The sequence below is a fragment of the Schistocerca piceifrons genome, chromosome 4, assembly GCF_021461385.2.
Source record: "Schistocerca piceifrons isolate TAMUIC-IGC-003096 chromosome 4, iqSchPice1.1, whole genome shotgun sequence".
Taxonomy (NCBI): Eukaryota; Metazoa; Arthropoda; class Insecta; order Orthoptera; family Acrididae; genus Schistocerca; species Schistocerca piceifrons.
Genome location: NC_060141.1, coordinates 212,229,333 through 212,517,690, shown reverse-complemented (window position 1 = coordinate 212,517,690; position 288,358 = coordinate 212,229,333).

Genomic DNA, 288,358 nt, shown 5'->3' with positions numbered 1-288,358 from the left:
CACGTAAATCAAACTGTGCTCGTTATAAAATTTCTGATATACACACTGAAAATATAAAGTGCACAAACTCAGGTGTCTATAGAGGCTGGCTAACAGTCAGCGTTTCCAAATTGAGGTTTCGAAATTCCTTAGGAGCAGACAGAAGAATACCCCAAAATCATACCATTTCGGCAAACTTTCCCCAACTTTCTTAAACCTACGTATTACTTTAAACTACACACATCAAAAAAGATTCGCAGCACCTCGGTTCCGAGAGTTACGGAACCTGTACAAAAAACTAGAATAGAGATCAACATAAACATCATTTCCGCCCTTTTTACTGCTCATGAAAGCCACACATTGCATGTCGTACCACCACACAGCGAGACCTTCAGAGGTGGTGGTCCAGACTGCTGTACACACCGATACCTCTAATACCCAGTAGCACGACATCTTGCATTGATGCTTGCCTGCATTCGTCTTGGCATACTATCCACAAGTTCAAAGTACTGTTGGTCCAGATTGTCCCACTCCTCAACGCCGACTCGGCATAGATCCTTCAGAGCGGCTGGCGGGCCACGTCGTTCATATACAGCCCTTTACAATCTATCCCAGGCATGTTTGATAGGGTTCACGTCTGGAGAACATGCTGGCCGTTCTAGTCGAGCGATGTCGTTATCCTGAAGGAAGTCATTCACAAGATGTGCACGATGTGGGCGCGAATTGTAATCAATGAAGACAAATGTCTCGCCACCCTATGCTGCGATATGGTTGCACTATCGGTCGCTGGATGGCATTCACGTATCGCACAGCCGTTACGGCGCCTTACATGTGCACCAGCGGCGTACGTGGGCCCCATATAATTCCACACCAAAACAGCAGGGAACATCTACCTTGCTGCACTCGCTGGACATTGTGTCTAAGGCGTTCAGCCTGACCGGGTTGCCTCCAAACACGTCTCCGACGATTGTCCGGTTGAAGGTGTATGCGACACTCATCGGTGAAAAGAACGCGATGCCAATCCTTGAGCGCTCCATTCGGCATGTTGTTGGGCCCATCTGTACCGCGCTGCATGGTGTCTTGTTTGCAAAGATGGACCTCGCCATGGACGTCGGGAGTGGAGTTGGGTATCGCTAAGCCCATTGCGCACAGTTTGAGTCGTAACACAATGTCGTGTGGCTGCAAGAAAGGCATTATTCGACATGGTGGCGTTACTGTCAGGGTTCCTCCAAGCCATAATCCGTAGGCAGCGGCCATCCACTGCAGTTGTAGCCCTTGGGCGGCCTGTGCGACGCATGTCATCAATAATTTCCGTCTCTCTGTATCTCCTCCATGTCCGGACAACATCTCTTTGGTTCACTCCGAGACGCCTGGACTCTTCCCTTGTTGAGAGCCAAGCCCTTCCTGGCATAAAGCAACTATTCGGAGGCGACTGAACCGCGGTATTGACCATCTAGGCATGGTTGAACTACAGCAACACGAGCCGTGTACATCCTTTTTGGTGGAATGACAGGAAGTGATGGTCTGTCGGACCGCCTCCGCTTAATATGTGCTGTGTAAGCATGGTTGTTTACATCTTTGGGCAGGTTTAGTGACATATACAAAGATTCAAAGGATCTGTGTTTGTGATACAATATTAACTGTCAACGTCTGTCTTCAGGAGTTCTGGCAACTGGGGTGATGCAAAACTTTTTTTGATGCGTGTATAACGTAGAGTCAATATCATCAAGCAGAGCTTGTGTGATTGTACGATAGGTAACGAAGATCAAGTGTAACTATAATGCTGCTTACAAAATAGACTAGCTAGAAACAAGATGGACTGGGGAATGGTAAAATGAATGAACATCATGGCAATATAGGAAATCTAAATGAAGGCTGAAGTGGTAAACCAGATGGAATGTAAAAATATTTTTAAAAAATGATGTGCACGTAATAAAGCCTACATTAAGCTGGTAAGGTGTAATAAATTTCGTAAAGCAGAGACTGTTTGATTCTAAGATAGGTAACGAAGGTACATCTACATCTACATTTATACTCCGCAAGCCACACAACGGTGTGTGGCGGAGGGTACTTTACGTGCCACTGTCATTACCTCCCTTTCCTGTTCCAGTCGTGTATGGTTCGCGGGAAGAACGACTGCCGGAAAGCCTCCGTGAGCGCTCTAATCTCTCTAATTCTACATTCGTGATCATTCGTGATCGTAAAGCCTAGATGAAACGCTACTTACAAAATAGACCATCACCTGGGTAAACGAAGGATCGTAGAACTTTTCCATCTTCGCTACCGTGAACTCATCTGCTCTACTGAACATCTGCTAAGCACTTTTAAGGTACGCATTTTAGAGCATGTGTTTACTAAACAGTTTTTCCTGTTATGCCCTTAGCATCTCCTACCAAAATATGGAAAGCAAAGAGATTGCAGTAGGAGAGTATCGAAGATGAAGAAGTGCTCATAGTTCTTAAGGTATTCGTTTTACAGCCTATGTTTACAAGACCTTTTGCTGATATATCCCGAATATTGATCATTCCTTTCGCGATACCATAAATGGATTAGCGTCGGCGGTACAACGGCATTTCACATCATCATATGAACCGATCATAGAAACCTGCCATTGTCTAAGAACTCTGGCTCGTACTGGATTACCATACCTGAAGGCTTTGCTATTACGTAGGACCACTTGGGCGTGGATGCTTAGGCAGTTTGGCTAAATTATCTTGTTCAGTTTATTGCTCTAGTGGACTCTGACTCGGCATGGACTAGTTTCGAAGTAGTTCGCTTATATTAAGGCTTTATTTCAGTGTGTTGAATATATTAGAATATTCGTCAAGTTTATGTGTCGAATACTTCACTATTTTCTTTCATGCGCCCATTGAGCGATGGAAAATGATGTCCGGATGACTATAATCTCTATTGTTTTATTCACATGGCCTCTAAGCGACATATTTAATGGTGGCAGTAGAATACTTACACAAACATTAACGAATACAGGTTACCTAAATTTATCAGAGTTCATGACAGTGACAAAGACTTTCTGCCAAGAATTCCCATTTAAGTTCTCAGAGACTTTCACATGGACTGTGCCATCTAGTTATAAAACTGGCACCGCATCTCTGAATTTGTCCGATGTCTGTTCTCATGCTGTGAGAGGACTCCAAACACTGGAACAATGCTCTTAAAGGGGACTTTTAGCATCTTTTACGTAATTTCCGTGTCTTCAGTTCGCGTCGTCGCTTACTTGTTTTACGTGATCGTCCGATTTCAGTGTCAAACACAGATATTGTTTTATATATATACAGTAAGCGCTGATGTGAATTACGACATTCTTCAGTAAATAAATGAGACACAGCTCGCTTCCTATCTTTTGTCTCCACTTCTCCTTCGTTGCCATTCTCGTCTGCAGCAGCTTAGCATGCAAGCACTCTTGTACTAGCATTTGAGGAACTGAATAATAACTGTAATGTATACCTCTGTCTATGAAAGCATTATGGTAACGCATTTCAATAATGATAATATTTTCCTTTATTGTAATTGAAATTGGAAGGAGATCAATATGGTGACGTGTCGATCTGCACGCCAACCACGCGACATTGCGAGCTCATCTGCACTCCTCAGAAAAGTCGAACCTTTGTAATGTAAATTTATTTCACGAAGTCCGATTTATGCTATTGCACGTAATGCAAAATCATTTGTTGCATCACGTTTAATACGAACACGATTCAGAGCCACTAAAATCATCTGCTCCCCAACAACGGTTCGCCACCTGATTACCAGCACATCCGGCAAGCGAATCGACAAAAAGAGACCACTTGCTATAGATATTATGATGTATCAGCATTATATGATTTAACTTTCATTCATGTATTTGATACCTGTGGTGGTCCCTGTGACTCATCCTGGCTTCTGAATAATGATTAGGAAGAATAATAAGTCAGCAAAATTTTCTTGTATTTAACTCTTCTCTTTATTGGGGGATGAGTTACAACTTGTACGATATGATGTGTTGCTCATGTTCGTTATTACTGTTGCAATCAGATACTATTCGACTCTTTCTCTTTGATATCTTTATTATGTTCCATTTATATACATTTGGAGATACCTACTATTCTTTCCCGACGGGAGGGAATTCAGCCACGCAATGTAGTCACAGCATGTGCAGATCTATCACTTATCCAAATGAGTATATGTCTTATAGGGGATCATATACCTTCGTCAACAATGTTGGCCCGACATGGGCGAATTACGATTGGTTGTCGTTTGTTTGTTTATTTACGACGTTCTCCATTACAGTATTCTTGGTAATGTTATAGGCATGTACTGCGTGTGTGTGGGTGTGCGTGTGTAGTGTGGTATGATTGCGTTGATTGATGATGATAGAAGAAGGGAGAGGATGAGACCCGGCGCCAGCACATAGCCTACACCCCGCAGATAGCACCATGGGGACCGTCTAGCTCAACATCCCCATCTGACAGACTGATCACCATCAACAGTGTCACATGCCCTCATTCAATGAACCACTGCGGAGACGTTTGGTAGTTACACCAGTACACTGGTGCCAAGATTGATGATCAAGAACTTTACGCCACCGCTTCTCCTCCCTTGCGGACTAAATACTGGTAGCGAAAACTTTTTTTCATTACCAGGATTCGAATTGGCTTACACCTCGGGCGCCAAAGCACACACATGCCTTAGCGACCTCGGCCACGGAAGCGGGTAATTGCAACGGGTGAGCGCCGATCGCTCGGTACAATCTGTTGTTGGCTAGACTGAAGACATTTATCTCCTGTATCGTCTTTCAGTGTCCGAAATCCAGAACCCCACCCCACGACGAAAAACGCTCGAAACAAGGTTGCTATTGATGGCCCAGAGAGTGATACTCTGTTTTCGGGAGAGTCTAACACTACCGTCTAATGTCTAAGACCCCAACACTAATTATAGCGTTCGTGTTCTGACTACATACTTCCAGTTTGTGCTGTTGACTATCAATCGACTTAGCGTACGATGCACCCTAGACTACTACGATTAGTCACGTAACCTTAGACATAGCAAGCTTTTTTTTTTTTTACGAGGTCAGTGCTATTAGCTCTAGTATCAATAAATTTATTGATGAAAGTGCGATTCACGTACGTTTTTTTAATGGAGTGTTGTCCGTTTCCTTTTTATACACATATAATTCTAAGACTGTTTGAAAGAAATACAAAGCGATCCGACGCCTGCTAATGATTATAACCGTCCAGTTTCATTCGCCTTTTCATTTTCCCTTTAGATAACAATTTAAAAGTGAAAACTAAAAAGATGTAATGAAAACGTTAGCTGAGTATTGAGATAAGGAGTGGTATAAGTGACGGAAAGTCTTTTTATGAATTTTTTTTCTGAAAATCAGTTTAAGACGTCTGAGTTACCTTACAGATGCAGACTCCAGAGAGGGCGGTACCTCGACGGATGTTGTGTGAATGGTGGAGGCGAGAAAGAACGAGTCAGACAGCACAAAGTCTGCGGATGCTGTTGCAATGCCCGAAAAATATTGGATTTAAATTACGTGCACACCAATCTTCGTTATGTATTCGTTCCTGACTGATGTGCCATTTGATTTGCGCAGGCAAGAATTATTGCTATTGCAATTGAATGATTTCATTTAAAAGTCAGTTAATGGTGAGATGTTAATAGTCGCAGTAGTTGCGACTTTTTTTTTTCAAAATATGTGGAGAATGTTTCCGTGCAGCAGTTGACCGCTTTCTTTTTATATACTGAGAGTAAATGTGTGACTACATGACATTTGTTTTCAGTTGAGTGCAGTGTAGTTTTCCCTTTTCTTATTTAGTAATTTCTGGGTGCAGCGAGGAGAATTGTTTACTCTTACAATTGACGAGGAGTACTCATTCTCCTTCTTAAAGGCCTGGAACAACGAAACTTGAATGTCGCAACAAGTTGTACCATTAAAATGCAGTCATAAACCATATTTTAGGGCCCTAGTACGAATTTTCTAGTGGTTCACTGCTAGTATGAGAAGATTTTTCTATTAGGCTCTACCAGGCTGCTTCATCGAAAAAAAAGAAAAGAAAAAAAGGAAGAATAAGTTTTAAATCGTTTTGACAGACTTTGCAACTAATGGTTCGGTATCTTGTAACTAGTTCAAATGATTCAAATGGCTCTAACCTCTATGGGACTTAACACATGGGGTCACCAGTCCCATAGACTTAAACTACTTGAACCTAACTAACCTAGAGACATCACACACATCCATGCCCGAGGCAGGATTCGAAACTGCGACTGTAGAACCAACGCGGTTCCACACTGAAGTGCCTAGAACCTCTCGGCCCCAACGGCCGGCCTTGTAATTACACTCAGTCATTCTGTATGATAGCAGAACCACCACACGCAGCAACAACATGTGAGAAACGTGCTAACATTTAATCATAAGACGGCCACTGATGTGCGAAAACGTCTTGTATGTTTCCATCAAGAAGGTAGGCCGATAATCAAGAGATAGACCAAGTCACAATGGAATAAATCATAAGCCGTGGACAAGCATCACTGAGTTATTGTGTCATCTCCACCATTACAATTATCAATACACACTGAAGAGCCAAAGAAACTGGTCCACTTGCCAAATACCGCGTAGGGCCCCCGCGAGCACGCAGTAGTGCCGCACCGCAACACGACGTGGCATGGACTCGACTAACCATAAATCCTGCAAGGCTGTCCAATAATCCGTAAGAGTATGAGGGGTCGGAAATTTCTTCTGAACAGCACATTCCAAGTCATCCAAGATATGCGCAATAATGTTCATGTCTGGGGAGTTTAGTGGCGAGCGGAAGTGTCTAAACGCAGAGAAGTGTTCCTGGAGCAACTCTGTAGCAATTCGGGATGTGTGGGGTGTCGCATTGTCCTGCTGGAAATACCCAAGTCCTTCGGAATGCACAATGGACATGAATTGATACAGGTGATCGGGCAGAATGCTTACGTACGTGTCACCGTCGAAGTCGTGTCTAGATATATCAGAGGTCCCATATCACTACAAATGCTCAAGCTCCACACCATTACAGAGCTTCCATGAGCCTGAATGTCCCCTGCTGACATGCAAAGTCGTTGGGGTAATGACGTTGTCTCCATACCCGTACACGTCCATCTGCTCGATACAATTTGAAACGAGACTCGTCCGACCAGGCAACAGGTTTCCAGTTATGAAACGTCCCCATTGAACAATTATACACGACTGTGCTTAAACTGACACACAATATTTTTTTTTAGCGCAACGCAATCTGACCTTCAAAAATCCGTACAAAAGAATGGCCCTGACTAACATTAACCTATACGTTTCACCAATCACTTACCTCACAAAAATCTTGGTTGCTCGAACTACTGCAATACAGCGAGCGCCACTACTGCCAGCTAAATAAAAGATTCAAACTACGGAAGGCACTAACTACTGATAGGCATAGTTAGCAAATGAAAGATTTCAATAGAGAACAATGTATTTACCTTAATATCATCAAAAGTCATAATATATATAGCAGTTCATGACATGCAGTCTTACAAATTTCAAAACTCCGCCATTTCTTTCCCCACATCCACCACTGCTGGCGGCTCACCTCCAACTGCGCAACGCTACGCGCTGTTAACATCCAGCTGCCCAACGCTACAATGGCGAGTGTTACAACAATGCAAAGCAGCCACAGACTGCACACAGCACAGCCAGTGATTTTCATACAGAGCGCTACGTGGCGTTACCAATAAGAAAACCTAAACAGCCTACTTACACAGTCATCAACAGTCCAATATCGGTGTTGATGGGCCCAGGTGAGGCTTATAGCTTTGTGTCGTGCAGTCATCAAGAGTATACAGGTGGACCTTCGGCTCTGAAAGCCCGTATCAATGATGTTTCATTGAACTATTCGTACTCTGAGACTTGTTGGTGGCTCAGCATTTAAATCTGCAGCAACTGCAGAACAGTTGTACTTCTGTCACCTTGAATGATTCTCTTCAATCGTCATTGATACTGTTCTTGCAGGATTTTTTACCGGCCACAGCGATGTTGGGGATTTTATATTTTACCAGATTCCTGATATTCACAGTACACTCGTGAAATGGTCGTATGGGAAAATCCCCATTTCATCGCTAACTCGGAGATGCTGGGTCGCATCGCTCGTGCGCCGACTATAATACCACGTTCAAATTCATTTGTATCTTGATAACCTGACATTGTAACAGTGGTAACCAATCTAACAACTGCGCCAGACATTTGTTGTCTTATATAGGTGTTGCCGAACGCAGCGTCATATTCTGCTTGTTTACATGTCCCTGTATTTGAATACGCATGCTTACACCAGTTTCTTTGGCGCTTCATTGTGTCAACGTAACCACAGATCAATGTGCAGACCGATTACTTTCGAGTGCTAAAATTAATAACGCTTTACGCTTTCGTCTTAAACATGAAACATGTACTTCTCCTTCCAGGCCAGTAAGCCAATTGCTGCCACTCGGAACTGTCATTTGTAAAGTGTCAAACATATTTCTCACCATACCCTGAATTCCTGAAACAATTCCGGTTAACCCGATATGTCACGTGACACACTTGAAACTGAACGAATTTTATTAAAATGCTGATGTAATAAATAAGCCAGAATTTCTAGAATATAAACCACTAACATTCACACTGGTAACTGCACCCAAGGAATTTCCCCGACCTGAGCTACGACATGCAGTATTGAGGGAAAGAGAGTTTTCGATAGCAGTGCCCATCCCATCTAAGCCGACACCTTTCGCCATGGGGCATCTAGCGGAGACAATGAGATGCCGAGCCACTTTGTAGGCCATTGGCAAATATCTACCCTTGCCCATGCTTTTAATGGCGACTCTTCAGAAAGCCTTTCTACAGAAACACGGCGGAACATGCCAGATAAAACGTCCGGAGAGAAAACGTCTGGAGAAACCCAACTCAAAACACAGGTGACTCATTGTAGCCACCTGTGTCAAAAACTTACGGGAAAGGAAAAGCTGTTTGTATCAGTATTGGGTAGCAAACGTTACACTCTGTTCTACGAAAGAAACGACACGTGTGATAGGCTACAAAAACTCTGGTGGGTGGAATTATAACAAACTACGAACGCTCTGATTGGCCAGAAGGAAGGCACCAGCTTTGATATTGGCAAACTGTGGACAGAGTAACTGGCTCTTCTCTTGCAGAAGTCGTCGAGTGTTTGAGAAAGACGACTCGCACCACACTGAGACGATTGCGAGAGTCATTATGTGAACACTAGTTCACAGGCTCGTCTTAGCTCGTAAGGAGCTAAACGGCAAAGAGATCTAATACGCAGAATCACACTGAGCACTGACAGTTAACGCTTGTGAGTTATTTGAGGGCTACGATGTAAGCGCTATTCCAGCCGAATAGTGTGTATCATGCCAATTACTTTAGCTAGGGAATAACTAGTAGTCTCGGTTTCACCGAGAATGTAGGAAATGTATCCGACTGATGTTTTACAGTCGAGAGAGATTTAGAATAGATTCTCAGGTTCACAGCTCGCGCCGACTGCAGCCACTGCCGCCGCCGACGCATGTGCGCCCGCGCCTCCCCAGCAAGTGATATTCAATTGACACTCAGACCTGCGGTCGTCTCCGTCTCTCCTACTTTTTTTGTGCATTCAACCATGACCTGTAGTTAAACATATTCACGATTGTCGGGCCTAACTGAAGCAGAAACGCGAGATGTTCATTCTGATGAAAAGGATTGATCAGCCAGTGTAGAGTTAGGAATTGTTTCAATTGTGTACTTCTCTTTGATTTGCTCTTTACCAACCCCCATTCAATTTTGAGTATTTTCATTGTGTATTTTTGTGTAATTAATGTCTCTGGCCCCTACTGTGTTTAATTTGTTTGTATTTTTATTGACCCCCAGACATGGTCATCTTACCATTAAAGAACCTTATAATAGTTAGGAATTTCGCTTCACATTTGTAAACACACAGTATCAATATTGTACCATCCCGTACGTAACTTTACTAACATTACTATAGTTAGAGTACAAATAAGTCTTAATAACGATAATCTAAGATTTTCATTTTTTGCTAACATATAGTTATGCCTGAACCCGTACACTAATATCTGCTAGTCACAACGTTTCCTTTACAGGGAGTGTAGTGGAACTGACTTGAGATCATTGTCTGATTACATCACTGTCCATACTGCTGCACTCTTCGGAAGTCGGCATGTTTGAGATGGTGTCTTTCTACTTTGCAGATCGTAGGTTCACCAAATACCTAAAAATTTCACAGAGCGTCCTTGCGCAGCTGTGGTAGGGAGATAGATCAGAACCAGTCTCACACATGTTACACATTCTATGCCTCCCAAGAAATCCGATACGAGCTGACCAAATCAGAAAACTCCACTTCAGTTATTACTCTGTTTTTCCATAAATGCTTTGTAATTTTTACGATTATCGTGATCAGTTCAAGATATCTGCGGTAACTTCCGAGTTCTAAAAGGCAGAATGCACTGCGGTTTTTATTCTGTCTTCTTTTAGCCACATAATTAATAAGCTTAATGGGTCAGTTATATTGAGGAATGGCAGTAGCAGATTAAGACGACACGTGTCACATAAGCACACAGCTGTTGAAATTATTACCGTGATACGTCTATCTCGAAAGTACGTTTACTCTTAATACTGTGTATTATTAGTCCAATGACGAATGAATACGACAGTGCTAGGTAACAGTTTATATAATGCACAAACGACTGGGCTACTTAGAACTCCCTGCGTGTAAGTATGCAAATCCTTTCTTTCCTTCGACACGACGAAATCTCCAATATTCTTTTATGTTGTAATAGTGCTGGAAGAGTTTGTTAAAATTTTGTATATCAGAAGCGGACTAGGGTTATTTGACAGTTTGTTCACGAACTGTCCCATTAACGTTGTTACGCTGACGAAAAATATCGCAAGAGCAGAAAATAATTAATATAAAGAAATTAAGTTTCTGCAGTACACTTGCCTAGGTAATGTAAGCCAGAGATAAGCCACTGCATATGTGAAATGCTGGTACGTTAATAACCGGCGTAAACGCCAGAATGTTGAACGTAAGCATGCAGCTGTGCGTGCATTGTGTTGTGCAAGTGGCGGGTGTCAGTTTGTGGGATGGAACGCCACGCCTGCTGCACTTGGTCGTTCAATGCAGGGATGGTTAATGCTGTCTGTGGGTGACGCTGGATTTGTCGTCCGATGATGTCCTACATGCGCTCGATTTGAGACAGATGTGGCGATCGAGCAGGCCAAGGCAGAATTCCGACACTCTGAAGAGCATGTTGGGTTACAAGAATGGTATGTGGGCCAGCGTTTTCCTGCTGGAAAACACCCCCGGGATTGCTGTTCATGAATGGCAGCACAACAGGTCAAATGACCAGGCTGACGTACAAATTTGCAGTCATGGTGCGTGGGATAACCACGAGACTGCTCTTGCTGTCATACGAAATCGCCCACGATCCGGGTGAACGTCCAGTGTGTCTAGCACGAGGACAGACTGTTTGCAGGCCCTCAACTAGACCCCTTCTAACCAACACATGACTATCACTGGCATAGAGGCAGAACCAACTTTCATCAGGAAACACAACAGACCTCCACGCTGTACTTCAATGAGCTCCCGCTTAACTTGAGTGCAGTGTAATGCACACTACAGGGCGTCTGGCTCCAAACTGTCATCAAAGTAATCGATTTGTAACATTTCGTTGTATCACTGTAGTGCCAACTGCTGCTTAGGTTGCTATTGCAGATACAGTGAGGTGCGCCAGAGCCATATGCCGAAGACGATAGCCTCCCCTCTCACCAGACACACATCGCCGCACACACGGTAAAATGACCACTTTGGGCGGCCAAAAATCGATTTTCACACTTATAAATTAGATCTAAACGTTCTTGTATTCTTCACCTCAGGTAACTGGTCCATTACACTGCCGTAAAATATCCTTAGTTATGTTGATAATAAAGGCGTGTGAGGGTCTAACAGTCAAGTTGCATTCGAAACTCGAAAGTATTATAATGTGATTTTTTTATCATCTCATGCGAAAATCTCAATATTTATCATGGAGATGGAAGCCACAGGTGTGTTAATTAAATTAATTAAATAGACAACGTTACAATTCATTTTTTACCCTTGTTAATAGTAAATTACGATTTTATAAAAAATATTTTTCCTTAGACTTTCAAAAAAAGTTCCGCTTAGTACCGCTTTCTGTCCAACATATTTACACTTGTGCATTTGTTGACTATTAGTATTGTAAATTCTAGGAACTCAAACCAACGCATTGTGGCACCAGACTCTTTTCATTACAGGTAGTCGGAGTGGACCAAGTCACTCGACATTAAATATGAGGAAAATGGATCTAGTTTTAGTGTTAAAAAAGGAGAACTTTTATGAACAATCACAGTCTAAGTGTATAGAACGATTAACGACTCACATACTGGATAAATTTAGTGAATATAAATAGTCAAATGACAGTGTATGTAAATTTAAGTTAATTTTAAAAGTGTTTGTCTCAAACTTGCTACAAAAGTGGAAAAAATCAAATTGGAATATGGAAAGATTTACGAAATCCAATTCAGAATGGTTAAAAAACGACTTGGTCTTGCCAGCTCTAAGCACTACAACCACAAACCAAGATTTACACATGAAAAAACCCAGAGGAAGACCTGCAAAATCTTTTGAAGAGAGCTCTCAACGATCAAAACGAAGAATACTGCAACCAATTATTGCTGAGTCAACCTCAGAGCTTTTGTGTACTGCTGCTCAAAGCAGCCTTAATAAGAGTGGAAAAAGAACAGCTGCACAAGTAGTAAACTCAGCCCTAACCGCAAGCCCTTGCAGATACAAAAGCATGAAACACATTCACGAAAAGTCATGATCTTCGCTTATGAAGCCTTACTCACCGGAAGAAGCCTTAGAGCTCATTATTGACTCTGACATGGGAAAATAAGTTTATATTCATTGGCAAAAAGGGGCGAAACTCGAGGCGCGAACATCTATCCACCTTATAATGTCATAGCACAAACAAAGAAGCAATGTTACCCGAGTAACATAACAATCACGGAGACAGAAGTGCAAATTGCAGTTCAAGATATTTTGGACCACACAATCAAACGACTTGCTCATGTACAGCAGGATGTACTTCTGTAACACCATGATCACACTGCAAACTCAGCGATTGAAGTCATCTACAAGTGGGGCCTTGACGGTAGTGGTGGACATTCCATTTACAAACAATGTGTTGCCAACAACTCACTGTATGGAGATAGCAACATAATTCTGTGTACTATAGTGCCACTGCGAATGTCAGAGGTCACGACGAATGGTAAACAGATTTTCTGGCAAAACCCGAGTCCTTCTTCGTCGAGATATAATCGCATCATTCGCCTGCAGATTGAAAAAGAGACAAAGGAATCAGTAAACCTCCATTACGAAGCAATTGAGGAACAAATATCAAGTTTGCAGCCTACTGACGTGACCCTTGGGGATAAATCTTACACATTTATACATCGTGATGTGACTAACATCAGTTCATCACGTCCAGTCTCAAATGTAACTAATGCTCACTATCGTAATAGCACATATTTGAAGCAAACTTGATTTACATCATTATAGTGGCATTATTTGCACCACCCTTATGCGATTGGTGGGGAATTTGAATACACATCTTCTTTCGGATATACAAACATACCTACCAACTTCCGTATATGTCACATAACTTCTGTGTGTATAACTTAACATGCAGACACAATAGTCAGTAAACTGAAATCACTAATGCTGCATGAAAACTGCAACCGATATTCACTACTGCAATGACTTCATTTCTAATCATTTCCATATCTTCTTTCTTCTGGGTACTGTGAGCGAGTCTTGTGATTTCAGCTATCTTGGGCTTGTAGCTGGGTCGCAAAACGAAGTTTCATTTAGGGGAACAGAAAAGTTGTAATGACGTTTTCTGCTGAAAGCCATTCTCTGGGCAAGTAGAGAGCAGACGAGGACTATCTGTTACCCCCTGTCAGCAGGACCATCGGGTGAGGCCACATATACCAAAACCTGCGTTGTGTGAGAAGGAAAAGGAATCCTTTTTCGCTAAGATAAGAATCTGAAAGACGTGAGAGCCACAAACCTACAAACTGTGAGAGCATCCGTTAACCACATGAGTGGCCTACAGGAATGCTTGTTCAAATTCAAGAAAGGGTGTACCTGCTTGGCTTGTAATAATTATTTCGGTAGCGGGGGCGAGTTCCAGTTCATGAATACTCTTGAGCCTTTTGGTTGGCGATGACTGAAAATGTGCCATGTAGTGGGAGAAATCTTCTGCCTTCCTCCATACGTTCCAGCTTAATTGGATCTTTCTTAGCAATTTTCTTTTAAAAAGCCTTTATCAGTTGTGTGATTTTTCCTTTAAAATCACATGATCTTACAGGAAACTTTCTATCCCGGCAGGTAACTGTTGATAGGATATGTAGCATCTCAACTGGCATCTCACCCTAGGATAACTACCAGAGACAAATGTAAGCTGTAATGTTTAATGTATGCTATATACTAGGGTGCAATGTGGTACGATATTTTGTATATCATAAAGAAAGCATTACCTTTCTATCAGACCTTTACCACATGATTTAAAGCAGCACAGCTTTCACTCCTTTGAAGAACTATGTGCACCACTATGCGCCTTACATCTACCTCTACCTTGAAAACAGATATTGAGCATGTCTGGTCACCAGACTGCATCCATGGCCCATAGACTCATGTACAAATCACTCGGAATTATACTTTGCAGGGAGACGCCTATAACTACACTCCTGGAAATGGAAAAAAGAACACATTGACACCGGTGTGTCAGACCCACCATACTTGCTCCGGACACTGCGAGAGGGCTGTACAAGCAATGATCACACGCACGGCACAGCGGACACACCAGGAACCGCGGTGTTGGCCGTCGAATGGCGCTAGCTGCGCAGCATTTGTGCACCGCCGCCGTCAGTGTCAGCCAGTTTGCCGTGGCATACGGAGCTCCATCGCAGTCTTTAACACTGGTAGCATGTCTCGGCAGCGTGGACGTGAACCGTATGTGCAGTTGACGGACTTTGAGCGAGGGCGTATAGTGGGCATGCGGGAGGCCGGGTGGACGTACCGCCGAATTGCTCAACACATGGGGCGTGAGGTCTCCACAGTACATCGATGTTGTCGCCAGTGGTCGGCGGAAGGTGCACGTGCCCGTCGACCTGGGACCGGACCGCAGCGACGCACGGATGCACGCCAAGACCGTAGGATCCTACGCAGTGCCGTAGGGGACCCCACCGCCACTTCCCAGCAAATTAGGGACACTGTTGCTCCTGGGGTATCGGCGAGGACCATTCGCAACCGTCTCCATGAAGCTGGGCTACGGTCCCGCACACCGTTAGGCCGTCTTCCGCTCACGCTCCAACATCGTGCAGCCCGCCTCCAGTGGTGTCGCGACAGGCGTGAATGGAGGGACGAATGGAGACGTGTCGTCTTCAGCGATGAGAGTCGCTTCTGCCTTGGTGCCAATGATGGTCGTATGCGTGTTTGGCGCCGTGCAGGTGAGCGCCACAATCAGTACTGCATATGACCGTGGCACACAGGGCCAACACCCGGCATCATGGTGTGGGGAGCGATCTCCTACACTGGCCGTAAACCACTGGTGATCGTCGAGGGGACACTGAATAGTGCACGGTACATCCAAACCGTCATCGAACTCATTGTTCTACCATTCCTAGACCGGCAAGGGAACTTGCTGTTCCAACAGGACAATGCACGTCCGCATGTATCCCGTGCCACCCAACGTGCTCTAGAAGGTGTAAGTCAACTACCCTGGCCAGCAAGATCTCCGGATCTGTCCCCCATTGAGCATGTTTGGGACTGGATGAAGCGTCGTCTCATGCGGTCTGCACGTCCAGCACGAACGCTGGTCCAACTGAGGCGCCAGGTGGAAATGGCATGGCAAGCCGTTCCACAGGACTACATCCAGCATCTCTACGATCGTCTCCATGGGAGAATAGCAGCCTGCATTGCTGCGAAAGGTGGATATACTGTACTAGTGCCGACATTGTGCATGCTCTGTTGCCTGTGTCTATGTGCCTGTGGTTCTGTCATTGTGATCATGTGATGTATCTGACCCAAGGAACGTGTCAATAAAGTTTCCCCTTCCTGGGACAATGAATTCACGGTGTTCTTATTTCAATTTCCAGGAGTGTACATACCATGGCGTTCTAGTGCTGCAGCACCGGGGATTTCACATTCATTTACATTCACAAACTCAAAGACTGTGTCAATTCTGCCCCCTTTTTCTCTTGAGTCATCAGTCTTTAGACTGGTTTGTTGCATCCTGTCACTAATTCCTCTCCTGTGCACACCTTTCCACCTCAGAGTAGCATTTGCAACCTACGCCGTCAATTATTTGTTAGATGTGTTCCAATCTCTGTCTTTCTCTACAGTTTCTTCTCTCTATAGCCCCCTCAGGTACCTTCGAAGTTATTCTTTGATGTGTTAACATATGTCCTACCATCCCGTCCCATCACCTTTTCAGTTTTTTTTCCAAATATTCCTTTCCTCTCCGATTCTGAGGAGAACCACCTCATTTCTTACTTTATCAGTACACCTAAATTTCAACATTCGTCTGCAGCACGGATCTCAGATGCTTCTATTCTATTCTGTTCCACATGTTCCCACAGTTCATGTCTCACAGTCACAACATGTTGTGCTCCAAATGTACATTCTCAGAAGTTTCTTCCTCAAAAGCAACGTTTTGTACTAGCAGACTGCTCTTGGCCAGGAATGCCATTTTTCCAGTGCAAATCTGCTTTTCAATTTCCTCCTTGCTCCGTCCATTATGGATAATTTTTCTGCCTAGGGAGCAGAATTCCTGACCATCATCTACCTCGCGATCGGTATTAAGTCCGTCGCTGTTCTCATTCTGCTACTTCTCATTACTTTTGTCTTCCTTCATGTTACTCTTACTTTCCATTCAGCTGCTCGTGGAATTCTTCTTCGCTTTCACTGAGAATAGCAACGTCTTCAGCAAATCTTGGCATTGTTATCATTCCACCTTGATTTATAACCCCACTCTCGAACCTTTCTTTTATTTCCGTCATTGTATCTTCGACGTATAGATCCAACAACAGGGGCGAGAGACTACATCTATGTCTTACACCCTTTTTAATCCGCACACTTTGTTCTCGGTCTTCCACTCCTATGGTTCTCTCTCAGATCTTGTACGTATTGTACATTAACCGTCTTTCCATATAGCTCATCCGTATCTTTTTCATGATTTCGAACGTATTACGCCACTTTAAACTGTCGAATTCTTTTCCAATCTCGACCAGTACTATGATCGTATTTAGATTTTCCTTCAGCCATGCTTACATCATCAGCCGCAACGTCAGAACGGCCTCCCTGGCGTCTTTATCTTTCCTAAATCCAAACTTATCATCATCTAGCAGATCCTCAATTGTCTTTTTCGTGCTTCTGCGTATTAGTCCTGTGAGCAACTTGGATGCAAGAGCTTCCAAGTTGATTGTGCGTTAATTCTCGTACTTGTCGCCTCTTGCAGTCGTCGTAATTGTGTGGATGACGACGTTGTTCAGAATGTTGGACGGTATATTGCCTGTCCGATGGAATTTTATCCATCCCTCTTCTGAATTCTGATTCTAGTACTAAATCCCCTTTCTCTTCCCTATCGAGCCCTCTTTCTTCACCTGTCGCGTCATTAGATGAGTCCTCCCCCTCACAGAGGCCTTCAATGTACTCTTTCTACCCATCTGACGTGTCCTCTGAATTTGGCAGTGGATTTCCCATTGTAGTCTTAATGTTACCGCCTTTGCTTTTAGTTTTCCCGAAGGTTGGTTTGAGTTTTCTGTATGCTGAGTCAATGCTTCCAACAATCATTTCGTTTTCGATTTCTTCACATTTTTAGTCAGCGATCTCGCCTTAGCTTCCCTGCACTTCCTATTTGTTTCATTCCTGGGAACTCGTATTTCTGTATTCCTGAATTATCCTGAGAATTTTTGTACTTTCTTGCCGACTGTCGGCAAGACTCAGCGCAACCAGGAGCACCTCCGAAGATGTCCAACGTAGCCTTGGACGAAACGTCAGTGATTGAAGAGTTCCATGGACCACGGCCATATAACCAGGAAAAATTCTCAGCAGCTGAAACATCCGGTCGTGAAAGCCTTCATTTTGCGATTTCTTCTGTTATCCATTCTGCTTCGCAATTACCCTTCCTGTACGTACGTTTTTGTTTTCAATTTCTGAGACTGTCATTTTTAAAGATGTTCACTCCTCTTCAACTGAACTGTCAACTGAGCCGCTCATTATCGCAGTGGGTATAGCCTCAGAGAACTTCAAGCCTATTTCTTCATTTCTTTGTACTTCCGTACGACACTTCTTTCTGCATTGATTCAACCTGACCAGTCTCTTGAATTTCAGCCTACTCTTCATCATTACGGAATTGTCATATGAGTCCACACTACTGTCGGTACTATGTCAAACACTCAGATACAAATGTTCTGCAACACGCCGTGATAAGAGAACGTGTACAACAGCGGAACCATAATAAGTGATACGAATGAGAGAGAGGTGGCGTACACATATGCCAAACAGCGTCCTCTTCCGTGAGATCGAACTGGACAACGTTACGCAACACTCAGTCAGCGCAGAGCCCTCATTCGAAGTGGAAACGTGTAACCAAGTGCCACTATGCCTCGATGACATCACAGGGAGGAACATTGACATGTGAGTGCTCTTGAACGGGGCAGAATTTTCGGTCTCCGGGAGGCGGACCTATCGACACGTGACACTGCGGCTCGTACGGGGCATGCTGCTTCAACAGTGACGCATATGTGGAACCAGTGGAGCGAAGAGGGCTTTACACAGCTGCGACAACGGTTGTGACCACAGTGCGAGATGACAGCCATCTTGTCCACTTGGCCATAAAGGAAAGAACAGTTATGTCCACATTGTTGGCGCAACGTTGGAGCAGTTCAACGGGTGTGGACGCCACTGCGTTACATCTACATCTACATCCATACTCCGCAAGTCACCTGACGGTGTGTGGCGGAGGTTACTTTGAGTACCTCTACCGGTTCTCCCTTCTATTCCAGTCTCGTATTGTTCGTGGAAAGAAAGATTGTCGGAATGCCTCTGTGTCGGCTCTAATCTCTCTGATTTTATCCTCATGGTCTCTTCGCGAGATATACGTAGGAGGGAGCAATATACTGCTTGACTCCTCGGTGAAGGTATGTTCTCGAAACTTCAACAAAAGCCAGTACCGAGCTACTGAACGTCTCTCCTGCAAAGTCTTCCACTGGAGTTTATCTATCATCTCCGTAACGCTTTCGCGATTACTAAATGGTCCAGTAACGAAGCGCGCTGCTCTCTGTTGGATCTTCTCTACCTCTTCTATCAACCCTATCTGGTACGGATCTCACACTGGTGAGCAATATTCAAGCAGTGGGTGAACAAGTGTACTGTAACCTACTTCCTTTGTTTTCGGATTGCATTTCCTTAGGATTCTTCCAATGAATCTCAGTCTGGCATCTGCTTTACCGATGATCAACTTTATATGACCATTCCATTTTAAATCACTACTCCCAGACAATTTATGGAATTAACTGCTTGACTTGCTGACTTGCTATATTGTAGCTAAACGATAAAAGATCTTTCTGTCTATGTATTCGCAGCACATTACACTTGTCTACATTGAGATCCAATTGCCATTCCCTGCATCATCTGTCAATTCGTTGCAGATCCTCCTGCATTTAAGTACAATTTTCCATTGTTACAACCTCTCGATATACCACAGCATCATCCGCAAAAAGCATCAGTGAACTTCTGATGTTATCCACAAGGTCATTTATGTATATTGTGAATAGCAACGGTCCTGCGACACTCCCCTGCGGCACACCTGAAACCATTCTTGCTCTGGAAGACTTCTCTCCATTGAGAATGACATGCTGCGTTCTGTTATCTAGGAACTCTTCAATCCAATCACACAATTGGTCTGATAGTCCATATGCTCTTACATTGTTCATTAAACGACTGTGGGGAGCCGGCCGCGGTGGCCGTGCGGTTCTGGCGCTGCAGTCCGGAACCGCGGGACTGCTACGGTCGCAGGTTCGAATCCTGCCTCGGGCATGGGTGTGTGTGATGTCCTTAGGTTAGTTATGTTTAAGTAGTTCTAAGTTCTAGGGGACTTATGACCTAAGATGTTGAGTCCCATAGTGCTCAGAGCCATTTGAACTGTGGGGAACTGTATCGAACGCCTTGCGGAAGTCAAGAAACACGGCATCTACCTGGGAACCCGTGTATACGGCCCTCTGCGTCTTGTGGACGAATAGCGCGAGCTGGGTTTCACACGATCTTTTTCGAAACCCATCCTGATTCCTACAGAGTAGATTTCTAGTCTCCAGAAAAGTCATTATAATCGAAGATAATACGTGTTCCAAAATTCTACAACTGATCGACGTTAGAGATATAGGTCTATAGTTCTGCACATCTGTTCGACGTCCCTTCTTAAAAACGGGAATGACCTGTGCCCTTTTCCAATCCCCTGGAACGCTACGCTCTTCTAGAGACCTACGGTACACCGCTGCAAGAAGGGGGGCAAGTTCCTTCGCGTACTCTGTGTGTATCTTCCATTGAGCAGAATCCATCAACACATCAGACTGCAGTGGGAAAGTGAACGTCAAAACTGGCCTGCTGAGAGGCAAAATGTAGTGCTTACGGACAAGTCCCGCTTTAACTTGTCCTACACAGATGGCCGCATACGCGTTTGACGCCCCCGTGGTGAATACAGTAGGTCAGACTGTATTGTTGAGAGCCATTGCGTACAAACTACAAGTGAGATGGTTTGGGGTACCATTGTCTGTAACAAGCGATCTCGCCTCCTACGTCTTGAGGGCAATCTGAACGGCGACCGCTACATCAAAGACATCTTGCAGCCCGAGGCGCTGTCCCTCCATCAGGCTGTTCCACATGCCATATTTCAGCAGGACAACGCCCGGTTGCATGTGACGAGGAATGTGCAAGCCATTGTCGAAGAACGACGGATACCAATGCTTCCCTGGTCTGTCACTGCGCCTGACATGTCGCCCATCGAACATGTTTGGGATGTGGTCAGTAGGCAACTTGTTCGTTCAGATCCTCCTGCGTCCACAGTTGACGCTTCGTAGACTCTCCTACGAATCACATAGCAGAGTATTCCCAAGCTGTATATTCAGGCGCTCTTTGATTCCATACCGCGACGTCCAGAAGCTCTGACTGCAGAACGTGGTGGCGCTTATCCGTACTGAATTTCCACAGTCAAAGTGCACGTTCCGGTCTGTAATATTAACCATTAGCGTAGTGTCACGTCACTAATAAGTGAATAAATTTCATTGTGATCACATTTCTTGGTCTTGATGTTCCACTTTTTCCAGATAGTAGTGTATATCTGCCCCTGGGTACACCTTGCAATCCAATATCTGATTTCAGAATCTTCGTCTCGCCATGATTTAAACTAACCGATATCTTCCTGCAACTCTCAGTTCTCTTCGAGTGTACCTCTTCCTCTTATGAGTCTTGAACAGAGTATTTGCTGTTACCGTCTGAAATTTATTTCAGAACTCATTTAGTCTTTCTGCCCTCTCATTACTACCACCAATCCCATATTCCCCAGTAACTCTTCCCCTACAGACGCATTCCTGTCTCCCTTGACTATTTATTGTATTTTCGTCTCCCTTTTCGTACTGGATTACCTGTTCATTATCCGTAATATAAATTTCAGACATGTATCGTCATCTTAGAAACGAAGATTACTGTACTTATAGTTTCCCGAAATGACTTCTTATCACCCTTTTCTTGAACACAGTATCACTATCGATTTTAAATTGTTTGCAACTTTAATTTCTCTTGTGCACCACCTAGACACACAAAATGTTTAAATTTCAGTGTGATATATCACTCAAATATTTTCAGTCCTAAGACTTCTGGCGAGATTCTACTCTCTACATAGTAATATTATTTGCATATGCGGAGAGCTATTACAAACTTTGTAAGTACATACTTGAATAATTCGTCTGATTAGTGAATCTGCAAATGTATGATAGCGTAGGTAATGCTCTAATGAAAGTATAGAAAACATAACGATAATTTGACAGAAACTTAAATACGTGCTTCAAGAAGGTAGTCTGACGCATTCCCAAGGCAAGAATTGGTTTATCACATGCCAGAAACTATAACACTAGCGGTAAAAGACAGTAAGGTGAATCGTCCAAATAAAAGAGATACAGATGTAAATCTACAGATATCAATGAATGAGAAATGCATAACGCATGGAGACATAGTCAAATATCTACGAGAAACGCTGAACTGAACGCTACCAACATCCCACGTAGAAAATGTAACACAAAAATTTTAGAGATGTAATTTTTGTCTGTGGCGCGTGCACTTCAATGGTATCGATTTTGACAATGGTGTGTAGCGTGACAGAAAATTTTGCACCTGTTTGACGCTACAGAACCTTGTAGCTAAAGTGAATGTGCAAATATGAAAGGTTAGGAGAATAATATCAGGAGCACATAGGACCACACATTAACAATGTGTTTCATTATTGGCGCAAATCAAACCTTATGGTGTTAGAAATGCGTCACTCACAGCTAATGAGTACAAGGTGCTCAAAACTACTCCTATCTTCCCATAAATAACATTCCCATTCGCACCATCACCACAAATCCAGATCCCCACTACGGCAACCTCAGTGGTGGAATGGAAGAAGATCTGGGATGAAACCAAATCTAGGAACCATAGTCTTGTGATTAACTACACTACTGACCATTAAAAATGCTACACCACGAATATGACGTGCTACAGACGCGAAATTTAACCGACACGAAGAAGATGCTGTGATATGCAAATGATTAGCTTTTCAGAGCATTCACACAAGGTTGGCGTCGGAGGCGACACCTACAACGTGCTGACATGAGGAAAGTTTCCAACCGATTTCTCATACACAAACAGCAGTTGACCGGCGTCACCTGGCGAAACGTTGTTGTGATGCCTCGTGTAAGGAGGAGAAATGCGTACCATCACGTTTCCAACTTTGATAAAGGTCGGATTGTAGCCTATCGCGATTGCGGTTTATCGTATCATGACACTGCTGCTCGCGTTGGTCGAGATCCAATGACTGTTAGCAGAATATGGAATCGGTGTGTTCAGGAGGGTAATACGGAACGCCGTGCTGGATCCCAGCGGCCTCGTATCACTAGCAGTCGAGATGACAGGCATCTTATCCCCATGGCTGTAACGGATCGTGCAGCCACGTCTCGATCCCTGAGTCAACACATGGGGATGTTTGAAAGACAACAGCCATCTGCACGAACAGTTCGACGACGTTTGCAGCAGCAGGAACTATCAGCTCGGAGTCCATGGCTGCGGTTACCCTTGACGCTGCATCACAGCAGAAGTGCTTGCAATGGTGTACTCAACGACGAACCTGGGTGCACGAATGGCAAAACGTCATTTTTTCGAATGAATCCAGGCTCTGTTCACAGCATCATGATGGTCGCATCCGTGTTTGGTGACATCGCAGTAAACGCACATTGGAAGCGAGTATTCGTCATCGCGATACTGGCGTATCACGCGGCGTGATGGTATGGGGTGCCATTGGTTACACGTCTCCGTCACCTCTTGTTCGCATTAACGACGCTTTGAACAGTGGACGTTACATTTCAGATGTATTACGACCCGTGGCTCTACCCTTCATTCGATCCCTGCGAAACCCTACATTTAAGCAGGATAATGCAGGATCGCATGTTGCAGGTCCTGTACGGACCTTTCTGGATACAGAAAATGTTCGACTGCTGCCCTGGCTAGCACATTCTCCAGATCTCCCACCACTTGAAAACGTCTGGTCAATGGTGGCCGAGCAACTGGCTGGTCACAATACGCCAGTCACTACTCTTGATGAACTGTAGCATCGTGTTGAAACTGCATGGGCAGCTGTACCTCTAGACGCCATCCAAGCTCTGTTTGACTCAATGCCCAGGCGTATTAAGGCCGTTATTATGGCCACAGGTGGTTGTTCTGGATACTGATTTCTCAGGATCTATGCACCGAAATTGCGTGAAGGTGTAATCAAATGTCAGTTCTAGTATAATATATTTGTCCTGTGAATACCCGTTTATCATCTGCATTTCTTCTTGGAGTAGCAATTTTAGTGTCCAGTAGGGTAACTTGTAAGATAGTTTAAAATTAGCAAAAAAACTGTGTGTGTCATTGACTCTAGTGAACATGGGAACACTCATATGTACGGCAATGATAATAGTTTAGATTCTACAAGATGACTACGGACACGTGCAACCACTGAACACTTACTGTAGTCTTAACACTGGAATTATATGGGCTGCTATCTGCAGACCAACCAGAGGTCCACAACTGCCAAATGAAGTGATTTAATTGCTAGTTACAATTTGCTCAGTAGAATTATAAAATATTCTTTTTTACTTTAGTGTTTAATTTTTGTATTATACACTTTAAGTGTTACATGTTGGCTTTCGCGCCATGGAAAGAGTAAAAATGTAATAAGTGGTATAAAACATTGAGGAGCAGCCAAACCATTTCTCCTGCTTTTGTTTAAAAAGTTTTAAACAGGCACATCGCTTTGTATTCGAGACGTGCATCGTGAGTGTTTGTAGTCGAGAGGGTGTAGGCTACTCTTAGAAGGCCGCTTTAGTGTATATACGAAAAAAGCAAAATGATTTGTTAAAATAATAATTTTTTATAATATGTGCATGTTTATAAAAAAAAGAGAACGTTTATTGAAAGCTGGTTCATGTTTAGGGCACTCGTGCTTGTAATACATAAAAGGGGTAGGGAAGTCCCTCTGCAACAGAAATGGAATGGTGCGATGTACAAGGTGGTTCTGGCGGTCGAACTGGGCGGTTCCTTGGTGTGTGGCTAGCCGTAGCACGGTACACTTCGACAGTGCCAAGAGAGGCAATTGGAAGCTGCTTTGCAAAGTAATTTTGCCTCGGATGTAGATCTAGCTATTATTTGGTATGCTCGGCAAAGAGGACTGGCTCTAATATGCTGAAAATCCGACGACAAGAAGGGATTTGATAGAGCATTTGAACATGAAGAACTGTGAGTACAGTTAGCCACCATGTCGCTTGCCACCAAAACTTCGCCACTGTTTTACTAACTTCACACATCTGGCTATTTATATGGGCATGGACCAGTTAATTTGTGTGTGGTTTTAATAATAATCCTAATGCTATAAATCTGCTTCCAGAACCGTATCTTCTATCCTGATCACGAACATATGCAAGGTCCTCTCCTATGTGCTATTAAAACCGAGTATCCTGTTTTAAATGAACAATACGTGGATTCAAGTGTTTCAAAGTGTTTTTTTTTTGTTTGTCAAAATAGTGTGGCAGGATTTCTATCATGAATCATTCCTTTTTCGTAGATAATTAAGCACATTGTTGATTTTTTTGTCTTACAGAGTGAATTAGGAACTACTCCAAGTGAATTGAACGATTAGCATTGTTTGAATTAGTCTTTTCTAGCGAAATAATCATAGAGCTTGACTAGTGACACTATTCTACTTTATGGATCCCCATCGCATTCTCCACATATTAGAAAGATAATTAGACAGTTGCTGTTGCTAAGGAAAATTGATATATGTAGAGGAGTATAAACAGCATATGTATGATATTATTTATCTTTATTTGAGTGTTTTTCATGTCAGTTAAGATAGCAGCTCGTCTTGTCCAAGGTTATTTCTGCACATCATGCACTAACATTTCAGTATTGGTTTAAGTAATGCTCTTGAGAGTAGCTGTTATTAGTATAAGGTTGGTGAAAATTTGCTTTCCATTCTAACATTCTGTGTGGTGTCTGTTCGTTCTAAGTCGTGTCTCCATACCACTTTCGCGCAACGATGCTCTGAGCGTGTTTTTTATGGAATTGACTAGTTTGAACCTGGGACCTGTTGCTGGTGAGGAGACGCCAAACCACACATGACATGAAACGTTCAGAAAAGTTCAGTGAGACTAGCGATGATAAAACCAAATACTTAATGATTTCAGCATCAGCTCCACTGCACTCCCTGTAAAAGAATCTTAATACTAACTAAATTTAGTGGAAGGGGTTCAAGGCTTTCCTATTTTTGGTTAGCTGGTAAAATAATGTCGAATGTTTTCTTCAGTTTCGTGCATCAGCATGCTGTTTAATAGCAGTACTGTGACTTTTACACATATTTTTTGCCAGTGGTGGCTTGCCCAAGCCGTCTTCTCATCAGGCCGTTTTTTGCTCGCTCTGCTGAGTTGGGGCATTCCAAGACCCTCTTGGCCTTCCGTGTTCTGTCCCAGCAGAGTTCCGCCACTCTGTGGTTCCGTGTTCTGTCCCAGCAGGGTTCTGCCACTCTGTGGTTCCACTTGGCAGCAGATTTACTGTCCACTTCGGCTACAAGGGCCCTCTGTTGGTCTCACTGTCCTTTCCCTTCTCTCGACACTTCTGCCTTGTAGGAATCATGTCTTGCTAATTACGTCCTTTTCTTTGTTGATACTTCTCACGTTGCAACTTGTGGGTCGTTGCATCTGGTTGTTGCTGGAGTTTTTACGTTGATTCTTACAAAAAGTTTTACTTATATTCATCTAACATATGTCTAGTATCTACATTGTTTTATGTCTTTTTAAAAAGCTATACAAATTTCGGCGCCCTTTCCATGTTACAATTCTAAGATATTTTGAGTCTTAACTTCTACAAGAATCCTCAAATTCGTTTTTTATTTTTTGTGTAGTGTCGTGGTGTATAGCATTTTAGTATTTAATGCTGTTAGACTATCTACGCTTTATCCTTTCACCTTAATCTATGCAACTATTGGTGTTATTTTTGTTTTTTATTTTATTGAAACTACTTTCTTTTTCACACCTTCCTCTTTCTTCATTCTTCTTTCTCCTGACGATCTTATCTGCAACATAAACTTGAAATATTGTGCTAATTATTTACCAGTAATAAAATTAATATTCAAACTTTTTTATATGGCTCACATGGTGAAGTCCTAAGGTTTTGCCTGTTTTTGGGTTCATTAGTTCCACAGCATTATCATGAGCAATTCGGATAATTATGACATGTCCTTTGTATGCAGCGTAAAACTTATGTATTTTGTGTTTCTGTTTGCTGGAGAGATGGTGTGTTTTTACAAATACTTTCTGGCCTACTGAGAATGTTCTTTTAATTGCTGTTCTATCTCCTCTTTCTTTTCTTTTAATGGCTGCCTTTCTGATGTTGGAGAGTGCTGTTGCTATGACTTGTTTGTGCTGTCTACGTGGTACAATAGGAAATCTAACATTTTCTCTGGTTATACAGTAACTGGAGGTAGTAGTGTAGTGCTATGTGGCATTTCATTTATTACTTCTTGAAAATCTTTAAGGTATATATCCCAAGTGTTGTGTCTTTCGCCTGCATATAATCGGCATAAAGTGCCTATGTCCTTCATAGATCGTTCTGCTGGATTTACACTAGGTTTGTACTTAGATATGTAGATGGGTTTTATTTTGTGTTGTTTTAACATGTTCTGCCATTGCACTGATTTGTATCATGGGCCATTATCCGAAATTATTCGTTCCACTAGACCTACTTGTCTGAGAAAATCTTGTCTAAATGCTTTACTTATAGTAAGACCTGTTGCCCATTTTAATGGTGTCAAGGTAACATATTTAGAACTAAGTTCCAAAACGACAAATATGAAAATATGTCCATTTTTTGTGTGTGGGAGGGGCCCCATCAATCTGTTGCAGTTATTTGTTTTAATTTTTTATGGATTATTGGAAACATAGGTGGTTTGGTTTGGAAAGTGACGTGTTTACCCCTCATACATTTTTTGCATTTGACTAATACTTTTCTAATTCGTCTTTCCATTTAAGGAAAATGGCTTGTTTGTTTTATTTTTAAAAAGCATTTCTTTGGTCCAAAGTGGCCGTTACTTAAATGTGTATACCATATGTATTTATTAATTAGTACATCTGGGATATAAATTAAACATTCATTCGTTGCAACATTTCGTCTAAAAGATAAAACATTGTTTTTTACGAGATAGTGCTGTCGAATGTCTGGAAAATCCTTACTTTTCCACTTGTGTTTGATTCCTAGTATTTCGGGATCCTTGTCCTGTTCTTTGCCTATGTTTTTCAATGCTGTCGTAATGTAGTTTTCGAAAGGTACTTGTTTCATATACTACATTGTAAACTGGTCTTCTGCTGCTTCCAAACCTATGTTATTGGATGCACCCTGTGGACATCGTGATAAAGCATCTGCTAATACATTCGCTGGTCCTGGTATGTGTCTAATAGTGAAGTCAAATTCTTTTAGTATTAACATCCATCTGGCTAACCTCCCATGAGTTAGTTGGGCGGATAACAGAAATTCTAATGCTTTGTGGTCAGTGTATACTTTTGTTTTTCTTCCGAATAGGAAGTATCGAAAACATTGGAAGCCCCATACAATGGCCAATGCTTCCAGCTCCGTGACTGAATAGTTTCTCTCGCTTTTTGTGGGTACACTACTGGCAAATGCAATTGTTCTATATGATCTTAGCCCTGCCTGTTCGTATTCTTGGAATAAAACAACTCCTAAACCTGTTTTCGCGCTATCAGTGGCCATACAAAAATTTTGTGTTAGATCGGGATGTGCTAAAATCGGTGCTGTTGTTAGTGAGTTTTTTACTTTTAAAAATTCTTCATTGGCTTGTTGATCCCATATCCACAGCGTGTGTTTTCCAGTCAATGCACATAGGTGAGGTATTGCGAGAGAGTCGATCCAAATAAATTTTTTATAGAATCCAGTGAGACCTAGAAATCCTCTGAGAGTTTTCTTATTATATGGAGTACAGAATTCTTTCATTGCCTTTAGTTTTTCTGGGTCGGGCATTACACCTTTCTCTGAAATCATGTGTCCTAGAAATTTGACCTCTCGCCTTCCAAATTTGGATTTTTGTTATATTTACTGTGACCCCATGCTCTTTCATGATCCGTAAAAACTGATTTAATGTGTCGTTGTGATGTTCCCAAGAGAGTTCTGCTATAATCACATCATCAACAAAACAAGTAATTTTTTGTAAAATGATGATATGTTTAAACCAAATGGCAATCGTTTAAACTGGTAACATCTACCGAATACGATAAATGTTGTAAATTTTCTACATTCTGGGGCCAATTATATTTGCCAGAAACTACTCCGTAAATCAGTTGATGAAAATATCTTAGCACCGTGGAAGTTTTGTATCAATTCCTCTAATTTTTCTGGGCGATCTGTTTCAGCAATTATGATTGTGTTGATCTGACTGGAATCAAGCACTAACCTGATGTTCCCATCTCGTTTTTGTACAATATGGATAGGGCTGTTATATGTGGAGGTAGCTGGTTCTATAATATCTTCATCTAACATTTTAGATATCTCCTGGAATACTTTATTCCTGTAGCTTAATGGGATTGTATAGGGTGGCACTCTAAATGGTTTCTGCTGTTTTACTTCAAACTTGTACTGAAAGTGTTTAATACTCCCAGTCTTAGGTAAAAATACCTCTGCTTTATCTCGTAAAATACCCTCTAATTCTCTTTTACTATGTTCCGAAATACCTTGAATTTCTTGCAATTTTTCGTCGATTTCTTTATGGACTTCTAACATGAGTTGAGGCGATTCCCCCTTTTGTGCATACCATTCTAATTCTTCATCCTCTTTATCTCGCGTCATTCTTAATTGTTTGTTTATAACTGGTATTTCTTCTAATTTTAGCTTTTGCTCAAAGAGAAGTGTGACATTCCCGAATGTTACGCTACCTTTCCCCATATCTATTATCGCTCGTCTCTCATTTAAAAAATCTGTACCTATAATCGAATCTACAGTTAGTTTAGGTATAATCACGAAGTTGGCTTCGATCTTTTGACCTTGACACGAAAGAGTTAACCTAGTTTGTCTCGTAACTTCCGCAGCATTGTTTCTAATAGGACCTCTTACTTTATTCTTACTTGTTTTCAGAACTGGCAATTCCTCATTGGCATTACACTGCATGAATAAATTTTCTGAGATCGCAGTCAGTTCACTTCCGCTATCAATTACAATATTGACTGGGATATCCATTACCATGGCCTTCACAATTGGTTAAATTTGAAAGGGTTGGTTCTGTTCTTCTTCTTCTTGCATCAACGAATCCTCCACTGAATCATACATGAGTCTTTTCAGGAATTTCCCTTGTGAATTCGAACTTTCTGTAGGATAAGCTTCGACTGCTACTTCTCTCTCTTTTATTTCCTCTTCTCTATTTCTTCCTTCATTTACGCTTTCTTCAACATCCTCTACTTTTTCCTCATCCTCGTCTATCTTCTCCTTCTTCGTCGCTACTTCCACGTAATCGCATCTAAATGCTCTAATTATCGCTTCATAACTTCCTTCATTATATACGTTGGGTTGTGTGCCCACTAGTAACTTATTTTCAACTTCTGTCGACTGCGCATTATCCTCATTGAATTCGCTTTCCCTGGTTTCCATCTCAAATAGCTCTGCAATACTCATTACTTAGTCCTTTCCTCCTACATTCATTGTGCATGCCTTTGGTAATTCATCTTCCTCGTCAGTAATCTCCCAATTAATTTCGTCACAACACGATATTGTTATTTTCCTGTCATCGTTTTCATCTGGTCCCTGCCGATTTGTTTCCTCCTTCTTCTCTTCTCGTGATGTATTTGCTTCTCTGCTCAAGGTGCTGCAATTGTCCTGGGTCGGTGCGTCATTCCCTTCGGTATGGGCGCTTAGCTGTCCATTCGAACGTTTTTGGGGTTTGGTGGTCTTACCTCCACCTCTTCTATCTGTATTCTCTTTTCTTGCTCCGCTTGTTGGTATTGGTTTCTTTGTTGATAATTTGTCAGTCTATTGGCGCTCCAATACCCGTTCCGGTTGTCGTTATTCCCTCTGTAATAGCTGTTGCCGTTCCTGGGTGAATTATAGTTATTGCTATATTCTCTTCTAAATTCATAACTGGTACTTTGTTGAAAGACATTGTCGTTTCATGGTGCGAAGTTATCACGTGGTTCGTAATTATTGTTTCTTTGTACTGTGTCTTGTGGACTCCACTGCTTTTTGCTTTCGTTTTCACGTGCGCTTTGTCTTTTTCTTGCGTCATCTTCCGAAAATATGAACTCTAGTTCCCTTAGAATACCTTTCAATGCTTCGACGTCATTGCCTCCGCGACCTACTAATGATTGCTGGTATTCTAACGGTAACTTCATCGCGCATAATTTAATCAACTCTCCGTCACTGTATGGTACATATAAGCATTGATTTTTCTTTGCCATTAATTCGAAAAATTTCACGGGACTCTTCTCTCTTGAATTTTCAAAATATGGGTTCTGTAATAATTCGTACATCACTCTGTTCTGTGCTTCGCTGGACCAATATCGTGAGAGAAACTTCTCTCTGAAATCTTCGTACGATCGGCATGTCGCTGCAACATTCTGCATGGTTTCTGTGACTGTTCCTGACATGTGTGCACATATAAAGTCTAATTTGTGTGCTAGCGTCCAGTGTTCTGGTAATCCTATTCGGAATTGATCAATAAAAGTTCGTGGGTGAGTTTCCTTCTCGAAAGTGTTGAAATTTTCTGACTGTGAGGAAATAATCTTTGTCGTACTTCGTCATAGTTCCACATGAAATTCGCGATTCTTCGCCACTTTTGTTTCTGATCATTTCTCCCGTCGTTCTTTCCGGTTGTGGTAGATCCATTGGATATTGTCCACTGTAACTTTCGCCTACCCTTGCGTAGTATCGCTGGAGTGGTACGCAATAATTTTCTTCCATCGGTTGTGAACGCGTAGCTGAATGCATTGCACTGTACTCTTCGCGACCTGGCTTTCCATTGTCACGTATTGGTTCGGTATCTTGTCTGGCTAACTTTGCCGCTTCATTGCACGATCCAAACTGTTTGAAACATACATTTGTTGTTCTGCATGTGTTTGTGGTGCCGTTTGTTCATCAAGAATTTCGATACGTGTTTGTTGCGGTGCAGGCTGTCTGATTTCACGTATGTTATTTTTCGCCTGTGATTGGAATCGAAAATGCATGATATCTTCCTTAATTGCTTGTTTTTCCGGTGCTGTTACAGATACGGATGTGGTTGCAGACTCAGTGCTTGTTCGATTTTGCTCACTACGCAATTCAATGGTTTGCAACAACTCTGTTCGCAATTTCTGAAATTGTTGCTCCGTTTGCGCTTCTATTTTGACTATGCGGTTATCATATATTTTTAGCGCTGCTTTTGTGATACGTTTGTGTAGCACACTGTTTTCAACAATTTCACGCGCTCTACCTGCTGCTTGCCTAGTAATTACGTTTATCTGTTTCTCTAGTTTCTTGACTTCTCCCTGGGTGTTGTTACGTAATGTTTTGATCTCGTCCTGAGTGTCATTACACAATGTTTGTACGTCCGCTTGTACCTTGTCAATGTCTGTTCTCAATTGATTGTGACCTGTTACTAAGTTTCGTATCACTTCTCGAGATTCTTTTGCCTCGTCTTCAATATGACTTAGGCGTAACTGAATTCTTTTGTTTTGTTCTATAATCTCACGTATTTGTCTCGTGGTTTCTGCAATTTGGTTCGTCGTTTCTGCATTCTGAATTTTAATTTGGTTCGCAATTTCTTTATTTTGTCTTGTCATGGTTTCCGTCATTAATTGTAATAATTCTGCGAGATTGGTGGGTCCTATTGCGTTTTCTTCCGACGTCCTACGCTCTGTGTTTTCGCCCAAGTGTTGGTTTGCAACCGATTGCATTGAACCGTGCGGTGACACGTTTTTGCTCAAATTCCTTGTACTCTGTGGTGAGGGAGCTCTGACTACTTGTACTATGGGTTCTACGTATTCAAGACGCAAGTTAGAATCCTCATCGGCTGTCTCTCTACTTTCCTGCTCCTCTGTCGTATAGGCTCTGAGTACTATGCGACTTAACTTCTGAGGTCATCAGTCGCCTAGAACTTAGAACTAATTAAACCTAACTAACCTAAGGACATCACACACATCCATGCCCGAGGCAGGATTCGGACCTGCGACCGTTGCGGTCGCTCGGTTCCAGACTGTAGCGCCTAGAACCGCACTGCCACACCGGCCGGCTCCTCTGTCGTATACTGACCTAGGTTATCTGTGCCTTGGCGTACGTTATCCTCGTTGTGGTGCGTTATCTGTCCTATTTCTCGCGATACTGCATCGTCTGTTGTACTGTCCTCTATTCTCTGTCCGTCTTCATGCTGGGTCTCTACATCAGTTAGGTCAATGTCACGATCTGCCATTGCTAATCTTTCCGAATCCCTTATTTTCTGTTTTAAAAGCAATTCACGCGCCCTACTTCTTGTCAACATGCGCTCATACAATCTCACGTGTTTCATAAACTTTTTGCACACACGACTTGACAATCCATTCACTTACTTGTTCGGTCAGAACCAACTTGTAAACGATGTATCCGCCACCTGTGCGCTTTCATTGGAGAGAAAACTTAATTCTAACAATATTAAAATTCATAACTTAATTATGCTATTGTCTCTGCTAGAATGTCTCACGTTCTATTGAATACTGTCTTACTCTCTATAGCTGCAGCTACTGTTTTCGACTATTTATAACTTTAGGAAAAACATTTTTGTTACAAAAATTTTTCAACAAGATATTTTTCTGACCTAGTTAGGCATGTGGTCGACCTTCAATCATGGTATTTTACCATCCTGGCAGGTTCGCCATTCTCTAACATTCTGTGTGGTGTCTGTTTGTTCTAAGTCGTGTCTCCCTACCACTTTCGCGCAAAGATGCTCTGAGTGTGTTTTTTAGGGAATTGACTAGTTTGAACCTGGGACCTGTAGCTGGTAAGGAGACGCCAGACCACACATGACATGTAGAGTCCAGAAGAGTTCAGTGAGACTAGCGATGATATAACCAAATACTTATTGATTTCAGCGTCTGCTCCACTGCACTCCCTGTAAAAGAATCTTAATACTAATTAAATTTAGTGGAGGGGGTTCAAGGCTTTCCTATTTTTAGTTAGCTGGTAAAATAGCGTCGAAAAAGCAGTTAAGTTTACCATTGGGAATTTTATTCTACTTACAAAACATTGTTTATAAATTGCACTATTGGTAAAAGGAAATATTTTAATACAGGATGATAAAAACCAACTGCATTCAACAAAAATGTGAAAGAATATTCCCTGAGTGGTTTTCCAAGTTCGACAATGGATCGAAGGATGACCTATGCCATATCACATCTATAATCTAGGTTTAAATTAAGTTTCACAAAACAGGAAACTATCAAAATGGTCTACAGTGATCCTCAATTATCTTTAATTACTTATCTAACTTATCGTAAATTACAGTGGCTGATGTGGCTTCTCAATAATTATATAACAGAAAAATCATCGCGTTTCAGATTTTAACTTACGTAGCAAATGTGAATACCATGAGCTTCAATTGACGATCGACACTAGTATTACGTAAAAAGGGGATGTAACAGATGAGACTTCTGCAGTTCTGCGTGAAGCCCTATGCACTCAAAAATGCAGGATCGCATGCGTTCATTACCTTGTCGGTGTTCGTCAGGGAGCGGCAGGCGGCACAGCTCCTTGCTAAAATTTACGAAGTTGGTTTAAAAAAAACTATCTGGCCGTGTTTTCATCTGACCAATCAGGGTCTCAATGTTAACCTTAAGCTCCGCCTAGAAAAATTCTGTCTATCCAATGAGAAACGTTATACTTTTCGTGGTGGGGCAATGTTTTTAACGTTTGCAACGTAACAGAGACGCGAAAATGTCTCACGCTAAAACTTGCAGCTGGTGTGGCCCTTTTTGTGTTATCGTAAGATCTATACTGTTCTTTTGGAGGGCTCTATGTTTTAACATGGGCTGGGGGGGGTGGTCCTGACGGTTACTTTTCGTGTTAGGGCAATGTGTTTAACGTTTGCAACGTAACAGAGACGGAAAAAGTCTGACGCTAAAACTTGCAGCTGGTGTGGCCCTTTTAGTGTTATCGTACTTCTGGAGGGCTCTATCTTTTAACATGGGCTGGGGGGGGTGGTCCTGGCTGGCGACGTGGGTGTCCGTCCCTTATCGTAGGGCCTTCTAGCTTAACAAGGTTGTGCTCTCGGCTTCTGTTCTCGTTTCTTCCGTCGGAACTGCGTCTGTTTCACGGTGGGAAGGTATGACATGCATTTAGGCGTTCTTGTGTTAGTCTGTGGTATTCCATTTGCTCACTCGTTGATCGTATTACTTTGGTTAATTTAATGTCAGGATTTATTCGGAGCTATGTGACATACTGCCGGTTTGGCTTATTATGTCAGGGTTTTCATGGAAGGTGTTGGATCTGCCTGACACCTTACACCATAATTACTGGTGTGTGCGTTACTGATAGCTGCTGCTACACACAGCTCATAGTGCCCTGTGTCAGTTTGTATCCCGCGTGCTATTCAAAGGTTAACATCAACGAAAGTAACTTTAATAACCAATGTTCAAATTTCGTAAACATATATTTCCAGCTTAAGGTGCCTAACTGAGATGGCGTCCGTGCATTTTTTCCATTTACATATGATTTTCACTACTTTCATTAACTCCCGAGGTTAGTGTCCATTTAGTTTTTCTGTTAATTTCATCATACTGAAAATTATTGTCCGATGCCTTTATCCATTAGATACACGCGCGGTCAAAATTCGAAATCCTCTCAGAGGGTAACGTTAGCTTGTTTCACGGTGCGGTTTTGCATCTTATTTGGCAAGTTAGCGTTATAATGTTACAGCAAATTTTGAAGAAAAATGTTTATTTACTCTGCCTGTGGAAAAAACAGAATCACTTACATATTTGCACTGAAAATAATATGTGAAAATTCTGAAAGTATATCGAAGTATATGACGCATATTTTATCGTGAACATAAAAGGATTCCGAGATAAGAAAATACCGCAAGGTGTATGAAACTGTTCCGCCTGTGCAACGGAGAAAGTCTTCGCTGATGAATTTATGTTCTGTTGGACTTTTATTAAACTTCCAGCGAAAAAGTTGTTAAGAAAACTAGGAAATTAATTTTGGTAACATCTGAGACATCCTTATTATATCGTGTCATGTATGAACGCATTTTATTTACGAGAGAGTCGGTGCTACGCAGCGAGCCGTTACTTGCATGCCACCGCCAAGATTTTAGTTCCGACGGCTCGCCTTAATACGACCGAGAATATTCCCTGCCTCCCGAAAATCTTTAATTTGCAACTCTTACTGACCCTTCATCACCGTCCCATCACCCATATGCCAATACATGCTATACAAAAGGAACTATACCTACTGACTGAAACCACACTTGAACACGCGATATAGTACGGAAGCTGGCGATGACCTACTGCACTGTTACAGTGTACGTGCAGCAACAGAGCTATGAGGCTGGCGAGTTATAGCGCTTAGAGCTAGCGGCCTGCAGGGTGCAGGTGTGACCTTGAACGTTGAACGTTGGTATCTCTCTCTGGAAAGTTGACTATTGATTCCGCTATTGCGTGCATACACACACTGTGAGTCTGAGATACGGGTAGCAAACGAACGGTTGTTGGGAGTAGCTGGACGCAGCCCGGCGTGGAGAGAAGCCGCACGTCAGGAGAGAGGTTGTACGCAGCCCTCCTCGTGTTAGTGCGCCAGAGGAGATTTTTGTGTTAATCGAGGGTTTTTGATAATTTGCCTTTTTTCTTCGAGTAGTTGTTGCTTACTTGCGCACTGGAGGGATTTTGTCTGATTTTTGTGTGAATAAATTGAAAGTAATATTCGTATCTCTGTTGTGACCAGATACGTAATTATTAAAGACATTACGGAATAATTAAAATTTTTGCTAATCAAACTGTCAAGGAACAGAAAAATCTGAGTAAAATTTGTCAGTGTGTGGATCGTCAATTAAATTAAAGGTTTTAATTTATTCCTTTCATTTTTTACACTGCTTGAGGCTTGTTGACTAAACCTCTCCTGATCATTCAGTTTCAACAAAAAAAAAAAAAAAAAAAAAAAAAAATGTGTGTAGTTGCGTCAGTAATTGTGACCTTGCATTGCATTCTGCGTGGATCGCGGTATTTCTTTTGAATTACTTTAGCGTGTTGTTGGATGCAGACTAGGAAGAGTAATTAATGTCTGGTTTTTGTTCCCTATCAGAATACTGACATGTCGGATAGTGAGAAGCTCCAGAAAATGTTTGACTACTAACATATCGGAATAAGGGTTTTCAGAATGCGAGTTTTACGCCTACATATCAGATTTTACGATATCGGTAATCAAGTATCACCAGATAGACTGCAATCTTTAGAGAAAAAGTACAGATAACGATAATATCGTCAGAGAAAGAGCTTCACACCTTTCCCTACGTCTGTGAGAATAATAGTAATTGTTGATAAGCCGGCCGGGGTGGCCGAGCGGTTCTAGGCGCTACAGTCTGGAACTGCGCGACCGCTACGGTCGCAGGTTCGAATCCTTCCTCGGGCATGGATGAGTGTGATGTACTTAGGTTAGTTAGGTTTAAGTAAGAGGTGCATTCAAGTTCTAAGGCCTCCGATTTTTTTTCTCCGGACTGGAAAGAGATAGAAACATGCGCATTGTTTTAAAATGAGGCCGCGTTCATTGTCAATACGTCCCAGAGATGGCAGGACCGTACGGCAGATGGAATTTTACCGCCAGCGGCGAGAATGCGAACTGTTTTAAATACTTAAAATGGCGACGTTTTCCTTACTTGAACAGCGTGCAATCATTCGTTTTCTGAATTTGCGTGGTGTGAAACCAATTGAAATTCATCGACAGTGGAAGGAGACATGTGGTGATGGAGTTATGGATGTGTCGAAAGTGCGTTCGTGGATGCGACAGTTTAATGAAGGCAGAACATCATGTGACAACAAACCGAAGCAACCTCGGGCTCGCACAAGCCGGTCTGACGACATGATCGAGAAAGTGGAGAGAATTGTTTTGGGGGATCGCCGAATGACTGTTGAACAGATCGCCTCCAGAGTTGGCATTTCTGTGGGTTCTGTGCACACAATCCTGCATGACGACCTGAAAATGCGAAAAGTATCATCCAGGTGGGTGCCACGAATGCTGACGGACGACCACATGGCTGCCCGTGTGGCATGTTGCCAAGCAATGTTGACGCGCAACGACAGCATGAATGGGACTTTCTTTTCGCCGGTTGTGACAATGGATGAGACGTGGATGCCATTTTTCAATCCAGAAACAAAGCGCCAGTCAGCTCAGTGGAAGCACACAGATTCACCGCCACCAAAAAAATTTCGGGTAACCGCCAGTGCTGAAAAAATGATGGTGTCCATGTTCTGGGACAGCGAGGGCGTAATCCTTACCCATTGCGTTCCAAAGGGCACTACGGTAACAGGTGCATCCTACGAAAATGTTTTGAAGAACAAATTCCTTCCTGCACTGCAACAACGTCCGGGAAGGGCTGCGCGTGTGCTGTTTCACCAAGACAACGCACCCGCACATCGAGCTAACGTTACGCAACAGTTTCTTCGTGATAACAACTTTGAAGTGATTCCTCATGCTCCCTACTCACCTGACCTGGCTCCTAGTGACTTTTGGCTTTTTCCAACAATGAAAGACATTCTCCGTGGCCGCACATTCACCAGCCGTGCTGCTATTGCCTCAGCGATTTTCCAGTGGTCAAAACAGACTCCTAAAGAAGCCTTCGCCGCTGCCATGGAATCATGGCGTCAGGGTTGTGAAAAATGTGTACGTCTGCAGGGCGATTACGTCGAGAAGTAACGCCAGTTTCATCGATTTCAGGTGAGTAGTTAATTAGAAAAAAAAAAAAAATCGGAGGCCTTAGAACTTGAATACACCTCGTAGTTCTAGGGGACTGATGACCTCAGAAGTTAAGTCCCATAGTGCTCAGAACCAATTGTTTATAGTTTAACTTTCACCAGGCTGGTCATAATAATAATTTTCGATAATAAAACCTTCAGAATTGAGCTGCCTAATTTCGAGACGGTCGTTATAGGACCCCGTAACGTATCACAGGAAGCAGAACTCTGGGAACTCGTCTGATCCAGGAGCCTCTCTTTTGCGATACATTTAGGAGCCACCTTCTTCATGCTGACGTTACTACTGAAGGAGCTCGCCTCATCTCAAAACAAAGCTGTCGAACGTGCTCACTGGATGTTTAGAACAATATAAACAATCCCATTTCCGCGATAATGTGTAGCACTATTCCATCTTTAGACCTTTTTCATATGGTGGACATTACATCTGCATGGTCTCTATTATTTACAGCGCATTCAACAGCTTCGAGAAGGAGGTGAATATTATGAAATGGAATCTAGTCGTTGGCTAACTGCAGATCTCTGAGCAATCCCATTATAGAGCCACTTACCTCTTCTACTCGTGATGGTATCAATAACACTTGTAACATACACCTGCTAACAAAAGAAGTGGCACTGAGCACTATGGGACTTAACATCTGTGGTCATCAGTCCCCTAGAACTACTTAAACCTAACTAACCTGAGGACATCACACACATCCATGCCCGAGGCAGGATTCGAACCTGCGACCGTAGCGGTCACGCGGTTCCAGACTGAAGCGCCTTTAACCGCACGGCCACACCGGCCGGCACAAAAGAAGTAAAGTGCTCAGAAGCGGAGGAGGTTTCGCAGGTTGAGAGAGTATATAAGATTATTTAAGTGATTACGAAATCGAGCAACATTTACAAAGAACTTAGCTGCATGAGCCCGCTTATAATATGACGTTGCACCCCTTCTGGCGTATATGCACGCTCCATTTCGGTTGGAAACGGTGTCTCAAGGTAACTGTATGCTGGCGCACAACTGCTGTAACTGGTCCTTGATTTCCAGGACACTGGCTCTCGGATAGAGTTTATGGTTCAAAATGGTTCAAATGGCTCTGAGCACTATGGGACTCAACTGCTGAGGTCATTAGTCCTCTAGAACTTAGAACTAGTTAAACCTAACTAACCTAAGGACATCACAAACATCCATGCCCGAGGCAGGATTCGAACCTGCGACAGTAGCGGTCTTGCGGTTCCAGACTGCAGCGCCTTTAACCGCATGGCCACTTCGGCCGGCAGAGTTTATGTCCGAGCTGGTCCCGCACATGTTCTGTCTGAGATAAATATGGACGCTGTTGCTCATGGGAGTCCCTCATCACTAGACAGTTCATAGAGACACCTGCCATTTGTGGACGTGTATTGTTTTGTTGTAAAAGGGCATCATACATGGGAGATAACACATGACGTGGAAAAGTGTATGTGAGATAGCGGTGTGTTGCCAAAGTCGCCTCAGTCATTACCTGCTGTGACCAGATCAAGCCCGATGACTCCCTGCAACATGATGCTAGTAGTAACACCGCTGTGCCACTATAAAACGTTGGAAGGGGAACCTCTCCCCAGGTCGTCGCCATACCCTATGACGATTGTCATCCGGAATAATGAGGGAACGAGATTCATTGCTGAAGAGAATTCACACAATCCATCCACATTCCATACTTCTTAGCCGGCCGTTGTGGTCGAGCGGTTCTAGGTGATTCAGACCGAAACCGCGCTGCTGCTACTGTTTTCTATTTTCGTTCAGTGAAAAAAATATAATCTCACCGACGGTTAGACGCGATTTGCGTTTGGACTGGGAACTCATTAAAAACAGAACTCGACTGTATTCAAACATTATGAATCACCTCGAAGGGAACGATCTATTGATACGTAATCAGCATGGTTTCAGAAAACATCGTTCTTGTGCAACGCAGCTAGCTCTTTATTCGCACGAAGTAATGGCCGCTATCAACAGGGGATCTGAAGTTGATTCCGTATTTCTAGATTTCCGGAAAGCTTTTGACACCGTTCCCCACAAGCGACTTCTAATCAAGCTGCGGGCCTATGGGGTATCGTCTCAGTTATGCGACTGGATTCGTGATTTCCTGTCAGGAAGGTCGCAGTTCGTAGTAATAGACGGCAAATCATCGAGTAAAACTGAAGTGATATCAGGTGTTCCCCAGGGAAGCGTCCTGGGACCTCTGCTGATCCTGGTCTATATAAATGACATGGGTGACAATCTGAGCAGTTCTCTTAGGTTGTTCGCAGATGATGCTGTAATTTACCGTCTAGTAAGGTCATCCGAAGACCAGTATCAGTTGCAAAGCGATTTAGAAAAGATTGCTGTATGGTGTGGCAGGTGGCAGTTGACGCTAAATAACGAAAAGTGTGAGGTGATCCACATGAGTTCCAAAAGAAATCCGTTGGAATTCGATTACTCGATAAATAGTACAATTCTCACGGCTGTCAATTCAACTAAGTACCTGGCTCTTCAAATTACGAACAACTTCAGTTGGAAAGACCACATAGATAATATTGTGGGGAAGGCGAGCCAAAGGTTGCGTTTCCTTGGCAGGACACTTAGAAGATGCAACAAGTCCACTAAAGAGACAGCTTACACTACACTCGTTCGTCCTCTGTTAGAATATTGCTGCGCGGTGTGGGATCCTTACCAGGTGGGATTGACGGAGGACATCGAAAGGGTGCAAAAAAGGACAGCTCGTTTTGTATTATCACGTAATAGGGGAGAGAGTGTGGCAGATATGATACGCGAGTTGGGATGGAAGTCATTAAAGCAAAGACGTTTTTCGTCGCAGCGAGATCTATTTACGAAAATTCAGTCACCAACTTTCTCTTCCGAATGCGAAAATATTTTGTTGAGCCCAACCTCTATAGGTAGGAATGATCATCAAAATAAAATAAGAGATATCAGAGCTCGAACAGAAAGGTTTAGGTGTTCGTTTTTCCCGCGCGCTGTTCGGGAGTGGAATGGTAGAGAGATAGTATGATTGTGGTTCGATGAACCCTCTGCCATGCCCTTAAATGTGAATTGCAGAGTAGTCATGTAGATGTAGGCAAGTCCATCTTAAAGAAAGAAAATTTCATGAGTACGCCTAAGGACGTATGATTGGGCTGCTTGTGTTTGCAATATGGACATGGAGTCTTACCTAAGAGTAACCAGGTGCATATCCTCTGGTATTTCTGAAGGTATTTGCAGTTTCGTTTCTGCAACGTGTAATTGGAGTCGGCTCAGACAAATACTGTTCGTCGTGTTTTTCATGCGACACCGAGTCTCGACGGAAGGCGTCGCTTTGTTTCCCATTACAAACAAAACAGTTTTCAAAGCGGAATTTTACGTGCCCATTCGATGGAGATATTCGCGTTACCGATTTGTATTAAGAGGGACAGTAAGTCATGAAGAATAACCAGTGCTCCAACAGCGACAGCAATTCCCTGGCCCGCGATGACTGCTACCATCGCCGGCCGTTGTGGCCGAGCGGTTCTAGGCGCTTCAGTCTGGAACCGCGCGACCGCTACGGTCGCAGGTTCGAATCCTGCCTCGGGCATGGATGTGTGTGATGTCCTTAGGTTAGTTAGGTTTAAGTAGTTCTAAGTTCTAGGGTACTGATGACCTCATATATTAAGTCCCATAGTGCTCAGAGCTATTTAAACCATTTTCCATAATTCCGGGTCACAGCATCACTCCAAATGCAGCGTCGTGTTAAAGGCAGCCTACACATATGTTCTTAAACCCAGTCAGACTGCTGTTAGCTTCAGACCGATGCTGTAGGACGACACAGAATGTTAGATGGAGTCGTTTTCTTGTTCTCGGACGACAGGTACAAGTGTGAGGGAGTCACAATGTGGTTGGTGCACAAAACGGCGATCCTGTCTTGTGATGGTCAGACTTTGCAAACGACTATGCCCGTCCTCACATTCCCACGCAGGCTATCATTGAGGCAACGGAACACCTGGATGCCCCACAAATCTGGATATTGGTGGTTTGTCTGGCCGGCCAAAGGGAGACCCACAATGAGGACTCTTGCAAAACTCTGTCAGGTGCTGCTACCGCTCACCCAAATATGCTGCATTACTGTATCATTCAGAGTGATCACTCAATATCTGACGCTGTTCACGCCCCTTATATACACTACTATGTTTGGCAACAACACTAAACACGAACAACATCAGTATTCTCTCCATCTTCACCAACTATAGTATTATGTAATGAAATAATAAGCTACTAGTCGCATGTAAGAAATTTATTTTCTTGACCGGTTTCGGGCACTTAGTGCCCTTCTTCAGAAGGTTATGCCAATGCATTATTTGCGAGTGTCACTTCATTATTCACACTTGCAAATAATGCGATAGGCATAACCTTCTGAAGAAGGGCACTAAGTCGTCGAAACAGACCAAGAAATTAAGTTTCTTATGTGCCACTGGTTGATTACTATTTCATTATACAAACAACCACGAGTCGCAGAGGATTACATCTCTAATCACTTTCATACTTGTCGATATTATTTACGTGTAAAAAGTTATAGTGACGTGAAATTTAAAATTTTCCCGGCGAATTAAACACTCGAAGAGATTTATGGATTGCAGCCAGTCATCGTAAACTTCACTCCATGATATTTCAACTGGACACCTGCCAATAATCTTTGGGTGGGCCATCGAAGATTGGATATTGCGTCACTCCTCAAGCCGGTGGAAGGGAGACCTATAATGAGGACCCTTTAAACTCTTCCAGGTGCTGCTAGTGCTGTCTCACACAAGTGTGTGGCGTCTGTGTATCATTCAGACTGATCACTCAATATCTGACGCTGTCTACGGTGGCTCAACTGAAGGTGACTGGCAGGTGTCCAGCTGAAATATCGTGGTGTGAAGTTTACGACGACCGGCTGCAATTCCGAAATCTCTTGGAACAGTTGTAGTGACATCCGACCATGCCTTCCAAGTGTTCGCGTTTTTTGTCAGGCAGTGTTGGATTGGTACAACTAAAACCATCGTACTTTTATGGAGGAATATTTTCATGATCGCTTCTCCGCAAATGTTTGATGTATCATGACAGACAATAGGTTGCTTGGTCTTGTTGTGTTACTGCATCGTCTTACCGACCCCGGTACCTAGACTTTTTTGCAAACGAGCTTCCAGCATTATTGGAAGAGGTTTCTTTGTCTACAAGGAGAGATATGTTATTTCCGCATGACGAGGCTCCTACTGATAGGTGGCTCATCATCGAAACCTAATATTCTCCGGAAGATGGATCAACAGAAATGGTCACGGTTTTTTGCCACCAAAGTCCCCAGACCTACCTCATTTATACTTTCTAGCCTGTGAGTACAGTTTAAGGACTATAAAGTAAAGTAGATAGAAGACACAATTTGGGTAGCGTTGTCAAGAAAATTACGAAGTTAATCGCAATCGGAGATGGAATATATGAAAATCTACGTTGAACTTCATCATTTACCATGGCATTTAACAGCTGTATCTCTGTAACCAGTAGCACCATGCCCTAAAACAATTACCACTACTCCAGAAACACCCTGTATGGACTCCCCAACCCACCGTACGATGTGGGGCGGAGGATACATTATTAAACGACAGTGTTAGGCGAGTCTCGGGACTGTAATAACACTCCAGGAGCCCTCCAATAGACCCTTTTAATACTAATTATCGATTGATCACATGTCTCCCCTGCAAAACACGCATAAGTGATGGTTCACATCCGTTGAAGCAAGCTACCTTCTTAATGTTGTAGGAACGTTGCAGCCACAGTAACGAGTTAGAAGGAGCTAGTGAATAATAGCAAGGATTAACCCTAAGGCTGTAGAAGGGGATTGCAGTTGTAAGTTGACTTGAGCGGCTTTGAGGAACCTCCAGCGGTGCACGGCGATGGAGTTTAAGCGGCTTAGCTGGCCGGCTGTGCAGGTGGCGGGAACTGGCGACTAATGGTCCGTGCGGATGGAGGCGTGCCCGCACGGTAAGCTGGCGTGCGTAATGGAGCGGTCCGCAGGTCGCAAATAGCGGGGACGACGGCCCGCCAGCCAGGACGGAACACATCGCCTGACAGGCAGTGACAGTAGGGGCCGTCTACCAGGAGACCTCACTCTAAATAAACCTCTCAAACAAGCCGACAAACTAGGAAGATATTCTGCACAGCTGAATGCTGAAATTACATCACTAGGAATGACAGCAAATACAGGGTGCTCCATTGATCGTGACCGGGCCAAATATCTCACGAAATAAGTGTCAAACGAAAAAACTACAAAGAAAGAAACTTGTCTAGCTTGAAGGGGGAAACCAGATGGCCCTCTGGTTGGCCCGCTAGATGGCGCTTCCATAGGTTAAACGGATATCAACTGCGTTTTTTTAAATAGGAACCCCCATTTTTATTACATATTCGTGTAGTACGTAAAGAAATATGAATGTTTTAGTTGGAACACTTTTTTCGCTTTGTGACAGATGAGGCTGTAACAGTCACAAAGATATGGCTCTCAGTTTCAGACGAACAGTTGGTAACAGGTAGGTTTTTTAAATTAAAATACAGAACGTAGGTACGTTTGAACACTTTATTTCGGTTGTTCCAATGTGATACATGTACCTTTGCGAACTTGTCGTTAGTGAGAACGCATGCTGTTACAGAGTGATTACCTGTAAATACAACATTAATGCAATAAATTCTCAAAATGATGTCCGCCAACCTCAATGAATTTGGCAATACGTGTGACGACATTCCTCTCAACAGCGAGTAGTTCGCCTTCCGTAATGTTCGCACATGCATTAACAATGGTTCAAAATGGTTCAAATGGCTCTGAGCACTATGTGACTTAACATCTAAGGTCATCAGTCCCCTAGAACTTAGAACTACTTAAACCTAAATAACCTAAGGACATCACACACAACCATGCCCGAGGCAGGATTCGAACCTGCGACCGTAGCAGTCACGCGGTTCCGGACTGAAGCGCCTAGAACCGCTTGGCAACCACGGCTGGCCATTGACAATGGGCTCACGTATGTTGTCAGGCGTTGTCGATGGATCACGATAGCAAACATCCTTCAACTTTCCCCACAGAAAGAAATCCGGGGACGTCAGATACGGTGAACGTGCGGGCCATTGTATGGTGCTTCGACGACCAGTCCACCTGTCATGAAATATGCTATTCAATCCCTCTTCAAGCGCACGCCAGCTATGTGCCGAACATGGATCTTGCTGGAAGTACATCGCCATTCTGTCATGCAGCGAAACATCTTGTAGTTACATCGGTGGAACATTACGTAGGAAATTGGCATACATTGTACCATTTAGATTGCCATCGATAAAATGGGGGCCAATTATTCTTCCACCATTAATGCCGCCCCCGCCAGGGTCGCTGATGATCCACTTGTCACAGCCATCGTGGATTTTCCGTTGCCCAATAGTGCATATTATGCCGGTTTACATTACCGTTGTTGGTAAATGACGCTTAGTCGCTCAATAGAACGGGTACAAAAAATCTGTCATCTTCCCGTAATTTCTCGTGCCCAGTGTCAGAACTGTACACGACGTTCAAAGTCGTCGCCATGCAATTCCTGCTGCATAGGAATATGGTACGGGTGCAATCGATGTTGATGTAGCATTCTCAACACCGACGTTTTTGAGATTCCCGATTCTTGCGCAATTTGTCTGCTACTGATGTGCGGATTAGCCGCGACTGTAGCTAAAACTTCTACTTGGGAATCATCATTTGTTGCAGGTCGTGGTTGACGTTTCACATGTGTTTGAACACTTCCTGTTTCCTTATATAACGTAACTATCCGGCGAACGGTCCGGACACTTGGATGATGTCGTCCAGGATACCGAGCAGCATACGTAGCACACGCCCGTTGGGCATTTTGATCACAATAGCCATACATCAACCTTTTCCGCAATTGGTAAACGGTCCATTTTAACACGGGTAATGTATCACGAAGCATATACCGTCCGCAATGGCGGAATGTTGCGTGATACCACGTAGTTATACGTTTGTGACTATTACAGCGCCATCTATCACAAAGCGAAAAAAGAGATCCAACTAAAACATTCATTTTTCTTTACGTACTACACGAATATGTAATAAAAATGGGGGTTCCTATTTTTAAAAACGCCGTTGATATCCGTTTGACCTATGGCAGCGCCATCTAGCGGGTCAACCATAGCGCATTCTCGTTTCGCCCTTCGAGCTAGACGAGTTTCGTTCTGCATAGTTTTTTCGTTTGATGCTTATTTCGTAAGATATTTGGCCCGGTCACTATCAATGGACCATCCTGTACAGGGGTTGGAATAAATATAGGAACACCAAGAGAAACACATCATTGAACATAAATGCAGATGCTAGTGAAGCCTGCAGGTTGCTCTGTTGATATGAAAGCGGACGTCTTATGCACAACGTTCCCAGTACCTTGCAGGTCACAGTCGTAGTCATAACGCGTTCTGTGTGGGTGTGAATTTATTATGACCGAGCTAAGTGAATTTGAACGTGCTCAAATTGTTGGCGCTCGCACGGTGGTTGCTTCCGTAATCCAGGGAGCCGAAATGTTAGGTGTTTCAAGAGGAGCCTATAGAAGATTTATACCGCACACGGGGAAAGGGAAAAAATATCATCCGCTATCTCGCAACAGGGACGAAAGTGTGTGTTGAATGATGGTGACAGACTGTAATTGAAGACGACTGGGACGAAAAATAAAAGGGCGACGGCTGCAAAAGTCACTGCAGAACTGAATGTCGCATTCACTAACCCTTTCAACAGCTGAAATGGTTCAAATGGCTCCACGCACTATGGGACGTAACATCTGAGGTCACCAGCGTCCTAGACTTAGATTTACTTAAACCTAACTAACCTAAGGACATCACACACACCCATGCCCGAGGTAGGATTCGAACCTTCGACCGTAGCAGCAGCGTGGTTCCGAACTGAAGCGCCTAGAAGCGCTCGGCCACAGCCTTTCAACAGCAAAACAACATGATTTTTATGTAGGATGGGGCTCCTCCACGCCAACACCGTCGTAGTGACCAAACCAAAAGTTCTACTGTCACTTGCGTTTAACATGTTAGTTTTAGAATCAGGAGTCAGATGCAGGTTGTGATGTTGTCCATGAGTCTGGGCGGGATTACTCATTGAGATGGTGCAACAGGAGACAGAAAGTGGACTAAAGCGATCGAAAGGTAGCGGGTTGTAAGGGCAGAGGGGAAAAAGTGCCAAGGTAAGCGCCAAGGGAAAAAATAACCTCTGCGACAGTAGGATGGGTAGTAAGGGCAGCAGCGGTCTGCTAGCTGCGACAGTGCATGCAAGGTGAGGTTATGTTAGTGCGAGGTATCGTGCATCGTTACCTTTGTAGCTGCGGGTGCTCGTTGTAGATGGGTCAGTCCGGGCGCGGCAACTGTGCTCCTGTGAATTCTGCTCGGTCTGCTGCAGCGGCCTCGTCCCTACAACAGTCCGAGGTCGTTATACATTAGTGGGCGATCGGCCGTAGATTAGCTCACAGTGTAGAGGGTGTGTGTGGCCGGTTTGCGTGTTGTGTACAGTACGGTTTCCCTGCGATTGCCTGTTTTTCGGCGTGTCGGGCATCTGGGGTTGCCAGTTGTAGCTGTGTTGCAGGGGCTCGCCAGTACTGTTGTGTTAGCGTGCTCTGGACCATAGTTGTTTAGTTCCTTGTTAATAGTCATGAAAGAAGCTGCGAACTACAGGGCGAGTTGGAATTATAAAACTACTGATCAATGATACAAATGCCTGTAACAGAAAAAGTGGTGCCGAAACCATAAAACCTGAACTGTGGTACAATGGAACAATGTCATTTATTCGCATGAGTCTTGTTGCACACTGTTTCCAACTTCCGGTCAAGTTTGCGTCCCAAGAGTGAAACAAGGTGAGGATTCTTTGATGATTTGGGAATTCATTACTGCCAAGGATAATGTGTCCGTCTTTGGCTGTTCAGGTCCATCCCATAGTACAATGTATGTTCCGCGATGGGAATACTGTGTCCCAAGGCGACATGGCCTTTCTTCGCACTTCTCGCATCGTCAGAACTAGTTTCACGAGCTTGAGGACTAATTGTTCTGGCCACCACAGTCACCAGAGTTCAACATTATTGAGCCTCTGTGCTTTACTTTGGGAAGAAGGATGAGTGATCGCTATTCACCTCCATCGTCGTTACCTGCCGTTGATTCTGCACTACTGGTCATTAAAATTGCTACACCAAGAAGAAACGCAGATGATAAACGGGTATTCATTGGACAAATATATTATACTTGAACTGACATGGGATTACACTTTCACGCAAATTGGGTGCATAGATCCTGAGAAATCAGTACCCAGAACAACCAAATCTGGCAGTAATAACGGCCTTGGTACGCCTGGGCATTGAGTCAAACAGAGCTTGGATGGCGTGTACAGGTACAGCTGCCCATGCAGCTTCAACACGATACCACAGTTCATCGAGAGTAGTGACTCGCGTATTGTGACGAGCCAGTTGCTCGGCCACCATTGACCAGACGTTTTCAGTTGGTGAGAAATCTCGGGAATGTGCTGGCCAGGGCAGCAGTCGAACATTTTCTGTATCCAGAAAGTCCTGTACAGGGCCTGCAACAGGCGCTCGTGCATTATCCTACTGAAATGTAGGGTTTCACAGGGATCGAATGAAGGGTAGAGTCACGGGTCGTAACACATCTGAAATGTAACGTCCACTGTTCAAAGTGCCGTCAATGCGAACAAGAGGTGACCGAGACGTGTAACCAATGGCACCCCATATCATCATGCCGGGTGATACGCCAGTATAGCGATGACGAATACACGCTTCCAATGTGCGTACACCGTGATGTCGCCAAACACGGATATGACCATCATGATGCTGTAAACAGATCCTGGATTCATCCGAAAAAATGACGCTTTGCCATTCCTGCACCCAGGTTCGTCGTTGAGTACACCATCGCAGGCGCTCCTGTGTGTGATGCAGCGTCAAGGGTAGCCGCAGCCATGGTCTCTGAGTTGATAGTCCATGGTGTTGCAAACGTCGTCGAACGGTTCGTGCAGATGGATGTTGTCTTGCCGACCACTGTAATATGAAATGTGAGTGTACAATGCCTGTTTACATTTTTAGGTGACTTGGAATAAACAGGATGAGAAATTTATTACACCGAGTTGGGATCTCTGACAGCAATAAGGGCTCTAAACTGACAGGACAGGAGTCGGAATGGGCTTGGATGAGATACGGGTACGTCATTCGCTGCTGCCTCAAGTCTGTGCCAGAGTTCACCAGTTTAGGTCCAGCGAGTGGTGATATGCCGGTGTCTCGATAATCCATGACCAGATGTTTACAGTGGGCTCCGGTTAACATGCTGGCCAACGTTAAAATCGAATACCTTTGGAATGAGTGGTGCAAACTGCACACGGATGATTCCAAATAGTATGTCCCCGAAGAGCCACATTTTTTGATGAACTAACAGGTTATGGACAAATGTCTTTCCTGTCGCCAACAGAAGCATCGATACTAACCGCAGAATTGTATCGCATTCATTAAGCTGTTATTTACAGCGTGGATTTATAAGTCGACAAAGTATTAGTACGTACCTATTGTTAGGTTCCGTTCAGTCTCTTAGGAGGGCAATCGAAACCAAAACTGAAAATTCTTTGGCACACAATATGCTGAGAAACCTCAGTGGAGCAAAGGAGCTAAGTTAACTGGTTCATCCACATTGGACGAATTAGGGGCAATAATGCACGTACAAACCAGCTGCGGAAAATGCTGCAGAATCTACTTGCCACCAACATACCCGTATCACATAGTGAGTTTCACAGTAGGCAAGCAAAAACGAAAATGGCTCTGAGCACTATGGGACTTAACTGCTGAGGTCATCAGTCCCCTAGAACTTAGAACTACTTAAACCTAACTAACCTAAGGACATCACACATCCATGCCCGAGGCAGGATTCGAACCTGCGACCGTAGCGGTCTCGCAGTTCAAGACTGTAGCGCCTAGAACCGCTCGGCCACTCCACTCCAGCCCGCGCAAGCAAAAACGGAATGGAGAGAGTTAGTAGAAATGTACCATAACATCAAAGGCACACAATACTGGGCGATTCAGCAAACGGATTCCACACCATCTTCGGTTTATTAGCTTCGCACTCATGAGAAGAGAAATATAATGAACGTAAACATGGTCCGTAGTAAGCTAAAATGTAATTTTTATTTAATCGTGCGATTAGCTAATTTCGACTACCTGTCATTGTGAAGCATCTGTAAAAGCAACATGGAAAGGCATTACATTGTCTGCATACGTCGCCATGAATAAATTACACTTTACACACCTCACATTTACATCAAACATGTTTTTATGACTCTGTACGTATCCTCATTTCCTCTATGACCGCTACCCCAGATACAAGTTCTTTATTGGCCAAGGAAGCCTTACTGCTGCATTTTTATTATACCAGGACCCCATGAAGTGAATCTGAAACAATTCATCGATGTCAAATGATTGTCTATAAATATGTCCCTGTACGTGTGTTAATCTCCTTTATCGCATTCCGATGATCACTACGCTAGATATGCGACTGCACAGTGGTATCAGAATCTACGCCGACAGTATAGTGTTTCATGAGAAATACGTCACCACTTTTTGCGTTGGGATATACCTCCACAATATAATTCTAACAGTATGGCAGAGCTTTCGACAAGCACACTATCCACTGAATCCTTTGCATTTGTGGAACAGTCTTGCACCTCCATACACAATTCAGAGCTACTGCAAGAATAGGGAAAGATTCAGGGTTTAATCATAGCAATGTTCATTTTTCCCCCAAGCACTCATCGGGAGTGGAAGAGCCATGGTACCGTACTCAGTTAGAACCAACAAGTACAAGCCAGACCAAATCAGTATTGGTGTTCCCTTCAGCAACAGCAGTCATCTTAGTGCCTATTACACCTCGATCCAAGTTGAAGTGTCACAGCCTCCAGGGGAAATGCCGACAGGAATTGTAGCCACTCGCCTCCTAAGCTGCCACTTCTTACAGCTCCTTGAATATCAATCCAAATGAATTTGAGCCTGACAAGTTCTTCTGATTTAGCTCATAGATCTGTCAACCCTCAGTGTCTGGGTTGCTTCCATTAAAATTGCGGCAAATAAATATGAGCCCGACACGCTTTCTGCCGCACTTCGTTCCAGATGCTTGCTGTAAGGTACGTAAAGCGCTGAACGCTTTCAATGACAGTGTAACGAATTTCTGGTCCCATTAATGCGCAATATATTTAGTTACGTTCAAGTCACTTAGCAGCGCCACAATGGGTCTTCCCGCCTGTCTGCAGTCAACAAAACAAGTACGGCGCACACCGCTGCGCAGCGCATGGCGGTGTACGCATCGCACTATTACCATTGATAACCCTTCCATCCCAATCTGGGGCGCTGATCGAGAAAAAAATGTCTTGGTACTTCATACTTACCTTAATTCACCGTTGTGTTTCGGGGAGACATAGGTCTCACAGGGATTTTTTTTCGTTACATATTCGAATGGAGTACGCCAACGTTTACGATCCTTGCAGCATTCACGTGGTGCTTTTGCTTCGCGGATCAGCCACGTAACACATGATTGGTAGACAGTAGCTATGCAGTAGTGAGCTGTCGAATCGATGTTACTGTTCAGCACTACGTATCATTTAAACACAAACCGGTCTATGGGTGTTAATGTCAGGCTAGCAGCTGACATACACCTCCGAGTTATAGTAGATGTGAAGAATGTATAGTGATGTACGGTGACGAGACCCGATCAAATAGAGTTGGAGAAGCTGTGAGGCAAACTGACGTATATATCGAGGGCAGGTATCGGTTAAGTATGACAAATTCTGTCTCAACATTTCCCTCTCCGACAGCTGCAGTGTTAGTGCAACATTAGTCGTTCCGCTTGATGTGCGTACGTTAAAATTCAGAGCTCGAGAGTCATTACAGGGCGTATCCTAAAACATCAAAGTGTCATGCACGTACGTGGTCTGGAGGAAGCCGTGTGTGCTGCAGTGAAGCGAGAGTAGATCTGTGGTATTGTCTGGCTTATGTTAGCAAGAGCATTGAGATGAAAATGAGGTGTTTATGATTTCGGTCACTCAATCATTGTAAGATAAACGAAAGTTACGTGCAAGGTGTTATACCTCCTCCAATAGGTTTTGGAATCAATAAATGTTGAATTCAAAGCATACAAAAACAATTGTTAACGAAATACTGTCACACTGACTCCAAACGCAAGTGAATGCTATTTAAGTACAGTGACAATGTACGTGTGGTACTCTCTCCCACCATTAACAAACGTTCCAGTGAAACTACGTTCTTACACGGCGTATACATCCATATAGAACCCCTCCTGATTTCGAAATGTAATTTGCTTAGGAAGAGAAAAGAAGTCCCCAGTAATCCATGCGTGCAATGGAATGAGATGCATCTAACTGAACCTCCAACCGTCTGTCAGAGCCATTTAAGTACCACAGCGATTCTGTGTGTAGTAGTCTCTCCCACCATAGTAAACGTTCCATGAAATCAGGACTTAAAAACCAGTTTCGTTTCACACGTTTCTCCCCCACGTTATGTAGTCGCACATATTCATTTTAATTTTACGCATCCATAAGCTAGTAGTCGTCTACAGAGGGACATTGCAATGGTACAGGTTGACGGTCCATTTAAACGTCAATCGGGTCTGGTTTAAATGGTTTCTGTTTTGTTTTTTGTTTTATGTTTGTATTCTTGCTGCATCCATAGCAATTAGTTGTAGTATACGCCACACTTCTGACCACAGAATATGGTACAATGTCTCTAGAGTGCAGAGACTTCCCCCTATTTAAGTACTGATATACGACATTATCGTTCCATGCAACATATATTGCACAAATTAAGATACCAAGTACCTCGAACTGCCACTTCCGATTACATCTGTTGTATAACGCTATATACTAAGCAATATGGGGCATCGCCTTATCACTTTAGGCAGCACATAGATTTTCTTTTTTTCCTTTGCAATACAGCCCAATACAGAATGTAGTCGCTACTAGCTTAGTGGGGTGTCCATGTAGCAAAGCCTTTGTTACAATATCATATCAAAATCTGTAGGACACATTTTAACAATAATACTGTGCTTAAAGAAGACTGTCTATGTTGACAGATCGGTGGTATTTTGTCAGTTCCACTCTTTGATATTAAAAATATACGAATTTTCAGCACAGGTAAGGAAGTCTCAAGATCACAATTTAAGCACAGCTATGATATTAAGAGGAGACCTAAGCGTGACTGCTGTAGGAACAAACAATAAAAGGACGCATTTTAACAATAATGCTTTATTCATCAAAAAGGGTATTACCAAACTATGAAAAGTACATCATAAGATAATAATATCTCTTACAACGTCGTTGTCTTCGTCAGAAATACTCTTATTCTGCCTAAAACAGGTCTCTGACACACAGCACACATTTAACGTATTGTGCGTTGTGCATTGTGAATCGTCTGAAGCTCTCACAGTCACATGGTGCTCTTTTGCTGCATTCTGAAGATTTAAGGGAGGTGTAATATTAGCTCAACCTCTGCATGAATTTTTGCGTTTCTCTTCTGACTGATTTTCTGCACGAAATCTCCACCCCTCGCAAGAAGCACAAAACCTGGAAAACTACAGAGCATGTTCATCCCTTGTGTTATTAGAGATTTTGTGAATAATATCTCTCAGAAGAGAGATGCAAAAATTACTGTAAAGGTTGCAGCTAATATTACACTACCCTCAAATCTTGTGAGAGCAGCAACAGAACACTATGTGACCGTGAGAGTTTATGACAATGCTCATTAGCGAAAGTTTGCTTTCTGGAAGCAGTGGGAGTACTATTCTTTCCCTCGGGGCATATTGCTGCTTGCGTTAAACGAGGACCTACCCTTTCCTCACGTGTCGTGAGTCAGAGACCGGTGTTTGATACAATAAGAGCATTTTTGGCGAAGACAGAGATATTGGCTGGCCGCTGTAGCCGAGCGGTTCTAGGCACTTCAGTCCGGAACCGTGCGACTGCTACGGTCGCAGGTTCGAATCCTGCCTCTGGCATGGATTTGTGTGTGATGTCCTTAGGTTAGTTAGGTTTAAGTAGTTCTAAGTTCTAGGGGACTGATGACCTCAGATGTTACGTCCCATAGTGCTCAGAGCCATTTTTTTGAACAATGTTGTGAGACATATTATTATTTTATGATGAACTCTTCATACTTTGTTAATAGACATTGTGAAAAATAATGCGTTATCGTTAATATGCTTTCTTTCCTTTTTTTCTACATCATCCACACATAGGTTTGCTCTTAACTTAATAGCTATGATTACACTATGGTCTTGACACCTCCTGACCTGAATTAAAGAATAGTGAATTTTTAGTGTCGATGTGTGGAACTGACAAACATACCGCCGTTCTGTCAACGCATACAGTCATCTATGGCGTTAAAAAGGAAACCATCCCCTCGACCCCAGCAGAGTACTGTTATTAAGATCTGTGCTATAGATCCTGCAACAAGTGCTTTGAGACATGTACACCCCACTACACTACTAGCGACTAGATTCTGTATTGTGGTGTATTGCAAGGAAAAAAGTAAGTCTGAGTGCTGCCTATGGCTATGCATAATATTACTTTAGTATAAAGCAGTTGCAATCAAAACTGGCAGTTCAATGTGCTTGGTTCCTTGATGTGTGCACTATATACTGCATGCAAGTATTATGTTATATATCAGTACTTTAATTGGGGAAGTCCATGCACTGTAGAAACATTGTACCATATTCCATGGTCTTCTTCTTTCTTTATTGTAAATTCACTCCTTATACAAGGCGGGCCAGCAGCTGCCTACATTCGCCGCTCTTCGGCCAATAGGTACAACATTAAATACAATAGAAGACAAAGGCGAAGAAACACTGGCGCACAGAACCACTGTGGTGATGATCATCGGCGGAACTGAAACCAACACACTGATGAAGGGGGGGGGGGGGGAGGCTGCAGCTGGGTGTAGGGGAAAGGCAGAGATGGAAGGAGGGGTGGGAGCCAGTGGGAGAAAAAAGGGAGGGGAGGGGAGAAGGTAGGGGTTGGAAGCTCAAGGAGGTGGATGGGAGGAAGAGGGAGACAAGGGTGAGAGGAGGGGAGAGAGAAAAGAATTGGGGAAAGAGAGGGAGCCCAGAAGGAAAAGGGGGAGAGGGAAGGAGGGGTTAGATCTTGTAGGAGGGGTAGACGGAGGGAACAAGGACATCATCAAGGAGGGGAAGTTGGCAGAAGCCAACTTGGGCAAGTGTATGGAGAGTGTGAAGATGGAGAGCAGGCGAGATGCAAGAATACAGGCACGGCAGCAGGCCGGAATGGGCGAGGATGGGAGAGACAAGCGGGTGTGCAGGATCGATCTTGCGGGAGGTGTAAAGGATTCGTATCCATTCGGAGATAAGTAGAAAGTGCGGGAAGGGAATCAAGTCGTAAAAGATCCGCGTGGCGGATGGGAGGTGGATGCGATAGGCGAGGCGGAGCGCTTGGCGTTCAAAGATTTGGAAGGACTTATAGTAGGTGGGAGGGGCGGAAATCCACGCGTAATGGGCATAGAAGAGGATAGGGCGGATGAGGGATTGATAAGTGCGGAGGATAGTGGAGGGGTTACATGGTTTTTTTTTTTTACTTTATTGTTATTTTAAAACCTGTACAACAGGCAGGCTGTCAGCAGCACACTACGCTGCTCTTCAGCCATAGAAGACACAAGCAGCAAAAACAGTGAGAAGACACATAAGTCACAGAGCGGTGGGCAATAAAACAGGAGACACATAGAGACAATCACGGAGCCGTTCACACTCGTCGATAATCCACACTGCTAGCTGATGAGACGACGCACAACCACTGAAGATGATGATGGCACTGGTGAACGATGAAGGGGACGGTGAACACTAAACATTAAACACTAAACACACAAAACACTGATGGCGGCGACCTCCGGCGCGCGAATGTCCACGTAACGTGTGCGAGTCCAGGGACCTGCCAAGAGGGGTAGAAGGGGGAGGTGGGGGAGAGGGGAGAAAAAGGATGCCAATGGCTGAGGAGTCGGGGGCAGGAGGAGAGGAACAGGGGAGGGGAGGCCCGGGGGAGGAGGGGGGAGAAAAGGAGGAGGGAGGGAAAAGGGAGAGGAGGGAGGGAGGGTGCACGGAGGAGTAAGTACAGGAGGAGGGCGGGAGGATCAAAGTTGGTAGGAGGGGTAGATGGAAGGGAGGAGGGCATCATCAGGGAGGGGGAGCTGGCGGAAGCCACCTTGGGAGAGGGTAAGGAGGGTGGAGAGGTGGAGGCCGGGTGGGACGTGCGAATACAGGCGCGGCAGCGGGTGGGGGTGGGAGAGGATCGGGGAGACGAGTGGGTGAGGAGGATCGAGTTTGCGGGAGGTGTACAGGATCCGTATCCTTTCAAGGAAAAGGAGGAGGTGGGGGAAGGGGATGAGATCGTAGAGGATCCGCGTGGCGGAGGGGAGACGGATGCGATAGGCGAGGTGGAGAGCATGGCGTTCAAGGATTTGGAGGGATTTATAAAAGGTAGGGGGAGCGGAGATCCATGCTGGATGGGCATAACAAAGGATAGGGCGGATGAGGGATTTATAGGTGTGGAGGATGGTGGAGGGGTCCAGACCCCACGTACGGCCGGAAAGGAGCTTGAGGAGACGGAGGCGGGAACGTGCCTTGGCTTGGATTGTCTGGAGATGGGGAGTCCAGGAGAGGCGACGATCGAGGGTGACGCCAAGGTACTTAAGGGTGGGAGTGAGGGCGATGGGACGGCCATAGACGGTGAGATAGAAATCAAGGAGGCGGAAGGAAGGGGTGGTTTTGCCTACAATGATCGCCTGGGTTTTGGAAGGATTGACCTTGAGCAACCACTGGTTGCACCAAGCGGTGAACCGGTCAAGATGGGATTGGAGAAGGCGTTGGAAGCGCTGTAGGGTGGGGGCAAGGGCAAGGAAGGCGGTGTCATCGGCAAACTGGAGAAGGTGGACGGGGGGTGACGGCGGCGGCATGTCCGTCGTGTACAACAGGTACAGAAGGGGGGAGAGGACGGAGCCTTGGGGCACACCGGCGGAGGGGAAAAAGGTGTAGGAATCGGTGTTATGGATGGTGACATAGGAAGGACGGCGGGAGAGAAAGGAGCCGATCAGACGGACGTAGTTAATGGGAAGGGCGAAGGTTTGGAGCTTGAAGAGGAGACCGGAATGCCATACGCGGTCATATGCACGTTCGAGGTCCAGGGAGAGGAAATATTGCGGAGCGGCGGGAATTAAGCTGTTCGGAAAGGAGATGAGTGAGGTGAAGGAGAAGGTCGTCGGAAGAGAAGGACGGCCGAAAGCCACACTGGGTGACGGGAAGGAGGCGGTGCTGGCGGAGATGCTGGTGGATGCGACGGGTGAGGACCTTGCTGAAGACCGAGGTAAGGCTGATGGGACGGTAGGAGGAGACGGCGGACGGCGGTTTGCCAGGTTTAAGGAACATGAGGATACGGGAGGTTTTCCACAGGTCGGGGTAGTAACCGGTGGACAGGACTACATTGTAGAGCCTGGCCAGGGTGGAGAGGAAAGAGACAGGAGCTTCACGAAGGTGACGGTAGGTGACACGATCGTGACCAGGAGGGGTTACATGGCCAAGAGCATTGTATATATTTGGAAAAATTGCTTTGGATGCAGCGCGAACACGCAAAAAGTCCGTCTGAGGCGGAACTGTTTGACATTGAAAAAAATGGACAATCATCTTGTACTATCGCAATGGTATTCTTTAGATAACTATTAACTAATGGATTCGGATAAACAAATAGCTATGTGCTACTACTTAACTGTGCAGTCCTAGAGCGTCGACTGCACACCATCCAGCAGAGCTCCGCGAAATGCCCTCAAGATGGCGCTGGTCGACGCGCCAATGGGAGGAGCTGGCAGCGTCACACCTCCAGAAAGACAGTGTTCAGCGGCCCCTGTCAACGCTGATTTAAACAGCCACCCATCGCTGCCCGGCCAGTCCGACCGCAGACTTCGAGAGTATCGGTTTCTGAGTCCTGCGAAGGCGTTACTTAGCCTGCGTTCTGCGAGTAGTAGTAGCGAGTAATGGAAAGAAGTGCAGGAGGCACAGGGAGCACATGAATCAAATTAAGCTACGTTACTTCCAATAATACAAATGAAGTTTTCTGTTAATTAGAAAGTGTTTTATACAGATTATACAGATTTATACAGACTGGCCATCGCAACTTCCTTCCTTCCTTGTTTGTGCTGGCACTGACTCCCAGAATAGAAACGCAACATTAACGATTAGGAAAAAAGTTTACATTTTCTAACACTAAAATGAACCAGGTTTTTAAGCTCTGATATAATACAACACACAACATCATTGTACTTTAATAACTCTGAAAGGTATTTGGAGATTAAGCTACACACATCTCATTCCATTGCTCCGCTTGATTAGTGGGTATTTTTTACTTCCCACACAAATTACATTTCGAGCGCAGGAAGGGTTCTATATGGATTTATGTGCCATGGAAGACTGTAGTTTTAATGGGAAATTTGTCAATGATGGGAGGGAGTACCACACATGCAGCATCTCTGTACTTAAATAGCATTGATTTATGTATGGAGACAATGCAAAATTATTTCGAAAATAACTGTTTTTTTTTTGGCTGAATTCTATTTTTATTGCTTCTAAAACCTGTCGGTGTAGGTACTGTAACCTGTTGTGACCGCGACCGCGAGAAAGCGCTGCGGTACCAAACGGAGAGCAGCCCGAGAACAAACAAACGAACGGAAAGGGCGGACACGAAACAAAGACGGATGATGGAGAAAGACCTCACGACGACAACACCCAAGAAGCAACGGAGTGACAGAGACAACCAAACGAATCCAAGACGTCCACTAGTAATGAAAACAAAGAACCGTAAACACGCTGTCTATTGTCGAGGCGATGTGTCGAGACTCACGCAGTGAGTAGACTCGCTGGCTGAGCTTTTTTTTCTTTATTGTTATTTTAACACCTTATACAAAGGTGAGCCGGCAGCGGCAATATTACGCCGCTCTTCGGCCACAGATAGTACAAATAGAAACAAGGAAGACACAGAAAAACAAAACATAATGGTTGACAAAAAACAGTAGACGCACGAGTAAAAACACGGAGCCCTTCACAGGTGTAGTAAAATAGAAAACGTTCAGCACTTGTACACGAACACTGATGACTGAAATGACACACGTGAACGATGGAGCGAGGGCGGTGACACACTGAAGCACTAACACGACGGCACACACACAGAACCGATGGCGATGATCTCCGGCGCGCGAATGTTCACTTGACGAGTACGAGTCCGTAGGCTGAGCGAGAGGCAAGCTCTTAAATGCTCTATCTGGGGGCGCCGTTATTGGCCGTAGGAAGCACGTGTTCCACTGTGGTGCCCTCACACTAAATGTGGGCCAGAACGCGCGCGCCGCCACAGCTTACGACGCGATGGTGCAGAGACCTCTCCCCTAGAGGTCCATGACGTCTGGCGGGGATTCAAATTCCGCGGCGCGCGGTACCAGATGAGGTATAACATCTTGCATGCAACTTTCGTAGATATTAGAATGATTGAGTGACCAAAATCACAAACACCTCATCTTCATCTCAATGCTCTCGATAACTTAAGCAAGACAATACCATAGACCTACTCTAGCTCCACTGCAGCACATACAGCTTACCACCGACCGTGTATGTGCATGACACTTTGATGCTTTAGTATACGCCCTGTGATGAGTCTCAGGCTGTTAATATTAATGCAGCAACACCAAGCACAACGAGTAATGATGCACTGACACAGCAGCTGTCGGAGAGGGGAATGCCAAGACAGAATGTGTCGTACTTAACAGATAACTGCCCTCGATATATAGGCCAGTTTGCTGCAGAGCTTCTACCAGTCTGTTTGATCGAGCGTCATCATCATTCGTCACTACACATTCTTAATTTCTATTATAACTTGGAGTCAACGTCAGCTGCTATCCTGACATTAACACAAATAGATCAATTTGTGGATAAATGGTACAGAAACATATGTTCGACAGCTCGGCACTACATAGTCACTGTCTACCAATCATGTGAGCTGACATCAGTTGATGTAATGTGGCTGATCCGTGAAGCAGAAAATTATGTAGATGCTGTTAGGGTCGTGTAGGTTGACATGCTTCATTCAAACATCTGACGAACAAAAAAAATCTGTGAGGAAGACGACCTATTTCTCCCAGAAACATCAGGATGGATTCGGGTAGATGTGGAGGTAAACAGACAATAATTTTTTTAATCGATCAGAGTGTGAGATTGCGACGGATGGGTTGTTGGTAAGACTGACGCCATGTATCATCCACAACGCACTATACAGCGGCTTCCAACGTATTCGTTTGTAGGTAGGTTGTTCGCAGATGATGGAGTTGTCTGCTGGCAGACGGGAGGATCTGCGGTGGGGCTGGTAGTGAACCTGGACGTAACTAAATCCATTGCACATTAATAGGACTCGTAATTCCGAATATAGTCATCAAAAGCGTTAAGCGCAGTAAAATGCCTAGTAGCAAGCATGTCGTACGAGCTAAAGATTCACTTGCTGGAATCTTAAGGGAAGCAACCCAAACATGGAGGAAGGACTGGTCAGTGAGCTAAAGCACAAAATTCCAGGCTTAAATTCGTTTCTATTTGTTTTTAAGTGGATGTAATCCATCTGGTAAGAAGTGACTGTGTAGGAACTGGACTCCGTCTTCAGGCCACAAGTGGCCCATCGGGACCATCCGACCGCCGTGTCACCCTCAGTTGAGGATGCGGGTAGGAGGGGCGTGTGGTCAGCACACCACTCTTCCGGTCGTTATGATGGTTTTCTTTGACCAGAGCTGCTACTATTCGGTCGAGTAGCTCCTCAATTGGCATCACGAGGCTGAGTGCACCCCGAAAAATGGCAACAGCGCATGGCGGCCCGGATGGTCACCCATCCAAGTGTCGGCCACCCCCGACAGCGCTTAACTTCGGTGATCTGACGGGAACCGGTGTATCCACTGAGGCAAGTCAGTTGCCGTGTAGGAACTGAGTGGCTGCAATTCTTCTCGGCATTTCACCTGGAAACTGAGGCACTAAAATCGGTTTCGAGGTGTAAGACGTACTAAGATGACTACTGTTGATGAAGGAAACATCGAATTTGATTTGGTCGGATACTTGCTGGCTAATTGCCTTTCGATGTACGATAGCCAAATAAGCGTGTAGGTACTGGGTTTGCTTCTAAATATATAACTACTCTACGCTTATGCGTACTACGATGTGGATATTGTATCATGATCCGTCCAGTCCCGAAGAGCGCATGGGGGGAAAATGAACAGCGCTATAATTAAACTCCGAGCCTTCCCCTACTTTTGTAGTAGCTCTGAATTGTGCCTGAAGGTGCGAGACTGTTGCACCAATGTAAATGATTCAATGGATAGTGTGTGTATTGGAAGCCTTGTGATACTTTTACAGTTGTACTATGGAAGTATATCCCAACTGACATATTTCTCTTGAAACCACATGCTGCAGCGAAGACTCTTATACCATTGTGCCATCGAATGATAGTGTAGTGATTACTGGAATACGATAAACGAGTTTGAAACATGTACAGTTACATATCTATAGACAATCATTCGATATCGATGAGTTGTAGATGTATCAGATTCACTTTGTGTAGTCCTCGTCTAGTAAAGTTGCAGCAGTAAGGAATCCTCGGCCATTAAAAAAAGTGATCATAGAGGAGATTTAGGGTGTATAAAGAGTCATAAAGGCATTGCCTTTTGCTCGGTCATTAAGCACGTGACTGGGAAAGAAACCAAGACATCGATAACTTTGCTATGATACAGTTCACAACGTGCAGTGGTTTGCGGAATCGAATACGTGTTTAGGTACAGGCTATTGTCTATAGCAACGTTGCGATATTGGTAAGCCATAGCGATTTGCTGTAGATTGAAGGCTGATGGGCGTAGAAAATAAATGTAAATAAATGTAAGTGTTTAATACAAAATATCCGAAGAGACCTGTTAGTGTTCTGTTACAACATTGACTACAAATCATTAGTAACAGTACGAATTGTAAAAAATATCTGGATCGATCAGGAGCATGGTGCCGAATTTCTACCTGAGCGTTAGTGTGTTATTTTTTTCTCTTTGTGACAGTTTTCTACATAGTTAGTGGCGGTAGAGGACCAGAGAGGGTCATATTGATGAAACAGTGCGTCGTAACATGACGGAATTTCGAGAGAATTAGCAGGGGTCTGTGACCTGGCGGGGGTACATATTGCTACATATTAACAGCCCGAGTGTCATCACAGGGAGTATCCTAAAGCATCAAAGTGTCATGCAGATACACGGTCTGCGGTAAACTATATGTGCTGCGTTGGAACTAGAGTAGATCTGTGGTACTGTCTTGCTTAAGTTAGCGAGAGCATTGAGATGAAGATGAGTGGTTTGTGATTTCAGTCACTCAAGCATTCTAAGACCAACGAAAGTTACATGCAAGGTGTTATACCTACTCCGACAGGTTTCAGAAGCAATAAAAATAGAATTCAGCGCATAAAAAACAGTTATTTGCGAAACAACTTTGCATAGTGTCCATACATAAATCGATGCTATTTAAGTACAGATATGCCGTATGTGTGGCACTCTTTCCCACCATTACCAAATGTCCCTTTAAAACTACAGCCTTCCATGACAAATAAATCCAGATAGATCCCCTCCTGGTTTCGAAATGTAATTTGTGTGGGAAGTAAAAAATACCCACTAATATATCGGCGCAATGGAATGCGATGTGTGTAGCTTAATCTCCAAACGTCTTTCAGAGTTATTAAAGTACAATGATGTTGTGTGTTGTACTCCCGATTACCATTAACATATGTTTATTATATCAGAGTTTAAAAACCTGGTTCTTTTTAGTGTTGGAAAATGTGAACTTTTCTCCGAAGCGAAGAATGGGAGATTCTTGTGAATATGAGCGGTAAGCGATTCTCTGCAAAAGGGAGGCTGAGAGCGATCTCCTTACGGCTCCTTCTGTATCTTCGTGAGCAAGCATATTATTCGTTCCCACATACATCTCGTGATGTGACTGCAGTGAGAAAATTAGCGACGAATGTGCAGTCGTTTCAGGAATGGATACTAGACACAGGCTATTGTGTATAGGAGAGTTGCGACACCGGTAAGCTATAGCCGTTTGCAGAGGGTTGAGGTTTAGTGCAATCGGCAGCAGGAGTGCAATCTTTTGTTTCCTCGATAGATAAGAGACAACATATATCCGTGAAACTTATGTGCCTATAAGTCGATGGACCGACATCCTCATAGAATAAATTTACGTCTACATCTATACGCATACCTCGTAAGCCATGGTGCGGTGTCTGGCTGAGGGTACCCTGTACCACTACTAGTTATTTCCTTTCCTATTCTGCTTGCAAATAGGGTGAGGGAAGAAAGACCATCTATGTACCTCTGTATGAGCGCTAATTTCTCGTATAGTCGTGGTCCTGGCGTGAAATGTATGTTAGTGGTAGTTGAGTGCGTCTGGACTCAGCTTTAAATGATGGTTCTCTAAATGGTCTCTATAGTGTTCATCGAAAAGAACATCGCCTTATATTCAGGGGTTTCCATTTGAGTTACCTGGCGAGTGTAATCCGTCTGCAGTAAAAAACTTACAAGTCTCATGATCAAAATAATTAATTATTCAATCAATTTGTTGTCAATGACGTGCCACTGTTCGGTTGGTAGCGTTGGCGAGAGTGCCACGGATATGATTCTCTAGTTGAAGCGCTACTCAGATGTTTTCCTGTTGTAACGAGATCATGTAAACAAATTTCAATCTCCCACCTCTGCAACGAGAGATTGCCCCGTAATAAAATCAGCTATATTTCTGAATTCATATGTCATACTTAGTATTTACGTGGTTTTTACGATTCCTCTGTGCTGTTCTTTGTCTACCTTAAGAGACTTGGTACTTTACGATCATTTGCCTAGCTGAAGAGAGTTGGAAAGTGGGATCCTTTTCTTGACAGAGGTACAGCATGCTCTTAGCAGTCCGTCATGAGCCAGAAATGAGTTTAATATTCTAGTGCAGTGACGCAGGATGTAACAGATATTAAGTTTATAAGAACATATTTCTTTTACTGGATGAGTACTTAGAGGAAATAGAGCTTGTGCCATGTTATTGCACAGGCTTTTGACACTAAGAATCAACAGTTAACGATAATTTAGCGATGCGAAAACGCGTGTATGCTTCGATTTCTTCTGTGTTCGAAAATAACAAGCATAAAAGGAAGGAATCTACATTTCACTTGCGAAATTCGCGTTTTATGGACAACAATATCCCCTTCTCGAATTGCGTATAGGATTCTTTATACGGGGAGTCGACGCCAGGTCTACAATTTCAGTTAGAACTCTACATCTAAGCTGCACCTGTATGTCTAACAGTGTGCTACGAGTTAGCGAAGCTGGTTCACACCCAGAGGCATTCGCGGTCTCAAGATGTCAGCCGACAAGAAGGCGTGGCTTAGCCTGTCGTAACCGGATGGTACAAAGAAAGGCTCCGTCTGGTCGACACTTCAGGTACACCATAGACTCCGTAGATGGCTCTGGACTAGACTGGAGAAGATTGGCCAAATGTGTTTCCCATGTTTCTACTGCCTAGGAACTGACTTGCCACTCTTAAATAGTCATAAGTGTCCAGAATGAGATTTTCACTCTGCAGCGGAGTGTGCGCTGATATGAAACTTCCTGGCAGATTAAAACTATGTGCCCGACCGAGACTCGAACTCGGGACCTTTGCCTTTCGCGGGCAAGTGCTCCCCTTCTCTCCTTCGAAGGAGAGCTTCTGTTAAGTTTGGAAGGTAGGAGACGAGATACTGGCAGAAGTAAAGCTGTGAGTACCGGGCGTGAGTCGTGCTTCGGTAGCTCAGATGGTAGAGCACTTGCCCGCGAAAGGCAAAGGTCCCGAGTTCGAGTCTCGGTCGGGCACACAGTTTTAATCTGCCAGGAAGTTTCAGTCGTAAGTGTGTTTCATTCATTCCACAGTGCTGTTCCTACATGACTTCTGTATATAGGGGACGTGAATTTATGGCTGCACTGGGCATCGGCACCAACCGACTGGAAGTTTGTGACTCTAGTTTCGTTTGTTGTTACTCTCGTTGTACCTAGACTTATAGCGGTCACTCCCCTACGCTTAGCGTATGGGTGTGTTCATCTACATTGTTCGCGTGTGTCGTCGAGACTGTCTTCTAAGTGTGTGTGTGTGTGTGTGTGTGTGTGTGTGTGTGTGTGTGTGTGTGTGTGTGTGTATGTGTGTGCGTGTAGATCATCTCCTTGCGTGCCTCATATTCTTGTATCCGTCGTTGGCGTGTTCAGCTGCCATCCTATCGTCGCAGCCCTTGCCGCCGCCGCCGCCGTACTTCAGCTCCCTTTATAGCCGTCGCCGTCGTTGTCACTGTCATTGCCGCCACCGCCGCACTCTACTCGCCGCCGCTGCCGTCTCCGTCTTCACCGCCGCCGCCATACTCATCTGTTGTCATACGAGTAACATCACTGCTGTCATTCCCCGCGATCCTGGAGATGCTGCGCAGCCGGTAATTCTGTTTCCCTGCGTTCTTTGACTAACACTGAACACCCCATTCAGCCCCGTCATTTACACCACCCTCTCCTCCGCTCCCACTGTCACTACATGGAGCACTTCCTCTGGCCCACAACCCTATCTCCACCCTGCCCTTACAACAGTATCCTCTCCACCCGCAGTCGTTTCCTTAGATTACCCTGCCCTTCCCACGACCTGTTACACATCTTCTACCACAACCTTTTCTGTCCTCAGCTTCTGTATTTACTAATCAACCATCTCCCCGCCAAAATAACAATTCGCCGAGCTACCGTCGCAATACCTGCAACCACAGTATCATGTAGAAAATGGCTCTGAGCACTATGGGACTCAACTGCTGAGGTCATTAGTCCCCTAGAACTTAGAAGTAGTTAAATCTAACTAACCGAAGGACATCACACACATCCATGCCCGAGGCAGGATTTGAACCTGCGACCGTAGCGGTCTCGCGGTTCCAGACTGCAGCGCCGAGAACCGCACGGCCACTTTGACCGGACACTATCATCTAGACGTGACCGAACCTACTCGAGCCTACTTCAAGTTCCTGCTCCACACCACAACCCACTTCCTCCCAATTCTCAACCCCCACCCAATTTCATGATCATAAAACACACAGTCCCCTCTACTTGAACAATAACCAAAAAACCGCAAACAACTCCCAATACTGCCGGAAAAATGGGCACCACTCTCCCCCGTCGCCGTCTACACCTACTTCCCTGGCTGTTTTTATTTTCCTTCTCTTCAATCCTGTCACCAAATTCCTTAGTGCCAAACCCCTCAGTCTAGATATGTAAAAATACATCCGTCATACTCCCTGTTCTCATCAAATCCATTAATACCGACTTCCACTCTAATCTCCTACTCAGAATCCCATGCATTACTTTTGGCTCTCATGCCGCCCTCACTCTCTTCAGCACCATTTCCACATCCAAAGAACCCCAGTATCCTCGCCACCTCGCCACCTCCCGATCTGCCTTCACGGCAGAGGCGGTGATCTTCGAACTCAATTCCAATACTGCTTTAGATATCCATACAGCCCACTGCATCGACAATAATTCGGGTCCCACCTGCCTCATGGGAGTCTTCGTGGGATCTCCTCATCCACCATTAACTTGCTCACAGAGAGAGTCCTGTTTTACAACTTCTGGCATAAAGAAGAACCCCACCCCTCCAAATTCTCCGCCCTTTCTGTCCCATCGTTGCCAAAAATGCCTTGTTTGTAATGACCACCTCACTCCAGACTGTAAGAAACTCCGCCCCCCTCCCCCCCCCCCCTACCTGCCCTCACTGTAAAGTCTGCCACTTCCTCAAACACTCTCCCAAGCTCGCCTCCCTTCTCACCTGCAACACCTGTAATGACACCCACCCTATCTGCTCCGCCAAGTCTAAACCACCACCTGAAAAAACCAGATTAATGGTACCCCCTTCGTCCTAATGATCATCCTATAAACTTCTCCATTATCTCACCCACACAACCTAATCCATAAACTCTCATCCTTGTGTGACAGAAATACAGCATCCTATACCACAACATATACTCCCTACCAATGAACAAGCCCCTTTTCATGTACACTCTCTCCCATCGTAATGTCAATGACCTGTTTCTTAATGAAACATTCTTCCAACCATATCACACCATCCGAATTTCTCCTTGTGTCCTCCATGATACAGATAATTCCCTCTGCAAGGACAGAGAAGAAGTTGCAATTGGCCACCACAAAAACATCCCTGCTTGGCTACAACCCTTACTCATTAATCCCACCGAAAAGCTTATCCTTAGTCTCTTCTTCAAAACCCTAACTATTAGCTGTGCTGCTATCTACATTCAACCTAATACACCCATCGCCTATGATTTCCTCATCCACACTGCTCATATCTTTTCCACCTGTATTATTGTCACTGAACTGTTCCATAGTATACCAAGTGCAGAACACCAATAGTGGTACCAGTTTACAAACCTCTTCCAAGATGACATTGTCCACATCCCACAGCACACCCTTCTTGAAAGCAACACTACCCCAGATGTCGTCCAAGCTTCTCCAACTTCCTTGGATGCCTCACTGCAGAAGTCCTTGACCCAATTGGAAGTGACCATCCTACTGCCCTCCTCACCATATCCTACACACTGTCTCATCCTAATGCACCCCATCCCCATCTCTGTCTGAAAATTGTCCATGACCTCTCCCATACCAACTGGAATGCCTACTGGGAATCCATAGATACCCAGATAGAAAGCCACCCCATGACCTTCCAGCAACCTAGTGATATCCCCCATACTACAGCTTTTCTGCAGCAGATGTCAGATGCCATATAAGCCTGTATCCCTATTAAAGCCATATCTCCTAACTGCCCCATCTCCCACCCCAATCTGTACTACTTCTCCATAAATCCCATAGCTTATATCGCTCCTTCCTCTAGACCTATGACCAGAATACACTTACATGCCACTGGCAGCTGCATCGACACATTAGAAATTTACTCAAGGCCAAAAAACGCCACTACTGGCGCCAGACATTCACCAGCCCCAATGCCACACTCCCAGTTAATTCTTCCAAGTACTGGAAGGCAACCCATCAATTTACTGGAGTCCATCCCATCCCTCACTACCTTATCCTTCACAACAATCTTCCCTTGCCTGACGAACTGAGAAAAACCAATCACTTTGCATCCTGTCTCTCAGACACCTTCTCCAACCCTGGCGACCCTCACTTTTACTCCCAATTCCCTCTTCTTTGAGAACGCACAGGTATCACAGTTCCACCCCTGGCTCCCAGCCTCCGGTGCCTAAACAACAGGATTAAACACCCCAATCAAAGTACAGGACATAAAACAAGTACCTCACAGAAAATGCATCACATCCCCTGGTCATGACCGTATTAGAAATTGCCATCTCAAAGAATGCATTATCTCCTTTCTCATAACCCTTGAAACCCTGTATAACACTTCACTGTCCACAGGCTACTATCCCAAACTGTGAAAAACCTCCAAAATCCTGCTTTTTCCCAAAGCAAACAAACACCTCCACCCCAACCAATACCTTCTCCTACTGCCCCACCTGCCTCAACTCAGTGTTTAGCCAAGTTTTTGAATCCATCCTCTCCCATCGCATTCACCACCATCTGCACAAATATCATCTGTTTCCTATTACCCAGTACGGCTTCTCTCAAATGTTCTACTGTTACAGGATTTAGCTGCTAAGGTCATCAGTCCCTAAGTTTACACACTACTTAAACTAAATTATCCTAAGGACAAACACACACACCCATCCTGAGGGAGGACTTGAACCTCCGCCGGGACCAGTCGCACAGTCCATGACTGCAGCGCCTCAGACCGCTGGGCTAATCCCGCGCGGCGGGCTTCTCTCCCTTCTCTGCTGATGTCAGCTCATGAACCTCACCGATCTCCTATCCCAACAGCTCAACAACCGTAAATCTGTCAGTTTGTCTCCCTTGACGTGGAGAAGGCATACGACCACGTGTGGCATTCTGGTCTCCTTTTAAGACTCTAGACTTATACACTTCCCATCAAATATTGCATCCTTCCTCTTCAATCACCTATCGTATATCCTTGTTAACAACGTGAATTCTTATACTTTCCACGCACTGCAGAAGAGCTCCAAGGTTCCATTCTCTCCCACCTCTTGTACCTCTTATGCATTGCTGATAAACCCAAACCACATCCACCTCTCCATCTCCTTCAGTATAATGTGACACCACTTTCCTCGCCCTCTATCCTGTGCTCCACAAATCCCAATGATTCCTCCAAATCCACCCCCATCACTTTAACTCCTGGTGTAGCCAATGGCTCCTGAAGATTAAACCCTCCAAAATCCATGCAATATTTACAGGACACACCAACCACACCTTACGTCTCCATGACTTGTACCTCACCATTTATAACTGTCCCATCCTGATAACTAACACACTAAAACACCTCGGCTTAACTTTCAATCTGAAACTAATGTGGAACCCCACCTACTAACCATCTAACAGAAGGCACACAATAGACTGAAATTACAAACCAGCCGGACAAGGGGACTACACCCTTCCACTGTGCTTCACTGTGCAGATCCCTGATCTGCCCAATCCTTTGCTATACAGATGCTGCATGGATACCCGCCCCTCTGAAGTTCTATAAGTCCCCTCAGATGCTCAAATGCCATGCATCCTGCCTCGCTTTTCGCATCCATTTACCTTCCCCTGAAAGGATCGTTTACCAACTCATCACGTTCCCACCTCTCCTCACTCACACTAAACACTTCGAACAATATTCACCGTCTGCAAACTCGACTCCAACAACTACATCTTTTTTTTTCTACTTTTCAATACTTCCTTGCCCTTAGCAACACATTTTACCAACCCTACACTTAAATACTCACCACGTTCTCTCCCAAAGAAACTTCAGCCATCTCCCCCTCCCAGATCATGAACTCTATTCTGACATCCATTTGTCTTTCTTTCCACACCACCCTTTCCTCAACAACTATTAGTTTACCAATTCCTGCTTCTACTCCACCCGCACACAGTACACTGCGACGTTGGATGCCACCTGATGACGTTGCGGACACGTTACGCGCTATGAGAACTGAAGTCATGCTGATGTCTCAACGACCTAATTCGCCGACGTAAATCTTATGGAACCCATTTGTGTCGCTATCGAGCGTCAACACCGCATACGCAAATCAGTGGCCCGCTATTTACGCAAATTACATGACCTGTGCGTAGACGTCTAATGCCACATACCTGCACAAACCTACCAGCAAACTGTTGGATTCGCTGAGTCATTTTATTTTCGCTACTGTAGCGGCTCATTATGGTACAGTGGTGCGGGGATTTCAGTCTGTACGTTGACTGCCGACGTGCATTTGCGAACAAACAAAACAGTAATAATTATGTAACCTTATTTTGACGGCAACATTTGAAAGCTTAAAGCTACCCCTCTTCTTGTGGAAACATTCGACATCCTATTACACTGCCCTTGAGCAAGCTGGGCCTTATTTTCAGATATATTGATCATTCGCCAAGTAGTTGGAGAAAGTAGGTAAACCTGGGTATGCGGTTCAGACCAGGCACCTTCAGTTTTCCTGGACTAGCGTTGCCGTATGTCCGATAACATGCAGGGCTACTAGCAGTCGTCATTCTCGGATTAGTAAATAACCGTCACTAGCGGCAGGCCTTTGCTTTTCCTTCTAGACATTTTTAAAGCTTTTGCTGAAATTTTCTTAGATGCTGGCGCCCCTTGGAGCAATGTGTCTTGAAGAGGAACATTACCTGACAAGGAGTGGTTAAGTAAGTACTGCGATTAAGCATGTTAATCAATGTATTTCAATGTGTGTATGATGCACGTAATATGAATTCTAACCTACCAATAGCCTGTTTTGTTAAATCTTGCACTGTGGAGCGAAGTCGCATATCTTGTGCGGGGTAAAATAGGGTTGCAAAAATGTTCTAATGTCTCTTCAGAAGGTGGACTTGGTCGAAAAATGTATAGAAATCACTAGTAGGAGAAATGGCAAAGTTGTAATACTGACCTCATCACCATAGAAAAATGTTTTTTTAAATTGAAGCAAAGGTCAGGAAAGGTAAAGACAGAATGAAAAACACAAAACGAAAACATTTAATGGTAAAGAAAGAAAAGATCAAGCCACAACGTAGGTGAAATAGCAGAAAAAACCATTCGGAAAACACAAACCAGCTGAAAAATTTGAGAAAACAGGATTCTTCGACTTCATCAGGCGAAGCAGACATAGGCGAAGCACACATATTTTGTAATGGGATATATTCAGGCTCATTATCAAAGGAGGGAGGAGGGATGGATCCAGTTTCTCTCATGAACAATGTTCTATTGCTGAGGAAGAAGAGAACTACTTTGCCTGTAATTTCCATTCTTTAAAAAGTCTCTTTTAGGATTTTTATGAGAATTAGTTACTGACAACTTGGTGGAATATTTTGATTTGATGAAGGTCTTTGATAAAAACAAGTTTTGATACTAGAAAAATATCTATCATATCCCTTGGCAGCATATTTAAGGATTTCTATAACTTTTCATGCTACTTGCAACAGAATAAACGTTTTTTCTTGTTTCCAAGTTTTTCCATTCGTTTAACTGGGCACCTCACTTTTCCCACCGCGTGAGACAGTACCGGGTTTTTGTACCTAACAAGATTTATTACCTTTTAATGAAGATATGGTTTATTTTAAGCTGAAAGCAGTATAGTAGCAAGTTTTTGAATGTCTAAGACATCTGAATAATCTTAATTTGCAAAGTTATTATCACTGAAAGTAATCTACAGGGTATATATAAATATTTATAATACCTTTAACTGTGGAAAGGGTAAATAACTTACATGAATGTTCGATGCTGCACTGACAACGGTGCATCTTCAAGTTTATTCCCGCGTAACACTGTTAGTTTTGATGTTCCCGCTAGATGGCATGTGAAATGAGCCATTCTGACAGTCGTCATGGAATCGTATAACGGTGCAGAACGTGCGCAGTGTTGTTTGTGATTTCATGAATCCAAATCCACTATTACAGTCCAGGAGTAGATATCACAAAGCTTCACCTCAAAGACAAACTGTTATTAACTGGTACAACTGTTTCATCGAAACTGGCGTTTGTCACATAGGACAATAGGTCAGAGTCAGCCGGCAGTCTCTGATACAGCAGTTGAATACGTTCAGCAGTCTTAGGTAAGTAGTCTGTATAAATGGAACGTTTACAAATAAAACTTGGAGGTATTTTGTATTCACTCCTGTATCGAACATTTCTGTAAGTTGAAACTTCCTGACAGACTAAAACCGTGTGCCGGGCCGAGACTCGAACTCGGGCCTTTATCTTTTGCAGGCAAGTGCTCTACTATCTCAGCTATCCAAACAGAACTAGCAACCTGTCCTCACAGCTGTAGTTCCGCCAGTATTTCGTCTCCTACCTTGCAAACTTCACAGAAGCTCTCCTGCAGACCATGTGCAGTGTTGTTTATGATTTTATGGGTCCAAATCCGCTATTACAGTTCTGAGACAGTTCAGGAGAGCTTCTGTGAAGTTTGGAAGGTAGGAGATGAGGTATTGACGGAAGTAAAGCTGTGAGGAAGGGCCGTGAGTTCTGCTTCGGTAGCTCAGATGGTAGAGCACTTGCCCGCAAAGGCAAAAGCCCGAGTTCGAGTCTCGGTCCAGCACTCAGTTTTAATCTGCCAGTAAGTTCAATATGACCGCACACTCCGCTCCAAAGTGATAATCTCATTCGGAATTGTGTAAGTTATTTACTTTATTCACAACTGCAGGTTAATTTTGTATATTTTAATTTTTAAAAGTTAAGGTACTGCTTTTACCCTACATTGCTCTATTGAGTATATCGATCAATGATTCGACAGAGAATGCAGAAGGCATACACAGCTCTTTGATGGTTGGAGGGCTTTTCCTAACCAGAGATTTCTGAATAGCAGAGCTAGAGCTCCTATTCACGCTCCTCTTCTGTTCACACTTGTCACATTCTCCCAATAGAAGCAAAAGAGGAAAAGTAGAGCGAGTGACGTCTCGCCTCGGCGACCAGAGAAGCGGAAGAGAGTGCCAACGCTTGTGAAGGAGTACACACATTCGACACCCGTCATCCTCCTCTGCAGTTCCTCCGATCCCTCCGCCTCCACACGAGAGGCGGCAGACGTCCTCCACGGTTTCTGTCTAGAGGCGTTCGACGACGCCCCGACAGGCGCTGGCAGCGCTGTGCAGAGTGCGTGGCGGCGTTAGAGTGTGGCTGAGCTTCCGTTCCTTGGGAGCAGGCGACGTCCTTGCTCAGGTGGCGGGGCGGGCAGCCACAGGTGGGGGGATGAGTGCCGAGGCCCGGCAGCTGTGCAGAGTCCGCTAATGGCGCAGACGGGGTCCTGTCTGCAGGGATTACCTCGCGCCTACGGGCGTCCCACTGCGCCGTTTTCCCCTTCTGTTTTATTCTATTTATTTAGCTCTTCCGTTTTCTCCATAGAAGTGGACGACCCACCTTCAACAAAGTTCCCTTCAGATGGTCAGAAACACGCTACTTTGTCAGAAGGTAATAAATCAGTCTGCCAAAAATTACGCATCACAGATGGAGTGTGCACGGTACTGAAACTTCTAAAAAAATAATACTTCATTGTGTCTGACCTAGTCTCTAGATTTCACAAGTCTGACTCAGATGTCAGGTCTGCCACATATCCTTCCCGTATCAGGTTCAAATGGTTCAAATGGCTCTGAGCACTATGGGAATTAACATCTGAGGTCATCAGTCCCCTAGACTTAGAACTACTTAAACGTAACTAACCTACAGACATCACACACATCCATTCCTGAGGCAGGATTCGAACCTGTGGCTGTAACAGCAGTGCGGTTCCGGACTGAAGCGCCTAGAACCGCTCGGCCACAACGGCCGGCCCTGTATCAGAAATTTGTCTTATGGTACACACTACTCTGTAGAGTCATTTGTATTTTATGTGCAGCAGTTGACTGGATGAATGATCTGGAAGAAAACAGTGAACATTCAATAGCCTGAAATTAGTATTTTCCATACTATTTTGTTTGTCAATAAACAAGTCATGTTTACTCATATGCTCAAGATCCAAAAAAATAGCTTAAAAATAGGGAGTAAGAGTTCGTAATAAAATAAAAAGACATAAACGGCAAGAGTCACAAACAAACATTTTTTTTTCATTCGCTCACTTTCAGGCCATAATGAAGAAGTGTGATCGTTGGTGAGAGTAAGACCATTATGTTCATTGTTCTGTAATGTGGTAAAGAGCTAGCCCACTGGCAGCACACTGACTTTGTGAGCTGGCTGTGGCGGCCGAGCGGTTCTAGGCGCTACAGTCTGGAACCCCGCGACCGCTACGGTCGCAGGTTCGAGTCCTGCCTCGGGCATGGATGTGTGTGACGTCCTTAGGTTAATTAGGTTTAAGTAGTTCTAAGTTCTAGGGGACTGATGACCTCAGAAGTTAAGTCCCATAGTGCTCAGAGCCATATTTTTGACTTTGTGATGAACTCAGCATTTATAGGACATGTCGCCACGTCTGTCGTAGTTAATTCTCACTCTTTTCAGGCTAATCCACGTTTTCCAATATAAATCTAAGCCCGGGGGATTTTGTGCGATAACGGAGATAATTGGAGGAACATAATGGCGAAAACTTTCCTCAATGTTTATTGTCAAGTTTCACTGATATTAAAACTGCCACCAAATAGTACCACACTGATGAAATGTGTCAGCAGTATCGCTCAGAAGTGCGACTAATGACAACTTGTGATATACAGGATTCAAACGCATGTGTTCTGTAGTTCCTCTAAAACAGTCCAATCTTACCCTCGCCATTAGGCCTTTTCAGCACATCTATGAGGATCACTGTTTTTTTTTCTGTGGCTTATGCTTACAAAATAAAATATCTTCTTTAAAATAAACAATTTGTCTTTAAATGCGGAAATCTGTTGTTTTAATCTGATAAAAGGTAAAGAAAATAAACTTCTAGAATTTAGTGGTTCTGTTTTCCTTGTACTTTATGTTGACAGCATGATTTGATCTATCATCACATGAAGTTTAACTCACTGCCAAACGTACTATCAATATAAAACAAATGTTAACAAAATTTCTTAAACTGTTTAATATACGATAGGCCTAACCCTGTATATATTTTGAGTATGAGTCTTGCAAATTCCTAAGTTTTAACTTCTGTATGTGGGCCCTTTTGTCATATATGTCCGTCTGAGCTCCTTGTGTTGGAAATGATTCCGGTATCATAGTATCTTCAAAGTTAACTCCAATTGAATGTAGAAAAGGTTTTCTCAATTTTCCTGGAGCTGCTGTGCTATGCTATATTCATGTTGAATCTAATATTCGTAGAATTCCTCCTTTGTTTGGGAGATCGTTTTCGTAATGTAAGCACTGCATTGGCCCATTAGCCAGACAGTGGTGAATGTGCTTGCGTTCTGCATTGAGGAAGAAAATTTCCTTCTATTCGCAAGCTATCCGGGATGTCTATTTTCGCGAGGCACCATTATGGTGATTACTGATAATTTCTGGAGCGTTCAATTGCATATTTTTATGGGTTCTACACAAAGGAAATTATTCTCCATGTTGTCATTAACGCTGCAGGCTGTTCAGAGTGAATTCGGTAATAAATGTAATTAACGATGTTTTTCAGGTGTGTGGAAGTTTCCAATACTAATTCGCAACATGTGGTCTGAAATTACTCGTTAAGATGTTCTACAAATGGTTTCTGTCCAGGGTCAATAATTAGAGTGAACTGTCTTACTAGTAACTTCACTGCATCTTTCCTTTACTTTTCTGTTTATTTACTCCTTCCATACGCAAAAATTTAGTATAAAAATATAAGAAAATTTATATTGTGCACCAAACACCCCGAGGATACTAATAAAAAACCGATTTCATTACCTGAAAGAAGGGTTTTTAGTTACACAGTGTCAAACCTTACTCAGTTCTAGGCAATAAATGAAAGACATAAGTAATATGAACAGAAAAGGAACTCAGTAAAGATATGTTATGGAGACAGAGGGATACAGATCTCAACAGCAAATTCCATTCAACGTATAACTGGTTGGTACAGAGGCAACCAGGTGACAAAGTATACAGCACAAATTAAGATAGGACAGAGTAAAAGCTAAACACTGAAATTCTGATCATTGAGGTGCTACTGAAAGTGAAAAAGCGACAACGCACACTGAAATTCTGATCATTGAGGTGCTACTGAAAGCGAAAAAAGCGACAACGCGGGGCAAAAATAAGGTGGGGGTACAACTGAAATGGAAGGAAAACAATACTTCACACCATTGTATGCTACGGTCGCAGGTTCGAATCCTGCCTCGGGCATGGGTGTGTGTGACGTCCTCAGGTTAGTTAGGTTTAAGTAGTTCTAAGTTCTAGGGGACTTATGACCTAAGATGTTGAGTCCCATAGTGCTCAGAGCCATTTGAACCATTTGAACACCATTGTAAATACACAAAATGAGTCAGTGGAATCTACAAATACCAAACGTCAGTACCGACCTGAGTAGTACATATGTAGTCTCCGGGCAACAGTCAACACTAGTCGGCGCTGCCGTCGTGGAGTTGTAGTCACTGGCGGTGGACGGAAACTGAAATGCCAACACCGCAGCAGCCATGCCTTCCTTCCCCTTGTATATCAATTGTCAATCCACAGCCTCCTTATCTGTAATGTCATCATCATCAACATCGCCATCATTGTCATCATAATCATCATCATCATCATCTGGGAAGCTGTACCTTCCCCTTCCCCTCCCCTTTTGTCCACTCCTTCTCACTCTTTGATTTATTTTCTGGGGTGAAATTGATAGAACTGCAGAATAAACTGTTACAGTTGCAGGGCAAGCTGATTCATTTTCCTCTCGCAAGTTGTTATAAATTTTATGCTTACATACAACACACGGTATAACGTCCCATCTCCGTCGATAATTTACTGCCTCATCATTAAAGTTCGTCTCACATATATGTGTATACAATATTTCGACACCATTATGAAAATGCAAGTACTTAGAGTGCTACATTATGTCAAACACCTTTTTCCTTTCCAGTAGCTGATTATAGGAAATACAGTGTGTAAACATTTTAGAGACTCTCAACATCTTAGTTCCGATTGGTAAATATTGCAGCATTCCTCGAAAGTTTATTTTGTACTTAACCGTGAGTACGTTTTATTCAAATGCAAATAAAAGTCAATTTCTATTGTAGAACATGATGTATTATGTTTTAACCCCTATTTTGGTGCTTGCTAAGGTGAAGCATTAATGAAAAAGTTGTAAAAATGCTAGGTGATATCAGTTTGTTCTATAAACCACCATTATCACTAACTGAGACTGAACTGAGAAAACCCTTTATGTATAGACATGAAGATACCACTGAAACACTTGACTTGCATCACAGTACAATTTGGATGTGGAAATTTTTAATCTGAAGGTCCATTAGCCTATGGCTTACACCAAGCGTAGGCACATGTGATGGAATTAATTACATTCTTCCAGTAACTGGCAGTAATTCAGACTGCCTATTTGGTTGTGTTTTTACCTTCGAAGCATAATATTTTACCCAACATGCGTTTTCTGTTGTAATAAACATGTTAAAGTGTATCTTCCTGTTTAGCATATTATTTTCTAACCTCATGAAGATAGTATTGAGGCACTTATTTTAAGAGTTCACAACCTTGTTTCACACAAATTTTGGCTGATATTTATATATATTTGTCTGTGTGTATTTTGCAGATGTACTGTAATTTGTATGCACAGTCACTGCAAGATATACGTTTTACGTATTTTTTTGAATAAATACCTTTGAACATGGCAGGAAATATTCGGAGCACTCAAAGACTTTTAAGCATAGTCAACATGGTCGCTTATTAAGTCGTTGTAATGCGCACTGAAATGCTACACTGTGGTTGTTTTGTTTTAATACTGGACCATTATTCACTGGAGACTGAAGGGCAAGGGGAAGAGAAGTGGAAGGGATGGATGAGGGAAGGGGAAAGATGTGACATGATGATGATGATGACATCACAGATGAGAAATATGCGGCTTGTCATGTGATAGATGAGGGAAGCGCGTGGTTCCATATCAACTAGGAATTTGGTATTCCCCCTCCCCCCTCCCGAACCAGTGACTGCAGTATCACGACTGCGGCGCAGTCACTGTAGTGCCTCAAAATCAGTGTAAATTAGTAGTGGAAAACTGAATTGTTGCCTGGAATCGCTATAGATATACTATTCAACTCTGACGTTATGAAGATGTGGCGTGTGACGCATCCTTCCTGTAGGGACAGTTAAGATAAGGTCAGACGAGTTTCAGCATGAAAGAGACATTTACGTGGGCAGTCTTTCCATGCTCCATACGTGATTAGAAGGGAAACAAATCCTTAACAACGTTCTTTGATAACTGTCGTGTTACCGTCTTGAGATACTGTTATAATTATTTGTTTACACAACCAGTTTCGGTCGCCTGACCGTCATCAGATTCTCACATAGAAGTAGTCACAGATCATTTTGGCAGTATATAAAATCCTTAATGTCGGACGATAGAAACCTTGACTCGGACAGTTACCACCTAGCAACAAAAATTACATCGTTCAAATGGTTCAAGTGGCTCTGAGCACTATGAGATTAACATCTGAGGTCATCAGTCCCCTAGACTTAGAAATACTTAAACCTAACGGCATCACACGCAGCCATGCCCGAGGCAGGATTCGAAGCTGCGACCGTGGCAGCAGCGCGGTTCCGGCCTGAATCACCTAAAACCGCTCGGTCACAACGGACGGCAATTCCATTGTCAGTCTATAAAAATGTGCTAGGTAGATTGACGATTTAATTTATGTTACGTTATGACAACAGTTTCAAATCCGGGGCAGCCGAGCGGTCTCAGGCGCCTTGTCACGGTCCGTGCGGCTGTCCCCGTCGGAGGCTCGAGTCCTCACTCGGGCATGGGTGTGTGTGTTGTCCATAGCGTAAGTTAGATTAAGTAGTGTGTAGGCTTAGGCACCGATGACCTCAGCAGTTTGGTCCCATAAGACTTTACCACAAATTTCCAATTTTCTAATTCATGAATTTATCAGCTGACGTTAATGGTTTTATGTTTCGTGTAACATGGTGCCGTGAATCCGTTTATGTGAGAACCTGATAATGGTCAGTCGACCGAAACTGCTTGTTTAAACAAGGAATTTCAGCAACAGCTCAAGGCAGTAACAAAATAGTTTTCAAATATTTACTAGCTGTGGCGCACCACCTCCAGAAAATATACCTACAACATTCTTTCCTATCCTTAGGCTCTACTCAAATCCTCAGCTCTAGAAAACTTTTGGGTGAGATAACTTTTTAACGAAAAATATTATCGTTTGGGAGCTCCTTTCAATGGTAATACCTGTTTTAAATTTTGTACTCTAGTTTGATTTCTAGATTTTGTAAAATCTCCAAGCAATGTAAGTGAACAACCCCATTTGTCCCTATCGATTTACCTAGAATGCATGTTGACTATAAAAGAAAAAGGAACGCATTGTTTCCGAGAAAAAGTGCTCGAATGGTAGGTTTGAAGTACCTCTGTATATTCAGGTAGAAAATGATGTGACCGACCGCAGCGGTTAGCATACTCATCCCACATTCTGGAGTACGACCGTTCAAGTCCGGTCTGACCGTCACGGTCAAGCGTTTCCGTGATTTCTCTATCTAGATCGCTTCCGGAAAATACCGGGATAGTTCCTTTGGATAGGTCCGGTTGACTTCCTTCCTCACCCTGGAAACAGTTCGACCTTGTGCTCTATGTCTAATGACCTCAACGTCAACGGGACGATAAACCCTAAAGATTCTTTCTTTCTTCGAAAGTGATGTGGTATGCAGAATGCTGTAAAATTGCTACTATCCAAAATCGGGAAGTTGTTACAGAGCTGATCCAGTCGCGGCGGTCTTACGCTCTGTCTATAGTATTTGCCGAAGTTACGTTCATGCAGGATCGTCGTCAGATACCCACAGCGACTGTCAGAAACTAAGAAAATAGGTACTGCATCAGATCAGGCGACCAAATGGAATTCAAAATAACCTTCCTCATGAGTGTACGGTACAAGACACTGCAAGGAAACGAAAGCAAGCAATTAGAGCAAGAAGTTTTCGGCCGCAAGTAATAATCACTACCAGCAAGAAGGGATCCACGGAAATAGAATTCTTAATCAGCAATGAAGAAAAATTTAATGAGTACGATCTCTGCCACTGGCTCTAGGTTCCAACGGGAAGCGTTGCCTACTAGTTCTCCGACGGCGGTAGAGGCATAAAATCAGCCTCAGTATCTAGAAAGCAAAGACAAATTGATAGAACTGACTAAGAAAATGGAAATCGAACCACATGTAAAACATAAAAGATGTTGAAATACGAGTACTTGGGTGACTTATGCCAACTTTGACAGCTCGAAGGTTGTACGGTATTTTGCTTAATATATTTAAGAGTCTCGTGAGAACATCATGAGTTTTGAAAGACTGGGGAAAATGCAGTTACTGACTGTGGCAGAACGCCAATTACTAAGGAACTCACTGACCAAAACATGTCAGAATATCTTCTCGGTTCTCACAGTGCGCAGAGCATTCCATAGAATGTCAGCGGTTGTGAAAATGGACGTTGCAGTGAAATTTACTAGTGTATAAAGCGCCACCATGCCCGAGATCGTACACAGATCCCTGTGCAGTAGCGGATGTAATAAAATTTGTGAGTGGTACGTCTCACCGTTTAGTGAAGAAAGCTGTACACTTTCTAACTCATATAGCGATCCAATAAAGCTTAACATATACATATAAGTATAGTTCATAATTATATGTCTAATTCATAACTAAAACGGCTCCTCGTAGTTGATGGCATGCTGAAAGGTAACGCCTCCGAATGTTTTGTGTGAAAATTATTAAAGCTCTTTAAAGAAAATGAATATTATTAACATTCTACATCTTTATGCTTTAAGTCTACATATTTACACACTACTGTCTCTAGAGGGCTCCTGGTTCTAGCGCCTAACATGGCGCTGTGAAATGTATCTACGTCGGTGGGTGAGAAACAGCGCGCTCTGTTCCAGTTTAGAAATCAAGGAGTTTGTCCACGCATGGAGCACCTTGCCCTTTGGCGTAGCAGTGCGAGACAACACACGAGATCTGCGACATCTGCAACAAGCCGAGACGCCTTGGGATCCGATTTTCATCTGTTTCCGAAACTAAATGAAAAATATGTATTTAGATTGCATCTGAGTTTAAATGACGTTACTTTAGTTATATTTCGAAATTTGTAATTTCTTGTATAATTAATTTATTTGGAAATTTGCGATGTAAAGTTAGTTTTGCAGCTATAATAATAATAATAATGATTAGTGCTGTTATTACTACTGATTACTAAAACATTTTCATAACAACCAAAAGACGCATAATATAATTTGAAAATTTGTGGTAAGATCCTATGGAACACACCCACCCACGCCCGAGGGAGGACTCGAACCTCCGACGGGGAGAGCCCGGCGCACCATGATAAGGTGCCCTAGACCGCGTGGCTACCTCATATGGCTGCATAATATAAGTAAAGTGCTTTGTTAATTTTATGATTTCATCTGTCTTAAAAATATTACAGCTTTGGAGCCATTGTCGGCAGGAAGAAGACTGCTGGGTGTCGGACATGTTTGGGATGCAGTAGTAATAGTGTTGTATTGAGAGCAAGTTGTGTGTCAAGTAGTAAGTTTGACCTCATGATTACCGGATATACTGAGATAAGAACTGTGTATAAAGTGTTAATAAAATACGGGATTTTGAAGTCAAAGCCTGCAGCGTTTCATTTAAAAGGCGTAGATTCAGAAGGAGGAATTTTATACACCTTACACTACATATGTGCCACCAAATACAGAAGGATGCAATGGGTGACGAAGCGGACATTAGTAAAATATATGATATTTAGTAACGACAATTAACATTTTGTGGACCGCTAACCAGTTATTCTTCTTTAAGTTTAAGAAGATACAATGAAACAGAAACACAGGCGATACACGTACGGTTTCGCAGCAAAAATTGATTGTTCTCAGCCTAAATATTTAACTAGGTTAAAGAAGAGAAAGAATAGACGCTACACTTCGAATTCTGCTGGCGGAAGAAACTCACTACCAGTATTTCGCCGGAAAATGTAGGAGACTTCTTAATCACTAGACTTGGTGCCTCTGAACTAGGTTAAATTACAATCCGCTATGCACTCTCTGACGAAGAGTTTGATGCTAGCGGCTTAGGTGACTGCTTGCTAAATGCAGAAAATCGAAGTCCGAGTCCCAATGTGGCACATTTTTGGTCACAACGTAATTCTCTAAATAGTGAAACTCCTTCCTCCTATGGGTTCTAGTAGAGAAAGATCTTCTGGAGAGCTGCTATAAAGTTTAGAGGGGAGGGAGAGAGCCACTAAAGGCATGAAACGTTGAGGAAGAGTGTGGAAATCTCTCAAAGTGTCACCACTCAGAGAACTTATCTGCAAAAGATAACATCTAACTTCGAAGCCAGCTCTCAGACACAGCATTAATGTGAGAATAATCATGTCTGATTTTTACCCATACTGCTCAGAACAATTCTTATTTTAGCTTGTGGTAAACCTTTGGGGATGTGAGATCGTGGTCCAAGAAACTCTTCTATACCTGACGTTTAGTCCAGGACTGGGCTGGACATCCTCAGAGGCACTCCTCCACTAAGTCTTGCCGACTGACCGGTCGGATGTCCGAGAGCGACATAAATGCTGTAGGAAACGGGGTGTGGTCAAGGTAACACGTGATGAGCAGATATAATCCTTGTCAGTGATAGAACTTCACTGTCGATTGTCGTCTTGTCAAAGATAAAACGGTCCAGCGATTCTTCAGAGCTACTGTCCATACGTTGCTAAATTTCATTGCCCCCTCTTTCCTGTTTAAATTATCTTGATGCTTATAAACTTCAATGGCTTCTCTACATAATCTTGGATAATAATTTGACGTTGTAGGTAAAATTTCTGTTTCAGAAATCATCACTTCGTGATTTCCTGACTAAAGAGCATGCTCTGCTACAACTGATTTCTCTATTTTTCCTAGTCGGCAAAGACTTTTGTGGTCTTTTAGCCGTGTATTTACGCTCTTCTTGGTAGTTCCAATATAAACTTTACCATACCACGTACACGGAGTTTTGTATACACCTCATGTCGACATAGGAGGGCGTTTATCCTTGACAGATTTCATTGTTTGTCTAAAGACCTGTCTGATGTCATGTTTCTGTAAAATCTTATCGACCTGATTCGTTACTTTTTTAATGAAAGGGAGAGAAAGTGTATTTTCCCGTCGTTGTGGTTCATCCTTGTCCTCCGGTCTTCTGTTCCTTGGTCGCAAAATTCTCTTTACCTCTTTCCCTGAGTAACCATTTTTCTCGAAAGCGTACTTGAGATGCTTTATTACAGCGTCTACGTGTTCCGATGTGCATATCCGTTCGGCTCTGTTACAGACAAGACTTTTGTTGTGGATGGTGATTGGAGTTTTCATGCAAATATCTGTCAGTATGTGTTACTTTCCGAGAAAAACTTTATGTTCCAAAGCTCCATCGGACTGTCTCATAACTAAAACATACAAGAAAGATATTCTGTTATCATTTTCAATTTCCATGGTTCAAAAATGGTACAAATGGCTCTGAGCACTATGGGACTCAACATCTTAGGTCATAAGTCCCCTAGAACTTAGAACTACTTAAACCTAACTAACCAAAGGACATCACACACACACCCATGCCCGAGGCAGGATTCGAACCTGCGACCGTAGCAGTCCCGCGGTTCCGGACTGCAGCGCCAGAACCGCACGGCCACCACGGATGGCTCAATTTCCATGGTGAACTAGATTTTTGGATTAATTTTATTTAGGTAATCAAATAATTCGTTCAAACCCTTTCTGCCAAGGGACCAAACCACAGATGTGTCATCTACAAACCGGTGCCAGCGAGATGGTTTCTTATTTGCTTTGTCCAGAGCCGATTGTTCGGCTTTTTTTGTCAATGTAGCACTGCTTCCAAATTCCATCATTGATTAATGATGGACAATTTTACTTTCCAAAGCCCGCAATTTTCGGAGACGTCGTTGCATCACGAATGCCGCTGCCACATCACGTTTCACTCCCTTGAATTGTTTTAGCATTCAGAATATTAATATCGCCTTCTATGACACAGCTACGTCCGCACACCTGGCTACCATGTCTGCGTCTGTCAGCTTTACCTGCCTTCCTCGCACCTATGTGCCAAGGTTATCCACAACAGTGGTTGAAAAACCAGGGAGCATTCCCGTCTTTCTTACTGGCATGCTCAAAAGTTTAATACACTTCCAAATAACTTCTCAATAGTACAGTCGTTATAGCTACCATATACGTTCAGTAGTTTAGCACCGGCTGCTTCACTCGCGTAGACTGTACTGCCTACAGAGACATTTTTGTTTTTATTTAAACAAATTTTTATATTGTTCACAAACTGCAAGAGACCTTCTAAGCCTTTCACGTTAATTAAGTCCACATAAGCGTGGCCTTTTCCCGAATGCACTTGAGACCAGAAAGCGATTCTGGTAGCTGGAGTCCAAAGTTCTTGTTAATCATGCCTTTTGCAGTCTTGTGGAGATCTTTCCATAGCATCTTTCATCCTCTAACAAATATTTCTTTAAATATAACCGAGAAGAAAAATACCAATATTCTTAATTTTACCTTCAATATTTTTTGATGGAACGAAATATTTTTTTTGAAACTTTTCATCCCCTATAGCACTCCCTTGGGGGTTGAATTTACAGAAACTCTGATTTGCGTATTTTTCTATTTCGAACCGAGAAGTCAAATACCAACTGTGATAGATGTAGAGTTAAAATGCTTTAGTAGTTCTTTAGTAATCATTTTCAAGAAAACATTCAACCCCATTTTATTTCCTGAGTGGCTAAATTTCCAACAATGCTGAAACACGTATATATTATTTTCTGATTGAGAAACCAAATACCAGTTTTCGTAGTTCTAGCTCCATAATTTCCGTAATAGGACATACTTTCAGAAACCCTTTCAGGTGGTCTAGTGGCTAGCATTGTTCGCTCTGGATCACGGGGTCCCGGATTCGATTCCCGGCCGGGCTGGGGATATTCTCTGCCGAGGACTGGGCGTTTGTGTTGTCCTCATCATTTCATCATCATCATTCGTGGTAGCGCCAAGACTGGAATATATGAAAAAATTAGACTGTAAAAACCCGGACGTTTTAAGGGCGCTGATGACCGCGCTGTTGAGCACCCCACAAACCAAACATCATCACATCAAAGCCTTTCATACCCTATTTCACCCACTTACGAGTGGAATTTCCGACAATCGCGTTGAAATGATGGTAATATATTGATTATTCCTTGCTACTGTAGTGTTATCTTGAAGCTGTGAGTAAGGAGGACAGGCGCTCCAAGGCGCGGAAGCAGAGACGATGCTGAGGACAGACGAATCTAGGAGAGATATTGTTACATGAAGTAAACCTTAAGGGGAAAGCCTTGCGAAAATGCAGACGTCCCTGGACGCGGTCCCAGGGCGCTATTTACTCTTCAAGGAATTAACGTGTAACTTCATATGTCGTCAAGACGCTGTGGTAGGTTGCCACCGTAGAATTTTGTAACCAACAGGCACGTACTAGCGTATAAAGCCAGTTTGATACCAGCCCTGAGAACAGCAACGTCAGTCGGCTTACAAGGGTTAGAAAGAGAGCAAACACGCCAAAACTGTTTACCTAGCAGTCCCTATATCGGGAGCACGAGGGGCGGGGCTAAATGACGTATAACAATAATGTTGCAAGCCTTATTTGGCAAAGCAGTTACGTTTAGCTTTCAGCTGAACAATGTTGATACCAAATTCGGACTTAGTTAGTGCAACTGCATTAACAACCCCGCCTTAGGAGCAGTAGAGGGGGCCTAACTAAACCGTGATCGGCAGACGCCTGCAAGAGACCTTCGGGATTGGCTGGGTAGCTTTAAGTGGGAAGAACATTGCCCCCACGCGACTATTTAAAACCCCTAAATTCCGCATTTCGGCGGAGTTCTCAGTCAGACGATCTGAGCGCCGAATCCGCCTCCGTCGACTCAAGCCTCGGTCCAGCTCCGCGTAATTCTGCTCTCTCACTTGGAGTGCCTCAGTGAACAGTGTCACATTCAGTATGTTTTGCTTTGCAACTAAGTTGTCGCCGTAAGTTGCTGCTAGTGTTTGCTACTGTGGTTAACATCCACTCCTGGGACTTCTGCACTGGTTTCTGTTGTAACAGTGTTATTCATGCTTTTCTAACCATAGAACTAGCCTCCAGCGTATTAGTTAGTCCTGTCTAGAATAAAAAACTATTTCAAAATTCTGTTTGTCCAAGAGTCTCCACAACGAGTTCCCTACCAAACCCCACCACCTGCATTTCTAGTAAATGCCTGTACCAGTGTTGGCTCAGATAGAAGAAAACAATAAAATGCCTTCTCTGTGAATTGTCCTTCTGCCTTCTGCTCTGTACCACTCGGGAGCGCAGACAGACCAGTAACCCCTGTTCTCTCTCTCCCACCTATGTCAGGACACGGCAATGATGAGTCAGTTAATCGGTCCGACCCTGTTTCAACCCCTTAGTGGTTGAATTTCCAAAAACAGTGAAACACGTATTTTCTCATCTCTAACCGAAATGCTAAATACCAATTTTAAGATTTAGCTTTAAAATGCTTTAGCAATGAAATATTTTCATAAAACGTTTCACCCTATATTTCACCCAGTTAGCGGTTGAATTTCCTAAAAAAATCATGCGTATAATTTATTTGTAAGAGAGAAGCCAAATACAAATGTTTATAGAAGTAGCTTCAAAAGTGCTTGCACAATGAAGTATATCCGTAAAAAATTCCACCGCCCGTTTCACCCCCATAGGGGTAGAATTTCCAAAACCAATGAAACACATATTTCTGACCGAGAAACCAAATGCCATTTTTCGCAGATCTATCTTCAAAATTCCCCTAATTTAAAAAAAAAAAAAACCTTCACGCCCTATTTCACCATCTTAGGGTTGGGAGTTCGAAAATCCGTTTTTAAACGACGTCTACAGTATAAGATCCACGTTTCAAGTTTCTATACTTAGCGCTTTGGGCTGGGCGGTGATCAGTCAGGCAGGCAGCCAGTCAGCCAGACAGGACATTGCCTCTTATACAGGTATATAGAAATTGTTATACTCCTTAACAGATACTTACTACGTAATTTTCTTGTAAGATATGGTGAAAGACATTAAACATATTTTGTAAAAACGGTATCTCAAGAATGCAATGTGGTAGGCCCTCTGGCCTCTTCATACTCTTATTCAAGGCCATCAAATCAGCTTAGCGTGCATTCCTAAAATCTAAATTCGCGGACATCCATATTAATGTAATTTTACAACTGTAGTACACTGTCATGCAAAGCAGGTAATCGGACACTTTGTACCTGCATGTGCATTACTGGGAGTAGAATGCATGCATATCGTAATTTTGTTCATTTCACGTAGGAGATGATCGGGAACTTTTGGGATGTGAGGAGGTCAACCGCTCACAATAGCAGGATGTGGGGCGAGATTTGGTCACTGGGAATTTCGGAAGAAGGTTCGATCCCAGGTGATGGCTTTCTCTTGGGATGTCGGGTCTCAGGGACCACGACGATGGACGCTCGCTGTTTTTACAATGGCAGGACGCAACTTTCTCACGAGACCCTCATATCGAAACCCTCTTATTATATGCAGGAACTTAGAAAATCCCTTTTTGGACGACGTCTACAGTACAATATCCACACTCTCCAATTTCAAGTTTCTATCCTTAGCGGTTTGTGCTGGGCCAGCGGTTTTGTCGCATTAGCAACACCGATTACCGTCAGATCACCGAGGTCAAGCGCTGTCGGGCAGGGATGGGTGACCATCCGATCTGCCGAGCCTGTTGGCAAGTGGGGTGCACTCAGCCCCTGTGAGGCAAACTGAGGAGCTAGCTGATTGAGAAGTAGCGGCTCCGCTCTTGTGAACTGACATACGGCAGGGAGAGCGGTGTGCTGACCACATACCCCTCCATATACGCATCCTGTGATGCCGGTGAGCTGAGAATCACACGGCGGCCGGTCGGTATCGTTGGGCCTTCATGGCATATACGGGCGGAGTTTAGTTTAGTTTTTAATGATAGTGTGGGAAATTTTGGGGTAATGTTCGCCGAGCTCCACGGGATAACCGACAGAATGGCGCCACAAGTCGCACCCCAGTATCATATTCCTTTGGCGTCCATCACCAAAAAGCTTCCTGCGCAAAGTTTTGGCAGGCTGCTCGACTGTTACGTCAGCACACGTTTGCTGTCGCCGTCGGGATTTGGCGAAAAGTAACGGCATTGGCTTCTATGTCGGCGGAGTATGGTAGTGGCAGTCCAGACGAATTTCTTGTAAGGCCATAATTAGCGAAATTTTTGTTTATTGGCGAAGACTGACCGAGTTCTGCGGTCGCTCTCTGGGCGCGAGCGGAATAGAAGAGGAGAATTGTTTCCGCCCTCTCGGAGGGCCCAAACCAGCTTTTTTTTTTATTTAGCTCGCGCTTCGATCACTCTCCAAGGCAGAGCCCCATCTCCGTAGGATCTGCGTTGATTTTTCAGCAGCCCAAAATTCGAACTGAGATTTCTCAGTTATTGCATCGGTAGAACCACGTTACCTTCTTAGGTGATTTCACCGTGCTGCATCCGATTGCCCACTTGTTTATCGATATTGTACATTTGACCTGTTCTCTTTGCTCTCCCTTCTCCCACTAGAGAAGAAATCTGCATTTAGTTAAGTGTCGTTGTACTATGTTCACGCCCGTACCTCTGTCAAGTGAGGAATAATTACATGTTTGGTTTACGTTAACATAGATGATTGTTCCTTGTGCAAATTCGTGATCAATTTTGTGATCCATTTGAAGAAAATAAATGTCTTTAAGTCTGGTGAACAGTCACACTCACCAGAGACCATTCCCATCATACTTTTTGGAGGAGAACTTTGGCCAATTAATTTAATGAATAAATTATATGAGAGACTAGCCTGCCCACGTACGATTTATATCAAAGCCATTAGAAGTTTATGTTACACACCTTGTGGGGACTAAATACAAACCCATTTGGGTGTGATTTGTATAACATGCATATCAGTCAAGAGTCCCACCACTAAGAAACCTCAATTTGAATTTCGGATGGCTGAAAAATCAGCTGAAGCCCTACCGGCCGGAGCTGCATATATTGCCGACAGTACTGTGCAAGGCCGCGTGCTGACGAGAGCTGCTACTCGTCGAGTGCGCTGCATGGAGTTTGGTCTCTGCCTTGGAGACAGACCGAACTGTGAGGGCGAATAGAACAACGTGTTTGTCCGGGTGGCCGGACAAGTGAAACAGCGAATGAAATTCCCCTGCAGCAAAGTATTCGACCGTCTCCTGCGACAAGCCGGAAACAACTCTTCTCTTCTCTTCAGCTGGGCCCACAGAGCGACCGCTCTGCTGTGTCAGAACTCGGCCAGTCATCGCCAATAAACAAAGCTTTCGCCAATTATGGCCTTACAGCAGATTCGTCAGGACTGCCACTACCATACTCTGCCAACCTAGGTGACAATTCCGTTACTTTCCTTCCATTCCCGACGGCGACAGCAAACGTATGCTGATGTAACAGTCGAGCAGCCTATCATAGCCTCTGCCAGGACTTTGCCCAGGAAGCTTTTTGGTGATGGACGTTAACGGAACATGATAACTGGGGTGCGACTTGTGGTGCCGTTCGGTCGGTTATCCCGTGGAACTCAGCGAACATTATCCCAAAATGTCCCAGGCTTAGCACAGCCATGGCTCCAGCCTGCCGCACTTCTGACTTCTGGGCAAAACATGAAGCTTTCACGAGAAAACTGTCCAAGCCAGTGTAAAACTAGCGATCTTTCGTCTCTTTGACCCCTGAGACGCGAAATCAAAAGAGAAAGCCGCCAGCCAGGGGCTTTCCGCAATTCTCAGTGACCAGATTTCGCACCACCTCCTGCTGTTGTGAGCGGTTGGGCTCCTCACAGCCCAAAAGTTCCCATTCGTCTCCAACATGACGTGAAAAAAATTAAGAAATGCATACATTCCACTCTCAGTCATGACATGCCGGTACATAATTTACGATTACCTACTTCGCGTGCTACTGTAGTACAGTTGCGAAATGACATTAATTTGCATGTATAAAAATTCAGATTTTAGAAATGCAAGACAGGCTGGTTTGATAGCCCTGAATAAGTGTATGAAGAGGCCAGAGGTCTGCCATCTTGCATGTGGTATAAATCATGCCAAACATTTCAGAATTGGTGAAAAATCCAAAAGAAATCCAGTTGATCTGAAACTTCACACTTTGGACGTGTTTATTTGCGTTGTTACTCATATCTTGCTCCTACTGTACTTCATGCCTAGTTTTGCTTCCAATTTGTTTGCCCTGTCTTGCCTTATGTCATTCAGTGTGGTCTGGAGAACTGAACAAAATGGTGCCAAGTCTCAGCTCTTTTGCACCGTGGGCTTTCAGAATCTGCAGCATCACTTGCCTTCTGGAGTGAATATGTGTCCCAACCGTCTATAAAGTAACCGATTTTCGATGTAGTAACTATCAATAGCACTGAAAAAAATACTCCACCATCAGTTTTTTATACTAATTTGTGCCCGATACTGAGGCACAAATTCGCCTTTCGGTCAGCTCCTCCCATGTAAATAATGTACTGTGCAATCACACTCAGAATTGTCCAGAATTGATGAAGTGAACAGAACATTTATTCTATTCCTTTCTGCTCTACAGTACTTCGTGCCATTTTCTTTAGTTCATTTCTCAAATATAAAGTTCTGTGGCAACAGCATTGTCGTAGAAACAGGTAGCCACAAGCTGACAGTCAAACACCTCCTCCTCTGTATTTCTGTTACTGCTGTTTCTTTGACTGTTCCATAGCTTACTGACTTTGTTCTCCACCTACTTTTCATCTGCATAATTCATCCAGCCATATAACAGATGTTAGTAAATTATCAAATTATTGTTCCGAACCAGTAAGAACATTTTAATATTGAATGAAACCAATCATTACATTTCCCCATTGAGCAAGCACAGTACTGTGCAGCCTTGTATGTGTTCCACAGTAAAGCTCTGCGCGAATTCTGTAACATTGTGGAGTGGCCAACATCAGCAGCTTGAACCTAAACATCATATGTTTACCTCTAGTGAGTGTGATGCCTATTGTCCGTTATTATTCTTTCACCCACCGTCATTTCCTTGCCCTTTGCCATCAGTTTCAAAAATTCGTCGATAAACTCGAAGAGAGATTGTACTTTACCAAACCTGTCTTCGTTAATGTGTTATTCCAATGAGAAAATTTCAGAGTTCCTTCAGACTTCTGTCTGCAAAGGACATTACTCCCTATTCCTAAGGCATTCACTTAGTTGATGATATCCTCATATAACCGTGACAGCTACCAGAGTGAGAACTTTCACAACAGTTAACATGAAAATTGTGATTCCATCTTTTGCCTTCACCATAAGTTACTCTTATTTGTAACTGACTCAGTCAGATATTATGTAAAAAGAAAGTTTAACTGCTTGCAACATTGAGGTGACCCTGTTTTAGATTGTTATGGGAGACTCACAATGAAATTTTCATTCTGCAGCGTAGTGTGTGCTGATATGAAACTTGCTCGCAGACTAAAGCTTTGGATCGAGGCTCTGAGTGACTCTAACTCGGTAACTTTGCCTTATGCGGGAAAGTGCTCTATCGACTACGCTACCCAAGAACGATTTACGATCCGTTCTCACAGATATAGCTCCGCCAGAACCACTTCTGGTACCTTCCAAATTTCACAGAAGCTCTCCTACGAAACTTGCAGGACTAGCACTTCTGGAAGAAGGGATAATGCGAGAACATGCCTTAGCCATAGACTGAGGGAAGTTTACAGAATGAAATTTTCACACTGCAGTGTGCAATGATACGAAACCTCCTGACAGATTAAAACTGTGTGCCAGCTCGAGGCTCTAAATCAGGAGCTTTACCCTTCAGGGGCAAGTGATCTACCGGAAGAATTTTTCGCTATATCGTTGCTCCATAAGAGTGCACATTTCAAAAATCGCCTATAACGCTTAAACACATTACGCTCAGACAACATCCCGAAAGCTAAACGAGGTATGAACACTCCACAAACACGCGGCTTCAAAGGCGGTAACGGGATAAGCATTTCTGACAAATGCGTATTGCTAAATGTCCTCGTGGGTGCGTAATTCAAAATGTGTGGTTCCTTCTCGAGAGTCCATGTATACACATTTTAAAAACATGTGACATTTATTTATGCTTAATTTAGACTGCGTTCTTACATAATCCTATTTTGTACTCAAAAAATTCATTGGTTTCATTAAAATTTACGTTCTAGAACATTGGACTGTAATAGCTTGGTCAAAATGACATCTTTATTCATCATGGTCCTCCAGCACCACGCTACTCAATTAACCATCTTAACTGTTCTCAGAAATCTTATTAAGTAACTTCAGGATAATGGTTTAATAGGACAGTTATTGATGCTGGCGATAATCATTAGTGTTCATATGGCTTCAGCACTATTGTATAAACATTCCCTTCATTGTTCACCACAATTTGTGTGCTTGTACAACAACACTGTAGGAATTTTCGTTGTATAGATGGCTCAGGATATATCAGACTGTGTTCGTACACATACTAATCGTGATGGTAACTTTTGTTATTAGTTTGATAAATAATTTTGTATGCATAAATGTTGACAATTTTGTTAATGCTGAGCTCATACATATGGCAATGTAGAGGATGATAAAAAAAGTCTTTGTTCGTATGCCGTACAATTCAGAATCAGTATGCCAACCAGGCAAAATCGTCGTGAACATTGAGACAATCATACCAACGACGAACCAGGAAGAAGACAGCCGTTTGGTAAAACATTGTGTCCTGCTGCTTGAAAAATTCCGTAACTGCCTGCTATACCTCCTCGGCCGACGGGAATCCCAATTCTTCAAGGTCTTTTTAAGGTACCGCTGGCGTGAGAGAGAGCAGAACTTTATAAGAGCTTGCATAACTTCTGAATTACGACATTTGCAATATGGTGACTCGAGCTATCATAAAGCAGCAGCACCCCTTGTCACAGCTGGCCTTCGACAGACGTGCTGTCTCATACAAGTTCTTCATTGTGAGATGGATGCCTTCCGGGATTTGTCCTGCGGCATCCAGTAAAGGATTAACAGCATGCATCTGGTGATAAAGTCCCCATAAGTCATGTTTCTGCAGTTGCCGCATGCACATGGATGCCACAACAATCCCAAGCTTACATGTGGGTTCTTACTCACAAACATAGGAGTTCGGTCTACGTTCCACACACGATGCAGCGACGCCCTCAAACGGAAATTTTTGACCGTCCATTGAGCTCGTCCCACTATAAATGTCTTTATATTAATAATATCATGTCTGGAAGTGGTTAAAGTGTTTTCCATGATTAGTATTAGTTTCAAGTTTTAACATATTTCCTCACCATACTGCTACGCTTCTACCGAGGAACTTTCTCTTCTCCTACGACAGGGTTTTCCAAGACACGAGTCCACTACAGCCTGGCTAGGGTTCTTCAACTCCTTTCACACCTCGTCCTAACAGCACGGGCCACACTGCTGAACATTCGCTTACCTGTCTGGTCGGGCCTTTACTGTGCAAACTGCCATCCTCATATCGCTCTAACAAAACTGCTCTTTTTATAATACTTTGCACAGGAGGCTCACAACTTGAAATGTGACAGATGTTCCAGCATTACTCGTCAGTCTGTGACCCATGTCCGGGTAGGATTAATGTAGGAAATAGCGAAGAGTGACGTGTTTCTTTAACGATACATTTAGAAAGCGTTAGAATGTTAACATAGACTCTCATCAAACTTCAGCGAAAAACCCTACGGGAGAGAGGGAGAGAGAGAGAGAGAGAGAGAGAGAGAGAGAGAGAGAGAGAGAGAGATTGGGAATCACGGATAGGATTACTGTTCAAATCCTGAGAGCGTATGTTCCAAGAATAGTCGGGCAGATACTCAGAAACAACACGCGCAATGGCCATTCCGGGAAAATCAGAAAAATTTGAGCTACTGTAGAGACTTACCCTACAGAGAGTAAGGTGTCTTGTGCGATATATATCTAGATAAAAACATGGGTTCTCCTTATTTTCTTATCCGTGTAGCTTCTGCGCTATAGAGAAAAGAAGAAATAGCAACTGATTTATGCTTTTCGTTAAAGGCTACACGTGGCCAGGTTGCGAATTTAATAAGACAAGCAGAACGGAAAGCAAGAAGATCTCGAGTACATCCCGCAAGCTGCTCACGTCCCACCGAGAAAATTCTGACGGAGGCAGTGCCAGCGAAAAGCCGAGCGCAAACACCAGAGCCCGCCTGTATTATCCGCCGTCCCGGGGATTAGAATCAGTTAACTTTGTTATTCCACCTGTTTCCCTCGCAAAAGGAGGGAGCCTGCTCGCACCGCCTGCTCTGTTTTCATGAGATTAGGACGCCGAGGTTGGGCATCCGGAGAAAAAATTTCCATGGCGGCCGGCGCTCCCGTGTGTGCTTTCACACGGAACGCAAACACCTGCGAAACGGCAGGCGGACTGGGAATGAGTAGAAGTGCTCCTACAGACGCATGGGCGGCACTCGTATTCATCACAGGTGGCGCCTGTGTATGCGGCAGCCAACGTTACGTACTAGCCGTGCGGGCGGCGACACGAAAGGCGCACGTTTCAGCGGAGCGTAATGTGCGTTTCGCGGTGATAAGAGAAACGTTTGTTACATCAACAGTCGCGTCCGCTAGTCTTTGACCTAAATCAGTGGATTATTAAGTTTTGTAGAATCTGTGAATCCGGAGACTGTTCAGACTTCGGAAAAGTGTCATCCACAATCTCGAAAATGAGCGAATGAGCGAGAACTATCACGCACTCAGCTTAACGGCTCAAGCTCCCAAGTCGCGACAAGAATAACGTATTTTTTTTTTTTTGGTCATCAATCTTCTGGCTGATTTCAACATTCGTCTGTAGCACCGCACCTCAAATGCTTCGATTCTCTTCTGTTCCGGTTTTCCCACAGTCCATGTTTCACTACCATACAATGCTGTACTCCAGACGTACATTCTCAGATATGTCTTTCTCAAATTAAGGCCGAAATTTGATATTAGTAGACTTCTCTTGGCCAGGCATTCCCTTTTTGCCATTGTTAGTCTGCTTTTCATGTCCTCCTTGCTCCGTCCGTCGTTGATTATATTACTGCCTAGGTAGCAGAATTCCTTAACGTCATCTACCTCGTGACCATCAATCCTGATATTAAGTTTCTCGCTGTTCTCATTTCTACTACTTCCCATTACCTTCGTCTTTCTTCGATTTACTCTCAGTCCATACTCTGTACTCATTAGACTGCTCATTCCGTTCAGCAGATCGTGTAATTGTTCTCACTTTCACTCAGGATAACAATGTCATCAGCAAATCGTATCATTGATATTCTTTCACCTTGAATTTTAATTCCTCTCCTGAACCTTTCTTTTATTTCCATCATTGCCTCCTCGAGGTACAGATTGAACAGGAGGGGCGAAAGGCTACATCCTTGTCTTACGCTCTTTTTAATACAGGGCTTCGTTCTTGGTCATCCACTCTTATTATTCCCTCTTGGCTGTTGTACATATTGTATATGACCCGTCTCTCCCTATAGCCTACCCCAACTTTTTTCAGAATTTCGAAAATGTTGCCCCATTTTACGTTGTCGAAGGCTTTTCCCAGGTCGACAAATCCCATGAACGTGTCTCGATTTTTCTTTAGTCTTGCTTCCATTATTAACCACAACGTCAGAATTTCCGCTCGTGTGCCTATACCTTTCCTAAAGCCAAACTGATCGTCATCTAGCGCATCCTAAATTTTCTTTTCCATTCTTCTAAATATTATTCTTGTAAGCAACTTGGATGCATGAGCTGTTAAGCTGATTGTTCTATAACTGTCGCAGTTGTCAGCTCTTGCTGTCTTCGGAATTGTGTGAATAATGCTTTTCCGAAAGCCACATGGTATGTCGCCAGACTCATACATTCTACACACCAACGTGAATAGTTGTTTTGTTGCCACTTCCCCCAGTGATTTTAGAAGTTCTGATGGAATGTTATCCATCGCTTCTGCCTTATCTGATATTAAGTTCTTCAAAGTTCTTTTAAATTCCGATTCTAACACTGGATCGCCTCTCTCTTCTAAATCGACTCCTGTTTCTTCTCCTATCACATCAGACAAATCTTCACCCTCATAGAGGCTTTCAATGTATTCATTCCACCTATCCGCTCTCTCCTCTGCATTTAACAGTGGAATTCCCGTTGCACTGTTAATGTTGCTTTTAATACCACCGGAGGTTGTTTTGACTTTCCTGTACGCTGAGTCTGTCCTTCGGACAACTATTTCTTTTTCGATGTCTTCACATTTTTCCTGCAGCCATTTCGTCTTAGCTTCCCTGCACTTCCTATTTATTTCATTCCTCAGCGACTTGTATTTCTGTATTCCTGAGTTTCCCAGAACATATTTGTACTTCTTCCTTTCATCGATCAATTGAAGTATTTCTTCTGCTCCCATTGTTTCTTCGCATTTACCTTATTTGTACCTAGGTTTTCCTAAATAATGGAAAAGAAAACTGAAGATCAGCCATATGGCGATCAGTTTCACTTTAGGAGAGGTAAGGAATCAGAGAGGCTGTTGAGACGTTGGCCTTAGCAGTGGAGCAAAGACGTAAGGAAACGTCAAGGCATGTTCACGGGATTTGTCAACAATGTAAAAGGGTGCAATATATTCGAAATTCTGAGAGAAATGTTAGTAAGCTATAGAGAACGACAGTTAATAAACAATAACTACAAGGTCCAAGCGGGAGCAATAAGAGTGGAATACCAAGAACGAGGTGCAAGAAAGGGATTAAGCCTTTCACCCCTACCGTTCAATCTGTACAATGAAGAAGCAATGACGGAAAGAATAAAGGATCAAGATGAGAATTAAAATTCAAGAAGAAGAATTATCAGTGATAAGTTTCTCTGTCCTGAGTGAAAGTGAAGAAGAATATCAGGAGTTGATGAACGCAGTGAACAGTCTAATGAGTACGAAATATCGATTAGAAGCAAACAGAAAAAAGATGAAAGTAATAAAGAGTAGCAGAAGAGTAGCAGAAAGAATATTACTGATAAACGTAGGATCAAAAATCATAACATAGTAGATGAAGTTAAGGAATCCTGCTGCCTTGCAAGCGAAATAACACTCGATAGATTAAGAAGGGACGACTTACACGGACAAAGAGGACCCTCCTGGCCAGAAGAGGTCTACTAGTACTAAACATTGTATGCAATTTGAGGAATAAACTTTTGGAATGCACATTTGGAACACATCAGTGTGTGGAAGCGAACGATGGGTTGCGAGAAAACCGGGAAAGAATATAATCGAAGCGTTTCAAATGTAGTACTATGAAAGGAGGTTGAAAAAATAAGACAAAATAAGAAATGAGGGTGTTCCCCACAGACTCAACGACGAGAGGAACATGTGAAAAACGTCAAGAAAAAGGAACATGACACCAAACGTGCAGCTTTAGACACACTTCCGCGCTGTCGCTTAATGAACAAAACATGTGTGAACAGAATGTCAGACCAGTTGCATGATGTGGTTGACGAGTTCCTACCAAACAAAACACGCGTATCATTCTCAACGGAAATATATCTCCTGACATAAAAGTAACTTCATGCGTATCCCAAGGTAGTGTTGTAGTTCTATTACTTTTCACAGTATATTTAAATAAACTAGTGAATAACATCCGAAGTTCCAAGAGGTTTGTTTTAGATAATGCTACTACCTACAGAAATGTCACAATGCATGAAAACTGTAGCGAAATTCAGAAAGACCGGCAGAGTATCGACGATATGAACGAAGTTTGGCAGTTGATTTTCAGCATAAACATGTGTAATCTGTTGTGCATAAAGAGGAAGAAAGACTCATAACTTTATGATTAAAAAATGACATAACAGTCACTAGAAGCAGTCACTAAATACGAAGGAATATGCAAGTAAAGCAGATACCAGACTGAAATTCAATGGAAGAATCCTCAACAAGTGTTCTCCACCCGTAAAAGAGGTAGCACGCACAACCCTCGTTCGACGAATACGTGAATATTTCTCATTACTCTGTGATCGCCAACAGATCGGACTGATAAGGAAATCTCTGCAGGTCCATCATGGTCAGGGAACATTGGCTGGTTAAGTAATTGTCACTGTCAAAGAAATTCACCAACAGCCGAGTAAGTTAAGATGTTATTTTATTTTAATTGAAGGCTACCGGTTTCAGCATTTCATTATGCCATCTTCAGGCCCTTATGCATCTCTCCAAACAAACCAAAATGCCACATACAACCATAAATCTCTGTATGTTGTGAATTCAATCGTTAAGCTGGTGCTATTATGTTATAACACTCCTGTCTACTACTGCTATACCATAACCTTAAAGTTGGAGGCAGGTCGTGAAATAAAACTATGTTGTTGAAGCAATTATGGTACAACGCAACAGAGCAGTGTTACCCTCTGAGAGGAATTTTATTATGTTGACCGTGTTGTACCTAATGGAGGTCTCTTATCGGAAAATGAAAGTCAGAATTACGTAAATATTTGAACAGTAACAAACAAAATTTTTGCCTATCTGCACTGTTTAACGGATAAAGAAAACGGTCGCCAGCCTAATTAGGCAAGAGAAAGATTAACGTTCTCGTTTAAGAAAGTAGGTATAAGTAACTATAACGGACAAACACAACCTAGACTTGGCCACACGCGAATGCAATGAACTCTGACACATACATATGTTTTAAGATTGAAGCTAATAGCTGGAGCAGCACGAACTGTTTGCAAAAATATAACAGATACCGAAACACACTATTACTTTCAGGGCTTGTTCAGACTGAATGGTCTTTATAACATTACTATTAACATTCACCGAAACACACTATTACTTTCAGGGCTTGTTCAAACTGAATGGCCTTTATAACATTACTATTAACATTCACTGCAGAATCATTAATTGGACATAGGTTCAGTGTTATTGTTCAAACATTTTCCTAGCTGGCATGAAATTATAAATGTAGTTCACTGCAAAATTATGAACTGGTCACAGGTTAAGTATCTCTCAACTAAATACTATTCTGTTTAGAATGAAAGTTAAATAGAATTCACTAACAGGTTATTTCTTACTGTCCTTTGAATAAAGAAATTATTGTTTTCATAAATAATGATAAAGGATAACCTGTGGATTTTATTACACTATTAGTATGCACTTTCAATACCCAAAAGAAACAAGTGCTTAGCAAGCCAATATAACTTTCCACAAATGCAATTCACGACTTTTGCTGCAATGAGACACTATGTTGACAAATTTACAAGAAACTGAATCACCTTTTAACATTTACTACAGGCAGCACTATGATTATTAACTAAGCAAAACTTTATAAGCCTCAGTTTTAAGAACTTTAATTTTTAAAAGAAACAGCAAATTGTTTCTATTACCACAGTCTTCTACTTTCAAGTAAATGATTAAATAGGTGACTTTGAAACTTCACAAAACTACATTTAATGCTTCCCACAATTTCACTAAATCCACAGTAAATCTGAATATGCCCTTCTCATCAAAGATCAAACAACATTATGTAATTAACTGTCTAACTTTGAGGCTTTCATTTTTTCCACAAAATAGGACACTCGGTAATCATAGTTCAGATGGAGAGGAGGAACCTGAGAGGTGTTATGATAGGGAAAAAATCAAGGTAGGTACATAAATTCAGTTATAAGTTAACTTATATTTGTGCACACTAAATCGCCCAATAAGCTGATCCTTCACTGTACATTATTATAGTACTCCTTTACAGTGATTGCGCAATGTGGTGGCAACTGCATGTTGGTAGGCAGATTTGTAGACAGAATTGCTGGACTCTGGCCCTTCTTCGTGGCGATGATGAATACCAATTCCGGAATCGTTCCAGCTATTTATCCATCCATCCGAGGCATTGGAAAGTAGCAGAAAAGACCTCTCTCGGAACCAGCACAATATGCAACATTTATATGGCAGTGCACAGTTTGGTAGCTCGTCCCCGACTGACTCTTGGTTCTACCTAGGCCAACCACAATTTGCGCGCGCTACACAGTTCCGTTCCCGAGGGGAACAACTACACCATTTACATACAAACTAACTAAGAACCATAAGTGAGGATCAGCAGTTTACACAACAGCAAACAAACATTTTAAATAAAACAGAACATTTGCACATATTGACATTTCTACAAAAAATTATTCACACAGAAATTACAATTATATACAGTAAGTTTTGTTCCCTCCAAATGGGACAAAGAATTTAAATGACAGATATATTACATTGTATAGAATCAAGTCACGACATCAAAGTTTTTTACACAGGAAAGAATAAACAATCTCATGATATCGATTCAAACACATTTACAAATACTCAATGTTATAACATTAAATGAAACAAAAGCAAAATAAATCAGTAGAGCACTAGAGTTAAGGTGTTACAAAGTCTTCGAATGAAGCACTAGTGTGGCGATTGAATTCACGACATCCAGAGATTTATGGCTCTATATGACATTTTCATTTGTTTGGAGAGTTGCATATGTCGCCTGAAGATGGCATAATGAAATGCTGTAACCGGTAGCCTTCAATACAAAGTAAAATAACATCTTAAGTTACGCGGCTGTTGGTGAATTTCGTTGACAATGACAAAAGATAGAAAAATAGCGAAGATCCAAAGAAGATTAGTGCGTTTCGTTATTTCTTCATTTAGTAAGCCCGAAAGTGTTGCGGAAGAGCTCAGCCAGCTCCCGCGAAACATCTCTGACTGGAAGAGTAACGCGCGAAAGTGACAGTAGTATAGGAAGCGGCCTTCACTTACGAAGTACAGAAGTAGATGAAGGAGCCATGCACCACACACAAATGAACGTCAAAATAATAGTGTAATATCCTGTTCCAAGATGTCCTTTTCTATCCTGGATTAAAATTAATAAACTGAAAATATTTCCTGAAGAATGTAATTTTTAATTATTTTCCCCTGTTACAGTGCTACACGGCAGACGCAATATACTACTCGCGGCCATCGTACCAGTGTGCCGACAGCTTAATTCCACACAACTCCGTCCCTTTAAAAGAACCGCAGAATTTGCACAGCAGCGGTTCGGTAGCGACGATGTAGTGTTAGGATGACAAGGGACGATCTTGCATTAATGCTCTCCATTTCGGAATACTCCTGGTGACTGTGTTATTTGTTTTAACACTGGTTCTCGTAACCTCGCCACATGTCCTTACGAAAAAAGAATGCTTCATTCTATAGAATATCTTTCAAAATCTTAAAATGCTCTTGCTACATATGCATTTGCGTAATAAGTAAAATACAGTCTAAGACCAAATAAATAAGTAAATTTATTTAAATTAAAGTGAAAAGACGGCGCACCACGAAGGAATTATGGTTCAAATGGCTCTGAGCACTATGGGACCCAACATCTGAGGTCATCAGTCCCCTAGAACTTAGAACTACTTAAACCTAACTAACCTAAGGACATCACATACATCCATGTCCGAGGCAGGATTCGAACCTGCGACCGTAGCGGTCGCGCGGTTCCAGACTGAAGCGCCTAGAACCGCTCGGCCACTCCGGCCGGCACGAAGGAATTATCCGAATGGGACGGAAGTCGGTAGATGTGACGTTCATGTACAGACAAACAAATGATTAATTTCAGAAAAGTTACGACGATTTATTCAAGAGAAAGAAAATCACCTACTGAGCATGTGAGTAACTCATTGGTCCACCTCTATCTCTTACACATGCAGTTATTCGGCCTGGCATTGATTGAGAGAGTTTTTGAGTGTCCCCTAAGGGACATAGTGCTAAATTCTGTCCAATTGGCCCTTTAGACGGTCAAAATTCCGAGATGGTTGGAGGGCACTGCCCATAATGCTCCAGCGTTTTCAATTTGGGAAAGATCCGGCGACCTTGCTGACCAAGGTATGGTTTGGCAAGCACGAAGACAAGTAGTAGAAACTCTCGATGTGTGTGGCGAGCGTTATCATGCTGAAATGTAAGCCCTGGATGGCTTGCCATCAAGGGTACAAACGGGCGGGTAGAATGTTGTCAGTTTACCATTGTGCTGTGAAGGTGCAGCGAAGGACTACCAGAGGGGCCCTGCTATGAAAAAAAAATGGCACTCCAGACTATCTCTCCTGGTTGTCGCGCCGTATGACGGGTGACAGGTAGCATGGCATCCCACCTCTGTCATGACTTCTACGAACACGTCTTCTGCCTAGACTCTCATTGACTGAAGTAGGATTGTCTTTAGAGGCGGACCACCGCCTTATAGACTCGCTCAGTTTGTGAAGCTATTTCTCTTGAATAAGTCATCCAATTTTTCCAAAATTACAATCATTTGTTTATCTGTACATACACATCACATGTACTGATCTCCATCCAATTTGGATAATTCATTCGTAGCGCATAAATTTTTTTTTCCTTACAGTGTATACTGGGTCTCCATACTGTCATAAAATTTAATTTCTGGCGCTGGACTGTCTATCTCTTAGACATTTATTGTAAGTATCCGTGAGTTGATCATCGAGAATGTGACAGTATCTGAGGCAGAATTCTGCCGGGTCTTAATTCTGGGTGCAGTCTTGACAGTGCAATTTAGCTATACATATGAAGGGCTTATTTCAATAGTTGTACAAGTCCATTTTTTTGTTCATTTTGAGATACAGAGTCCTAAAGTGAAATGAACGCTGCAAAATCTGCAGTTGAGATACCAGAAATACTCAAGTATATATACTGCAGTTGAGATACCAGAAATACTCAAGTATATATACTTGAATATTTCTGGTATCTCAACTCCAGATTTTTCAGCGCTCATTTAACTTTAGGACTCTGTATCTCAGAATGAACAAAAATGGACTCGTACCACTACTGAAATAAGCCCTTCATACTCGACTAACGATTCGCCTTCATAGCTTAAGTTACGCTTGTACCTTCAGTACCTTCCCAACTTTCGTAACGGAATCAGGTCAGACAATCACTTTTAATGTGCCGTGAAGTTTGGAAACATTGCTCACTTGGCTGCACAGTAGTAGATTCTTTCAGGAGAGAAATGATTTTTCCGATCTGCATCATATGCTGAGAGCCATATCCCTGTCGCATACATCAAAGTTAAAGGAACATACAACACCATCACCCGCCCGGTGGTACTCATGTCTCCGAAACGTAGACAGCTAGGAGGAAGGATAGCAATACTCCTCGGAGGAACACAGAAAGGTGATGAGAGGATCTTCAGTCCTATTACAAAAGGAAGGAAAGTAGAAAGAATACACAAATATAGAGCTTTGTGGCATGACGGGTGGACATTCTAACTATTCTGGGAATCAAGCCGATCCAGAGTGTTGGTTATGAAGCAAAGGTGTTTTGAAAACCAATATGCAGTGTTTTACTGTGGGCAAAACTACGGAAAACGAGCTCCCTTGTCAGATCAGGATTGCAGTGGAAACTGAACAAATGACATCATCCCGAAGTAGAAAGAAGCAAATTCAGCATAGTCTCCAAAGAACAGCAAAGCAATCATTTGGAAAGAGAGAGAAACTCAAGTAATTTGTGACAGGTTCATTAACTTTATCAAAAATTATCATACTAAAGCGATAAATTTTCGCTTTAGAGGAGGGGACAAGAAAATATCCAAATATAGTGTTTCTAATTGAATTTTTGCTAACGCTGTGTCATGGGAAACTCTATGAGCAATTATAGCCCTAAAGGGAAGTGACGGTAATAAATCAGTAAAACGGCAGACTTCGCTAAATTTTGTTATGTACTACGTCCCGCATTTTTCTAGTACATAAATTCGTACATTTACGGGCGCTGTAGGCAGCTGTTTAACGCGGTGGACCTGTCAGCGAGAGAATTTATCGCTCGCGGCAGTGACCACAGAAAACGCCGCCCACAGCGCCTCTGGCGGTGTGCGCACGCACTGCGTTGCACAGTGTTCGCAGGCGACGCGGCGATATCGCAGGCGCAACCCATTGTGTCCGCAGGTGGCGCCGTTCGCTGCGCCGCAGTAAGCGCCCGGACACAATCGCTGCATTGTTTACGCCGTAATTATAGCGCGCTGGCGATTAAAGTTGCGTGTCTGGACCCACAAACTGAGAATGCCGTCGCACAACGCTGCTGCTCAATGAATGGGTCGCTTTCTATAGCGAAGCATTGGTTGAGGTTCTGACCCAACGGACCACGAAAGGTAACACGGAAAATTTATAACAGTAAAAAGTGAAAAATAATGAAGAAAAGACAGTATTCATCATTGCTTTTTGAGCATCTCCTTTCAGACTCAACTGGAAAAAGCTAAGATTATAATAACACTTCAAAAGGCGCCATAAATTCATTTAACCACCGTCCAACCATCCTAATCGAAACCATGTACAATGTTTTTGAAAGAACCATACTCAGATTGATCACAGCACCATCAGCAGAGTAACACGTTATGACGATTTTTCAAAACGAAACTCTTGTATTCCGCGAGCAGAGGTCTTGCAGAATCCAACTCACTATGTACGTCCACGAGAGACTTAGAGCCGTAGACAATGGCACCTGTGTCGATGCCGTGTTACTTGATTTCACAAAAAACATTCTATGCTGTTTTCTATTATCGTTTAGTGAACAAAGTATAATCTCACCGACAGTCACACGCGATCTGCGTTTGGTCTGGGAACTCATTAAAAACAGAACTCGACAAGTCCATCTTAAAGAAAGAAAATTTCATGAGTACGCCTAAGGACGTATGATTGGGCTGTTTGTGTTTGCAGTATGGACATGGAGTCCTACCTAAGAGTAACCAGGCGCATTTCTTCTGGTATTATGGAAGGTATTTGCAGTTTCGTTTTTTCAACGTGTAATTGGAGTCGGCTCAGACAAATACTGTTCGTCGCGTTTCTCATGCGACACCGAGTGTCTACAGAAGGTGTCGCTTTGTTTCCCATTACAACAAAACGGTTTTCAAAGCGGAATTTTACGTGCCCATTCGATAGAGTGGTTTGAAGAGATATTCGCGTTATCGATGTTTCGATGTGTCTTAACAGAGACAGTAAGTCATGAAGAATAACCAGTACTCCAGCATTGTCAGCACTGCCTTGGCCCGCGGTGACTATTGCCAGCATACAGCAATGCTTCTGGAAAACTGGTTATTGTTCGTGTTTTACTGTCCCTTTTAATACAGGTCGATAAAATGAATATCGGATTAGACTAATTCGGAACGCACCATTCAACGGGCACCCAACAAGTTTCTTTTAAACGTAATACTGTTTGTAAAGGGAAACAAACCGACGGTGCTCGTTGGCAATGGACGTTGCCTGAAAAACGTTATGATCAGTATTTGTCTGGGTGGACTACAGCTACACTTCGCAAAAACTAAATAGCGAATATCTGCCAAAACACCAGAGAAAATATCCCTGACGACTCTTACAAGAGACGCGCTGTATAAATGATGTAGTGGGTAACGTCGTAAGTTCTACATCTACATCATTACTCCGCTATTCACAATTAAGTGCCTCGCAGAGGGTTCAATGAACCAACTTCAAGCTGTCTCTCTACCGTTCCACTTGCGAACGGCGCGCGGGAAATCGAGCACTTAAATTTTTCTGCTCGAGCCCTGGGTTCTCTTATTTTATCGTGATGATCATTTCTCCCTGTGTAGGTGGGTGCCCACAGAATGTTTTCGTAATCGGAGGAGAAAACTGGAGATTGAAATTTCATGAGAAGATCCCGTCGCAACAAAATACGCCTTTGATTTAATGATTGCCACTCCAATTAAAGTACCATGTCTGTGACACTATCTCCCCTATTTCGCGGTAATACAAAACGAGCTGCCCTTCTTTGTACTTTTTCGATGTAATCCGTCAATCCCACCTTATGCGGATATCACACCGCACAGAAATACTCCAGAATATGGCGGACAAGGGTGTTGTAAAAAGTCTCTTTAGCAGACCTGTTGCACCTTCTAAGTGTTCTGCCAGTGAATCGCAGTCTTTGGTTTGCTCTATCCAAAATATTATCTATGTGACCGTTCCAATTTAGTTGAATTTACAGCCTTCAGATTTGTGTGACTTATCCTGTAATCGAAATTTAGCTGATAACTTCACATTTTTCCTTATTCAGGATCAATTGCCACTTTTCTCACCATACAGATATCTTTTCTAATTCAATTTGCATGTCGTTTTGATCATTTGATGACTTTACAAGAAGGTAAATGACAGCATCATCTGCAAACAATCTAAGAAGCCTACTCAGATTGCCTCTTACGTCGTTAATATAGATAGGGAACAATAGAGGGCCTATAACACTTCCTTGGGGAACGCCGGATATTACTTCTGTTTTACTCGATGACTTTCCGTCTATTACTACGAACTGTGAGCTTTTTGACAGGAAATCACGAATCCAGTCGCACAACTGAGGCGATACTCCGTAAGGACGCCGTTTGGTTAGAAGACGCGTGTGAGTAACGGGGTCGAAAGCCTTCTGGAAATCTAAAAATATGGAATCGGTTTGAGATCCCATGTCGATAGCACTTATTACTTCATGAGAATACAGAGTTAGTTTTGTTTCACAAGAACGAAATTTTCTGATACCGTGCTGACTATGTGTCAATAAAGCGTTTTTTTTTTTTTTCGAGGTACTTCGTAATGTTCGAATACAGTATATGTTCCAAAACACTACTGCAAATCGACGTTAGTGATATAGGCCTGTGATTCAGTAGATTACTCCTACTTCCCTTTTTGGGTATTGGTGTGACTTGAGCAATTTTCCAGTCTTTAGGTACGGATCTTTCTGTGACCGAGTGGTTGTGTATAATTGCTAAATATGGAGCTGTTTTACAAGCATACACTGAGGTTAATGAGACTCTTCGACGACGATGTAGTTTTCTGTAGAAACGCTAGAAGATTGTATGAATTGCAGAAGGCCTGTGAGAATCGATGATTGATGTAGGTACTAAGAATTGATGCTGACAGTGAACAAATGAAATGTATTCCATACAAATACACGATGAAATTTACTACTTCCTTATTATACTGCTGGGGGCAGACAACTGGCAACAGTAACTACCCTACTATACTTAGGAGTGACCATCCATAGCCATCTAAAATGGATTGATCAATCAAACAAATTGCGTCAAACTAATTGTAGAAAAAGTAGATGCCAGCCGATTCTTGAGTATTGCTCCCCAGTCTGCGACCCTTGCTAAGACGGATTAACAGAAAAGGTAGAAAAGATCCAACAAAGAGCGGTGTATTTTGTCACGGGACCGCTTAGCCGCCATGGGAGCTTTACGGAGAATCTCAACAACATCCAGTGCCACACACTGCAAGAGAGGCGTTAGGCACCACAGACAGATTTACTACTGACATTCCGAGAAAGCATGTTAGGGAAGAGCCGGGTAATTACATCCTCCAACTTGCGTCTCGCGAAATGGCCAAGGCGAGAATATCGGGGGAAATTGGAGCTCACGCTGAAGTCTGCTTACAGCCATGTATCCTACAGGACTTTCGCATTGCAATAAAGAAGGAGGAAAAAGATTGTTATATCATAAATACTCTCCGGTGTCTACCGTAAGGTGGCTTGTCGAGTACAGATACAAATGTACATGTGGAAGCAAGCACTATCATTGCAGAACAACTTCATTTCACAAATTACCTCTCTGTTAAACTCCAAGCCCTCCACATTGCAAGAAACTAAACCTATACTCTTCAGCTGCAGCATTTTTCCCGGACCTACAGAAGTCTCATTACAAAATATGGCAACTATACCCAATATGTAAAAAATAATGCAAGCAACATCGGTTTCCAACGCTAAAATAATAGATAATAACTTCCAAGACAGGTTTTTCCAGGTAAGCAAATACGGTAAAAGATTATCAGGAAAGTGTCAGTCAGAAACTCATAAGACTCAATACTCCTAAGACTCAATACTACTACCGATTTAAAGTCTACATAATTGCCATACAACATCAGCTTTGCTGCCATTTAGCCCAATCTGTGGATGATGCAGACGTAATCACATCCGGACGTAACCATCGGCACTACATCAACAGTCTCCTGCCAGAATTTAACAAAAGCATCACATTCTGCAGAGCGAACAGAATTACACCGAAAGCATAAAAAAAACGGAATGTAGCATTTTAAAAAAAGTGACTAATATTGAGAGACAAATCACAATCAACAACACCATAATTCTATGGGCACTAAAAACAAAATACCTGGAAAAACATACGCCGAAGGCATCACAAGGAAATGACCACATACGCAAAGGCACTAGATCCACTGTTCATACGCAGAGGTTTTCGACCTAAGTACCAAACTGACAATGCACAAAGCAATGCTCTGGACATCTCACACATATAGCTGCAGAGTAAGGGTGACTGTCTGCAAAACAACGTTGCCCACAGTACAACGAACCTGAAACAGATTTCTTCATTGAAACTTGTGGACACCCCCAGTAACTGGGATGACGATACTGACAGAGGAATTCAGCATGGTACTACTTAAAATCGCAATAAAGGAAACCGTACAGCGACTATGCCACAAAGTTGGCTCACGAAAGGTATGTGCACAGGACGCCTCTTCCCTTGCGCGCAATCGCCAACACACGGGAACAAACTCTCGTGCTTGAAAGTTAGTGGAAAGTACATACGTACGCACTTGTGATCACGTGTCCACACATTGTCGCATTGCTGAAGCAGTGTGATACGCCTCCAATTATTTGCTAGGCAATTTGTGCTGCTTTTACAGCGATGAAACAGAAAACACAAGGCGACTGTGTGTGAAACAGTATCTAGATAACAGACGTACCAGAAATACAGAGTGACAGCAACGTTTTATTAGCAAATTCCAGAAGCTCACAGCGTAATTTAAGATTTTCTGCTTGGGAAACTGCAGCAACAAGGCTAGCAATAACATTTCCTTTATTGGCAATCGGTGACTTACATACCTGTTTGAGCTATTTATTTCACATTTAAAACAGAGCATTTCGGTGTTATTCTGGAATCTGAGAAATACTTAAACGAGGTTCTTAATCGTTCTCTGAGGGTTAAATGATTTTCAATACTTCATCTGATTTCATTTTATAAAATTTTGTTTACCCCACTGGATCCAAAAGAGATTATATACAAAATAATATCCTCGTATTGGACGAATTAGATAATCCCAATCACACCAGAATCCAATACCACGGAGGTTGTGTTTTCCAGTTTTGTGGTTTTTGCCAGTGTTTATTGAGCAGCTCCTTCTATCGCATCATTTCTTTTGTTCAGATGTCAGACTCCTCCATTGTTATGTTATGTAGGCGGTATAATATGAAAATTCTTCCAGTTTTCATATCCACATTTCATAAACTGGAAGTCTTCGATTCACTGTTTTCCAACTTCAAGACGTATCCTATTCTTTACAATAATACTATCGGAGACTTCTTATCTAGTAGTTGACATTCCGAGAATCATATCTTAAATTTTTATTCGAATATTCTTTAAAGGTGGCATTCCATATCACTTCTCTTTGTCTGCAAACATCTATGAAATTCAGCGCGCTTTTTTTTAAAAAAAATCAAATTACTGCACATAAATCACCTTAAAGCATAACCTCAACGCGCTACGTAATTAATCACTCATGGGCCTGCCGTGTGCACAACAACGCAAGAGATTCTCGCCGAGCAGTTTTACACACGGTCTCTATGTAGACGACATCACTAATGCACAGACGCGTATTCTTAGGTGCTCTTTTGGAAATGTAGACGCATGCACATAGCTAAACAGAAAAAGGCATCATGTGGATTCACCAGCCTATCATTACAACAAATCCTCAATATTGAAATAGACACCCAGAAACCTCAAATGTATTTCCAGACTCCGAAGATATAATGAACAACAATCAAAATATCTGTAAGGTTTCCCTAGCGAAAGAAGTTGCAACTACCCCAAGGGAAGCAGCTATCATTGACGAATGGCAGCGAGAGACTCAAAATACTACAAGCTATACCTCTAAAAGTGCAACAAGCTGTGAACATGCTAAAATGATAACCACGTACCAGGTCAGTCAAGTCACACAGCGACGCTAGAGGTGCTGTATACATACATGGCGAAAAAAGGAAATGAAAATTCCTCCTGGCTACCGAGTGTGCCGTTACAGACTACCCGCAGTAATTCGTGTTCCATTAAAAATATATTTGGTTTGACATTAAATCTCACCATAGCCAACAGAAAATTTAGCATGCTATGAATAAACAGTGAAATATCAGTATTTTGTGTTTTAAGAGATTCGTATGCGGCCATATAGATTTAGGATTTCCATGATTTCTCTAAATCACTATGTAAAGGTAATTGCCGATATCCTCGGACATCCTGTCGTAATTGAACGTTGTGATCCGTCTCCAATTACTGTTCTGAGGTCCACTGTACATTCGAGGGGGCAGCTAATATTAGTTTCGTGGTACAGCGACGGGTGGAGGTGACGAAGCACAAGTTCTTACTGAATAAAACTCAAAATTAAGGAAGACCTGCGTTCATTAATCACCAAACATATTGAAGGCACATCTTTATTACTGACACGTACTGCCTACAATGTGCTTCACTAAGAGAGCATGGTTTCTATGAGAACTGTACCTATTATTTTGCTGTCAGGTACGTAACACCAGAATGGTTTCTACACTATGCGCCCTAAAGTCAATGGAAGAATTGTCTATTTCAAGATGTGTCAAGTATGACGCTCAAATTTTACACAGGCACTATTTGATTCCTACGTAACGCAAAATTGAACAATAGACGTTATGAGAGGCGGAACAGCCAATATAGAAGTAGGCGGGAGGTGTTGTCCTGTCGGTATAGAAGCTGTCACAGCAGAGTGGGTCCATCGCGGAGCAGTCACTGGTTGTCACCCGAGTAACAAATCCACCAGAGATATTTCAGTCTTTCTATAGCTATCACAGCCGACTTTTGGTGATGAGACTGTGAAGTAGAAACGCGAAAGAAGAACCGCAGCTAAAGCAAGACCAGGTAAACCTCATATACCGACGGGCAGACACTGTCGAACATTGCGGAGGATTTTCGTTGATCCATTATGGACCATGGGACAACGGCTGTCATGTTTTTCTCGATGCAATACTTTACCAACAGCCATATGTATTGTACAAATTTATTTTATGAACTTCTTATGTGCTACCAGTTTCGGAATTACAATGATGCCATCTTCAGGCCCCACACGTCATAGTCGTAAAATCGCTATACACGGAAGGAGCCATATAACTGGATCCGTGAATCAAATCGTTATGCAACAGCTCTTGGTGGCCAGGCGACACAGACACAGTCTATTGCATAACGATTTGATTCACAGATCCAGTTATATGGCTACTTGCGTGTACAGCGATTTTATGACTATGACGTGTGGGTCTGAAGATGGCATCAATGTAATGCCGAAACTGGCAGCTCATAAGAAGCTCATAAAACGAATTTCTACAATACATACGGCTGTTGGTAAATTATTGCATCAAGAAACTGCGGAGGATGGTTGTAAGGGATCGCACGAAATGAAAGGAAGGAATGACTCTTGAGCCGGCCGCTGTGACAGAGCGGTTCTAGGCGCTTAAGTCTGGAACCGCGAGACCGCTACGGTCGCAGGTTCGAATCCTGCCTCGGGCATAGATGCGTGTGATGTCCTTAGGTTAGTTAGGTTTAAGTAGTTCTAAGTTCTAGGGGAACTGATGACCTCAGATAATAAGTCCCACAGTGCTCAGAGCCATTTGAACCATTTTTGAATGATTCGTGAGTCCCAAAGGACCACCAGCAGTGCATAATAAAAATAACAGGTACAATAGCCGAGAAAGTCCTCAAAACCACACATTTCTGTAATCAGTACTTAGGGACTTTTGAGGTGGTATAAACAGCGACAGAATTGGACAGCGGACAGCGGACAGGAAATGAGTGATTTGGAGTGACGAATCACGCTGTGTCGATCCGACAGGGTTTGTAAATGGTGAATACATGGATAATGTTACCTGCCATCATGTGCAGTGCAAACAGTGATGTACAGAGGAGGTGGTGGGGGTGGGGGGTGTTTTTGTGGTTTGGGTATGGTCCTCTTCCTCCGCTTAAGAAAACGCTAAATTCGGAAGGATATGAACACATTTCCCACCACTGTGTACTGCGTGCATTAGAGGAACAATGCAGAAACGATGACTGCATCAGGATGACAATGCTCCATATCAGAAAATGCAGTGGTTTGTGGAGAATAACAGTTCAGAAAAAGACTGGCTTGCAACAGTCCCGAACTAAAACCGATGGAATATTTTTGGGATCAGTCAGAAACTCTACTTTGCTCCAGAAACCAACGTCAACATCTCTATCTTCTCTGGTTTCGGGTCTTGAGGGAAATTGGGTTACCATTCCGCCGCAGACATTCAGAGACCTAACTGAAAATGTAAACAACAGAGCTGGAACCGTTATAAAGGTGAAAGGTGGACACACCCAATATTAGTGTTCAGTAATATATGTCTGGATGCTTTTCATAAGATAGTGTAGATGCGGCATACGGCGTGATTGCAGAATTGATATCTGGGCAGTCAGCTACAGACATGTGTGTAGTGAACATGGCAGTATGTCGCGGGTTAACAGAATTTGACTGGGTCACCATTAACGCATAGACGACATTTACGCCTGCATACGGATTAACCTTCACACGGAAAGACCCCAAGTGCCTGACGACTATAAGTGACACATCGCGACGGGATGGTCTGTGGTCTACTAGGAATGAGCTTGCCACTGATATCAATAAGGGGCGCCAAGAACCGATTTATTAGGACAGTACACAGAAAACGCACCCCATAGGCTTCACTAGCCAACTATCCAATCGTGTCCGTTTGTTGCCACCTTGTCACAGAGACCAACGACTGCTAAAGGCGTGCGAACTTGTCTGCAGTCCTTGAAACAGTGGCGGTGCGTGCATCTACATCTACATGGATACCCTGCAAAACAGACTTAAGCACCCGGTAAAAGGGTGTAGCACGGTCCGACGAATCCTAGTTTCAGTTGTACCGAGCAGATGCGCGCGTGATAGTGTGGCGTATTTGTCACGAAGCTACCGATTCTCCGTGTCAACAAGGTTGTGTTCAGACTGGACGCAACTCACTTATTGTTAGGTTTGTGTCCATGTTGTCGGACAATCTACACCACTTTCCGGCATTAGGGTGCCCTGAGAAACATTCCGTGTTTCGGTAGAACAATGCGAAATAACATCATTCGTTGGTTGCACGTAGATGGCTTGCTGACCACTCCAGTAAGTTTGCGATTGTGGCTTCGCTTCTGGTTGCTTCACTTTTTCGTCAGGCAGTGTATCTTTGAGTTTTCACGACATGTGGCTAAGGGTACATTTGCGACTAGTCAGGAAGTTCTGGCTGTCCTCAAACGGATAACTTCTGTCTGTGTGGCGGAACAGGATGTTCCAAGGTCATAACTCTTTGCTAGCGTGGGAGGGAATGGGGCAGGGGGCAGCAGCACTTCCTTGCCCATTCGCTGGCTTCGTCCTTATTCGATAGCGAAAACGTTAACTTGTGTTTATCTCTACTTAGGACATTGTCGTGCTGGTCATCGGTGCCGTGTATGATATACCCAGGGGAAGAATAAATTAGAGAGAAAAGTCAAGCTATGTAGGCATGCCAGGGAGCAACTAATAAGTTCACTCTCGACATCAAAACGCTAAACGTCTCCATGATGCTCAACGCCTCTCTTGGAGCGTCTGCCAATGGAGTTTGTTGAGCACCTCTTTAACGATCTCGCGCTGAGTAAACTATTCTGTGGCGAAATGTCCCGTTGTTCGTTGTATCGCTCGCCTCAGCTTGTATTGTATTTAAGCAACAGTTATAACCACTGTCTAATGCTTCGTTAATGCAACGTTACCCAGTTTTCCAACAGGGTTATTACACGTGTTCGAGGGAATGCTTCCACGGACGTCGCAGTCTTCAATGAAATGTTTCCATTATGTCAATGCATCATCATGGTGATTATAGATCTAACGCTTCGGTGACTCTTGAAGTGACCATCAGGACGGCGTATAGATCATAGTGATAAGGACCCATTGCAACTCTGACCGCAACATTGGTTTTATAAACAAAATCAGCAGCCCACCCAGGTTTCAGAGGACTAACATGTATATACTGCCGGGCGACTTGTTCGGTGTTGTGCTATTTTTATTTATTTATTTATTTATTTATTTGAGAAGTGCGATTAAAATTCAGAGGATCAAGTCAGGTAACTTAATATCACCATTTTCACACGGTACGGAGCACTCTCTCCCATACAACATTGGTATGCGGAAATCACTGCACACGACTTTGGTAAAAAGCATCATTCGATATGTAGAACTTGTATAAATACCCTCCGCCACATTACGTTGGTATGGAGAATTAACTGCCACACAACAACGCTATTGAGTAACAAAGACTACGCGAAAAGAAATTAGCGTAAGGAGAGCCATGCGTGAAGTGCTCAACGAATTCCAAAATAAATGTATATATACCCACTTAAGAGAAAATTCTAAGAGGGTTTGGTCTTAGGGTTAGTCAGTAAATGGATGAATGACTTGTTTGCAGAGACTCTGTCACCATAATAGCTTCGAAACGGAAGATAACCCAGAGAAGGCCGAAACAGTAAACGACTTTTCCAAAACTGTTTCACTGAGAAAGATCGCAATGTAGTTCCTCCCTTAAATCGGCGCACGCAGGATGACATGACAAATGGCAAAATAAGTTACCATGGGATAGAAAAGCAGCCAATATCGAGCAAGAGAGGAAAGACCACTGTACCTGACGGGACACCAGTAAGATTCTACACGAAGTATGAGAATGAACATGTTATTCTTATAGCAAAAGTATACCGTAGATCGCTGATTAGAAAAAAAGCGCATGTCATTCCTGTTCTCAAGGAAGATAGTCCCAAGGACGCAAAAAAGCTATAGGCGTATCTATCTGACGTCGATCTGTTGCAAAATTTTGGAACAAGTATCATGCTCGGGTATTACGACATTTCTACTCTGTAGGAATTAACATGAGTGCGGAAGAATCTAATGAAACCTAGCTCACTCTATTCGACCACGAGATCCAGAAACCAGTAGATAATGACGTCTAAGTGACGTGTTCCTTGACTTCCGGAAAGAGTTCAATAGTGTTGCCCACTATCACCTAATTAACAAAATACCAGCGTACGGAGTAGCACATCAGTTTCGTGACTGGACTGAAGCTACCAGTTTTGGCGCTTCGCTGCGCCATCTTCAGGCTGCACTGTAGTTGATGCTGAAGGGGTTGACACGATCCGCATCAGTGGCCAACGTAATAAGTTACTTAGACTATCTGAAAACTTCAGTGGACCAGTGTACATAGCACACCCTCACGATGTGAAACATGATGGCCGCTGGCAGAGTGGAGATACAAATCAGTGTGGGTGGGTTTCGTGCACACACAATGCCCTATATCGCCGTTCGTTCTGCGCTTGACTAAGACGTCCAAAAAGCGGAGTTCGCTGTTCTCTTCCAACATCCATAGTGAATTTGATACTGGAGTGCAGAAATGCTGGAGGAACTCCTGGAGTCTTTCACTCCGATGTGGCCACACAAAAAACATGTTATCAACATATCTGAAAAGCATGTAGGCTCCAGCGCAGCTGTTTCCAGAGCTTCCTCTTCGAAGTCCTCCATAAGTTTGCCACAAATATGGCAGAGGGCATCCCATGGCGACGCCATCCGTTTGTTGATAGTAGTCGCCATTGAAAAGTACGATACTGATATGAGGACACATTGTATTGTATTGTTTTGTATGGAACCGGGGACCTAGAAACGACAGAGAGGCTTCGTCCCTGCCGTAACCCTCGGTGGTTCACAACCCTACAACAGGCTACAGTAGTCCACTCACCCCACCACCGCCTCACACCGAACCCACGGTTAATGTGCGGTTCGGCCCCCAGTGGTCACCCTCCTCCCCCCCTCCCCCTCTCCCCCTATCCGTCCCCACCTCGGGAACGCTCACACCAGACAAGTGTAGCCCCAATGTTAGCGTGGTAGATGGTGTATGCGTAAGTGGAGAAGTTGACTGCGCAGCAATCGCCGACATAGTGAGACTGAGGAGGAGTAATGGGAACCAGACCGCATTCGCCGAAGCAGATGGAAAACTGCCTTAAAAACCATATGTAAGTAGGCTGTTCAGGTTTTTATATTGGTAACGCCACGCAGCGCTCTGTATGAAAATCACTGGCTGTGCTGTGTGCAGTCTGTGGCTAGTTTTCATTGTTGTCTACCATTGTAGTGTTGGGCAGCTGGATGTTATCAGCGCATAGCGTTGGGCAGTTGGAGGTGAACCGCCAGCAGTGGTGGATGTGGGGAGAGAAATGAGGGAGTTTTGAAATTTATAAGACTGGATGTCAGGAACTGCTATATACACTCCTGGAAATGGAAAAAAGAACACATTGACACCGGTGTGTCAGACCCACCATACTTGCTCCGGACACTGCGAGAGGGCTGTACAAGCAATGATCACACGCACGGCACAGCGGACACACCAGCAACCGCGGTGTTGGCCGTCGAATGGCGCTAGCTGCACAGCATTTGTGCACCGCCGCCGTCAGTGTCAGCCTGTTTGCCGTGGCATACGGAGCTCCATCGCAGTCTTTAACACTGGTAGCATGCCGCGACAGCGTGGACGTGAACCGTATGTGCAGTTGACGGACTTTGAGCGAGGGCGTATAGTGGGCATGCGGGAGGCCGGGTGGACGTACCGCCGAATTGCTCAACACGTGGGGCGTGAGGTCTCCACAGTACATCGATGTTGTCGCCAGTGGTCGGCGGAAGGTGCACGTGCCCGTCGACCTGGGACCGGACCGCAGCGACGCACGGATGCACGCCAAGACCGTAGGATCCTACGCAGTGCCGTAGGGGACCGCACCGCTACTCCCCAGCATATTAGGGACACTGTTGCTCCCGGGGTATCGGCGAGGACCATTCGCAACCGTCTCCATGAAGCTGGGCTACGGTCCCGCACACCGTTAGGCCGTCTTCCGCTCACGCCCCAACATCGTGCAGCCCGCCTCCAGTGGTGTCGCGACAGGCGTGAACGGAGGGACGAATGGAGACGTGTCGTCTTCAGCGATGAGAGTCGCTTCTGCCTTGGTGTCAATGATGGTCGTATGCGTGTTTGGCGCCGTGCAGGTGAGCGCCACAATCAGGACTGCATACGACCGAGGCACACAGGGCCAACTCCCGGCATCATGGTGTGGGGAGCGATCTCCTACACTGGCCGTACACCACTGGTGATCGTCGAGGGGACACTGAATAGTGCACGATACATCCAAACCGTCATCGAACCCATCGTTCTACCATTCCTAGACCGGCAAGGGAACTTGCTGTTCCAACAGGACAATGCACGTCCGCATGTATCCCGTGCCACCCAACGTGCTCTAGAAGGTGTAAGTCAACTACCCTGGCCAGCAAGATCTCCGGATCTGTCCCCCATTGAGCATGTTTGGGACTGGATGAAGCGTCGTCTCACGCGGTCTGCACGTCCAGCACGAACGCTGGTCCAACTGAGGCGCCAGGTGGAAATGGCATGGCAAGCCGTTCCACAGGACTACATCCAGCATCTCTACGATCGTCTCCATGGGAGAATAGCAGCCTGCATTGCTGCGAAAGGTGGATATACACTGTACTAGTGCCGACATTGTGCATGCTCTGTTGCCTGTGTCTATGTGCCTGTGGTTCTGTCAGTGTGATCATGTGATGTATCTGACCCCAGGAATGTGTCAATAAAGTTTCCCCTTCCTGGGACAATGAATTCACGGTGTTCTTATTTCAATTTCCAGGAGTGTATATTATGACCTTTGAACACTATTAAGGTAAATACATTGTTTCTTCTCTATCAAAATCTTTCATTTGCTAACTATGCCTATCAGTAGTTAGTGCCTTCCGTAGTTTGAATCTTTTATTTAGCTGACAGTAGTGGCGCTCGTTGTATTGCAGTAGCTTGAGAAACGAAGATTTTTGTGAGGTAAGTGTTTTGTGAAAGGTATAGGTTAATGTTAGTCAGGGCCATTCTTTTGTAGGGATTTCTGAAAGTCAGATTGCGTTGCGCTAAAAAAATATTGTGTGTCAGTATGACCCACATTCTTCGAAAAAGGAGCTCTTGGAATGGAAAGAACAATAAGAAGGGACTAATAACAGTAACTGCATATATAATTTTCTTTTCAAGTACTTGGTAATTTTTTTGTAGAATTAGTTTTTGTGGTGCACCACTTTAATTATATAGACATTAAGATGTGAATATACATTTCCCTTATCTGCAAATGTCATGTTTAGACATAAGTTATTGCATTTGCTGCTGCTGTTTGCCAGGTATAGTGCTACTAAATTTCACTGTACATTACTCTGTTAAGCCAGATTTACTACTGATTTATTTTTCTTGTTGCTGCACATTGGCTCATATTAGTTGTAATTTTGCATTTTATCTGTTAATTTAGATTTACTGCTGCTTGCTTTGCACTCTGCATTTTTTTGTCATTGCTATTTGTGTTAATTGTTTTGTGCTGCTACATTGCCTCATCCCTTAGTTTAGCATCTGAGCTCAGTAGATTTAAGTTAGCTTAAGATGGGGTAGGCTATATGTGAGAACGAGTTGTGATGAATTGGAATAAATGCATTGAGAAGCTATAAGAAAATGGTTTGGCCAAAAAAGAATTTTGAAAGAGGATGTGAACAGAATATAGAAAGCATGCTTGGATTGGATTTTTTTGGTGGAAACAAATGTTGAAATAAGAGGAAAGATCTACAGAACGAAGTTTTGGGTTGGACTACAGTACCAAACGTCACACTGAAAACGAACCCTGTCTTTCCTTTTGTATTATTTCGCTATATTTTTGTGTACCCTTGTGTATTTGTGTTCTTCCTGTCTTTATGTGTTTAGCTAATAAGATTTATGTTGTATAATTTCTCTAATACTCAGCTGCATTCACTCTGATGAGGAATACTGTTATCCTCAAATATAATTTGCATTTATAATATGTTATTTTCTTTGTAAAGATGTTTAGACATTATTAATTCTGTTCTGTTTCAGTTATCATGTGTGAAATTAATGTTTTGAAAACTATTCTCATTATTTTATTTATTTACTTATTTCATAATTCCTGTAACACTGATGTATATGTTTATTTCTATTCTTTTGTAAAGTCTGTGTTACTACAAATGTTATCTGTACTGTTATGTTCTTTAATGGTGTATTTTGTACCTTTGTAATTGTATTCTTATGTTGTAATTGTATAGACACCAGTTCTTCAAATTAAGTTACATTTCACTGCACACGTTTCTGTTGGTCACAGTAATGGACAATATGTGAGAAGTAGGGACTGTTAGTGTTTGCACGTGTGTTACTAATTCAGCAAGGGACTGGATAACAGCATTGCTGGTTCTAAGGACAATTCCAAAAACTTTGTGAGTGCACAAGTGGTGGTTATGGACTTGCTATATTATCCGCAAGACTCTTCAATGGTGATTGTGCACCTGCACGGTCACAACAGATGGCTGCTGGCCATCTCTATAAGGATTACAGTGGGTCTGCATCTTTGATGACACACTAATACCATTATTTCTACAAGGACTGCAGTGGGTCTGCACCTCTGGTGGCCCACCTATACCATACTCTCTACCAAGACTATAGTGGGTCTGCTCTGTGATGACCTACCTACCAATAGTCTTCAAAACTTCGAATGACTCTGTTATGGGTTTGCTCTGTTGTGGCCCCTTACCTGTCTGCATGTCGAGAGTCAGCACTGTCTTTCTGTTTGAAGGACAACACTACTTCTTCAAGACTGCATGGAAATCCACTACTTCCGTGTGCATTTTTTTTTTACTGCTCAGACTTTGAGAAAAACACTGGAATTTTACTGTGATGAACGATCAGGACTGTCTTTATGGACTGTGAGAAAATTTTAGCTTTTGACCAACATTGTATGAATAAGTGTGTGCATTTGATATCTTTGTTCTTGTAATTATGAAAAATTTTATCAAATCATTATTGGCCACTGCCCAAAACAATTTGTAAAATTTCTTGTGGGGAGCATGGCGGCTATGTAAGTAGGCTGTTTAGGTTTTTATATTGGTAACGCCACGTAGCGCTCTGTATGAAAATCACTGGCTGTGCTGCGTGCAGTCTGTGGCTAGTTTGCATTGTTGTCTGCCATTGTAGTGTTGGGCAGCAGGATGTTATCAGCGCATAGCGTTGGGCAGTTGGAGGTAAGCCGCCAGCAGTGGTGGATGTGGGGAGAGAAATACGGAGTTATGAAATTCGTAAGACTGGATGTCATGAACTTCTATATATATTATGACCTTTGAACACTATTAAGGTAAATACATTGTTTCTTCTCTATCAAAATTTTTCATTTGCTATCTATGCCTATCAGTAGTTAGTGCCTTCCGTAGTTTGAATCTTTTATTCAGCTGAAAGTAGTGGCGCTCGCTGTATTGCAGTAGCTTGAGTAACGAAGATTTTTGTGAGGTAAGTGATTTGTGAAAGGTATAGGTTAATGTTAGTCAGGGCCATTCTTTTGTAGGGATTTCTGAAAGTCAGATTGCGTTGCGCTAAAAAAATATTGTGTGTCAGTTTAAGCACAGTCATGTATAATTTTTCTAAGGGGACGTTTCACATCCACAAACTGGCCGGCACAACGGACCTCATGTACCGTGCGATTTCGTGCCGGGGACTGGCACGCCTTCCTGCCCAGAAAGCAGTGCGTTAGACGGCACAGCTAACCAGGCGGCCTGAGGACGCTTTCGAAGAGCTTAGTCATTGTCGGATTGAATTTCTCCTTGATCAACTTGAAGGAATCGCCAAGCGGCCCTCTGGTGAAGAAGGATACCATATCAAAACTCACCAGAAGGTCCTGGTCACGGAGACGTAGCTCTTGCACCTGTTTAATGAAATGTACAGAGCTCCTGATGTGGTACTGATATTTACCGACGTATGGACTTAATACTGTCATTAGAAGTTTGGCTATCTGGCACGCTTTGTGCCTATGTTGCTTATAACAGGAGATACCTTACTAGGCAGTGACACATTTTGCGAAAGTTAAGTTCATCCATAAGTTTTTCACATCAACGTATCTCGTGGAAAGACCGTGAAGGTAAAATAAGAGATTCAAATCTCTACGGAACCTTAACAACTGTCGTTCTGCCCACGCCCTATTCACGACTGAAACAGGACAGGAGGAAAGTGACAGAGGTACATGAAGTGCCCTCTGCCACACACTGCAAGGTGGCTTGTGAAATGCAGATGTAGATGACCTGTATGTACTTGTGTAGTAGAGTTCAACTACACTAAGTTATTCAAAGGAACGTTGCTTCAACATTTCAGCCATCGATCTGGTAAGAAGCCTATAATTCAATTTGAATAACCCTGAAATAAGTCTCTGACGTGAATCTATTTTGTTAATGTGGGCTACCACCCCTTACATCAGTCTGTCAGGTAGTACTCTATGTGAGAGAGCCACCCTTCAGCAACACCACTATAGAACTTTGCGCATCGGAGATCCGACTTTATCAAATTAATGTTTTGGTCCAATGATGAAACTGGTTGCTATGTAATAGATTGTCCAAAGCTTCATCTCCCATAGAAATTATCCTAAATAGGATTGAAGTCTCTGATTTCAACTGAAATTAAATAGACCCTATGTTGAATGTGATTACACAGATCTATTGTTAGAAAAACGGAAGAGGGAACGACGCTGAGCCAACGTAATTACTCTTAATTAATTACACTGAAGATGGAAAGTGCTGCAATGCAGTTGACAAAGTCGGGAATGGATAGAGTCCTACACCGTTGGTCTGACTTGGGACAAGGGTGACGCCATCGGACCGTAGTTTTATGGACTGACAGATCTGTGAAGTTCAAATTACACCCTAATGCGCCGTATAAACATATATATGTATATATATATATATATATATATATATATATATATATATATATACATATATGTCGGGCTATGACTGCTGCTGTTAGCAGGGCAAACACCGTACGTGGGAGCAGTTCACCTCCGATATTCCTATCAAGCCGGAGCATCGCAATGCTTACCATGCACCATCGGGAATGGAAGCTACTATGTACTAAAGGCAAAAAATCTTCATACTTTATGAGCTATGAGCATTTCTTCATCTTTGATACTGCGAAATATATCTCTTCTATAGCAAGCTCGTTGGTTTCCACATTTTTGGAGGAGGAAGTATGGACCAAAAATGAAAAAAAAAGTGCAGTAAAAATGGTCTCTGAGATGCATACCTTAAGGGCTATGAGCACTTGTTCAGTAGAAGAGTTGTGTTTCACAGTAGCGAAGATGAACAGATAATCATAACTCTTACGGCATGCACTTTAGAGCCCATGTTCAATGGACTTTTTTTTGTTGTTGTTTTTTTTTTTTTTTTTTTTTTTTTTTTTTTGCCATACTATCTCTTACAATATGGAAAGCAGAGAGTTTGAAGTGCTGTAACGCTTAAGATATGGGATACTTAGCATAAGCCACGCATAGCGGGTAGGTCACATAAAGTTCATCCAAATGCGAAGTCGAAATCATTTATGATACCGTATGGGATAGCCGATGCTGAAAAAAAATGCAGTAAAGGAATTTTGTATGGGGTGCCGTTTTGTAAATGCTGTCGTGCAACCTCTGCAAAGCACGTAAGTAATAGTGCAGAGGAATCATACACTAACAGAACGATATGAAACCATCACGAAAATGGGAGTTGTTGTGTTATGTAGGTGAGAAAACAATTTCAGTAGCACATTCTCTTTTAGTAGACACATAACTCTTCAGTTTATTGCCGCAAAAGTTACTCAGTTTTTAATAATGCGATAAAATGAACTTTGCTCTCTGCACCGCAAAATTTCTTTTTATGCGAGTATTTCAGAATTTCCGTCGGCAGGAGCGGTAAGAACGGACCGTTTGGTTGGCTTTTGTCCTGTGCTTTTTGTTACCTGCGCTCTGTGCGTGAGCTTAGCGGAATTTTCGCCGCATCTGTTGCGATCAGAATCGTTCCCGAAAGTCCAGGGCCGCAGTTACGGCTTTAACAGGCGGTATGTACGGCCCAGGGGGAGCCTGGAACAGCACTGTTTTATTTTGGTTCGCGATGTTGGCACCACTGGAATGTTAAGCTGAACGTTTTTGCTGAGCGCACGTGGCGGTGCAGCTTGTTTTTGCGTCAAACGTTAAGCGAGGGCAGAGTTCTTTCTGAAATAAAAACGAGTTTTTCGCTAGAAACGCCAGGGAGGGCGCTGCACAGCTGCCCCAGAGTCGCGCTCTCTTCGCTCGTAATGTAACCAGCTGTTGCCTAACAACATGTGGTATGGGTTTCTTTACGTCAATGACTATAAAAAACAGGACTGACAGATTTCTGTACACGTGGTGCGCCACAGCTGTTAAACATTTAAAGGAAGTCGTATTTGTACACCACAAAGAGCTGCTAACAACTGTTTTAAATTTTCTGCCAGCTTCGATTGAAACTATCTTTATCAGGCAACATGAAATTATTGTAGCAGCTTATATTGTATCATTTTTACTGTGGTGTCAATAAAAATGAAAATGTTGAAGTAAGGCCATAAAACGATAGACATTCAGCGATGACCACGTGGAAGTTCAGCGGTAAAATGCTTCAAATGGCTCTGAGCACAAAAGGACTCAACTTCTGAGGTCATCAGTCCCCTGGAACTGAGAGCTACTTAAACCGAACTAACCTAAGGACATCACACACATCCATGCCCGAGGCAGGATTCGAACCTGCGACCGTAGTGGCTCAATGGCTCTGAGCACTATGGGACTTAATAGCTGTGGTCATCAGTCCCCTAGAACTTAGAACTACTTAAACCTAACTAACCTAAGGACATCACACACATCCATGCCCGAGGCAGGATTCGAACCTGCGACCGTAGCAGCCGCGCGGTTCCGGACTGCGCGCCTAGAACCGCGAGACCACCGCGGCCGGCGACCGTAGTGGTATCGTGGTTCCAGAGTGTAGCGCCTACAACAGCTCGGTCACTCCGGCCGGCTTCAGCGGTAAAAACGTGTTTATATGCGTATGACAGTGCTATTTCGTCCAACTAAATAGTAGTAAAATATAGACTGGGGTAAGGAACGGTCTGTTAAAATTTTGAACAGAGCGTAATTTAGTCATCGCTCATTCGTCGCTTAAGAACCATGAAAGAAGATTGTGTAGTGGAAGAGACCTGGAAGCACTGGAGGTTTTCAGATTGCTTGTATAATAATAAGAAAGAGATTTCGCTTTTGCCTGATTCGAGGTCCCTTACCCTGCTCTCACCTTATTAGTTTCAGCTTTTTTATCCACTTTGTATAGACGTGAAATGACTATTTATTAATTTCCAGTATTCTGGAAGACACAACGTCAGTAACCGGATGGTTTACCAAATTATGCAATAAACTGCAGAGAACCAACGAAGTTGCGATATTAATTTTGTTTATTACTTGATGACAAGTTTCGAGCCTAGCTCATTATGAAATCACGCAATAACCTATGCAATAGCATACATTACGGCATGTGGATGTCGTAATGTGTGTGTGTGTGTGTGTGTGTGTGTGTGTGTGTGTGTGTGTGTATGTGTGTGTTTGTGTGTGTGTGTGTGTGTGTGTGTGTGTGTGTGTGTCCCTTACAAATAATACAAAATAATGTGAATATCAGTACAATATGATTTCTGTACAAATTCAGTGTGGGAATGTGATCACTGAAAAACGATGTTGTAAAATCATATATTACCTTATAAATGAAATTATGAGGTTTGGAACCCTTACGGTGGCAACTGTTTATTTACAGCTCGTGCAAAACAGATACGTGTTACAAAGTTTTACTGATCTTCGAAGTAGTCACCAGCATTGTGTATAACCCGTTGCCAGCGATGGGGAAGTTCATTTTTGCAACACAACCTACGACCAGCTTAGAGACAGAAGTGATGACACTTTCTGCAGGACCTGACCATCATTTTGCGGGACAATGTTCAAGCACTTTCACATAGCTGGCAACGGGTTATGCACAATGCAGGTGACTACTTTGAAGGTCAGTAAAACTTTAAAACACGTATCTATTTTGGTTTGTTTGTTTTGAAAGCTAGTGACCGCTAGTTTGCGTTAGTCAGGCAGTAGTAGCCCACCGAGACAGACGCAGCAACAGGGAAGTAATCGCTTTTGTGACATTTACGAGTTCCTAACCAGTAGCGAATTTTATTGTATAATCTGTGTGCTTTAATAATTTAGTTTCTTGTGTTTCTGCGTGTAAATTTAATACCTAAGAGCCACTGTTCTCGCGTTTTCGTCTGCGTCGCAAAGTAAACGGATTTTGTGACGCATTACAAGTTCCTAATCAGGGGCGAATTATTTAGATTCACCTGAGTGCTTCGGTAGTTAGGTTTTTGAATATCTGAGCATTATTACACAGTTTCTGCGTTTTCGTCAGGGTCTACTGTGGACTTGTGCAGCTCGTGCCGATAGTCCGTTAATCGGCATAGTTTAGTTTTCCACTGTCTTTAGTATGGACAGGGACTGCGATTGTAGAGTGCGGATGCTTGAGGCTGTGATGGCATCGGTTACACAGCTTGAGGCTGCAATGGATGGGCACCACTGTTGTGGGCTGGCGGAGGGGATCCAACGGACGTCCAGCACGTCCGAGTCCTCCGATCGGTCCTCACCAGTGGCCAACCCGGTTACTGCTCGCACTGAGGCTGACCCCTCACTTGTGGTGGAGTGGGAGGACGCCCCGGGGCGAAGCAGGCGGCGAAAGACTTCCCAGGCGGCCGCACGTAAGGCCTGCCCGGTTCGTCTGAGAAACAGGTTCCAGGTGTTGTCTGTGGCTGACACTGCCGCTGAGCCAGATGCTGTTGCCTGTTCTGTTTCAGAGGAAAGCACTCAGCCTGAAAGATCCGGGCAATCACAGAGGGTGGGATTATTGGTAGTTGGGAGCTCCAACGTTAGGAACGTTATGGGGCAACTTAGGGACTTGGCTGACAAGAAGGGTAAGAAAACCAATGTGCACTCCGTGTGCATACCGGGTGGAGTCATTCCAGATGTGGAAAGGGTCCTCCCGGATGCCATGAAGAGCACAGGCTGCAGCCAACAGCGGGTGGTTGCTCACTTCGGTAACAATGATTTGTGTGTCACTTTGGATCAGAGGAGATTCTCTCTGGTTTCGAGCGGCTAACAGAAGTGGTAAAGGTTGCCAGTCTTGCTTGCAAGATGAAAGCAGAACTGACCATTTGCAGCATAGTCGACATGACCGATTGTGGACCTCTGGTACAGAGCCGAGTGGATGGTCTGAATCAGAGGCTCAGACGGTTCTGCAAACGTTTATGCTGCAGATTCCTCGACTTACGCCAAAGGGTGGTTGGGTTTCTGGTTCCGCTGAATAGGTCAGGTGTTCACTATAAGCAGGGGACGGCTACAAGGATAGCAGGGGCTGCGTGGTGTGGACTGGGCGGTTTTTTAGGTTAGAGGTCTAGGGGAAACACAAGAAGGACTCCAGTCACAAAAGGTGCAGGCTGAACACAGGAAGAACGTAGATACAGGAACCACTGGTATAACAGTTGTAAATTGTCGTAGCAGTGTTGGGAAAGAACCAGGGCTCCAAGCGCTAATAGAAAGCACTGATGCTCAAATCGTTATAGGCACTGAAAGCTGCCTTAACCCGGATATAAGCTTAACCGAAATTTTTGCGAAGAACCTAACGGTGTTCCGAAAGGATAGGCTAAATACGTTTGGCTGTGGCGTGTTTGTTGCTGTTAGAAGTAGATTAACTTGTCGCGAAATTGAAGCAGATATTTCCTGTGAATTAGTATGGTCAGAGGTCATTGTTGTCTTTCGGAATAAAATAATAATTCGAACCTTTTACCGACGTCCCAATTCAGATGATACAGTTACTGAAAGGTTAAAGGAAAACTTGAGTTTGATTTCAAACACGTACCCGGCTCATACGATGATACTTGGTGGTGACTTTAATTTACTCTAGATATGTTGGCGAATATACACGTTTAATTCCGGACGTACGCATAAAATATCATCCGAAATTGTGCTAAACGCATTCTCTGAAAATTATTTCGAGCAGTTAGTTCATAAGCCCACGCGAATAGTAAACGGATGTGAAAACACACTTGACCTCTTAGGAACAAATAATCCTGAGTTAATAACAAGCATAAAAACCGATACAGGGATTAGTGAAGACAGGGTTGTCTTAGCGAGACTGAACACTGTAATACACAAATCCTCGAAAAATAAGCGAAAAATATACCTATTCATAGAAGCAGATAAAATTACAATTGACGCCTTCCTGAGAGACAATCTCCACTCATTCCAAATTAATAATATAAGTGTAGACCAGATATGGCTTAAATTCAAAGAAATAGTATCAGCAGCAATTGAGAGATTTATACCAAATAAATTAACAAACGACGGAGCGATCCTCCTTATACACAAAACGGGTTAGAACACTGCTGCAGAAACAACGAAACAAACATGCCATATTTAAACAGACGCAAAATCCCCAAGATTGGCAATCTTTTACAGAAGCTCGAAATTTAGCACGTACTTCAATGCGAGATGCTTATAACAGTTTTCACAATGAAACTTTGCCTCGAAGCATGGCAGAAAATCCAAAGAGATTCTGGTCGTATGTGAAGTATGTTTGCGGCAAGAAACAAACAATGTCTTCTCTGGGCGACAGCAATGGAGATAATATCGAAGACTGTGCTGCCAAAGTATAGTTACTAAACACAGCCTTCCAAAATGCCTTCACTAAAGAAGACGAAGTAAATATTCCAGAATTCGAATCGAGAACAGATGCTAACATGAGTAACGTAGAGGTAAATATTTTCGGAGTAGTGAAGCAACTTAAATCACTTAATAAAAGCAAGTCTTCTGGTCCAGACTGTATACCAATTAGGTTACTTTCGGAGTATGCTGATGCATTAGCTCCATACTTAACAATCATATACAACCGTTCGCTCTACGAAAGATCCGTACCCAAAGACTGGAAAGTTGCACAGGTCACACCAATATTGAAGGAAGGTAGTAGGAGTAATCCACTAAATTACAGACCCATATCGTTAACGTCAGTATGGAGCAGGATTTTGAAATATATATTGTGGTCGAACATAACGAATTACCTCGAAGAAAACTGTCTGTTAACACACAGTCAACATGGGTTTAGAGAACATTGTTCCTGTGAAACACAACTAGCTCTTTATTCACATGAATTGTTGAGTGCTATCGAAACGGATTTCAGATCGATTCCGTATTTCTGGATTTCCGGAAGGCTTTTGACACTGTACCACACAAGCGGCTCGTAGTGAAATTGCGTCCTTATGGAATATCGTCTCACTTACGTGACTGGATTTGTGATGTCCTGTCAGAGAGGTCACAGTTCGTAATAATTGACGGAAAGTAATCGAGTAAAACAGAAGTGATTTCTGGCATTCCCTAACTTAGTGTTATAGGACCTTTGCTGTTCCTTATCTATATAAATGATTTGGGAGACAATCTGAGCAGCCGTCTTCGGTTGTTTGAAGATGAAGCTGTCGTTTATCAACTAATAAAGTCATCAGAAGATCAAAACAAATTGCAAAACGATTTATAAAAGATATCTGAATGGAGCGAAAATTGGCAGTTGACCCTAAATAACGAAAAGTGAGAGGTCATCCACATGAGTGCTAAAAGGAATTTGTTCAACTTCGGTTACACTATTAATCAGTCTAATCTAAAAGCCGTAAATTCAACTAAATACCTAGGTATTACAATCACGAACAACTTAAATTGGAAGGAACACACAGAAAATGTTGTGGGAAGGCTAACCAAAAAATGCGTTTTATTGGCACGACACTTGGAAAATATAACAGATCTACTAAGGAGACTGCCTACACTACCCTTGTCCGTCCTCTTTTACACTACCGGACATTAAAATTGCTACACCAAGAAGAAATGCAGATGATAAAAGGGTAATCATTGGACAGACATATTATACTAGAACTGACAAGTGATCACATTTTCATGCAGTTTGGGTGGATAGATCCTGAGAAATCAGTACCTAGAACAACCACCTCTGGCCGTAATAACGGCCTTGATATGCCTGGACATTGAGTTAAAGAAAGCTTGAATGGCGTGTACAGGTACAGCTGCCCATGCAGTTTTTAACACGATACTACAGATCATCAAGAGTAGTGACTGGCGTATTGTGACGAGCCAGTTGCTCGGCCACCATTGACCAGACGTTTTCAATTGGTGTGAGAACTGGAGAATGTCGAACATTTTCTGTATCCAGAAAGGCCCGTACAGGACCTGTAACATGCGGTCGTGCATTATCCTGCTGAAATGTAGGGTTTCGAATGGATCGAATGAAGAGCAGAGCCACTGGCCGCAACACATCTGAAATGCAACGTCCACTGTTCAAAGTGCCGTCAATGCGAACAAGAGGTGACCGAGACGTGTAACCAATGGCACCCCATACCATCACGCCGGGTGATACGCCAGTATGGCGATAACGAATACACGCTTCCAATGTGCGTTCACCGCGATGTCGCCAAACACGGATGCGACCATCATGATGCTGTAAACAGAACCTGGATTCATCCGAAAAAATGACGTTTTGCCATTCGTGCACCCAGATTCGTCGTTGAGTACACCATTGCAGGGACTCCTGTCTGTGATGCAGAGACAAGGGTAACCGCAGTCATGGTCTCCGAGCTGATAGTCCATGTTGCTCTAAACGTCGTTAGACTGTTCGTGCAGATGGTTGTTGTCTTGCAAACGTCCCCATGTGTTGACTCAGGGATCGAGACGTGGCTGCACGATCCGTTACAGCAATGCGGATAAGATACCTGTCATCTCGACTGCTAGTGATACGAGCCGCCCCCCCCCCCCCCCCCCCCCCCAATGAACCATGGACCTTGCCGTTGGTGGGGAGGCTTGCGTGCCTCAGCGATACAGATGGCCGTACCGTAGGTGCAACCACAACGGAGGGGTATCTGTTGAGAGGCCAGACAAACATGTGGTTCCTGAAGAGGGGCAGCAGCCTTTTCAGTAGTTGCAGGGGCAACAGTCTGGATGATTGACTGATCTGGCCTTGTAACATTAACCAAATCGGCCTTGCTGTGCTGGTACTGCGAACGGCTGAAAGCAAGGGGAAACTACAGCCGTAATTTTTCCCGAGGACATGCAGCTTTACTGTATGATTAAATGATGATGGCGCCCTCTTGGGTAAAATATTCCGGAGGTAAAATAGTCCCCCATTCGGATCTCCGGGCGGGGACTACTCAAGAGGACGTCGTTATCAGGAGAAAGAAAACTGGCGTTCTACGGATCGGAGCGTGGAATGTCAGATCCCTTAATCGGGCAGGTAGGTTAGAAAATTTAAAAAGGGAAATGGATAGGTTAAAGTTAGATATAGTGGGAATTAGTGAAGTTCGGTGGCAGGAGGAACAAGACTTTAGGTCAGGTGATTACAGGGTTATAAATACAATATCAAATAGAGGTAATGCAGGAGTAGGTTTAATAATGAATAAAAAAATAGGAGTGCGGGTTAGCTACTACAAACAGCATAGTGAACGCATTATTGTGGCCAAGATAGACACAAAGCCCATGCCTACTACAGTAGTACAAGTTTATATGCCAACTAGCTCTGCAGATGATGAAGAAATTGATGAAATGTATGACGAGATAAAAGAAAGTATTCAGGTAGTGAAGGGAGACGAAAATTTAATAGTCATTGGTGACTGGAATTCGTCAGTAGGAAAAGGGAGAGAAGGAAACATAGTAGGTGAATATGGATTGGGGGGAAGAAATGAAAGAGGAAGCCGCCTTGTAGAATTTTGCACAGAGCATAACTTAATCATAGCTAACACTTGGTTCAAGAATCATGAAAGAAGGTTGTATACCTGGAAGAATCCTGGAGATACTAAAAGGTATCAGATAGATTACATAATGGTAAGACAGAGATTTAGGAACCAGGTTTTAAATTGTAAGACATTTCCAGGGGCAGATGTGGATTCTGACCACAATCTATTGGTTATGAACTGCAGACTGAAACTGAAGAAACTGCAAAAAGGCGGGACTTTAAGCAGATGGGACCTGGGTAAACTGACTAAACCAGAGATTGTACAGAGTTATTCAGGGAGAGCATAAGGTAACAATTGACAAGAATGGGGGAAAGAAATACAGTAGAAAAAGAATGGGTAGCTCTGAGGGATGAAGTAGTGAAGGCAGCAGAGGATCAAGTGGGTAAAGAGTCGAGGGCTAATGGAAATCCTTGGGTAACAGAAGAAATATTGAATTTAATTGATGAGAGGAGAAAATATAAAAATACAGTAAATGAAGCAGGCAAAAAAGAATACAAACGTCTCAAAAATGAGATCGACAGGAAGTGCAAAATGGCTAAGCAGGGATGGCTAGAGGACAAATGTAAGGATGTAGAGGCTTGTCTCACTAGGGGTAAGATAGATACTGCCTACAGGAAAATTAAAGAGACCTTCAGAGAAAAGAGAACCACTTGTATGAATATCAAGAGCTCACATGGCAACCCAGTTCTAAGCAAAGAAGGGATGGCAGAAAGGTGGAAGGAGTATATAGAGGGTTTATACAAGGGCGATGTACTTGAGGACAATATTATGGAAATGGAAGAAGATGTAGATGAAGATGAAATGGGAGATAAGATACTGCGTGAAGAGTTTGACGGAGCACTGAAAGACCTGAGTCGAAACAAGGCCCCGGGAGTAGACAACATTCCATTAGAACTACTGATGGCCTTGGGAGAGCCAGTCATGACAAAACTCTACCATCTGGTGAGCAAGATGTATGAGACAGGCGAAATACCCTCAGACTTCAAGAAGAATATAATAATTCCAATCCCAAAGAAAGCAGGTGTTGACAGATGTGAAAATTACCGAACTATCAGTTTAATAAGTCACAGCTGCAAAATACTAACGCGAATTCTTTACAGACGAATGGAAAAACTGGTAGAAGCAGACCTCGGGGAAGATCAGTTTGGATTCCGTAGAAATGTTGGAACACGTGAGGCAATACTAACCTTACGACTTATCTTAGAAGAAAGAGTAAGAAAAGGCAAACCTACGTTTCTAGTATTTGTAGACTTAGAGAAAGCTTTTGACAACGTTAACTGGAATACTCTCTTTCAAATTCTGAAGGTGGCAGGGGTAAAATACAGGGAGCGAAAGGCTATTTACAATTTGTACAGAAACCAGATGCCATTTATAAGAGTCGAGGGGCATGAAAGGGAAGCAGTGGTTGGGTAAGGAGTGAGACAGGGTTGTAGCCTCTCCCCGATGTTATTCAATCTGTATATTGAGCAAGCAGTAAAGGAAACAAAAGAAAAATTCGGAGTAGGTATTAATATCCATGGAGAAGAAATAAAAACTTTGAGGTTCGCCGATGACATTGTAATTCTGTCAGAGACAGCAAAGGACTTGGAAGAGCAGTTGAACGGAATGTACAGTGTCTTGAAAGGAGGATATAAGATGAACATCAACAAAAGCAAAACGAGGATAATGGAATGTAGTCAAATTAAATCGGGTGATGCTGAGGGGATTAGATTAGGAAATGAGACACGTAAAGTAGTAAAGGAGTTATGCTATTTAGGGAGTAAAATAACTGATGATGGTCGATGTAGAGAGGATATAAAATGTAGACTGGCAACGGCAAGGAAATCGTTTCTGAAGAAGAGAAATTTGTTAACATCGAGTATAGATTTAAGTGTCAGGAAGTCGTTTCTGAAAGTATTTGTATGGAGTGTAGCCATGTATGGAAGTGAAACATGGACGATAACCAGTTTGGACAAGAAGAGAATAGAAGCTTTCGAAATGTGGTGCTACAGAAGAATGCTGAAGATAAGGTGGGTAGATCACGTAACTAATGAGGAGGTATTGAATAGGATTGGGGAGAAGAGAAGTTTGTGGCACAAGTTGACTAGAAGAAGGGATCGGTTGGTAGGACATGTTTTGAGGCATCAAGGGATCACAAATTTAGCATTGGAGGTCAGCGTGGAGGGTAAAAATCGTAGAGGGAGACCAAGAGATCAATACACTATGCAGATTCAGAAGGATGTAGGTTGCAGTAAGTACTGGGAGATGAAGAAGCTTGCACAGGATAGAGTAGCGTGGAGAGCTGCATCAAACCAGTCTCAGGACTGAAGACCACAGCAACAACAACAGTGATACGACTCCGTTGGGATCCAGCACGGCGTTAGGTATTACCCTCTTGAATCCACCGATTCCATATTCTGCTAACAGTCATTGAATCTCGACCAACGCGAGCAGGAATGTCGCGATACGATAAACCGCAATCGCGATAGGCTACAATCCGACGTTTATTAAAGTCGGGAACGTGATGGTACGCATTTCTCCTCCTCACGCGAGGCATCACAACAACGTTTCACCAGGCGACGCCGGTCAACTGCTGTTTTTGTGTGTGAGATCGGTTGGAACCCTTCCTCATGTCAGCACGTTGTAGGTGTCGCCACCGGGTCCAACCTTGTGTGAACGCTCTGCAAAGCTAATCATTTGCATATCACAGCATCTTCTTCCTGTCGGTTAAATTTCGCGTCTGTAGTTGGTCATCTTCGTGGTGTAGCAATTTTAATGGCCAATAGTGTAGAATGCTGCTTCGCCGTGTTGGATCCTTACCAGGTAGGACTGACGGAGTACAACGAAAAAGTTCAAAGAAAGGCTCCACGTTTTGTATTATCGCGAAATATAGGAGAGAGTGTCACAGAAATGATGCAGGATTTGGGATGGATATCATTAAAAGAAAGGCGTTTTACGTTGCGACGGAATCTTCTCACGAAATTCCAATCACCAACTTCCTCCTCCGAATGCGAAAATATTTTGTTGACACCAACCTACATAGCGAGGAATGATCACCACGATAAAATAAGGGAAATCAGAGCTCGTACGGAAAGATATAGGTGTTTATTCTTTGCGCGCGCTATACGAGATTGGAATAATAGAGAATCGTGAAGGTGGTTCGATGAACTCTCTGCCAGGCACTTAAACGTGATTTGCAGAGTATCCATGTAGATATAGATGTAGATGCATGTGTACGTGCTGTAAATAAATAGTTGCCACTCTTAAAATTCCAGTCCTCGTATGTTTAGAAAAAGTTTTTACTCATTCTAAATTCATGACTATCATTCCACTTGTGACCTGTGGAAGGTACATTTGCGTAATAATATTCGTTTTTCTTTGTAAATATTTACAGTGTATTCTTGTTCTTCTAACATGTTCTACAACCTGGAGGTATCCTCACCATAGATCAGCTGGAACGAAAAGTACATCTAATAAACCTAAAGAAACTCAATATTTCAACTTCGACGGTTCTTTGCAGTTTATTGACCATTTGGTGCATGATGATTAGTTTGATTCTTACCTCCTGATGGTATGTAACTATAAATGAAAGAAAACCTGTCTGAGATGCAATGTGTAATTTAAGTAAATTCAGGAAAATGTGTGCAACGTGGCATCCATATTTGACAATGCACTCTGGTATGAGGCCAGTCTGTTCCTTGAAGTAACCCCATAACAGAAAGTCTAATGGGGTTAGGTCCTCACAACGATGAGACAATCACTTGGAGCACCATCAGTCTAGTCGGCCTGAAATCTCGTCGTCATCTGCTCACACATAGCGCTACGGTGCTGGGTAGTATGCCACCACACAAATCATAATTGTAGTCTTTTTTAACATGCCACATCCTCCAGAGAGGCAGACAACACGTTACTAAGAAATACACGTTAATGAGTCCCATTTAATCTGCGCGCTAGCAAGTATGGTCCTATTATTTTATTGCTAGGGACATCTGTAAATAATTTGTGTCGGCAGTAAATAAAAACTTGGTTGTAAATAGTGGATCTCATCACACTTTTGCCATAAACGTCGACAGAAATGAAAACTGCCACGGTGGTCTTGTTGCCTTAGGGCTTGGTCTTAATAAAGATGGTTTGGGTACAACAGTTGTTGCTGAAGTACCGCCAAGGCGTCATGAGGAGTTATGCTTTCCGATGATGGATGGTTTGGGTACAACAGTTGTTGCTGAAGTACCGCCAAGGCGTCATGAGGAGTTATGCTTTCCGATGCTGCCAACTGTGGCACATCCGTTCCAAGATTTTCTCCCACTAAATGTTTCACACGCCGCATTGTCTCAGGCGTGAGGAACGAGCGAGGCTTTCCCTGTTTACCTTTTGAGATGGCAAAAAACTAGTGTTCCTAGGAGACTAGAAAATTAGGCCGATCAGATTGTCAGGAAGTAATGTATGACAGATATTCAGTGAATTCTCTATAAATCTTACGAGCAGAAGAGCTTCACTGCTAACAGAGATGGGAAAGAGAAATAAAAATGTAGTAGGCCATTAGTACGTACAAAGAGCGCGGTAGGATTAAACACAAAAGTGAAAGTAGGTAACCCCCAAAGACACTTACCCGGATTTAAGAGTAAGTTATAAGTCGCTCTAACACGACTAGTATTACAGTACAGCACAGCTCGAACCATACAACTGACTGCAGACTGTCAAATGCCTAGACCAATGTATATTTAGAATACAGTGACGCAGGAGGGCGCTTAAAAATTCGTTTGAACCTGTTGATCAAGCGCTGACGCAATTATTGCCGTCATATACACAACCAATGACTTTCAGGCGTTATTATCGTGAAATATTCAGATTTCAGAAATTATTCGTTTCAGATGGTTCAAATGGCTCTAAGCACTATGGGACCTAACATCTGAGGTCATCAGCCCCCTAGACTTAGAACTACTCAAACCTAACTAACCTAAGGACATCACACACATCCATGCCCAAAGGCAGGATTCGAACCTGTGACCGCAGCAGCAGCGCGGTTCCGGACTGAAGCGCCTAGAGCCGCTCGGCCATAGCTGTCGGCTTTATGCGTTTCCAGACCCAGTTTAATTATACTTGATTTTCTTGTCTCGATGATCTACAAGCGCACCTTTAGAACTATGAGCACACGTTCATCTTCACCACTGCGAAACACATCTCTCCTACTGCAATCTCTTTGGTATTATGAAGGACTTACAGTGTGTGTACACAAAGAGAACCTACTATTCTCTTACTATAAAACAGCAGAGCCTCTGATGTAATTTGCTTGCTATTATATACGACCTGCACTTGTGAACCATTGCTGAAGGAGGTGCTCAATTTGGTGTTTATTCATATTAAAACAAATTTCTGTCCCACGTCTTTCGGAAAAACACATTCTCTCAAAAACCCAGTTTTGTAACGGATGCATTGCCAGGCACTGACGACGCGTCACTGTAGTGTACGTTCATCATTAATGGGATTTGGGTACACTACAGACTTCAAGTATCCCTAAATATAAAATCCAAGTAATTAAGTTTCGGGGAACAAGCTGGCCAATGTAACTGTCCTTCGAGAGTAATCCATTTCCCTTAGAATGACTCTGTGAAGTGTTCTACAATATTTCAGAGAAAACGGGTTGCTACTGCATCATACATGAACCCCATCTGCAGCCGTTTATAAAATGGTACCGCATCTAACAGGACAGACAAGTCGTTTCATAGGAACCAACGATACTTTGTACGAGTCAAACTGTTTGGTAGAAGGTAAGGTCCCATTAGTCAACCGCCAATAATTCCAGCCCATATGTTAAATGAAACACGGCGTTGATGCCTTGCTTCATCATCTGGCTATGGATACCCATCAGTCCACACAAATCGATTATGGAAATTGACGTTCTCATCTTGCGTGGAACCTGCCTCGTCTGTGAAAAGTGTCTTTGTTGTGAAAAGTGGATCTTCACATGTTTGGATCTTCACTTCTTTGCAACAATCATTGGCAGAACTGCATTCAGATAGCCTGATCATGTGGCCAAACGGCTTGGACACGTTGTACATAATGTAGGTATAGCTACTGTTCATGCAGGATGGCCCAGACTAGAGGATGACTAACCACGACCGATGCTGAAATTCTACGAACGCAAGTTCCTAGATCTCTTCCAGCCGTGGCAATACCCGTTGCTCCACAACACGAGTACGAATAGTGAGATGTCTGCTATCATCTGCCATTGTTGAAGCTTTGGAAGCAGAGTCTGCTATTCGCTGGATAAGACAGCTAAATAACTGTGCAGATGGTACCCTGCGTTTAGGATATTTTTCAGCATATAGGACGTGAGCTCGATTGCTGCTTCCATTGGCCGACCATAACAGGAGATCATTCTGCCGTTTCATGTCTGGAGTAATAGTCTTCTATTAAATAGGTAAGCGTAAAAATAAAACTACAATATAAGAGTATTTCACAAACTTATGAAAACCCATACTGTTTCTGGTAGAACTAATTTAGATGCTGCACTTACCCGGAACTGTAAACATAGTTAGCAATAACAAGAGTAAGTTATGTTTACTGCATGTTGTAGCCATGAACAATAACAAGGAATATGTCCTCTGTTAGGTCGTTTGTAACAGTAAAGTGCTTGCAGTCGAAGAGATGTGTTTCAAACTATTGAAGATGAACAAATGCTCGCAGGTCTTAAGAATCCTTTTTCATCGACATTTCCGTCTTGTTTTAAGCAATACTATCACCTCTCAGAAAATGGAATACTTCTTTTTACCGCACTGCGTAAATGGATTATAAAAAACAGATGACATTGTACCTAGTTACAGCTGTGGCAGTTCTTATTAAGGATATGAATCAGCTAAGCAGCTGAAAATATGATCATAGTTAATGAGATAGTGATCACGGAATAAATAATAAAGTACTATCGCTCCTTAGGAGAAAGACAAGTAGACCTGATGAGATATGTATAGAATTCTATAAAAGAACGATGACAGTGGCAATCTTTCATTGTTGTGCTACCTACATTCAGTGGCAAACTGTAACGACTTTCGACATTGACCTTCACCTTGACCTTGAACGCGTTATGTAATCATTTCCCCTCCCTTGCCCTCCCTAATCAGCTAATTCGAAACAATCGCAGTGTATTATTAAAAATTATTAATATTATTAAAAATAAAACCTCTAATCAAAAAGTCTAAAATGGCGGAAATAGCTCAACTGTGTTTTATACTCCACTCCCCACCCCCCCTTTTCCTCTACTCATCTCCAGCCAGTCACAGTGAAGTGTCGTAATGATGAGTAAAACTGGTGTCAAGTTATAAGGGGCATTCAAATGAAAACCAAACATCCACAACAACGTGACCATGGAATGGTTCCACCACATGCGTTAAGACATTTGTCCCACTGACGGACATGACGATAAATCCTGTTTCACAGAATATGGTCAGCTGCTGACAGATCCACCACCACTCCCACTCTTGCAGTTCCTCATTCATCTGAAACCCACGGCCACGCATGTCTTTATTGATGTCACCAAAGATGTGGAAATCACGTGGTGGACGGTCCGGGCTCTACGGAGGATGTTGCAGTATTTCGCAACCAAACTGCTGAAGTGTAGCCTTTGTCCAATGGGCAGCGTTGGGACGGGCCCTATCGTGCAACAGGATGCTGCTGTCTGACAGCGTTCCTGGGGGTTCTGAATTTATGGCGCCTCGCCGTTTCTGCAAAGCTCTTCATTGCGCTGCCCAAGTCTCGAGGGACTCAATGAATAGAAGGCTGCTACAGTCGAAGATGAAAGTCATCCCGACCTTACGTGCTGCCGCCATTTCGAACCCGAGGGCAAACAGAAAAGCCACCTATGGAAACAATCCACAGATTTCCTGCCAAAGACATCCATAGCTGTAAGCCAAGTTCATATATCCAGTTTTCATTTGACTGTCCCTGATACATTACTTACGTACCTTTGGTGTGAAAACAGTCTCGAGTTATAATACACTCCTGGAAATGGAAAAAAGAACACATTGACACCGGTGTGTCAGACCCACCATACTTGCTCCGGACACTGCGAGAGGGCTGTACAAGCAATGATCACACGCACGGCACAGCGGACACACCAGGAACCGCGGTGTTGGCCGTCGAATGGCGCTAGCTGCGCAGCATTTGTGCACCGCCGCCGTCAGTGTCAGCCTGTTTGCCGTGGCATACGGAGCTCCATCGCCGTCTTTAACACTGGTAGCATGCCGCGACAGCGTGGACGTGAACCGTATGTGCAGTTGACGGACTTTGAGCGAGGGCGTATAGTGGGCATGCGGGAGGCCGGGTGGACGTACCGCCGAATTGCTCAACACGTGGGGCGTGAGGTCTCCACAGTACATCGATGTTGTCGCCAGTGGTCGGCGGAAGGTGCACGTGCCCGTCGACCTGGGACCGGACCGCAGCGACGCACGGATGCACGCCAAGACCGTAGGATCCTACGCAGTGCCGTAGGGGACCGCACCGCCACTTCCCAGCAAATTAGGGACACTGTTGCTCCTGGGGTATCGGCGAGGACCATTCGCAACCGTCTCCATGAAGCTGGGCTACGGTTCCGCACACCGTTAGGCCGTCTTCCGCTCACGCCCCAACATCGTGCAGCCTGCCTCCAGTGGTGTCGCGACAGGCGTGAATGGAGGGACGAATGGAGACGTGTCGTCTTCAGCGATGAGAGTCGCTTCTGCCTTGGTGCCAATGATGGTCGTATGCGTGTTTGGCGCCGTGCAGGTGAGCGCCACAATCAGGACTGCATACGACCGAGGCACACAGGGCCAACACCCGGCATCATGGTGTGGGGAGCGATCTCCTACACTGGCCATACACCACTGGTGATCGTCGAGGGGACACTGAATAGTGCACGGTACATCCAAACCGTCATCGAACCCATCGTTCTACCATTCCTAGACCGGCAAGGGAACTTGCTGTTCCAACAGGACAATGCACGTCCGCATGTATCCCGTGCCACCCAACGTGCTCTAGAAGGTGTAAGTCAACTACCCTGGCCAGCAAGACCTCCGGATCTGTCCCCCATTGAGCATGTTTGGGACTGGATGAAGCGTCGTCTCACGCGGTCTGCACGTCCAGCACGAACGCTGGTCCAACTGAGGCGCCAGGTGGAAATGGCATGGCAAGCCGTTCCACAGGACTACATCCAGCATCTCTACGATCGTCTCCATGGGAGAATAGCAGCCTGCGTTGCTGCGAAAGGTGGATATACACTGTACTAGTGCCGACATTGTGCATGCTCTGTTGCCTGTATCTATGTGCCTGTGGTTCTGTCAGTGTGATCATGTGATGTATCTGACCCCAGGAATGTGTCAATAAAGTTTCCCCTTCCTGGGACAATGAATTCACGGTGTTCTTATTTCAATTTCCAGGAGTGTATTTCAGAAAGATATTTACATATCTTCGACGTAATATTAAATTCTGTTTAAAAATGGCCTCAAGGTCAAAGATATGCATTATTTATGGAAAATGGCATACCAAATTGCACACACTCACCCACCCCACCTGCCCCCACCCCTCTCCCCCCACCCACACACACATACTACATAATGTATCACCTCCGTAGATATTGTAATGTCTCCTCATTTAAATTTCATCTGAGAAAGTATTTCCTAACATTCTCGTTCTCTTCCCACCTCTGCTCACTATTTAATTTCATCTGAGGTCTGCTTCATACCTAGAATGAAGGGAAAAAGAAACAGTATGTAAAAATTATTTAATGTAATAAAATTTTCGCAGTGAGCTTCGACAATATATACTGTCACATACAGTGAAAGTACAAGAGTTTCATGTACATTCTTCAACGTCTTTCACACTTTTTAGAGCATCATCTATTGCAAATGGTAATGTTACTGTTTAAGTAAACATTTGAGACAACTCTGTTGCACGGCCAAGTTTGGACTGCTGTATGTGCCTTAATAAAATCGAAACGGCACTGAAATGCATTTCGTGGGCAATCCGTATACTGTATGAATAATATATCCTTAACGTAACAATTGCTCAGATTGTTACACTGGAACAGAAGGAGTTCTGTTTAATAAATGCTTTTGTACCTACAGAACGCTTCGAGAACAAAAGCGTACGGAATCTCTACAGTACTCTCGGTGCAGCAGTTTTATCGTTTTTTGTAAATAAAACTTCATATTTACAGTTTTTATTGCCTTAACCGCATGTGGGTACACTGGGTTACTTATTTCGGCAGCTCTAAACCTTCAAATCTACAAGGCTACAAAAGACAAAAATATTACATTGTTGTACCTGTAATCGCAAATTAATGATTTTGCGTAAGTACTTTTTGACATACCTTCTGTGTACAGGTTATGAAATCACGTTGTGCAAAATATCGCACGTTTATTTTTATATCGACGTAACTGACTGTGAATTTGAAATGAAAAATAAAATTACCTTAACATAAGTTATCACAGTAAATATAGAAACTCTAGTGTAGGCTTAAAATAACTTTACCTTGTGATGAAAAGGGACTAAAACATCAATAAATATAACTGTATGGTTTTGACTGAAGCTACATATTGTCGGATACCATCTGGTAATACAGAGGAGTACCATCAGGCGACAGCATTCTCATGAACAGTAATAAACATTTTCAATTTTTTTCCACTGTATACATACATGTTACAGTATATGAGAGAATACAATGTGATTCGTTTAAGACGACAATAGTACAATGTCAGTCATGTATAACGGAAATTACGGAATTAATTACGTTTCTTCAATTTTTCTTAAGATCTGAAAAATTATTTCAAATATGGCAGTTAACATTAAACATTTACTAAAGGCTGAATGGGTGACGTCAAGTGGCACAAAAATTAGATAGCAGTATGAGAATGGTTCATTTTGTGGGATTATGGCGAAATGCCTGCTTTTACAAATTGTAATGTCATGTATTATACTTCTCGTTTCATAGTAGATGTCATACTGAAATTTCCAATTACAGTATCGTTTTACGTACTTGTTTGGTTGTAATGTACACATTGATACAGAAAACATGGCGTAATAGTAATAGCATCTAGGAATATTACAGTAATGGATGTATACATATCGGAAGGACACTGCATAACCCGATGTATAAGTTACTGATTTAAGGTGGACAATTACATACTTCTAAATTTATAGTATTATTTTCTCACTCACAACTTTAAAACCATGTAGATCACCAATGATTTTATATGTGAGAACAAAACACTCTTGCTATTTGAACAAGGACCCACAGCAGTTTTCTTTTAATATCTCTTATTTATCCACTGTGTAGTACTTTGCGAATTCAAAAAAATGGCTCAAATGGCTCTGAGCACTATGGGACTTAATATCTGAGGTCATCAGTCCCCTAGAACTTAGAACTACCTAAACCTAACTATACTAAGCACATCACACACATCCCTGCCCGAGGCAGGATTCGAACCTACGACCGTAGCAGTCACTCGGTTCCGGACTGAAGCGCCTAGAATTGCACGGCCAACGCTGCCGGCCTTTGCGAATTCAAACTGGCATTTTCATGTACTCAGTAGGATCAAATAATTACATTTAATATTATGAAATCGAATGTGAGAGTGTTATTGACCCTTCCGCGATGCATCATGCATACATTCTATTGACAAAGTCGAGTTTGGCAGCATCGAATAGTTGGTGGCAATGGGAGCACCAGTGTGATATGGACCATCTTGGATGGCACATGTTGACTGAGGCATTCGACGGCTTATAAGGAATCGAGTTGGTGGACGAGATTTTGCAGCACTGCCGTACGGTTAAGATGGAAGGTACGCCAAAGACTGATGGCTGCTGACATCGTAGGTTCTCCATGTACGGAAGGGGGGGGGGGGAGGGAGGGGGTAAGTCGATGTGTGAGAGGCCGCGTCTAGCTCCAATCGGCATCGCCGAGCTTTAGCCACGTTCATTGTTCTGCCAGCTGCAGTTTCGTACGTTGAGAACAAATCGGGTATCATGTATGTTTCAGTCAGCTAGTGGCCTAAGAGGAGGAGATCGTCCACAAACGCAAGTCAGCGAGAAGCGTTACAGCATGAGACCAGAAAGACTGGTTGCCAGGCTCCCGACGAGTGGCTCCAGGGTTATGGCATAGAGTAGTGTCAAAAGTGGTCAACATTTCTCTTAGTCGACATCATCATTAGAGTTGCTGTCGTTTCTACATTCTACGTGACACAAATTCCAAGTATGCTACAGTTCACTGAGTACAAAATGATAACCTATGTGTCGTTTATTAGACTTTTTTGTGATTTGCTGTGGCGTAAAACTTGATTTTTTTTGTGAAAGCGACGGGGAATACTCATGATCAACGTTCATATTTGCCATTACGCCCGGAAAAGAATGACGCCACAGTTGGATTGTAAGAAACCAAAGAAATTACAGTAGTTTCGACCTTACGTGACAAGAAAACTGTCATTCAGTCTAAAAACATGAAACAATGTTTACAAAATAAGTTGGTTTTATAAAGAGTCATCGAATTTTGTCATTTATGCAAACTGTCTGGATGAAGCCCGACATTGTATCAGTACACGCACTTAGTTCGTAAAGAGCCTTTTCAAACTCATAAAGAATTTCGTGTTTAGAATAACTATGTAAAATATATGAGAGATGCGAGGCGTAAGTGCGAAGGTAGATTCAGGGGGCAGTCGCATTAATTGCTAAACCAAATTTTCAAAGGAGCATCATTTTTAACGAAAAGCTATTCGTCATCGAACTGAGCAGATGAGCAGACTAGGTGTACGAGGTGCATTCAAGTTCTAAGGCCTCCGATTTTTTTTCTCCGGACTGGAAAGAGATAGAAACATCCGCATTGTTTTAAAATGAGGCCGCGTTCATTGTCAATACGTCCCAGAGATGGCAGCACCGTACGGCAGATGGAATTTTACCGCCAGCGGCGAGAATGAGATCTGTTTTAAATACTTAAAATGGCGACGTTTTCCTTACTTGAACAGCGTGCAATCATTCGTTTTCTGAATTTGCGTGGTGTGAAACCAATTGAAATTCATCGACAGTTGAAGGAGACATGTGATGATGGAGTTATGGATGTGTCGAAAGTGCGTTCGTGGGTGCGGCAGTTTAATGAAGGCAGAGCATCGTGTGACAACAAACCGAAACAACCTCGGGCTCGCACAAGCCGGTCTGACGACATGATCGAAAAAGTGGAGAGAATTGTTACGGGGGATCGCCGAATGACTGTTGAACAGATCGCCTCCAGAGTTGGCATTTCTGTGTGTTCTGTGCACACAATCCTGAATGATGACCTGAAAATGCGAAAAGTGTCATCCAGGTGGGTGCCACGAATGCTGACGGACGACCACATGGCTGCCCGTGTGGCATGTTGCCAAGCAATGTTGACGCGCAACGACAGCATGAATGGGACTTTCTTATCGTCGGTTGTGACAATGGATGAGACGTGGATGCCATTTCTCAATCCAGAAACAAAGCGCCAGTCAGCTCAATGGAAGCACACAGATTCACCGCCACGAAAAAAAATTTCGGGTAACCGCCAGTGCTGAAAAAATGATGGCGTCCATGATCTGGGACAGCGAGGGCGGAATCCTTACCCATTGCGTTCCAAAGGGCACTACGGTAACAGGTGCATCCTACGAAAATGTTTTGAAGAACAAATTCCTTCCTGCACTGCAAAAAAACGTCCGGGAAGGGCTGCGCGTGTGCTGTTTCACCAAGACAATGCACCCGCACATCGAGTTAACGTTACGCAACAGTTTCTTCGTGATAACAACTTTTAAATGATTCCTAATGCTCCCTACTCACCTGACCTGGCTCCTAGTGACTTTTGGCTTTTTCCAACAATGAAAGACACTCTCCGTGGCCGCACATTCACCAGCCGTGCTGCTATTGCCTCAGCGATTTTCCAGTGGTCAAAACAGACTCCTAAAGAAGCCTTCGGCGCTGCCATGGAATCATGGCGTCAGCGTTGTGAAAAATGTGTACGTCTGCAGGGCGATTACGTCGAGAAGTAACGCCAGTTTCATCGATTTCGGGTGAGTAGTTAATTAGAAAAAAATCGGAGGCCTTAGAACTTGAATGCACCTCGTAGTCTCCAGCTGAAATGGCGATTTTTCTCCAGTTCATGTAATATTTTACTATACAGATACCGATAGCGCAGTATACCACATTAAAACCCCAAATTTATCCGAAAACGTCAGGATTAACGTGCATACACGGTTAATAACTTCTGATTCCCCAGAAAATAATAAATACAGTGTTCCGGTGGGGAACAGGAAAGAGATTTGTTTGATGAAAGACAAACTGAATGGTCAACGTATTTCATGAATTGTTGGCCTACAAGCAAAAATGTATGCTCTCGAGACCGAGTCGGGGGCATCATCTGCAGCTGAAAAGGCGTAAGAGAATCTTCTGTAAATAGGATAACCGTAGACGATTGCAGGCATTGCGTCTTGGATTCAGAAGTATAATTCGCTGTCCTGTTATCGTTTAGTCTAAGCAATATATTGTTTCTGCTATTAAACAACATAAATTTTCTTTACCTGCAAAACATTTCCTGATAAAGTAAATTTAGTGGCCTAGGATCATATGTATTATGCATATTTCTGTAATAAATTTGTCTGTAGGATATTTCTGTTTCCTACTAATTCTACCTTTAGTTTGTTTGCTTCATGCAGCACTTACTAGTGAATCTGTATCTTTTGACAGAGCTAGCTAGCTAGATAGCTGTTTGTTTTATCCGGTAAGTAAAAATCAGCAGAGATATCTCCTGTACAGAGCTCTTTATGTTTCGCAGAAACGTGGGGTCTTACGCTTACGCTCTTAAGATGTGTATTGTATACTTTTGTGTGTGTTACTGACGAAAAAGCTCCAGATCTCAAGTATTTATAATTTTTCTGGACTGTCGCTTTTTTCTTTTGAAATATTGAGAGATGATCTGTAATGGCAAGATAGAGTTGGAAAGATCTGAAATATTTGGTGTGCACCCATGTGAGATGAAATTTAATGACAAGGCAGACAGATAGGAAATATGAACTTTAACCTTGCAGTAGTAGCACATCTACCGACGCTCCACACAAATGTATCTTTTTCTTTTCTTTTAATCTCCTTGGACCTATGAATCACATGACCTCATCACATTCCCTCATTTAGCAGTAGAGCGTTATTCCTTTGTTTCATTTGGACTACAGCAGCGCTGGTGGAACGGTCGACAACAGTGGACTGACAATACGACGCGATCTATAGCATTTGACGTAATTTGCATTGTTGGCTTTAGGAGAAACAGTAAAAGATAAGCAGTTATAGCCTTATTATAGTCCATTTTCGCGGCCCTTCTTGTTACTGCAGTGTTACATTGTTTTGCTAGGTTCACGTTACTTAATTGTTTGCATTTATTTATTTTTTGCAGAATGGATACATATGAAAGAGAGTCTGAAAGAATTAGGAAGTTCGTAGCTTAGATTCTGATAAAGAGGGACTACGAAAGGGGCTATAATGATGAATGCAAATAAAATATAGATAAGGTCGAAGAGAAATGTGAAAATTCTGAAACAGAACAAGAGGTTTTTAACTTCTAGAAGAAGAGATGTCTGATGGTGAAAACATTATTGAGAAGTTTGCAAACTATTCGATGCATGTTGGAAAGATCTGCGCAGTAAATTGAATAAATACGGTAAAACTACCGGAAACTCCAGTTGAAATTTGGAAGCACTCTTTTACTGATGATATTATGAGCACAACTGTAGAAAACACTTATCTGTTTATCGAGTCCTAGGGAGGTAAGTTTTCTAGAGACAAGGACTATTAGTCAACGGTTGCAAGTGAAATTCAAACTCTAATAGGTTTACTGTATTTAGCTAGGATGATGCATACTATCCATCAAAATGCAGACGAGGTATAGAAGATTAATGGAACAGGTGTAGAATTGTTCAGACTCCTCAAGTCACTCTCTAGATTTCGCTTCCTTCTCATATATCTGCGATCTGACGACCAATTAAGAAGAGACAAAAGATAAATATATGACAAGTTAGGTCCAATAAGAAACATTTTTGACATGTTTGACCAAAACCAGAAAACAGCATATACCTCCTTCGAATACCAGACAACCGATGAGAAATTAGGGACATTTTGAGACGACTGTCGGTTTAGGCAGCAAGCTGAACGAATATGAAATGAAAATATTTGCCCTATGTGACACTAAGATGTATGAGGAGATTTCAGAAAGTAATCCCACACATTTTTTTTCTGGAATCAGGTAGGGTTTATTGAGGATTCCAGTATGCCATATTATTCCCCACTGTTTAGGCTACAAAACCCTATTTTCGAACGTAATCTCCGTTCACTGCTTCAACCCTACACCACATTACTGGGAGGACCTATGCGTTCCCTTGATACTGCTTCCCAGGTCAACGTTGTATGCTGTATCAGAAACTTAAGTTTCATTTGCGCGCTGCTACCCGCAGAGTGCATACTTCATTGGGCCAATCAGATGTAAATTGGAAGGTGCGAGATCCAGTCTGTAGGGTGAATGAGGAAGAACCGTCCAATGAAGTTTTGAGAGCGCATCTCGGGTCCACAGGATTGTGTGAGGCCTTATGTTTATTGTGATCTGTAAGTCACCTCGAATGAGAGTGTCCGCAAGTTCCAGCATTGCAGGAGTCACAGTTGTGTGCAGCTAGCTGGTACGCGGGAGATGAGACAGGTTTGCACGATCGTGTTACGATGATGACAGACGCCTCGCTAACAAGTCAACGTGCTTCTGTTCACTACCAAACCTCAGTAGACATTCTGCAAGGGACTATGAATATCTGCGAGACCCTAATTTTCCATCAAAAGAAATTCATTGGGAACTCTATGCTTCGAATGCAACCTCATTTAAGATGCCATTTTGAAGGCTACGTATAGCAACACCATCTGTCGGAATATTATGAAGCTATAAGGGCTAAGTGGTAATATTTCACGATGCCCACAGCAAATTCCGAATTTTGTCAACCGAAAGTGCCCTAGAAAAGAATTGTTGCATTACTTATTGAACACCTCACGTATCATGCCATGGATACGAAAGTGTATGTTTGAACACACCATAGGGGCCATAAGTAATACTCCAGCTATTGTAGTTCAAAGACTGTGTACCTCCATCAAAGAAATAGTGGGTATATCACAGCGGATAAGCAGCTTACCCAGTTTATCGTTGGATGAAACACTGGAAATAATTTTAGAGCTAACTTAATTAGGAAAAATGCCGCACTTGGTGGTCGGCATGCAACTGCTCAACCAAATTCAAAAATTAAGTGTATCTAGCAAGACCTAGTCCTACCAATGGGTTTAAGAGAAATGAGATTTAAAAGACGAGGCCTTGACAACGCTGTATTTGCGTGCAGTGTGGCCAAGAATAGATAGCATGAAGTCTACATTACCCCGGAGCTGTCTCATTACTTCAATTACACCGAAACAAGACGTCCAACCAAATCAAATAATGAGAATAGAGACGAACAAACTGGAGAGAGAGAGAGAGAGAGAAAACAAAAATGAGACGAAGTAATGTCATGGGAAACGGATATCCAGACTCGCCGATGTTCGAGTCGCTTTAGTGCCAAATATTTTTCTAGTTAAAGCATCAAACTGTGGCTGTCTCACAACTCCACCGTGAGTTTGTGTGTTTCTTTCTGTTATTTTTATTTTTATTTAAACACTAAGACACAGTATGAACTTCTTACAGACGTAAACGGCCACTTTGTTTCGTCCGTGACAGTAATAAAGCCTACAGGAAATATTAGTGGGTACAGTAACATCGTCTGTATCCAATGAGGTAAAAAAAAAAACAATAGGTAGGCTCCACTAGATTGCACATTGTGCTCCACATACTAATTCCACTCTGCCCGTTTGATACCCAGGCTCATCTTCACGGAGCCGGTACTTACACGTAAGAGGAACATTCACTTTAGAGAAGATGTTCGAAGCGATCACCTTTTATTTGGAAACATTTCACCACTCAATGGATAATACTTTAATCGACCATACGGCACACACCTGCATCCACCACTGCCGAAGCGGCATGTATACGAGCTGTTAGGTCGTGTATATCCATGGGTGGAATGACATAAACTTGTTCCTTTAAGTGTCCTTATAAATACAAGTAGATTTCATTATTATCCGGGAAACGAGGAGGCCAGAACATTGAACCTCCACGTCCAATTCGTTTCCCTGTAAACGCTTCATTTAAATAGTCAAGCACATTCATTCAAAAAGATAGCGGTACGTCATCCATGCCAAAACCATAATTGTTGCCGAGCACAAAGTGGAACGTTTTCTAACGAGTTAGGTGATGTATTGTAAAGAAACATACGATAAAAGGGCCCATTCAACTTTTCCTGCAACGGCTAAGGGCTCAAAAGCATTCCTCCTACTATTCCTGCCCACAGGTTTATGCCAAAGCGTGCCTGAAAGCGACGTTGACAGGTGACATGTGGGTTGTGTTCCGACCAGGAACTGCTGTTCTGGAGATTCAAAGTATCTCCACGAGTGAAGCTAGATTCCTCAGTCGATACTATGAATTTACAAGATGTTCGTTATCTTCCACTTGATGCAAAAGAATTCACCAAACAGCACTCGTTGAATGTGGTCTTGTACCCAATGGTGGTAGGTTAACGTGTGTGTTTACAATTCTTCATCGTGCCACACATCAAGAACCAGTCTTTGAGATATCTGGAACTGCCTTGCAGTATCATAGGTAGTTCTCCGAAGTGACTGGTGAAAGGTTTCAAGAATCACGTCCTCTGTTTGTCTAGTATGTCTAGTTCACGGACGATCTCTGTACATTACTTGTAGAGGAAGATTTCCGGTTTCTTGAAGGCGTTGCTCCAGGAGACGAAAAACGTTCTTATCAGGACGGCACCTTTGAGGGTACTCACGAACAACAATAACAGCAGTTTCGGTGTAGAATGCACCCGGCACCGAAACCATGTCGACGTATTCATCATTTGTGTACTCCATCGGGAAGCCGCCCTACAGGAACTTGATAGGACCAGTTATGGTAGTGCACTGCGCGTTTGTAAGAAACATTCATGCAGTTTAATGGATCCCATGTTCGTGTGACAGGCTGCTGTCAGGCGATAAAGTGATGCCATACTTACAAACAACGTGGACTAGGGCACTGACGCCTAAAAAAATGAAAAAAAAAATCATGACGAGTTCTAACCAAGGCTTTAAGACGGATGCGATGTGGGTTTGATATCCCAGCAGTCCACTCAGCGACCTAAGATGGCACGAACTTTAGTGCGGGGTGATACGCATTGCTCTGTACATTCCGATGCGCTGCACGATCTGCCAATGTTGTCAGCTCCTCGTTTTCATTCATGCGATGTCAAAACGCAGCTGATTTCATTTTGCCAGGTAAACTTTTATCTGAAATCTGAATAAGAAATAGGATGCCAATCTCCAAGTGAGGCATTTTTTCTTCACGCCGTACTGCATCCAAAATGCCCTATTTGTAGCTGAAACTGTGAAAATCTTTCTGTTTCCCTCGGCGCGATTGATTAATAGTATGTGTGTGTGTGTGTGTGTGTGTGTGTGTGTGTGTGTGTGTGTGTGTGTGTGTATTGAACCGGGGACCTAAAAACGATCGAGAGGCTTCGCCGCGCCGTAGCCCTCAGTGGTTCAAAACCCCAGCACAGGCCACAGCAGTCCACAGGCCCCACAGCCGGCCCCCATCGAACCCAGGGTTATTGTGCGGTTCGACCCCCAGTGGACCCCCCGGGAACGTCTCATACCAGACGAGTGTAGCCCCAAATGTTTGCGTGGTAGAGTAATTATGGTGTACGCGTGCGTGGAGATAGTGTTTGCGCAGCTATCGCCGACATAGTGTAGGCTGGCCGACACGCAGGATTTCGACACGGGGACTGGCACGCCTTACCGCTCGGCAAGCAGCGCGTCAGACCGCACGGCTAGCTGGATAGGCTGATTAGTAGTGTACTTCTGTGTGTTCTGTGGAGTTGTCATTTGAATTTAAAGCACAATATTCTGACGACTGACCCAAGCGTCTCTTCAGGTGTGGCGAGTTCTGGCGTTATCTTCTTACATACTCGCTGTCTGGACTACAACGAGACTGTGAAATGTTGGTGTGAGGCCGTTATTTGTGACCAAGTTCGATTCCCTACACCCACTACCCCCTTTAGTGATCTGTTTTTCAGAGCTAGCACTGATAGTCGGTGAAATGCAAATTCTCTCAGCGTCTTAGAACTCTGGTGATTTTAATAAATTGTGTGCCGGAACCCAAGATTTAAATTGAAACCGCCGTCCAAGTTCATTAGGTTTCCTCTTTATTTCTATACACACCTTGATTATGTTGTTCCAAAAAGTTGGCCTTTGAACCACAGCACTGATCTCACCATATTTCATTTCTTTATTATTTTCGAGGAAGTGCTCGACGGTGGCTAATTTGAGTGGTTGTTGTAGTCGGGTGTGTAACTGATGTTCCTTGTACCTCTCCTCGATCGTTTTGATAGTCTGCCATACGTAATAAATGCCTAATTCGTATGGGATGCGGTACATACCCGCCTTCCGGAGACGAAGATCGTCTTTAATGGTACTAAAAATACGTTTTAATATAGTCAAGGAGAACGAAATACGTTTATAACGGACGATCAAAAAGTTTCTGATCGAAGGCCGTACAGTCCAGAGTGAGTATCCAATCAGGCAAACCTCATGTGAACGTTGCGGCAATCATCCCACCGACGCATCAGGTTGAGGATACTCGTTTTGTAAATCACTGTGTCGTGCTGCATGAAGAAGTCCGTAGCTGCCTGCTGCACATCCTTGACCGACACGAATCGTCGACTCTTCAGTGCCTTTTTCAAGGTACCGATGGCGTGATATCGCATGAAGAGAGATCAGGCCTATGGGGTGGGTGCTCCAGTGTCTGCCACTTGAGTTGGCGTAACTTCTGCGTTGCGTTACGACATTTGCAATATGGTTATGAGCTTTATCATGAAGCAGAATGGAACTAGGCGCACCAGTGTACAGAGTGAGTCATAAATGAGGAAAAATATGTCGTGCAAATTGTCACACACTGAGGTACCAACATAAATTAGTGTTTTTGCATGCTCCTACTGAATAAATGACAATGCAATTGAATGGTAAAAATCTGGAAATATGAGGTGGACTAAAGGGTGTTGCTGTGCGCCGACATTGGCCAAGGGGACAGATCGGCAACACGGCACAACATGCGAGTGTTGTAGGTAGTCTAGCCGCTCACGAGAAGGCGAGGCATGCTGCGTCAAGCGACGGTCTGCGTGACACGGCAAGCAATGACAGCGCCCACATCTGTCTCGTACCGGTTACGTTGGCCGGTATTATCTAGCGTGGCTAGTTGGCGTAGGGAAAGAAACGTGAGGAGGGGCTGCACTACTCTACATGCATGTTTTATAATTTGGTTTTTGTGTCCCACACTTAGTTTTAAGAAACGAGTACATAGATGTAGAATACAAAATACAACTACACAGGTATGTGGCAGTTAATACAAACGAATACAATACAGCTGTACAAATCGAAACTAACATAGGAACACATGACCAGAAGCTGCAGTGGCGATTTATAAGTACTGTTCGAAATGACGGCCACGATGTGTGTGGCAAAGTTGAACTCTTCGCAGGAAGAATTGCTGAAGACGATCCAACATGTTATCAAGGTATAGGTGTATATGTGTGTGTGTTTGGCCACTTTATCACGGGATACTTATATTTTTATTTTTATAATTATATTTTATAATTTTGGTTAGGATGGCTTTAAATTTGTGGGATAGCATGAGACTTTTAATTAACTTACACAGCGATAACACTCGTATGGACATCGAATGCCCCGAATTACGTACGATATAATGTTTTTTAAACACAAAGTGCTACTCACTGCCTTCTAATAAATAGTTTACGTGAGCGCTGCTATTTAGAAGAGAAAATATGCGTATTCTTACGCAAATTGTAAATATTAATATGGGCCTCAGGGGCTACTGATTATTTATGTACCAACCTACACAAAGATTAACTGAGATATTGCGGAATGTAATGATCTTCAATATTTCTTGTTCATTATTTGCAAGGCAAAACTGGAGAGAATCTCATGTGCTGTTAGGCGGCCAAAATGAAACATGCTGAACTCATTCAGTGCTCTGGATTTTAGTAAATGAAATTTATCACTACTATCTTTAACTTTGAAATTAATGAAAGATCAAAATTGAGAAGTCTCTCGCATCTATATTTAATAACATGGATCGTCAGCGTAATGGCTGACTAAATCCTGCTATGGGAGACGAGCTCCCTGGACTACGAAGTTCTGTAAACATTTTGTTAATTATAATTAATAGTTGCGATCATGAGAGGTGACAACTAAGTCAATAATACATACTTTCTAATAACAATTATAATTATATTTTACTAAATTACAACCAAACTTACATTAAATATTATCGCTATAATGGCGGCCTACCGCTACACGAAAACAAAACCAGGAGAGATGGCTCAATCAAAGCATTGTCTCTGATTTTCATGGCCTATGTTACACAGAAATTATACAAAAAACTGTGTTTTGTTAATTACATCGAAATTTGTGTTTTTATGATAATAACTTACGTTCTTTACTATTTGTTATACATCGCGCACACGTACGCAGTCTTGAAATAGTTTATAATTCACACGTCTCGTAACAAAAACTTCCTTTCCCTTTCTCCAAATGTCAATTTATGTGACGTACCGTCACAATGTCTGTATCTCTTTGCGTAATATCACAGGCATGTTGTATTCTGCATTGAAGGGTGTTGACATCAACAACCTTTCCTTTATAAATCACAGATTTTAGATGGCCCCACAAAAAAAAAGTCCAGTGGATTCTTGCTGGCCATGCTAGAGGGCCTCCTCGACCGATCCATATCTAAGGGAAGGCACTGTCCAGGTGGCGTCACACTGTGCCGCTGAAGTGAGCGGGGGCACCATCATGCATGTACCACAGGTTCATACGAGAGGCCAAACTAACGTTTTCCAACAATTTCGGTAATGTAGCATCCAGGAAACGCAGATACCACTCTCCTGTAAGCCTTTGTTGTAGCACATATGGCTCTATGAGATGGTGATCAATAATACCACAAATTGATATTGATACCGCATCGTTGTTGATACCCTCGTATCACTGTGCTGTGGGGGTTTTCTTCCGCCCACTAGTGCCAATTATGCGAATTCACTATACCCTCCTTCATGAAATAGGCTTGGTCGGTGAACAGTATTGTTCGTGAAAAATGCTGGTCGTGGGTCTGATGCCGTAGGATAAAGTTGCAGAAGTCCAGCCTCCTCTGGTAGTCTTCCGGCAATAATGTCTATACCTTCTGCATTCGAAAGGAATGGTAATGTACTCGCATAACAGTAGAGGGTGACATTCCGACAGGGATGGTAATGTACTCGCATAACAGTATATTGTGACAAAAAAAATGGCTCTGAGCACTATGGGACTTAACATCTGTGGTCATCAGTCCCCTAGAACTTAGAACTACTTAAAGCTAACTAACCTAAGGACATCACACACATCCATGCCCGAGGCAGGATTCGGACCTGCGACCGTAGCGGTCACGCGGTTCCAGATTCAAGCGCTTAGAACGCCACGGCCACACCGTATATTGTGACATTTCGACCGCAGTGGCGAGAGACCTGGTGCTTATTGTTCGGTCCTCCGCAACAGTTCGTAACACTTTTTCTTCGTCATCCGCACTGTACGTCGACGGTCGGCCACGACCACTAAATCCTAGAGGTGCTACACATGCACCATACTCCCTCAAGGGCCTGTCCGCAGAGTAAAATGTTTTTGCGGATGGAAGGCTCCGTCTAGGAAACCTCTCGTGATACAGTTGCCTTGCAACGTCATCTCTTCCATCTGCAAGCCCATACTTGAGGTGGATGTCGCCGTATTCCTCGTTTGTGAAACTTGCCATGGTACTGTAGTAACACTGCGACGCGGCTGTTAGCAGGTGTCGACACGGCGAATATCGGGCAGGATGAGCAGCGCAGACGTGTTAAAACACGTCATGCACCCCGCGGTTTTACTTCTACCGTTGACCACTCTTTCCGCTTACAGGACACACATTCCCTAACGTGGGACTGTACACTATGTTACCGCCGACAACGTGTGATTCACAAGTTCTGATACAACTGCACATACATTACGATGGGATTTGTTCGTTCTCGTATCTTTCAAACGATGACAGATACACATCAGCTCATGGGAGTGTCATGTGTTGCATCTATGGGTGAGTGAAATGTCGTGATCGTGAGGCTCGTCGGTAGTATCTTGTTCAATTATTAACAGGTATTTCTGTTTTACGTACACAGTACACCGAGGAGAACGAAATTGACAACGGTGCTTCATGTGTTACGCATAGCTGCATGCGGTCCTCGACATATTTTTCCTCATCTGTGACTCACCCTGTACAACGGTGGGTTCTGACAGATATACTCCCCACATACAGTCTTCATTCTCCGATGGATGTCTACTGGTATTTGTCCTTTGGCTGCCAAGAAAAGTTGGTAGTAACGTCGCCATAGTTTACGTTTCCGCATTTACCGCTCGCACGTCAGAAACACAAGTATGCCATACTAATCCCGTGCCTATGTGTCGGTTCTTATATACCCACATCGGAGTCCCGCTGCGTTGCATGCACGCTGCGGCACAATGTCCTCAAACGGAAACCTTTTGATCTTCTCTTACACACTTTCTCCTTTGTTTCCGTAGGACTGTATCGATTTTTCCGGTTACTGGACCAGCATGAGGTGGATAAGAGATTTAAGCTTTCATTTTTCAATTTCTGTCTTAAGCTCTTGTTCAGGCGTTCTTCATTTTGATTCATTTCCCATTCAGTTTGACGATCTGAGCACTCATTCCTTCGAGCGTTATCCGTTGACGATGCAATTCTTTAGCGAGTTTCTCTTTGAAAGTGGAGCTCAATGGATCACGGTTTATAGCACTAAATTTCTTTGTGATTAATGGAGATGGCTCGTGGCGTGGAAACAGAGGTTTTCTTTATACGCTGTGACTCAGGGATCGTCATCCGTTCTTCTCTTGATTAACATGTCGAGGAAAGGTAGCTGACCCCATTTTTCAAGTTATATCATGAATTTTGTATTAAATGTGCCAGGAACTCTTGAAAGTTTTTCTCTACATGTGGCTGCACTACAAGCGTTTCACCCAAGTTCCCACTGAAATACGTGGATTTAAAGTTTGTGATTGTAGGGCCTTTGCTTTGAAGTGTTCCACATATAGGTTCGCCATGACAGATGATACCATTCTGCTCAGCGTTACGTCATCAGTTTGATAGTAAATTTCCGGTCAAATGAGAAATACGTACATGTCAGAACGCCCCTAAGAAGCTCTGTGAAACAAACATCTAACTTTAACGTGATTAGTTCCAAGGAATGAGGTATTGGAACTCTCAGAAAAAGGGAGACTACACGGAAATTGACCATAACATCTGTATCCTGGGGCCTCAGTAGGCTGAGGCGGAGTACAAAGACAGCGGCGATGCGGATGTGAGTTCACATTTCCCCACATATTCGCTGACGAGGAGAGTGAGGCAAGTGCCATAACTTTATTTCCCAGAAATTTCACTCAGTGGGAGAGGAGCCAAAATAAGCCGAAAACGTGTTTGGCTTATCCATAGATACCCTACCGTTTCTGAGAAAATGACAGTCAAATTTTTCTTATCAAGTTAGGAGATACAATGGTGTTATATTAATTGTAAGATTACAGCTGCTTTCACAGTAAGTATAGTACCTCTATTACACTATGTATGGGTGGTTTTTGAGGCGTTAAAATCATTTTAAATTTTCATATTCTTATATTTCATTCTTGTATCAATTTTTTCATTAATTATTATATTTTAATCTTATGTCTATTATTCATGAAGATCTGGTACATTACCTTGGACGATACGGATCGGAGAAACGTTCGAAACACAGAAATACCCATCGCCAAGAGCGAAGGCAGGTCCGCCAAAGTCACATTTATTCGTATCAGTCTCACACTAGAAAGAAACGACAATAACATTGCTGAAGATTTCATACGCTGTGAATTTCACGACGAACCAAGCATAACGGATCACTTTACCGAAAACTGGGGCTTGCAATTGATTACGAGTGAAAATACACCACAGGAATTACATGGAAATATATTTCAAATAATTTTATCATTTAGTTGTGTTTCTCTTTAAAGTTCCATGCCTGAGTCTGTAAAAACGGAACCGTTACAGTATCACTTTATTGTCTGTCTGTCTGTGTGTCCAACTGTTAAGACCCTTGGTGGTGCAAAAATGTTAAGCTTGTACGTGAATGGAATCAAAGATATGGAAATTTATGTCATATATTCGATATCGTGCCAGTATCGATACCGATAACAGGTAGAAATCGTAAAAATTTTCCATTCCCGGGGGTGAATGATCCGTCCATACACATGATTAAGCTTGTACGTAAGCCTCGGTGCGGAAGTCCTACTCGAGTTTATTTAGATTTTCTTTAGTTCATTCATCTAGACATACAGCCAGTATGAAGGACGACAACGTTATTTCAATATATGGAAATGGATAGATAAACGTGAAACAATTATAAAAATAATAATCGGGTTTCGAACACAGGGCTAAAAATGAGAAGCCAGGACGGTAGCCACTTTGCCCCCTCTTCGGTTGAACAATTCACTTGCTAAAACGCACATAAAGTACCTTGAAAACTTTGACCGTCGTTTTCTCAGATACGACCAAGTGTTTAAGGGTGGTTGTGGTGGTGGTGATGGTAAGATCTTATGGGACCAAACTGCTGAGGTCATCGGTCCCTAAGCCTACACACTACTTAATCTAACTTTAACTAACTTACGCTATGGACAACACACACACCCATGCCCGAGAGAGGACTCGAACTTCCCACGGTGGGAGCCACACGGACCGTGGCAAGGCGCCTCAGATCGCGCGACTACCCCTCGCGGCAGTGTTCAAGAATAAGCCTACACACGTATTCATTATTTTGACTCCTCTTCCACCGAGCGAAATTTCTGGGAAATAGGGTTATGGCACTTACCGTGTTCCACTTGTGAGATTGCGTTTCAGGTGTCTTGCCAGCTGTATTTAGGTGCCATAGTTAGTAATACTGGCGCATGTAATGGTGTCTAAAATATAAAAAAACAGAATTTATTTAATTTTCAGTTATTGGTAGCAACTGTTTCACACGTCTTCTTATATGCGTGATGTCTCCTGCATATATCCTTTTAAATAACAATATTAAAAGTTCAATAAAAACATTTGGAAGAAGGAAATTCAGTTTTAAAAACAGTGGTTATACAGTTATCATGTTACACTCACCAACCATGCAAACAAATATTGGTGTGTGCTTGGTGTTCTCCACGCTTACACCCATGCTGTTCTCCGACTGCTTAGTTCCTTCTCAATATTACTTCCCATAAACTTGACTGCGCCGGGTCTTGTTTCGCCGAAGTTACTGCAGCGGCACCTGCACAGCCACGGCCCTTCCGTACGCAGCAGTAAATCAACAGTGCCAGGTAATTTGCTCTGCGGCGAGCGCAAAGTGAACATCCAGATGGGGCGCCAAAGTACCTGAACACACACTGTGAAGTAGACTGGGCGGGTGCACTCACACACGCAAACATTCGTCTCGTTACCAAAAGTACTTAGTATGGAGACCTGACTTTCCTTCTAACAGCTAACAATTAATACTGTACTACAAAATGTCAAGTTTCAAAATATCTAAGTTCATATATTTCATTTTCAAGTCAAGAGCGAGGGGCATTAGAGCTGTAACACGTTTCGTATTGCCACTCGAGTCTCATTCTGACGCTGTGAAACGTGCTGCTGGATTACACGCGTGCCGCTCAGAATGAAATTTAAAGTTTTGAAAGTAGTGTGCACTAGAAACACAGTCAAAAATGTTTCTAAAACAAGGGACTCAGTTCTCCATTTTCAAGATTTTGTATCTGTGGTCCTTCTACCCAACATTCAAAGGGATAAAGAAAAGTAAATTATCAAATTGTTGTGATCATCAGAGAGTGTGACATTAAATCGGGCTTTGGGTTTCTTCTGCTCCTCGTACAGTAACCGCAAGTACCGGAATATGTGCGTACAGCTCACGAATTACATCGAAAGGTTATAGTGGAGGCGTCGTTTATACGTCAGTACATATCACAAATTAAAGTGCACTGTCGCGTTTTTCTGTTTGTGTGTGAAGGTTAGTCTCAGTAATTATTGAAGAGATTTTGATACGATTTCACTAATAAACAGACTGATTCATGGGAAAGGTTTGTGTAGGTAATTTACAAAACTTCCGGATGCAGCTGCTTAGGACGGCCGCTGTGGACGAGCGGTTCTAGGCGCTTCAGTCCGGAACCGCGCTACTGCTACGGTCGCAGGTTCGAATCCTGCCTCGGGCATGAATATGTGTGATGTCCTTAGGTTAGTTAGGTTTAAGTAGTTCTAAGTCTCGGGGACTGATGACCTCAGATCTTAAGTTCCATAGTGCTTAGAGCCATTTGAACAATTTTTGCAGATGCTTAGCGCTACCCGTGTGAAGCCGGGGCGAGTCGCTAGTGCAGTATAAATCACAAATCCTACGCAAATGATAGGCAAATGGGATCAATGTTGAAATGATTCTCTGCTCCCAAACAAATCATGAATATTCATTAATGAAATAAATCATAATCGTGATAGGAGCAGCACACAGAAATACACTGAGGTGACTAAATCATGGGTTACCTTCTTATCGGACCTTCTTTTGTCCGGCGTAGTGCAACAACTCGTTGGAAGACCGCTACAGAAATATTGAGCCATGATGCCTCTTCAGCCGTCCGTAATTGGGAAAGTGTTACAGGTGCAGATTCTTGTGCACGAATATACTTCTCGATTATGTTCCATAAATGTTATATGGGATTCACGTCGGACGATCTGGGTGGCCAAACAAATCACTCGGATTTTCCAGAATGTTCTTAAAATCAGTCGCGAACGACTGTCCACCGCCGTTGTGGGGCAACATGAAGTCCGTGAATGATTCCCGAGTAGCCGAACATAACCATTTCTGTATGAAGATGGTAACTTCTTTCGGGCATGTCCGAAAGAACGGATACCACCTTCATATATTTAAGGCTAACCGACCATTGATATTCTTCTTCTGTGCTGGATACACACGCATTGCCCGAACTCTTACGGGACTCGGTAAGATAGTCTGCCGCGAGTACTACGAATGTAGTGTGTCGACATTAAGTTGGGAATATGGGTCTCACGGGGAGAGTGTAAGGGATAAATCCCTGCAATCGCAATATCCTCTGTGCCCTCGGTGGCTCAGATGGATAGAGCGTATGCCATGTAAGCAAGGAGACCCCGGGTTCGAGTCTGGGTCGGGGCACACATTTTCTATTGTCCCCCTTCATGTATATCAACGTCTATCGATAGCTTAGGTTCTTGATTTAATTATCATTTCGTAACCATTTCTAATCAGTTATCGGTTCAGTTGGACGAGATGACTTAGTTCATTCCATGTAGACACAGACCACACCATTATGGAGTCACCACCAGGTTTCACAGTCTCTTTTTGGCAACTTGGGTCCCCGGCTTTGTGGGGTTTGCATCACGCTAGAACCCTATCACCAGCTCTTACCAATTGAAATCTGGACTCACCTGACCAGGCCACGGTTTTCCAGTGTCTATGGTCCGACCGATATGGTCACGAGACCAGGAGAGGCGCTGCAAGCAATGTCATGCTGCGTGCTGTGTAATGACATTCGCGTCGATCGTCTGCACCGATAGCCCATTAACGCCACATTCGGCAGCACTGTCCTAACTGATGCTTTCGTAATACGTCCCACATTGATTTCAGCGGTCATATCACCCACTACTGCTTGTCTGTTAGCCCCGATAACTCTACACAAACGCCTCTGCTATCGGTCGTTAAGTGATGGCTGTCGGCCATTGCGTTGTCCGTGGTGAGAGGTAATTCTGAAAGTTGGTATTCTCGACAAACTCTTGATACTGTGGATCGTAGAAGATTGAATTCCCAAACGATTCACGTAATGGAATGACCCATGGGTCTGTCTGCCGTTACCATTCCGCGTTCAAGGTCTGTTAATTCCCGTCGTCCGGCCTTAATCACGTAGGAAATCATTCTCATGAATCGCATGAGTATAAATGACACTCCGTCCAGTTCACTGCCCTTTTATACCATGCGTATTCGATACTACCACCATCTGTATACGTGCATATCGCGATCCCGTGACAGGTTTTAAATTGACATTTCCTGGGTCAGATGTGGTCTCTGACCACAACCTATTGGTTATGAGCTGTAGATTAAAACTGAAGAAACTGGAAAAAGGTGGGAATTTAAGAAGATGGGACCTGGATAAACTGAAAGATCCACGGGTCATAGATAGTTTCAGAGAGCATTATGGACGTTTGACAAGGAAGGGGCAAAGAAATACAGTAGAAGAATAATGGGTAGCTTTGAGAGATAAAATAGTGAAGGCAGCAGAGGATCAAGTAGGTAAAAAGACGAGGGCTAATAGAAATCCTTGGGTAACGGAACAGATATTGAATTTGATTGATGAAAGGAGAAAATACAAAAATGCAGTAAATAAAGCAGGCAAGAAGGGATACAAACGAATCAAAAATGAGATCAACAGGAAGTACAAATTAGCTAAGCTAGGATGGCTAGAGGACAAACGTAAGGATGTAGAGGCATATCTCATTAGGGGTAAGATAGATACTGCCTACAGGAAAATTAGAGAGACCTTTGGAGAAAAGGGAACCACTTGTATGAATATCAAGAGCTCAGATGGAAAACTCATCCTAAGCAAAGAAGGGAAAGTGGTGGAAGGTGTATTTTAGAGGGTCTGTTCAAGGGCGATGTACTTGAGGGAAATATTTTGGAAATGGAAGATGACGTAGATGAAAATGAAATGGGAGATATGATACTGCGTGAAGAGTTTGGCAAAGCACTGAAAGACCTAAGTCGAAACAAGGCCCCGGGAGTAGACAACATTCCATTAGAACTACTGATGGTCTTGGGAGAGCTACCCTGACGAAACTCTACCATCTGGTGAGAAAGATGTATGAGACAGGCGAAATACCCTCAGACTTCAAGAAGAATATAATAATTCCAATCCCAAAGAAAGCAGGTGCTGACTGGTGCAAAAATTACCGAACTATCACTTTAATAAGTAGCGGCTGCAGAATACAAACATGAATTCTTTACAGACGAATGGTGGAAAATGGAACACTTGAGGCAATACTGACAATACGACTAATCTTAGAGTACAGATTAAGGAAAGGCATATTCATTCACTTATGTAACTTTCATTAGCTATCTAATTAAATTGATAAGCAATCGCTGTTTGTGTTTTCATTCTCATACAGTTACTTATACGTCCCCTTGGGTCATTGATCCAAGAAAAGTGTTTACAGAGAAAAACTTTACTCTTACTGGACATTTAGTTTATTGTCTTCAAAGGTGCTGATAATAATGCCGTTGTGTATTCTTAAACAAATATTGTCATCATCAGCCAAACTGTCAGCATATCTTTATGGCCTTACACGGGGTAGTCAGAAATGAATGAAACTCTATTAATATCTGGTGGAAGGTTGTGGAAGATTACATGGGCAAAATTTTGGGAGCAAAGACGCAGGGATAAAATGGAGATGAGACATTTACAGGTAGCTAATTTACCGTATCACATCATGATGATCCTCACTCCAGTTCATCAAGAGTATTGACTGGAGTATTGTGGCAAGCCAGTTGCTCGGCCACCACTGACCAGACGTTTTCAGCTGGTGAGAGGTGTGCAGAATGTGCTGGCCAGGGCAGCAGTCGAACATTTTCTGTATCCAGAAAGACCCTTACAGGACCTGCAACATGCGGTCGTGCATTATCCTGCTGAAATGTAGGGTTTCACAGGGATCGAATGAAGGGTAGAGCCACAGGTCGTAACACATCTGAAAAGTAACGTCCACTGTTCAAAGTGCCGTCAATGCGAACAAGAGGTGACCGAGACGTGTAACCAATGGCACCCCGTACCATCACGCCGGGTGATATGCCAGTATAGCGATGACGAATACACGCTTCCAACGTGCGTTCACCACGATGTCGCCAAACGCGGATGCGACCATCATGATGCTGTAAACAGAACCTGGATTCATCCGTAAAAATGACGTTTTGCAATTCATACACCCAAGTTGAGTACACCATCGCAGGCGCTCCTGTCTGTGATACAGCGTCAAGGGTAACCGCAGCCATGGTCTCCGAGCTGATTGTCCATGCTGCTGCAAACGTCGTCCAACTGTTCGTGCAGATGGTTGTTGTCTTGCAAAGTCCCCATGTGTTGGCTCAGGGATCGAGACGTGGCTGCACGATCCGTTACAGCCACGCAGATAAGATGCCTGTCATCTCGACTGCTAGTGATACGAGACCCTTAGGATGCAGCACGGCGTTCCGTATTACCCTCCTGAATCCACCGATTCCATATTCTGCTAACAGTCATTGGAGCTCGACCACCGCGAGCAGCACTGTCGTGATACGGTAAACCTCAACCACGATAAGCTACAATCGGACCTTTATCAAAGTCGGAAACGTGATGGTACGCATTTCTCTTCCTTACACGAGGCATCACAACAACGTTTCACCAGGCAACGCCGGTCAACTGCTGTTTGTGTATGAGAAATCGGTTGGAAACTTTCCTCATGTCAGCACGTTGTAGGTGTCACCACCGGAGGCAACGTTGTGTGAATGCTCTGAAAAGCTAATCATTTGCATATCACAGCATGTTCTTCCTGTCGGATAAATTTCGCGTCTGTAGCACGTCATCTTCGTGGTGTAGCCATTTTAATGGTCAGTAGTGTACATATCGAAAGACAAGCTACTAGTCAGAACTTTACAAATTTGATCGTATAATCATGGCTGGCTTTGTCATTGACTTCACTGACTAAAACACACAAAACAAGTGGTCTCAGGTACAGTAAAGCGACGTACTCAATAATTTGGGCAGGATTCCGTACAACACACAGAACCGTGTAACTATACTAAGAGAATTCCCCTTCTCGTTAGTGCTGTCGAATCTCAAGTGCAATCTGTTGATTTGAACTTTAATTCGTTCCTATTCGCGATATTTTCTGCACTAATTTTCATGGCTGGGCGCTATGATATCAGTCATGTAAGTGTGTCAGTAAACCCTCAAATAAATGTCTTTATTAACGCAATGAAGAAATCTTCTTCTTCGTGCGATTTGTTTTCTATATACAGTTCTGTCCAATACAGCTGAATAAAAAAATAGTGGATTATTTGATATCTCCTGATTAAAATATCCCTTCAAATAGAATAAGAAGTCGACTGCCATCAGTAAAAATTCTAATAGTAATTTCCACTGATAGAAAAGATGATACTTCTCTGACGGGTGTCAAAACCATCTTTGAAAATGTAGCCTCTTCTCGGTTGACGCCACGAGACTTAACAGATCCCATGCCAGGCCCTCACCACAGTGAGAATAGTGTGATCCATTGGGGATCGAACAGCAGACTTCTGTGGAGCAGCTAGCACCTCAGAACGCTTAACAATTGTGGCAGATTATTTTAGCAATGATTTTCTTCCCGTAAGCATATGTGCTATCTTATCAAAAGTATCCGAGCAGCCCTATGCAATAGTGATGTCACTAGAGGCCAATCTACCAACACTAAAGGACGCGGATATTATTCTATTGTCAATACAGAAGCAGTAACTGCAGAATGGGTCGTCATGGGAGCTCAGTATTTGGAACGTTGATCAGCCATCGCATGTGACCTAAGTAACAAATCCATCACAGACACTTCAACCCTTCTGAAGCTGCACGAAGGAACAAACAACATCACGCAGACCTCGTGTACTGATGGACAGCATTGCGTAGGTGGTAGTAAAAAATCTAATGAAACAAGCGGAAGGACTCTCTAGTTAGTTCCAAAGTGCTACCAGGTGTCCACAATGGTTGAACAACTCCCCATGAGCCACACATTTCCGCAGTCAATGCCTAAGTGACGTCTGAGGTAGTGTAAAGAGCGACGCCAATGGACAGTGGATGACAGCAAACTAATGATTCGGATTGATTAGTCATGCTTGTGACGCGTCCTATTACTGCCCTCTGGCACTTCCGCGATGAGCGAAAGTGTAATGTCCTTTTTGTGGCGTCTTGCCCACTCGATGCTAATAGGGTGCCTATGGGATGCAGCGTTCTCGGAATGCTGTACAGCAATTCAGACAAAAAACGTTAGTAATTTTATTTCTAGAAAGCAACCGACAATACTTAACTTTGGAGATTTACAAATAGTAGTCGTAAATGAGGGGCGACTTGCAGTGTAATTTAGACTCCTTGATATGTGAACTGTTCAGGCAAGCTGTCACACGTCGCTGATCACTAACGTCCGCGATCCGATGCCGATCTGAGCGGCCGAGGCTAGCAGGAGCGGATTTTATATTCGCTTCTTGTAGGTGTAGCTCTTGGCTCGGTGCGCTCCAATTCCGCGCACCATTTGCCGCCGTTTCCTCGCCGCCTTCTCTGCTCTTGCGTTCCGCGTCTCAGTTCAGGCGCTTGTGGTTACGCCAGAACGCTTTTTCTATGCCCAGCCAGTATTCTTCACCTCGTCGAAATACGTAAAAGCGCAGCGAAATGGCACTATCTGTCGTTGCAGTCAATATTTGTTGATCAACAAGTTTAGATTCAAATTATTACCATAGGCCAGCTGCGTAGATTAGCGGCTGCCATCAAAGATGTTCATTAACAGTTACTAGGCGGCCTATTCACGTTTCAAAATGAATTAAATAACTCATGTGCATCGAATTAATTCCTTCAAAGGTCACATGATTCATTTAACACAGCACGATATTTTGTCCGTTCAAAATTATTCCCTGTAATTTTAACATGGAATAAACTATTATTATTGTTGTTATTATTGTCTAGAGAGAATTCAATATACGGTTCACTTCTCGTGATACTCGAAATCGTAAGATACTATAGTTTTTCCTTTAATCGATTTTTACTAACACAGTTTCTTTGATACATTTAAAAATGAACAGTTGAGATCGTAATAAAATTTCTTTATTAACCGGTTAGTTTTATCTACAAGCCATCTTCAGAATATTTTGGCCACCTATAGCTGATGCTGGCGGCAAAAAAATTCTGAAGATGGCTTGCAGATACGCCGAAACTAGTTTGCGATCTCGACTGATCATTTTTAATTATTGAATGAGGTAGCTACTCTCCGTGGACTATGTTGTGAAAATCTATGATATTGTTTGATATGATTTACTGCGATGAATGATCATACTTATGCCTGATAATAAATGTCCAAATAGGGTCTATAATCGAAAGTCAAAGAAATTTACTTTCAATTATCCTGGCTTCCAATGAGGTTAACTATTTCACGCAGTGGCGCATTAACTTAAGAGACGCGAATACCCAGGACTCCACTGCTAAAGGCTCGGACACTAAAATCTCGAGCAGAAAGACTCTCAGACTAAAGGCTCACAGACGCTGCCGGCCGCGGTGGTCTAGCGGTTCTAGGCGCTCAGTCCAGAACCGCGCGACTGCTACGGTCGCAGGTTCGAATCCTGCCTCGGGGATGGATGTGTGTGATGTCCTTAGGTTAGTTAGGTTTAAGTAGTTGTAAGTTCTAGGGGACTGATGACCACAGATGTTAAGTCCTATAGTGCTCAGAGCCATTTGAACCATTTTTGAACAGACGCTACAGACACTAACAACACGTGCGGTGGGTTTATACAATAGTTATGTAACAAAAGGACGTTCGTTATAAATTCTTTGAATAAAGCCCCTTGCCACTTTGCATATAATACTTTATTCCATTAGCTCTTATTATCCTTTTGTTTAATTTTTCTGCTTTAAAACGAGAATTCGTTATCTTATATGAAATATAGGAATTGTTCATCGCCAATTCGAATACATTTTGGTTTCAAAAAGGACCAGATATGTAACAAAGGGTTACATGCTCTACCCTGTGGTAATCCGTTAGAGGCTTAGGAGGCGGGGAACGCCTTAAGAACGTTACTTGCCATCATGTGTAGAGTCAACAGTGAATTGCAGAGGAGCTCGTGTCACGGTATGGCGGAATGCGTTTCGTGGTTATGGAGTGGTCTTCTTGTTGTGCTTAAGGAAATGCTAAATTCTGAAAGATATGAGGACGTTTTACTGAAACTTGTAATGCGTAGAATAGAGAAACAGTTCGGAGACGATGATTCATTGTATCAGCATGAAAGTGCATCCTGTTAGAATGCAGGATCCGTGACGCAATGGGTTGTAGACAATAACATCCTGTAATGTGTAATGGATGGACTGCCCTGACCAGAGCCTTGACCTGAACCCAATGAAGCGCATCTGGGATGAGCAAGAATGACGACTTCGCTCTAGACCCCAGCGTCCAATGTCATTACCTTCTCTGATTTGGGCACATGAGCAAACGCATTCAGACACCTCACTGAAAGTGTCGCTAGCGCAATGCAAGCCATCATAAAGGTGAAAGTTGTACATACCTCTTTATTAGTATCCAGTAATAGGTCTTCCAGTTCAGTGGCGAATCCACTGAGGCGGGGGTGCTTTGGGGCTGCAGAAGACCCCACCCCCAGCAGATCTATAACCTAAGCAGAGAGAGAGAATTTTCTTTGTAATATTGTTTTCACACTTAACAGTATCGAAAATTTTCTTACTATTGCTGTTGGTGTCCTAATAGATAGTTGACATCATAACAGATTAAGTAACAACGTTCGTTTACTCTAAAGAAATTAAGGACTGCACTGTGACAGAAAATTTCTATGGGCTCATCCCTCCTCTTCCATCCCTGCGTCCTCCTCCCAACGGAAACTCTGAATTCGACTCTATTTCAGAAACATTCGATCAGAGAGTGTAGTACGGCTTATACAACTTGGTTATGTCACAATGACGCAAGAAAAATGAGCTGCTGGAAGATAGAATGAGGTGATTTCTCATCTCGAGTGAATTCATCTGTCTTTCTGAACAAACATACTCAGTAATGAAGGAAAATACCAGCCAGTCCGTTGACCTGTGTTAGTGACCTTAGTTCATTTGATGTGTTTCAATGCATTAACCATTATGTAAATTTATATCATCATTAATGCAGGAAACTTAACATGGGACGTATGAACACAAGACCACACAAGGAAAATAAAATTGAAACACTGAAACCACTGCCTGCAAATTTATCGCCAGTACAAATTAGACGTTAGTTCGATATATCTCACACGAACAAAGAAATAAAATGACTTTTTTGGGTGGATGGTACCAAACATAAGCCTTTGCAAGCGTCATGTGTCGTTCCGATCACACTCCAGCAGAAACCGCGAGGAAATTCGTTCACCGCCAGCAGATTGCCTGAGGCTGCGAGTATTCAGCAACCGCAGATCGCAGTAGCGCGGATGGGCCTGCGAGCTTATATATATTAATAGGGAGCTATAAGATGGGGGCCGGGGATTCCCCGGGCTGTTCAATGTTGCAGCGCGCCGTCAACATCCCCCAACCCGCACAGGCGCGCATGGGCCGTTCAACACCCTACACGACGCCACTTGCCAACTGCACCTCACTGTGTGACCGTGGGTGGGCAGAACTGCACTGGCGGTATTGTAACACTATTATCGATGTTACCTACAACTGTTTTATTTTAGTTCTTTGTTCCGTTTTTACCTAATGTGACCTCTGCATAAACCCAGCTCTTTGATGTAACATGCATGTAAACTTTTATGCATTATTTATGAGCATCTATATTATTGTAATAAATCTATTAAGTTATGGATTAATTTCAAAAGCGATGTACTGCAAAAGAATGGAAGTATTAAAACTTTAGTTGTAATACTCTTTCATGTATAGGACATTGTAATCACGTGACATTGAGGAAAGGCCCTCTGCAAATTAACTGGGTCGGTGGGAAAGATAAGGTGGATTTGACAGTCGAACTGCAAGGCTCCTTTGTGGAAAGAGTTAGTCGGTGGCTAACAAGAAAAGTGTTCGCATCTTGTGAACTGAACGAGGCAACAATAACACCAAGATTATATAACATGGCCTTCGATGTGGAAGTAAACTGGGTTATAATTCATGGCATGTTTTTACTAGCTCAGTACTATGAAAATACGAAACTAAGAAGAGTATTTTGAGAGCCTGTTAGTGAGCAAGAGCCATGGATACTTTTGCCGCCTTTTTTCAATAGCCACAGCAGATCTACACAGACACCACATTCATCTCAAATTATCAGTTGATTACTGTACAACTGCATGGACCAGTTATGCAATTTCGTTTTCAATAATAAGTTTCTATTATGTAAACTTCATGTTGAGCATCCGTGTTTTGTCCTTAGTCACTTATATATTCAGAGTCCTGTTCCAAGTGATTCGATCTTTCCGAGTATTCTATGTCACTGAAAAGTAAAGCAATTACCATCCTTAACAAAAGTTAATAAACTTTGAGGAGTAGTAAAATACACAATCATTCAGTAGGCCTCATGTTAGAATTCCTCCACGTAATTTTCATGAAAGGCTAGTTCAAGTTTCACCTAACTATATTTACAAAGAGAAGATTTAAGGTATTCAGTTTAGAGATTCTCCGCATTGAAATCTCAGTAAGTATTACAGCTTCCTTGAAAAACTGTGTTGATTCATAAAAGTTACAGGCTAGTAGACTTGAAGGGCCAGCACAAAGCCGGCCGTTGTGGCCGACTGGTACTAGGAGCTTCAGTCCGGAACCGCGCTACTGCTACGGTCACAGGTTCAAATCCTGCCTCGGGCATGGCTGTGTGTGATGTCCTTAGGTTAGTGAGGTTTAAGTACACTACTGGCCATTAAAATTGCTACACCACGAAGATGAGTGCTACAGACGCGAAATTTAATCGACAGGAAGAAGATGCTGTGATATGCAAATGATTAGTTCTCAGAGCATTCACACAAGGTTGGCGCCGGTGGCGACACCTACAACGTGCTGACATGAGGAATGTTTCCAACCGATTTCTCATACACAGACAGCAGTTGACCGGCGTTGCCTGGTGAAACGTTGTTGTGATGCCTCGTGTAAGGAGGAGAATTGCGTACCATCACGTTTCTGACTTTGATAAAGGTCGGACTGTAGCCATCGCGATTGTGGTTTATTGTATTGCAACATTGCTGCTCGCGTTGGTCAAGATCCAATGACTGTTAGCAGAATATGGAATCGGTGGGTTCAGGAGGGTAATACAGAACGCCGTGCTGGATCCCAACGGCCTCGTATCACTAGCGGTCGAGATGGCAGGTATCTTATCCGCATGTCCGTAGCGGATCGTGCAGCCACGTCTCGATCCCTGAGTCAACAGATGGGGACGTTTGTAAGACAACAACCATCTGGACAGCGCCTGCGATGGTGTACTCAATGACGAACCTGGGTACACGAATTGCAAAACGTCATTTTTTCGGATGAATCCAGATTCTGTTTATAGCGTCATGATGGTCGCATCCGTGTTTGGCGACATCGCGGTGAACGCACATTGGAAGCGTGTATTCGTCATCGCCATACTGGCATATCACCCGGCGTGATAATATGGGGTGCCATTGGTGACACGTCTCGGTCACCTCTTATTCGCATTGATGGCACTTTGAACAGTGGACGTTACATTTCAAATGCATTAAGACCCGTCGCTCTACCTTTGGCTCTGAGCACTATGGGACTTAACTACTGTGGTCATCAGTCCCCTTGAACTTAGAACTACTTAAACCTAACTAACTTAAGGACATCACACACATCCATGCCCGAGGCAGGATTCGAACCTGCTACCGTAGCGGTCGCGCGGCTCCAGACTGTAGCGCCTAGAACCGTTCGCTCTACCTTTCATTCGATCGCTGCGAAACCCTACATTTCAGCAGGATAATGCACGACCGCATGTTGCAGGTCCTGTACGGGCCTTTCTGGATACAGAAAATGTTCTACTGCTGCCCTGGCCAGCACATTCTCCAGATCTGTCACCAACTGAATACGTCTAGTCAATGGTGGCCGAGCAACTGGCTCGACACAATGCGCCAGTCACTACTCTTGATGAACTGTGGTATCGTGTTGAAGCTGCATGGGCAGCTGTACCTGTACACGCATCCAAGCTCTGTTTGACTCAATGCCCAGGCGTAGCAATGCCGTTATTACGGCCAGAGGTGGTTGTTCTGGGTACTGATTTCTCAGGATCTATGCACCCAAATTGGGTGAAAATGTAATCACATGTCAGTTCTAGTATAATATATTTGTCCAATGATTACCCGTTTGTCATCTACATTTCTTCTTGGTGTAGCAATTTTAATGGCCGCTAGTTGTGTAGTTCCAAGTCTAGGGGACGGATGACCTCAGATATGAAGCCTCATAGTGCTTAGAGCCATTTGAGCCACCACAAGGATTATTGCGCAATTTTGGAAACAAATGTATCTATAATTTCATGTGTGTATCGTTAACAGTGTTCCTCGGATCGTGTTGTTACTAAAATGTCCAGCCTGGAGTTGAGTCTACTGACAGATTAGTTTCTAGGTCTCTATGTTAATAGTTGAGTCAGATTTAAATTTCGTATTACAATAACAGAACTCAAAAAGTATAACTTTCATTCTTATGACTTCTGTGAACTACAGTAGGCAAGTAGCTACAACTACTCAAAATCTACTAGATCCACGTATCACATGTCCCATTTGAGGTAAATACTATAACGAAGTGAATGCTCATTGAGAATGCAGATAACCATTAGTAAAAGTTATATTCTTATCTGAAAAACTTTTCAATAATTAAACTGATAAAAGAAGCACATGTCCAAGTTAGCAGTTCTCCACTGTAAGTAAAACACGTACCTGTAAAGATCATTCATTACCTTGCTGTTTAGTATACAGATAGTAAGTGGTACTGTTAGCCGATTGTTGACAAAACGTTTTAATATTTCTTCTGCGTTACTGACAACCAGTCATTGGTATGTTGCTTGCTAAAGTGTGCTACTGTCTCGTGTTCTTTAAGCAAAAATAGTACAACAACTAAAGTAGGCACCAACAGTTAACTTTCTTCACGTAACTTTGCCTAATTAAGCTGGCGACCATCTTACTTCTACGAAGTTACGGTTCATTTTATAACTTATAGAATCTTGGTACAAATCCCTTATTGTTTCTTTTCAATAGTAATCTTCTGAGAAAGGAAAAATAGTCCGATACCTTACTCATATCACACAGCCACAATCAAAAATAAAAGCCATAAGAGTAACATTATCAGTGAAACTTCCTGGCAAATTAAAACAGTGTGCCCGATCGAGACTCGAACTCGGGACCTTTGCCTTTCGTGGGCAAGTGCTCTACCATCTGAGCTACCGAAGCACGACTCACGCCCGGAACTCACAGCTTTACTTCTGCCAGTATCTCGTCTCCTACCTTCCAAACTTTACAGAAGCTCTCCTGCGAACGTTGCAGAACTAGAATTTCCCACAATTATAAGTCGGGAAGCCAGTACCTGTTGATATATGGATCGCTGAAGATTCGCAATTTTACAGGCTGTGTCTTATGTACAAATGTAACAGGATTGACAAGAAATGTCTCAGTAAATTACCACTACACGCACGAGTGAATAGACGCAAAGCCTCGAGTAGTCGTGTAGGTGAGGCCTCAGAATTGCTTCGGTATCAACGTATAGGCCGCCATTGATAGACTCACAATGTCATTCGCTTGAACAGACTGATTATCAGGTGTTGTGCGTTACAGATTTTTGCGCAGTGTATTACCAGCGCTGTAGGAGAACATTACCCTTGCGGAAAGACATCGACTGTTGTTTATGTACGACGGGGAAGCAACCCATTTTCTACAGATCGTCCTTGATATGCCGGCCAGGGTGGCCGAACGGATCTAGGCGCTTCAGTCTGGAACCGCGCGACCCCTACGGTCGCAGGTTCGAATCCTGCCTCGGGCATCGATGTGTGTGATGTCTTTAGGTTAGTTAGGTTTGAGTAGTTCTAAGTTCTAGGGGACTGATGACCTCAGAAGTTAAGTCCTGTAGTGCTTAGAGCCATTTGAACCATTTATTTGGCTCCTGGATGAATATGTGACACTTTTTTTACTATTGTTCTGTATTTATATTTAAATAAAGTTCAAAAAAAAATCTTGTCAGATACAGCAATTACATGAACTTCACTTCAATGGCAATCAATGTGGTGTCTGCGAATAAAAATTTCGTTGCCACTGTTTTAATATTCAACGATTGTAGTTAATGTTACATACAAGAGGAATGTTAAAAATGTTAATGAAACTGATTAAACTTCGTCTTGAACCAGTCCAGTAATGACATACCTGTAATGAAATATCAATCACCATTCTAATTGAGGTATGCAGTTTCTTTAATAATAATGAATATATCTGCAAGGAGAAAAATCCATTCAATGTTGCATTTCATGACCTCTTTCTCACAACAATAGCATTCGCGGACACACACAAATATTTTTATTAAGACTGAATTGATTCTAAGGTATAAAATAACGATTAATGATTAACGCATTCATTAGTGGATCAAATTACTTAATGAAGTAACAGAAAACATATGTTTTGCCCCTTTTTCTTGTTTTCTAATGAATTCTTTCCTTCGTTGCAGTATACAATAACCATTTTTTTGCATAAATGTCTGCGTCCCAGACGTAGCAGAAAATTAAATATGCCTTAAAAAGCAACGGCTAATTTCGTGTCGCTCACTTGGACGCCTGCGCAAGAAAGAGTGAAGAAAGAGGCCAAAAAAAAACTGTTCATCACATTAAAATATTATACGATCAGTATTAAAGCAACGATACGTTAAACTGTTTCTCTCGCCTCTGAACCTCAAAGATACGCTTCTGCCTGAAACTTACATTAACATCTCGTAAAAATAATAGTGCCTTTCGTTGCAATAATGGACCGAACAATAACACTGTCGTAGTTTCAAATAAAATTCTGTTGTGCGGTATGGTATCTGACAAAGAATACACGATCATCTTCAACAATATCGGTGGTTAGAGATCTCAAGCCATCTACCCCCTCCCCTTTCCCCTTGGCACCGGAGACGAATTGCCTGTCAAGACCGAAGTTACACCAGGTACAGTGTTCTCAGAGAATGCTCGTCTCGTAGCTCGGATACGATATTAATAGCATCCAAGGAATGGTCCCATTAGGAGCATCCTTGGAATGGTCCTATAATAAGTATCGCTTATTGAGGGTTATAAGGCCCAGATAGTATTAGGAACAGAACTTTGGTTGAAACCATTAGCGAATAGCCACGAAATCGTAAGTTCAGACTGGAATATTTAGGTTAGTCGCCAATGGTGGCGGCATATTACTGCAGTAAAGAACTCTATAATATCTACCGAATGTGACTTAATCAGAGTGATGTTAAGGATCAAACATTGTTCAAACATGGTACCTAGATGTTTTTATAGACCGCTTGAGCCGAGTTGCATAGGTAGAGGTCTTCCGGGAAAACTTACAGAACGTTCTCAGTAATTTTCTGATCTTGCTTTTGTAATAGGGGATGACTTCAACTTATAAGGTATACACTGGGAGAGTCATGCTGTCCAAACTTGTGCCAGAGACAGGGATTTTTGTGATATTTTTCTGACAGTATTGTCTGAAAATTACTTAGTGCAAATAGTTAAAGAACCAACTGATGAAGGTAACGTCTCTGACCCCCTCACAACAAATGGACCTGAATTTATAGAATCGGTTAACGTAGAGAAAGGTATCAGTGATCATAAGGCTGTGATAGCAACTATGATTACGGATTTTGGAAGGAATGTGAAGAAAAATAGGAAGACATTTTTGCTTAGTAAGAGTGACAGGGTACAAACTGCAGAGTATCTGAATAGTCAGCATCAGATAATCAGTGATGAAGACGAAGATATGGAATAAAAATGGAGAAAATTGAAAGACATCATTCAATAAGACTTAGACAAGTACGTTCCGAGCAAGATTTCATCTTATCGGGTATAGGACCAGATTTGTGATTGGATTCAAGACTTCCTTGCGGAGAGAACTCAACACTTCGCTCTTGCCGGCCTGTGTGGCCGAGCGGTTCTAGGCGCTACAGTCTGGAACCGCGAGACCGCTACGATCGCAGGTTCGAGTCCTGCCTCTGGACACGGATGTGCGTGATGTCCTTAGGTTAGTTAGGTTTAAGTAGTTCTAAGTTCTAGGGGACTGACGACCTCAGCAGTATAGTCCCGTAATGCTCAGCGCCATTTTGAACTTCGGTCTTAAAGGAACAGAATCGACAGGGGTAGAGCTAATTTCAGGAGTACCGCAACGAAGTGTGCTAGGACCGTTATTGTTTAAATGTATATAAATGATTTAGTAGAAAGCCTCGAATGCTCTCTAAGACTGTTCGCAGATGATGAAGTTGTAAGTAGCAATGCCATAATACGGTATCGATTTGCAATATGACCTGTAGGGGACTGATGAATGATGCACACTCTGGCAGTTGACCCTGAACATAAATAAATGTAATAGGAGAATCAGATTCCATATTGAGATTCATAGGAAGCATCGTAAAGAAATGTAACTCATCGACGTAGAAAGTGGCTTATAATGCGCTTGTTCGACCGACTCTTGAATATCGGTCATCAACATGGGATCATTACCAGATAAATGTTCAAATGTGTGTGAAATCTTATGGGACTTAACTGCTAAGCTCATCAGTCCCTATACTTACACACTACTTAACCCAAATTATCCTACGGACAAACACACACACCCACGCCCGAGGGAGGACTCGAACCTTCGCCGGGACCAGCCGCACAGTCCATGACTGCAGCGCCCTAGACCGCTCGGCTAATGTCGCGCCGCATTACTAGATAGGACAGATGGAGGAGAAAGAGAAGATCCAAAGAAGAACAGCACGTTCCGTGACGGGATCGTTCAGTCAGCCCGAGGGCGTTACATAAATGATCAACAGCCCATTGTCAGATGTTACTAGAGAGGGACTGTGCATCACGGAGAGGTTAACTATTGAAATTTCGATAGAGCGCTATTTGGGAAAAGTCGTACAACTTATTCCATCCTCCCATACACATCTCCCGTAGTGACCACGACGAGGAAATTTGGGAAATTAGAGCCAATACAGATGCTTACAGACAGTCATTTTTTCCAAACGCAATTTACGAGTGGAACAGGGTAGGGGGGGATGAGTTAGTGGTATCAGAAGTGCTCTCAGACACACACCATGAGGCGGCATGCGGTATAGGATGTAGATGCAGAAGCCTACTGAATACCCAACAGTATTCATATTTAAAGACTTCAAGAACATTTCCATGAACTCACCTTAATTTACTGTTGAAATAAGCATTTGGCAGTGACAGTGAGCCTTAATTGCTAATACGATACTGTGATTCAGAAGATAAATAAAGGTTTTATGAGTAAACGATAATACAGCAGCGCTACATGCAGAATATAATAATATTATTAGAACGCATTACATCCGAACCCACGCTATATCGACGTTTTGTTGTGTATATCCATAGTGATGGTGTACGTTGAAATCACCACGTCACACCACCGTGGCACCACTTGATCAGAAAAAAGCATGGATTGTTGTAGCGTTCTTCCCTTCCTTCAGACGCAGAAAACGAATCACAGCACGATAATCCTCTTTATCAATAAACTGCGCCGATTTCATTGCCCCTCCCCCCCCTCCCCCCCCCCCCCCTAGCTGCATGCTACGGTACTTTGACGCGGGGATTTCAGTGTGTATCAGGACTACAATGGAACAAAAAATTAATTAATAAACTTCATTTTTTGGAGCTTGTAATTAAATTTAATGATTACCGCTCGCAGCTAATAAATTCGATTACTCATCGCGTAACCCCCTGCCATGGCAGTGCATTTTAGGCAGGATTTTTTCCGCGATTAAATACCATTAATGATAAGGGAGTTTTTAACCCATGGACGGCGATAATCCTCCTTGTTGGACTCGTAACGGTTTCCAGCTTCGCCATTCTTTAGACGGGGAAATTCAGAAAGTGCTAAAACTATGCTCTCATGTAAAAAAAACTGGCATTTTGAGACCGTCTTTCTGTACAAAATACGGGTTGACTCCTGAAAAGAAGAAAATAGCAACCAGCACTATTCCCAATGCAATTTATTTACACAAATAGCTTCGTTACCGGTTTCCAACCTAGGGGTTCATCTTGAGACGGCTTTTCACGTCGACATGCACGTTTATTGATGTTTACATTGGTTTTCGACAGTCTATTTCCCCTCGTGTGGAACATTCTTTGGATGATAGTGCTGTCGAAACTATCACGTCATTTTGTTACAGTGCTGTTTGCTTGTATTCACGATTAGTTAACAGTAAGTGAAGCACTTATTTGATTTAGTTACATCCACGTAGAGTAAAGCACCATACACATACCAGTAATTTGTTTTAACGCAATGTGTATTTTCGCATATGGGAAAAAAAAATTGATGTGTGTGTGTGTGAGGGGGGGGGGGGTTCTTTACGCTATGTGGATATAAAGGGTGTTACAAAAAAATACGGCCAAACTTTCAGGAAACATTCCTCTCACACAAAGAAAGAAAATATGTAATGTGGACATGTGTCCGGAAACGCTTACTTTCCAAGTTAGAGCTCATTATATTATTTCTCTTCAAATCACATTAATCATGGAATGCAAACACACAGCAACAGAACGTACCAGCGTGACTTCAATGACATTGTTACAGGAAATGTTCAATATGTCCTCCGTTAGCGAGGATACATGCATCCACCCTCCGTCGCATGGAATCCCTGATGCGCTGATGCATCCCTGGAGAGTGGCGTATTGTATCACAGCCGTCCACAATACGAGCACGAAGAGTCTCTCCATTTGGTACTGGGGTTGCGTAGACAAGAGCTTTCAAATGCCCCCATAAACGAAAGTCAAGAGGGTTGAAGTCAGGAGAGCGTGGAGGCCATGGAAATGGTCCGCCTCTACCAATCGATCGGTCACCGAATCTGTTGTTGAGAAGCACACGAACACTTCCACTGAAATGTGCAGGAGAGTATCCCGAATGAAATCATGTTAACGTGCTCCATTGAGCGTACGTGGAAGAACATGGGGCCCAATCAAGACATCACCAACAATGACTGCCCAAACGTTCACAGAAAATCTGTGTTGATGACGTGATTGCACAACTGCGTGCGGATTCTCGTCAGCCCACACATGTTGATTGTGAAAATTTACAATTTGATCACGTTGGAGTACATACTGACGAAACTAAAATGAGCTCTAACATGGAAATTAAGCGTTTCCGGACACATGTCCACATAACATCTTTTCTTTATTTGTGTGTGAAGAATGTTTCCTGAAAGTTTGGCCGTACCTTTTTGTAACACCCTGTATACAAACAGTGCTTTTCTCATTCTGGAAAACATTCCCCAGGCTGTGGCTAAGCCATGTCTCCGCAATATCCTTTCTTCCAAGAGTACTAGTTCTGCTAGGTTCGCAGAAGAGCTTTTACGAAGTTTGGAGGTAGGAGACGAGGTACTGGCAGAATTGATGCTGTGGAGACGAATAGTGAGGCGTGCTTGCGTAGGTCAGTTGGTAGCGCACTTGCTCGTGAAGGGCAAAAGTCCAGTTTTCGAGTCTCGGTCCGTGCGTGTACTTTCAATCTGCCACGAAGTTCCATATCAGCGCACACTCTGCTGCAGAGTGAAAATCCAATTCTGGAAAGCGCTATTCTTTTTCTTTCCGTGCAGAAATCGACCTGTATAAAGCTGAATAGTTGCGGATAAGCCATTTTCTAGTTTATTTTTAAATGCACTGCTCTCACCTCATGTATATTTTTCTCATAGTTGATCCAAAAGAACAGCACATAATTAAGCACATATTTCTGCACGCTTTGCTCCATACTGAATTAAAAGAATTCATTTTGTTTCTGAAAAACCACTGCCCGAAACTGTCCAGCAAAGGAAGTGGTTCTCTTTCTTTTGGTTTGCCTATTACGTCAGAAATGGACATAAGCCCAACAGAGAATATAAGAATTTGTAGCTGTCGAGTGATTCCGCGTTAAACAATGTAGTACCGCCAGTGGTCGTGATAATTCACTGACAGCAACCGTTCCTGTCTCATGAATCAGCGCATGATATTAGTGTCCAGCCCTGTGGGTGATGATGATGTTTAGTCATCAGCGCCAGTATAAAGCCCCAATTTTTATGCAGTCCCATTTTTCACACAGTCCAATCCAACCACTGTCACAAATGATCATGATGATGACAAAAGAAACACCTAAACTCTGGGCAAAGAAAATCCAAAACTTGGCAGGGAATCGAACCTGGGACCCCGAGATCCAGAGGCAGCAACGCTAGCCATTAGACCACGAGCTGCGGACAGCCGTATGTGTATGGATCTTTTTATAACTACCACTGTTACACCGTGTTGGGTCGGTGTGAGTGGTATACCACTCCTTGTAGACGAAATGGATAGTGAATGCTGATACACAAAGCAATAGAGCAACCTTGTTCAAGCTGTGAGCACAGTAATATCCAAACACGATGACTTTTTCTGCCATTATGTCATGTCTACAAACCAACTCATCATACTTCTCTGATTCCATTCAACCTTTTGGCACATGGACATCGCTCCACTCTCACGACTAGCGCCAGTGATAGAAAGTCACATGATCGCAGGATATTAGTTCCTTGTAGACCGCCTCGATAGCTGAGTTGTCAGCGCGGCGGATTGCCCTCCAAAGTGGCCCGGGTCCGATTCCCGGCGGGATCGGTAATTTTCTCCGCTCAGGGAGTGGGTGTTGTGTAATCTTTCTCCCCATATCAACCCCATCGACACGCAAGTCGCCGAAATGGCGTCAACTTAAAAGACTTGCATCAGGCGCGACCCATCTACCAGACGGGAGGCCCCAGCCACACGACATTCCATTTATCTTTCACTTCTTCGTTATCTAATTCACTCCAAAGCGAACGGAATGCTCTGTTAAGGCCACTTATTTAATCACCAGTCATAAAACGGAGTACTGTCCATCTCGTAGCAGTTTTCATCTATGGCTGCAAATTTTTGAACCTCCCTTCAGTTATTCAACTTCAAGGAAATTACGATCATACTCGAATTCAGTAGATCATTGCTCTGTGACCTCTAAAACATCAAACTCAGTACATACCTTCTACAAATTGGGGTTACTTTCAATTGGCCGTAAGCAACCAAACGCAGGGTTAGTGAGCCAGAATGTATTTCCTTTCAAAACACGAGAGGGGCAGCAGAAGATCTTTGGGGATGGCAAAGAAACCAGACTGTTCTACGGTCGCTTGTCCAAGTAACTTGATATGAAGGGAAGTGGGCACAGTAGAACCCAGGAAGAATTATCAATGATTCTCAGTGCACGATACGTAAGTGATGTCGTTTGATTCGTCACCACGTGATATGGAGGCAGCGAGGTATTGCTGGGTGCGATAGTAAGTCCGATCAGGTTCAGAATGAACTGAAATACCAGGGATACTAAATGCAATCAAATAATTGTAAAGTGTGCATGCTCTTCTCACTCTATACCGAAAAGTAAATGACTGTGGTATTAGTATACAATGTACTACAAAACTGAGCTCTGAGAATCAGTGACCTAAACAGTGTAGTATGAATAATAGCATAAGTATTTGTGATACAAAAAAAATGGCTCTGAGCACTATGGGACTTAACATCTGTGGTCATCAGTCCCCTAGAACTTAGAACTACTTAAACCTAACTAACCTAAGGACATCACACACATCCATGAGCGAGGCAGGATTCGAACCTGCGACCGTAGCAGTCGCTCGGCTCCGGACTGAGCGCCTAGAACCGCGAGACCACCGCGGCCATTTGTGATACATATATTATAGTAGTTGCTATAGTAAAATCAGTGGGGTTCTAATAAAGGGCCTAGTAATATAAGCAGTAGTAGTGGTTAGTAATGTATCTTTCTGGGTCCTAGCTAATTTTGCACTTAAATGACTGAAAAATGCAACTAGTCTAAGACTGCATACCTCTACTGCCCACGACGCTACAGGGCACGCCCCCCCCCCCCCCCCCCAAGTCTCTCATGAGACACGTCATATCCCTTCCATCCTCCTCCCCAACCCTCTAAACCCTCTCCCACTCTTCTTCTTCAGCCAATATCAGCATAGTATTAAAACGAAACAGTCAATCACAGTGTGCTATTTATGTGGGTATTAAAATGGAATCACATGTGCCGCCTGAATAGCAATCAAGGCTGTGCTCAAAATTATCCTAACGATCTCAATTATTCAAATTATTTGATTTCCACATGCAAATAGTTCTAATACTTGTCAGCTGTCACAATGTTCCTTCAAACTTTATAACGTCTGCTAGACGGTGTCACAATACAAAAGTGCAATGTTTATGTCACGTGTCAGAACGTTATTTCTACACCTAAAATGCCAGCTAAAATATTTCAGCAAGACAGAAAAGTGCAATGTTTGTTTCCAGTGTAACAATGTTATTTTCCATTCACACGAACACACGCATCAATCAAAATCGGTGCCTGTAACGTCTTCGTAAACTCCCAAATTAAGTACCCCTATCTCATTCATGCCTAAACACGTTGGTAAAAAATAGCATGCCAAACAGGCAGGTAAACTTCATGAATGAGACTTTTACTCTGCAGCGGAGTGTGCGCTGATGTGAAACTTCCTGGCAGATTAAAACTGTGTGCCAGACCGAGACTTGAACTCGAGACCTTTGCCTTTCGCGGGCAAGTGCTCTACCAACTGAGCTACCCAAGCACGACTCACGCCCCGTCCTCACAGCTTTACTTCTGCCAGTATCTCGTCTCCTACCTTCCAACCTTTCATTCTGGAAACATCCCCCAGGCTGTGGCTAAGCCATGTCTCCGCAATATCCTTTCTTTCAGGAGTGCTAGTTCTGCAAGGTTCGCAGGAGAGCTTCTGTTATGTTTGGAAGGTAGGAGACGAGGTACTGGCAGAAGTAAAGCTGTGAGGACGGGCCGTGAGTCGTGCTTGGGTAGCTCAGTTGGTAGAGCACTTGCCCGCGAAAGACAAGGGTCCCGAGTTCGAGTCTCGGTCCGGCACACAGTTTTAATCTGCCAGGAAGTTTCATATCAGCGCACACTCCGCTGCAGAGTGAAAATCTCATTCTGGAAACATCCCCCAGGCTGTGGCTAAGCCATGTCTCCGCTATATCCATTCTTTCAGGAGTGATAGTTCTGTAAGGTTCGCAGGAGAGCTTCTGTTAAGTCTGGAAGGTAGAAGACGAGGTACTGGCAGAAGTAAAGCTGTGAGGACGGGGTGTGAGTCGTGCTTGGGTAGCTTAGTTGGTAGAGCACTTGCCCGTAAAAGGCAAAGGTCCCGAGTTCGAGTCTCCGTCTGGCACACAGATTTAATCTGCCAGGAAGTTTCAGGTAAACTTCATGTTACGGCCTAATTTCGGCGATGTAGGAAAACTAACTTGACCCAGCACGCAACTGCAGAAAACACATGTTGGCTAAAACACAACGCTAAGCACCCAAGCACACAAACAAATAGGCAGTCTGAATTACTGTCAGCTACTAGAAGATTGTAATTAATTCCATGTTTAGGCATACACTTGATGTAAGACACAAAGCAGCGAAAGATTAAGTTAAATTGTTCTATGATCCTTCTCAAGTGTTACAGTGACATCTCCACTTCTAAAATACTAAAAGGATGTTGCCATTTCAAACTGAGGATTTATTATTGGTAATTTAGGAAATGAACTGGCATCACCAAGCGGTTTTACAAGTTTTTCAGTGACGCTTCACCTTAGCAAGCTTCATTTTAGGGTGACGAAGATACTGCATCATGTTCTACACTAGAAACAAGTCATTAACTACCTGATTCTGGTTTTTATTTACATTTGAGCAAAAAGTTCTAAATTTATGTACAAAATTAACTTTCTAGGAATGCTGCAATATTTATCTATCGGAAGTACGGTGCCAAGATTCACAAAACATGTACAGGCTGCACTTTCTATAAGCAACTGCTAAGTAACATCAAAATCTAATGAAACTACGCGATGTGGAAAAACACACACAAAATAGCCAAAAGACAGATGGGCTAACTAAACACGATTTTACGAAGGTGTTTTGATGTGATTTTGATTGTGAAGCAGCACTTAAACTGCATATTTCCGTAATGCTTCTACAATGTACATGTTCATCCTTACACAACTAAGGGCGGTACTGGAAGCAGATGGAGACGAAACATTGCCAAAGATGACGGTGCAACAATACAAAGATAAAAATTTGTTATCTCAGAAATAAATAATCATCACGGAAATTAAATTACCACAATAAGTAAAGATTTAGAGTACATAAACATGCACTCTGATTTAACGCAATACACAATTATAATTACCAGAACTTCGACGGCAAACTAAAAGTAATTCTCTGCAGGGAAAGAAAATTGTATTACAGAATACACAAGATTGCGAGCATACGTTTTACATAGTCACACTACTGACAAGTTTCATAGTTAAGCAGCATTTACTGATGACCAAAGTTTGATGTTGTACCACACTTTGCAAGCATGACAGATCTTTAAATTGAATATTTCTGCTTCTGTATGATCTTGATTACTTATTAACTTACTCAGGTTTCTCTTCTCGGTATTTCTGAAAAATTATAAGTTATAGCTATAAGTTGAAGCTTGGTTTGATCTTTGTATCATACGTTAAATCCATTAAAATAATAAAAATTGGCTATGTAAAATTGCAAACTACGCATCGGCACCACTGGTGATCTAATTAAGAGCTCGAAGTCCGCTTGTTGATGGGAATTACCACAGGAAACAACTTATCACCACGATGGTGGCATTGTCATCTGATGCTCGCAGAAAGCAGTTTCAGATACGTCATGAGTCATCCATACATCTTTGCATGCTTCAAAAGCAGCTATCACAACAGTATAATCATGATGAGTTCTACCAGAAATTTAGTTGTTGACCTGTCAACTGGCGATTGTCCAACAAAAGGAGCTGGGAAGGATGGGCTGTTGAAACATGTTTCTCACCAGTACCACATCTCACCTAGACTAGGTTCCATCAGCAGACTGAGCAGGGATCCAGTTCAGTGTGGTAGGTTCACCACATAGGTAAGAAACAGGAGTGGCTTAGACTTCAGCTACACACTGTCAAAGTCAACCAAACTTTGTGGTTCTCTTTCTGTTGACTGAAAGTTTTCACATGCAATTTTCCCACGCTGCAATTTAGTCTCCCGCTTTGTTTTCTGGAGCTATTGTAAACCTGCAGCAATAACTAATGCTGCTCGACGTTTCTCTTTAATAGATATTATACCATTATCATGTGAATTATTGGCTACCATTTTTGAAGATAGTTACAAAGCTAACTGCTCTGCAAATTCATTTGCGCTATTCCAGTGGACACTTCGTTGGAGATCATCTTCTAGCCATGAATCTCATCTTCCTCGTTATGTGTGATAGGCAGAATACTCAGAAAATATAATGTCAAGTGCGTGTTTCGCCCTCCATCCAAAGCGAAAACACTATTAGGATCGGTAAGGGACGACTTAGGACACCGGTAGTTTGCAGCATCTCTTGCCAGTGCGGGAACATGACCATCCGGGCGGTACAGGAGAGATGTAGTGAACATAAACGCCAGACAGACAACGCACAGCCGACCAAATCCGCCGTGGCAGAGCACTGCATCTCACACAGACAAGACATGAACTGTTGTGGCACAAAGGTGTTACAGCAATCGAATACCTTCTAGGATTGTATCCTCTAAGAGGCAGTGGAAATCCGGCTTCATGACGAACTAATAAATAAAGACAGCGGTTTCCAGTTAAGCAAAGCCTGGGATGCAGATTTGAGTATGATTAAAACACAACGACAGTTTACACGGAAATCCGCTCCTGTGAGGACAACCGAAGAAGAAGAAGAAGAGGAAGTATTGTCACCACGACGGCAGAATTCCGCAAGCGGCCGTAGCCGTGGAAGGACTGCGGCCCACGATCTGTCGCGGGGCGCCGTGCTTCCCCCACCACCCAGCGCCGCCCTTCCCCCACCACCGACCGCGGACCACTCGGAAGCACCCAGACGGAGGCTGCGGGAGAGGGGTGGAGATTGTATAAAGTCGGCATCCATCAGAGATCAATCAGACTCCAAGAACGCTAAAAATGGCAAAAAGTCGGCTTACCGAAATATCGCGCCTTTTGGACGTCGCTACCCGGCTGAATACCAGAGATATTTACAAGATTCCTCTTTATAATCGTTCTCTTCTTCTTCCAATTATGATGATGATAAGGCAGATATGCAGACATTGTACACACTTTTTTGATGATGCGTGCACACATGTGAGATGAAATTTAATGGTGAGTCAATACAGTAGTTTCAAAGGTGGAACGGTTTGTTGCTCTAATTTGAGATTTGCTCCTCCAATTTGTTACTTGTTAGTATCCAGATGCTGAATATGTGTCAGCTACATGGGAGATGTCAGCTATTGAGCGTGTCAGTTACTGGGGCTGTAGGGGTATCAGTTACTGGCCGATATCAGCTGCTGTAGGAAACGGTATAGATTTCATTCACTCTATAGTACAAAGTTATTACCTCTTTAAAGTAAGAAAGGAGGAGAGAAAGAAAATATCCTATTGTGCATAAATCAGAGAGAATTTATGGATTATGATGATGATAAGACGGATGTGGAAATTTTTGATGTTTTATGTACACGTAAACTGTATCAAGTTGCCTCAAAATTGTATCAACTTGTCCCCCGCAACTGCAACAACTTCTCCCCCAGCCGAAACAACTGCTCTATGGCTACACTGTGATTTTGTTTTAAATTCCCATTGAAATACTACTGTAACTGACTATTTCGTTTTCTTACTTCAGTCATACTGGCTTGAGGTGGGGCAGGCATATTATGTGAGAGATAGACAGAATGTGTCTTTTAATGTGACAGATAAGTGGGTGTGACCTGTGGTGTCATGGGCAGTAGAGCTATGGAGATTGTAGCTGATTTGCCATTTTCCAGGTAAGAAGTGAGCCAGGATCCACATACATAGATTACTGTGGTGGTTGTAGTAATAGTAACAACTTACATATAATTGTAAATATATTGGTGTAATAGCACTAATAGCAGCAGGCGACAAAAATATGGTGACATTAGTTAAAATAGACTACATGTAACAAAAACCTATGGTTCTTTTTTTGTGAAAGGAAAAGAACATGTGACAGAAAGGGAAAATAAAGGAACTGAATGTCAGAGTGATGGTAGCAGAAAAGAAGTGAAACAAAAGCGTTATAATTAATACAGTAAATTTCGTTTAAGATTTAGAGTAGGTGAAATACTCTTAATATGGTTGTCATAATAATTTACATAAATCAAATTTCATTTGAAATAGTGCAATGTTGCTACCAAGAAAATGCAGAAAAGTAAATAAATAAAACTGAATCCATATGAAACACAGATGATTTAATTTGTGGGCTGAAAAAAATTATTGTGTATATCGTTCTTACAAAAGAAGGAAATACAACAGTGTTTAGAAAAAGAGAGGTGGGATAGGAGGAAAATTACATTCAAGGTCCTTACGAGGTGAGGAAATGGTTGTCCATTTGGAGGACACAGTTAAGGAAAGGAGCATGGATAAAATACTGAATAGAACAAGGATCTATATGAAACTAAGCTTGTTAACACAAATGAGAATGACTGCCATGGTACTAGAAAGTGCTGTAGAAGGAAAAATACGTACTGGGAAATAGAGATTATCACATGCATGACAAAGAGCTGGGGAAAGTGGATGAACGTCTAACTCCAAGACGAACGGATCAGCACAGTACATGAAGTCATGGCCAGCCACCTCAAGCCAGCCAGAAGACTGACTACAAAAATTAATACACTGACGCAAATGGAATATGTTACTCCACGAATCATCAGTCTGACATTCAGTAACTTTGTGCAGATGTTGATCACATAACAAGTATTAATTGCTCTAACTTTCATTCCATTCAGAACTGACTTCCATCGTCATCAGTACAATATATGACACCCATAGCCATAAGCTACTCTTGTATGTATTTGGGCTTGGAAGTAAATAGACTCAACACGTCATCTTGAGAAACTTCTTTCCTTTCCTGAAACAGAACACTGTGTCAGTCTGTACATGAAGATTGCTGGCTGGCCGCTGATATGAAAGTACTCATATTCCTATAGCATCCCATATGTGCTATATGGGTAACAAATCAGGGGACTGGGAGTAATTACTGGAGTATCTGTAAGTAAACAGCTAGCTATCAGACTTGAATTTCTACAACTTTCAATCAGCAAAAGGCGTATTACACTATACCTGCAACAGTATACAGAGTGTTACAAAAAGGTACGGCCAAACTTTCAGGAAACATTCCTCACACACAAATAAAGAAAAGATGTTATGTGGACATGTGTCCGGAAACGCTTAATTTCCATGTTACAGCTCATTTTAGTTTCGTCTCTATGTCCTGTAGTTCCTCGATTCGCCGCCAGCTGGCCCAATTGAAGGAAGGTAATGTTGACTTCGGTGCTTGTGTTGATATGCGACTCATTGCTCTACAGTACTAGCATCAAGCACAACAGTACGTAGCATAAACAGGTTAGTGTTCATCACGAACGTGGTTTTGCAGTCAGTGCAATGTTTACAAATGCGTAGTTGGCAGATGCCCATTTGATGTATGGATTAGCACGGGGCAATAGCCGTGGCGCGGTACGTTTGTATCGAGACAGATTTCCAGAACGAAGGTGTCCCGACAGGAAGACGTTCGAAGCAATTGATCGGCGTCTTAGAGAGCACGGAACATTCCAGTCTATGACTCGCGACTGGGGAAGACTTAGAACGACGAGGACACCTGCAATTGACGAGGCAATTCTTCGTGCAGTTGACGATAACCCTAATGTCAGCGTCAGAGAAGTTGCTGCTGTACAAGATAACGTTGACCACGTCACTGTATGGAGAGTGCTACGGTTCAAATGGTTCAAATGGCTCTGAGCACTATGGGACTTAACATCTGAGGCCATCAGTCCCCTAGAACTTAGAACAACTTAAACCTAACTAACCTAAGGACATCACACACATCCATGCCCGAGGCAGTATTCGAACCTGCGACCGTAGCGGTCGCGCGGTTCCAGACTGACGCGCCTAGAACCGCTCGGCCACACTGGCCGGCGAGTGCTACGGGTGAACCAGTTGTTTCGGTACCATGTATAGCGTGTGCAGGCACTATCAGCAGTTGATTGGCCTCCACGTGTACACTTGTGTGAATGGTTCATCTAACAATGTGTCAATCCTCATTTCAGTGCAAATTTTGTCTTTACGGATGAGGCTTCATTTCAACGTGATCAAATTGTAAATTTTCACAATCAACATGTGTGGGCTGACGAGAATACACACGCAACACAGATTTTTTGTGAACGATTGGGCAGGCACTGTTGGTGATGTCTTGATTTGGCCCCATGTTCTTCCACCTACGCTCAATGGAGCACGTTATGTACGACACAACACGTGGTTCATGCACAATGGAGCTCCTGCACATTTCAGTCGAAGTGTTCGTACGCTTCTCAACAACAGATTCGGTGACCGATGGATTGGTAGAAGCGGACCAATTCCATGGCCTCCACGCTCTCCTGAACTCAGCCCTCTTGACTTTCATTTATGCGGGCATTTGAAAGCTCTTGTATACGCAACCCCGGTACCAAATGTAGAGACTCTTCGTGCTCGTTTTGTGGACGGCTGTGATACAATACGCCATTCTCCAGGGCTGCATCAGCGCATCAGGGATTCCATGCGTCGGAGGGTGGATGCATGCATCCTCGTTAAAGGAGGACATTTTGAACATTTCCTGCAACAAAGTGTTTGAAGTCACGCTGGTACGTTCTGTTGCTGTGTGTTTCCATTCCATGATTAATGTGATTTGAAGAGAAGTAATAAAATGAGCTCTAACTTGGAAAGTAAGCGTTTCCGGACACATGTCCACATAACATATTTTCTTTCTTTGTGTGTGAGGAATGTTTCCTGAAAGTTTGGCCGTACCTTTTTGTAACACTCTGTATAATCGAACAACTTCAAAACGCTGCTGAAAATAGTATTACAAGGAACAACTACCGACGGCAATAATGATTTACTGAAAGGATGACATTCGAGGGTCATTTGAAAAGTTCTGTGAACGGAATAGAGAAAAAGTACTTACATCATTGAAATATTTTTATTTTTAAATGTAGTCTCCTTGTAGATTAATGCACATGGTCCAACGACGTTCCAGTACTTGATCCCATCTGGAAAATGAGTTTCGTCCAGGCCTGCAAAATAGTTGTCAACTCCGGCTATCAGTTCTTCGTTTGCAGTGAATCTTCGTCCACCAAGAAAAATTTTCAGTTTTGGGAAGAGATGGAAGTCTGATGGAACAGCATCAGGTGAATAAGGCGGGTGTGGCAACAATTCATACCTTTGTTCGTGTAATTTTGCCATGGCGACGGTACATGCTTTTGATTCAGCGTCAAGAGTCGTGGCACCCATCAGCAGATAGTTTTTTCACTTCTAATTCTTCAGTTAAAATGTGATATACCCTTTCAGATGACATCTGGAAAGCGTGAGCAATTTCATGCACTTTCAATCGGCGATCCTCCACTGCGCGGATAAGCATCTAAGCTTTCCCCACCAAATTTAAATTTATTTGTCCGCTTGGCAACAGTTGAATATGAAGGAGCAGAGTCCCCCACTGTATTCTGGAAATCGGCATGAATGTCCTTTGCTCTCATACCTTTCTTTACGAAGTACTTAATCACTGCTCCAATCTCGATTTTTTGCATCTTCGCAAATCTCTAGGCGGGAAAATCAACAGAGCCACGTCACAGCCACAGCTCTCTTCCAAGAGCACTGACGTGCCACGAGTTTACAGGCAACAGTTCAATGAATATCACGTGAACAACTCGTTGCACTAGCGCTGACCTCCCGTGGTGATTCCGAGAACTTTCCAAACCACCCTCGTATGTCCATCCACAACGTCAGTACATCTGCTGTTGAAGGTAATAAAACCAAAATAATCTGATGTACTAAAATAAATTATCAAGCTGCATACTGTTTTCCATTTCTCGTCATAATGTGTTACTATGACCTAATATATGCTGCAGGTTCCACTAAAAGAAAATATTTGATTAATTTACAAGAGTAATGTGTGGACAAGCAGTAGCCTCGGTTCCTGATGGAGGTGGCCATGTATACTTAGAGTGGTCCCTCATTTGGGTAATTGTGTACCGTGTTTTCTTGATCGTTGGTGTTTTGAACCGTCCAGCCCCCACTCCTGTAAAAATGAAAGGCTGTCTCCTGCCCCTACGACCTCCACTGGCCATCTTAACACGAAAAGTCGCTGTTCTGACGCTAGAATGACAAAAATTGTTGTTCCTCCAGAACATATATTAATATGTTGTACTTCGGTTAGTGCTGGGAACTATTATTTGGGCACCAAAAATTCCTTGTATTTAGTTTCTAGGACGTTAGGACCTGTTATTATTTCATTTCTGGTAATAGATTTATTTAATTTACGAGAGCAACTTGAGAACAGGTTCTAGGCTTGGTTTGACATGGAAGTGGCTATGTGCACTTAGCGGTTGTCTCACAATTATGTACCGTGTTTTCTTCATCACCGTATGTCACATTAATTCTGAAGATAGTTGCGTCTCGAGCGGGTCCAATCTCGTTGTCTTTGAACAATCTTTAATTCGTTCTTGTGAATCACGTGTGAAGCATAGTGATCAATGCGCGACTGCCTGTACGAGTACATTTCCCCTAGCAATCACTATAGTTTACCTTCTAGTGTTACACGTTTTATTTTGTGTAGTGCGGGAACGTGTTTTATATTTGAAGCCCGACTGCATGTGCAGCTTCATTGCCACATACCGAAAAGAAGCCTTTGTTTCGAAACTGGGGGACCCCCAGTCCAACTAGTTCCTATGGTGGAGAATACATGTTTCATTCCTGTTTTGAGTCATGTGTGAATCAGGAGTATACTACTATAAGATTATCTTATTATCTTCCGTTTTTTCGTGTATCTGACCATTCTCATGCTAACCTAACATTCATAAACTGGTTTCTCCTTTACGGTTCGTCTCCCTCCATTAATTATCATCATTAGGGTAATATGACCTTATGTCGTGTTCAACGCTATTTTGTTCATACAAAGTGGGCTGTTGTGTTCAACAATAAATATAGCAAAATTTTAAAACCCAAGAGTAATTCTATCTTACGTCATTCGCTCTATTCCTTCAAACAGCGGCTCCTCATGAAGAGAGCAACGGGAAAGTCTGTGAAATGCTATAATATAGTTTTCAGGTGCTCTTATGTACAGCCGGCCGGGATGGCCGAGCGGTTCTAGGCGCTTCAGTCAGGAACCGCGCGACCGCTACGGTCGCAGCTTCGAATCCTGTCTCGGGCATGGGTGTGTGTGATGTCCCTAGGTTAGTTAAGTTTAAGTAGTTCTACGTTCTAGGCGACTTATGACCTCAGAAGTTAAGTCCCATAGTGCTCAGAGCCACTTGAACCATTTTCTTATGTACAGCCGGCCTATTTGGCCGAGCGGTTCTAGGCGCTTCAGTCCGGAACTGCGCTGCTGCTATAGTCGCTGATTCGAATCCTGCCTGTGCCATGGATGTCTGTGACGTCCTTAGGCTAGTTAGGTTTAAGTAGTTCAAAGTCTAGGGGACTGATGACCTCAGATGTTAAGTTCCATAGTGCTAAGAGCCATTTTTTTCTTATGTGCAGAATATCGAAATCACCCCCATGTACAGTCAGGGAACGTTTCCATTGTGGTAATTCAAATCAGGGTATCTTGTTAATTTCAAATCTCGTCGATCGGGAGTAACATTTAGAAAACTAGCTAGACCCCTTTTTATATAAATATGTGACCACTTGCACTAGGTATGGCGTTTTCCGCAGTAAGGCTAAAATGGTAATCAACGTGTCTCATAGAATGGAAGTACTGGAGTAAAAGTTTGGCAGCGTTTGGTCAATACGTACATAGAGTAACACTTTTTCCAACAGCGTAATACAGTTTTACGTCTATCACCGTCTTATGCCATTCTCAGTGCCGTGTTAACAATTGTGACAAGAAAAAATATTTACTGTTAACGACTCATCAAGTGCATCAGGAGGGTGACAGAAAATGAGTGTCTGAGAGGTATGTAGTATTGAACATCGCCGAGATTCGAGAAATGTTCAAAACAAACCATTAACTTGCACCATAAACACCGAATGAAAAATGTCAATCACGAAGGTTTGCTCTCATTAGGAGTTACAAACCGTGAAGGGAGTTCAGCTAGGTATCCGCCCTTAAGGAATTCATGTGCACTCATATTGGTGTAATGGGGTGACTAGAAGTAATGGAATGCGATGGCATACAACCAAATGCGAAAGAGTCAGCTATGAAGTTTATCGTGAAACTGGCTATCTTTTGAAAACAAATTCCTTACTGAACGATGGAATAAATTTGTTTATCTCATCTGCAAATTTACAGGCTGATTCCGCTGTTTACTGTGCATCATCAAATTGACACTTTGTTTGAAATTCCGTTATCTTACGTCTCCCAATTCTGAGGCACTATTTGAAGTTATGCAACCATTCACTGCTTCCCTTGAAAGCTCTGTAACCTATGTCGTGTATAATATGATGTGCATAACGTAGTAGATCACTACCGTCCACAACTTGTAAATTATATCGAGCATCCCTGAAACACGCAAACACCAGGTTTTGTAACAAGTGCGCCTTGTCTTCCATTGAACTTCGTGTGGCTTTTCTTATGCACTACATGGTCATATTGCTGTAGACTTATTCGAAATCTTGAAAGCCTTCTACTTACGTGTCAAATCTAGACTTTAATAATAAAATCGGAAAGTACTGTTAATCAGAACTCAGGGAGAAGTTGTGATCTAAATGAGCATAGATTTATTCATCCTTAACGTCTCAAGACAGCAAAAATGATTAAAGAAATGTCACACAAACATTTTTATTTGACAAACGCTTTCAGTAACATGGGGTCTATTGTAGACAAAGCGATCAGCTGGGGATCGACACACGACACTAAGCGGAACACTAATTGCTTTATCTGACTTCATACACGTGAACCTGGGTTATGTCACAAAAACTACGCCACCATCACGCATCTGTATTCTACCATTCCAAAAAGAAAAATATAGTTCGATAGAACAGGGTGTTGAGAAACTTATATTGGAGCCCCACGCCGCAGTTCCGAGTTCGTTACCCTGCTGCTGGTCAGGGCGGCACACCACGATGCGATCGGCGACTTAAGTCATGGACGGCCGCAATCTGTTATTAATGGCGCGCGCCCAACAAAGGCAAGTACGCGGTCTCGCGTTCGGTTAATTCGGAACGCAGGTACTTTCCTATGAGCCTCAGAAACCCCGGTGGATTCCAGTGTGCAGGTGGACCCTTTGCCCGTCTGCCAAACCAATTTGACTCTGTTCTATGGCTATGCATGGCGGAATATGTCAAATGTTTAGACGGCCGACTCAAGACAAATAAGTACACCGACGCATCACTCGTTGTGTGCATGATGCTAGAAGCAGTACCTCTGACGGTTCAGAAGGTGACTGGCACCGACTCTAAGTGGCACACTAGCAAAGGACGCAAGTCTCACCGTTTAGGTAGAGACCTGCAGTTGTTTTCTAGCGAAGCACCAGCACAAGAGTGATCTCTTTCTATCCGCTTTCCTCCTCAGCTCAGTAGCACAAGCCCATTTACATCTTAGGCTTCCCCCACTTAAGCACAAGCCAATCACGAGCTGGAGCGCAGCATTCGAAGCTCAGAGAGGGTCCCTTGCTCTGCATACACCGATTTGACCAATCAGAGACTTTAAATTTAATTGGGAGAGAAGGGAAAAAGATTCAGCTTTGCGGCCTCTTTCCCACGCGTTTACACCGTGTCTTTTGTTAACAACATGACCAGGATGGAATCACACCCCTCCATAAAAAGCTTGTTATCTCCCCTGTTGTGTCCATTTTAAAGTTTCCAGAGAACGGTCATAAACTCGCTAAAAACCCAGTGCTTACACAAATATACAGAGTAAGGACGTATGGGCACCAGTGACCCAACTCACGGAAATTCACAGAATACTCACAGTTGTTTTGTCGGCTTCCTGCCTAAAATTGTGGCAGTAGCCGTCGGTTTTGACCAGTGCATGCAACAAATGACATGAACAGCATAGTGACATACAGCTTTTTTTACGAGATTTTACTACATCAGATAAAACTGCTCGAAATACGTGGTGTTTCAAAATGAGTACACACGTTTTTAAGGCTTTGTTGCACATATTACATGCACCTTACAATTATAAATAATACACCAAATGAAAGAGAAACACAAACAGTTTTTCATACAATTATTCACTGTGAACACCGATCAACATCGAGTCGATAGGCGAGTTGTTTCATAACCTTGATCAATGTGTCAGGAGTAACTGATGCAAGAACAGTGATTCTAAAGTCGGTAAGATCAGCTAGTATCGGAAGCACATATACATGATCGTGTCAAATCATGTGTGAACGTGGAGGTCATGCATAAAATGCTGTATCAACCAGCCCCTTGCGCCCAATCCACTGGTCGGATGCAGCGGCGTTTAATCAGTCGCGTACTGAGTTACGCCAGTGAGGCGGTGCACCATCTAGCTCGCAAATAAAGATGTTTTGTGCAGCTTCCTCCCACTGAGGCACGGGCCATAGCTGTAGCACATCAATATAAGAAACATCTGTTATAGTTGATTCACCGAAAAGGAAGGCACATAAACTTTCAGTGGGGATATTTCTTGGGGCTAAGCGTGAAAGACTCGCACTTTTTCAATACGTTTTTCAGTCACTCTTCGTCATTCCATACTCTTCCCATTGCGCGCAGGTATACAAACAAAACTGTTTGAGTTGCTCTTTCATTTGATGTATTATTTACAATTGTAAGTTGACCGTAATAAATGCTACAACGCCTTAAAACCGGTATGTTCTTTTGAAACACCCTGTACTGTAAGTCGCGTTCAAAAATAAACGAGTCAGAGTCTGGAATGCGCAAACCAGTGACAGGAGTGTAATATCGTGACGCGTGTAATGAGGTGTGGTTCCAACCAGAGCATGGAAGTTCGCAGCCCGTCGCTAGAGGGCACGCGTGCGCGTCAAGTGACTGTACAGAGCTAGTAGCAGCATGCATCAGACGTCCAACACTGCCAGTCGCATTGCAAACAGTGACATGGAGGCGTAAAAAGAAGAGCAAAGAGGTGTTGCTCGTTTTCTGACAGCGGAAGGTGTAGGAGGAACAGACATTCATTGACAAATGTCACAAGTGTACGGCGAACACTGCATGTCCCCTGCAAGGGTCAAGGCGAGGCACAAGCGCTTCAGGGAAGGACAGGAGTCGTTAGCCGATGATGCACGGTCTGGAGCACCACACTGCATTACCGATGACATCCTTCAACTACTCTCATTACCCAGGACCGCCGAGTGACAGTGAAAGCCATAGACGCAGTGGTCGGATTGAACGTAGGAAGTGCTCTGACCATCATGAAGGAACGGCTTCAAATGCGCAAAGTGTGTGCCCAGTGGGTGCCCCAAAGTCTTCAGCCACACCAGGAAGCATGTCTAATGGCCCACTGTCTTGCTCATCTGCAGCGCTATGCTCGAGAAGGGAATGCGCTCCCGGCACGAGTGGTGGCTGGAGATGAGTCATGGTGACATCACTTAGAACCAGAATCAAAACGACAAAGTCTCCGATGAAATAATCCAGGATCACCACCACCAAAAAAGCCAAGGCAATCCACACGAGTGCTGGAAAGGTTATGCTGACGTTCTTCTTTGACCAAGATGGCCCCCTTCTGATTCACTTCCTGAAGCTCGGGACAACAGTGAATGCCCAGCGATACTCGCAAACCATGACCACCCTTCGCCAAGCGATCAAATCAAAACGACCAGGCATTTTCACCGGTGGGATCATTCTGCTCCACGACAATTCAAAGCCTCATACGGCCAACAGAGTCGCGGCACTCCCGCAGAAATTTAAATGGGAGGTTCTCGGCCGCTCTCCATACAGCCCGGACCTCTCTCCCTGTGATTACGCCATTTTTGGTCCCCTTAAATAGGCTCTGAGGGGCAAACGATTCACCTCGGACGACGACGTCCAGCTGTGCGCGCGGAACTGGTTAATATCACTGACCCGGTAATTTTATGAGCCTGCCATTCACCGCCTCGTGTCACACTGGGACATATGCCTCAACTGCCAGAATCAGTACTTCTAACATACAAGTACTGGTTTCTGTAATTGTTGTCCCTCTGGTTCGTTTCTTTTTAAACGCCCCTTATACTATTACCGCTAACTGCCTGCAAACAAGACAATAATTTCTTGGAAAAAACGAATCATGTAAGCTATAATGGACTTTTTTGGCGTACAGTACGCTCAATAATGTACTTGTCATAAATAAACCGTACTTAGCATCAAATTGAGACTACAGTGCCTAATTTCCAACATATATACATTGTAGTAGAGACTCGACAAGGATTTTATAGTAAGAACTTTACTTTTATAGTGAAAGAATACTGAAAAAAAAATCCTACAGCTGTAGTGACGGTCACGACACCCACTACAAAGTGAAAATGAATTAATTGTAAAGCAATTGAAGCTAGTATCTAAAAACACTCTATAGCTATATAAAGAATTCAGCAGTAAACAATGGTAAAAGAATAGCTGGTAGTTAAGGGAAACTGCACTGTAAAGTTTAAATGATATATCATAAGTTACATATTTCAAATGCATCCATTGAGTATTTTATATAGATAAGTGTTGTTTACAAGTACTCCTAGAGTAACGACATCTTTTTAAAATCGTCAATTTTATCGAAAATTTTACTCTGAAATACATGTTGATGGGTACTTAAAATTGTTTACTAGCAAACTGAGTGCACTTAGGATGATTTACTTGCTGGACGAATAACGAAACGTTATTCTGAAGCCTCTCAAAAATGCAAATTGAAAGGGTCAGTATTATTTCCGTTCGCGATATTGAGATTTGCATTACAAATTTTGCATTAATAATGTATAACAACGCGAAAATTTAATCTATGATTCAGCACAATTGAAAGTAATTATATTGTCGACTAACTACAGCGTATAAACAAGGTTAGAAATGGCCCGTAAAATTTCTGCCTTCACAATGTCATGCAAACAATGGCAAGAGGAGCAACTTGCTTATATAATTATTCGCACTTATCTAATTAGGAACAACTTTTGAAACGCATTTGAGTTGAGGGGCGAGTCGTAGTTATCCATATCATCCTTGTATTTGTACAAATCACCCTTGAAATGCTTTTCTCTGCACGAACATCGCACTCTTTAGCCATGTCTTTGGTACTTATACATGCTCACATCCTGACAAAACTGCCTTTAGTGAGAATCTGAGCCGGCCGCGGTGATCTCGCGGTTCTAGGCTCTCAGTCCGGAACCGCGCGACTGCTACGGTCGCAGGTTCCAATCCTGCCTCGTGCGTGGATGTGTGTGATGTCCTTAGGTTAGTTAGGTTTAAGTAGTTCTAAGTTCTAGGATACTGATGACCACCGATGTTAAGTCCCATAGTGCTCAGAGCCATTTGAACCATTTTTTTTTTTTTTTTTTGTGAATCTGATAGATAGAGCTGCCATTTCTCGATTTGTCGTGGAAATATCAAATAATATGAATAAATCATAACACGTAGCGCGTTTTACATGGAATAACTCTGTTTCTCATCACTGTCCCTTGTCAGGCCTTGGTATATCTCAAGTGGATAGTGCAATACGTAATTGCAATTACGGATACGTATCATAAGAAATGGTTATCACGAAAAGGAAATTAATTATTTGCCGAAAAGAAAACGAATCGAGTATCGTAAGAAGCCATAAGATAGATCACGATAAAGAACACGAATTAAAAAGATAGGTTTCTCATAATGAAAAAAAGCTGATAATTCGACAAAATATTATTCCTCCGAAACCGTGTTTCTCATAAATAGCAGAGATTTAATGCAAGTGTAACAACAAATGGTACTAAGAAAATGCAGGTCACAGCCTTCATTACCATTGTGTCGCTGGTCCAAGTTGACAGTTAGCATTGCAAATTCCTCTTGATGCAACTTCGTCTGTTATGAATTCACGTTCTTGGTGTTTCAGCATAGCTGTTTTCGCATATCTCCTCTTCCTTCCACCATAAAAAAATCGTTTTCAAAATAAACAGCAGGGCACTTGCCTACAATATCCATGGAACTAACGTAGACGCATCACAAAATTTCGATCAAAACGCTCCGCAACAGCGACCGAAAACCATAGGTGGCTATGTCCGCAGCAACATTGTAGCGTTTCCATAGAAACGTAAACAGTATCGGTTTGCGTGAACGGTCGTCGTAGACGTTCGAACAGGCGTTACAAAGCTACTTGAAGTGCACTTGCTAGCACCGTATGGAGGTTAGAGGCTTAGACGATTTGATTAAATTCAACAGCAGGCGACAGGTGCTTCAATCAGTTTTCCTTCTGCTCATGAGTGCTGCCTCAGATTCGTCGAGTTCTCACTCTTCATAAGAAGTGTACATTCTACGTTCCTCTCCATTTTTCTATTTTTAATCAACCTGCTTTCAACATCTCGGTCAAAACACGATCCGTGTTTGAATATTAAAAGCGATCTCCTCAACACACAGTCGCCAAGAGTGATAATGTACAGCGTTTGCTTGGAGTTCGGCAATGGTGCATATTAGAGAGGAGAGCCATGAACAATGGTTCCTACCTTTACCCATCAATAGTTAGGAGAAATAAATTAGGTTATACTGTTAACTTTAAAATAATAATTGAAATTACATGACACTATCAGAGGCAGAACGACTCTCTACCAATGTAAATAACTTCCAGAATAGAAGTTCTTTGCCAGATCGTCGTTGATACATATTCTGATTACTAGTTTCGACAAAGGTTCAAATGGCTCTGAGCACTATGGGACTTAACTTCTAAGGTCATCAGTCCCCTAGAACTTAGAACTACTTAAACCTAACTAACCTAAGGACATCACACACATCCATCCCCGAGGCAGGATTCGAACCTGCGACCGTAGCGGTCGCGCGGTTCCAGACTGTAGCGCCTAGAACCGCTCGACCACCCCGGCCGGCTTCGGCAAAGGTATATGACACCTTAAGTACTACAAATGTTACAGTTAAGTTGCAAGGTTTATAACTGTGATACATAATTTCGGGAATAACAATTCAGTTTTACATAACAACTGATATGTGAATTATAAAGCCAATACACATGGTACATTACCATCTGGTCATTGAAAACATGGATCTAAACTGTGTAGTTAAAAATATTATGTAAAAGACAGTGCTAAAAATTTCTTATAGTGACCCCAAAGTCATAGACTAAAATAATGTTTACCTCATAGAAAAGACGCTCCCGTGCAATCTAAGTGCACTAAAATAAAAGCCATAACTGTATCGCCACTAAGGTTCAAATACATCAAATGGAGCACATGCACTCCTTTCAGATGTGTTTGTGTTGATAACCGGCTCCTTACTGCCGAGAAGTTGTCAAACGAACTACATAATACCACAGAGACCCACCACGTGGCAGCAGTCTCGACAAAACATATAATGTAGTAACAACGTTATGCTCTATACAGAGCATATCAATTTTTTATTGCATCAGCTCCAAGCTTACAAAATTTCTGCAACATAATAGAGCATGCAGCAGTTTTTGCGATCATACTGTTCGAAAAATATTTAGAGAAAAAAATTCATTTTCGTTAGGTTTGAAAGATGTGTCAGTGACAAGTAATAATACAATTTGAAGATAAAATTCAGCGATAGCAACATATACATGTACACTTTTTTTACACTTTTATATGTACTATACGAAAGTAAGGCATATTAAGATACATAACGCCATACAATTTCTTTTAGATGACATTAGAACAGTGTGAGAAGCATAACAGTGTATATTACAATACTGGCAATATGCACAGAACTGGGGCCATGGTTATCAGGGGTCAATATTTTATACTAGATGCAGCAAGATAGTAATAATGACGACAAACCAACGTTAGACAGTGTGGAAAGATTCTTAACAAATGTATTATACCTGTGAACATAATTATAAAGTAAGCTGTCGTAAAACATGATATATCTCATAAAGATCTTAACTAGGCTATGCTGAAGTGCGAATTTAGATTAAATACGGGGTATAAAATGCATATTACTCTTCATAAAATTGATTTAAATTGTCAATGTTACTCATATAATAAAATAGGGAGCCAACTGCATCACCAAGGCAACAATAAGGCATTATGTACAACATAAAATTGTAGAGAAAGCCAGTCTACAAAATAGGTTTACATGCTAAAAAACCGTGTAAGGCCTAAGGATTTAACAAGTATTACGAGGTCGAGTTCATAGATCGATGGTAGAAAGGGTAAGGTGAAGGCTACTAACTCGCATGATTTGTATTAAATATATCTGTAATACAAGGAAATCGTGAACATAAAATTGTAAGAACTAAAAATACATGCTAGGTAGTGTATTGTATAGAAGAATACGACATGTAACCCGAAGACTGGATTATATAGACCTCATGGTATGCGGCCTGCATCCCAGCTGTTAGTATTAAACTATGCTGCCATTTTTAGGTAGTATAATATATCACAAACATACACGGTCAGGAAACAGGAATTAAACCAGGTCATGTTATACATCGTCACATTACTATATGGAACCATTGTTTTAAACCGTAAGAAACAATTGTCTAAAAGTGGTCTCCACTTGGTTTGCTACCCACTCATTTGAACTGTACTCCGTGTTATTGAAATACGTTTTAAGGTTAAGCTTTCCCAGACTTCGAGAACAAAACTGTTGCATACTTTATGTCAACATTTTGGGCCCGTTTCAGCTTGTAACATGTTTGTAGCTCTTATAGATCTGATGATGTCAATATAACATTGCCGAAATTAATAATCAAGATATATATCAAGTGCGATCTGAGGATTAAAACTTCTATTTTGGAAGTCTTTTACACTTAAAATAATTATTAGTCGCTCGATTTGTAATCTGTTGTGAACTACCACACTTTACTCTTACAAGAGGAATTGATAATCTCGGTATTTTCGGTCACCATGTACATCCTAAAATTTAGATCAGTATTAGGTTATTCCTCGTATTTAATACAATTCTTTATCTATAGGCTCGGGTCATTGTAATCCTATACTAGTATGTAACATGAAAATTTATACTAACTGGAAACAGGGAAGCAGATAAACAAAGAAACATTTGTAAAGGGAAGCTGGCAGAACACTAAACCTTAAAGCTGTTACTTGAACAACACCCCAGTCAAAAACGAAAGTTAAATTCTAAAGTGAAGAAATGGAAAAGCTTTGGATATATTTTGAATCAATTAGAACAGAAACATTTATACAACGCTTCTGCCCAGAAATGGAACAATAGTGAAGAAAAGTTATCAGTGTTCATCGTCTATGTTTGGATGGCTCATACAGCACCCACTCTGTAACTTAAACGAAAATAAAAACATTCCGCAGCTCTATACTTAATGTGATCGTCGCGAAGTAAAGGAGATAAATACCGTGTAGATGTACAGTGTCAACAGAAAATAATCTTGGTATTTATCGTTAAGACTCAAGCATTGGATTACTAGACAAGTTGATAACGACGTCAAAAGCCCATCAAAACTTGGAAGCAAGTGACGTCTATGAAATCAACATAGAATGGCGAAAACATACAATAAGATCTGTACGTCATGGACTGTAGTCAATGTTTCATACACACCGTAAGGAAAGAAAATTTCCTGAGGACGGACTAAATTAGAGTTATACCAGTTATGTTTATGAGAAAATCGTTCTTGGGAAACACACGATATACGAAAGTGGAGATTCTGTAATGGAAGAAACTTTTTAATTTATAACAAGTGACAGGGAAGAAAATCCAGTTTAGTCATAATGTATTTATCAAATTTTTTACTTCACGCTTTCAATATGATGAATATTTACGGACTCACATGTTATCTGATCCGCGTGACGATACTTCTGTGCTGAATATTAGCATTTGGTGGTATAACTGTCCATTTTTTAAAAAGCGAATTTCTAAAAAAAAATCTGGAGAAAGCGTAGCATCAACAATGCGACAAAACAAAACTGATTGATCGGTTCCCCTAAATGCAAATCATGTGGGTCTATAAGAGAAACGAATACTCATACGCATAACATCCAGTTGCAAACGAGAGAAGCTTTCCGGAACATTCCAGAACTATCACACTCTCCTCAAATTCCTGTATCAAATAATGGTGTAAATTACGTCAAAACATATTCCAAATCACATATCTCAGCAATACTGCTTTAGTAGGTTTGAGTAATTTTGCACGAAAAACAATAAAAAACCAGAAACCACAAGGCTATTACGATCTAGAAATAAATAGTTTCACAAAATTCTAGAACAACATCCAGACTCATGCAATTCGTACTCGAACAGATTTGCGAATTATTATTTATTTAGGCAGTGTCGAGATGTCCAGCTATGTGCTGTGCACACGAGTTCAGAAAACAAGTGTTCATACAACAGCTTCCACTTTTCATTGTGCTGCACTGGTTATTAGTATCGTCTTCAGAGACATCTAAATAACTCAGAGCTTGTTTTTGTTTTTTTGTTTCCACTTTGTGTGTATAGAAGTTTAAGTAGTGTAGATTTGAATCCACAGTACTATTACCTATCGTGAGTCTCCCTTCCTCCAATTCTGAATCTTGTATTTGTCATATTTCTTTTATAAAACACTTTCCACTAACTTACGCTAATTGTATGTAGTTCCGCGTGACCTTGATTGCTCTATTGCTTAATTATACAACGATCCCATGTCTCTTGGTGTTCTAGTCGAGTTATTTGTTTGAAACGATTCCATTTTTTCCTGTATCCCTCTTCAAATGCTGTCGTTCTATTCTGCATTAGTTTTTTGTTGGTTATACCTTTTCCTTCAACAGCCTTTGTGATATTTTCATTCCAAGTCCTTAAACCTTTCTGTTTCATTAGCTACTTCTTTTTTCCCAATGGCTCATTCGCTGCTGTTTCTACGCATTCTATAATATTTTGTCATTCCTTCCCTGCATCCCGAATAGATGGCTCGACTAGTAAATATTTCTGTAGCGGACTTCCATAAAATTTTCTAATACTTTTTTTGTTTTATATCTATATTTATACCTATAAGCTCTGTTTGTCTTCTTTCCCAATTTTTTTCTCTTAACTATCATCGTAGCGGCTCCCATGGATATAGTAGTCGCCGGCCGGTGTGGCCGAGCGGTTCTAGGCATTTCAATCTGGAACCGCGCGACCGCTACGGCCGCGGGTTCGAACGCTGCCTCGGGCATGGATGTGTGTGATGTCCATAGGTTCGTTAGGTTTAAGTAGTTCTAAATTCTAGGGGACTGATAACCTCAAATGTTGAGTCCCATAGTGCTCAGAGCCACTTGAACCACAACTCCTGCAATGGATATGTTATCTACCGTACCACTTAAATCTCCACAAATTATAATCTGAAATCCTTTACTTACTTTATTTAGAAACGTTTGCAGTTCATCATTGAACAGATTTATTTCTGTTTTCTTCCCTTCTTCAGGTGCGTTACACCTATAATGACTACAGATACTCTATCAATGTTAATTGTAGTGCATGTGACAAATCTTTAATTAATAGAAGATTATTCTATGACGTTTCCTCTCAGGTAGTTGTCTGAATTGATCACCGCTCCACTATATGTTCGTTTATTATGAGGTATTGCGATGTAAATGGTTATTTAGTAATTGAAATCTATTGTGCCTTTTACTTTCTTTCTTGTTTCTATTATAAATTAGCAGCTTTTTCAATTTGATTACTTCTTAATTTATGATCTAATTCTATTTCCTTGTTTTCAATTACTCTGATATTCCTTGTAGCTATTTTTATCCTACATGTAATACCTAATGGTTTATGCTTGACTTGCTTGAGTCGTTTCCACGTTCCTCCCTTTTCCATGCGAATCTTTGTACCGGTATTGTGAAGAGGACCAGTAAGTATCAAATCCTAAGGCGGTGTTACAAGCGCTTCTTGGTTAATCTTTGTGATGGGGCTGCCAGCTCACCGTTTCCCAGCCCACTGAATAATATTTCGGATTGCCCTTCCGAGACAGACGACCATTTCTATGTTCCGACCCCCGCCTGCACTGGAGAGATGTCTTCCGCATCTTCTCCTTTTGGGATGTTGAATAATACTCTCTTCCGTCATTCGAACCTTTCGCATCCTCTTCACTGGTTTTTCTCCGTCTGGGTACCTTTAATTTCCTCGGTACCCACCATACATCTGTTGATCACGTAACCCTCAAGCCACCAATGAGGAAGCGCCCGATCAGGGACCAACGACTCTTCACCGCTAAAAAATCCACAGTTCCAAATACATTTTAGACCACTGCAAAATGGTTCAAATGGCTCTGAGCACTATGGGACTCAACTGCTGAGGTCATTAGTCCCCTAGAACTTAGAACTAGTTAAACCTAACTAACCTAAGGGCATCACAAACATCCATGCCCGAGGCAGGATTCGAACCTGCGACCGTAGCGGTCTTGCGGTTCCAGACTGCAGCGCCTTTAACCGCACGGCCACTTCGGCCGGCTTAGACCACTGCACAACCTTCATAGTAAATATTTGTAGTTCCATTAGCTGCTCATGAAGAGCAGTCTGGGATATACAGAAATGAATAATGAAAGCTAAATGCAATACAGAAATTGTAATTCTATACCGAAACCAATTACGTCAGTCTTGCAGAACCTGATGCTCATCCATTCCAAGACTGAAACTAGTTCTCAGTGAATAGCTTCTCAAGATACACCTGAATATTTAACCCATTAGTATCAGAATACTGTTAATGTCTGCTGATTATCCATGTTCTTACAACTACTTCCGAGTTACTGTTAGTCAAGCACATTTCCTTATTAGTGAAGGTGGCGGAAGGGATCAGAAACGGACGTCGTCTGTTCTTATTAGCCAGTGTGCCATAAATTCAGAGTTCCACCGTTCCAAGTGCTTTTACCCTGTTACTTACCAGGCCCTTATGAAGTCGTAGAATAACACAGTGTAAACGGCCAGAGGGGTAAAATGTCCTATTTCTGCGTCTTCCAAAACACGGAGATCGCTAACACACAGTCAGCCACGTAGACACATGGATCGGAATACAGTATTTAACGACCGTGTGCGTAGACCAAAGGTACCTGTTTTCCACACGACGACTTTCTTCTCTTTGCTGCAACCGCCGATCATCAGTCAAATCCTGTAATTGCGCAATGACTGAATTTAATTATCTTCAGGTTGGGGAAGTACACACACTGTGAGGACCACATGTAAGGATCCAGGTATATTCTACTATCAAAGACATAAACGTGTGTTGCAGTTTTCACAAGTGTTTTAATATCCAACATTAAAAAACTGAACTATCCTTTCAGGCACAACAGCATGCTTGCAACATCTTGAAACTTATTGTCGCGCTGTTCAGTCTCACCGTTCGTTTACTACAACCTCCATAATTTGAAAGTCATTGTCACACGGTTTATAGGCGAGTCTCACTGAATTATGTTCAAATCCAGGTTTTTTTATTCCGTAACCTGCGCCGCTCTGCTGATTGTTAATTCAACACGACACATCTGTGCGGTAATTATACTTCTCATGTTTCACTGGCACGTACATCCAAAACCTTCACTATGGAAATTGTATCAGTGTTCATCAGCCGATTGTACCAACGACACAGCAGGCGGTTTTGTAAGTCACTTATCCGGCGGTACTCGTGATGCCCACAGTAAAAACTCACACACTACTCACAAACGCTCTCCGCGCTCTCAAGACAGCCAACTATCGATCCTGAGACGGACAGCGATACAATCGTTGCTGTACATGAAAAAAAAGACCTCCTCAACCTACTTATAGTTTCAGTACATCAGCTCCTTCTCAGGCATAGTACTGCAGAAGGGGAAACGACCCTGCAGTCTCGCAGTTTAGGAACCTATCTGAAGGACATAAAATATGGACCGGGTTCAGTGAAGATTCTGAAGAAAGACCGAAAAACAACGTATGATATGCATGCTCCTAAATCTGTAGTCTGCTTTCTCCAACTTAAAAAAATGAGACGCTGTTTTGTTTGGAAGGAGGGAGGGGGTGGAGAGGAGAGAAAAATATGGGGGGATCCATAATACTTTCATTCTGAAAGGCACTGAACCGAGAAGTACCACACTCTTGACAATCTAGTCGCTATAAGTTTAACGCACTGAGTAATGTTGCAATAAAACTGCCTGGAAAGTTCTGCAAGTTCACAAAAATTTTTTAGACTTCTGCGATTGTAATTTCATAACAAATGTTAAAAATACTTTCCTCTTGTTGGTATACAGCTCTTGTTGTCAGATGACAATCATCTGGCTGAATTTTAGGCCTGACACCAGAAATAACTTAAGATTATTGTGCGGCCTGGAATTGTAGGCGGCTATCTGGTATGTTCATCTATTCTTCCAGAACTTGTTGCCAGCTTTATACGTAACGCTCTTTCTAACCTGGTACAGAAAGTGCCACTTCAAGTAACAGGGAGCATATTACTTAGTCACGATAGGGCTTCAACACATTTAATTCAGAAGTCCAAACTTCGAATAAAAGTTCTACAGGATTATCAAAGAGAGTTGATGTCCATCAGAAAAATGCCATAGATCCTTCATTGTTTAATGCTGTAATGATTTATCTAACTGCAAATATATATAAATCGACACTGTGGAATCTATTAATTAAATTGAAGAGACAGTTGAGGTGTGCATGGAGGCATTTGAAACAACGACAGCTGTCATTATGTGCAGCTTCAGTCCCGACGCCACAGAAACCACAAACAGCAAACTGAATAACGTCATACTTCTAAGAGTTAAAATTTTTAAGCTTCTTGGATCATTAACACCATAGGGCAGATCAACTGTAATAGATATACCCCAAAATATATCATCTGGTTAGAACAGGTGGCAATGCTTTAAAGGGTTCCATGCGATCCAAAAATGAACATCAAACGAAAGGCAATAGTTATAAATCGGATTTAAGACCCGTGGTGCTACATGACAGTGAAGTTTGGGATCAAAAAATAAGAACAAGAAGCTCCATACAACAGATATACGCCCGTTACGATAGACGGGAAGAGTAACAATGAAAGACAAACTGTGCAGTTAACTCCTAAGAGGCAGACTTAAAGTCGTACCCATAAACGAAAAACTCTTAGAATCCAAGTTCACATGGCATAAACACATGACACGAAGGCTTGAAGACCATTACTACAAAGAGAGGAGGGTCAGGAAGACATCAACCCAACTGCTTAATGAACATTTAACGTGACATGAAGAATCGAAGATTTAGTGAAGATGATGTCTACCAGCGGGATAGATGTCGCTGCATGATTAGGAAAGCTGACAACGATTAACAGGAAAACGTGAAGACGGAGAAGAAAGAAGTTCGAGAGGCATACAATGATACCTGTCGCAACAAATGAACGGGTAGGGAAGGTCCAGTTCCGTGGAATACTCGTTCCTCCCACTTCAGTCCTTCGAATTGTTATCTTTGGGGCCACCCTAGGTGTCGCGTTTATGCAGGAGAAATTCCTTACGCAGACACCCTTCATTAATGTCACGAAAATCTGCCAGGCCATATGGCACCGTCTGTGGATATTTGAAAAGTTGCAGCAGTCCATGATGTGGTTGTGTCCCCATTCTACAAATCGATCCCAAATAAATCTAGTGCGATATTCGTTTCCACGATATGTGTTAACAGGAAAAAGCAACCACGAAGGATAGCCAGTAGCCCAGAACGACTGAATATAGGTATGCCAAGTGAGCGGCTTCAGCCGGGCATGTCTGGCATTTTACCGTACTGTCCCGCAAATACTTACAAATCAGGTCCATCAGGCTTTCGTTAGAATTTTTCGCGATGACGCAGAGAAAACATTACTGATGCCCCTTGCCAGGTAACGATGTAAGCGAGAGGGATGAGTAGGGCCTATAAGAACGAATAGAGACATATTATACCATAATCATACGTAGATACCAAATGTTGCTATTCTTATGTCTCTATTTTCCTTCGTAGGCCGAACAGTAACGCCCGCCCCCACTCTCCCAGTCGGATTAAGGTTACACTTGAGCAGATTGGTAGAGAACACTGCAACATCCTCCGTATACGCGGATATTTCGCCATGTGATTTTCACTTCATTGACTACCTGAAGGAAGACATACGTGGACATCGGTTTCAGTCGCAGGAGGGGGGGAGAGGGAGGCGGTTGCGGATCCACCACCAGTCGGCCACCTCCTACAAAACAAGACTAGATCGTCTCATCTCCCAGTGTAATAAATGTCTTACCGCGTTTGGTGATTACCCGTAGCGGCGGGTGTGAGGTTTTCATTTGAGTGCCTCTTATAGAACTCAAGTTCTACCAGGTAAAATTTGTACCCCTTTACTTGTGATGAGTAATGTCTACTATTTTGTTGTATAGGTAGGATTTAAAGAGATGGCATAGTGAATAATCACAAGATGCACTTGTGAGCAGATGCAAATCCTCCAGCGATGATAGAGGTGAGGCCTCGTGATTACTTCAGTATCAGTGTATGAGCACAAATTGTCGGTGACAAATTCGTTGGACCACACACTTCACCAAACAGATTAAGGAAGCCTCGCCCAATCGAGCGCTGTGGTTAGCACGCTGGACTCGCATTCGGGAGGACGACGGTTCAAACGCGCTTCTGGCCATCCTGATGTAGGTTCCCCATACTTTCCCTGCAATCGCTTCAAGCATATGCCGGGATGGTTACTACGAAATGATACGGCTGACTTTATTTCCCGGCCTTCACTAATCCGATGGGACCGATGACCTCACTGTTTGATCCGTTCCCTCAAAATTGGTTCAAATGGCTCTGAGCACTGTGGGACTTAACATGTGTGGTCATCAGTACCCTAGAACTTAGGACTTCTTAAACCTAACTAACCTAAGGACATCACACATATCCATGCCCCAGGCAGGATTCGAACCTGCGTCCGTAGCGATCATGCGGTTCCAGACTGTAGCGCCTAGAAGCGCACGGCCAGTCCGGCCGGCGGTCCGTTCCCTCAAATCAACCAACCACCACTACCCAGTTCTGTAGATCGTGTGCCTGTACCTCACTGCAAGTTTTATGGGTGATGGAATGGTCGAGGAGGTCCAGTAGTGTGGCCTCGCCTTTTATCGGTCTTGAATCCGTTGGATTTTAGGCTATGGTGATATGTAAAGCTATGATTGTAGGCCCGAACCGTCAAAAATTAGCAAAAGTCGCAGGAGCGTGTGAAGGTTGAACATCACGCCGTGTGAATAAAGCTGTAAGTGTTTGGAAGAGTGCGTAATTTACTGAGAAGAAGGGCTGAAGGATGTGTGAGGATGCTAAACTGATGCCTGTAGTGTCTATCTCTAATAACAGAGACGTGGGAATGACAGGACAGATTGGCCCTTATCTCAACAGGTATTTGTTTCCTGATATATCATTCTAGGCAATTTCTTCTAGTTTTGACCAAAATTAACGTCCCGTAGAAATAAGCAACACTTCTTTTTAATTCCCCGTAGTGAGTGAAATAACGTCATCGGTGAAATTTTAGCCCATCGTACAATCACTATTTCAACCTTAAAATTATTATCTGTGTTAACTTGGACCGTCTTATGTTTATAAAACACGGAGAGCGCATTCCCCTCTTTTTCCTAATTTTTGCTTGAGATTTGCTACTAGAAGATCACGTATTAAATAATATTTTATCGTCAAATAATAATTGAATTCAGAATGAAATTTTCACTTTGTGGTGTGGCAGATCACCTGGTAGCGGAGGTACATACACATGATCCTTTATGAACACCCAAAGGTAAAACTCGCATGTCATCCACCTTGTAGACGATCTAGCGGTGGGATACAACACCGTTTAACCAACCACATACTGAATTATGCCAGTGAGGCAGCGTACCATCTAGCTGACAAATAAAAGTCTGTGGTTCAGCTTCTTCCAATTGAAGAAATAGACATTGTTCTAGCGCATCAAGATAAGAAACACTAGTTACAGTTACTTCACTTAAAAAGAAAAGCACATAAACTTTCCGCAGGAATATGGCACCACAAACGTTCAGTTTAGGAAATCTCGTTGCAACTGTACCATATTGTGTGGATCTGCCGACCCCCAGTCGCGCACATATGTGTGTTCACATTTTCACTTAGATTAAATGTCGATTCATTGCCGAAAATCTTCATCGTCATTCAGCAACATTAAATTTTCGTTTTCAAAGTTATCAAGTAAACCATAGCCTGTAGGCTTTAGAACTTGTAACAGCTGCAAGCGATAAGATCATAGTGTAAGTGTCTCCTAACAAGTCTCCACACAGACGTCATTGGAACTGCTAATTCACAACTAGTCTTCCGAAATGATTTTTTGGGACTACGCGCGAAACACTCTCACTCGTTCACGCGTTCTTCAGTCACTCTTGGTCTTCTTTTTTTTAATTTCTTGGCTTTCGGGACGTACCTTTACACCCATCTTAGTAGTGGAATGTCAGTTATGACGATATGAACGGAAGGACAAGACAACACTCGGTCACCGAACGAAGAAAATATCTCCGACATGGCCGAGAATCGAACCTTAGCCCTGCTGACCGCGCAGCTTCCAAGGCGAACAATTCTTGGTCATTCCACAATCTTCCCATTGCACACAGGTATAAAAACAAAATAGTTTGAGCTGTTTTTCAGCTGATATGTTAGTTATAATTGTAAGTTGAACGCATTAAATGTTACAAAGCGTTAAACCCCGTATATTCAGTTTGAAACACACTGTATTTCCGTTTATGCTGTTAAGTGACAACATGCACCTTGTCATGTCCCGGCACAGGTTCTGTGACCAGCAAGAACGAAGATGTGACATGTGTAGCATAATCAGGATGTTGTCCACAATGTGGTCTGAGGTCTGCTAAGTTACATTTAAAGGAGAGAGAGGGAGAAAGTCTCTTGGGATGCTTAGCACAGGTGACTTTGTAACGGAGAGGAGAAGTTATTGACTTCGTAGGAAGTGAATAACAATGCAAACACTTGAGGATAGAATTTAAGAGCAGTTTATTTTCCAATAGTTTAACCTTATTTGAAGAGGTGTTTCACAGTGGTTTTAAATCCTTGCACATCAATGAGTACACCCTATCACTTGGCATATTAGTCCTTCTCAGCAATTCTGGTTCCTGAGTTCTATCTTCCGCTATCAGAGACGACAGCTCTGCTTACAACTCGTTCCAACAATACACAGTCAAATACTTTAACCACAATAGGAGTCAACCGCAAGACACTGCTTGTTCTTCTGTGTATTTTGACAAATGGAAAAAACTTACTCTTTGCTACTACTAGATGGAAACTACAAGCTGAAGATATGACTTGTAAATAGTATATTTCAGCTATCAGTCGTCCGTTTTAAATTTCATTGGCAGATTTAGATTTCAGCAGAAACTAGCCATTCTCAATGCGCTATCATTTTCGATCAATGTATGTAATGCCTGTTGGTCGGGCTTCATCTACAGTTTATTGAATACTGCTGTTTGCGGAAGGCAGGCTGTATGGAGAACACATCGGTTGGTTACATAGCTTTGACTGGCTACTTAATGCAAACTCAGTTGTCCTCTTTCGTGTGTTTGCATTCTTATCGTAGTTTACTGCTGCAGTATAAAAATGTCACTCTAGAGTGACTCTGAGGCTCGACTACAGTATTGCTTCTTCTCCTTCCTGGCAGTGACTATGACTGCAACAGTGACAACTTCGACTGCAACTTACTTCGTCCCAGGCACTAGTCACTTCTATACTGATTTTTCATGAACTTCTGGATGAGTTTCCCAGGCAGCGTTGCTTTTCCCTGACGCTACCTAAGATCTCCCTAATGGCGAAAACTTTCTAGAAGCTGCTCAAACATTCAGGTTGTAGGGCCACGTCTGATATTCACCTTGGGGCCCACGTGTATTGTCTTCGCTGTACCTGATCGCGCAATCTTACGTCATACGGAGCGCTGGCTCCTTTGTGGATGCCCACCTGGCATCAAGACTTACGCCTTGCCTGAGTATTAAAGGTTCTCTCCTTTCGTAGCCACATCACATTTTCTATTAATAAAATTTGACAGCCGTGACAATTTTTCCATTGTTGGCTGAAAAGCTCTCAGGTATTGAACTGTCTTCACGTTTAAAGTCCATGTTTCATTACCATCAGCTACAACTGGACACGTAAACTGATCTTAATCTATCCTTTTCAAATACATCGGAATATCACTTTTGAAAACGTAATTTTGTTTACTATAGGTTCTATTTTTACACACGAGTTGCTTTATTTCCTTGTCCATCCAATAGCTATTTCCGCTGTCCTAAATACATATAAGATCATCAGCTACTTGTACTACTTTATCGTTAACTTGTATGATTATTCTTTCGATGTGTTGACCATACATTTCTTGAGGTTTGTGATAACTATTTGTCATAAATACTTCCAGACTTGGTGTGTCAAGTTTGTTGTTCATGTCTAGTTCCATTAGACGCCAATAGTGCAATATCATCACCGAAATAATTCCTACATGATACATCTATACGTATACATTCGTCTTCTCACCAGTATATCCAAATAAACTTCATTAATTCTGAGAATAGTTGCGGTGTCATGGAATTTTCTTGCTTGACTGCTCTTTCAATCCTGAATTTCTTACTGTCTCGGGTATGTTGTAACCGTGACATGTACATTCTTCAATACACTTACAGGTATTGTTTCTCAAGGGCTTGTAACACTTATTTTGTTGTAAATGAATCAAAAAAATTATCAGAAGAAGTTCACTTTACAACAGCGTTTTTCTTTGTACAGAAAGAAAATCAACGTTGTCCGTCACACAAACATGTGATGGGCATTACGATTGGACAAAGTTTGTCAACACAAAGCAAAAATGTAGCAAAATACGTCCACACAATGCAAAAATGATGTTTCAAATATCTTCCGAAATACCAGAAAAACATTTCGGTATATTTCACATCATAGACATGAAAATAGATAATTACACCACTTGTTAGGGCTACGGGGAATTCCATGAATTACAGTGATGTGAAGATTTCAACATCCACCTCTTCCTTTTGGAATCTGTTTTCAAGGAAGCTATAGAGATTAGATTAGCTAATAATTTAACAAATAGAGATAGTGGTTTTAATCTGGTCAAAACATAGAATCCTACTCTACGTATAATTAAACTGCAGGGAAGTCGTCATGGTGTCACCGCCGCCGATCATACATCGATAAGCGAATCGAATGTCTGTACGCCTTCGGCACAGGCGGCGCATGTGTAAGCGTGTTTCTTTGCCGCCGACCAGCATCTGTGACCCGCATGCGCAGTACCGCCGCGGTGGAGCATGTAAGGCCGCGCTTGGCATCTTCTCGTCAGTCCTGTGATTCACTCTGAGGATGGCCGGATAATACGCGGCCGAAATTTCAGTGGAGGAAATCTTATATGTTCGGCTGTACGCCCGAAATTTAATGGACTGAGCACTAGCTATTCTGTTTGGGAATGTTCAGATTACTTAAATTTTTGGTGATTAGCCTTTCTGCTTTAATAAATAAGTAAGCTATTTACTAAAACACCCTAAAACAGTTATCCTTTGCAAAATATTGAAAAAAGTTCAAACGGCTTATATTAGGATGTATCATTGATGTTACAAAACAACGATGGACCTTGATAGATATTATACTCTAAAATACACACTGTAGGCGAAAAACAGTTTTTGCCAGAAGCCATTAGAAATACATTTTTATTACTATAAGCATGGACGGGCATAGATTTTGATGCTGAATTCCTTTCTTGGTCTTTAGTTACGGTAGACGATTTCATTGATTACTCACTTTATTGCAGTGCATGCTTCTTACAGCTGCTGGTTGTTTCGTTCTTTAATAAGAGTAGCATTCAACTAATTCATACAGAAATGCAAAGAGCTAACTTGGATTTTATAGTTTATTACGAATCTTTACTTACTGCAAATATCAAACTACAGTTTGGCAGTGTTGTCTGTTCCATTTTTATCTTGTACTGGGGAAGAAGTGAAGGATTTCATATGTATAGATTTCGGTGAATGACTGGACGGAACAGTTCATACTTTCACGTACATTCAACAGTAGGTTTAGATACAGCCAATAACCTAGATCATTTATATCTTCAGTTAAGTACAATATATATTGTGTGCAAATATTATTCATTGTTTTATATTACTAATCTGATGTTTCAAATTGGAAAATATGCTTAAAAAAGTTGCAGTGTATAGCCTAAAATACTGTGATTCCATTTTGAAATGCAGAGTGATTTAACGAACTATGCAAAAACGGAAATACTACAATTGCGATGTCTGTTGAGTTTGAACCACTTTCCTTCTTGTGGCAAGTAGTAAGTTAACTTTTGCACTGCTGTTTGTTATCATAACAAAGTTATTGGGAAATTTTAAAGTGCCAGTCTCAGGCATTAACGGAAATCTATTATAGCAGGAGGGCTTACACTCCTCCCGCATAACTTAACGGTTCCTGTTGCCGAGTTCCTCCGAGGTGGATTATGGAGGATATTGGAATTCGCTTTGCCGCATCTTCGGAGTTTTCATCAACTCTGTTACAGCCTCGCAGGATTTACGGAGCCTTAAAAGCGTTCTACGACGCAGTGGGGATCAGAAGAGCAGGTTAGTTTGTTCCAAGGAAAGACGCGCAGGCAAATGTTCTTTGGGTCAGTCGAGCACTTGAAACTGACCCACTGTGGTGTAGTTCAGTATCAACATTTCGACTGAAGTTTTCTTGTTTTACGCATCTGCCCCAAGGCGGACAGAATAAAGTATTACCACTCAGTTCCAGCACCTTAAACGGATGTGCCGAATAATATTACATGTTACTGCAGCCTGTGACACTAATTTGAACTGTAGTTAAATGCAAAATATTACGTATTGCCTGACAAGCAAGTCTATCAATAACATCGTCGTAGCCTGCTTTAGTACACTCCATTGAGTTCACACCAAGGAAATGACGTAGTGATACAATCTCTTACCTACAACCAAAGGGGTTCGAAGCCTCTCCGATCACTGTAATTTAAGTTTGATTTTGTTTTACGTCTAAACCTATGTCAGTGTTTTATTTCTAGTTTGTGTCCACAGTCTTCTAAATGGTTTGATATTACCTGATTCAACTTACTCTCCTTTGCCAATCTCTTCAAAGTAGCTCTTATACGTAGTCACCCCAATTACTTGTTGTATAATATATATTCTAATATCTGTCTTCTCCTAGATACTGTGCTCTCTGGTACCATGAACCTATTCACTGTTGTCTTAAGACATGTCTTATCATCATGTCCCTTCTTGTTTTTAGTTTCTTCATGAGGTATTTTCCTCGCTGTTTTGTCCGAAGACTCTCCGTATTTTTATCATGTCAGACCACATAATCTGCATTATCCTTCTGTAACATTAAATACCAAACACTCCAATACTGTTCATATCTAGTCTTCTGAAAGTCAGTGATTCACTTCCACACAGTGCTCTGCTCTAGATCTAATTCCTTAGAAATTTATTTCTCAAATAAAAACTTAATCTTAATACTAGTAGATTGTTTCCGGCAAGAAATGCTTCCACTACCTGTGCGAGTGTGATGCTAATGTCCTCGCTTCTTCGTCCGTCACTTTTCTTCGTAAACAGTAAATTTCCATCACTTTGCCTCTTCCGGGCCAATAAATTTCATGTTAAATTTTTTTGGACTCTTTATTTTCTCTTCCCTTCAGTACTTTCGCCTTGCTTAGGTTTACTCTCACCTCAAATTCTGTGTTGGGCAGAATATTCGCTTTACTCAGCAGGGCCTGTAACTATTCCATACTTTCAGGAATATAATAATATCTTGTGCGTGTCGTAGTATTTCTAACCATTCTGCATCAGTTTTAATCGGTCGTTACAGTTCCACAGATAAGGCAGCGACCAAATTCGTTTCAAGTTTTTATCAGATTTTTAATGATATCTCGTTGAACAAGCATGTCCTCCACGCAAGGGTAGATACCATGGCTCAGCAGCGCAAAACACCGTCCATCAAGGTTAAGCGATCAATAATGGTTATACTGTGGGTGTACCATTCTGCAGTGTAATTATCTCCCACCCTTGAGATAATTAAGGACCGATCCCAATTTCGTTTTCGGCATCGGCGTGTAAGAAATCGATCGAATATCTCCTTGTATCGACTTAGTAAAACCGAGAAAGAAATCTTAATCTGGACTGTAGATGGAGACTTCAAACTGGCTTCTTCTGAATCTGAGAGCAGTGCCTTAACCACAGTATAGAGTCTTTCAACGCCCTGATAAGTAATTTCGGTGGTCAATGAACCTATAGTTCTAAACCATCATGAACCTAACCCCCAGTTGTGTTCATCACTTCTTCCGTCAAGGACGATGTAGAGCAGCGTCTTTCTGGTAATTGGAGGAAGATTTGATCGAAGACAAGTGATTACAATGGAACATATTAGTAACAAATTCCAACTCAGGTCCCGGAGGACAGATGAATGTCTGCGCGACTGGAACGGTGGTACCACCGGTAGTCGTGTACATAAGTTTTTCACATGTATCAAGAGTCTGGTGACTTGACTAATGTGTTGGTGCGCTTCATTACCGGACTTCGTTTTTACCACGTCCAGCTACACGGAATATGTAAGCAGTCGAAAGCTCTCTGCGATTGAGGAGAAACAGGAAGCCCTTATGCGTTGTGTTTCTTTGTAATTTACACCAAGTACAAAATGAAACGAACTTGAACCTCGATATGACTGGCCAAAGTGCTGCCGGATGGAAATTTTTTGACTCAGCTGCGAACAGAACATCAGGGGCAATATAGTAACAGTTTCACGACAGGGAACGCAGGGATATCGATGCCAGTGAGCGGGAAAATACGCCTGATAACTAGGTAGAACGAGTAGTTCGGAGCGTATATGCGCAAACAGAACAGCAGCAGCAAGCGAGAAAGAGTTCAACAAGGGAATCTCATTGGGCATTTTAAGTTCGGGTGAAGATGAAGACGATGAGTCGAAAGAGAATAATTATAGCTAGGCTAATTAACGCAATAATGCGTCCACTCCACTATATAGTTATTTAAAAAGTACGTCAAAAAATTTTGGACATTCGTACCCAAGTGGCAATGAGGAAGTTTCAGCGCTGCCAAGCCACACAGGATTATTGAGAAGTAGTTTAGTACAGTGAAGAGAACTGCTTCGTCATCATCTGGAGCACTTCCAAGACTGCTGACGACCATTTCAACAGGCTAAATATGGGACAGGAAAGCACGTGAGGCTTTCTGCCGGCCGCAACCCTTTTCACACATACAGTCCACTGTTCTGTCAGCCAACCACTACGAGAGGTTAATGGTGACGTCACAGCCTTTTGTGTACTCATTTTAGAGCGACTAAAGAAACATTATGCAGTAAATATAAATTTCTCAACACACGGAGCTTACTGGGAAAGCACTTTTTGCAAAATTTCTTTAAAATTAATCTTATACTTTTGGAGATATTGATGCTTTTCTGCTGCGGCAATGCTTGTTGAGAGTAGCATTGGAGAGCTGTAATTGAACAGTAATGTACATTACGCAACACAATTAAAACGTAATTTTTTTCGAAACCCTATAACTGCCTCCCACTGCGATTCAGAAGTTTGAAATTCTTCACCTGATCTGAGTAAAACCCCTAAGAGGTTCTGAGCGTATGCAAAATGAGTAAGTGTGACAACATCGTCTGTTCATTCTGTCAGTGACCATACTGGCCCCAAAACGGAACATAACAGAGAGAATGTCGAAATACTGAATTCAGTCTTTCGAAATTGTTCCACGGCGGAACATGATAACACGGTCCCTCCTTTCAATTGTCGTACGAATATCGTAATGGCAGCTACTGAGATAACCGTTAGGGGAATAGAAAAAATAATTACAATCGCTTAGTAGCGGAAAGGCTACAGGACCGAATAAGATACCTATAAAATTCTCCAAAAATTATGCGGAAGAACTTGTTCCCCTTGTAGCAGTAATTTATCGTAGATCGCTGAAGCAACAAAGGTACATAGTGACTGGAAGAAAGTGCAGGTCAATCCCGTTTTTAAGAAGGGTCATAGGACAGATGCACTCAATTATAGAACAATAACGTTGACGTCAATCTGTTGTAGAATTATGGAACACGTTCTACGCTCAAGATTTATGACGTTTTTGGAGAATGAAAATCTCCTCTATAAAAATCAACATTGATTCCGCAAATAGAGATCCTGCGAAACTCAGCTCGCTCTGTTCCTCCATGTGATCGACGGCACCGTGGACGACAGTCAGGTTTATACCATGTTCCTTGACTTCAAGAAGGCATTTGACACGTTCCGCAGTGCCATTCAGTGAAAAGAAATACGAGCTTATCGATTAGCGGAGCAGATTTGCGACTGGGTTCAAGGCTTCCTTGCAGATAGAACTCAGCTCATCGCTTTTAACGAAACAAAATCGGCAAATGTAAAGGTAAATTCCGGAAAAACCCAAGGAAGTGTGATAGGAACGTTACTTTTTCCACGTAAATGTTTCCTCTTTAAAACTGTTCGCAAATGATGCGGTTGTCTATAACATAGTAGCAAAGCCACAAGATAGTAACGGTTTGCAGAATGACATCCAGAGAATCGATGAATGGTGGAGGCTCTGGCAGTTGAGCTTAGACGTAAATAATTGTAACATATTGCGCATCCATAGGAAAAGAGATCCATTACTGTACAGCTACGCTATTGATGACTAACAGTTGGAAACAGAATCTGCCATAAATATTTAGGCATAACTATCAAGAGCGAACTTGAATGGTACGACCACATAAAATAAATAGTGGGAAAAGCAGATGCCAGACTCAGACTCATAGGAACAACCTTAAGGAAACGCAACTCTTCCGCGAAGGAAGTGGCTTAAAATGGGGCTTGTTCGACCTATTCTTGAGTACTGTTCAACTACCTGAGATCCCTACCAGGTAGGGCTGATGAAGAGATAGAGAAGATCCAACGAATGGCGGTGCGTTTCGTCCCTGGATCGTTTAGCCAGCGCGAGAGCGTTACGGACATGCTCAACAGACTCCATTGGCAGACGACACAAGAGAGCCGCCGTGCATCACGGCGAGATTTACTATTCAAATTTCGAGGTAGCACTTCCCGTAAAGAGTCGAAATGGTTCAAATGGCTCTGAGCACTATGGGACTTAACTTCTAGGGTCATCAGTCCCCTAGAACTTAGAACTACTTAAACCTAACTAACCTAAGGACATCACACACATCCATGCCCGAGGCAGGATTCGAACCTGCGACCGTAGCGGTCGCGCGGTTCCAGACAGCAGCGCCTAGAACCGCTTGGCCACCCCGGTCGGCGGAAAGAGTCGGACAACATATTACTTCACCCCACAAACGTCACGCGTAATTTCCGCTAGGAGAAATTCCAAAAATTAGAGCCAGTACAAAGGATTACCGAAGTCATTCTTCCTACCAGTTAGTGGTACGAAAAGTACCTCCTTGTGGAGTATGATGTAGATGCAGAAAGGTGCCTACAACCTTCGCCTGTAATAACGCAGCCGGCCGGGGTGGTCGAGCTGTTCTAGGCGCTACAGTCTGGAAACGCGCGACCGCTACGGCCGCAGGTTCGAATCCTGGCTCGGGCATGGATGTATGTGATGTCTTTAGGTTAGTTAGGTTTAAGTAGTTCTAATTTATAGGTGACTGATGACCTCAGAAGTTAAGTCCCATAGTGCTCAAAGCCATTTCAACCACTTTTTGTAATAGCGCAGAAACAAATTGTCAACCGCGTCCCCAGTGACGTTTCAAATAGCAAGATATTGATGGTATGTGAGAACAAGGCCAGAGCTGTGAAGTTCATGTGAGGTGTAAGGTGGGTTAATGATGTCACATCGACATCGAATTTCATCACAATTCTGCCCAGTGTCATTGTGGCCGTGTCACACCATGGGAAGGTCGTCACACGCCCTCTTACCGACATTTCACCCCTCCTTTTGATGCCTCTGTGACGGAGGTCATCCCGGCGGAGGTTCGAGTCCTCCCTCGGGCATGGGTGTGTGTGTTTGTCCTTAGCATAATTTAGGTTAAGTAGTGTGTAAGCTTAGGAACTGCTGACCTTAGCAGTTAAGCCCATACGATTTCACACACATTTGAACATTTTTGATGGATATCAGAACCGCGACGCCTAGCACTGAAATCACGCTGTTTGCATATGGGAGCCCGAGGAAAACATTTCAGATAAATTTCTGTTGAACTCTTTAAAAATGTACCTGCACAGAGACAGCCGATCATTGATTACCAGTGCCAGCGTAACATGCAACCCTTTCGACGTCACGCAGATTTCAAATGCGGTCATCAGACGCTAGTTCAGCGAATAGCGCCACTCAGCTCAGATGATGTCAAAATGATTGGCTGTTACTCCTGTGCCTAGTAATCAGTGATTGGATGTCTCTGTATAGGCAGGCTTTTAAACTGCTCAATAAAGGGGTGTCTGAAACGTTTCCTCGACCACGTATATGAAAACCGCGTGGTTTCAATGCTGGGAGTCGCTGTTCTGATCTCCGTCGTAAAGGCATCAAACCAAGGGGTGAACTGCGGTTAAGAGAATGTGTGACGATCTTCCCATCATGTGACGCGTCCACGGTGGCGTTGGGCACAAATGTGGTGAAATTTCTTTCAATGTTTTATTTCTTGAGAATTACTTTCAGCTTGGATGGTAATTTCACAGACAGATAGCAGATCAAAGCCAACCAAAGGGTTCTTTAATCTAACACGGGTCGTAAAAAGTGACGCTGATGCCAGGTAGAGGTAGGACAGCGTTCACCAAAGGCTGTTGTGTGTTTTGGACAGAATGAGCAGACACCTGGCACTAGCCGAAACAATGAGGACATCAGGCAATGCTGCATAGGTCTAGAGAGCCGCAAAGGAGTCATTTGAATTCTAGATGAGATGACTGCTGCTCCCACATTCCTGACGCGTTTTTCTGTGGTGAGGGCATTGTAAAGTGACAATAGATGTGCCAAAAATACCTGCAGCTGGCCCATAACATATGAAGGCTGACAAGAGTGTTAGGAGGGTCATAGGAAACAACATTCTGTAACAGTGACCGGACAGAACCAAAACAAATTTCTTTCCTGAGGTGTAGACCTCTGTGCATGAAAATGCAAGAGTTTCATTGGTCAGCGCGGCCTGACGTAGAAGTTTTGGAAAGTGGGAGGATGCTCCAGGAGAACTGACACTTGTCATTGAATTACTGTTCATGAGAGGGTAGTACTGGCTCTCAAATAAGAGGCGAATGTTATCAGGGAGGACTGGAGGAACTAAGGGAACTCTTCACAGTAGTCGTTTCACTTCGCAGCTCCAACTGGAGTATGATGTCAAGATTTCATTAGTTAGCTATTTGGAATTCACAGGCATCATGTCCGACACAATGGCCACCAACAGTAGCACTGGCTGACAACACAACGCCGCTGAAAAAAAAAAAAAAAAAAAAAACTTTGGCGTGTATAGGTGGCAGTGTACTCAGTATACGTAGGTGGAAGACACCCTTCTCGCATCCTTTATTTTATGAATTCAAATTTTCACGTTTACAATCGTCAGATCGTGGAAACGGATCAGCGTGGTAACAATGCAACAACCTAACTATCGGTTGCTTGTCTTGAGTCTCCGCCAACCTTAGTTACTTGTATGTGTTTCATGTTTTTGTGATAATTTGCCAGTGAATAGGATGCCATTACCCATGTTCATGTTATCCTTCAGTTCATCAACTGTACTCGTTTAGTGTGACGATTTATAATAAACAATATAAATTACGGTAACTTCGCATTACGTTACATACATATCTCATCTCGTCACAAAGTTAGAGTAGAGCCTCACTATTTGACCATCCTTCTGAGGTCTGTAGGGACATAGTTTAGCGTTAATTAAAAATCCTTGTTTAACAAATGAAAGTTTATAGTCTTCGTTGGGAATCTACATACTGATACAGGTTAATCACCTAAAGGTGTAGGCAGTGGGATCATAATGATACAGCTTAATTACCTAAAGGCATAGACGATGGGGTAGTACATTTTGACGTCTCCACGCCAGGATCACAACTGTGATGGAGACTGTGTATTGTAGTCAAGAAAAGACACTAGAACATTCAAATTTTCAGGAATATTTTTGAAACATGTCGTCTAACATAATGCTCATAGACCAAAGGGAGAAGTAAAAGTTTTGGTAATTAAAATTAGATTTTTTATAATTACATTTCTAGAGTAAAATATCCACGTTAGTCATAGAACTTCTGGTGGCGTGTATTACCGGTAAATAATACATGTATGTGACATTTCAGCTTTCTCAGGTTTGTGTGGATTTTGCTCCACATCCTATTGGTCCATCAGCGTTGGTACAGTGTCGAAATTATCTCGGGTAGGCTTAATAACATTTTATGTACCTATACATGAAGTATTGAAACGTCCCCTTAGAAAACTTATTGAATTACTATGCAGATAAACCCCTTGCATTATTTGATTTTCATACAGCAGAGCAGAACTGAACGCACTCAGACATTTCGCTCTTTACCTATTCTGATCAACACTAAACTGACGCACAATATTTTTAGCGCAACGCAATCTGACTTTCAATAATCCCTACAAATAATGGCCCTGACTAACATTAACCTATACCTTTCACAAATCACTTACCTCACAAAAATCTTCGTTACTCGAACTACTGCAATACAGCGAGCGCCACTACTGCCATCTAAATAAAAGATTCAAACTACTGAAGGCACTAACTACTGATAGGCATAGTTAGCGAATGAAAGATTTTGATAGAGAACAAACAATGTATTTACCTTAATAGTGTTCAAAAGTCATAAGATATATATCAGTTCGTGACATCCAATCTTACAAATTTACTGTGTCTCTGATGGACACACGTCCAGATCATCCGCTCTCAAAACTCCGCCATCTCTCTCCCCACATCCACCACTCCTGGCGGTTCACCTCCAACTGCGCAACGCTGTGCGCCGTTAACAGCGAACTGCCCAACACTACAATGGCCAATATTACTCCAAGAATGTAAACCAACCACAGCCTTCACACAGCACAGTCAGCGATTTTCATATATAACATGGCGTTACCAACATAAAAACCTAAAAAGCCTACTTACAGTATTTACAATATATGTTTGAACGAGGACTAGGAGTGATACGAGAGCAGCTAAGGAATTATTTAAGCTAACGGAAATTTCGAATATGGAGCGAGAGCAAGATAGGAAATGATAAGGTATGGGGAAGGATCAGATGACGTTTTCCACGGAACGGACAATTGAGAGTCCATCCGAGCTTCAAATTGAACAGACGGAGAATTTCGAGTCAGAGAGTGGGATCGGTTGTGACAGGGAGAACGGGAAAGGGGAAGCCATGGTCGCTTCAGGAGACGAGGACGCGATCAAAAGAATCAGCGTTATCCGGGTAAGGCCGCAGCTCGTGGTAGTGCGGTAGCGTTCTCGCTTCCCACGCCTGGGTTCCCGGGTTCGATTCCCGGCGGGGTCAGGGATTTTCTCTGCCTCGTGATGACTGGGTGTTGTGTGATGTTCTTAGGTTAGTTAGGTTTAAGTAGTTCTAAGTTCCGGGAGACTGATGACCATAGATGTCAAGTCCCATAGTGCTCAGAGCCACTTGAACCATTTTTTTTTAATCCGGATATAATGGAGCAGCAGGGCAATTTCACCGCTGCAGACGCATTCTTGATTTATTTGAGGAGCGTCAGCTCCCAGTAGAACATAGATGTGATGAGTAAACTAACACAGATCTTGACTTGTTGCAATTTAGAGGAATGAGGCAGTGAGAAAGGAAATGTCACATTAAATAAAGGTAACTAGGAAAGAGATAAAGAAAAAATGGGATATTTTGAATGGAAATTTGAAAGATGAAAAGGATAGGGGATGGAAGCAAAGGGTGGAGCCAAGAACATAGCGCAGTCAGCTAAAGAGTTGGCAGAAGACGCAGAGAAACTACAGGAAGGAAGAAATACGCAATTACAACAACTTCCAGTCCTGGAAAAGGAACTGGACAAAGTAAGAACGAGGCAGAAAGAAAAACACGTGGTAGACATCAGGGGAAATTAGACAATACTAGTGCTGATATTGTCACGAAATTAGATGAATCTACAGTACCGTTAGAATCGCGCAAGGAGAAATTAATCTTATGCGAAATACAGAAGATATGCGAGGATTCTGGAAATTCTAATATAGCTTCAACCAGGGAAAATGAGGAAAATCAATCATTGGTGCTGTTGAGTACAGCACAGCAAGGAAGAATTAGTAACAAGAATGGTTTCTGTGAGCTGATCGCACGACGTTCACGTTAGGAGACAGATGACAATCCACGAAATAATTGTACTCCACTCATGAGGAGGCATGCAACGTGTGGTGTCACCGCCAGACACCACACTTGCTAGGTGGTAGCTTTAAATCGGCAGCGGTCCATTAGTACATGTCGGACCCACGTGTCGCCACTTTCAGTGATAGCAGACCGAGCGCCACCACACGGCAGGTCTAGAGAGACGTACTAGCACTCGCCCCAGTTGTACGGACGACGTAGCTAGCGATGGACACTGACGAAGCCTCGCTCATTTGCAGAGCAGATAGTTAGAATAGCCTTCAGCTAAGTCAATGGCTACGACCTAGCAAGGCGCCATTAGCCTTACATAGCTTGTATCTAAAGAGTCTCACTTGTCTCGTCAAGAGCGATGTACCACAAGGATGGATTAAAGTTAAGTATTCCAGCAGCTACGTACTTTTCTTTATAGCATTCATTACGTATCCTGTTTCAGACCTATCTCTAACCTGCGTGAGTTAACGCGTGACTTTCGGTTACTTCCGAGTGGCGTGGCTGTCTTGTTACGCCACAACACAACGGACATGAACGAGTTTGTGGCAAGGGAAAGAGATGCAGTAAATCAACAACGTACGGTGGAAAACCTCATAGTCATGTCACTAAAGGACACTGCAAAAAGGACAGATGAAGACTGAGTACTACTAGCCATCAAGAATAGATGGAAGGACAAGAGCCAAGCGAATATCAGGCAGTGCTACTCATCGAGAAAATGGATTTTATTCTATAGATGGAACACAGATGAATCACTGTGCCTGCTCTGCCTTCCAGAAGATTTTATCGATCATACGTCGCGATTCATTCATTTGTACTGTGCTCACTTTGGATCTAGAAAACGCGTTTTGAAATTAGACGTTATGTCATTTTAAGAATATGGAACAGAGGATTAGGAAGATGTTGCCTAGTTGCAAGGACTGCAAACACAGTGAACCCTCGACACAAGGTATGCAGATGTTTTCAGTTATTCCGAAGAAATTAAAGCAGCTCGCAGCCTGTGACCTTGTAGGGCCGCTGCCCAGATCCAGAAGAGACTTTTGTTGTGTTTTTGTTGTTTTAGAATAAACTACAAATTACATTACATTCAAGTCATTAAGCAAACCTGCAGCAGTGACGGTTTCGAAACATTCTATAGGGAGATCTTGACACAGGTGGGTCATGTGGAAAGGGTTCTTTCGGATAATGGTCCACAGTTTCGATCAAAATGATGGGTGACTACGTTAAAAAGGCACAGGATTAGACCTATTTTCATTTACCCTACATACATGCATCCAACCCTACAGAACAACCTATGCGTGATTTGGGAAGTCTGTATAGAATTTATTGCTCCAAACAGCACATGAGCTAGGACTTTTTCTCGCCAGACATCTAGGATGCCATGAATGAGTTACCACACGGCCCCACCAACTTCCGCCCATCACGGTACTGAAGAACCGACAACAGCGAGATCGAATGAGATAAATAGTGCACTAACCGCTGAGAGAAAAGGAACGAAACGAAAGCTGTGTCAAACAAACGGTAATCCGCATCAGGATAGCAGCCATGAAAAGGAAGGAAAGAGCAGACAAGAAAGCGAGTATTACACAGCTCCACTTAGAACGTAAGGTGCTGGTACGTTCTCATGACTCGCGAATAACAAAAAGCGGTGTGTTACAAACTCTTTTCAGTCGATGAAGGACCCATGGGCATCTGGAGAACTGCGCACGAGAACGTACTGGAATTGAAGTCGATGAAAACATGAAAACTAATTGGCGTCCACCATATCAGAAACATCAAACCCTTCATGGAATAAGAAGGAGTTTATGGGTGGAACAAACAAATACAGAATTTAAATACAAGAGAAAGGTAATGGGTCTTGGAAAACGGAGCAAAAGTCGATGTTACATTTTCTTTTGTAAATATCATTTAGCCAATGTGGAAAATATTTGGTTGGATACAGTACTTCGGAGTCAGAGGACCGATTAGTAATTCAGAGGAGTAATGCTTGTTCACTTAGATTTTTGTGACATTATCCTCTGTCATGCTAGCTACTTATTCAGTAACTAAAATACTCACTTCCGCTAAAAAATAATAGTATTGTAAAAGCTGTCGAGACGTTGTAAAAGAAGCGAACTTTTATATTTGAGGAATAAATACGAGGGTTCACAATGAATGTAAAGATCGGAGAAGTAAATAGATAACAATAGCAAGGAGAAAGACTGAGTTACTGACCCATGGCGCTCAAAGCGAGGGGACGCTTTCCCTTAGCAAGAAGATCTTTGCTAGAATTACGGGAGGTCCAGTAGGAAAACTAGCAGCGAAAGGTCGGGGATGCGGCGCGAACGGAGAGATGCGTACGGACAGCGCTTGCGAGAGGGAGTAAAGAGAGAGTGCTGTAGGCGTGCAGAGGGTGTGGAGACCGGCCGGAGTTAGTCGGCTGCTGCTGCCTTGGTCGGCTACGACTGTCCTTCGCTGAAGCGGTCCGCGGAGATATGAAGTGATGGCCTGCTCTCTATTGACGCCACTATGCACACTGCTCGGTGGAACCAATTCCGGCGATTGAAAACAGTGAGCCTTGCTGCACACCGAATAATCTGAATGTAACGACTGTTTAAAAAGTGAGGAGTTGGATCACAAGCTGGTTCTGATTTCTTTTTTATGAATCGAATTTAATGTTCACAAGTGCAGTAGGCTCAAGCATATGTTTGCTTCTGACTTTGTGGTATAGCTTGATCAGCTTCATTACATGATCGTCTGTTAGTATTCACAACTATAAACGCTCCCTCGCCGTGTCGTACTTCCTGTAATTACACACATTGAACCCTGTTAGGGCAGACTGGTAGTTACTTGATACATTCTTTTCATTCTTCTCAGATAATGGAGTTTAATTTTGTGTCGATCCCCATGGGCCATGGCCCCCTTTAAGCAATATAAGCTTTCGATGTGGCCAACTGCTGCTCATTAGTAATGTTATAAACTTAGTCTGTTTTACTGCACTACTCCTCGGGTCCTGTAAGTGGTCGCCTTTCCCTCCATGTTGTTGGGCAAGGAATTCGAGTTGTTTACGGCAGTCCAAATCGTCTGCGCCGGTCAATTGCATTAACCGTATTTGCAATATTGATGTGATAAAGGAGAACGGATCGGCGCTTTGGCCTTGATTTATTATGGCCCCAGTAATAAACATAACAGTTGTGTTAAAGTTATTGTGTTTAAGGTCTGTTAAAGTGCTTCGCTTTGTCTGCTTGCCACGTGGCAATTCAAATGCGTTAAGTGCGTGCATAGCAGTATTTTCTTACATTTTTTGTGACTCGACAAAATTCATTTAATCACGTTTCAATCTCTGAAAATTATTACCAGCCAGTTATTGAAAGTAGGTTTTACGATTTTAGCCAGTTGTGTGTCTTGAGAAAATGTTATAAATCTAATCAGTCATTGCCTTAACCGTCAGTGTCTGTTAGTCTCAAGTTTGAGCACGAATGCATGGAGTTGCTAGTAGTACAAAGACGTTGATTGTCTTAATAATGGCTAAATGTATAAAGTAAACGTCTTACTTAAAATACCACTTTCTGCGGATTGTTCAAGCTATTTTTTATCTTAAGAGACCATTATTTTAACTATATCTGAGACTGTTCAAGACAAGCGAGATCTGAGAAAAAATTTCCCCTGAGATTTCGTTGTCATAAATACATGCTGTGTCAAACTATCTTGCCAATTCTTAAAAAATTCACTGTTAAAACTTTTTTTAACTGTGAATGGTGTTGCAGTTGTTACTCTTTGGTTCCTCTTCCATACAACAGCCCTTGTGTTGGCCTTTACCTTCCCCCTGGTAAAAACCTTTTTCAATCGTAGCAGAACGTGGTTGTGCTGCAGGGGAGGGGGGACAGTGTCAACATCATTCATAGTTGTCTTGTAGTGCTGAAGTTAAATGGTTTGGTTCGTAGGTTAAGTGCCTGGGATTCGGTCAATTCGTTATGTTGCAGGAAGGTACAACCGCTGGAATTGGTCTCATGCAAGTGCACAGATGCCTCGGGTTGAATTATTTAAAGAGAGTACTTAATTTATGAGCTGCAAATACTAATGCACCAGAATGCTGGTACGGTCTCACAGCTTACAGTGCGGTTACGGAATGTTTTGGACAAACCATTTCAGCTACCTTTGGAGTGAACTGGTGAGGTAAGACCTGCCTTTTCTTATTGTACTGGTGCTCTTTCGCATGCGAGTGATACGATCAACATGTTAGAAGATAGTTGTCCGTCGCGAACTCAGATGAACAGGATCCAAGAACGGATTAAACATTTGCTGAATAGGCTCCATGATTTGAAAGAGTTACAAATTAGTAAGGAGGATGGCGATCTTTTTGAAAATCTCTTGAATCAGGTCATGGAGTTACAATTATATCTTAATACCGTGTAGTGGCATGAGGAAGCCACTGAGGTTGTAAAACTTGAGCCCACTCCCCTGTTGAGTTCTGTTACTCCTTCCTTTGGACACGGTGGTAGGGGACTTGTATCTGAATCTTTTGATAAATTGCCTAACTCCATTATTCGCTTGCTACAGGGTTTGCAAGTGCTAGATTTTGAAGACTTGCCGCGAACCGAGAAGTGCTGTGACTGCTAGTTCGGTCACAAAAACGGGCCAAAGCATTGCGAATGGCTCACCTTGTCACTTTGCGATTACTGTATCTTCTGGCCAGGTGGCGGTTAGCATCTGATATTGCAAGAGTCTTGCGTAAACAAGGAACCCTGCAAGATTTAAGAAAGAGCACAATTAGGAATAAAGTTTCTCCTTAGGTTAAAAACATGTTGGTTAATAAGTATTTTCTTCGTGCTCACGGTCAGAATGAAACTCTCCAGTAATATAGTGATGCAATATAGACTGCTATTAGTGCCTTAGAGACAGATGTGAGCAATGTGGAAGGTACTGAGAACATATTCGAAGCCATTAAACCGGACGACAGATCACGTCTAATGTTCTGTGAGATGCCAGCCACATGTGCCGAACTGTATAGACTAGTATTCGTCATCGATTATGTGCATTTTGCAGACGAAAGGCGGGAAGGCGAAACGGATGTTTGGCTAGAGTCCGCTAACGTGCCTGCATCCGGAAACGATAGGAGTGTTAAAATCAAACGTTGTTTCCGTTTCGTTGATCCTATGAACCGATGTCTAGTGACACCTAAGTCACGTCCTAATATCTGCCGCCAGAGGTTCAAATAGCTCTGAGCACTATGGGCCTCAACTTCTGAGGACATTAGTCCCCAATAACTTAGAACTAGTTAAACCTAACTAACCTACTGACATCACACACATACATGCCCGAGGCAGTATTCGAACCTGGGACCGTAGCGGTCTCGCGGTTCCAGACTGCAGCGCCTAGAACCGCACGGCCAATTCGGCCGGCTGCCGCCAGAGAGAAGTAGGCGCTTCGAGGGATAAACCGTCTATTAAAGCTTGTAACCATATTAGGGCAACCGTTAAATCCATTTTGTCTTTTTGCTGTAACCGAACTCAGCCATGAACCGGTATGCGCCTTAATCGATTCTGGGAGCTGTCTTTCATTGATGGATTATGGTTGCTCCCTTCAGAATCCTAATATTTGCAAACTTCTCGCCTTTCAATCGATCCTGCAGGAATGTCGTACTGCCAATAGGCAGCTGTTACCTTTTGTTGGTCTTCGGAAGGCGAGTGTCCCGTTACAGGATTTTTCTTGGCCTTGCCGCTTTGTGATCACTAGACGATTGTGTGCGAAAATTTTGGGATGTGATTGAACTCAGATTATTGGTCTAATACTGATAGGGAATTTAAAGTTTAGATCTGTCTATCATTATTTAGATGACGTGGTCGTCTATAGTGCCACCTTCGAACAGCACTTACATCATGTCGAAAAGGTTTTCCACCGCTTTCGCGATGCCAGCCTTACCGTTAAGCCGTTCTTTTCTTAAGCAACATAAGCTGTCGATGTGACCAACTATTGCTCCTTAGTAATGTTATAAACTTATTCTCTTTTAGTGCTCCACTCCTCGGGCCCTGTAATTAGTCGCCTTTCCCTCCATGTTGTTGGGGAAGCAATACAAGTCTCTTATGGCGGTCCAAATCGTCTGCGTCTATCAGTTGACGGAAGAAGGACATTGCACAGTGCAGTAACCGTATTTGTAATACTGCTGTGACGAAGGAGAACGAATCGGCGATTTGGCCTTTAATTGTTCAAATGGTTCAAATGGCTCTGAGCACTACGGGACTTAACTACTGAGGTCATCAGTGCCCTAGCACTTAGAACTACTTAAACCTAACTAACCTAAGGACATCACACATCCATGCCCGAGGCAGGATTCGAACCTGCGACCGTAGCGGTCACGCGGTTCCAAACTGACGCTTTTAGAACCGCACGGCCACACCGGCCGGCTTTAATTGTTATGGACAAAGTAATATTCATAACAGTTGCGTTAAAGTTACTGTGTTTAAAGGTCTGTTAAAGTGGTTCGCTTAGTTTGCTTGCCACGTGGCAATTGAAATGCGTTAAGTGCGTGCCTAGCAGTATTTTCTTACATTTTGCGTGACTCCACAAAATTCATTTAATCACGTTTCAATCTGTGTAAATTATTACTAGCCAGTTAATGAAAACGGGTTTTACGATTTTAGCCAGTTGTGTCTCTTCAGAAATGACTGAAATGAAGTGACTAATGGTCTTATTGTGTTGGTATTCTTGATGTTATAAATTTAATGAGCGATTTTCTTAACGTCAGTGTTTTAAGCCTCAAATTTTGGCACGAACGCAGGTGGGTTGTTAGTGGTTCAAAGATGTTGATTGCCTTAATAATTTCTAAATATGCAAAGCAAACATATTACTAAAATACCGTTTTCTTTGGATTTATTATAGCTAATTTTTATCTTTTTAAGAGATCATTATTTCAAACACGAACATAAAAAAAAGTTTTGCGTCACCTCGGTTCCAAGAGTTCCGGAACCTGCGCAGAAAATTGGAATACAGAGCAACATAAACATCAAGCTCATCAAGGCACTGTTGGTCCAGATTATCCCACTCCTCAACGGCACTTCGGCGTAGATCCCTCAGTGGTTGGTGGGTCACCTTGCCCATAAACAGCCCTTTTCAATTTATCCTAGGCATGTTCGATAGGGTTCATGTCTGGAGAACATGTTGGCAACTCTAGACGAGCGATGTCACTATCCTGAAGGAGGTCATTCACAAAGTGTGCACGATGGGGGCACGAATTGTCGTCCATGAAGACGAATGCCTCACCAACATGCTGCCGATATGGTTGCACTATCGGTTGGTGGATGGCATTCACGTATCGTACAGCCGTTACTGCACCTTCCATAACCACTAGCAGCGTACATCAGCCCCACTTAATGCCACCCGAAAGCAAAAGGGAACCTTCACTTCGATGCACTCGTTGGACAGTGTGTGTAAAGCGTTCAGCCTGACCGGGTTGCCTTCAAACACGTCTCCGACGATTGTCTGGTTGAAGGCATATGCTACGCTCGTCGCTGAAGAGAACATGATGCCAATCCTGAGCGGTCCATTCGGCATGTTGTTGGGCCCATCTGTACCGTACTGCATGATGTCGTGGTTGCAAAGATGGACCTCGCCATGGATGTCGGGGGTGAAGTTGCGCATCATGCAGCCTACTGCGCACTGTTTAAGTCGTAACACGACGTCCTGCGGCTGCACGAAAAGTATTATTCAACATGGTGACGTTGCTGTCAGAGTTCCTCCGAGCCATAATCCGTAGGTAGCGGTCATCCACTGCAATAGTAGCCCTTGGGTAGCCTGAGCGAGGCATGTCATCGACAACTTCTGTCTCTCTGTATTTCCTGCATGTCCTAACAACATGGCTTTGGTTCACTCCGAACGCCTGGACACTTTTCTTGTTGACCGCCCTTCCTGGCACAAAGTAACAATGCGAACCGTGGTATTGACCGTCTAGGAATGGTTGAACTACAGACAACATGAGCCGTGTACCTCCTTCCTAGTGGAATGACTGGAACTGGTCGGCTGTCGCACCCTCTCCGTCTAACAGGCGCTGCCCATGCATGGTTTTTTACACCTTCGGGCGGGTTAGTGATATCTCTGAACAGTCAAAGGGACTGTGTCTGTGATACGATATCCATAGTCAACGTCTGTCTTCAGGAGTTCAGGGAACCGGGATATAAAATTATTTTGATGTGTGAATATCTGCAAGTGTTCAAGTTGAGCGACATCTGATTTTTTTTTCTTTACGGTTTAATTATCAAAAATCATTAACTGATAAATAAATTTACTGTCAACATCTTTTTAATGTGAATGATATTGCTGTTGTTACCCTTGGATTCCTCTTATACTTCGCAGCCCCCTGTAAAATCGTTATTCAGTAACCTTTCTTGATAATCGGCTATAACGTTGTAAAGGTTTCTGCTACTGAAGGTATCAAATGGTTCAAATGACTCTAAGCACTATGGGACCTAACATCTGACGTCATCAGTCCCCTAGACTTAGAACTACTTAAACCTAACTAACCTAAGAATATCACACACATCCATGCCTGAGGCAGGATTCGAACCTGCGGCCGAAGCTGCCGCGTTATTCCGGACTGAAGCGCCTAGAACCGCTCAGCTACAGCGGCCGGCCACAGAGTATCGAGAGCGACTATGCCGTTGATGTTTCATAGGGCTATTCCTAGAATGGAGGAAAGTATTGTTGATGTTTATGGTATTAAAGTCGACGCTGGGGTTGCGTTTGCACACAGATTAATAGAGTGGACAGACCAGGAGGCGGGCGCAGAGGAGCGTTTGCACCCAAATGTAGGTAGGGAAGGAAAGAACAGTTATGTAGGACACACCAATGTGCGTTTGTGCTGAATTCGGGAGGAAAAAACTTCGTAACTTTTTAATATTTGTTTAGGAGTCACAGGTGCTGCAAGATGTGAAATGTCAAGGACAGCTAAATACAGAATCTGTACGACATGGATCTTCAGAAGTTGGATGACCATGAGCCAAGAATTGTATTATAAACGTATGTATGTGAAGTAAGAGCGAAAAAGAAGAATAAGATGAGAGGGAAAGATCCATTGACGACATATCAGTTGTTTGAAAAGGAATGTGTCACGGACAACATTGTTTTACAAAGGAAACATACAGAGCTACGGAGAAATTGTCTCTATATTTTAAATTTATATTTACAATTATTCTGTCTAACTTTTGCTCTACGCCACATTTGAAAAAGTCAGAGATGAGGGTTTGCTTTTTTGTGTTTCTGTTTTCTTTGTTGTGAATTTATCTACGGCAGATTCGACTACTAGTTCGAGAGAACCTCGTGAGAAGTAATAAGGGAACGTACCATACAAAAAGTTGATGGACAACTAGTTAGATGGAATAAATAATTTAAGCAGATAGAAAAGAATGATTGGGAGGACGTCATTTGATCCACCTTCTTGTCTTAACGTGAGAAAAATTGTATTAGATTAAAACTACAGGGGCGTGAAAGCATGTACGATTATACGAACACAACGGTGATGAAGGGTTAAGGAATGTTAAATTATTGAAAACGGTAGCGTAGTACACTTTAATGTAAACACTGATGAGCCAAAAAATTAAGACCACCTGCTTAAAAGCTTGTTTATCCGTCCTAGGAACGAAATACATCACTGATTCTGCGTATCAGGGATCTAACAGTTTGTTAGTATGTTTGTGGAGGTATGTGACATCATATGTCTACGCACATGTCACGTAATTCGCGTAGATAACAGGTGGCTTATTTGCGTACGAAGTGATGGCTTCTGATGGCGATCCAGATGAGTTCCATAGGGTTTACATCAGGAGAATTTTGTCACTGAGATATCAACGTGATTTAACCGTAATGCTTCTCAAACCACTATAGCACGGTACTGGCTCAGAGACATGGACAATTGTATTGGACATCGCCATCGGGGAAGGCATCAAGCACGAGGGGATGCAGACAGTCCAAGCTGTCTTCGATTAGAATCACGGGACCCATGTAAGCAGAGGACAATGTGTCCGATATCATAACACTGCTCTCATCAGCCTGCGTCAATGGTACACAGCACGTTTCGAACTGCCTTTCAACGCGATGACACCGTTTGTGGACACGACCATTGACTTAGCGCAGCAAAAATATGATTCACCCTAAGAGCCGACATGTTTTCATTGATCAACGGTCGAACCCCGATTGTCCCGAACCCACTGCAATTGCAGCTAACGATACCGTTGGGTCAATACGTGAACACGTAGGGGCGGTCTGCAGTGGAGCTCCATGTAGAACAATGTACGATGAACGGTGTGCTCCGAATCACTTGTGTGTGCACTAGTATTGCGCTCGTTCAGCAGAAACAACACAGATCACCATCTGTACCACTTTTCAGAGCAGACAGGCCTGCGAACCCAATGTTCTGTGAAGAGTCGTGGACGTCCAACCATTTAGAGCCTAGTGGTATTTCCGCTGTCTTTCTCCCTCTTTCCGCTGATGCTCACAACGGTAGCACATGAGCACACTTTTGTTACCGAGTCACATGCACCCAACGCCACTGGGTGCCATCCAAAGTCACAGTGGCCAGTGGTCATAATGTTTTGGCATATCAGTGAATGTGAGTCATCCTAAAGGAGAAAACATCCACCTTGTAATCTATTCCTATCGGTACAAGAAGTAAATAAATCTAAAATTTCTTTTATTTTTCGGAATGGTTTTAAGCCAGTGAGCCAAAGAATTTAGCTTTTATAAAAGAGGACAGCATACATCCATTGTATATATAAGGCAATTTCATAAATCATTTCCTGAGGAAAATGTTTAGTTAATGTTTTATCAGGTTAATTTCTGACTTACTGTGTATGTACAAAGTGTTTGTAAGAATTAGTACACAGTTACAGTGTGGGGTTATCTGTTAGGGAGAGGACTAGGCCCAAGTAAGGGTTGAACAACATTTGTGACCATAATATTTATTGAACAACGTATGGGTAAAAGGTCAGTCAAACAAATTAAGAAAACTTTACTTGTAAGCTTTCAATAATGAATTAAAAATACGTTAAGAACAATTACAACAAGTCTCAAAGACGATCAAATTTCATAAATGTGTTCATTCCCGAATATGTTCTGCAGTGTTCACTTTGCATTCAAGTAAGACTTTAACGCACTGTCACACTGAGGCAGATTATATTGTTGAAAACGCAGTAAACCCAACTGTTGTACATTGCTATGAAAATAATTATGTCCAAAGATAACAAATGAGCTTGGTCGTTAACTATCACAGTTATGGCAGGAAATATTTTCAACAACCCACGTCGCAGAGGCAAATAAATTTGTTACAGTTCCGTGAGAATCAATCACTTATCACTAAGTTTCAATTCCTATTGTGAGATACAGTGTAATTATTAGGACGCAGAAAAATCTGTTAGTACAGTCTTAAGTGACAGAAGAACGATGTAATAATTTAATACAGTACCTCTGCTACAGAACGACAGCTACAACAAGAAGAATTTGGGCCACAGACGATTTGGCAATTCATCTTGTCGTATTTTCTGACGGCTTGTTTACTGATATACAGTTGCGTGGTATCACAGAATGTTCCACAACACTACTGACGAAAGGAATGGAAACTTACTAAAACAATAACCCTAAAATAAACATTCAGTTCATCAAAAGGACACGCAATTACAAAAAATACATTTAAAAAAAAGCCAAGTGTTGCGTCAAGCAATTTTTAGGTCACTTGCGTACTGTTGATCAAGAGGCAGCGCAACCCGCAACCTCAGAATCCAACTCCCTGCACCCAGGCAGTTAGTCAGTCTAAATCGGAAATCGACACCTCCCGGATCATAGAGACAATTCTACGCATGGCGCCAGTAACTGCTAGTTTTACCTGGCAAGAAAAATGGTCATTAAGTTGAATGAATGATCAAATTGTAAATGATCTTTAACCCATCTGAACACAATATGGCTACAAGTATAGTTACACAACCACGTATCAATAAAGAGGCAGAAACCAAGCCTTCCAGTACTGACAGAAAAAAACTGGGGCCTTATTAGTGAACACACACCAAAATATCAACAAGGAGATAAGATTTGCCCGCCAGCCCCGATTCTTTTTCAAAACAACGCCCAATGGCGTAACGGTATTAAGGGGCTGCAATGTAGGACAGAAAATAAACAAGATTTGAATGGATGCACACATATCACAAACGAAGTTCAATTACATTAGAAAATAGTACCTTAAATACCAAGAAATTGGCCTAAATCCTTTTCTCCCAGATTTAACAAGTTAACTATCAAGCATGAAAGCCATTGACAGCAACAAATGAGGTAACTTAAACCAATGTCCACAAAACTATCATATACAAGAAAGTAAAAACACAGCATGTCTTAATTTTTAAAAAAGGATAAATTTACTCTGGTATAATAAGCAGTTGGTACCAAAACGTGCAGCCCTCTTGAACTCGCACTCAACTTACCCATAATCAGGGCTTAAGGAAGCAGGAGGACTGAGCCAATATTTTTAGAGTTCTAAAAGCCATGAAGGCGGGTAAGGCGCATAAGCGGATGGCGACGCGCTAGGAAAGACAATAGAAAAGAAGATTTTGCGAACGTCACTCTCTCCCCAAATTCACTCAATAGAAGGTACCCCACCGTGGTACAAAGGTGGCACACTTACCTCTTAACGGGGGCACCGCAACCACGGACTTCCGCAGCAGGAATATTTTAGTCCACTTCGTGTCCTCTGGAGCCACCAGGATGGAAAACTATTTTCGGACATGTGACCGGAATACCGAAGTCTAGTCCGACAGAGAAATAGCAAGGCCGCAATGACATGACGTTGTTCCTGCTCCACTGTCTGCAGCTCTCTAACTCACTTCTCACACTGCCACTTGCTTACGTCAAAATGGCGCGCCTTCTCCTAGAGGAAAATATGGCGTGCGGAAGACGTACTGCGACCTGTCAGCACAGCATGGATCAAGAATCCAATGTTGAGTTCAAAGTAATGTGCAAGTGGCCCATCAGACAACACAGGGCTGGCGAGTGGGTCTCACTTATGCTCGCCAGACAGGAAGTAAACCACAGTAAGGTGTCCAGCAGCTACAAAAGCGGAAGTAGGGGCTGGGTCACCAGCTTTCTGTGGCACGAGACCTCAGAGGTGGGAAGGGAGTACCGCAAGGCAGCAGGGGCGCCACCCTGCCTGGCGCGGTTGGCTGTGTCCTCCCTACAGACCGGTTTTCTCACGGCCAGACAACAGTGGGGGCTGCGATTCACCTACCAACACAGATGTCGATGGCACCGTAGGAAGTACGGAATTCGCCAACGGCAGAGCTTGGACGTTGACAAAAATGACTCAGCAAGTAAAGCAATGACACGAGCTGGTAGCGCATGGTATTGAGCTAAGCTGATCCATAATCCGAAATTACTGTGATCCTGATCCTTTCTTCCATACTGTGGACTACGGGTACCATGGCATATCCAGTTAACCCATTCCAATGCCACATGCCACAGCTATTTTTCTCCACCATATCCTTATGAATACCTTGTATAACTATGCTCTTCACTAGCACATAGAGGATGCAACGACCCATAGAGCATCTTGATGAATGGTCTAAAAGCAGCGTCAGCCAACACAATAATCCCGAAGTGGAATCCTGCGCTCCAGTCGACAAACAAAACGTATGCATATGCTAATGCAACGTCATACTGAGAACCTGACTCCTCAGTAATGAGCCTTGAGTATGCCCAGGCCAGATACCACTAATGCAGGGCTTCACAACATACGTGCTCGCGGAGCAAGCTGTGAGCAGCAAGGCGTGAGCACGGAGCAGCGCGAGCACGCTACCCCCCACTACCGGACCAGAGCACAGTGTGGGGAGAGTCACGTGGGGCACACAACAGCTGCCACCAGTCAATGTAAATCCGCGGCCACCTGCAGGGATATCACTCACGAATTATTACTGCGACAAATGAAACAAATAAAGGAGAACGTACACGTGCCACATAGCTTTATTAGCTTAGTGTATGCCTCTACATTCGCATTAATTTGTGAACTGTTACACAATAAAAGGTGTCACTGAAGTGTGGGATTCTCGGTTATCTTGTACTTTTTGTCCTTTACAATTGCGTCTGTGTTCGGAGTAATTGTTCTTGTGCATTTTAGGCGCAGCGTGCAGTTTAAGTTTCGATCAGACAGGCGCGTCTTGTTACATTTCATTGCAGACATACGTGGAACCGAACATTGATATTATTGTAGCCGCCAGTTTGTGCAAACGAGGAAATCTATCCTGAGGGAAGTGTCTGTAGAATTCCAAAATGTTTTTCTTGTTCTGAAATTTGTCTCTGTATTCTCTGTCACACTGCAGGTCAATAATTTCTTGCTGCACCTCAGGACGAATCTCTTAAATATTCGCTGAATATTGAGAGAACAGATCAAAATCACTGTCTAGTGCTGTCAGTTCTTGAAAGCGCTGATCAACTAAACTATGTGAATAACGTTCACAGTCTTTGTGAACATCTTGCATGGATGATAATTTAGGAAAATGAGCTAGGTTTCCTGTTTCCAGCTGACTCACCCAAAGTGTCAATTTCATTTTAAAAGCTCGTATTCGATCTATGAAATGAGTAATTAACAGATCTTTACCTTGTAGTTAAATGTTCAAAGCATTCAGATGGCTAGTTAAATCTGCTAAGAACGCGAGATCACATTCAAACGTGCGCGCGCATTTCCCCTCCCTCCCCTCCCTCCCTACTCCGCGACCTTGCACCTGCTCGCGGGCACGTGCCTGAGCAGACGCGAGTACTCGCGCTCAAAACCGCCCAGTTGTTAAGCCCTGCACTAATGTAAGAGATGAGACGGAGGACGACAGCAATTTTGACAAATTTCTCCTCACCTAGAAGCTAGGACAATACCACGCGTTTTCGCCGAGCAATTTGACCTTCGCCCTCAACAGACGAGCTAGAGTGAATCATTTTCCTCATACGATGTGTGTTAACCCTGTGTCTTGAAAAGAACCAAAGATGGTGTAGTCCTGAGTGTTGTGTGCCATCTATAATTCAGTGTAGGAAAGAGAGTTTTGTGAATTCAATTTATATTTTTTCAGCATCTTGTTGTGGAATTCTTCGTAAAGTTCATCTTTAATGTCTGTGTCATTTATTTCTTTCAACACTATGTAATTCAATTGCCTCTCAATTTTATGCTATATCATCTACTTGCAAATTTATTGTTATCTGATTTTGAAATAGTTGTGCATGTTTGAATTGTTGTAAAGGCGGGACTCTCAACTAATTAGTTTGTGGATATCTTTGTGAACTGCTTGTCTATTTGTGTATTCACTTCTGATGTTTACTTTTGTAAAAAATGTTTTTATGTCATGATTTACATTATATAGTTATTATGTAATTGATTATTTTTCTCATTAGTTCATATTTAATTTCAAGTAAAAGTGTTTGAATAGAAATGATAGGTGTGTGTGGTGTGTGTGTGTGTGTGTGTGTGTGTGTGTGTGTGTGTGTTTGTATGTGTGTGTGTTGACTTCGTGCCAACTCTTGGTTACTTCATAAACTAACATTACGAGGGTACTATCATGTTGCTAGGGAAGATTAAACAGATGGTAACGTAATTAAATACACTCTTTCCTAAATTAATTGTGGCTATTTGTTTTTCACTGAAGAGAATGGGACCGATTTTCATTTCTGATCGTTTAAATTCTTTTTGTTGTCGCCATCCTAAAACTGAACTATGTATGGTTTCAAAATTACATCTGTGCCCTCTGTACATCTGACAGCAGGTAAGTTTGAATGAGAACGGTTCCCATATGTATGGTATGATAATAAACATAATTCATTCACTGATAGGTTAGCAATGCGTTTCATCCCAATAGTCGTAGTCAATTTTGTCTTCAGATTCCCAACAGATAGGGATACTCAATTTTTTCTTCAGACCCAAATGGGATGTACGAAAGGACAGCAAAACTGACAGTTTGTCGACTTCCATATTATCGATATTTGATATGCAAATTGTATAGAGTGATACGGAGATTGAATTAATTTGATTTGAAAATAACATATTCACTTACTTTAATTAAAGGTTATCTTACATTAATTGGCAATACATGGAGTATTTGTAGGCGTTTTAGTTGTTGAGAATTATATTTGGGTGGGCTGGCAGTTTCACAGACAGACAGCTGATCGAAGCAAGCTGAAGGTCACCGTCAACCTAACACAGGTTCTAAAATGTGACGCCGATGCCAGGTAGGATAGTGTTCACCAAAGGTGTACTGGACAAGAAGAGGGAACGCCCGTCATGAACCGATACAATGTGGACAGCAGGTAACGCTGCAGCTATCCAGACAGCCGCAGAGGAGTAGCAAGAATTCAGTACGAGACGACCTCTGCTGCCCCGTTCCTGTAGCGTTTTTCTGTGGTGAGGGAATTAAGTCCAGTAGAGGTCGTGGAAGGTGGGCAACAATGAGCCTTGGACGGAGAATGCAGAGCAGATGGCTGGATACTACTCACGCTCTGTGAAAGTTACAGGTATTTATGGGTCTCCGCTCTCACCAAAAGACAGCAGGAGAGGTGTGAAGATTCTATGACTGTGAGACTGAAACTTTGTCGTCCCAGAAATACCTATACCTGGCCCCTCATACATACACCGAAGAGCCAAAACATCTGCTACACTTTCCTAATATCGTGTAGGGCCCCTGCGAGCACACGGAACTGTCGCAACACGACGTGGCATGGACTCGACTAATGTCTGAAGTTGTGCTGGAGGGAACTTACACCAAGAAGCCTGAAGGACTGTCCATAAATCCGCTAGATTACGAGATGGTGTAGATCTCTTCTGAACAGCACGTTACAAGGCAGCCCAGATATGCTCAATAATGTTCATGTCTGGGGAGTTTGGCGGCCAGCGGAAGGGTTTAAACTCAGAATAGTGTCCCTGGAACCGCTCTGTAGCAATTCTCGACATGTGGGCTGTCGCACTGTCCTGCTGGAATTGCCCAAGTCCGTCGGAATGCACACTGGACATGAATGGATGCAGGTGATCAGACAGGATGCTTGAGTATATGTCACTAGTCAGAGTCGTATCTAGACGTATCACGATCCCATATCATTCCAATTACACACGCTACACACCATTATAGAGCTTCCACCAGCTTGAATAATGCTCTGATGACCTGCAGGGTCCATGGATTCAGGAGGTTATACTAGTATACGCCCATCAGCTAGATACAATTTGAAACGAGACTCGTTCGACCAAGCAACATGTTTCCGGGCATCAACAGTCCAGTGTCGGTGTTGATGGACCCAGTGAGGCATAAAGCTTTGCGTCGTGCAGTCATTAAAGCTACACGAGTGGGACTTAGGCTCCGAAAGCCCATCTCGATGATGTTTCGTTGAATGGTTCACACGCTGACACTTGTTGATGGTCCAGCATTTAAATCTGTAGCAAGGGATGCACTTGTGTCGCGTTGAACGATTCTCTTCAGTCATCGTTGGTCCAATTCTTGCAGGACCTTTCTCCGGCCGCAGCGATGTCGGGGATTTGATATTTCACCGGATTACTGAAAGTCACGGTACACTCATGAAATGGTCGTCATCGCTACCTTGGAGATGCTGTATCCCATCGCTCGTGCGTCGACTACAACACCACATTCAAACTCACTTAAATCTGGATACCTGCCATCGTAGCAGCAGTAACCGATCTAACAACTGTGCCAAACACTTGTTGTCTTATATAAGCGTTGCCAACCGCAGCACCGTATTCTGCCTATTTAAATATCTCTGTATTTGAATACTCATGCCTATACCAGTTTCTTTGGCACTTCAGTGTATAAAGCAAAGAATCTTGGAAGAATAAAGCAGAATTTTGAAATGGTTGTAGGAAACAACATACTATAACACAATATGCTCCTTTGAGGCACCGACAGGACAGAACCAAAAAAATTCCTTTCTTTAGCTGTAGGCCTCTGAGCGCGACAATGCAGAAATATCATTGGTCATCCTTGTCTGATAAAGTAATTTTGAAAAAGTGCTGAGAACTGGGACGACGCTCCAGGAGAACTGACACTTGTCATTGAATGACTGCTCATGAGAAGCTAGGACTGTCTCTCAAAGAAGGGGCGACAGTTATGAGTGAAGACAGGAGGAACTATCGGCTGCTACTGAGAGAAACGCTTCTATTTCTGCTCACAGTGTTCGGTGTGAGAAGTAGTCACATTACTTTGCAGCTGCAATTGGAGCGTGAGGTACAGTTTGTGTAAGGTAGCTTTTCGGGATACACAGGCATCGTATCCATCACAATGGCAACCGGCAGCAGCACTGGCTGAAAAAAAAAAAAGTTAAGATTTGCAGTCGGCTACGGCGTGTATAGGTGGCAATGTACTCAGTAGACGTTAGAGTGTTAATGAGTAGGAGGAAGACGTCCATCTGGCATGCATAATTTTACGAACTTAAATTTTGGGAATTGTAGCCGTCAGATCACGGAAATGGATCAATGTGCTAATAACATAGTAACCTACGTATACCACCTTTGCCTTCGTCTCCGCCAACCTTAGCTACTTGTAACTGTTTAACTTCTATGTGATAATTTGTTAGTGAATAGGATGTAACATACTTCAATGCTGCAACTCTGCTCGTTTTGTGTGAAGATTTATAATAAACAGTGGTAACTTTGACTTCCATGTATCACACTTGATAACAAAATTAAATTACAATGGCACTATTCCATCTTCCTTTTGAAGTCCGTAGTGACATAATTTAGCATTAATTAAAATTCTTGCATAACAAATGATAGTTTACAGTCTTTATTGGGTTTCTTCGTACTAATACATGTTAGTTACCTAAAGGCGTAAGAAGTGGGATAGTTCAAGACGATCACCAACGGTCTTATCCATGCTCAAAAGAAATTATCGGACGGTACCAGAAAGTTGGGAACATTCAGCTGCTCTGCTAATAGAAATACTGTTTCCTGACGATGGAGAAGAAGGCGAGACAGATGATCAGCGTAGGTTAGGAAAAATGTTATACGAAGACTATCGAAACAATAAAGTTGTGTACCCCTTCGCTCAAGAAAAAATTAGGCAGATAATTTTAATACTGAAAAGGAAAGAAAACTCCAGAACCGGACGGGATGTCTGCCAAAGTAATACAATCCCTATGTGACCAATCAGTTACCTGCACGAACTATACAATAAGTGCCTCTTGCAAGGAAGGGTCCCTGCACAGTGGAAGGAAGCTGAAATGGTAATAATTAGTAAAGGGCAGATAAAGATCCAATGATACCTGAATGCTACAGACCGATTTGTCTTTTGAAGGTTCTCGCTAAGGTATTTGAGAAACTATTACGTAAAAGATTACGAGATCATAGACCGTTACTCGGGATGGGCCCTCACCAGTGTAGGTTTGGAAGAGGGAAGTCAACTAAAGACTCAATTAGTAAGGCGATTTGCCGGCCGGTGTGGCCAAGCGGTTATAGGCGCTACAGTCTGGAACCGCGCGACCATTAGGTCGCAGGTTCGAATCCTGCCTCGGGCATGGGTGCGTGTGATGTTCTTAGGTTAGTTAGGTATAAGTAGTTCTAAGTTCTAGGGGACTGATGACCTCAGAAGTTAAGTCCCATAGTGCTCAGAGCCATCTGAACCATCTGAATAAGGCGATTTCGCTAGGGGATGAAACACGTTCTACGTACGCTGTAGCGATAATGATCGCTACTGCTGGCGCTTTCGGCAATATATGATGACCGCCTTCCTTTACTCGCCGCAGGGATTTGGAGTGTTCACAAGCGCTCCACAACTTTTCGGAGATTATTGCTTTCGATTATGTGCTTCTTTAAAATGCCCTGGAAAGAAAATAACGAAGAAAAAAGCAAAAGTTTGTACGCTAGGATCAGTGTGCGGTGCAGCGTCTTGAGACGTAGCACTGTAGCCCATACTGCAGAAGTTACATGACAGCGATAACATAAAAGACGGGTAGCATTTTCAGGTGACGCGCTGTTCGTTGTAAGTGGTGACGACAGAAGAATTATGGAAAACAAATGTACTGCGACACTCCACGAACTTGAGGGCTGGTGTCGAAATGTTAAGCTGCACTAGCACCTCGCGAAGAAACGTACCTCCTGCTGAAAGTGAATCTAATAAGAAACCCTCAAACAAAATTTAATGATGTAACGTTTGGGAGACGAGCAGTAACGAGATATCTAGGGGTGTTTCTGGACGAACATCGTAACTTTGCACATCATGTAGACGAAGTAGGCAGAAAAGGTACAAACTTGTTGAATAAAATTATAACCATTGCTAATAGGCAATTTAGGCTTTCCTTTAAAACAATCAGAGTACATAACTAACCTGTATTAGCATCAGTCGTAGAATATGGTGAGAGTGTTTGGGTTCTTAGCCTCATTAATGTGAAGAATTCAACGAAAAGTGCTACTAAGATTAACGGGCGTCTACTGCCCTACCTCAAATGATGCTTTGTTAGTAATTCTAGGAATATGCCCACTGGAGTTCGGAATTAGTAAAAGGGGAGCCCTTTACTGGTTAAAGAGAGACAATCTAATGGAAGTACGAAGAGTGTTTCGAACTGAGGCCAGTTCGAAAAAGATAACAAAAAAGCATCTATTACAACTGTTGCAAAGTGAGTGGGACACTTTAGGTACAGGCAGAACATATGAATTCTCCCTGACATCAGGGAGTGTCAAAAAATGAGATTTCTTAAACCGTTTTGTGGACTGATACATTACCTGCCTAGGCTTGGCCCGTGTGCTACGTATCTATACAAAATCAAAACACAGATGAATGACAGCTGCGTCTGCCGCAGCGTGAGCACACCACAACACTCATTGTGGGACTGCGTGCTCTATGAAGATGCGGCGGGAAACGGACGTCATTTATTAAGGATCTTGGATCCCAGAGTAGCACTAAGGAGCGAGTCGACTTGGCGCATCTTGGACGATGCTGCAGCTTCAGTCTTCATAAAGACCAAGGAAGACTTCACGAGGCATTCAACCATTAGTTAGCATGCTGCCATCCAGGCTAGACAACATTCTCTGCAGATGAAGAGAAGATAACTGAGGCCGGTGTCACTGACCGAAATAGATTCCGAAGAATTAACATTGCGTTGGTGTAAGTTACCATGGAAGTGTGGAGTTCAAGACATAACAGTGATGGGTGGAATTGCTAGCTATAGTGGAAACGACACTGACGTGTTGCCGAACGCCCAAGGAATCTTGCAGGCGACGGCTGTTGACCGGAAGAGTATGAGGGCAGATCCAGTAGCGGAAATAAACATCTACAAGTTAAATGCACCGAAACAAATGAACAAACAGAGAACATATTCTGTAGGGCTTACAGTGTATTAGTAGTAGGCTAACTTGTTAAGGGTTTTATTATATTTTTGCTTTAGTACAAGTGCCAGCCGCTGTGGACGAGCGGTTCTAGTGGCTTCAGTCCGGAACCACGCTGCTGGTAAGGTTCGACTCCTTCCTCGGGCGTGGATGTGTGTGATGTCTTTAGGTTAGTTAGGTTTACGTAGTTCCAAGTCTAGGGTACTGATGACCTCAGATGTTAAGTCCCATAGTGCTTAGAGCCATTTGAACCATTCCTTAGTATAAGTAGTTGAAAAACAAAAAAATAAGTATCAGAAATAAATAGTTAATACATAAATTTGTTACTCTCCAAGGAAATGTTATTTGTATGGCCTGCTGTAACACTTCAGGTAAGAGGCTGTAATTGTGAAGAATAAACAAAAATAAAACTAAAATGTCAGGAGTTGCTTGAGAGGGTGTAACCAGTTTGAAAACGATACGAAAAATAAAACTAAGAAGTAGTAAACGTTTGTAATATCCCTATCCGGTGTTTTTATTTATGGTGTCAATATTTTTATTATGTTACCCTCAGACGTCCGTATGGCTGTCCAGATCAATCGAGGACATCCAAATCACCATAGTTACACTGTGCAAGCCAAGTGTAGAAGTATATGGCTCATTAAGAGATTCACAGCAGTTATAGACACACCGAAACAGGTACGTCTTTCAAGCTACCAGAAACGTAACGTGATTGCAAAATTTTATGTATGAAAGCTTGACATTTTCCTGGTATCAAAGGCACGGAGGCTTGGAAAGCAACTGGAACAACATAAAAAAATTACTCTCCGAGAAGTTGAAGGTGGTTCAAGCTACAGTAAAATCGTGGAAGAGGATAGGGGCACTCATACCAGGATCAAAATTAACATCACAGAAGCGTAGAGAACCAGGAAAAATGAGAGAACGAAGAGATACTGCTGAGGGTTAATCAAGCCATCTGTATTCCTAGGGGTCTAAACGAACCAAATAAATAAATAAATACGGTAGTTGACTTAAATGCGGTAGTTACATTGCAAGTTACAATTTTCCGTGCAGGAACTCTACCTGATTGAAGTACTTTGAATAAAGAGCACTTACCTAGTGAGCTGAACGGTATGCCTCGCCGATCATTGTCCATGTCTATAAGAATCAAACGACGTACATCGAGAAATCCAGATAGGTTGTACAGAGATCCAGAGTGATATTCAACTTCAGAAGAAGTTAGTTAACTAAGACCCAGTAACAGTCACGTGAAATTGGCTGATACCCAAACAGGAAAATAAAATATCCGATCTACAAATGTAATGATGGAAAATCGCAAAACGTATTCTGAAATTTCGGCATTTACATATGAAATGCGTTTATTTATGAATATACAGGATATATTATCTGTGCAACCTCGTTGTGCGACACCAGTAATCTGTTGAAAGAGGACACTTTTTCAAACTAGAAATGAATTTACACAACTTTACAGCCGTTTTACGGCCATAGTCTACTTCTAACACTTCATACTGGTCCGGGTATGAAGCATGACCCTAAAAACCATAATCAGTTCAGAAATGACCCTTGGCAGTGCCTCACACATAGCAGACTAAATCTTCTGTGGGGTTCCGCCACAGTGTGCCTGTCCCACGCGTACTTCCGCATTCTTTGTCACGCTGTCCAAAGAGCTTAAACGCCTCAGCATAAATAAACATCCAGAATGAAATTTCACTCCGTAGCGGTGTGTGCAGATTAAAATTGTATGCCGCACCAAGTCTCGAACTTCGGATATTTGCATTTGGCAGGCAAATCCTCTACCGACTGAGCTGCCTAAGCACGACTCCCGATGCCTCCTCACCATTTCAGTTCTACCAGTACCTCGTCTCCTACCGTCCAAACTTCACAGAACCTCTCCTGTGATCCTTGTGGAACTTGCTTTTGCTCTCAAAAGGCAAAGGTCCGAAGGTCTGACACACAGTTTTAATCTACCTGAAAGTTTCATATCGGCGCACACTCCGTTGTAGAGTGAAAATTTCATTCTAGAAACATTCCCCAGGCTGTGGCTAAGCCATATCTCCGCAATATACCGGGTGATCAAAAAGTCAGTATAAATTTGAAAAATGAATAAATCACGGAATAATGTAGATGATGATGATGATGAGTCCCATACTTCTTTACAGAGGGTAGGGGAGCGACGCGGGAGAAACGCCCCGCCTTACTAGGCAAGGTCCTAGTGGAGGTGGTTTGCCATTGCCTTCCTCCGACCGTAATGGGGATGAATGATAATGATGAAGACGACACAATAACACCCAGTCATCTCGAGGCAGGAAAAATCCCTGACCCCGCCGGGAGGTATAAATTGACACACATGCTTGGAACGACATGGGGTTTTATTAGAACCAAAAAAATACGAAAGTTCAAAAAATGTCCGACAGATGCCGCTTCATCTGATCACAATAGCAATAATTAGCATAACAAAATAAGACAAATCAAAGATGATGTTCTTCACAGAAAATGCTCAATACGTCCACCATCATTCCTCAACAATATCTGTAGTCGAGGAATAATGTTGTTAACAGCACTGTAAAGCATGTCCGGAGTTATGGTGAGGCATTGGTGTCGGATGTTGTCTTTCAGCAGCCCTAGAGATGTCGGTCGATCACGATACACTTGCAACTTCAGGTAACCCCAAAGCCAATAATCGCACGGACTGAGGTCTGGGGACCTGGGAGGCCAAGCATGACGAAAGTGGTGGCTGAGCACACGATCATCACCAAACGACGCGCGCAAGAGATCTTTCACACGTCTAGCAATATAGGGTGGAGCGCCATCTTGCATTTTGTTTCTAATAAAACCCCATGTCATTCCAAGCATATGTGTCAATTTTTACCTCTCTATCTACATTATTCCGTGGTTTATTAAGTTTTCAAATTTATACTGACTTTTTGATCACCCGATACTTTCTCCCAGGAGTGGTAGTTCTTCAAGGTTCGCAGGGGAACGTCTGTGTAGTTTGGAAGGTATAAGATGAGGTGCTGTCAGAATTGAAGCGTGAGGACAGGTCGGAACTCGTGCTTGGGTAGCTCAGCCGGCTTGCCGGCATGGTAACTCAGCGTGTTCGGTCAGAGGGTTAGGTGCCCTCTGTGATAAAAAAAAAACTGAGTTAATGGATTAACGACGAACTGAAACAGGTGTCTTGCGGCATCCGCCCCGAGTAGATGCAACGAACGAAAACGAACAAAATGAGATAAAAAAAGCCGGTAGCGCACTTGCCCGTGAACGTCAAAGGTCCCGACTTCGAGTCTCGGTCCGACACAGAGTTTTAATCTTCGAAGAAGTTTCCTAAAGGAACACGCATGAGTTTTTTGTACCAGCAATGATACTAAAAACACATCTTTCTGCTACAGAGTTAAATGACACTATTTGGTGGTGATGTTTGGGGTGCACTCAGCCTCGTGATGCCAATTGAGGAGATACTTGACCGAATGGTAGCCGCTCTGGTCAAAGAAAACCATCGTAACGACCGGGAGAGGGTGTGCTGACCACACGCCCTCGTATCCACATTCTCATCTGAGGATGACACAGAGGTCGGATGGTCCCGATGGGCCACTTGTGGCCTGATGACGGAGTGCTTTTGGTGGTGATGAGTGATGATATATCCATTTTAGATAAACCGGAATAACGTCAAGCACACCGACATGGACACTTTTCAATACGAAGATGACACTTGCATGCTTCGACAGTTGGCAACGACGTGACGTGTCAGCCCGAGAATAGACCCAAACTGTCTGCAGCCGATAGCAGAACTCGGATGAAAATTCGCCTCCGCTAATGACCACGGACGCAATTTGGAGTTCCCCAGGACAGGGGCTCGGGCCGAATAGTGAGGGAGGCTCCCTTTTTTCCCTTCCCTTTCCTTTCAGTGCCTTTCCTTTCGGCCGCTCCCCCGCCGTCGGCCGCGCGTCTGACACCGCCCTCAACGAGCTGCAGACAACCCTCCTCCCGGGGCGGCCGCCGTTCGGATTTCATTCGGAGCCGACCAACCACAGCGCCGATGGCAATTAAAGGCTCGTCTCGCCGCGTCCCCGTCGAGTGACCGACCGCTTTCGATTTCGTCCCACGCTCCATTTGTGCGCGACAGAAATTCGCCGAATTGGAAGCGGGCCTGTGGGTTTCCCCTCAGGGCGCACGCTACGCCGAAAATTCAGAAAACGAACTTATTTCGCGGTATCTGCGTTCAGCTCCCCTAAGGGAAGAATAGCAGACAACTAATTAGACTTATACAAGTGCAAAGCAAAGATAGCGAACTACAGTTTTTCCGCAGGCTCCTCCTAATCAGGAATTTTTAGGGACTTTCCAGACACCCACATACATCAGATACTGACGTGTGTCCGTAAGTTTTCCCGGAAAATGTGCTGTCCGAAAGTCTCTCGGGTATACAGGGAGATAGACTGGTTCATGTAAAGCGAAATTTTCTACGGCGTAGCATGCCGTCGTCATGTCGTTACTGCTGCTTGTCACGTAACACCAAAATGTTCTGTTTTTTTTTTTCTTTTCTTTTTGACGTTACTGTATATAAATTTCGATGCTCGTTATGATCTATAATAAACTCTTAAGAACGCATCCAATCCATATGTGGCATACAGCAAACCAGTGCTTAACAGTGTTGGTTAAAAACAGTCTTGGTTGCAATTTTAGTTTTTTATTTTTCAACGACGCGTTTCGCCTTATTTAGGCATCTTCAGGTTATCTTTTCAGGATGGACGCGAGAGACACCAAGATCTGCATAACGCGTTCGATCACTACCTGAGCCTCCATCTTATTCTCTTACTCGCTCCTGTGAATGCGAACGCGTTATGCAGATCTTGGTGTCTCTCGCGTCCATCTTGAAAAGATAACCTGAAGATGCCTAAATAAGGCGAAACGCGTCGTTGAAAAATAAAAAAATAAAATTGCAACCAAGACTGTTTTTAACCAATACTCTTAAGAACGCGTTCAAAACTGCTGTACTGTCTATGAACTTCAGTGAAAATATACTTTTTACACAAGTCGAAGATAAAATGCCTTACTTGGAAGTCGGCATGTGATTTCTCATCCAAATTCGACCCAAATTTTATCTAGCGAAATCAGATCCGGTGCTTTTTGAAAATACATGTATGAAAACGAGGAGCTGGCAACAATGTCACATCGTGCAGTGCGACGGAACATACAGAAGAACACATACAACCCTGTCCTAGTGCACCAGCCCTCGTAGCTCAGTGAGTAAAATAGTAGGACATCAAACCCACAGGTTCCTATTTTTTATTTTCTAGACATCATTGTCTTGTTCTCGTCGTTTATAAAGAAGACAATAGCCTACATCATGAGAGTGGGATCTATTACAGTGCATGTGTCTACTAACCGCACAGTGTACAACCACAATCGCTTCTGTCATGTTCATGTAGGGTGGCTCCCGATGAAGTACACAAAGTACGAATACGTCGAAATGTTTTTGGTGCTGGGTGCATCCGGTAGCCAAACGGCTCGTGCATATGCTGCACGGTACCCGCGGAGACGCTGTTCCGATAATAATGTTCTACGTCCCCTGGAGCAACGCGTTTGGGAAACCGGTAAACTGTGTCCACAAGTAATGGGCAGAGGTCGTACATGGACCCGAAGCATTTGACAAACAAAGGACGCGCTTCTTGAAACCGTTAGACAGCCGCTGTGACCGAGCGGTTCTAGGCGCTTCAATCGGGAACTTCGCTGCTGCTACGGTCGCAGGTTCGAATCCTGTCTCAGGCATGGATGTGTGTGATGTCCTTAGGCTAGTTACGTTTAAGTAGTACTAAGTCTAGGGGACTGATGACTTCAGATGTTAATTCCCACAGTGCTTAGAGCCCTTTGAACCATTTTTGAAACCGTTCACCGGTCACCTCCGCGAAGAACACGAGAGCCTGGAAGGCAGTTTCAGATATCTCAAACACTCGTTGTTGAGGAGATGTACGATGAAGAACTGCAGCCATATCATTACAACTTCAGGCAATATCAGCTGCCAGAAAACCGCATTCGATGAGTACAGTTTTGTGAATGGCTTTTGTACCAAGTGGAAGATAACGAACATTTTATAAACAACGTGAGAAGATATTTTCAACCTCCACAACGGCCACTATTGGTCGGAACACAATCCATATGTAAACGTGGCCTTCAGGCAAGCTTTGGTGTAGACCTGTTGGCTGGAATCGTGGGAGGAGAGCTTTTGGGCTCTTACCCATTGCCGGACTGGTTGAATGCACCCCCAAACGCACCTTTCTTTGCAATATTTCGCCTGACGCTTTAGAAAACTTTCCACTTGCTGTTCGGCGACAGCTATGGTTTCAGCACGATGGTGCACCGCCACACTTTCGAATTAATGAGCATAACTAATGAAATAAAGCATTTCCAGGGATGTAGATTGGTTGTTAAGATCCAATGTTCTGGCCTTCACATTCCGCGGACCTTAATCAACTATATCTTCATTTGTGGGGACTCCTAAGGACCAGTTCATAGTACTCCAACTATGGCTGTACAAGACCTAATAGGTCAGGTGCATGCTGCTTCGGCAGTGGTGGATACAGATGTGTTGCGTAGGCCCCAGCGCATACAGACGATGTTACTGTATCCACTCTTATTTTCTGTTGGCCTCATTTGTGTCACGGACGAAACAAAGTGGTCGTTTACGTCTTTAAGAAGTTCACGTTACCTCTTAATGCTTAAATAAAGGTAACAGTAACAGAAAGAAATATACAAGGTATCGTATTGTGGAGGGATAAACTGGATACAGTTTGATGCTGTAACTGAAAAAACAATTTTGGCACGAACGAGACTCGAACATCGGCGAATCAGCGTATCGGCTACCCACGTCATTTCCTCGTCTTACTGATTAAATTGGGCAGGTCCAGCATAGCGCACAGTTCTTGGACAGAGTGCAGAGCCTGTTTTCTTTTTTCTTTCTTTCTTTCTTTTTTTTAAATCGTATTTCTGTTAAAGCTATTGACGGGAACAGGCTTTGCTAGATACACTTTCGTCTTGAATTGGGATGAGGAATCACATTCCGATCGCTAAGTGCGGCTCTTTTTCTTCATCCTGTCTATTTTGCAAAGAAACAGATTATTCACTGTCATTTAGTATCGGATGTAAATTAGCCCATTTAATTTGAATTGTGAACAGCTGCTCCTCTTCCGAGGGATTTACTTTACATTAAAATAGAATTTGTAATAGTCACTCACGCAACTAAACCGAGGAAGTATTACGTCTTTTCTTTTGGAGCGATTTTTATCTGACCTTGTCGCGCATCGCTCGCGGATAGGACAGAAACTCCCTTGTGGGCAGTACTATGGCGCAGTCGATGGTTGGAGAACACAGCTAAAGTGTAAATTTTTGTGTGATAAAATCATATTCAGAATGGGAAGGAAGTGATGTGCTAACACATGCAGGCAGGTCACCTCAGTAAAATAATTGTCGCAGATTCAAGGCTAGGTAATTGCGCCACAGGTACTTCGAGAAATACGGCTCAGGAAGACATTTTTGTCCATGTGAACAGAGACGTGAAGCAGGTATGTAATATTTTTCGTCAGCACAATTTACGGCTGCACCTCTGCTCGAAGGCAAGAGCATTCAATTTTACTATCGTATCTAGATTTTTTTTGCGAGTAACAGTCGTATCAGGGAATGTGCTGAACTTTGGGTTGGGAATAACATTGTTTGTTAACTGTTGGTATTTATTTAATTAATAGTACCCACCAGCCTTTCGTATCCGGTTTCCTTTCGCCAGCTTAAAAAGATTGGTTTATTATTTGTAATTTCAATGTCAACAGGTGGTTTTGTAAACAATCGTTACTTAAGTTCACGACCACAAATGAGATTTTGTGTTTTGAACGGTTGCATATCACGTTGCTGTGACTGATACTGACTTGTATTCTGTTCAAATTTAACGTTAAGTCTAAACTACAAGTGTATGACTAATTATCTCAGAGTTGTTTTTCGAAGTTGATAAATAAAGTCGTAATGATCTTTCTTAAATACATTTTTTCTTCAAGTAATTTTTCTACACTAAATTTACAATACTAAATGAAAAACTTTCAGTAATATTTTTCAGTTAACTACAAGGGTAAAATATTTGAATTTGTCCGGTCGGGACTGGTGACCGATGTCATTTAGCATTAGTATTCATTTAGAGAAAAAATACTACCAGTCACTGAGTGCGGTAGCGTTCTCGCTTCCCGCGCCCGGGTTCCCGGGTTTGATTCCCGGCGGGGTCAGGGATTTTCTCTGCCTCGTGATGACTGGCTGTTGTGTGATGTCCTTAGGTTAGTTAGGGTTAAGTAGTTCTAAGTTATAGGGGACTGATGACCATAGATGTTAAGTCCCATAGTGCTCAGAGCCATTTGAACCATTTTTGAATCAGTCACTGCTCTCATCCCAGTTTTGAATGCATGCACTGTTGCTCGGTGGATATTACAAAGTTATCAGGATGATGACTAAAGTAGACAGTGAAATGACTGTGTCTAGTGACTGAATTTTGTAGAAAAAGTGAACCCTAAGACGTGTCCAGTCACATTAATGTGACCTCCCGCCGGAAGCGTGAATAACCACCTTTTGTAGCGCGAACCACAGCGAAACGTGCAGGAAGAGCGTCAGTGAGGTTCCGGAAGGTTGGTTGGTTGGTTTGTGGAATTGAAGGGACCAGACTGCTAGGGCCATTGGTCCCTCCGGAAGGTAGCTACAGTGCCGTAGCCAGCTGCGTTTGGTTTCTCATTGAGAATCCAGTGCTCGAGCGACCCGATCGAGGTGGACCCACAGATTCTCGATTGGGTTTAAATCCGGGAGGCTTAATGACAAAGAGGGTACGGTAAACTGGTCGCACTACTCTTCGAACCACGCCCGCACACTGAGACCTGTGTGACACGTTGCTTTGTCCTTCTGTTAGATGTCGTCGCGCCGAGCAGAAACAAACTGTATGTAGGAGTTGCATGATCCCCAAGGATAGATGCATACTTGTGATGAACCATTGTGCCCTCCAGAAAGATGACATCACCCCGTAAATGTCACGAAAAGATTATCGAGATCTCAATGCTCCGTCCTTCGGCCTGCACTCTTCAGACGATTGTTACACGGTCGTACTTTTCAGACGTCGTCGATCTATCTGATGGAGCTTGAAACGTGATTCATGTGAAAAGACCACCTGTCACCGCTCTGTGGACGTCAAGTTGCGGTATTGGTACGTAAATTCCAGCCTTTGTCGCCGATGACAGCAGTCCGCACGGGTGCATGAAACAGGCACGTGCTTCGGAGGTCCGTACCCAGCAACGTTCAAAAAATGTGTGTGAAATCTTATGGGACTTAACTGCTAAGGTCATCAGTACCTAAGCTTACACACTACTTAACCTAAATTATCCTAAGGACAAACACACACCCACACCCATGCCCGAGGGAGGACTCGAACCTCCGCTGGGACCAGCCACACAGTCCGTGACTGCAGCGCCTGAGACTGCTCGGCTAATCCCGCGCGGCGTACTCAGCAACGGTCGCTGTACGGTCGTTGAGGAGACACTGTCGCCAACGACCTTTGTTCATCTGGATGGGCAGTTGCAATGCACCATGGCTGATTTTGGGCAGCCTGATTTTGCCATGCGTGTCACTCTTCAACCACGGTGGCGAGCTAACAGTTTACAAATGAAGTCGTTTCGGAAATGATTTCACCTTTGGCCCAAAGGCCAATAATGATGATGTTTTGGACGATAGATAAATTGCCCCGTTTGTGTGTTACTACAACGACTGCACTGTTTTGCGGGGCCCCGCGTCAGGCTTTACATACGCTCTAGTGCTAATGCCCTGTGCGAGTGGTTTTCCACGTTGACGTCGAATATTAGGCGGGGGTCACATTAATGCCACTGGACCGTGAAATATTAACTAACGCTTCGGAACGGAAATTATAACCTTTTCCAAAGGTCAGCTCGACGTCTAAAAACGGGTACATAATGTCAAAGTTGTTATAGCGGCCGTCACGAAAATAGGCACACCAAGGACATCTCACACTCTTATAGCATTTGCAGCTATCGGTAATTTCGAATACTGGCAAAAATTTTGAAAAAAGTTTTAGACATCTCTATTTTTAGTTTAAAATATGATGGTGGGCTTTCGAAGAGAAGAATCTTACCAGCTGTTACGAAAATAAAAACTAACGCTACAAGTAATTTGGAAGAAAAATAAGTTTTTACTTCGACTTGTTAATAAAACGGAATTAGGCCTAGTGACATGTGCGAACTGAAAAAAAATATGAACATTCTGAAAGTGTATAGATGCGTTTGATACACATTTTACAGTAAAAACATAAAAGTATTCAGAGAAAAACATTAAATAAAATATTGTAAGTGGTGTGAAACCGTACCGTCTAGGCAATGAAAAATGTCATCGTATATGAAGATAGGAACTTCTCTCGAAAGAACAGATACCATTGATGACCTCGCAGCTTCTCTAGAATAAGTGATAATTAATTGAAACCCTCAGCTACCGACAGGTGTTGTGGATATACCACGATGGAAATAGCTGAAAATGTGTGCCCCGACCGGGACTCGAACCCGGGATCGCCTGCTTACATGGTAGACGCTCTATCCATCTTTTTTTATTTTTATTTTTTTTGTTCATCTGCTCGGGGCGGACGACGTCATTGATCGATTAACTCTTTTTTTTTTTTTTTTTTTTTTTTTTTTACAGAGGGCAGCTAACCCTCTGACCGAACACGCTGAGCAACCGTGCCGGCTATCCATCTGAGCCACCAAGGACACAGACGAATAGAGCGACTGCAGGGGCTTATCCCTTGCACGCTTCCCGTGAGACCCACATTCCCAACTGTCCACAATCTACATACCTGTCGGCAGCTGAGGGTTTCAATTAATTATCAAAAATGTCATCGCTGAAGAATTTGCGTTCTGTTGTACCCTGTAGAAACTTCCAGAAAGAAAGTTCTTTAGAAAACTGTAATATTAATTTTTGTAACATGTGAGACATCGTTATTGTATCGTACCACCTGTGAACGCATTTTATTTGCAAGAGACTCCGTGCACGGCATCGTGCGAGTAATTGCATGCCAATGCTAGTATTTTTTTCGACGGCTCGCCTTAATACGACCGAGAATATTCCCTGACTCCAGAAAAATTTATACTTGCAGCTCTTACTGATCCTTCGTAACTGCATCCATAACGCAAGTGGCATATATATGCTATACAAAGTAACTGTAGGTTTTCACGTAACCGATTCCCTCTAAGTTGAGTGAAATATATTTGTGCGTATGCTTTTGTAAAATACAAGTTTTACCGAAGTATACTAAAAGACTGTTGTCTTCGGCCCGCAATAAGTTCATTTTACATAAAACTTGCTCTTGCTGCTGCAATGTCTCTGCATTCTATCAAAAATTTCCGTCCACCATTAAACTTTTTGACTCAAAAACCATGTGAGCGGAGAAAACAAGAAGCGGAGTTCTCAGCCAGAAGAATTAATTTTTTCACCGAAATCAACCTGTATTTTTCTAGCCGTTTGATTCTCACACCTGTCGTAATATCCAAGCACAATTCTACACATTAACTTGTTGTCGAAATCATCAAATTCCGTAGATTTCTGTTTTGATTTACATATCTTTGTTGCAGAATCAAAAAACATGCTCACAACTAGAGATTCTGCCAATGCTACTGCACTATTAATATGGCATAAGTCGATTTCGAAATACCACAACGCTTTGTTGTCATTTTATGGCTCTCTAAATGGCTCTGAGCACTACGGGACTTAACCTCTATGGTAATCAGTCCCCTAGAACATAGAACTACTTAAACCTAAATAACCTAAGGACAGCACACAACACCCACTCATCACAAGGCAGAGAAAATCCCTGACCCCGCCGGGAATCGAACCCGGAAACACGGGCGCGGGAAGCGAGAACGCTACCGCACGACCACGAGCTGCGCTCTGTCATTTTATGAGTTCGCGCAAAATTTATATCATTCGTGGTTTCGTCACTGTTAGCCACATCAGTAAAAAAGTTCAGAAGATTCAATACGGAAATTTTGGATGGTTTACGAGTGTCCTTTTGCCCTTCTAACAGACCGACTGGAGTTACTCTACTCGGAGGCTCTTACTTCTGCATTTCCCACACTACAGAAAACACATCAATACACCGCCCCACGTAAAACTAAAACAACACAACAGAGACGAAATCACGCAGAAGCACCGAACATCCACCCAGCATTGGACTACTGTTCTGTTGACAGTGTGGCAAAAAAGTTATGAGGTGGGTAAGTCACAGTTCCTAGCGCCTGTGCACTGCAGGCAGCGGTGTGACCTGCCGGACAGCCAATCTAGTAACGCGTATTTTCTAGTCCCACGTGGTGACTACTAGCAGTTAAACTTTAAATCAACGGTTTCTTTTGAGTGTAAATGTTGTGATGTCACACCAAACCAACATTGAGGCAGACGACATAGAGCAGGATTCCTTTACTAAATCCTTGTCAACTGAACTTGTGGCTGAGGGTAGATGTCGACTTTCGTCAAGAGCCAGAGGGATTCATATGCAGGGCGAATTGAGTAAGGCGTAGGACTCCTTTTATTCCGTGAATGCTTCAAAATATCAAAACAAAGAACTCAGCAAATGTTTCAACGCAGAAGGGCACGTAATTTTGTTGCGGGTTTAATACTGTTAACTCTTGATTAACACGAGATATTGAGGTAAGTATGGTTCCTAAAAGTTTTCAATGGCCTTTGAAAGCTTTTCAGAAAACGAGTACAGTGACATAACTGTTAACATTGGTGTTGAAATTTTTCGTAAACGTATATGAGAACTGAACCGAAATTGCGCCTTTTGGGTAGTGAACAGTGCCCCAAAGCTGTGACACAGTGGTTAGTTTCGCGGCTTCGCACTTTCGCGCTCCGTGTTCGAAACCCCCCTATATTGTTGTTATTTTTGTTTCACCTTTACCTTCCCATCTCCATAAAAGATTACTACACAGATTTTTTCCAGTTTGTATTGAACGAACGTCCTCTTTATTCGTCTGCTTATTGTATATCTGGTGAACGAATTTAACAAAAAAGAAAAAATTAAATAATGGAAAATTATTTGAACTTGTTTTCGATGATATTCCTCTAGTGTATTTCGATTCATAATCAACTGAAAGCACCAGTATCGGTGATCCGCTATGGGTGGTTTTCCGCGAAATTATTGCTAACTCTTGAAATCTTCAGAGCTGCTAACGACGTTTCTTTCCCGACTGAGATTCACACGAAGAAATGTAACTGTGAGAAACCTGCCTTCAAGCGATGCTCACGGTGTTCGGTATTTCTACGTTTCGAATGTTCCTAATATCGGTGTCATCCAATAAAATGCACCAAATCTTCCTGAAGAATAAGGATAAGAGCGAAATATAAGAAATTAGAACTGAATTGGTGAGTTGGAAAAGGGTTAATAGTCCATAAAGTAAATGTTTCATGAGACACAACAGGTTCAAGCATGGTGTCTTGGAGTTGGCACGTAACAACTGGCCCCGAGGCTGAAACAACACGCACCATTACGACATACCTTAGACATCGACTATGGTCAGTAGTGGAGTATTAATGTACCGGAGATGATCCCTTACCGAGTCTGATGATGCTGATGAGGCAACCAGCATTGTGTTTGTAGCTGGAAGTTTGTGTTACGCTAGTTTATATTATTCATTTTCATTAAAGCAATAAAACAAGTGTTAAGAGTATACAAATTTATTCATAATATACTCAAAATACAACTAGATGCAAAATATAGCATAGCAGAGAATGGTTGGTATGCTTAATCTTTATCTCGTCCATCCTTTACTGTTCACAGGTTGATATTGTTGTAAAATGGTTTGTGCTCGTCAGGTATGTATAGTAGAATTTCTTTTAGTTCGTCTATTTTCTTCTTTTGTTTTGGAACATGTCCAATACACGCTAGTTTAAATGGACAAGGCCGCTTCTGTAGCTAGATACCCTTCTAACGAGCACTTATGTTTATGGGACATGACCCTCTGTTATATGAAACTATGCGTAAAGATGTAAAGAACGGTTACCTTGGTAAATGTGATTCGAAAAAAAATGAGGTGATCCCTTTTCCAGTTCATCGATTCAACTGATACAATAAATCAATATCAGAATATGAGAATTTAGGAACGTTGTAACTGCTGAAAATACCATGCACAAATATATTGTATAAAAATGTATGACACTTGCTGTGAAACCCAGTTCTAATTTTACAATTAATATAACGTCCTTGTATTCCCTAATTTGATAAGGAATATTCGTGTAGTAACCTTCCACGGGAATGGATAGACAAATGGAAAAACTAAAATAAATTAAGACAATAACTCGGTTTCTCACGCACTAGGAGGCATTTAAATTACATGGAAAACTTTGACGGTCGTTTTCTCTGCAAGGACCGAGTATCTTAAGAACAAGCCAAGACACATACTTGCTTATTTTGGCTCCTCTTCCACTGAGCGAAGTTTCTGGGAAATCAAATTATGTCACTTACCGTGTTCTGTTCGTTAGCAAGTGCAGTAACGCTTTTTGAGATGTGTAACTAATCCGACCATTATTTTTAACGATTCTGGTATGTGCTCACATGCGACGCCTCTGTCTATTTGTTTTGTAGTTTCTGTAATTAGCAGTCGTTGGCACTAGTATTTTGCATACGTTGCAGTAAGTGCAAGTAGAAATACGTACAAGCGCCCAAGGCTAGTGTATCATTTAATTACATTAAGTGAGCTAAGGTCCTGCGAGTTCAGAGGCAAATACTATTAAGGCATTTTTGTAACATGGTTTGCTGAAGATCGTAAACTCTTGTCTACCACTCCTAACACCACTAAAGCTAGAATGGAATTTAGTTCGCCTCTGATATCACGTGACAATAAAATCAACCAATGTGGTTCTTTGAATCGTCAGAACTTATCTGCCCAGTGTGATTTGAGTAATATATACTGCAGGTTATGGTAATTCACGAGATGTTAAACGAACTTTGAGGTTTTTAATCAAAGAATCGAAGTTTTCCATTTTTAATCAAAGAATGCTTGTCTTCTCTTGTTGGTCATTACTAAACGTTGTGACCCTTTCAGGCTAAATATAATAAACTCTGCCAAGATAGGTATGGTAAAATTATAATGTTCATTGGTGAGCACTAACACAGACTTCTTTTCAGATTACCTGAGACCTTATATTGTGCACACCGTCATATGGCCGTGCAAGTGTACAGTGACCCGTGTGGCCTATGATGCAGTCCAGTTAGTAATACGAGGGTGTTCCTGCAAATAAGTTCCGAACGGTCGCTAAATGGAAACCACAGTGAAAACCAGAAACGTTTTATTTCCAACAGTTAGGTACATCTTCCACCTAGTTCTCTTCATAGTCACAGCTCCAACTTCGAGTTTTGTCGTAGTGTGGTATCAACGTTCCAATATCTTCGTCATACAAAGCGGCCGCTTGTGCTTTCGGCCAGTTATCTGCACTGCTCTGCAGCTTGTTATCTGTGGAAAAAAATTGTCTTCATAGCCTGCGGTTCTTGTGAGCAGAGATGAGACTTAGGGGGAGCCGATTACGGACTGTATTGTGGGTGATCAAACACTTCTCATCGGAAAGTTATAGGAGCGTCTTCACTGCCCCTGCAGTATGCGGCCGAGAATTGGCATGAAGAAGGAACTGCTCGACGGTTGTGTTATGCGGGCTGCAAGACTCAGGCGAAATTTCTAACGAGGCCCGCATACTTGGCGGGAGTCGCTATTCCCTACGCATCTTTACGTGCTCACTGTTCACTCAAAACTGAAAAGAGCGATGCGACACGATCGATGCGCATACTAGAGACACTACACAACACATCTGTGCAAAGCGTTACCTAATTTTCCCGGTGGTTTCCATTTCGCGACCGATCGGAGCTTACTTTCTGGACAACCCTCGTATTACGGGCAACTGTAATGGTTGATCAGATGTACGCCTCATCGTCAGATTAAGTCATCTGTTTGTTGCATTTCATTTCTGAATATGTTGTATATTGTAACTGACAAATATAATTGCTGCATCAAAGTATTTTAGCAGTGTTACTTCTATGACTATTTGTAGGCCTATTTGAAGTAGTTTATTAAATAGTCATACATCGTATTTCTTTTAACTGTAAATCATTGGGTTGCTATTTATTTTAATTTAAATTCAAGCTTGTATTTCATATTACAGTTCATTCTTAAATACTTGTGTACATGTATTGTAGTAAACCAATAAGCGAATGTGTGCCCATATTTAAATTCAGTATAAACTAGTGGACGTTGAAGTAAATCTTATATCATATTTCAGGTTTTCCTAATGTTATATCATAAGGAACAAATCCTTACCATGGATTTAGTTTCTTTAAAATCACAACTTAACAATTTTTGTAGTTGATTGGTGAAGCTTGACGTGGAAGGTAAGCACATGTCCTCCACTGTAAGAGAGGTTTTTCTTGTTTTAGCGTACACATAATTATTAATAAATATATCAAATTCTGATTCTGCAAGTTGTTCACCCAGACCTCACACCGCTCCCCCATGTGGTACAGTAATAAACAAGGACTCTTAAGTACATGCGTTAGGAGCTATGAGCACCTGCTCGTTTTCGCTGCTGTAAAACTTCTCCTCTACTCAATAAGTGCTCAGTGCCCTCACCGTACGCGTTTTAGTGCCCATATTCACCGGACATCTTTTTTCTTTTCTTTGGTCATACTACCTCTCCCAAAAATATGAAAATAAAAGAGTTTGCAAGAGAACAGTCGTCTCTCACGTAGCGAAGACCAGCAAGTGCTCATAGCTCGTAATATTTGCTTTTTAGAGTCCATGTTTACTAGAATTTTTTTTCTTATTTCGGGCCATACTACCATCTCTGAAAGTTTGTCGGAGAGTTCTGGCTCACCCTCTATAAAGGATAAGCTAGGATTGTGCTAAGCCTAATTGCATTCTAACTTGCAGCGTATCATAATGGACTTAGCAAAATATTTCAAGTATGTGTACATACTCACGTTTTGCGGAACCATATGAACAGTCGACAAGCTTGATAAAAAGACGGAACCTGGCATCAGACACCTACTTGACGATGTTTAAACTGCAATAGCCTTTGCCACTCGCCTCACCTTTCGATTTCAGCATTATCTGCAGATATGTCTGAAGAAAGAGTCAATTCCGACACTAAAAAGCATTATATCATTGTATACATCATTTCCAGAGCTTTATAACGCTGTTGCAAAACGTACGTCGTTCAGTTAAAAAAAATAAGAAAAAAAGAAACATACTTGCTTCAGTACATAAGTTGATGCAATATGTACTATTAAACGTGCCTTCATGCATACTGTTTCTCACCAGGAACCTCTTTTCGATGCCTCGAACCGATCGGGTAATTTTCTCTACTTGCCGTCTCTCCCCCCACTTCCGTCACTTAGGTAGACCACACGATGTGCCTGCCACGATAGTAGGGGTGTTCCCTAGTTTCAAGTGATGAATCTGTGTCTTCGTCCTCCACGATGGCTGTTCGTCTGCAGCAGCTTCGTTAAATTCAACGACTGGTACATTATGCCGTCGAAAATTCGTTATTCTACGGCCAGTCACACCCAGCTGCATACGTGACAGACTTTAATGTAGAATACGCTACTTACACATCCAGTCATCCGAATATCCGCCCAACTTTTCTAGATGATATATTATGATCTCAAAGTTATCAATTTCTTACTGGTTAGCTACGCTGAAAACCTTGAAAAGCGATTTTCTTCGTAATTGCAGCGCACACATTTCCTAATGGAAGAATAGGAGGCAATTAATTAGCCATGTACAAACCCAGTGCGGCGAACGACAACTTTTATTCCAAAGCCGTGTAATGAGTAGCTCTGAAGTGGCTTTCCAGGAACCGACATAATACAAATACCTTTAATACGCCGTGACATTTAAATATCACATGAAGGTTTCGAGATTATCCCTTTCGTTTCGGTTTCTGATTTTTGATCAACGAGTTTCTCTACTGAGAAGAAACCCCTAATAATTGGCAAATGTGTGTGACACGCATTGTCCACAATACATGTCCATACAGCTGATGTGCGGAGCTTAAGAAAGCAACAGTTACCCACATATTTTCAATACCTGTATTCTTCCGGTGTCACTGTTTTCATCGAAACTTGAAATGTAGTGGGCATCAAAATAACAATGAGCGATATCTGTTATAAGCCATGATGCCAATCCTGGCCCCTCACTGAGGAAAGGTTTAGAAAAACATATCTCAAAAGAAGGCGCTAATGAAAGACATTCTTCGCTACAGAAGTTAAAAGATTTATAGAACACGTTTGACAATGCTAAGTGGAGCAGACTATTAGATTTTTTGAAGGTATCAGGGATAAAATACAGCGAGCGAACTTGTACAGGGATCAGGTTCCAGTTATAAGAGTTGAAGGATATTAAAGGAATGCAGTTTTTGACAAGGGAGTTGGACAGTGTTGTAACCTGTCCACGGTGTTATTCAGCTTCTACATTGAGCAAGCACTACAGCAACAAACGCTTTCCAGGAAAAGGACAGGTCCGGTTGCGCCGATTGCACGGATCCCACGTTCATAGAACCCGAAACTTCTTGGTCTTTTCCATGTGGAGATGCATCAATGGTACAGTGTTTGTACAACCCTTATTGGCTTCTCTGACAGATCTTATAGTAAGAGTTCACGCCACAATTTTCAATAAGCAACACGTGAGATGCTGCAGTGAGATTGACAAAAAGTCTACTTCTGATGTGATGTGTGCCATAAAACCAATGGAAGTTGCAGTCAACCTGTATCGCTACAACGTTAAAAAACGTGAGGTACTTTGCTTAAAAATGACATCAAGACCAGATTGTAAGGCATATGTATAAATCTTTATGAGTTTTCAGAGTGGCTAACTCCTTGTAGGAACACTATTGCCTCAGTCCTCATGCTGTGTCACGTAAAAGTCTCAGTGCTGTTGTTGTTGTAGACAGATACTTGGCTCGAACGGCAAAAGCTCCTTCCTGACGCCTCCCTCAAAGCTGCTCGCAGCGTCCGTTCGCGTTGCTGCCACGACAGCGTCCGTCACTCGTGATACTCCAAAGAGCAAGTGTCAACCTCTCTGACGTCACGCAGTGTGTCGACTCTCCTGCATCTCTCAATGTCAGCTGTCACGGTATGCAGCAACATGCGGACTCCAGCATAACGCTCTGTGAACTAGAGTATCAGAAAACTCCTCCAGCTGAAACAAGAAAACTCTTTCTTAGTGTGAGACTGCTATTATTTATGTACTCACAAACCATGTTTCGATTTCTTAGTCCATCATTATGTTTCACCTAAACGCCGCAATAATAGATAAAATGACGTACAACTTTGAGAGATGTTGATGATACAAGTACTGATTAATTATAAAGGAGAGCGTTACTTTTTTAATTACATATTAAATAATCGAAGTCCTTGTCAGAAGTAGGAACCCAACTCAGGAATAACATCCCACAGTATATTACAGAACTGAATGACATCTCCCGCTTCCGAAAACAATTAATGACTTACCTGCTAAAGTAACATTAATGATTACCATCGTCCCTGTACGCACTCATTACCCTTGTACATCCTTCTTTCCAACCAGATCTTCCTGTTTTCCAGTATTCTTGACGGTGCAGTCCTCTTATACATACTTTTCCCAGAACTCGCTGTATATAAAAAAAAATCACTTTTGAACACCTATAAATTATCTGTCACTATCATTATTGTTATTATTGTCATTATAGTCATTATTAGTGTTATTATTACTATTATTACTAATATTGGCAGCAACAGCAGCAGCACTAGAGGTACTGCCAGTATTATCTTCATTAGTTCATAGTCAGTGTCACTTACTCATATTGTCGCTATAGAGACTCAAATAATTTCAGTATTACTTGTCATATAAAAATTATTTCTGAGGTAACTATGATGTAAAACTGGCACTGTATGTGTGAAACCCTAGTCCGATTTAAGAAGGGGCGTCATGGCCCTAATCGTATCAGGTTAAATAAATAAATAAAACAAATAACTGAATACATTTCGAAACTGAAAAATAATGTTGGTATTACTATAGTGCTCTGGTTCCTCACATAAGTATTATGAAACTTAGTTTATCAGTGACAGAAATGAAAAAGTATTTGCTCGTTTAAAAATAAGTTAGCATTCTGTGTCATTATTTATTGATATCAGGGTTTTACAGTAGTGTCACATTCCTACACTGATCGGTGAACCGGACCAACCACCGTTAATATGCCTCTTTGGATACGACTCGATGTTTGAATACTGCTTATTGTTGTATTTAACAGCCACATTTCTCGCCTAGACAGAAAAATCTCTCTGGAATAAAAGCTGTGCTACTTACTGGTAATCTCTATGTTCCTAATAACTCCATGTTCTTTTGCCGTAAGAAACACGAAGTCATTTCCTTCCTGCATCCCTTTGTATTTTTAGATTCACCTAGTTGATATCTGGAACTAATTATTTATTAGAAATTCACTCACTGTTCCACTTTTGTCAAGTTTCCTAGACCAGCATTATATGCGACTTCTTCTAAGAAATTCTCGACCTCTAGAAGTACGAAAGTCGACTGCATCTCATTAAGTTTCGACGTAATTATCTGGCATTAGGCCCTCTAAAGGACTGCCAGTTAACCTCGTCCCAGACAGCACTCCACCATGAATGAAAGTAATTTGAGATCCTTTCTTAAACTTTCAGACCGAGCAGAGACCTGTGATTCTGTGTTCCAAATTACGGTCTTAATAATGACACCTGCATTACTATCCCGAACTCATATCCAGTTACAATGTCATTAATCTAAAATCTTCATCTTTCCCAAACTCAGCATATTCTCCTTATTCGAACATTCTTTGCATCTACTATCGCTGCAAACTTATTATTTAGATGCTTTCTTTTATTATTACCAAACGGTATGTCTTAGCTCGAGGATGTCTCATTTGGCGTTTTGTGTCTTCGTGATCACGGAGCTTAACACTAGCTTAAAGTTTCATTTAATTGCAAAATTGTCACACACTCTGAGTTTTACCGTTTCTGTTTTCTCTAACATGTTTATTATAAAAACTGCCGTAGTAGCAATTATACTAGATTAATTTTAACTATGCCAAGTTCGTAATAGTTAATGTCTTGTCAATGTAGTTCGACGTCAAAAAAATAAATATAGTTTCGATTTGGTTTATGCTTTCGGAAGACTCGTCTACATTTTTTTTTACTACATAATGACACTGGAAAAAAATTAAGATTGAGCTGACTGCTAGGTGTAAATCAGAATCTGCCAATGAGTGAGTTAGCGCAAATACTTTGAGTAAATCAAGCCATTTCCGAACGATAACGATTCATCCATAGTGGCTCTTTTGTTTACAACAACCAATTTTATTAATTGTTTCATGTTGTTGTTGTTTGGAAAGGATGTGCCGGGCCAAAACATTTACGAAACTGAAGATACTGCTTTCTGATTTCGGTTGAATGAAGCTTGCAATGTGAAATACGTACGCCTGTAAAAATAAAATTAAAGTAAAATCTGTGCGGCTGGTCCCGACGGAGGTTCGAGGCCTCCCTCGGGCATGGGTGTGTGTGTTTGTCCTTAGGATAATTTAGGTTAAGTAGTGTGTAAGCTTAGGGACTGATGACCTTAGCAATTAAGCCCATAAGATTTCACACACTTTTGAACATTTAAAATAAAATAATTACATATTTGTCCGACGACATCCAGCAGTACACTAGCATTTACAGGATATGATTACTGATCTGCAACAGATTGTATGGCGGCTTGTTATGCACCTCCGACTGTTAAAATTTATTTGAGAGACATATGACTGATGGAAAAAACCATTTTGTGCAAAGAGTGAAATGGAGTTAGAGCTTTACGTTTTTCTGATGTTGTTCATCAGGAAAGGAGAATTTAGGTTGTGAAAGAGAGAGAGAGGAACCATCTGTGTTTTGTCTTGAAATGATCAAGGAAATTCACTATATCATGATAATCTAACGGGTATGTAAGCTATCTCTCTCTCCAAATGTAAGCCTAATGCCTTAATAATAGGCCCCAAGTTTAATTTCTTCCGCGAAAACCCATAAGGTCTTTGTGAAAGGAGGTGAGTTGGGATATCTCTCAGAGATTTATATCGTTAACTTGGAAATATTATTGCTTGGAATACTGCGATATGTGGCCTCGAGGACCGTTGTGGCCTTTAAAGAAGGAATATCTGTGTGCATAGAAACAGAAAATTGTGGCAACCTGCCAGTAGGCGAAAACGTCTTGAGACGAACAGAATATATTGCCTGGTTTTTATCTGCGCTTGGTCTCAAGTTGTTACCTCGTAAACCGGGACCAATAACACAGCTGTTTCCACTAACCTGAACGAGTCAAAAATCTGCCATCACGTGTGACTAATAACACGTTTACGCTGATTTACACAAGGTTTGTTGATGAAAATGTAAAAGCTTCATGTTACAAATCTGTGTTACTTAACAGCTTCCCCTCGGAATATGGTGCGGTCAGAGACAAGTGGCCCAAACCTGTAATTACTTGGAGTAAAAATGGCGGATATTCCCTCCCCCCTTCCTCTGCGACCGAAGCTCACAGTTCGTCGCCATAGAGGCTCATACGCTCCCCCCCCCCCCCCCCCCACCCGCGCCCCCTCGTCCTCCTCCTACTCCTCTTCACAATGTCTTGTTTATTCTTCCGTCTACAATGCTTGTAAGGTATTGCCACATCAACTACACAGCTGGTGTCCGCAATTGTTAAGGGGGATAGGACGTCAAACGGGCCGACTTCGTGAAGGAGAGGCACCACAGGACATTTTAATTAGCGCTGTCTATACTTTTACAAATAAATTCATAAAACTTTGTCAGCGTGACTAGGAAGGATTCAGGATTCACACTCATAGCAGTGGAAGTTCAAAAACACGAAAAAATAATATTTTTTAAATGTGAAATGTCATGATTTTTTTTCACTTACTGTTGGCTGCATTTGTTGCTATAGGTACACTTTTCTTCATAAGTAAGAGAGATTCTTCGATGGATTTTGCACAGCTTACAAACCATACTTACAGGTGTATGAAACTTTAGAATTCATTCAATCTATGGAAAAATGAATGGGCTGTTACGTTTTTAACTTCGTGTTTAGAGAAAACTCGAATTTTACTGTTAGTTATCTCAATTTTTACCACAGTTTTTAACAGATCTGGGAAACTCTAGAGTTTCATAAACCTGTAAGTATGGTTTGTATGCTGTGCAAAATTCATACAAGAATCTCTCTTACTTATGAAGAAAAGTGTACCTACAGCAACAAATGCAGCCAATACCAAGTGAAAAAATGAGAAATTTCACACGTAAAAAAATTTGTTTTGTTATGACTTTGAACTTCTGCTATGAGTGTGAACCCTGAATTCTTCCTGGTCATGCTGACAAAGTTTTATTAATTTATTTGTAAAAGTATAGACAGTACAAATTAAAATGTCCTGTGGCGCCTCTCCTACTCAAATTCGGCCCGTTTCACGTCCTACCCCCCGTTAAAATAGGTCTAAATACATGTTGCCCTTTCTTCTATCAGCTACCCGAAAATGGTGCGTTCGAGTCACCATTATTATTATTTCTTCCTACAGCTTCCTCAACTGCACTTCCATTTTCCTTGTCCTATATCTTCAATAGCAGCGCCTACGGCAGATACTCCTATGTTTACTGAGTTTTGTAATTGGTCAAGGGAAGACCATTACACCACATAATGTGTCATGCGAAGCACTGACCGTATCTCATAAATGGTGTAATATTTCCGTCGAATACTTTGCACGTACCTCCACTAATGGATATGAGGAGTGAAAAATAAATACAGCACTACCTCTTTCACAATATTTTACGACCCAAACAAGTTCTAAGTGTCTGTTTGTTATCAGTGAAAAACTTCATCGGTATTTTCTTTCAAACAATCTTCAACAAAATTTCTGATAATACATGGTGCTCAAGAAGGAATGATCAGTATTCAACGTTATAACAGGAAAGATTATTCGAAGTAAAATATATCTTAAGAGCTGTGAGCACTTCTTCATCTTCGAAACTGTGGAACAAACCTCTTCTGGAGCAAGCTCTTTGCTTTCCACATTTCGAGAGGTGGTAGTGTGGACCAAAAGAACTAAAAATTATCCAGAGAACATAGTGTCTAAAGCGTCGCCAATGAAAAGGAATTTCATTCTGAACGTCAGAGTACGAGATATTCTACAGCCACATGGCGCACTTCCGCTGACACCTTACGTCAACAATCTAGCGCGATTAGAACCGACGCCCATTTAGAGTCTGACTTCTCGGAAGTCATGAAGATGGTCACGACCGACTCTCCGCCAGATAAATGAAGCATCAGACATCCTGTCAGAACTACTCACGTTAGAAGATGGAGCCATGGAGACATTCGCCCCCAGTAATAGCCCGTAGACAAACAGGGCTACATAACCTTTCACACTATATATTCAACGCGAACGGTATTTACAATAAGAAGGTGGAACTCGAGGCCTTCCTCAGGCGTTGTAAGACCAGCATTGTATTCCTGGCGGAAACGCACCTCCGCCTCATTCGACCTTCCGACTTACGCAACATGGTGGGCTACAGGACGGACAGAGCAAATGGTTGAGGCGGTGGCACGGCCACATATATCAAGCTCTCAATCACACACTTTCGTCTCGCACTGCTACAATTTACAACTCTGCAAGAACCGTAGTTAACGTCTCCACACGTTTTGGCATCATTACATTGGTTGCTGCGTATCTTAGCCATCAGAGGCCTTTCTTCGAGGGTGACCTTCTGCTGCTATTTACTCTGGGTGGGGACCTCGACGCCTAGCTCGGAGGAACGACTGGAAGCCATCGCATCTGGACAGGCCTATCCAATTCACGTCCCAAACAATTCAGCCCGCAGGCCTGACGTGTTGGACACAGCCACAGTGAAAAATCTAAGACTCGATTTGGCCCTTCAGACCATTAACGATCTGATGTCTGACCGCAATCCTGTGGTCAGTATCATCATAGAGGGGCTGGAACCTTTGCGTTCTCCAGTACAACAGACCACGAATTGGGACCAGTACCAGGCGTTCCTCAACACCAATGTTCGCCCCACAACAGATATATCAACAACAGTGTTAATAACAGAGTCCGTCTCTGCATTGCAGGAAAGATCCGAAGGGCCTACCGTCAGGCTACTGTCACAACTGAGCGGCGAGCGATCTGCAGTGAAGACTTTTCACCACTGCTCCAGAACGTGAATAACCTTGAAAACAGGGTGCGAAAACGCTGGCAACGGTACCGTAACCCCGAGGACCACCGAGAACTTAAGCGTCTCTCTCGGGTGTTACGTTACAGGGCCGTTGAATTTCGCCAAGAAAAATGGGAACGTAAGACGACTGCTGTCACCTTATAGACCAGGGATGAATGAGACCTGGTCTGGGCCCTCCGAAACACAATACCTGCGAAGATGGCGCCATTTATTTATTTATTTATTTATTTATTTTAGCAAGGCAGAACCTTTCGCCACGCCGTATGCCGCACAAAATAAGGACGCCGCCGAAGAGGAGACATAAGAAAACGAGCCAGGCAGAAAACAACCGACGAATAGCACGACAAACGGAACGCATCCTAACGACACCGGCGGAGGTCCGCTCGATTATACGACGACTCGGCAGCCGTTCAACCCCCGGACTGGACAGTATAGCAAACGAACAGTTCAAGAAGTTGCCGAGTAAACCACTGGTGTTCATAACACGCTGTTAGGATATTTTCCGTCCGACTGGAGACTAGATTGCATTGTACCGCTACCAAAGCCAGGGAAGGACCATCGCCCCATCAGCCTCCTACCAACACTCTCCAAAGTACAGGAACGGGTCATACTTCAACGACTTCGCCCAGCGATCACCGAAGGGGATGTGGAAGGCCCAGACCAGTTCGCCTTCCAGCCACGCCTGTCGGCCGAACTCTGGGTTACACAATATATCGTGTGTAATGTGAACTATGGAAACTCTACAGGGCGGCCTTTCTCGATATTGAAATCACATATGATGGAGTACTGAAAAATAAGTGGCTCACCAAACTGCCTGAGGTCCCCACCATCCTGGACTGCTGTACGAAGATTATAGAAAGATATCTTCAGGGTAGGCGCTGCTTTGGTTCAAATGGCTCTGAGCACTATGGGACTTATCTGTGGTCATCAGTCCCCTAGAACTTAGAACTACTTAAACCTAACTAACCTAAAGACATCACACACATCCATGCCCGAGGCAGGATTCGAACCTGCGACCGTAGCGGTCACGTGGTTCCAGACTAAAGCGCCTAGAGCCGCACGGCTACACCGGCCGGCAGGTGCTGCTTTCTCCGAATTGTTGGTCAGCGGTCCAGCATCCAACAACTGCAGTACGGCATCCCTCGACGCTCTCTGTTCTGTCCTCGAATCTCTTCATCTTGTACATGAATAACCAACAGTTATTTCCACGAGTCTTCCTTGTACGATTCACTGACGTTGCGGCGATCCTCACCAGCAGCCACAGAGTCGATGCACCGCTCACCTGGACAAATCAGGTAAAATACGTGGGAGTGATAGCTGACCGGAAACTCCTCTTCACGAACCATCTTCAGGGAAAACGCAACAGTAACATGCACCTGTTGACGAGTCAACATCTGAACGTGAAGACTGAACTACTCCTCTACGCCGGCCGCGGTGGCCGTGCGGTTCTAGGCGCTGCAGTCCGGAACGGCGGGACTGCTACGGTCGCAGGTTCGAATCCTCCCTCGGGCATGGATGTGTGTGATGTCCTTAGGTTAGTTAGGTTTAATGTAGTTCTAAGTTCTAGGGGAGTGATGACCTAAGATGTTAAGTCCCATAGTGCTCAGAGCCATTTGAACCATTTTTTGAACTCCTCTACGAAGCAACGATCCAACTGTCAATCTTATACAGATGCTCCTCCTGGGGGATCACCTGTAACAGCAAACTGCTGCAAACCCTACAAAACAGCTGCCTGCGGTTAATCCTTGGAGCACCAGGATGGGCAAGGAACAGGGATCTCCATCAGGACCTGCACATGGCGACCATCAAGGAGTTAATCATATAATCCACACGAAAACAGTTCGCTACCATTGAAGTAATATGGTGCGTTACGAAACATGTTGATTATGTTGTTTCCATCGCCCCTGAGAGGTGGCATCGCATCAGAGTTCCCTGCGCCATCATTGGACACTCCCGTGACGCAAGCAATATTTATAAGCAAAAACAGGAGAGAAAGTAAAGTTGTGCGACAGAAATGTGAAGTCAACTGGAACGATATGTAACACTAAATGAATGAAGTAACCAACCTCTTAGGAGGGTAAAAAGACCTAGTTCGCAGTACACTTCGCAGACGGAAATAAACAGAAAATTACCACTTAACCCTTTACGTCTAGGAAGTCCAGCCACGAGGTGGCATTCCTTCTGTAATGCCATACATAAAGAAAGAAAGAAATAAAAATGTAAAATTACTAGGTTTCGCTTTTCTTTCTCCCCTGAAGGAAGAATACGGACTGTTCTGAGACTTATCTGGTTGCCCTCCATCAGCCAGAGATTGCAATTTACATTTTATTTGTTTATAATTTTACATATTTTTGACTACATGCTATTACATAATGTTGACTATTTTTAGGTTTTACATTTTTCGGTAATGATAATAATTTAAATAAAATAAAAGAGAAATTTATAATTTTTATACAATTTCTAATTTTAATACAATCCAGGAAAAATATTTATTGCTAATAGGAATAAAATGAAATGGATTTAAAGATAAAAGTTACTGCTGGACGATGTTTTAGTGGTGGCGTGGGAGTGTGGGTGTCTTGTGTTTGCGTCTTATCCTGTATGTATAATATCTAGGTTTTCAGCTTCTCCTTCCCTGTTCTGTTACTGCTATGAGCTGGTTGCTACAACAGTTCTTTAAAGTAGGTTTTTATGTGTTATTGCTGTTGTGGTCAATGTTTTTTGTGTATTCTTGTAGATTCTGTTGCATGTTTAGGTGGGATAATAACAAGAGGCCTTTGTGGCGCGTTAGTTTACTGATTTGCGTGTTATCGTCTTTCATTCAGGTGGGGAGGGGGGTGGGTTGTTTCTCCATGTATTTGTTGTTTCATCGTAGGTGCAAGGTTGCGGAATTCTCTCGATGTGTTGTGTGCCAGTGTACGCGGTGGGTACACGTATTTAGTTTTCGGGCGTCTCGTGCGTGGCTTGGTCGTCATTCTGTTCTGCATGTAAGGTCTGTTGTGGAGGATGTGAGAGCAGTATCTTGCCCTTAACTCTGTTACTCATGCACTCACATTTCGCCAGCTGTTGAGCTGTAGCGTTATGTTTGAGCTTGTGAATAACAAAGTGCGACAATCACGTGATACCCGCAAAATGGCAAATCCAAGTGGTCAAGCTTTAGAGGATGCCAACTTGAAAGCACTCGTAAGGAACCTCCAATTTGCAGTCACTCCTAGAGACCTACCAGTTTCCGGCCTCATCCGCTCTGTGGAACAAGTGGTCAACACAATATCATCAAGTGTTGCTGAAAAGATTTAGAGAAAGTCATGCAGGGCGCTAATCAGAGCCAGGCCTCCAAAACATACATCCAAAGGGACAACAGGATGGCCATCAAGAGTTTACGGGAAGATTAAATCCTAGTGGTGTTACTGGCGGACAAGGGGAACTCTACCGTCATACGGCTGAGGACTGGGTATGATCAGAATATATGTCAAATTTTAGAGGACCGTGCTTACAATCCACTAGTGAAGGACCCCACCGACAGAATGGACAGGAAAACCAAGACTCTGCTTAAAGAAACAGGATGGCCTGAGAAAGTTGTGAAGCAACTGAAATTTAAGGCACCCGGTACCACTCAGACTACATGGATTACCAAGGGTCCATAAAGAGGGCGTACTGCTTCGTCGGATCGTAAGCAATACCAGTGCATCCATCTACCCTACAGCGACCCAGCTTAAAGTGATGTTAGCACCTTATGTGGGAAAGTGCGTCCACCATATCCGCAACTCCTCAGACTTCGTGGAAAGTCTCAAAAACCTACGAATCTCAGACACAGATATCATGGTCAGCTTTGATGTTGTGTCTTTTCAGCAGGACACACGCAATTTAATTAATGAGAAGTTTGACACAGCTCTACAGGATGTTTTCAAGCACATTTTAACATCGACTTACTTCCGATTTGGAGGTCAATTCTACGAGCAGAACGAAGGAGTGGCGATGGGCAGACCCTTATCACGACTAGTGGCCAATCTGTTCATGACAAATTCGAGGATAAGGCACTTACTGCTGCTGCCTAAGAGGCTACGTGCTTCTTCGGATGTGTTGATGACACGTTCATCATCTGGCTACATGGTCGGAAAGGATTGGACAATTTCCTGTACAATCCGAACTCGAGATATCCCAATGTTAAATTCACCATGTAACTTGAGAATGATTTTCAGCTACCGTTCTAGGATGTCCTGTTGAAGAGGAAGGAGACGGCACATTAGGCCATTGTGTGTATAGGAAACCTCCACACACAGGCCGACAGCTGCCAACACCGAGCACAGAAGAACAGAGTGCTGAGAACACTCTTACACCGAGCCAAAACACTCTCCTACACACAGAGCTGACGGCAGAATTGAAAACTCTAAGCGAGTGTTCACAGTCAACAGACACTCAACAAGGGACATCCGAAAAGCGCTATATCCTACCAGACGACTTGATACAACGGGAGAGGAGCAAAAAGAAGAGACCTGAAAGGTAGACCTTTTACCATATGCAGGGCCTATGTTTGCTAAGACCAGCAGAATCCTGAGTGTTTTCTGCCCTCCAAACAAGATCAAGGCGTTCCTTGGATACCATGTGAATGCAGTGTGTCCTACAACGGTCAAACAACAAAACAGTTGACATAAGATCTAAGGAGCACCAAAGACATATTAGGGTAAGAAAGGCCAGTAAATCAGCAACAGTAGAACATTGCCTGGAACTTAAACACACCGTGAATCATGACAAAACCAGAATACTGGCTCAAACCCACAGATTCTGTGATGGTTTCATTACTGAATCTATTGAAATCAAGATAAGAGAGAACCTTATCAACGGGGAAGCAGAGTACATTCTCAGTATGGCGTGAAATCCGGTTTTGGAACTACTACAAAAACAACGGATGGAAGTTCCCTTCGGCTGTAATGAACCTCACATGACCAGGAGCGTAATTAACTAATCAAACGTCCTGTTGAGCAACAGGTGGCAACTGCCTCCTCGGGAGACAGCCACTGTGGTCGCAGACAGGACAGAAACATCAGCCGTCTGAACCTCAGGCACCACACAACCTGGGAGCAAACGTAGAACTGAACTCCACCGCCATGAGATATTACCTAAGGGTGGGCGAACATTATATGCAACACCTACAGCAGCCTGATGGCGCGGGAAGCTCACCTTGCAGGCGCAAACAGAAACCAGAAGGGCAGGAAATTGACACGGCCACGAGAGAAAGCCGCAGCGGCCGCGATCAGCGTCTACAGCGCGCTACGATTGTGCTAGGAATGAGCCTTGTGGGCGCGGTCCTAACACAAAACGTCGTGGTACGGCCGCCACCGTGGAAAACAGTCGCAATAGGCGCGAACGTAAGACAAGACGCCTGAAGAGGGATACGACCGCCAGATCGGCCGCAGCGGGCGTGGATGACATTAAGAAAACTGGACACCGTCCGAGCATAAATATGGAACCCAGTCTGCTTGCCGAGCAGTCATGGACACACCTGATGAAGACGCCGAGTTACGACGTCGAAGTAAAGTGTTAGGTAGATGTGGGACGCCGACATTACTCCCGATTCTACAAAATGTAACTCATTACGATCATTTAAATAGAATGCGGTTGCGAACGAAATAATTTCTTTTCAGTCCAAAACTACTTTAAATTATGTAGGATTTACACATTCTGTCACTATGATTATGTCACATTTCATCACTTTCAGATAACGGGCAGCATTATCATTCAACATTTCAAGTCCGTAATTATCAAATTACGATTCAACCAACGAGTTGAACAAATTCCGTGTACCCATTACCTTCCTGTGGAACTATGCATACTTTTTAAACACCTACAGACTAGGTTGTGTATTGTAGAAGAGTATAAAATACAAAATGTCACCAGTATCACTTTCACAACAGAGACAACAATTTACACACTACGAAATAATGCTGAAAAATGGAAAGTGAGCTATCTCTGAATGAAGTCAGCAGAAGAGGTTACCTCTGAAGAGACAGGCTATTGGAGAATCGTTTCGTGTCTCATATTTAGGGCTTGAGGACATCATCTCGCACGTCATGAATATAATAACGGTATAAAATATTTCTTCGCACTTATCATTCCAAAAATGGAGTAATGTTTTAGGAAAAATGAAACGATATGTATCAACTGAACTACTTCAGACAAAAGTTTTAGGAATACAGTGGAAATTTCCAGTGGGCGAAAAACATAACTGCTTCTCAGAACGTAACAGTAATAACAATCAGGCAGCATTTTTCATGTTCTGTAATTAATTATTCACGCCCAAGTTTAGGCTATGTTGCAGATAGCGTTGCAAAAAGCTTCTCGCAATAACTGGCGAGCAGTTTACAACAACCATTACTTAGCTAAGCGTTTATTTAATAATAAAGGCAGAATTACGACACACTCGTGTATGTAATGTTCTAGATAGCCTTGCAAACAACATTTCGTAGTAGCCGACCGGTGTTTTACAAAAACCATTACGTAGCTATGCTATTATTGAATAATAAAAACACAATCATGACGCATTCGCAAAGCGTAACGGGAATTGCATCTAACCAAACACCTTTCTGAAGTTAAAATTACAGTATTTTTGCAGGATGGGAACTCTTAATAGAATAATGATAAAATTTTGAAACAACAAGGGCTCTATCTCAAAACGATACCGTCGTTAGTGCAGAGTTAAATTGTACAAGACCTAAGTTAAAATTGAGGGAAGAAATTTCGAAACACCTTTGGTATTAGACTTTAAGAACAACAAAACAAATTAATTCACACTTACAGTCGTTTATATGCTTACAGGTTTAGTACGGGAAGAAAGGGTCAGGTGGTCGGCCGTAGCCTTGTAGTAGGAAGCATCCCGATATTTAGCTGAAGTGATTTAAGGAAGCCATGGAAAACTTACATCAGGTCGGCTGTATGAAGACTGGAGCCTCCACTCTCTTGAATACAAGGGCACTTTGTTTAAAACAGAACTGCCCCATTCAGTTTATCCATGGTGTACCACACTGTTTTACAAGTAAGTTATTTAATAATGTAAAAGGCTAAAGATATACTATTCATTCATTTCTTACACACAGTCACTGCACACACCACACACAGTATATAAACGTTGTTTCATAACACTACACACAATATCAACAGATGTCAGCACGATTTTCTGTACCGCAACTTCCCGTTTACTAGCTTACTAGCCTGAAAAACTAAGTCAGCGTCCCTCTATAACGAGTGACATGTTGATCTCTGAAAGAGGATAAAGTGTAAATTTTTCCAGAAAAGAAGAAAAAGATGGGAAAACATAGTGTGTAACTGTTGCCTGGAATCATATAGATGTTTTATTATCGTTGTTATCCTTTGAGTTACATTTTTTTGCCAAACCCCTAATTTGTGTTCCCTAAGTAAACCTTCAATGTGTAGAATGGATTGGTTAACAGGTACTTTTTATCTGCCGTTTTAAGTGAGTTTGTTTTAGAAATTTCAATGTTATTCCTTGGTTGACAAAGCAGTTTTAATTTTAATTCTTTCTCGATGTAAGTAAGTTCAGTCTAGATTTTCTATGTTCGTGAACAGAGTTGTTTGTACAGTAGTTACCATTGTTATTTATCATTTACGCAACTGATTAGTAAATGTACTCAAGGTGCAATTGAAGGGCTCAGTGTTTCGAATAGATCTGTACAATGGGCTTGACTACTATTTTTGTTTATTATTCTTATGGCTCTTACGTCCCTTCGTTGCAGTTTGATAATTGTGCTCATGTTTGGTGCATGTGTTCCCGAGAATGAATGCCATAGCTAAGAACTGTGTGTATACATATGAATTGTATGTAACCACAAGACGCTGTCTGTTAGACTAGACTCTAAGGCCATAACATCCAGACGACATTCTGTTTGCAACTATCTCTGTGTGTTCACACCACTTCAACTGAAAATCAGTATACATTTCTAGAAATTTTTCATTTGTGATGTAGTCTACAGATGTGCCGTCTACTTTTCATTTAATGCAGGTTTCCCTCTTCAAACTTAAATTCATTGCACTAATTTCCTGTTTGTTCAATATCAATTTGTTGCTTATTGACCAATTATAAACTTCTTTGAGAGTTCCATTTCCTTTCCCTACAAGACGTTTTCTTACTCTCTCAGTGACTATAGCATTGCTGTCATGAGTGAAAAGATATTTTTCCTCTGTCTATCACTACTGGGAAACCTACTGACATATGTCGCGAAAAATATTGATCCTAATATTCTATCCTGACAGACTACAATATTAGTTTGTTTTGGTTCTGGTAAGTGTTTTACTAAAAGCTTGGACTTTTTGGTGTAAGTGTCTGCTCTTCTCCTTGTGCCCTATGATTGGAATCAGGCATTAGCTACCTCTGTTATTCCCAACACTTTTAATTTATTTAGTAGAAACTTATGATCAACGATTTCAAAAGCCTTAAAAATATCTAGAGACATTCTTGCGACACTTTCGTCATGGTCAAGTGTGTCAAGCACTACTTTTGTTAATTATACTTTGTGTAATTCCGTACTCCTACCACTTCGGAAACCAAACTGTGATTCACTTAAAATCTAAACTAAGCTCCGTCCGAAGAAGCGTCGGTAGGTCCAACGGTACCGACCAACCGCCGTGGCATCCACAGCCGATAGGCCTCACTGGATGCGGATATGGAGGGGCATGTGGTCAGCACACTGCTCTCCCGTAGTCAGTTTTCGAGACTGGAACCGCTACTTACTATGTAGCTCCTCACTTTATTTGAGAATGGTAACGGCCATGAAACGCGCTGGTAATTTTCTACGTCTTCTGCATTACGTTTCTTTGGCAGAGCTACAACTCTTGCCTGTCGTAAATACTCCGTAAATTCCCTGATGCAAAGAATTCATTTATTATATTTGCTAAGAAAGCTTATATAAGCTCTATGCATCGTTTCAGTACAAACATTAGTGCTTCAGCTAAGATTAATGACTTTTAATTTTCTAGTTTTTATGCACGTTTACTGACTTAATCGTCTGCGGTCGACAGTGCGTTAACTACATAATTATTTGCAGGTGTTATATGAATCGAAAGATCTTAAATGCAATTTCCATTAAAACTCACATTCGCTTAATAAGTTAAACTAGAAGCAGTGATAAATAACTGAAGTTCGTACGTCGTTGTTGTACGTTAACTGCGTTCTATAACCATTTGAGAAAGAAATTTAATGCATATTAAGAATAACTGCAAAATATTGTCTAAGTGCAGCGAATTTCTGAATTCAAACAAAAGTGATGACTTTTGTGAGGTCTGTGTTAAGTGTTATGTCGAGTTGACTGTTTTAATTTCGGCTTGCTGCCAACAGTGAAATCTAACTGAGCTTAAGAGTTATAAAATCTAGTATGGTAACTGATTAACCTAAGGACAGTCAACAGTATTGTGAGTGACGTTGCTCGGTCTATCCTGCAAGTCCTAGTGGCTAATTAGTATTGCTTTTCAATGGTTCTGAAGCGTTTTAATACATTTGGCTCTGAGGACTATGGGACTTAACTTCTGAGGTCATCAGTCTCCTAGAACTTAGAACCACTTAAACCTAACTAACCTAAGGACAACACACACATGCATGCCCGAGGCAGGATTCGAACCTGCGACCGTAGGGGTCGCGCGGTTCCAGACTGTAGCGCCTAGAACCGCTCGTCCACACCGGCCGGCCGTTTTAATACAGTTTAGTAACTTTAATTCATGTTATTGTCTCGGCATTTTCATTTGAGCTCCCTATTGTACATTTATCGTTACCTCCTAATGTCAAATAATTCTTACGTAATACAGTTTCTAAGCAACAAGATAAAAATTATAACTTTTGCTCAGTCATGAGCAGGTGACTGTATACTATCATTCAACAAGTAATATTTCAGTCAATCTCTGTTATGTAATTAATTAAAATTTTAGGTAACTACATTAAATTAGTTAACTTGAATAAAAAGTTTGTTTCCGATCGTTGTTGTACAATATACTCAACTTCTCGACGACGATAAATGATAATGTTTCTGGCATTTTTCGGTCAAAGTTTATTCTTCGGAATTGATGCCTTCTCTGTTCAGTGCAGAGCATCAGGTTACACGGGTCACTGATATACCGGAGAGTGCGAATGGTTTATAAATTCTCCGTTGTCGGTGGCCAGAGAACGACTGCGTGCGCTTGCAGATAAGTTTCCGCACGAACGTTGGGGGAGACAGCCGTGCCCGGTGGAACTCCATCCAGTTTACATGGCGCAGTTTCGTCCCAGCATGGCGTGCGAGCGAGTTTGTTTTTTTCGGAGGTCGCCGTCCCGTCTAGATCGCTCGCGTAACTTTTTTGCGCCAATTTACGGTCGCCGCAGAAGGCCGAGCGGGCAAAAACAGAAAATTGTCGGCAGCCGGGGCGCCTTAAATCGCGCCAGTTTCATTGAATTCTCCTGCGGCCCCGCCAACGGCGCCGCCAGGAGCCTTAATTGCCGGCGGTCGCCGAAGAAAGATGGCGCACTCTGGGCGGCCGCCGCAGCCGCGGAATGCTGGCCGCGGGCTGACCGCAACGTTTGTCCGGAGTTCGCGTCCGGAGCCGCTGGCCCCAGATAGACCGTGAAACTGTACGGATCTAACTCACGGCCAGCGTCTAAGCGTATGTTTCCTTATTATAATCACAGGGAATCTGTTTATTTACAGGCGACAGTAATAATTGACAGCAACTAATAAAACTACTGGTAAGAGCCGACCTCGAGCAATATCGGTTTGGAAAGGTTTTTTACATTACCGCAAGCAGTCACAAACTCTGTCAACTATTGCATTACTTATTTATTTAGCTACATGATTCGAGGTAAACCTCATCTTCAGGCTAAATGAAATTACAAAAACAACTTTAAAATAAGGCTATACTGATGTTACATAGTCTTTTTGTAAATGCTGTGATCATCCTGTGGAAGAAGAGAAAAGTAGTAAGAGGTGCTGTCGCTTTGGAAGCTGGACTGTCTAGACTCAGAGGGCCATAGACACGGGTTCACAGGTAGATGCCGTGTTTCTTGACTTCCGCAAGGCGTTCGATACAGTTCCCCACAGTCGTTTAATGAACAAAGTAAGAGCATATGGACTATCAGACCAATTGTGTGATTGGATTGAAGAGTTCCTAGATACCAGAATGTAGCATGTCATTCCCAATGGAGAGAAGTCTTCCGAAGTAAGAGTGATTTCAGGTGTGCCGCAGGGGAGTGTCGTAGGACCGTTGCTATTCATAATATACGTAAATGACCTTGTGGATGACATCGGAAGTTCACTAAGGCTTTTTTCGGATGATGCTGTGGTATATCGAGAGGTTGTAACAATGGAAAATTGTACTGAAATGCAGGTGGATCTGCAGCGAATTGACGCATGGTGCAAGGAATGGCAATTGAATCTCTATGTAGACAAGTGTAATGTGTTGCGGATACATAGAAAGAAAGATCCTTTATCATTTAGCTACAATATAGCAGCTCAGCAACTGGAAGCAGTTAATTCCATAAATTATCTGGGAGTAGGCATTAGGAGTGATTTAAAATGGAATGATCATATAAAGTTGATCGTCGGTAAAGCAGATGCCAGACAGAGATTCATTGGAAGAATCCTAAGGAAATGCAATCCGAAAACAAAGGAAGTAGGTTACAGTACGCTTGTTCGCCCACTGCTTGAATATTGCTCAGCAGTGTGGGATCCGTACAAGATAGGGTTGATAGAAGAGATAGAGAAGATCCAACGGAGAGCAGCGTGCTTCGTTACAGGATCATTTAGTAATCGCGAAAGCGTTACGGAGATGATAGATAAACTCCAGTGTAAGACTCTGCAGGAGAGACGCTCGGTAGCTCGGTACGGGCTTTTGTTGAAGTTTCGAGAACATACCTTCACCGAAGAGTCAAGCGGTATATTGCTCCCTCCTACGTATATATCGCGAAGAGACCATGAGGATAAAATCATAGAGTTTAGAGCCCACACAGAGGCATACCGACAATCCTTCTTTCCACGAACAATACGAGACTGGAATAGATGGGAGAACCGATGGAGGTACTCAAGGTACCCTCCGCCACACACACCGTCAGGTGGCTTGCTGAGTATGGATGTAGATGTAGATGTTTTTTAACGGTCACTCACTTTTTCTTCTGGCGTGGCAGTCTCGTACTGGTGCGCTGGGTGCCTCCATTTCCGTGCCTCTCCTGGTGACTGTTCACAAATTGTCACTAACATAGCAGTAACTTGGAAACACGATCACAAACAGTTGTGTAGTGCAGTGGACAAGATGGCAGTCGAAATACAGGAGGTTGCGATTTGACTGTCAGTTTGTCGATCTAAGTGGTGTCAGATGTTTACCTGTTTTCTGCACGCCTTGTTACATATTTACTGAGACAGTCACGGTCGAAAAACAGTCAAAGTGGCTTCAAATTCTAATATCGGTTTGGGTTACAGCGAAATGTAGGAACACACGTGCAAAGCTAGCCCCGAGACTTATCTTCCCCACATTTTTAACATTCGTAGACTTAAAGAAAACTTTTTATAACATCTATTGGATACACACTTTGCAATGCTGAAGGCAGCAAAGATAAAATGCAAGAAGCAATAGGTTATGTACAACTTATGCGGAAACCAGAATTCAGTAATAAGAGTCGAAGAACAAGAAAGGGAGGCGAGGGTTGAGAAGCGAGTGAGACAGGGCTGGAACCATTGCCACACGTTATTCAGTACTTATACTGAACAAGCTATAAAGGAATTCAAGCACAAATTTGGAAAGAAAATTAAAATTCAGAGATTGCAAGTAATAACTTTTGGTGTATGGCGTTGAGACTGTACTGCTGTCAGTGACGAGAAAGTACTTGGGAGAGCAGCTGTGCGGAGTGCATAGTGTCTGGAAAACATGTTATAAAATGAATCAATACATATTATAAATATCGATATACACTGGTGTCCAGAATTAAAGCATCAAACGGAAATTTTGTAAGGTTGCGTTTAATTTGCTAGGTGACAGTAAAGTAGAAACAATTTAAAGAATACAGAACGTAATAAGCTGCAACATGCGTAACGGTAGACAAAAATGTTCGTCGTTACTTTCCAACTTAATGGATTTGCACACACATTCTGACAACTGGTTAGGGTGCTCAGTATGGAGTATGACCACCTCTGGAACAAATACAGGAGTGTCAACTACGGGAAATACTGTGAATGATGTCATCTATCTCGTATTGAGGCCATAACGCCCATTCTTCCTGCAGAGCTGCTCACAAGTCTTGGAGAGTGGCTGGCGGATGGCTTCCAAAACAAACCTCAACCATCTGTGCTCTATGAGGTCAAGCATTATCATCAATCACTACAATGTCTGGGCTCCCACAGCAACTCGCAACAAACGCGCATGAGATCCCAAGAACTCCTCACAGTACCTCACAGCAGTTAAATCTTGCTGATTCACCCGTACAATTTCATGATGAAGTGTTCAAGTGGTCAACATAATCCCTGCCTAAACTATCAGGGATCCTGCTCGATATCGGTCTCTTCCCACAATGTTTGGACCACGAAATCGTTTTCCATGAGCCCTCCAGATGCGATTCCGTCAGGACCCACTCTCCAGACCAGATCGAGACTCATCTGCGAAAAGAACATTGTCCCAACGTTCGACCACCCAGGTGGAATTTTGACGGCTCCACTCTAGACGTTACATTCTGTGAAGACACGACAGAGGCAAACAGGCAGCAGGTCTCCAACAATAAAGGCCACTCTGCTGAAGCCTTCTGTCCACCGTTCGCCTTGATACAACACGCCCCTGGGATGCTGCGAGGTCAGATGCCAGTTGCAGTGCAGTACTAAGGCGGTACCGTCATGCCCTTGCAGCCAATTAACGGTCCTCTCTTTCTAATGTCACACGTGATCCGCCTTGTCCTGGTCTCCGGGGTACGGTTTCGGTCTCTATAAACCGTCGCCTCATCCGAGAAACAACAGAACGATTCATATTAAGCCATCGGGCCACATCAGTTTGGGACTCTCCTGCTTCCGTTCTTCCTATGGTCGTCCACAGCAGAGAGTTTGTAGGCGTCTTCTCTGTGCCATACTGCACCGTCTGTGACTGTGTACACAGCGATTGTGGATGTGGGACTACCCTGCAAACACAACCAAGCTTGATAGGTGCCATACATGATTACTGGCGTGGTTTTCCGTTGATCGGAATGCCATCTTCCGCGCAGAACACGATCGTAACGACATCTGTTGACTGTTTGTACAACATGTCTTGAATTAGAGACAGGACGGATTAAACAGCAGTTCGTTATTTTGATTTTGGACACCAGTGTATGCACGTACGGTCCACATCTCCTCCTAAAACACTGGCACGATTTCCACCAGAATTGGTACACATATCACTTACTGACTGGAATGAATCGCTGTAGGGTAAGAACAACCTAGTTACCAAACACATGGGAATGGAAGTGAAAAAGAAGTATAGCTAACGACTCGCAAGTACTCAGATTTTATTCACCAGTATTTCAGAATAAGAACACTCAGTGACTTGCAACAAACTTTACACATAATTTCAAATCCTTACGAAACATTTTCTCGCTGATAATTGCCAAAAAATGATTAAAATAAAAAACACCATATCAGGCCTGACGTTTTAATTTATTATTTCTTTACTATCAACTATATACGTGACACATTTTGCAGACAGTATTCACGCATACCACTGAATGTACCTGTAATATCCTTGTACGCCAGATAGTTCTGGAGATATGACGCCATACACACTGAGATGCTTGAAAAAGTGTCGCATGGTGCGTGATGTTTTAATTGATTACGAATGTACGACCAACTCTACTCGCAACGCGTTTCGCACACAGAAACAAAATACACAACTGAGTATATCTCCAAAATTATATCACTGTACGACACATTTTTCAGGTGATATGACGTCAAAATACTGTGCTGCGTGAAAACGAAACTCCAGGGTGAAATTTTCAGTAGATAGAGACGAAAGATGTGTACAAATACGTGTGAAATATATGTTAAACGTGCATACCCTGACAAAGCTACGGATAAAAAACTCCATCTACACTTCTGGATCGATTTCAGCCAAAGTTGTTTCACACATTACCTACTATCTGGAAAGAAATGCTGTGTGCCTTAGAACCATCAGCCTAAAATTGGAATTGGGGTCATAACTTTGAGATGAAGAGAGACGGTGGGGTGGAGATGATGGACACAGGTGGGGGTGGGGGGGCTGAGGGGGACAGAGAAAACGGGGACGAAAAGATGAACAGAGATAAGGGGGATGATGAGATTGAGAGAGACAGGGAAGGAGGAGGTTGATTAAGAGAGGGGAGAAGAGACGGACAAACAGAGGAGGGAGAAAGACATTGACTTTTATGGTGTGGGGGGTGTTGGACAGAGAGATGGCAGGGGCAGACGGACAGAAGGGTAAGGATGAGATGGAGTAACAGAAGATTTGAACAAATACACACCCAAGCAACGCCAGGTACTCAGCTAGTATGACGTAAAACAAGGGTAACTGAATGTACTCGAATTAAATCAAGCCAGACTGAGGGAACTAAATTAGGACATGAGAGACTAAAAATTGATAAGCCCAGAATGTTTAAGCTTCCTAATAGACAGAAACCAAGAATTCTATTAACAATAACATAACTAGAACTGTCAGTTTCTTCAAGAAGACGGAGAAGAGTTGAACTCTTGAAAATAACAATTCTCGTTGGGAAATAAACACCTCTGATCCGTTATTCAAGATTCTAACACTTGGTCTCATAGACTCACTAGTTTACGCCAAACTAATAGGAACTCTGTGTGTAAGGAACGACACAGTAGAAGACAGCCTCCGAATCCAAATACATTACTTGGCCATGATATCATATCCGGAATGCCAGATCATCTGCGTGAAAATGACGAGAAGACTGGCGGCTCCAAGTTACTACGCTGTATATAGTCCCTGGCTAGCGTCCAGGGTGCTTAACAGAGAGACTCTAAGAAACAGCGGCAGCGATCGGTCGGTGTAACTTGTAACTGCCCAGAGAGCTCCCGGCGTGAACTGTTCTAGGCAACTTGGATCAACTGCCGCTCAATGTTTTTCACCCAACATGCCGCTTCCCAAATGGGTGTGGGAGGGAGGGGGCAGCGAGATAGGGCTGCCAGCAGTATAATAAGCCGCTCACCA